Genomic DNA, 241,615 nt, shown 5'->3' with positions numbered 1-241,615 from the left:
AGGCTGTTGTTAATGCTGTGTTAATTCTATCTTTGAAAGAAAGAAAAGCATCAACAAATCATAAATTCATATGTAAAATTTTTAAGATTTCAATTAAAAAACCTAAAATGTTAAAGAGATATTCTTTCAAAAGTGCTGCACACTGATATTATCTGTCTTGTATTTTATTACATGTAAATGTCAAAAATATCTGTAAAATTATCTTCTCAATTGCTGAAAACCTAAATTTTGTCCCACAATGCCATTCGTGCTCTAGTGATTAGAAAATCAAAAAAATTAAACCGAAACGTTTTATATACTATCCTTTCGAATTCGTTGTAAATCAGGGGCGGAATAAAAGAAAAATATATAAAAAAGGGAAAATTACGCAGTGCAGCACGAATGGGCGTAAAAAAGAAAATGATTTACTTAAAGGTACTTTATACAAGATTTGCCCTCCGAAATGAATTTTCCTTTCGGAAAAAAATGTAATTTTCTCCTATTCACGAATCAGAGCACATTTCGGTCATATTCAGTCATTTAGAATGTCATTTTCAACCATACAGATAAGAAGTACCTGTTAAGGCCAGGTACTTTGATTTGGGAGGTTTTAGATCCATAGTTTTAAAATTTTTAATTGGAAAAGATTAGTAACTTTGCAGGATATGCACACATAAAAAATATGGCTTTGGGAAGTTACATTAGGCCTTACATGTTCGAAAAACAGAATTTTAAATCATTAATTTATCTCTTTTATTTTTCGTTTTTATTGTGGGATTCAAGACGAATTTCACTGTCAAGTTTTTAAATATTTCATCAGCTTTAAACCCTACTGCACTTGATACACTTTATAGGCAAAGTTGGAATGGAGGTTGATGGAATATTTTGATATTTCAAACAAAATTTCAGTAGCTGTCTCGTCGGCAAAATACAACGTTTTACTCATCAATGTCACATCACATATTTTCTAAAAAGAATTATACACAATTAAGCTTAACTGGTAATCAAGCATAGTTGGAGACGGAATTTTTGTATTCGAGAACAAAGAAAACGCCATTTTTGCTTTTATGGCAAGTTGCCCTTGTCCAGAATTTTCCTTCGGCAACCTTAATCAACTTGAAAAACCTGTTAAGTCTATTTTTCTTTTTCTAACATGCTTAAAATGTCATCAGCTACACAGAAATCATGTTTGTTATTCTACCAATACACATGTATGACTAATTGAGAGCAAATGAAAGCATTATTTGATGAAAGTGAAGCAATAAATAAATGAATAAAAAGCTTCAAAATTGATTTAATAGCAAAATAATATGAAGCTTTAGGATTCAACCATGTCAAAATCATACAACAGAAAAGGACAAAAAAGAAAGAAAAAAAAACAGTGTGAAAACAATGATCTGTGTCTATAGCCTTAGTATACTGTATATTAGCCGTTGAGAAAAAATTGAACTTTACTACTTTTTTTGTAAGTTTTTAATTTTTCCTGTTACAGTTGAAATTAAGCAGCTTCCAACTTCATTGCGAGAATGGATTAAAACTAAACTTTTAAAAAAATGGGTTAGCAGATCGTAATTTCGTGAACAGTTTTGGAATGGTATAATTTGTAAATGTGTGGATAATGAGTTGAAATTTCCATGAAAATAAAAATTTTGGATTATCGAGGTTTAGCGCTCATTGTCCACCTTTACACGTAAATGGTACAGTCATTATCAGTTTTCCATCATTGTCGCCGCAAAAGAATTCATATATTCAATTCCTTTGCAGTGAGCACTTTATAGTAATGATTGAATATTTTCTGAGAAATTGTTTCTGCGTTTATTCATTTTCAAATGAGGCTCTGCAGGGTGTTATTCGGATAGCATTTGGTTAGTTTGAATTGTCACAATATGTTTTTTTTTATTTGAAGATTTAGGATCGTGCGTATATCAGTCAAAATTTCAGCATTTAACCTGGGGAATGTGCATGTACAGATTTAGTTTAGTCTTTACTGTTCCAGTGTTAAAAATATGAATAAGAACATTAGAAAAGCAAGTTGAATAGCTAATTTAAGTTATTTTATAATATATTACAATTTAATTACTCAAATAGTAAAAAAAAACAAATCTAATAAAATTTATATGTGTTGTCCAACGTTTTCAACAAATATAAAAAGTTCTCATTTCTGACTATCAGTAATCTGCGCTAAAGTAGGCTACACGTGTATAAATGAAATTTTTTTAAAGTATAATTTACTGTCTTTTCATGCTTTTTCTTACCTAGATTTATGTATTGCACATTAAAGAGATATTTTCAAAAATATTTTTATGATTTGGAAACATGCTTATGGTGATAAATATAGTATAAACATTCAAATGTGTTTGTTGAGTTTGCTCGTGATGTGAAACACATTCATTCCAAGCAGAATAGTCGAGAAAACTCCATTTTTCATTGATAAGACTTAAGCCAAGTAAACCGACAGCTTACCACGGCTCGCGACAGGTCAAATCTTGTCAGCGGAGTATCTCAATTCAAACATCGCGACATCTGTATTTTTAATCCATGATGTGTCAAACAGGAGAGATAAAAACCTTGTAACAGTCTATCCAGTTTTGTTTTTATGTTTTTTTGACAAAACGTCCGGGACAAGAACTGACAGGTATAATCCCCGTATTATAGCTCATTGGAGACTACTTTTGATCTGCAATCAGTCCCAGGGCAAAAGGCAGTGGGGAAATGTTGACTAAACATAGCCGTTTACCAAAATGTGGGCTTCAAAAGAGGGGGCATTGGTTACTGAAAAACTTCAACTTAGTTTTATAGGAATATTCGTATCCATTTCAGTGAGGGCGAGGAAAACTTAAAAACGCATTTCATTTTAAAAGCATAAGATAATGGGGCACAGTTAACCATGTGGCTTTTTCAATTTTATTTGCTATAAGATTATTCTTTTAAAAAGATCTTGTTCTCTATAAGGCGAAACGAAGATAGGGTAATTCACAAATCGATTGGCACCAGCTTTCTCACAGCTTCCCCGTCGACAGTCGGGATCAATTGTAGCCCCCCTCTTCGGCGCACACCTGCAGTTGCTGATTGAAAAGCTAAACCCGACATATATTGAGTTTTACCTAGCAACCAAGACGATCCGCTCGTTAGCTTTGTATTCCCTGTCCGATGCAGGTGGCCTGCATACTTAGGTATTTGTGTATATTGGCGAAACGGGATAGTCCCGGGGCTGTTCGATCACTAGACCACCCCTCCCTCCGCTCACCTGGCCAACGCAGACTGCTTGGCGCCAGACCTGATGACGTAGCAGACCGCATGCTGTACACTGGGAGATGTCAATGGCAGCGTGAGTGCCTTTTGCATTTCTAATTTTTCATATCTAATTTCACGGAAGACGTACTCAACGGCGGTCTTCCCATTCTCGTGTCGAGCGCTGACAGAGATGTATTTTGGTGTTTTGTGGAATGATAAGCGGAGAGACAGTCGACTGGGAGCCGGTGTCGGTGTACCTGTTTGCCCCGCTAGTTCAAAGCCCCGTAGCTTGCAGTCAATAATTTAATTCTTTGTAACAATAGAGAATATTAATGACTGCGTGCAATCGTTCGACTTTTGGCCCTCACCTGAGTCGAAGCCGCCCTGGGGACCGCACATGAAGTTGAAAGGAAGATGAAAGAAAGAGAAATGAGAGAATTTATTTTTGAAGGACATTTGGGGAAATAAGTTAGATCATTAAAATTCAATTACTGTCTGGCTGCGACCATTTGATTTAGTTTTAATTTTCTTGCGGTGTGATTTAAAAACACTTGACTTTTTACTTTCGCTGCAATTGGAAATTCATTGATATTCGTCATCTAGAAGAGATGCATTATACACTGTAGGTTACACGAGGGTAAATCCATGATGAGTTAACTCACTTTTTTTCTTAAATAAAGCTCAGTATTGCAAAGCGCTATTTTTATTCAGATCCTAATTTTGTCTTTTAGCGTTCATTTCACCAATGAAAACTCGGCATCTCGATCGCAAGGGGAAAATTAGACAAAGTTTTAGCAGAGAGTTTGAAAAACAAAAGAGAGAAGGCACTTTTTATATCTTCTGTTTTTAAATCAAATGAGTCTTCATTATCTACAGCGTCAGTCCGCAATTTGCTTAACTCTGAAATGTTTCTGAAAGAGGTGAAAAATAGGTGATGTCAAGTGGGTGTATTTTGTGTTTCGGGGGAGGGCAAGGGGGCGGCAAGAATAGCCTCATTCATTTCCATCCATCACATCAAAGACCCGTTATCAAAGCTTCAGCCTATATTTAATAAATTCCTCTTGTTTAAATTTGTTTAACCGCTCTGGTTATCGATTGAAAGGGACAAACAAAAATATCAATTCCAATTCCATTTCCAACTTCCATGCTTCTATTGCCGCTAAGGCAAATCAAACTGTATACTATTTCCGATTAGTAGAAAGTAAATTTCAGAAGGCAAGTTATTCAAACAAGCCCATTGTGTAAGACGTCAATTTCTTCTTTAGCTGATATCCGTCCCTATTACGTCGACAGCCGTTTATAATGTTAAAAATGTATTTCTTGGTTTTATTTCATAAGTACTCTTTTTCATTCACCGGACCACGCGCAACATTTCATAGTATAAACACAGAGCGGAAAGGATTTTGCTGACAGCTGACGTTGACAATGATGTTCCAAATGCTGTCACCGTGTTATTGACTGTCATTTCGACTGTTCCTACCCCTAAAAGGTCGTTATGTCGATTTGCTCACGGTGAATCTTTTAGGTAAACTTAAAGTATATCATATTTCTTTAAGTTAGGGTGACTCATGGTCGAGATGTTGCCAGGCTGAAATCTTACATATCTTTGTTGCAGAATATTTTAAGTTCATCAGAACGTTCTCAATTTACCGTCGGACGACATAATACGACGCGCACGCTCGTAGTGGTATTTTTATTTTTATTTCATTCGGGGCATATTTTCCAGGCAAAACTCATCGAAGGATTAACGCTAAGGATTAAATTATATTTACGAAGAAATAAAGGGGTGTTAACGAGAGGAAGAAACCCCTTGTCTATTAAACTGTTTAACGAAGATAGATAACTAGAGGGAGTCTATGAGTGAAGTTCCTTCCAAACATTTCCATTTTCTCTCAAATTGACTGCATTTAAAACAGGTTTTTTAGACCGGGCATCAACCTAAAACGCAATTTAACCAGACTGTAGAGATGCCCAATGTGCTTCAGTTGATTACGTCGTCTGATGACGTGTTGTGAACAGACTCCTGGTCTAAAATAAAGCTGGACTGATTACAACTTTGGTCAAACCGGATGGTACGCAGTATTGCCAATTGACTCCTGGCTTGTGAGGGACGGGAGACCAAACTATGGCCACTTGTGACATTGCCCGTAATGAGCTAGATGTTCCAAAATACAAATCTATCAGTTGGCTGATATTTGCTAAGCCCCTGTATTACTTTATCAAACAAGCAAGGTGTCGGGGTGTATTTGGTTTGGAGGTAATTGGAACGATAAGCGTAAATGCTAAAACAAAGAAACCAGATAAGGATTTAAATGTAGGACCAAAAAAATAAAAGTTGGATTATTAATTCAGTTCCTGGAGAACGTCCAGTTGCTAAGATTGTATTTTTGTATCTAATTCTGATAAAATATTCTAAACTTATAATTCTTTAGAACTGAGATATTGCTGATATTGGGGGTATTTTGGTTCACTTCAGTTTTCTAAGAGCCTAGAAAGTATTAGAAGGATTCTTTCTGGAGATTAGATTTGTAATATCCGCTAGACAATCACAGAAGAATGAACAAAATTAGAGAAAAACCCAGATCAATATTTTGAGATAGCTCCCATGTTTTCCAAATGGGTTGGATAAATAGAAAATAAAAAACAAATGTGTTGTCTTTATAGATTAAATCGAGTATGTTTTTAGGTCAAGGGAGTTGTCACTAGGTTCAAATAAATTGACTTTTTTCACTTTTGTAGTAGCGATCAATTTACGGCAAGGAAGTGTCCACGCACCAGATGTTTAAGCAGCGTTCACGAGGTATAGGATAGGTCGTTATTGCCGTCGGAAATCGAAGATTTTTTTCTCATCAAGGTGTTAGGGTCCATACCCACTGGTGTCAGGGGCGGATCTTGGCTCATTGCTGTTAACTAGAAGTTCAGGAGGAGGGGACTCAGTTAAGGTTTCCATGGAAATGTGTATTGAGTGTAATATCCCTGGTAAGGGCTACTGACCCCATTGCCAGGGTAGGCGATCAGCAGGTTATTCTTCTGTAGATATTTTACTATACTTATTTAGAAATTTCTGTAAAATGACAGCCGCTTGGAGATGTGAACAGAATATCAGGGTCAAATTACAGCCTAGGTGCTATATTGTTCACAGGTCACAGAGAAAGCACGACTCTTTAATGGGTGGGCGACATGACATTCGACAACTGACCCGACCTCGGATTTCATTTTTCGCACCACCCCCTTTCACAGCATCGGTTTTTTTTTAAATTGTAGTGTAAACATTGCTTCATTTACTGCGAAATTTGTCCTTGGACTGGTATTTTTCAAGTTTGGTGATCACTGGCCTTTATCTATTTTGATTCATTCTGAAATCTTAGGTGTTGGGAAACGTTTTCATTGGTATCGATAAACTTATCAAGTGTGAATCAATCATTTAGCCTCCAGGTTCAACTGGACAAGAAAAAACACATGAAAGGGGTTAATCACGTACTGTACATATTTCTCTGAATAAAGACGTGTGTTAATGTGATTTTTGGAAGATGCGTAGTTATTTTATATTTAAGAAATAAGATTTAAATAGTTATTAAACGTCTCTACGATGGTACAGATTTTTAAGTTGGTTTCTCTAAATTTCTCAGCGTTAATAAGAAGGCGTAAGAAGGCTTCACAAATATTTCTCACAGATATAATATATAAATACACTTTATTCCGTGATGTATGTATACTTTTATTCCGTGATATATCTACCCTTTATCGCACCTCCTGAGTTTTTCTCAGTACTCTTGAATTGTCCTCTCACACCATGAGTTCGTATCCTCTTTCTTGCCGTTCTACGAAGCATACTAGCATTTTGTCACACATAATATATTGAGTTTGATGACGAGATCTTGACATGCAAATTAGATTGTCAACGTGAGAGTTTCATTCAAGACTCGTGCTGTTCCTGTCAACGGTCTTGGTGACACCGGTCTCAGCATTGCGAGCAGGCAAGCGTGTCATTATGACCGGTCAGAGGGCGGGACAGAGGGCGGTAACAAAACAATAGGGAATTAATACCACAATAGATAATTACTTGTCCCTTGCGTTTGTGCATGCTATAACAGCTATCGTTTAATTGAGTACAAATTATCGTGTAAAAGAAAAATGGAACTGTTATTAAATGTTAAGATAAATAGAAAAAAATGAAAGAAAATGATAAGAAAAAAACTGTCACCATGGCCGCTCTCCTATTGACGTCAAATGTATTCTTTTCATTACGGCAACAAAGAAAACCCTTCGCCTATTTTTATTTGATATTATTCCAAAATCAAAGTGACCACGCTCCGCGATCACCATAGGCTAAAACTGCCTTCTTTTCAACTTTTCTATCGGCCTCTTGACCAGTCGCAGAGACGCAAGACCCCGTGAAGAAAAATTGGCCAATCACAAGTCTCCGTAATACGTGTGATCAATAAGTGGCTTGTTCGCTCTTATTTACCTATAACCCTAGCTACTTTTCTACTATTCTCACACTCTGATGCCTTATGAATATTGATAGGGCTAGATAAGTGTTTGTCTTCAAAAATAAATGCACAGGCGCGAAGTCCTTGTGAAGTTGCAGTAGCAAACCTTCAACAAGCATGGGAAAAGACTGAAAGCTACCGAACAACTGACGCAACAACGAGTAAAAGTACATAATGGAGTTTTTATTTACTTATTGAAAAACAAATTTCCAGTCATGCCACCGATTTTCAGACGCAAAAGCCCCGAACGGTAAGTAAATCTGCGAAAAAAGAGAGCATTCATATTGACAGTGCAGAGGAAAATTAAAACAGTTTACACTACTTGTTGCGCGCGTGCTTAATCGAGATTTGGTGCGCCATCACCATGCATCCAATAACGTGATCCTTGAAAAGTTTGGGTGCGACCGCATGTAAACGCTAATCGCGTAACTTCCCATACAGTACGTGATGTAAGAATATAACTAAAACACTGTAAAATACGGATGTTTTCCCAGTGATCACTCACTCTAGATTTAACGCTCGCAGTGACAAGTGTACAAACCAACTTCAGCGACCGCAACCTCAGCATCTAAGATATAGGAATATATACATTATTTTGATTTTAAAGAACCCCTCGGTTTTTCCTTAAAGGGAAATGAGGGCTTCACGCTTGATTAAGTCTTTGATCGAAGGGGGTATTTTTGTTGTTTTTCTAGTTCTACCCGCGGGGACGTCCACATCTCAGGGAGTAAGGGAGAGAAGAGCATTGGGTCACCGTTCGGTGATACCCAGGGGAACTGCTCAGATGGAGGGACCGAATATGAGAGGTAAGGGTTCTTTATTCCGTAATTTTTCGAAGGAGATTAATTACTGTTCAAGAAACATCAGTATTGCTATCTAGCGGATACTACCTTGGGGTTTTCGTTTAAATGGCGATATATCTGATTAATCTACTATGCTTCAATTGTAACATGTAGGACATTTTATTTCAATTCTCTTTTACTGTGTGAACTAGATACCAATATATTGCACGATCTCAAAATATATCTCAAAAATATTTTCCTGTACACTTTACTCTTTTCTGTACTCGGTTGGGAGTTATGTTATATATTTGTGGTATAAAAACTTATGCATCTGTTTATAAATTTAATCTTATTACATAAAAATATACATATATATCACAGAAAGGCATTTTCTTATAGGGCATTCAGAAATTGGCCCGTGGCAATGGTATAATGCACGGGCAAATATTTTGTCAATTCATTCCTTCTGCCTTCGAAATACACCAAAATGGGATTATATCACCCTCTCTTAAATATTTACCCATTAATGCCTTGTGTTGGTGCAGAGCTTATACACGCCGTATCTCACCTCGGTGGAAAGAGCTGCAATGAAACACAATATTTACTCTACAGCGATTCAGAGGCACTACCAGCTTGATTTCTTGGTCGGTGAACGGGCAAACCAAGCACTGAAGTGCCACTGTAGTTAACGATTTATTTAAGACATTGAAAATTTATTCTTTAAGAAAAACCAGGATTAGTTTTATCTTATGACTTAATTTTATGTTTAGTTATTAAAAATAAGATAAATCAAAATTAATGTTTAGATAAAATCCGTTTGCCACTTTTAAAATTCTTTTTAAAATACCGGTTAAATTTAAAGTGCTCTTTTTTATGGATTTTGATAATATTTCAAAATATTTTTGACCGGATACATTTTCATCAAAAAATTTAACAAAATAGGTAACTTAATTTATTAGATTGATTTTAGGTTTAAAGAAAATCAAGTAAAATTAAATAAGTTAAATAGGTTTAATACAGGATGAATTTGCTTATTTCCACTGAGAACGAATTAAGTTATTATTGAGTTTTGCAGGAATATTTGACTTTTCAAGGTCATTGAAACTTTTAATCTGCTGCCTTGCGAATGTCTTTTATCCTCAAACAGTCACAATTCCTTCCAACGAAGTCGGTCAATGACGAGCAGATTTTTTTATCAGCCCCGCCATATTTGTCAGTAATTCACAGGCGATATGTCACAGCGTGGGTCTTTTCCAACGCTCTAACGTTCCTAAAATATCTGTAAACTAGATATTTGTCCGTCAAACATGTGTTAGTGTGTACTCCCCATGTATTATCATCTTCTGTTTCCTTCTTATGTTTGGAACGGTGTGATAACGAAGTTCTCTCCACTTGCAGGTGTACGGTGTCAACATTTCGTTGTGTTGCCTTGCTTACTAGTCACGAGTCTTATCTTAACTAAGTGGGTCAAATGCCACCTTCTGCAGTCGATTAATTTGACATTTAAATTTGAATAGGAAGAATTCGGAATTTTTCTGTTTAAAAAAAATGTTTCGTTTGGAAATTCGGTTTGAATGAACAGTATTGTTAATGTTTAATTAGAAAGAGGAGAATTTTTATATATTTGGCCTATATAAAAAATACTCTCGCTTATTAGAAGCAAATTAATTATAGTTGTTTTTCGCGAAATAAAATATCCAAACCAGATGTTTACAGAAAGGGCTATCTAAAATATAATTCAAAACATTCTGTGTGGTCCAAGGAGACCTACACCCGTCAATCAACTGTCCAATGTGCGGATTTTATTGCTGAACTCTTTAGATTCTTTACATCGAAGTCGTAAGGTACTAGATTGGTGGGAAATCCGCACCATAATGCCCATCAAGTTCTCTTCAGCGTGGACATTGTCATTTAAGAATGCTAATTTTGTGTCTGAGCACACGTGCCCACCTGTGGCCTATATGGACGATAGTGGACGATAGTGGACACTGTCCAGCGACTACTTGAACTTCCGATTTGTATGCATAAGTCTAATTGCACACTTAAACAAAATCTTTCCATCTAAACACAACAATTTCCGTACACAACTGGCGCACAAAGCGAAGTCACACCTGTAGCCACACACAGCTACAATATGGAAAGTGGACTTTAGGACACTGGTGCATAATAATTATATAGGGATACTGTGGATTGTGAATTATTCCCTCTTGTATTCGGTCGCTTTTATGTGGGGAAGAAATACCTTGAATAATTTGTTGAATTAGCACTCATTAGTTATGATGCAATGAATAGTAATGATCAGATTAGGTAAGTGGATGATAAGTATAGGTTTGACTTACCTTTTAAGTTGCCTCCTACTATCTTTTATCTACATCATCGATGGAAGGGTTACTTGAAGTAAATGGGACACTAAAATGTGAAGTCGCAGAAAATAAACTAAAAAGATATTTTTTCAAAATAGACGACACAAATTCTTTAGTACTTCAGACTTAATGCCAAAATGATATATTACCTCCCATTTCTGCCATGAAAATTCTTACAGTTTTTGAGAGTATTTTCAACTAAACCGCTAAAAATACGATGGCATATTACACTGCTTGATGCATTAAACAAATTTATTTTCTTCCAAAATATTCCCTCAAAATAGGAAAAAATATTTCATTCCGTCAGTTTTAAATCAAAATTGCTTCAATTAAGAATGCGGTTAATTTTATTTGAATAACGTTGATGTACTGGTAAACGTGTTTTTTAAAACTGCAAAATTGTCCGGACTAATATTCTGCAACATGCGGCCTTCAAAAGTGAGACAGATGTCAAGTATATTAGATTAAATTCAAGAGTTAATCAATCATCTTCATATTAAGGGAATAAAAAAGCGTTTTGTCCTTAAACCTGTAAAAACTTTTTGCAGTATTTTCTTCTTATCTAATTACTATGGTAAATTATGAAAAGTGTGTGTGTGTGTGTGTGCGTGTGTGTGTGTTTAAATCATACCAAAACTGTTATAATAAATAACATATTGTACTGGAGGAATTTGGGAGAAGCGAAAAATGGGCATTTGTGCCCCAATGTTTTTTTTTTTTTTTTTTTTTTTTTTTTTATGAGGAACATGTCTATTACTTGCTGTGACTCCGAGGATGTTTGTAGATTAGTCTCTATTGCAAGCCGAGGAAAATGTCCCCATATCATTGCTTTACTATCAATAAGTCCGTTTTTGAGATGCAGGAATACGTTCAGTTAGAATCGTAGCTGTAGGTGGCTTAAATGAAAGAAAACCACAAACTGCCACACATTTCTTCAATAATCGGATTCCTTGTTTTCATTACATGTCATGGCAAGAAGAATACCTGTGGAAGGCTAATTTTTAAATCAGAGCCGCTAACTAGGGGACAGTCCCCTTTACCTTTTAACACCAACGGATTGTTTTGTCCGCTTTCGTGACTCACATGGTTTCAGTAACTAATATCCGACTACAGTAGGACCCTAAAGTATTGGTAGGCCTACCCAGTTTGCAATCACATTTCGGCTTCCACTACTTTTTTTAATATAGGAGGACTACTTTTTTCTCACTATCAAAAGTTTTCAAGGTACCAAAGGAAAGCTTTATTGATAGGAATATTTTAAAAAAATTAATCACTCACGGCGACACCAAGGGCACTCGTATAAGATATAAAAATATTTTTCTGTCACTGGCTTTCATCATTTTCTTGATTTAAATTATTATTCTTTTTATACCCTACCACAGTCAAATAAGATGGGATTTTTTTTTATCAGTCACCTCTATATACAGCGTGAGTATTGAGTTCAATTCCCTCACAACCACCGAACAGGATGTTGCTGTTTTCTTTTAATTTTGACAAAAACGTAAACCTAATTCCCACTGCAGATTCATATTTGTAATATTTCTCTTAATGCATTCGTTTCCCGAACAGATGGACTAGTACTATTAACAATATCAAGCCACAATTAAAAAAAAATCAAATTATCAGACACAGCCATATTAAGGGTATCACACGCCTTGTCACTCAGGGTGCTCGTATTCATTTTTATTCATTTACAACCACCTAACAGGCTGTCACTATTTTTCCTTCATTAATCCACCTCCCTGTCTGAAGCACCCTTCATCTCTGCGGCCCTCAATGAATGTCATATATTTATCAGACATGACAAGACTCGGACGGTACAAGAACTAAATTGAATCATTATATGTCGAGGAGTGGCGATAGTGACATGCCACACCAGTAATATGATCTACAATAGGTAATGAAATTGACAAATCAATAGAAAGATACACCTTAATTTCATTAAAGTGGCTAAGGTGACGGTGATGAATGGACAGAGGCACTTCAGGTGGAGCATTTCGGAAACTTCAGCTTCTCCGCCCTTCGACTTCGCGGCATAGGGGGAGATGGGGGCGGGGGAGGTGCCACATAAATCATCCCATGCTGAAATCAAAACAGTGTCTATTTTTTGAGGAAATAGTTTGTTTGCAAAGAACTGATAGCTTCGAATGTACCTTTTAAATAATCGATTGTTCAACTTAAGTATAAAGTGATTATACAATTGTATTATGGGGTATGTAGGTTTAAACATTAAATAAGTTTTTTCATTATTTTTGTTAATTTTTTTTTATTTTGTCAGCTTTTTATCGAGTTAAGAGAAAGTTTACAGACGATTTACATGAGAATTTTGTCAGTGCCTGTGAACTGGTATGCATGTTGTTGTATAACTATTCAATGAGATCACAGACACACGGACCCATATAAAAGAATGCTTTGTGCACCACGGTTATACCTAACACTGTACGTACTGCCTGGTTTCTCACATTAATAATGTTTCGACACAGTGGAAGAATGCATAAAACAAGCTAGACTTATGGTAGAGCTGAATGTACACAATACCATTATGTAAAGCCCTTTGTATATGTACAGAATTCGTAGGTTTTCACCTTTTGTACTGTATGGGGATGCCTTTTCTCCACAGATAAAAGATTAATTATATAAAAATGAGGATTGGATAAATATTTCAATCTCTTGCAAAATTAACATTATATTAAATGTTTAACATTGTTTAAATTTGTCTAATAAATTAGTTCGGCCACTTGATTTTATGCGCTTTATATATATATATATATATATATATATATATATATATATATATATATATATATATATATATATATATATATGCTTTAGTTGCAAATTGAAGAATTGTCTCTTTTATTTAACAATACCAATGCAGTTTGATTAATTTGGATATTTGTGGAGCACTTTTGGTTGATTTTTGCTGTGTATTATACTGCAAGGGGCATTTCTGTAGCGCGACTTTTTCACCTCCAAACTGCAGTTCAGTCCCTTGTCAGCTGTTCAGCAACAATCCATTGGCAATTTAAAGAATATTATCTCCCAGGAGTATGTTAACGAGTACTAGATAACTAATTGAAATACAATGGAACTCTCATTGTCAAAGATACACTTTTCCTTATCAGTAGCAGTTGTGGAATGCAGTTTTACAGAAAAGAAAGGGCGTAAAGAGATGTGTCATACTGGCATGATTGGCCACCAAAGGTGAATTTGTGATTATCTGTTAGATCCAGGTTGATTAAATATTGTGCGCGTTATTTTCAAAATGGAGGGGGATCACTGTGTTATCTCTTTGGCATGTGCTGTCACCAACACGAGTTTTGTCTCCATCTTGTGGGAGCTTGGTGGTCTCAATGCGAGCAACGCGAAAGGAGGATTAGGACCTTATACTCATTTAAAGGTTATTAGAAGCAAATGATTATCTGTCAAATTTGAAATAAAAATAATTTGCAAGGGGAGAAATAATTAAAGCGACAAGTTAAATTTATTAAGTGTGTGTGTGTGTGTGTGTGTGTGTGTGTGTTTTCACCCATTCATTGGTGGTTATTGCTTTGATGAGCAATATATGTTATGAAATTCGCGAGAATGCCTTCAGAAAATATCATTATAATAATTTTCAGATTAACTGATTAGAACAGTGAGATATATCTGAAATACGTGGTGATTTTTGGTAAACAAAGACAATTAGAATTGTTCTATGAAAACCAATGTTTATTGAAGAAATAAACAAATTTCAAGACATAAATATTATAAAGCTTTTATAGACATCAAAAACAACGTAGACAAAACCATCTGTGAAAAGAGAAGACCTGTTTTGTAAGAGTACAGAATGTTAATTTATCTGCTAGTGAGCCACCGTTCTTCAGCAAAAAATCCACTGGCACTTACAGTACTTGATGAATAAGCTTAATCGCGTTAGCATTGTTGATGGCTTTAAGTACGCAAAAAAGCAACGCGATAATGTCATTAATTCGTGATGTTGATTGATATTGCAAATTAAGATTCCAAATAAAATTCTCTCTAGTTGCATAGATCCGTATCATAGGATTTGTATGCTAACCAGCATAAGAAATTTCTCACCATTGATTCGCTGTAGTGGAGTAATTAATAAAGCCACCATCAATTAACTGCGAAGAAAACTTCATTAATTAATTTAGGAGAAATTTGACTAGGGAGTTTTCAGTATTTCCCGCACTTTCCTGTTTTTCTTAGTTCAAAGTAATTAATCGCGGATCGTTCATCCACAATTGTCATAATACAGTGAAGATGTTTGACAGTTGCTAAATGAGTCGATGACCTTTGACATTTTTGTAACTTACTTAAAGTGAATTATTTCCGTTTTTTCAATACAGAAATAATTATCATTACTATTTTGCTGAAGTATTTTTCTAACGTCCAATAACATTTAATATCAAAAGGCTAATTGTGGACAATAAAAAAGTTTTTAATGTTTGGTAAATGTATAACACGTTTACATATTTTCTTTCTTTGTATTTTTCCATCTATAACAATATTATTAAGTCATAATTTGTCCATAAGTCATTGCATTACTTTGTTGTGTCACTACGACTGATCTAATTCTATATCTTGCTTTTCAAACTTGACATTTATCAGCGATGACAGCGCCCTCCTGCGGTGAATCAAAACAATTAATCAGGACATATTTCCATGTGATTACATCAAAATATGTCATTATGCAGCGCGATGTTATAAATTGATTTTAAATCATCAATTTTCATTTTTTTCGTTTGGTGTCCGCACCATCATTGCCTATAGTTTAAGGATATAAATTCGATTTGTATATCCTATCAGGATATTGAGCGCAGCTGTTGAAGGGGCGTGGAATCATTTAATTAATAAACCCGCTTTTCTTGGTTTGAAATGTATATAATACTCAAATAAATGGCGGATTTCGATTTTTGTAGCAGTGTTTGACGAGTTAGAAAACAAATAATCATTTACAGTTAGAAAGGCATAAGTTGTTTATATTTTAATATATTGGCTATGTAAGTGGTTTCTAATATAATTTATTATATCTCAATTTCTTTAAAACTCCTTCTTTATTATATAAATGACCAGACTGAAAATATTCATAATTTCACTAGCAGTTTAATATGAATTAACAGTATGAAGATTTTTTTTAATTATAATAGTTTCCGCTAACCAGAACCATGAACATGATGACGATTTCCTCCATTCTATATGGCAGGCTTATTTGATATATTGCAATATAAACAAACTCAGTTTCATAAGTTCACTGCAAAAATGAAAGTACATATAGCGCTTTTCTTTCTAAATAGCCATTTAGTTTCATAACACATTTCCCCATAGTGAGAGAGTGCACGTACCATGGCACTACTTTACACACGGTGACTTATGTACTGAAATACAGTAGACAAATGATAATGATATTTGAATGGCCTGTCATTCTGAGGGTCTTCACGCACCCGGTGCCCTATAATTCGCGTGTGTGACCTTTGATTTTTAAAACTTGAACGCGTCGTAAGTGATCTTCGTCGTAAATTTAGACAATTGTCATTCCTTTACTATTTTTATAAAACACGCCCTTTAAAATACACTATACCTTTCAGCGCAATTTATGAATAAAATTTCTTACGTGTATAAAAAGGTGATAAAAAATTCAAAATCACATGCATGTATATGCTGAAGCAAAACATCATTTTCATTTAGTTTGTTAGTTATATATGAGAGAGAGAGAGAGAGATTAAAACCAAAAGCCCGCCTTCTTTGCACAGCAACAATACAAACCTATCTATATTAGTTTACGCCGCAAACAACTTTGTCTAAAAAACCCCTCATACTTCAATCAAACGCCATGTAGGAAAACAAGGGATTTGAATCGAGTTGCGTCGCGCATTTGAGGGTATATCAAAGGGAAATCAAGAAGTCTTTGACCGGGTCCCAAGAATCCTACAGGACTGTCCCACACCTGTGCACACAGCCTTGTTGACATTTACACCTAAGTTGTGAAAATATTTCACCGAGGAGATTACAGGTGGGGGTCCCCTTGGACTAGCGACCCCAACCGCCAAAGGAAAATAATGACCCAAAACAAAGGCAAATGGTAGGTTTGACCATTAACTCAAAGCAAATTAGCAAACACTTGAAACCAGATTGGCTATTGTCCTTTTGGAATTCAGTTTAGCAAAAGGGGTGTTCGTACAAGCTACCAGAACTTGTGTTTAGAAAAGCATACATTGAGTAATCACACCGAATTTAATTGGGGCAATTTCAAATAGATGGGTGATAAGACCTCACTGTGTAATTTTGGCAATTTTGTTTTATTTTTCAAGTGCCTTTTCAATTAAATTCATTGACCGTGATATATGTTGCAGATAAGAGGACCTATTATTTTTCATCCCACATCTTCCACCTCCCTCAAAACACATACAAATAAATAATTTTCCCACTGAACTATAACGCAAACCCGCATCAAAATACAACATACAAAAGAACATCAATCCACTAAAAATGGAATCTCTCCCAAGAATTCACTTGGGCGGGCATCCAGCACTTTGATTATATTTTAACGAAGACATTAAGTCAAACATTTCTCCTCGTCCGGGTATTGGTTTTCCACGGCCATTAGAATCATTTGTTTAATGACACCTGTGGTGCATAATAAGTAGAACCCGATACCCAAGAAAGAGGGTGGAATTTGTATTGGAAGTCACCCGTGGACTCGTGCATATGCGATGAAGCTCGGGATGCTGCTGCCCCCTCGTGCGCAACTCAGCTGACCAATCTCTGCCGATCATTGCGTTGGCATTCACTAAATGAGGATGCACTGTATGTCGAGTGTTGCTAGAGAGTGAGCGAGCTGAGAACCTTTAATACTGTGTTTTGGTTGGGTTTCCATTTTGCTATTGATTGCAAGCTACGGGTCTGTCAGTTGTCCGCGTCGCAAAGATACATGGTGTCGACCGGCGTCTTAGTCGTGAGCAGTGCCCGCTCAAGTTGAGTTTTTTGCCGGTGCCCTCCCTAAGAAGTCTGCACAAGCAGTGGACACCGGATTGACAGACAACCTGGTTGGTTGGGGTTTTAACTAATAAGGATCTGTTTCATGGTTAAGTCCAACAAGTTTTATCTCGAGTGCCCGATTGAAGTGCGCTAACCCTACTTCTAGGGTGTTGAAATACATTGTGTATGTCAGTTTGAATGGCAAGTCAAACAAGCCAGGTTGTGAAGGGATAGAAATTAGGCAAAGTCGTGTATGCCTTCGGTCAGTTTTCAGATGTTCTTTTGTAAGTTCTACTTAAATCAGATCAACCATGGAGGGGAGACGCGCACCGTGACAACTCAGTAAGGGTAAATAATCATCTGAAAGGAAATCATTTATCCTGTTCAAACTTCACACCTCAGCCCATTTATCGGTCGCACAATGCGTAGCATAATTACCCCTCACTCCGGCTGAAGAAGGGCCATTCTCTCTGAGACCAGGTAAACCCCCACCGCCGAAGACCCGGTCGCGGAAATACCGATGCCTTATACTGTTGACTATGTTGTTCATGTTCCAGGCTGGACGATATGAAGGAGAAGAGTAAGAATGCGGCGAGAACGCGCAGGGAGAAGGAAAATGCAGAATTTTATGAGCTGGCGAAGTTGTTGCCGTTGCCATCGGCTATCACGAGCCAGCTTGATAAAGCCTCTATCATCCGATTGTCTACGAGCTACTTAAAGATGCGGACGGTGTTCCCCGAAGGTAAGTGAATCTGGCAGGGACAGGAGCCACAGTTTAACTCTTGTCCCAGTTTTAGTGGTTTGCACAATGAAGTATCAGTGCTGTACTTCTACGATATCTGCCCCGTCATCGTACCTGACGATCCGACAGCGACTCCATATTGGTTCATTTTATCATCCGGCTTGCTTGGAATAGTAAACTGAAAACTTATATGAGGCGCTTAGAAAAAACAAAGGTTGTAAGTATTTGTGTCGGACCTGCATGGTCTGGGTATGAATTGCTGTCTTGTTTATATATATGACACTACTGAGGGTGAAACAAGGCTATCAAGGTCATCAATTATATGTTAGGCCTTATTTTAAGACTACATTTATTGAGCGCCTCTTGAGAGGAAAACGAATGTCAGATTTGCATGTAGCAATAGCACATAATATTATTACGATACATATATTTAAGAGAGACAAAAATTAAGGGAGTTCAAAATGATCACTTAGTTTTGTATTTTAGCCTACTTCGTGGGTTAAGTTATTGTTTATTTAAATAGGACATCCGTATATTTGGGTTAATCATAACATAAAACCTTTACAGTAAATAAATAACTAATTAATCTAAAATTATTTTAATCTGCAATTCTGGATTAAATAGGACCCATTAAACTTGCTAAATCAAAGAGAGAGAGAGAGTGGGCATGAAAAGAGGGAAACTAATAAACAGAGCAATAGCGAGAGAGGTCAAGTTACCCTTTAAAATATTCACAAAAAGAGAGAGAGAGAAAGACATGGGTACTAAGAGAGATCAAATAACAGTTTACAAATTGTGTAGGGTAGCAATAATTTACCAACTTTCTATATGTTTAGGCACTGTGAAGAGCTGGTGAACACACACTAAATATATTTAAATCTAAGAAAAGCAACATGCTCAGAATGACCTAAATTTGAAGCATAATTAACAGTTCAAAATTAGACGTATTTTTTCCTGTTTTTCGTGAAAATCGTTGAAAAAAACTACAAATTTAAACTGCTCTGTTGCAATGCACTCTGTTACCTCTCTAGTTACTTGGGTAATTTCCCTCGATTCTTTATCATGCGTGTCGCCGGCCCTCCCCAACATCACAGAGAAATATTTACAACACCAAATTAAAATCTAAATTACCATGCAAGGCATCTCGGTAACTCGGAGTTCATCAAGGACAGGACCGATTTAGAAATTTCTAGGGGAGTGTACTTGTACATTGCTCCACTAACTCAAATTATGAAAAAAATCTTGTAAGCAGAAAATCTCAGTTATTTTGTAACTTACATAATATATTTTATTTAATCTTTTATTTTTTTTGAAAAATTCCATTCGATGTTACTGTGTGTTTATTCCACTCAAATTAATTGCTCCCATGTAAATACCACCATCTAAAGTCACCAATGTAAATATCATCATTGCTTAATTTATCTTTGTACATTCCAACCTATTGCGTCACATCTATTACCTCACACGGGAGGCGTGAAAAATATTGTTGACTGATACTATTAATTTTACGTTGAGCCGAGGTAAGTTAATTTCATTTGACCCAATCGTCCTGGCTTAATCACGTTTGGTCTGGACACCTCTAGACAATACTTATTGTTGGATAAAGTGATTAGTAGTGATCAAGAGGAGAGATAAAGCGCCAGAATTCCAATAAATCGACGCTCTCGACGGAAGCGCTGTGGATTTACGATTTGGATGTAGAACATCAAACAAATGTATCGTTATATAACTCTTCGATACCATTAACTTGGTATAATTGTCGTTAACCTTACTAGTAGGTTGGTATTAAATATTTGTTTTTCTCTAACTTGACATGCAAGTTTAAATGTTAGACACTTTTGAATTGTGAATAATGTCCGTTTCTATAAAAGAAAACTAAGTAAACCCAACTGATAAAAAAATTTCTTTGCATGTAGAAATATATATTTATTGATACCTCTATAAAAAGTGAGTATATTTTATCTGAAAAAAATTAAGGCTGCAAAGGTATTTAAGAATCTGTTTCTTCTTAAAATGAAATTTTAAATCTCAGTCATGGGATACTAATTTAAAAATAATTTGAATGAATAATTTCTATATTAAACAGCTGAGTTAAAAAACATGATATTCATGTTTAAACTAGAATATGGGTTTGTGATATAAGGAAACCGACCCACATTTTTATACGATTTTTTTCAACTAATGTAAGGAACAAAATACTTCGATTAACTATATATTTTACGTGACAAATGTATATACGATTATTTTTTTAATTTTAAAAAAATTACAGTCTATTTTGTTATACAATATATTTTTTGTCCTCGTTTTTCACGGTTGTACGATTGGATTCCATTTAATATTTTAAAGTTAAGTTTAATATAAATTGTCATCGAGATATATTAAAAATCCATATAAACATAACTATTTCCATAAGGGAGATCTCGATTAATGCATGTTTTGTAGAGTTTTAAATTGCACATAATAGAAAACTAGGGCATTGTTTTTGCGGTAAACAAATTGTTTTATACCCAATGTCCCGAATGTTTTTAAGGCTCTCAAATGATCCGAGTACGTATTTAATTTCCTAACTTGACAGCTTTGTTGCTTTAGAAGAATACGGGTCGCATGACCAGGGAAAATTTTCTCAGTCTTTCTTTTGATGTAACAGAAATAGGGAAATTATTCTCTGGTATTATTAAGGTTTTTCTTTTGACTGGGTGAAACATAATGTGTCTATTGCAGGGAAGGGTTAGTCTGTCATGCTCTTTAATGGGAGAGTTGAAATGAAAAAAATATTTTTATAATTAGGAAGGATATAAATGTTAAAAATTAAATAGCCCGAAAGTGAAATCTAAAATATATCTTCGCTGAAAGTTATGTGTTTTTTTTTCTTGCGCAGTAGGATTATTTGAAATAGACCTAGCTCTCGGAATCATGGTTCACCAAAAATAAAATAACAGTAAAAAACTGATCTGTTTTATTTTTGCCACTTGAAATAAAAAGACCAGCAGCCGTGATTCCTAAACTGGTAACGTTCTTTGAATAGATGATACTATTAAGATGGGATTTTGCAATTAATGTTCGATCGAATATTGTCTAAAACCATTTCGCGCTAGTTCATGGGATTAAGGCGGGTATTCAGCTCACCCTGTGGGCTTCATACAACTTGTCCGTCTGAAGTTTCCCTCGATCAATTTTGTCTTTCAGTGTAGATTTGTGCAAATAGTTTAAGACTACATAACCCTCGATTCAAGCACAGTAGCTAGGTGTATTAATCCCGTCAACGATATAACTACCGGAAAGTAGTGAAAAGATGTCTGGGTTTTATTCTGTACATAGACACAGTCAAACAGAGGTGGCTATATTAGTCTCATGAGCAAATGTGGCCAGACCCAAGTTTATTTGACCGAGTAATGTGCCCGCCTTGTCAACGCTTATTACGTGTTTATTGCCAGACCTCCACTTCAGCCTAGAATATTCGATCACAGCAAACCGATTAATTTCAGCGCATTATTTGTAGCCAAATAAACGGCCTAAGTATATACTAGAAGAAACATGGTTGCATCCGCCATATTACTCTTGATAACTAAATAAAATCTGATCAATATCACGACCACTGGTCCATGTTAACCAAGCTTTAGAGTGACCACTGTGAAACTGACCTAGTCACAGGCGTATTATGGCCCGGAGTGAAAGAAAGTGGTTTGAAGATTATTACGTATTATAGATTATATCAAAATTATTATAGATTATATCAAAATTTATTCTTAGGGGAATTTTGGTACACTTGGAAAATTTGTCGAATATAAATATCAAATTGTGACAATTAACAGTGACCGAAGGTCAACTGTACAGGTGGTACGAATGTTTTATATAGGACGGGATTATCCCTAGCCTTTGCTTAGACTGGTCCTTGTTTTCAGAAGAGGGATATCAGACAAGAATGACAAACTTGGTAAGAAGCCATGGTATGCCCTAATTCTTCTAAAAAATACAAAGTTATTCTCAATAACATTTATGTCCAGGAATATGTCCTTTTTAAAGAATTTTTAAAGAATTTAACATTTTGCCAATGATTCAAGGTTCGGTATGCCACGGGATTGGAAATGTTGTAACAGGCTAATTTGTGTTGGAAATCCGACCAATATTTAAGTCTGTGAAAGAGACTCCTGAGAATAGAGCTGGCAGCACCAGAGTTACTTAATAAGGCTTTTCAACAGAGGTGGCCGACCAAACCCAGGTGTGTTGTCCGCATAGGGGTGGTCAATGAAGTGACCATTGTGCCCGGCTACAAAACCACCCCAGTGAGCGCATTCAAGTGACCAAACTAGTGTCGTTTATCCCCCTCAATAGCAGCTCCAGTCACTTTATAAATTATTCATCTTGTGATTTATTTGTCCAGTTACGCAAAACTCAGATTCAAAGCTGTGGTGGACTTTGTGAAGGTGTGTATGGTAGAATATGTGGTCGGTACTGTATGTATGTGGGTCTGTGTGTAAGAACACAAGTACCCCCATGCGCCGACAACTTCTCTTGTGAAAATTTCTTAATTCTGAGAACTAATAAAATTGAATCGTAACCCAATATTGCGACGAACATATTGGAAATATATATATAGGAATTTTTATCTCTAATACTGCACAAGAAAGTATTGGAATTAATGTTGTGTTAGACAATAGGAAGAGTATAATTTTGGACAAATAAAACTTTTTAGTAGATAAGGTTCAAATGAAAATTATCTCACAAATAAGTAAGTTTTAATGAAAATATTTCACTTTGAATTTTTTTATTGCTGATTAGGACGTGTTTATTGGTCACCTGGAACTTACTGGCAAAAAAAGCTGAAATCCCTGGTGTATACTTTCAGGACTCATATCTCTTGCATTCAGATAATTATAATTGGACAGTAACACTCAATATCATAAGTATGCCAGATGATTAAAAACTGCGCAGAGAATTTTTTCCTGTTACTGCGGCTGGAGCAGACTTACAAGCAGACATAATAAGAAATAGTAAATATGATGGCTAAAAAATAAATTTAAAAGGATAAAAAGAAACGCGAATAAAATAATATAAAAATATTACAATTGAATAATAAATGATGATCTTACATCAGAGATAGGACCTTTGAAATTGTGTTGAATAATCTTATGCAAAGAAAAAATATTTCGACAACAGCGATGGCGCAGAGAGTATTCTCCTGCACGGGTCATAGCTTGTAACACGAGAAATGGCGTATTTTAAATGTCAACAAAACTCGACTGTTGAATGAGAACCAAATGCTGATTTGTTTATCACGCAGTACTCAAAAACAAGCAATTCTATCCGAGTATGTGATGTTTTTTTTTTATAGTAATTCATTCCTCTAACAGACAGTTTAATTTTATATCTTTTTTCAAGAGGACACTTTACACCTGGAAAATTTAAAATCCCAAATCTTGGCAAAACATGAATAAATCATCCTCAAATTTGGCCCTCTTGTAAAGTTTTAGATAGAAAAAATAAATTTTGTCTGGGAGGTCGTGGTTAAAGTTTAACAGTTTAAAATGTGCATTTATTGATTATCTGATAAAACACGCACGTGACGTACTATGCAAACAAAAATAATCTAAACGTTATTTGAGAATTGGTGAGGGGGTGTTGATAAAAAGAGACGAAAAAGGGATAAAATGTTCAGAAAAATAATAATGGAAAGAATTTTAACTAGTTCGAATTGTAATGCAAGTATCAAAGAATGAAAAACAACAGCTGAGGGCCAAAGATTTTTCAGATTGAGTTTTTTTCAAATATTTTAGAATGCTATCTGCCTTATCTGCCGACTCCAAAAAACGGATGTAGTCTATAGTACAAATAGCCATGTATTTTTTACCCATTGTACTTGACTGTCAGTGTGTTTCCGTCAGATGTAATGTAATACATGTCATTCGATTTGTTGTGATAAATCGTACGTGATTGGATTGATTGTGGCGAGTGTGAGTTGATCACGTATTAACTTGCCCAGGGAGGTGACACCAGGTCAGCGGGAGACCGCGATCTGAAAACTGGACACTGCTAACCTTGCTGATATCATTTAAACAATTTACTGAGAGGGTAGGGTTGTAAAGAAAGTATCATTCAAAAGAAAAAAATATCTCATTTAAAGCTGCATTAGAATGTTTTATTTCTATCAATGTTTATGCTTTAATTTGTGAGGTATGGGGGGTTAAAGGTTGGAGAAAGGGTCGAGAACGTGAACGAATCAAGAAGGGGGCTCTAAAGATGACAGGGCATCGGAGGTGGAAAGTTTTTCTTCAGTGTGGTCACGTATCTAAACTTTGAAATGTGTCTTAAGGACACACGGTCAAGTAATAATTGTCTCTGTTTCTGAACAAAAGTAAAACTGTTTTCAAATGTATTCGTGTTATGAGTAGACAATACGGTTGACAGGCTACCTGCGGTATATTATGCACGATGGTATGGACATGGGGGTCGGAAAGGGTGGGGCCGTTTAACGTAGATGAACAAGTGAGCTGGTATGGTATATAAAAAGGGTGTCGAAATGAACACATGAAAAGAGGGCAAGGTGGTTCCATAATAAAGAAATCTTCAACACAAAGGTTGAAAACTAACGCCTAACTTGACCTTTGCTGCTTTCCAGCCTGTGACTGCGACGTAACTATTTGATTAACAATTAACCCGCCAAGATGTGCGGCATTATGGCGATCACGTTTGACACAACGTTCCCCTCTGACACTTCTTAAGAGAAAACAGTGGCGCTGCGGCCACCTTGTACGCCGCAGGCCTGTTATATAGTTTTTCTTTATACCCGGGGGCTATTTGTTGATCTGAGTCGGCTCGGTGACTGGTTCTCTTTGAGCGTTCCCATTGTGTTTCGTCTAAACATTATTTCACGAGAATCACTCAGGCAACCATTGATATCCCAACCGCCATTTCACTAAATATACCTCGGCTTTTCATCGCGGATTTGTCGATTATTTAATTGTGTAGAAATAACTATTCCAGACAAGCGCATTGTTTCTTGCTGTTATGTGTTCTGTCACTTAAGACCCGCACTCCCTCGGTGTGCAAAGTAAGCGTCGTGTATTCTTTGCCCCCCTTTTCAATTGTTGGTATTGCATGTTATTACCGGGCAGGTCCAATAGGCCAGACAGCATTCACCGTTAAAATATAATAATTTTCCACAACAAGATCGATTTTATATACCGCTGTAGGTCACTGCGGGACCTCGTCGACTGAACCCTAGTGGGAAAGGTCACGTTATTTTTCATTTTCACTGACGCGCGCCATTTTCGCAACTCATTAACTTGCTCCTCAGTTCTGCGAATTTGAAGTTGAATTTGATAGCGGGCCGGTTTCTTGTTACTATATACATGATAGTGTCTAGCTGCAGTTAAAATGGATCAAATATATTTATTAACTCAGAAGTTGATAATATTCAAGAAAATGGTAAAAAAAATGCACGAAGCTTATTATCAACTGTTGTCTGTTGTTCAAAGAGACAAAAATATAAATAAACAATTCCAACGTGGCTGTCACAACTAAAATACACGTGGTAGATTTTTTAAAATCAAAATAATTAAAGCTACATGGGTCTAAGAGGCAACACGTCTTTTATTTATCCTGTATCATATCTATTTACATATTAAAATGTGACTCACCAAAGCGACCTGAAATAGGGCGAAAGCAAGATTTATATTATTTAAGTATCATAGAACTACTATGAAAGACAGTATTTTGGCGGCACTGGAATTATTTTAGTGTCAAATGCATGCACGTTTTGTCATGCGACCCTATGCGGTCATTACACTGGTAGATAGGATCAAAACAAATAGTTCAATTCTGGTCCGTAGCAAAGTTGATAAGAACTTAGGTATGCAGTACTCGTTGACCCTAAGAAACGAAAGAGCAGGGAAAGTTTGTAATTTATGTCCTCGTCAGAATCGAGTGAATGCTGTACCAAAGTCATGTAACTCTCTTTCTTAATCCGTGTAAGTCTGTGAGCATTTTGCTCAATGTCAGTCCCACACATACACTCGTTGCACTTATTGATAGAACACGACCGACGTGGAACCGACCTAATTATATAAAAATGTCACTTGAGTTATTAAAGGAATGCCATTTTTTGTCGAACACATCTCCTATTTCCCCACTCTGTAGGTAAACCCCGTGTGTCCTGCGGCTTTGATCTCTGAATTCTATTCGTCTTTTCTTATCGGAGAAGGAGGAAAATATAGACATGCAATGCAACCCGTGTTTATTCGTTACCGAACAAGGTATTGTTTCCTTTAGAATCAGGTATGAAAGAGTGCGCTAAAAGAAAACCAGACGTCCTCTAGACACAATGACCGTGTTAGCGCGTTAGCGTGCCCAGGTATCGGGCAGTGCGGAGAGGAAAGCAGTTGCTTGACAATTAATGTACTAGTACTGCCGCGTCTGTGTAGAAAGAGCGTCTACTTTGGAGGGCTGCTTTCAGCTGATGTTTTTTTTTCTTTCTGTTTACGGAATTCAACCAAAATAAATCAAGGCTGGCGTTTATTTGAATTTAATAAACAATTATCGAACCCCTCAGCCCATTAGCCTCGCGTAGATGAAGCTAAAATAATCATCAATCAAAAAGGAAATTCAAAATTCATTAAACGACCTTAAAACGACTTTTAAATAGGGGTTAGGGTTTTCATGTATTGAATACGAGACAATTGCCTTCCACCTTTTGTCGAACTGATTATGTTCGACTCCATTTGTTTTAATCCAATCTATCAAGTTTAAATTTCCATATGTCACAACAATTTAATTGAAAAGACCAGATCGCTTTCTGTAGGGTTACAAGCAAACTAGCTAGGCAGAAAATAAGGCTTGTAAACATGATATCGTGAACCACGGGCAGGCTGTCGTTATGGTTCAAAGGAAGAAAAGAACAAGGTTCGAAACACAGTGTGAGGGGACCCGTGCAACAAAAAGAAAAAAAGAGGGGGTCAACATATTATGATGCAGTTCTATTACGAAATATTAGGCAAAATGAAGTGTTTTTTCATCAAAGAATTTTTCTTGTTGTGATTGTGATTGTTTTTTCAAAATAAATTGGGGAGAGGTTTATGATTCTGTAAAAAATCATTTTTGTAAAAGTAGGAAAGAGAGCCAGCAAATTAATGTTATCTCATTAAATTGGGTTGTAATTTTCTTTCCTAATTTCCAATTTTATTTAGTTAAAGTACATGATGTTTTATTGACAAACCAACTCTCTCCTCTGTTTATGAATACTCGGGATGCTGCTGACCAGTTGCATTGGAAAGCGCGGATCCAATCCCTGACCAATGGTCATACCGATTATTGACACAGGGCGCAATACTTCTCCCTTCTTCCCCACCTTTTTAATTGCTGCAATTTCGCCACTTGACCAAGCAGATCCTGAGAGGTCTGGGCCCGTATTGGAGACCTTGAGCCAATATTTGCTCCAGCTGCGAGGTCTGAAGTCGGCCCAGCGTTGTGTTGACAAAGACCTGCCTATCTTTTCCTCAAGTCTCTCCACCGAGGGAAATTCAAGTCAATTGGGCTTATTAATTCATGACTGTAATTGAGATACGCTCAGTAATATTGCTGTGGAATATGACAATGCCCCGTAGTGAAGGACTGTGGACTGAGGGGTTTTATACACCTGGAGCCGTTTTAGAGCATTTCTTTTCATGAAAAGCACATCTTTGTTATATATATGAATTCGTCGCGGCTGATATTTTAAGAAAGGGAAAAGGGCAATAGAAGGGTGGGGCAACTAGGGATCGGGAATAAATACACAATAAGCGACATTTTTTGGTTAGATGTATATTCATAAAAATTATATAAGTCCTTTATGGGTCTTTTTTGGTCCCATATTTTGATTCAACATGAAAAATACAACTTTTTTATTTTATTTTGAAAAGCTGGGTGTCTGAGAAGAAAATAATATAGCATTCTCTGAACAAAACCAAAAGAGGCCACCCACCATTTTAAATGGGCCGATTCTATCTTGTCTAAACGGAGAGATACTTTGTCACCACAAATGGCCCACTGCAAACAAATATAATGGAAGGAGGGGAACAAATAGATTGCTATATTGAGCAGTCCTATATGGACAGCGCCGCGGTTTAAAATCGTGCTGTCGTTGATAAATTCGTGGCTGGGCTGCAGGCCCCGCGAAATGCAATGTTTACATGGGTTTCACTCTCGATTTACGCAGAAGGGACGGAAGAGAAGACCTTGTCTGTGGTTATTGTTTGACCAGAATGTCCAGATTCAAGTTAATTGAAATGGATGATTATTTTTGTCAAGCTTCAATATTTACGACTGGTCGTAAACGCCCACCATTCACCATAATTCATTCGCGGACAGAAACGAATGTACGAAAACAAAAATCGCAAACCGATGTCGTAACAATTTTTTAATGCAGTAACTTAAGTAACTTGTAAAATGTTTACAATTTATGGCTTTTAAAAGAGACATTTAAGTTGACTTAGTTCCGGTGGATATAATGCCTGGCAAGACATTCCATCAACCCCGTCAATAACGTGAGGGGTTCAGTATATAGGCGCATTTCAATGCGTTCGACGAATATCAATATAATTCTGTGTTACAGATAAGCAAATGTAACAATGCAAACACTTTAAAAACCAACAGACCACGACCGGTAGTTTTAAACTGTGTGCGACATTAGAATACACATGTACAGTTTTGTCAGCCAAATGTCTCGCGCATGTTTGCCCAGCCTAAGTGAGTGGTAAAATTACGTATTGATATTCTAAATATCTGATTTTAGGGGATCTAATGGACGTGGGCGACCATCGTTTCTACAGTGATATATTTAGCAGTGTGCATTTATTATTTGAATCACAAAGTAATTCAAAGAAATCAGAAGCATAAAAATATACTCTATCTATTAATATCTATTGATTTTTAAATGTTAAGGGCAATGCTAAACACGATTTTTTAAATTTCTTTATCGGAGTTTTAAAACTTATGTAGGTCATTTTATTCCTGTCTACAAACGCGAGCCGATTTTTTTTTTTTTTATTCAATTTTGAGCAGAACCCGTTTTGCTCCACTGAGGCCATAGGAAAGAGTTACACGAAGGTTCACTGAGTCGGGTATGAAAAAGAATACGGGGCCCGTTTAAGTGATTGGCATATGAGATTAAAGCCCAGATGGATGGCCGTCATCTGTCGACAATGCCCCTGGAGTGACGATTTTCTGCTGCAGTGAGAACATATTGCCAAGCTGGTGAACTCGCACCGAGGTGTCGCTCCAAGTCAACGGATAAGACGGGTGTCAACTTTGTATGAGAGGGTCTTCAATAGCGCTCCCGCTGACAGAATTTTCTGCCGTATTGAGAGCACATTGTCCCGTTGACAGGCTAGCTCCGGAGATGACACAGTCTGATTTATCACCCTATACTCCCTCCGTTTGACCCGTGTGTTGTTATTCCTATATCACTGTTATCAAACCGCTTTATCCTCGTCCAGGTTTATCGTTGATTGGGCAATAGAAAGATTCCAAATTTGAATTTTCATTACACTCTTTAGAAAATTTAATTTAAAATTGAGAGTCTCATTTGTGGCTCTGCTTACACAGGTGCACGGGGGCTTTATCAGCATCTTATCTGAACAAGTAATCGAATTCAAATCCCCATCCATGACACCCAGCTCTCTGTAGTAAAATTCTGCCAATAATCTAAAGACATATTGAATGTGCATTGGCTATAAAAGAGCAGGGATTGGAACGAGTGAGGAATTTCGCTTAAATTTCGATCTGTGTGTAGTTTATGAAGCTCCGCAGGTTAAGCTGAATATTTGTTTGCAGAAGGATGAGATTTAGATTGGATTCAACAACAGACAGCCTTCAATCCAAATTTAACCGAAGTAGCAATTTTAACAGTCCCGGAGAATGGCACAGGGGCTCGAATTCCATCAAAAACATTTTGGGGGAATTGTATTACGGTGTACTAGTAAGAACTTCACACTGTGATATCGGTTGAAATTGAGGTTGTCCCATCCTTTTGTGGCGTCCAACAATGAGATATTCTTCCGACCACCAAGAAGTGCCCCTCCCCTCAATAAATTCCAATTAAATTTTACTGAAAGGCACAGCTGAGATCGCGGCGTGAGGCGGTTGTTGACGGGCAAGCTACTGCAAGGACACGGGTGTATGACTGTGTACCAGCCGCTTAACATCTACTGTCACCCAGGACGGAAAGACGAAAAAAAATGAAAACAGAATTTTCTCTTTTTTTTAGTGTTTAACATGTGTAGGTTGGCGGAATTGTCTTTAGAACTAGGTTGAGAAAAGGAAAAGTTTTAACGGGGTGTTTGGGTGAAACGTCAGTTCTACTTTCTTGCTAACCTGGCTTCGTCCGATATCATATCACTTTTCAACATGGGAAAGACGTGGAAAGTTCAACTGTAGTCAAACATTATATTACATGGCAGTTGACATATGGTAAAAAAGGAATAGAAAAAAATGTTTGCAAAGTATGCATTTGTATTTAATTCCGAGAAGGCAGTTGGTTTTAAACACATGGACTGATATATTATTAAATCATGTCATTTTTATTTCAAGATCATAAACAATTAACTTCACTTATATATGCAAGATATAAAATGTCTGTTGATATATTGCACATTGAAAATAGCAATGTTTACAATTGACTCTTAGTTCATTTGACCAAAATTTGACATATCATATCATATCACGATTTGATACCTAAGAATTAATTTAAATCTGATACCTTTAATATTTTTGTCGTAATATTACTGATTCTTATGTAACACCTCTTTTGGGTGGGTTCGCTCACAAATGATAGGCTTATGTATATGCTGTATAACTAAACACTTATGCATAAACTCTCTAAAAAATCTCGCTATGATAGATAATTGAGAAAAACTCCCTCAATGTTAGTTTTATTTCTTGATTATCCATGGGGAAATTACACAAACCGAAAAATTTCACTTGGATTTAACATGGTTTTGATGTTATCTAAAGTATAAACATACTATATGTCGATAAGATAACTTGCCAATGTTTTAGATAGTGCCAGTATAATTTATGGAATAGCTTTTATACAAAGATTATACGAAAGGTACTGTAGTTTGCCAAAATCAGTGAGTCTGGAAGCGAAAAAAATAATAAAAATAACATTTAGATTTATTGTAAGTGTATTGTAAGCAATTTCTTTATTTTTCATTTCTTCAATCGTTATTTCTGTTGTTGCTAACCGGTAGTCGAAGCTCCTTCATACAATGTAAAGTAAAAGGGGGCCAATTTTCAAAAGGTTTTGGTCAGTTTCTTTCAGATATTCACTGAGTAAAATAAATGCGACCTATTTTCTATCATTTAAAGCATATTGTAGTAGCCACCACGACTACTTATTGTGAAGTATGATTTTTACGCTTCGTCCCTTTTATTTACTATGCTTAGACAAAGGATTTATAGAAAGATTGATTTTAAAAATTCAATTGAAATGTTTTTATCTTTTTAAGTCTCCGCTTTTCAGGTCTTGGCGACGCATGGGGACGAAGAATACCTCCGAAAAATCCATTAGAAAAAGATCTGGGATCGCATTTGTTACAGGTAAGTAAGCGTGGTGTGTGGTTTCATATTCCCCAAAATATTTATTTCATTATTCTCTCTCTCTTAATTTTTTTTTCTTTTTGAGGATTTCTTGGATTCTTCTCATGTAAGAATATTGTCAGACAGGGGTTAAAGTTTGAAACAAACCCATTAATTATACTTTTGTTGTTTGTAATTTAGGGCATAAAATAACCAACACAAAATCTATGTTGAAATATTTAGAAATATACGATGCCATTAGGGCCCCTTCAAATAATGTTAAATCGGCAAAATAGATTACATTTTGAGAGCGGCACATATTTAATCATTCCCAGTTTACCCTGTTTGATATCGCAACTGGTTATAATAAGGTGAAGAGCTACAGTTAATAGCTACTGGTTCATTTTCAGACTCTGGATGGCTTTATTTTCGTGGTGGCGCCGGATGGGAAGATAATGTATATTTCAGAGACGGCCTCCGTACATCTCGGACTATCTCAGGTAACTAACCGTGAAATCAAGCACAGTTGCTCGACACTTTATAAAACACATTTTCACTATTCCTTTTTTTAAGTTTGGGAAAGTAAAATTAATGAGGTGCCACAGTTAAATATTTTTCATAATTGGACTTATAAGGTGGTCCAGGGAGAAATTGAAAGTTGACTGTTTTATCTTTTCTTTGTTTCAAAAATTGAACTGAATGACAGCTGCTAAGTCAAATTTGTTGAGTCCTTTGTTTTCTAAAGTAAAAAAAAATCGCCAAAAATCATATATTATCACATTACTGATTTTAAAAGATAAATAACCTCTTTGACCAGTAAATCACGTATTACATCATCCCCAGTCTCGGAGAAAAGCAACATCAATTATTAATTCACGTAATAACCAATTAATTCCCAGGTGGAGCTGACAGGGAACAGTATTTATGAATACATTCATCCGGCTGACCATGATGAAATGACAGCCATCTTGACTTTCCATCAGCCTTATCACCCCCATATGGTCCCAGGTAAGATCTCGGCGGGACGCGTTTCACTTTCTGGACTGTCGCTTTTTTTAATTAAATTGATTGTTCAATACTGGGGGTCGTAGATTAAGAGGGATGAATTAGGGACAGGGTCCCCGTGAGTCATCCGAACGGTGGCGAGTTACGCGCATTTGATGTGGTTGATTAGATTAAATACATATTTTTCACCGAGAAAGGTGAAAAATGTCAGAAAAAAGGGCAATGAAAAAAAGGAAATAAGTAGATTGCAAATTTAAATGGCTGAAAATTAGAAATTAAAAAATACATTTAGACGAGGTTGCTTAGAGCATTAGAAAGAAAATACAAATAAAATGAAGTGATAAGACAAAAATATAGGCTAAAAAAATTATTATTTTTCAGAATTTGAAATAGAGCGAGCCTTTTTCCTACGGATGAAGTGTGTTCTGGCCAAAAGAAATGCGGGCTTAACGTCAGGCGGCTACAAGGTACGTAGAGAATACATACAACGCCATGACTCAGAACAAGACAGTCTAAACAAATACATCATCCTAACATCGAAAGCATTTGCAAAGTTTACTGTAACGCGGGTTGTAAGTGTTTCTTTATTTAGCTTTCATGACACGTGTAAGAAAACTAGTTCCCATGGAGGCTTTTTTGTTCACCTTTGTTCAACTCCTTATGGTTTGTTTGACCTAACGCACTAAAACATATGGAGTGTTCTTGATCGGTGCAGTTGTAAGCATGACGCGGACTTCAACGAAGACGCTGAAAATCTTGAGCAAACCCGTGCCTCTCGCTACCCTCCTTGAGACTGTTGGTTAACTTGCAAATAACATTCTAATGAGCTCCTAATACTATTCATTGTTTTTCCGGAAACAATCAGTCACTGTGATACTATGTACTTTGCACTAGAATCGAGAGCAAGAGACACGAGTTGGTCCCTACTCTTTTTATGCAAAACAGTCACTTCATGTGGGGGCCAAGTTTTTCAAGCGTTTTTCCAATAATGTTTGATTAGAAAGAGAGGTATGCCAAGTCACAGTGATTCGCCATTAGTGGGCCAGGTGCACCGATGGAAGACAGGCTAATATTACCAACGACTTCTTTGCTGCACTCTCGCCCCTCGTCGCCTTCATTAACTTTTCAATAGAGAAACTCCTCGCTTTTGGTCGTGTGCCGCTGACAGTTTGCTTTAATTAATGGCGTTAACGGGGAATGTCATTTGGGTCGTTATTATTAGCAATTTAAACACCTTATTATTACATTGAGCTGATTAATACCTCCAAAGACAAGCTGTCACCAAATCTGTTCGTGGTTTGTTCGATTTCACGGACATGAGAACCCCAGCCTTTATTTACTTCTGTTCACTTAATCGGGTTACTGAAAATTATACCTCATATACACAAGGAAAATGATGGAATTAATAGCTAGTGCTGTTAAATGATAAATAAGTAAAATTGATATAAGTGACGCGAGGTTTTTACAACGCAAGAAAAGTTCAATTTTGGAAATACAAAAAATTCATGATTTCATTCAGAATCTTTGACACTTTTTTTTTTATTTATTCAATCAGGTGATTCATTGTAGCGGTTACCTGAAAATCAAACAATTGACACTGGACATAGCGCCTTATGATGCGTGCTATCAGAACGTGGGCCTGGTGGCTGTCGGTCACTCCCTTCCGCCCAGTGCTATCACAGAGATTAAAATGTACAGCAATATGTTCATGTTCCGCGCCAGTCTGGATCTGAAACTCATTTTCCTGGACGCCAGGTAAGAATTACTGATTGTTTTAAAAAATTTATCAATTTTTTCATTTAATGTTGTATATACATTTACGAATGGTCTTTGCAAAGTATGAATTGATGTGGTATTTTTACAAATGAAACTATATAATCCTCTGTCTATTTTTTTATGCATAATGAATGTGTTGATACAAGTATTATTTTAATAAAAATTTTAAATATATTTCTATATATCAAAATTGAATATTTTTCCAGTACTGATAAAGCGGGTAGATTGCTTAGGAACTTTCAAATTTAAATAATTTTTTTAATTGCTAAATATGAAATAAAACGAAAAATAAATTTGATGATGAAATGTTTGGTCACGTATCATTCACAAAATGTGCCCAAAATTAATGTAAATTAGAAATTGAATTTTATCCGAAGTATAGCCTAAAGCAGCTGCAACGTGTTTGATTTTAAAATATTTTATTGCTGAAAATTATAGAAAATCAAACACGAAAGACGAAAAAAAAAATCACTCGCCGTTCTCAAATTGATTGATGAGCCTAGATGTTAATTAATTGAAAAAGATCGGGGCAGCGTCATCAGAGGCAATTAATTCAAAATACCATTTGTTAGGATTAGTCTTATTAATAATAGGATTAATTTTCAATATTCATTCCAGGGTTGCACGACTAACTGGTTACGAGCCTCAAGACCTGATAGAGAAAACCATGTACCATTATATTCACGCCTGTGATATATTACATATGCGATACGCTCACCATACTTGTAAGTGTTCTCTTCATATTTTCATTTTTAAAATATATACAAATCCTAAAGAAAGATACTAAATGGCATAGAAGTAAGTGCATGAGGATTTTCACAGTTCCCGGTTCAAGTGTTACAGGGAGAATATGATAAATTAGCTTCAGCGCTTTTTTTTATCAAGCTCTAAGTTCAAACGTTATGTTAATTTATATAGAAAACGAGAGTAGTCTAAACTTAGTGCATTATTTGAACAACCTGAGCACTTTCTTTTATATTTTTAATGTTGTTACATTATTCTTTAGTACGTGATCAGGCAATAAGAAACATATTTGCTTGTGTGTTTTTGAATGCTGAACAAAACGGATCGTATTTCGAACAGCAATAATATTTCGATCTTTAAGATTTATTCAACCATGTGCCATTGAACAGAGAACCTTGTGTTAAATTGTTTTTTATTTTTTGGTTCATTTAAGGTGATTGAAAATAGGAATTTTAATTTTTTGACCCTCCAGTATTTCTCCACAGGGGAAATTAACCGGAAAGTTAAATAATATTCCTCTCGCTTTACGTCACCTTAGCTAAACAATAAGTTACATTTCGTATTTATAGGATTTCTTTGAAGAAAAACCTATACTGAAGCTTTCAGTGTTCATTATAAAAAAAAGAAAAAAAAGATGAAGTGCAACTTAAAAGAAATATAGACTTGTTACTGTTATTTTATAGGGCTCACAAAAATACAGCACTATTTTTCCCAGCACCTCTAGTGCTGTGTAATGCCACTTTGACTCATTTAATTTTCGATTTTTTCTGAAATGACCATTGGCAATGGAAATTTACAATTCGTAATGTTTTTAAATTGTTTATTTTACTATTATAATTATAATTGTTATTTCGTGACTCAACAGATAATGGCATTTACTGGTTTTTATTTAACAGCTTTCATCAGAAGAGATATTGAAAATTAACAACTAAAAGTATAGAGTATATGAGATGATCTCTCGTTTGGAACAGAAAAACATTTTCCACCGGGTTCTTCCCATATCAAGATTTAATGTAGTACCCTTGATTTTTCATTCAGTGGCCCTGCTTGATTTATTTTTAATGAAAATGATTTTTTAAATGGATGATAATTTGTTAATTCATCACTGCCTCTTAAAGGTCACAGCCCCAAGAAATATTGAAAAAAAAAAAAAACGTCATGTTTCCAGGGCTCCAAAAAGGCCGTGTCCCCACCGAGTACTGTAAAAATGTTGATATTTTCGCCCTTGCCCACCAGATATTTAAATTCAACATTTTCTGGTGTTTTTTATAATCCGATGTGCCAGAAAGGCATTTATTTAAAAAAAATGTTTTTTTTTTCATTTTCCCGACCAATTACTAAAAACAGCATTTTCTGAAGTGTTCCATTTTCCAGTGCTCCAGAAAGGTCGTGTCCCCATCAAGTATTGAGAAAATTTTGTTTATATTTTCCGTCCTTGCTCACCCGGTATTGAAAACATTTTCTGATGTGTACCGTTTTCCCAAGCACCCGAAAGGCCAAGTATTGGAAGCTATTTGTATTTTCCCCACTAGTTATTGAACACAACATATTTGAGGTTTTCCATTATCAGTGCTCCTAAAGTGCCACGTATACACCATATATTGAAAACAAAATGGTTATTTTCATTTTTTCTTCCAAGTATTGAAAACATTACACTCTCATGTTTTCAATTTTTCAGTGCTTCTAAAAGGGCAGGTAACCACGAAATACTACCGATTCCTGGCCAAGGATGGAGGCTGGATCTGGATGCAGAGTTACGCAACCATCGTCCACAATAGTCGTTCGTCCAGACCGCATTGTATCGTCAGCGTAAATTACGTATTAAGGTTAGTCTTGTATTCACATAGCCCAGCTGACTGTTTCTGGGCTTTGCATTCCCTCTTTTGAGTTTACACGTGCCAGCCGCAAGAGAAAACATCCATTGTACGTGTTGGTATATCAGTGTGAAAAAGGGGTGGAGTGAAATGTTGATTATAGAAATAAGTTTTTGACAGGATACTTCAAAATAATTTGTAGATAAGCAATTATCTATGATATTATTATTATTATTATTATAAAACAATTGTAATAAAAACATTTCATGATGGGATTATTTTCTTTTTCACAGCGAAGTGGAAGCAAAGGATTTACAGCTACAAGTAGAACAAACTTTGAACAAAAACGACGCTTCTGGCACAGGAGGCTCGGAGCGTCCAAAGTCGGGAAAGAGTAAAAACAGTAAATCAAAGAGCGCGAGACGCTCTCCATACCCGTGCACCGGCTCCTCGTGCACAAGTCCAAACAGAAGCGAATCAGATTATTCAGAAAGCCGTGGGGATAGACTGTATGGGTATTCAGAAGTACCTTTAACCGTCCAAGGTTATCCGCCATCAGTTCTTTCATCACAGCCGACGGACTCCGACCGCGGTCCTGGCCCTGGCTGGCCGTATTATCCGCATTATATGACGCCGGCGTACGGGAACAACCCGTACGCCTATTCGTACCCACAAGCGTACCCCGCTCCAATAGACGAGCGGTTCTTGCAATCTGTTCACTCTAGTGCGTATTCTGGACTTGTACCCGCGCAGGGGACCGCGATGGGTTATGGGACTAGGTTTCCTCCCGCGGCACAGAGAACTGAGCAAGAAAGCCGAGAAACCCGTAACTCGGAGACAGGAATAGGGACAGGGGCTGGTCCACAACAGAGGTATGACTGTCAAATGCAAAACAATTGCCCCAGAACCGAAGCGTTTAGTAATTCCCCTCCTTCTTACTCCACGCCATTTAGCAGTCGGTCAGAATCGTCTGCCTCGGAAGTTGAAGCCTTGAATGAAGAATATGAAAGGAGGAGGTCGGTCGAAAGACGGCCGGGATCAAAATTTGACAGTTTGGTTGAAGCAACACAGCAGTTGGTTAAAGAAGAGAGTTACAAGGCGACGAAACCAAAGTCCGGACCTTCCTCGAATCAAACACGGGATCTGGCGCAGCAACCTTCAGTCATAATGCGTTGCCCACCAGAGCAGACATACTCTGTATTAGAACCAACGAGTCAGGCCCGTCTTAGTGCCCTCTCTTCCTGTCAAAAATCCGCGACGCCATTACAAACAGACATGAGCAATGGGTGTGCTAACGTTACAAATGCTCGAGCAACAAATCTCACAAAGGATTTCCCTTACACGGTTGGTGCTAGTAGTATGGACCCACATGTCCTTGGGCTGAGGACGTTACAACACAAGGAGCTGTCTCCTATGACGGATATGTATAGCAACTGTCTCAAATCGTACGAGTCCTATGGACAATATGGCGGTGGTGGCTTTGGAGGATCTCGGTCCTTCACAATGGTTCCACAGGCAGGGTACACTAGCGTTATAGTCGATACGCAGCAATACCAAATGGCAAATGGCTATGTACACTGAAATTGTTCTTTTTGAATTTTTTGAGTCAAATATGGGATAGATGGCGTGTTCTCGGACTGAAAATCCGTAAAAATTTTGAGTAGGCGGGTTACATCCTATGAATGGTAATACACATGAAAGAAAAGGAGTTCGATCTTCACTTACAGATTAACGCATAATGGGAAATGTTTTCTTTAAGGTGATCCAATAAAACGACAAGGATTCTTTCTTAGCATAAATGTTTTATCGATATCGTCGTACTTTTAAGTCTTTCAATTCCGATGAACGATGCAATTGAACAAACACATGGATTGTAATGCATCACACTGCAATATTTCTTAGCCCAAATACTATGCTTAAAATGCAGCACAAAATAAGCAGCATTAGACCATTATATAATACACAAGAGAAAATGGTCACAAGTTTGCCTTATGTATATTTTTTATAAAAGCTCGGTGCATAACTTGTTTTGTAATTTTCATATATTTATGCACTGCAGTGTAACTCTAACATTTGCTACACTGCAATCGCGATGAAATACGGTAATTTTGGAATTATCAAAAAGACAGTTCTTCTTTTCAATGAGAAAATCAATTTCTTGCCAGAAATTTGTAAAACGAATTGTTATTTAGCGGACCAACGTACAACGCATGTAAATGCAATGGGCATAAAAAGTGTCAGTCGTATACACACGACTTAAAATGAATGTTTCAATTAAATGATTATGCACAGGGTACTATGGTGCATTAGAAAGGTTTTAATTTCTTGCTCAAATGATATTATCATTCCTCTTTTATTTAAATATATTAGGAAAATATAGCATACAGGAATTAAAATTGTATATTATATATAGATAGGTGTCCAGATATTTGTCAGTGCATAGAAGTTGTTTGAATTGAAATAATGCATTTCTTTGGTAGTCAGATATTTGTGAAAATTGGTCTCTGGCTGCATATTTCAGAACCCACCATTCTTTCTTTTTCAAAAGGGTGGGCATTGTTAACTCAGTCTTGTCGAACAATAATGCTACTGTTAAGGCCTAACCTGAAAATGGTGTCCACAACACATGTTGTCAATTGCAAATAAAACGCAGGTTCATAAAATGGGTCACTAATTCTTCGTATAAATGCGTATGTAATCTCTGGTCTTTCAGTGTTTCTTAGGTAACCCAGAAATTTCTATATGCTATATGATTCATCTTTTGCGCATGTATCTAAATGTGTGTCAGCGACTTGCAATTTCACATATGCATCATATTGTAACCATTTAGATATTTGTATGTCAACTAGGTTTTCGTATTTTCAAGATTTCAAAATTAAATATTCTCTCTTTGTTGCATTTTCTCAGAATGATACAAGATTTACCATATTTGCATTTAAGACGTTATTGTTGAGCGTTTCATACTTGATACTTATAATGTTATCAATATTGTGGAAGCACTTCTTTTCAAGTTATAACCAATATCAGCGATTTATTCATCTTACTGGGAAGATGACTTCATAGGACCCATCTCTGAACATTAGATCTATTCAAGATTTAATGTATATTATTTGAAGGAATCACTTTTATTATTTCATTTGAAAACGCCTTTGGGAACTCAGATCATTTGAAGATATGGCCAATGTCAATGATTGATAAATACATATATGAATGTATGTAAGAGGATCTCTAATAGTGAATTAAGTCAAGTATGGTATATTTAGATATATAGCAATCAAGTAATTAAGTTGTCCATTCGTGCCAATGTGATGTTTAAGTGATGGTAGTAGAATCAGATTGCGATGCTGTGTAACACAACTATTATTAATAGATGATTTTTAAGTCATTAAATGACTACGTATTTGATTCAAGAAATGCCATGCGACTTTGTTTCTTTATATGCACTTTCAAGTCAAACACTCTTGACAACAGAAATAATACACAGCTCTGAAAACTGGGTTCAAGTTTCTTTGAAAATTTTAAAGCTCAGCCTGTTGGAAAATGAAAAGATGCAGCATCCATTTTCGAAGTTTTTGTAAAAAATCTAAAGTATTATGAGGCTTTGAACAGAAATTGGAAGCATTAGTTTTACTTAAAAACGATCCAGTTTGAATACGATTTCACCTTTTTGAACCGACCACATGCATAACACATTAGGGGAATTGCTTCCATAGCACAAATTCTTCAGAACAGTTCTGATAGGCCAGCTTCTCCAAGTTTGGCATCAAAATTTTTGCATACAGACTAGATAAGTTTTCCTGTCCCAGAAAGATAACAAAAATTAGGACCGACAGAATTCGAAAAACTAACGCAACACCAACCAGTCTGCCGAGTTAAGGCAGGTCGGGGTTTCAGAAAAAAATTTAGGAAAATATTGTTGACTATACAGAAAAAAAATAACTTCTTGAACGCACTTACAAGTACTTTTCTTGTAGAGGCAATTTTTGTTCAGAACATCAAAGACGGGTCTTATATACGTGCGTTCCGTTGAATATTCTGAAACATTTCTCAACACAAAGGTACCTTTCTAAAATGTACGCTTTTCATTTTGTAATATGGTAGTTTCAAAATTAATTTTGTATATTTCCCGCAGACAATAGTCTACCCTTTTCACTGCTTTTTTTTGCAATCTATACTATCTCTGAATTTCTGTTTTTCCTTCGTGAAAAAATTTCTACATTTCTGATGAGTCTATATAGTCTTCAGCAAACCCATCCGATGTTTTTGTTAATAAGATAATGGTATCGTCTTTCGAGGTCAAATTTCGAAAACGTGTTCCAAATACAAAATTAAAGCCAATATTTAAAAAGATTAAGAAATTACGGATTTCAGTTTGCATTCTTTCTTTTCCTCCGAACCAGTAAGACCGTTGCACGAAAATATAGTCATGTTGGAGAAAGAGATTATGCACCACTTAAAAACGGTGTTACATGCTGAAACCTTCCAATATTGACCGATGCGCAAATATTTCGATATTCGCCCCCCTAATACAACTTGAGCCGCTGCCAGAACGGTTTTGTTCGCCAAACAAAAGGTTAGGCGTTTGATGCAACGACTAGGTCTCAAAGACTGCATTCAGATTATTTGCACAGAAAATATAATCCAGAGCTTCCCAATGCCACGTTTGTCGGGGTAATGAATGGGGTTTTTAAGCTAGCCGTCCTCGAGCATTCTCCTCCGACTTCAGTCACACTTCATTCGCTTACCGGGCCTGGTGAAAGCTATTGCGTAGAGAATAGGGGGATTGCATATCCTGTGCTAATCAGTTCGAGGGAACTTCAACGTATTACTATGCTTTTAGAAATTAGCACTCGCCTCTGGAGTGGTTGCCATAGAAGGGAAATTTCACTCAATGATCGTGCTTGAGGTTTTGAAATGCTGGCTATTTCAGGACTCATTTTCTAACAAGTCGTGGTTAACCGTTCACCGCGCAATAACCAAGAACAAAAAATGTGTAAAAACAAAACATTTTTAGTTCACAAAACCCATTGGAGACACATTCAAGACCGACTCAAGTAGCTTAAACTAAGCGACAATCACAGATGCTTACTGGATATTACAGGTCTCTTAATTTGTACTTGATCACTTTGGGCTAATGGTTATGCATGGCATAGCGCCAATGATAGCCTCCGAGCTCCCTGCATATATGTATATGGCTTTCGTTGGCCCCTGACCCCGGGAGACACGAATCAAAGCACCCGAGCAGGGATACGGGAATGCCTGGCTCAAATCACAATACCACATCCAAACCCGAAGAATGATCACAGAACAAAACTTGCCGACCATCACAATACGGAGCAATTCAGATATATCTGGGCCTGTGTAAACACCCCAGCCTTCCGTGTCATTTTCATGAGAAAAGAAATGAAATGTCAACAATGCGTCCCCAATTTTTTTCTTTCAGTACTCGAATGAAGACCATACATTGAAATTTCCCAACTGTTCAGTGTGTCATATTGTTCGTCCTGACAATCGTCTGCTGGGGAAAACGATTTCAAACCTTCGGGAATTGAATAGTTAGCTGAACACATAATAAATGCCCAATGGTACTTCAAAGAGTAAGAGGTCTTTCAAACGTGGATCAAAACATTAAAAGGTCATGAACAACGTCAACAGCGACGAAAAAATACCAAAATCTGTCCAGCAATTGAAAATAAAACAAAATGTGTTTACACTCGTAAAACAGCACCGTTTAATAAACAAAATCCCATGGTACTTGCTTAATATTGTGTGAATAAAAAAAACTTTAAACCGACACACATGATCAATTCAAAAAGTAGATATGCATCAGTCGTTTACAAATTACAACTTAATAAAATCAGTGCTTCAAATTAACACAGCATAATTAATCTAGCCATCCATTTTCAAACCATGATCAACGTTTTTTTTCTCAGAAAAATAACATGCACGGTGTGGCAAATTTAAACAATACTAAAGTGACATTTCACTCATTTTTGTGCCATCGTGCATACTGTATAAACTTACATTGATAACAAACATGAATAAATAAAGCGTATTAATATTCGCCTATCACAATTCTTTCTTCACAATCCGTTTGACGGTTTCATGCGTATATCAAGGACTATCATTTCACATATTAAGTCTTAGCTTTAAATTTAATATCAACACGTCTGCAAAATCCGTCTCTGTCTAAAGAAAAAAAAACAAGTCATGCCATGCAGTGCACTCAGGAAAAGGGCACGGTGTATTACTCAATGTTAAAAAGAAACACTCCTCCTGCGCTAACTCGTGTGCTGCTCACAGCTTCTTGGGTGAGCTCAATTAACTATCTCTCTTTGAACTTGATGAGATTCTTCATCATGTCAAAGCTGTTGCTGTCTGGTTGCACACTCAGACACCTGCCACTGGCAGCCTGCACCAGGAGGTAGCCATGTTCATCCAGCCCCGTTACCTCTACCTCCAGATTTCCCTCTCGCTCCAGTTGGATTTGGGCACCACTGAAATAAAAATTTAAAAAAATGAAAATTGACCCTTATCTGTGTGTATTTTTTTAACTCTTTTTTTTTCCAATGTGTTTTAATATCTGCATCTTATGTTTTCATTTTGGTCGTTTCCAATATTTCTGTTTTTCCCCACTTGACATTCAATAATGAAGTTACCATGAATTTGTATTCAATTTGGTATCATTGAAGGACTTTTGAAAATAAAACAGGTTTCAAGTTAAATCTCAAAAATAAATGAAAATAAATCATTACATGCAAAAAAAAACATCATAATGGAAAATGAGTTCTAATGAAATTACTGTTTATATTCATGAAAACGTTTTTCTCACAAAATATCTAAAATGACAATACTATAAATATAACTAACTTTTCAACTTCCATAATACAATCGAAAATCAAATAACTTAAGAATTCTGTCATATCACCACAGGAAAAAATCTTAGATGAAAAGATATAAAGAAATGTGTTTAATTCTTGAAAAAATGTTTTGCCTCTGAGATAATTGTACTGCCAAGACATTTTGGACAGGACCCAATCACTCAATATTTTAATACATAAATAAATAAAAATAAATGAACAAAATTGCTGCTTTAAAAAAAAATCTCATGAGTTGTGTCTTTTTTTTTTTTTTTTTTTTTACTGCCAAGTAAAATATGAAGACCACCCTCATGGTTTTCTCTTTGTGGACTAATCTAACATCCCATCACACAGGCCTTTTATCTTACAACTGTTATTAATTGAATGCTAGCATTATTTGCATCTCAGAGATGAATTGCTTCCTGGATAGGTTCTGCCGAAGTAAACCCTTTTTTGGGGTAGTTAAAATAAACAAAAAAAATTTCTATTGGTACTTAAATTTCACATAACATTTTATTAAACATTTACACATAGAGTATTTTTTTTCAATAAAAAACATTTATTAATTAATAGAGAAAATAAATATTTGTTTTTTTTAAATCAAATTCTGATCTTTTATTATTATAAATAAATAATAAATATTTAAATATTATAAAAATGGAAGTAAGCTAAATATACATAAAATTTAATGAAGACTCAGTTGCCTATGTCAAGATGAAGACTAATTTCAGATGTTATATGTTTTTTTTTTTTTTTTTTTTTTTTGTTATCAGCTTTACATAGTTGGCCTATAATATTTTCAAATCCTAAATTGCACAAAGATGAAAAAATTGGCAAAACTTAAGAATAATGTTCTTATGGAAAAAGAAGAAAAAAATGCATCCACTTCAAATGTTTAGTATCTTAACTCCAATATATATACATAAAACCAGTAAAACCATAATAAATTAAAAACATATTCAATGACCACACAAGTTAACATGAAAAAAAAGGGGCCAGATAGAATAACACTCCTTGAATGTATAGTGAAACAACTTAAATCAACATGACCAGGCTACAGAAATACCTTCACCTTAAAAGTCCAGAAAGGCCAAATGGCCATGTAACCTCAGAAGATTGACAAATTGACAAATTTGTTAAACATGACTGGCTTGAGGGAAGCACTGACCACTGAGGCCTACACATGTTCTAATTAATCATCAATATCTTTACCAAAGCTGCATAAATGAAGCAAGACCTGAGCCAGGTTAAGTAAAGAGTGTATGATATCAGGTGTGACAGAGGCTCACTGGGCCGTGTGACCTGTGACGGGAGAGATGGGGAGAGAGAATCTGATTAACCACTCGAGCTGCCAGAGACTTAGAGCGATCCCTTACATTTGACATTGAGTGGATTTTAGCAACTGAAAGCAACAAAGGTTATTGTTGTAGGTTTGCTTAGTCAATATCCTCAGCCTGCCAACACTGTGTGTTATCTATTGACCACAGTGTGAGGGGAACAATTGACAGGGGGATGTCTGTCCAGGCGTGACCTTTTCCTGCCATCGGTCAGTCAATACTCCACAACCAACACGGTGTAAGGGAGTGACTGACAGAATGGGAACAACAACAATAAAAAATCTGCCATGAAATCCCATGCTGAAGTAGTCATTTACACGTCAGTTAAGTGATCGATACAAGGTGTGGATTTTACTCGCTGCTCCCACAGACAATTGAAATTCAATAAATATTAAATGAAACCGCAGAGAAGGGATGAAAAGAAAACAAACAAACAGCTACGGGGTTTGAGGGAAGCCATGAGTGACTCACATTCATAATAATTCTTCATCGCATATGAAAGGTAGAAGCGGTGCAGGTCGATTTAGTTTTAACTGCCATCTTTCGGTTAACGATATTTGAAAGTGAAAAGCTAGCTCGTGTATACACCGCAAAGGGAATATCAAACAAATTATGTAACACCTTGCTTTCACACCTAATTGTGTTGTTTTGCTTATATTATGGTGTTAGTCAGTAGAAATGACGTAACACCGAGAAATGTCCACATAATCATTCGCTTCCCAGCAAATTAGATTATGTAAAAGTTTGCCTTACCTTTCATCGATCTTACATGCATTAAGTGAACGATCGACGCGCCGCCTTTCGGCATCATGCCGCGCGCTCATGGACACGCCATAAGTCACACAACCATCACTGCGCACATTCTAATTTCAGAAAAATATGCAGTCGCTCCATTTGTGCATGTCGTCTTGGCTGCATCAATCGCCTATGCCAAGGGTTCACAAACTCACAACGAGGGAAAGCTCCGTTTTCTTTAGAGCATACATATGGCTAAGAATAGAGTCTGCTTGTATCCAGACAGCAATTTTATGCAGAGAATAGGTTTATTGACACGCTCTGGCAATAACGTATTAAGAGGCCAGTCAAAGATCACACAGTCCATTGTATACATGGTGGGAGAGAAAAATGCTATTTGTTCATATTACTTATTCGTCCAGAAGCACTGTTTCTTTGACATTTAAAATCTAATGCATCAAAGCCCTTTTAATGTTAGTAATCTATCCTGCATATTTATTTTGTCTTTAAAAATCATGCATACTTACAATGCTGTATTTCAGTGCTTTCAAACAATGGAGGTGCGAAGGTAAACACGATGTGGTCACCAGATTGAAAAGTGAGCTGGCCACTCTTATGTAACCCATCAATAACATTACATCACCAACATAAAAGAGCAAACACTTTAAGTGACATAAAGCCAGTCAGATCTGCACTTGGGATAATTTGTTTTGTATCACAACAATGGCTGTTTGTGCCTTGCCTTCGGCCCATGACTTTGATTATAACCCAAGGGGGTTCGATACCCATCAACATCGACCAAATAAATTCAATATATCCAATTAAACAATAATTAAGATGGTACGGGTCGATCGTTGTTCATGAAGGCTCAGCCACTTCATCAGGTAGCTGGCAAAATATCCTCAGGCTTTTACCTCAATATTGTGCCATGACCGCATGAAAAACAGGCTACATTACGCCATAAAAACCCCTGAGGAAAGGAACCCCGATTTGCTGAAGGCAATTTCTTTTATCCCCTTTGTCTCCAAGTTACAGATATTTACAATATAATGGTAGTGTAACATATTGGTACATATGTATTCCTTACATAAAAGGTGTTCGAGTTACACAAGTTCCATAACCTAGAAAACAAAAACTGGACGCACCTGTGTAGCCAATATTTGTAATAGATCTTCAGAAAAGCGTCCACTCCTTCAGTCTGAAACAGATCTACGAGTCTTTCTAAGGCAGTCACAGTGAGTGCGATTAGCTGTTCAGTTGAGCAAAGTGGCAGGGAGGTCCCGTTCTCTTGGTTGTACTGCTTGATGATGTCATTGATGCAAATTGTGGGGTTGCTGTTGCTCACATTAAAACCACAACCTAAAATGGTGACAAAAAAATTAATTAAAAATTGAAGAAAGAAAAAAATTTGATTATGTTTCTGAATAAAATATATAACTAATTTTATATTTTCTCTAAAAGTGCTTTAATTGACCACTTGTACTATAAATAAAATATAAAAAAGATATAAATCATGTAAAGTAAGTCAAAAAATATTGAAGCTTCTTGCTTGCACTAAAGCTTTCTCAGTTACCTAACCTAACATTAATACTGAGGTCAAGTTTGCTAATATTTTTATTGCCAAATTATCCTGAAAATTTAACTTCAGGGTATTGGCACAACTGGTGACATTCCAGCTCATTGAACACATACTATTCTGAAACTATCCTCCAGTTATTTACCGGGCCGTGTTATTAGGAAACAAAGAACAAGGATTTATCAAAATGACTTTTTGATCTTTGGTGACCACTACCCTCAAGATGAATTTTTCGACTCTGCCTGAATGATTATGGCGCGTGCCAGAGTGCCGCTATTTTCTCAACAGATGATGTAAGTTTTGTTCATAAGTTAAGAAGGCAGGCAGACAGAGTATGCATATACCTGCAATTAAGATCAATAAATCAATGTTGCTGAATCTTTAAAATCCATGCAAGAGAAGGTGACGTAATAGTATAGACTTACCAATGACAGCATGGACTACTCCATGCATTATTGTGGAGTTAACAATGACACCTCCCAGCTTGATGACATTGTTGTAGTAAATATCATTGGGCCATTTTAGACGTAAACAGATGTCCTATAATGACAAAGAATTAAAATGTTGTTAAAATTTTGTTTTCCAATAAAAGTATTACAATGAAACTGCAGACAACAGATATCAAACCTTGATAAAATTCTTTTTCCAATTTTGATATCAAAACTTTCCACAATAAATAATACAAATACTGATTCAAAGTAAAACTGATAAATACTTAATATTACAACAATGAATAAAAAATAATGATTGTGCCCAATTTTAGATTGTAAAAGCTTTTGGTAAAAATATGAAAATTACATAATATGGCTGGTGCTGCATCTCAGAATGGCGCCTGCCCCATCTTTCTTTATTTTTCTCCACTTTTTGACCATTGTTCTAGTCACGTATGTAGTAATGATTGTTTACAAGTTGGCCAGAAACAGTAATTATAACTCAACACTGAATGCATTAGACCCAATTCAGCTGGAAAATCATGGGAGCATGTGAAGTCCTTGACTTTCTTCATCTATAATGTCATGTGACTATTGCAAATGTTTATCCTTCTGTTAAAGGCAGTTTGAAAAGATCAAAAGGCTAGCCCGTGGAATGGTCAGCTTTTGTTGTGGACATTGCACATGGCTGACCACCTGCTTGACCAGTGAACGTTGGTCAACATTGCATCCAAATATGATAATTCTAGTTTACAGGTCTAATGAGCACTTTATGTAAGCCAAACAGACTTTCAAATTTTTCACAACACATTTTATCAAGTAATGGACAATCTGTGTGACTGTCACAACTTAAAAAGTTTCTACAATTCTATGCTCCATGTCTTTTGATATATGTTTATGGTTTACTTAAATAGACTGGTACATTACTTATTTAAAACAGGTAATTCATTAGCAAAAAGGGGATTTACTGCAATTATTAATAAATGATTTGGTAAAAGTTCTCAAAGGACCTTCAGAACACAATGAATCACATCCACACTCTTACAAAAAAGTCCTATAGGATCCTATAAGACCCTACAGGATTATATAGGAAATTGGCCCAAATTCCTATAGGCTCCTATAGGATCTTATAGGATCCTATAAGACTTTTTCAGTAGGGCAGCATACTTTTTCAGTTCCTAAAATGCTTTCATTGCACAAATTAAAAGTGTGTCTCAAAGAATTTTCAAAAATACATGATGGCCTTTTATTTTTAGAAACACAATTAATCAGTAAATGTCTTAACAATTCATTCGGTCTTTAAAGGCTTTGGTCTAAAAGGCTTTACATGTCTACCACATGATCCATAAGAAAAACAATTTCACCATCACTGGATATCAGTTAATGTTGCTTTGAAAACCATTGATAATCTCATTATAAAATGTGATTGACTGGTTTATCAGCCAGTGTAGCGTACTATGTTTAGTCGCCTCAGGGGGATAGATAACCACTAACACAATCGCAGTGCTCTAATATACAACTACGCCATTACGCTCGATATGATTCCTACACACGCATCAGTTTATGAATGAAACCGCCAGTGGAGTCGCTGTGTTAGTAAATGGATTATCGAAAAACATTTCGATAGACATGCATCATAATTAGCTAAATCAGATTGAATCAGTGTCATTGAGCATGTTGTTTCCTTTGAAATATATGCTGACAGTTTGGGTCAGATAACAGGATGGGAACGCTCATATACGGACATTTGAGGTAAGCATATGTTTTATTTTAAGGAAATGATTGAATGTTTCTGAAAGTATAAAACCAACGAGGATGGGGACGTGGAATGACATGAACACTAATACTTCAAATGCTTTTCTAGCATCTTTCGCACATCATGATACTCACTACGGTAACTATACTATCTAAAATAACGTCAGTCTGTATGAAATTGCCAATGGAGCGAATTAATGGCTGTAATGACAGGGTGAATTAGTTACTGTTGTGAATTAAGCAAATTAATTACTGGATACATAAATTAATACATTTCCAATGGGCATGGTATTGTAATTAGCTTTGATGAGCCGTTTTGTTTTTGACTAGCAATGAACTGATGCCACATCCATTGAAACAATATCAAATCAAAGGATTACAGTACACTGAAGGGAAGTGAACAATTCAGAAAAAAAGCCAATTATGTAGCTGTGTACTCCAACCCATCTTATATTTGTTTGTATTGGATTTAATGAACCTTAAAAATGACATTTTTGTTCCTTAAAAAGATTAAAATTTGCCCCATGTGCTTTCAAAATGAAGGGGATGAAGGGAAGAGAAGCTGCATAAAACAAAGAAATGCATACAAACTGCTCAAAGGTAATGATCAAAGGTCTGTTTAAACAAGGGATGATTTGGACTGAAAACGGACCAATATGTCGGTGGTCTGTAAATTACATACCAGATCTGGCTGATGAGCAAAATATACTGTGAAAAATGAGTATACAATGTACCTGATATCCAGGCATACTAGTGACAGCCTCCACCACTGCTGCAGAGGTGATGTGTTGAATAAAAGCCAGACGTTGTCCCAGTTTGGATTTCAGTGGGATTCTCAAGTGCAGAGTGAACAAGGCACATCCTCTAGGACTCAACCATGTATTTTCACCGCGACCTAGAAAATAAGATCAAGAGGACAAGATTTGTTGTGTGCCGTTATAAGTATATAAGGTGTTGCATGAATGCAACTTAGTCTGTTGTTATCACTTTTCAGGTGATTATTACTCTTATAATCCAATAATCCATGAACTCTCTGAAATCATTAACCCAACAGGCAGATATATTATAAATTTATTATTGATGTAAATTTGGCATTTACGCTTTTAACACAGAAGTATGTTCATTTCAGCTTTCATGAAAAATGTTTGTTTTCTTGCTTATGCAATTAACATTTTATTGGAAAATTCTCACACACTGGGCAAACAAACCTGTAGTAAAAAGCAGTAGTATAGTTTTTCCTATCATGTACTAGATATGAAGCAAAATTAGATATATCTCCCAAAATCAATATCACAGAAAGATTATACTGATGCACCAGTGCAAAATCTAGGCCACCTTATTTAAAGCTATCTTTACCTTTGCCACTGGTTTGTTGACCTGCGATAGCTATAAGTCCAATATCTTCAGGCACAGAAAAAAGTAATCTTATAGATAAAAAAGAAAAAAAGAATTAAATAGGGGTTAAATGTTCAGATAAGTGACTATACTCAAGCATTTCAAAAATTCACCAAAACACAGTAGCATAGTTTTTCATTGCGTTAGATGTTCAAATAGGGGCTCATGCCAGTGCCACCTATATGTAAAATCTGAAATTAACACTCTCATTAAAAAGATTGTTGCCCATACTGATAACCACATTAATTACAGAATATTAAGGCCAAAGAACTTTGCATAAAAATCTGGAAATTTTTTAATAATATTGCATAGATGGGTAATATAACAAAATTAGTAAGGCAAAATTTCTGCATACATACGAATATCTGTCTGCTTCTCAATGAAGTCATGGATTTATGAAAATCATTCTTTTTTTATATGTATACCTACATACACATTTAGAAAAACAGACATACTAATCTCATTAATGATAGAAAACTCTGTCCATGAGCCCCTTTTCTAGACTTTTATACTTTTATAGTCAATACTAACTCAACATACCCATCCAACACAGGCATAGTAGACTGCATTACATCAGAGTAAAGTACACCCTGTCCAAGTACCCTGGTTCCCAGGTTATCTTTGTATGCTGCAAAGTCAAAATTAGCTACCCTGCTGTCCACAGCTCTAGTCAGAATAGGGAGGATATCCGGGGTGATGGTTTCTGGGAGATCACGCTTCGAGTCCAAGAAATTCAGGGTAATTTTCTGTGATTTTAGAAGGCCATTTTTGAGTCTGTGCTGTATTGAGGAGAGGAAAGCATTCCTTGTGCCCTGAAATTGACCAGAATTAAATTTAATCTAAAATTTGCTTTCAGAAATAATCTTCCAAAAATGAAAAAAAAATAGAATATTTTCATAGTTTTTCATAAAGTTATGTTCAGACGGTCATTATTTGGATTTGAAAAATAGATCAAAATACAAGATCCTACACAGAGGCTCAAATTGGTAAATCATTGAATTTTAAACAGACCAAACAACATAGTAACTGATCAGACGACAAGTTTGGACACAAAGATTTTCATGACTAGAAAAGGGGCATAAGTTACCACTGAAATACTGAATAAGGAAAAAGCACAACATAGTAAACATAATTGACAGTCTATTAAATTTGAGTATTTTGCACTGATAATCCACTGCCTTTGTCTTTAGGCTTAAAAACAAAAGAAACAATAACTTACTTCGCCACAACACAACAACACAGCTGGTGTTAGTGCTGAGGCTTTCACAGCTTCACAGCGGAATCCCAGGCTGGACATCATGTCTCTCAGAATCTCAAATCTGGCATGGTTAGCTTGCTTCAAAAGTGAAAAGATATCTGCATTGATTGCCATTTCACTTGGATCCTTCTCTAGCAGAACCTGGGGTTAAGCACAAATAATAAACAAGCTGTATTATGCATACCTGAATCTTAATAGGTTATTAGGTAATCTTTATAGGTAATTAAACTGAAAAAACATGCCATCTTGAAATGCGTTTTTCTTAAATCAAAAGTTGTATTTGCTCAATATGTTTGTAGTTGTCATTAACCAAAACTAGCAAATGACTGGATTAAGGTTTTATGGCCGCAATTAGTTTTTTCATATGTGTCCTACAGAAAAAAAAAGATATACAGTCCAAATTTACTTTTAAGACAAAAGCCAAAGAATAAAAACCTGAGATAAGATGGCAGTTCCACCTGTCCTAGATTTCACAATCACAATAGCCGGCTTTTTGGTCTTCTGGTTAAACCCAACTGTTCTCATTTCAACACTGGGTTTCACAGTCTCAGGCCTAAATGCAAACCTGGTGCATATTGTCGTCACTTCCTTCCACGATTTATACGTCAGAGACATAATAGCTGCTGGTGCAGTCTCCACTTCTTCTTTTTCGATGAAAAAGCCATCCAAAGGACTTCCGAAACTGAGAATATTCCCTCCTTTTTGAAAATATTCCAAGAACTCACTGTCTGTTGCATCGTAAAGTTTGTCGCTGCAAATGATGAGCAGGGCAGTGTTTTCAATCCATGGGGTGGAGTGAACTTGGTCATGTTTCAAGTGGTATATAGCATAAGAATCTGTACTAAGGCACTGTTCAAACACAGCCTTGGCCTTCAGGAATAACCTAGCAGAGTCCTTTTTGCCACAGTATATTAGCACATTGGGTGGTTTCACAACCAGGTTAGCTGTCCTCCCTTTGGATTTTTGAGCACTGTTTGCAGTTTTCTGTATCCCACTGTCGTCAGTTATGAGAACCTCTGATACCATATCTCTCAAAGAAATTTCCTCTTCTTCTTCTTCATCCTCCACTTCATCTTCATTTTGGCATTCGTCCAAATTATTTTGAGTGATCATTTCTTTTACTTCATTAACTGCAAAAAATTCTTCCTCATTTTCCTTGTCCTCTAGTTTTGAACCCTCACCCTCATCATCATCAACAACAAAAGGCACTTCAGTTCTCTCCTCAACTTTGTGTAAAGATGACTTTCTTAGAGACCCTTCCCTAGAGGGGAAAGGGAAACCAGAGTTGGTCTTGCAAGGTGTGTCACTGCCTGATGAAATGATGTAATCTGTGCTGCTGTCAAATCTTAGCAAGTGTGCAGGCTGGCTGACAACTTCAACAGCTAAGGAGAATTAATAAAAAAACAAAATGAAAGTTATAGTTCTTCAGTTAAAAAGACTGAAAAATACATTAAAAAATTATACATATGGAAAATTTTTTTAAGTCTAAAAATATCAAAAAGGTGTCTTTATTTCAAAAATCATAATGTGAAAGAATAGAGCAAAGATCCACTTTCTTCCATTCTACTGTTTAATTTAACTAAAAGATGTTATTTTTGAAAATATCCTTGGGTCTCACATAGCATTTCTTGTATCTCCAGCACATCTTCCATGAAGAGGCAACCCTCCACAAAAGCCTTGCCCAGAGTGGCAAACTGGTCTGGTGAACACAGGACCACCACACCAAATGGACTGCCTGACCGCCAGGCAAGAGGAATTCCATAGTCATCTACCTGTTATAATATATCCATATTTATTCTCTGATAATATTTTCATTTTTACAAGCAAATTACCATCATCACTGAAACTGGTTTAAGAAATAAATAACTTTCAATTGCATTATTGCTCAAAATTAATTAATTTATCATGCTAATTTTTCTTCCACATCTACATATAAGATAATATTCAAATGGAAATAAGATTTATACAGAGCAGATGTAATGTGTGTGTGTGTGTGTGTGTTTTTTTTTTCCTGTCATAATTAATAAAATAATCACCTTAATTCTTTTCCTCTTTGGAATGTTTCCAGCACTGACCATGTAGGCATTTTCATCATCAGGATGAACGGTCTCTAGCAGAATGTACAGCTTGCCCGAATTTGCTGTCATTTCTGGTGTCCATGACTGACTTTTTAAGAATGACGTCCAGCGCTGCAGGTCAACTTTTTGCTGAAATTATGTATTTCTTTTTTTTATTTGAATTCTAAAAATCTGAATGGAAAACACCATCCATTTTAATGCATATATACTGTAGTCTATGCATAGTAGCAACCTGTGCTTTTTTATGGTTCTAAACAGATTGACTTTTCTTGTGAATCTTATTTCATGTTTTCAACCTCTATTTACAAAGAATCTGCAAAAACCCTTTCTCATCTGCAGAAATAACCAAGGCACTGGAATTTGTTCTAAAATCAATTACATGGTGTCACTCACAGAGTTAACTTTATTGATCACCATAAAGCCAGAATGGACAATTCTATCTATAAATGCAAATCGAGCATATCACTTTCTGATGGGCAAATATAAATACAACTTCCAGATTCAGCAAAATATATGAATAAGAAAAGGACTATTCCCCCCCCCCCCCCCCCCCCCCAACTTGGGCATTTCACACAAAACCAAGCAACCTTTTATACCATCTTGCCATTAGAATGTTCCACATCCTTGAGACAGTACTCTCTCTCTCACCTTTGGATGTATCCTCACCACTTGTTTTGCATGGTCTTCTATCAGCATCTCCTCCGTCCATCCACTCAATGCGTGTTCCACCAGGGGAGAGAAGTGGCAAGACTCGGAGAGACTTGGAACTACCTTCTGAAGGTTCCTGAACACCAGACTCTCCTTGGCAGAGGCACATCTTTGGACCAGGCTGAAATACTTCATCTTTTGTGTTTTTTCATACCATGACTGGTATAGCCAGATGAAGATATATCCAAGTGTGATGAACATGTTGAATTTCTTCTAGCTCAACTCTGCCACGGTGGTTATCCTTGTGGGGAAAAAACATAAAATTAATGTGGAAGTGAACATAATAGCTACTAGTCGGTGCGAAAAGTGCTTCCGTAAAAATCAATACTCAGGAGCATATAATTGCTCGATATTTAGATTTTCAAGGCAGACTCCCTTCCAACATTGGATTGTTTGTGTATCATGATATCAGGTATGTCCCCAGGGAATTTGAAAATCGATTCCTCTTCTAATAACACTGAAATAAAATAGATATTTTACACCAGTTTTCACCCAAATGAAACCAAATTAACTACTTGGCTCGCTTATGCACATACGTGCACGCCATCATTCGAGTTGAAAAGCAAACTGATAAACATACAAATTTGAATTTCAGTTTTGATCTACTCCTTAATTTGAAAGTCTACTTAATTTGCGCCTGTTTAATTATTGAGTGTTAAAAAAAAAGAATACCACCTACACAAACACAGCAATGCACCCATTCACCAGTGTATTATATCATATAAATTCACCTTAAAATATAAAACTTAAGTACGCTCTTTATCTTATTATAATGAGACCCAGCGGGATAATCTCCTCACCTGATTCCATGTTCCTGGAAAATTGAGTTCATTCATCCCACTCAATGAGCTACATCATTGTGGTGATATTGATTACCACAGTTCTACAATCTGGAAAAGAATGGATACAAACACAAAATAAGCATCAAGCGTGTTCTAAGAAAATAAATAAAGTTCATTTGACAACCATCAAGCTCATAACGACTGACAAATTGATTAAATGAAATGTCAGAAACACCAGGTAACTGAAGATTGCTTAAGAGTCATCATAGGGATGTGTGCTATCAATTCTGTAAGCAATGGAAATTCTAACAAAGATTACTTGGCCATGTATTTTGTCATTTTTTTTCTTTCTTCTTTAGTTCTTTAACTTGACTTTAGTCTTTTAAAATTAACATGCAAGTTTCAATCTGCCTCGTTATGTTTCTTCCGTCCCTTCCCTTTCTCCTATTATTCATCTAGTGCTAAACAGGCACTGCACGTTGGGATGCTTTGTATAGAATACAAATACTTAAACTTCAAAGGAATCCAATTTACTTCTTCGTTAAATTTTACGGAAAATAAGTGTTTTAAAAGCTTTGATAATGAAATTAAATTTTGGTGCAGAACTTCTCAATTTGGGCATACAGCAGCTTCAAGAAAACCAATATTGGACAGGACGGCATCACCAAGATAATAAAACATTGTTTTATACATATTTGCATAAAGCCATTTTTGTTTATCAAGGTCCTTAACTTAATGAAAATTTAACCATAGACATTTTTCATGCAAACAATGACAGCAAATCTTCTTTTGTAAAATGCCTTTATTACATTGCACAAAATGGAAGGAAATGTTATACACAAAAGTATGGGAAGAACAAGGTGATGTCTTAAAATCCAGTGTTTGTGTGCAAAATTACCAAGAAAAACAACAACAATTAAAAATATTTGACACAAAATTTTGATTTTGGCCCATTTTTATGATTTTTCTACCATGGAAATGGAAAACATGAAAAAATAATCAAATACTGTCAGCATAAATATTTGAACATTATTTGTTAGTTACAAAAAACATCAAAAATATAATTAAATCACAGGAAGTCCAATAACAACTCTGGAAGTGGCATCGGTATAAATCATAAAACTATCACTCAAAGACTGACAAAGTTAAAACTTCCCACAATACATGTAAGTTACCCTGTAAACTCCTACATTTCGTTCTAATCATCATAAATGGGAGAAAACCTAAGAAAGTCCAACAATAGCTTGGGAAGTGGCAGTTTATCAATCATCCCAATATATGTGTGTGAGACGATAACACTGCGACATATCTCTCTCAGTTTCATCATATTTTGTTGGTAAGGTATCTTGTACACTGTAACGCCCCAGATGCGTAATATGCGTGAAGACTGCCTTGTGGTATGACTCTTATCACAGTTTAGCCTATATACGCCAAACGCATTGCAAGATGCTGAAAATGTTACCATACTACATACAAGTGATTTTGCTGGATGGCAATGCGGAACTCTTCCTAGTGGCAAAAGACGTTCTGCATCGTGAAGATAAATTACACTTTCTCCCGAGCAGGTGCGTGTGTTGAGCAATATACAGGTACCCTGGGGATGAAACTGGATTTCAACAGGGGTGTCGACTAGGTCAAGGTAACACAGAATCTGCTTTTCTTTTATATCATAAGTTAACAAAGTCCTGCTGAATGATTCCTCTCTAAAGCAGCCATACATAGAAATTCTCTTATAAGAATACAGAGGATTGAAGCTCAGCCCATAGTCTATTATGCTCTGATACATAAAAGATATATCAGTTGTTTGGTCTAAAATCCACATTTGGGATTCCTTAAACTTGATGCACTTAAAGTTGGTTTTCATGTACAAGGGTGTTAAGGTGAGGGGGGAGGTAGAAGGAAGATCCTCATCAAACTGAACAATAAACACAGTTGCTCCTGGACTGATATAACAGAACACTTTCCTGTTGGTTGAAAATGGAGAGTATTCATCACTCATATCAAACACACCTAGTTGTAAATTCTGGGACAAATCGTAGAAAATCAGTTCTGTTGATTCCAAGACATTAATATTGCACATAAGAACAATCACAGTTTCAGTATAGGCCACTACATCCACTTGGATTTCCTTCAACTTCACCTTCCCAAAATTATGTGCATTAAGTTTCACATCTCTAGTTCTATTGGCATGAACATTGCAGATTTCTACCAACAAGGTATTGCCACGGCTCTTTACTGGTTTTACTTTGTAGGCAGACTTGTAGCGGGTTCCAGTATGGTTTCTTTTCTTGTAACCTAGCCAGTGGTATTGCTCATAATGGCAAACTTTGCTTGGGAATCCAGGGGCAAAACCCAGAGTTTGACCGCTGTTGGATGTCCATTCGGTCAGAGAACATTCTTCAGATTTAGTGGTCAGTTCTGGTACTGCTTGAAAGTCTGATGCAGATACTTGGACTGATGAACTGGACACCCTTGCACCCATCCTTGAAAAAAAGATATATATGAGAAGATATTTATAACCATTGCCATTAAAATGAGTATGGTAAAATTTGGACCAAATTCTTTTTTACTGATAAATTCCAGCTTATATCACTGTTGTTCTACACTGGAAGGCCCAAAGAGAAACATTACATGTAAAAACTCAGATTGGATGTGTGTAAATCCTTGAGTGCTTGGCATGATAAATGTAACTAATATTTCATTTTCTTCTGAGTAAAATAAATACTTATCTTAAGTAAGTTTAGTCATGTTAAACTACAAAGTTAAAATAGAAGCAAATTTAACCAAAACCCATCTTAATTCATCAGAAAAGAACTTATACCTGTATTTTAGGGAGATACATCCTTCTTGTTGTCCATAGCAATAAACTTAAATTGCGTAAACTACTCCCGCATACCAGCATCGGTCTGTTTTCTCTGTCTCTTGTAATCTAGTTCACATCAACAATACCGAACCGCTGTACAGCCGCTTTTAAAATAAGTAAACACATTGCGCAACAAACGAGAACTTGCATGAGTACGTGTTTCAAGAAGCTGCTCGTGAGATATCTTTCGGCTTTTGACATTTGTTCAAGTGAATTATATTGTTTAATATAAATAGATTTTCACGGTTACATATCAAATTAATGTGATGTGTTTTAAATATTTAAGCGCAGGGATTTAACTTAACTGCATTAACATTAGTGTCGAGTCGAACGAGGTCATGTGTACGTTGCCATTGTGTTGGAGTGCAGCGGCCTACCTTCATGAATTGGTATATTAAAACAAACGGAAATGTAGGTGTCCGACCGCTCTGCAGAATGTCTGTTATTGCAGTTTGTTTTGTAACAAGCACTCGCTATTCTGAAGACAATCTAGTATATTCTAGATCTTTTTAATGACATACATTTAACAACGATTTTTTTCCGGTGCATACCCTTGAGGAACTGATGCAAACACGCTGCAACTTACCGCTGGCCAAATAACTGACTAAAATTAGGTCGATATTATTTCGCCACTTTTTAAATAATTATATCAGAATATTGTTCTGTTAGTGATAACACTGTCAAGGGGTAGAAAATTGATATTAACCACTCATGTTACCACTTTTTAAACGGTCATATAACAGAACAAGCTGCTAAAATGATTTTATGCGAACTACTTCTAGGAAGTCGTAGGACTACCTAGACCCGTGAGTTGCTAGGTCGGCGGTAAATAAAGATGCTGAGCTAGCAGAGTTTCTGTAGGTGATGCATTGGTTGTGCAACCTCCCACATATAAATCAACCGGTAAAGTCAAAATATCAGAATTGGTAGAGAACGTCAGCAGCGATATATCGAAAACTGTAATGTGAAATCAGTCGAATTAGTACAGGTAAGGACGACCGGCTACAACCGAGAATTTTAGTTACTAGTACTGTAGCAGACGAAATGTTTGAGTCGCAACTCAAATAATGCACGATGGCTTTCTGTAAAAGCATTGAGGCATAGATCTGGAACAAAGTCGGTGCATAACTTATTTAAGAAAAACATTGGAAATCAATGCAGAAGTACTAGTATACCAAAATCTATATATACCCTGTACAAGTTTGATAATTATAACGTTCATAAGATTGAACAATCTAAACCAGGAAATGATACATTTCTATGCTGTTATACTTGTATCTGGAGTCGCATTAGATGGCACACTACAGTTAATTTGATTACTAGTTGGAAACTAATGTTTCTTAAAGAAAATATTAATTTTGCTTTATAAAACAAAGCAAGTGGCAAAGTTGTAACATGCACATGAAGTTTACTAGTAAGTTCATTTTGTGCTACCAGTTGATGTTGGATTATAAAAATTATGAAGGGAAGATGTGCACTGTATTACAGGCAAAAAACAATGTTAAATCTTTTATGTATATTTTTTGTATGTGAATTTTATAAAGACTTCTTTATCTTTACATAGGTAAGATAGAACACAATATTAATCATGCCAAACAGAGGAAGAGGAAGAGGGCGCGGTAGAGGACGTGGTGGTGGTAGGGGTGGGCATGGAAGAGGTAGAGGACGTGGACAACAGCCTGCCAAAACCCCACAAGATGAAGTTAAAGATGTAATTTTAGACATTGATAAGGATATCAAAGAGTATTTTGTGGGAACTGCAACAGTTGATCAGCATTATGATGCACAAGAAAAAAATTGTAACCGTTATGTTGCAGGAATGGCAGTTATGCAGAGGAATGGGGTGGAGATCTCTCAAAGTGAGCACATTTTGATTTGACACTGTAATGGTCATGTTTGTCATGAATCATGAGAAAAATGGGTTATCTTGAATCTATCAAATGTTCATCTGCTTTATGTTAGTAAAACATGAACTCCACATATAACAGACCTGACATTGGATATGATAATGGATCTTGCCATTTGGATTGCATGTATGATTTTATATCTCTTGAAAACTGTCATGTTAATGTATTGTGTATTTATTTTTCAATTTTTAACAATTTTTTTATTGCAGAACCCTTGTTGTTGTATGTAAAAATTAGAAAAAGTATGACACATTTTTTGACCAGCAATATTTATCTTTCTCTAGATGCCCGGATAAGAGCATTAGCAGCAGCATGGGCAAGAAAGGATTTTGCTCTTGCGGATTCTTTTTTAAAGAACACAGACAACTTTGGTCTAATTGAAGTGCTAAAGGCATTAACTCTGCTAGACAGTTCTCGAAAAATACGTGTAGAAGAGAAAAAGTTGAAGCGGCTCCATATACAGCAGTGTAAACCAAAACCAAAAACCCTTGGAAAGGTCAAGGCAGAGATTAACAATTTGACTAAAAATAAACCAAAGGTAACAGAATAATGTTTGTTGTAAATGAATATTTTGAATGTTTGACATATGCTTTTCTTACTTTGGAAAAACATGAAATCTGTCAGAGATGGTTTTTATTTATTTTACTTAGTTTCTGTTGTGAATAAAAATGGTATAAAACTAGAAATATTATGATTGTCATGTTTGAATAAGAAAAGATACTTAAAACAATTTGTTTAACTTTCTTTTTTTTTTTTTTTTTTTTTTTTTTTTTTTTTTTTTTTTTTTTTGCATAGGAGAAGGTTTTGGCTCTTTTTTTGCAACCTGTAAAATATAATCATAAATTATTAAAACCATTGTCTATTTCTATGATTTTTCTGTCTATTTTTTACTAGATGGGCTCAGCAAGTGGAGCATTATGCAAGCGCTTGAAGAAATGGGTGAGACAACTCTCGAAAGATGAGCTAGAATTTTATGCACTGCACTTCCCAACAGACCCCTGGAAAAAACTAGCTGACGTATGCCATTTCAACCCAAAGAAGGTACACCATAATCCCATATAAATATTTCAATAACAGGCTTTAATTTTTCTTAACATTAAGCCTTGTAAGTTATGTGGTACAGACCTCAGAAATGGAAGTTATGTTTGAAAAATATTTTTGAGCTCATTAACCATATTTAGTCTTTGCCAGTCTTTAAGCTAATTTTAGTTTCCTCCAAAAGAGATTTTTTTGGTTATGGTAACATAATCTTACCCCAGGGGCAGATTTAGGCTGTCTTCTGGGTCTTCCAGAAGACGGTCAGATTTTCAAGCTTACACTGAAGGGTATTTATTTTTTGCCGTCAGAAGACTGTTGATCCATCCTCCATTTTTGACAAAGATAATTTGGAAGACTGTCAGATAATATCTCTGGATCCGCCCCGTACCCTACCATCAATATTAAATTTCAATTATTTGTTAGTAAGGGTAATGACTGATAATTAGTAAATTGAATTTTCTTCCTCAGGACTTCCCTAATTTGCCTTGGTTTCTACCATTTTGCTATGGGGGACCTGCCCCAGAGGAGTCCATGGTGTTTAGGTGCAAAGAGGTGACTGCAGAAAACGTCAATTCGCTCATCATGGAATTTGACATCCCTTACACTCATCTTAAAGACCAGAAGAATATGCTCTCAGTGGAATCAAAAGCAAGGATTGCCAAGTACACGCCAAAGATTGACATTTTGCTATGGTAATTTGAAATATTATGATATGTGAAACTTAGTTCACAGTGCCAAAAATTTATGTAAATAGTATCAAAATTATTATTATTATTTGTAACAAATAGATTTCTGGATAAGAAATGGCGTGACATTGGATGAAGTATACTAGTAAAGTTGGAGTTTTGGCAGTTCACATTTCTTTGATCAGTGATGGTAAATTTTCAGTATATGATGCAAATAATAAAATATGAACTGCTAACATGAATTTGACTTTTTATGAAGTATCGTAATCCTGTTTTACTAGGTACTATGAAGACTTGGAATGTGAAGAGGTTGACAAAATCATAGAAGCTAGATTGACAGCTGGAGAGCAAGTTACCCTGAACTATGGGAAACTGATGGAGAGATTACTGAAATTCAAAATGATGCGTGAAAATACAAATACCAGAGTGGACGACTGGGGTGGCGGAGATGACTGGGGCTCTGAGCCAGTGAAAACTGAAACTCCTGTCACTGTTAGCAATCGTGCAATGTTCATTGAGCGTCTGATACCATTGGCTCAAAAACAGTTGGAAGGATTAAGGTACATAAGTAATATTGAACTTATTTGCTGTAATCTAAAATAGGGTAGGATAGTTATTGCATGTGTGTAGAATTTTTTTAAAATGATGGTTGTCATTTTAACATTCCTCTGCCATCAGGAATTGGATGATTAATAATGAAAATATTTAAATTTTTTTCTGTATGTTAATTAATCATATAAAGACTTCTGAATTTCAAGAAAAAACTGAGTGACCAAATGAATAGATAGAAGATGACATTTTTATGTACAGACACAGATGTGTCTGTACATATTGCTGTCACCTGCGTCTGTCGTCGCCGTCGTCGCCGTCGGCGCCGTGCACTTTCCTTGTAAACACGATAAGTGGAAGGCAGTTTTACTTTTTGGCTTTATATTTATAGAGCTGATGAATATTCATAAAATGCAGGTCAAGTTCGAAAATCAGCATGATCGGGCCATTATTGTAGTAGTTATGCTGTTTTTTCACTTTTCAGCATATATGCAACACTGTAAACACATTTCAAGGAAAACCGATAGGCCTGTCGTCATAAAACTCACAGGAGTAATCATTCTTACTAAAACACAGGTCAAGTTCGAAAATCAGCATGACCGGGCCACTATTTTAGTAGTTATGCTTTTTTTTTTCACTTTTCAGCATATATGCAACACTGTAAACACAATATAAGAAAAACAGATAGGCCAATTGACATTAAACTCACAGGAATGGTCAATCTTGCTAAAACGCAGGTTAAGTTCAAAAATCAGCATAATTGGGCCATTATTTTAAAAGTTATGTTGTTTTTTCACATTTCCTCAGATTCAATTCTTAGGCATGTTAACAGTCTCATTATTTAACTAATAAGATACGTGAAAGTGTTTGTTTGACATTTCCTGCATCTTTACAACATTGTTAGTTGATTATGTAAAAATGATGGTAAACTTGTTATTGTGTATTGTGTAATAAAGTTTCAAAAATGGAAATAAACTCATATCATTGCAGTTTGTCAGATTCAATCATTCACTATGTTCAGAATCTTGGAATGGAGGAAATGGGACATTTAACACTGCTCTATTGATATTTTTCCCATCTCATCAATTTTCTTAGTTTATCATATAAAAATGGCAGTAAACTGTTAATTTTGTTTTATGTTAAAAATTGTTAAAAATGGGGGAAAAAACATTTCAGAACAGTGCTGTCTTGTTTACATTTTGGCATTTTCAAGTTTTGACTTTGAAGTTCCATGGGCCTGAAGACCTATGCTAGTCACATTTTCTGAATATCCATGATACTAATATGTTATTATTAAAAATTGATGGTCATTATACTGTTAAACATTATGTAATATTGCATCAAAATTTGAAAAAAACCTATTTTGGGCACTGCTCCCATGATGACCATTTAAGAAAAACCATGTCACTTACTGTTCTCAAACTTACAGGAAAGAAACATGGGACTAAAATACAGCTTCAGTAGGCAATGCAGTCTGTTTGGTAATTTTTTCTGCCAGTTAAACAGTTTTTTTTTTTTTTTTTTGTGAAAATTTAATTTTTCACATATTGGCATTTGTGACTTTGAAGTTCCACAGGCCTGAAGACCCATGCTAGTCACATTTTCTGAAAATCCATGATACGTATATTTTATTAATAAAAATTGATTGTCATTATGCTGTTTAACCATTTTGTAATATTGCATCAGAATAGAAGAAAACACAACTTTTGGGTGCTGCTGCCAAGATGACCATTATGGGAAAACCATGTTACTTATGATTGCCAAACTTTCAAAAAAAGAAATACAGGACTAAAATGCAGCCTGAGTTGGAAAAGCAGTCTAATTGGCTTCTTTTTCTGGATTTTATACATTTTCAAAGTGTGAACTTGTTACACATTTTACTTACATTGGTATTACCTGTTGAGGATAATTAAAATTTGATGTTGAATTTGCAGTTTAACATAATGTACTTTTGCATCAGAATTGACAGTAGCCTATTTAGTTATTTCCTGCTTTTTGTCTGTACATTTGACAGCTTTGCTGCCTTGTTTATAATGGCTAGGCAGGGTTGCCATGTAACAACGGTCTTGTCATTCTCATTTATGTCATATATTGCAGCCTTCCTTTGGAGCAACCAATTGTTGTGATTGGTGATGCTTCCCCATCTATGAATGTGGCTATCAGGACATCGACAATTATTGCAAGTTTTCTAACAGCAATCACCTCTGCTAAGCTGGTCTTCTTTGATTCCGTTAATAGGGATGCTCCATTCATTCCAACTAATATTGAGGAGGTGACTATTTGTGTTATATAATGTTTTGTCTTCAAAAAGATTTTTGTATTATTTCCTGAATCACAATTTTTTATGTAATTTTAGCCATAGACTGAAATTGTCTTATTTTTAAAAATACACATTACTTCTCTGAGTCAGACTCTTACACTGAATATGTTTTCCTCAATGGATCCTAAAAACCTAGCTTATCAAATGTGTTTACTGGGGAAATTTGTCATAGACTAGAGTTAAGCAATCATATGTTGAATGTCATTGTTGCCTTTATAAGGGCCTATTAAGCCCTTCTCATATACTAGCATGTAGACCGTCTTGGTTTATGAATATTTGTTAAATAAAATGTATACTTAGTTTTAATTCACAGTATCTTTCAAAGAATAATCCTAATCACAAAAAAACAAAATTTGCTTTATTTAGGTGTTAAAAATGGCATTGACAATCCAAACTGCTGGTGCCACTGCCCCCGCAGCCAGTTTGTACCCATTCTATGAGAGGAAAGAGGTAGTGAAAACTTTCATCATTGTCACAGATGAAGAGGAAAATACATCCTTTCAGGGCTACAGGTGTGTGTAATTGAAATTTTATGCCCTTTGATATGTGTCTGTGTCAGTGAATTATTATCATTTTAATCTGACTAGTTTGAATGACAAACAATGTTTTTCCAGGTGCAATCTAGTCATAAACAACTGAGTTTTAATTCAGTGCATCACTTTTCTTCTCACTCATCAGATTCCTTCCACTGTTCAAGAAGTACCATGAAGAGGTCTATCCTGCAAAATTGGTCTTTATTTCATTCTTGCATAGTCAGCATGCTCAAGGTCACATGGTGAGAGCACTACAGGCTGAAGGAATTTCTGTCATGCAGTTTAAATTGGACGGTGGAAGACCAGATTTAACTAAGATGGAGAATTTGATTGGGCAATTGTCTTCAGAGTCTGTTAGTTTTGAGGAAGAAGTTAAGAAATTGGAAGTTGAAATTGCTACAAATAAAACCACAATGAGCTTTGATCAACTCCTGTTATGAGAAGGAAATATAAGTCCCTCAAGGAAGTGAAAGTGAAGTGAACGGGAAGTTGTTATGAACTATATACTGTTTGTTAATTACAATGCATAGTCTTTGAATATTAAAATATATACTATATATATATAGTAGTGTTAAAAAAAACATTAGGTGATAGGTAAGCTTAAAAAACATGCATATATTGTCACTATGCATAAGGGGTATTGCTTGCACTCTATAAATTAAATAAATATAAAATAATTTTTTTTCTTCATTTTTTATAAAGATGGTAATATACTATTAAGCAGTATATGTTATTTTGAATACTGTACATTGTGCATGAAAAGAAGTTTTATATGTGTAACACAATGGTGTGCCTCTGTCAGATCCTATATGTAACGAGAAAATAAGGACAAAATGGCATGTGCAATCAATATATTTTATCCAAAACATTGCTGTGATATACTCGGGGGTGTCTCGATAGTCCGAAGGTTCATTGGTCCGAAAAGTGGTAACATTTTCATCAATTTTTTAATCAAGGGTTCATTGGTCCGAAGGTTCTATAGTGAACATTCGGACCAATGAACCTTCGGACTATCGCTACGGCCCCATATACTCAGTAAGTGGTGAAAATTTGAATAATTTTTATTCTTCTTTTTAATTCGGAATAATAAGTCATTCTCAACGTATCAGAGTGTAATGTTACATATTTGATGTTGATAAATTTATGTGCCCTCTTGACATTTTCTGTGATTTTTTTTTACTGAATAAAATGTTACATAGTATTTGAAAATTCTTTCTGTTTTTTTTTTTTTTCAAAAACAAAAATTACGTAAATGGATAGGTTCTCATGGTCTCAATGTTAGATTTTTCTCCTTTTGCGTGGTTTAACCTTTTCCGTCGCTTTTGATCCGATGGTGGCATTTTAAAGACTTGTGTCTGATACCTTCGAGAAACGAATAAAAAGTACCGATCGGCTCGTCTTGTATTAGATACCGTGCTCCCCTCTACTTAGTGTTAACTTCCGGTGTAAATTAAGGCGCAGGCAGGTCAAAGAAATCTTGATATAAACTGAAAGCAAGCAAGCTATGTCCGCTCTTTATAGAGCAGGTATAAGGGTACTTGACAAGGCGGTTCCTGCCAAATTCCAACCTTTTTGGAACCATGAAGCAGGTAAGACAATCAACCACTTATTTCTAATTCTTTGCTTTGCCTGACGCTTATACCCCCTTTACACTGGACGGCGTCCTTTCTGCGACCATGAAATTTGGCATCGCTGTGGTCTTAATAAGGAGGCAGGAGTATTGGTTTTGTATCAGAATGACTGCTCAATGATCGACCAGTTGTCAGCACGTAAAGTATTATAATTTTATCTCAAATGGGGCTGTACTGCTGGACGCAGATAGGACGCCGTCCATTGTAAAGGGGGCTTTAGTGGCGTGACACCGACGACAGCTAAACTTTATAAGTGGAAGTAGTACCGACAGAACGAGTACCGTGCACTTGCACTTAGCGAGTATGTTTTGCTTATTTCTGTGTCTATTCTGACATTGCCACAATCAATCCCTGCTTACAGTGAACACAGAAACGCGAACTTCATAGTAATAGTAGGTTCCACACATGATTTATCTTCTAATTAAGCCAGCTGCAGAGACTTGAAATTTAAAAGAGAAGTACACTTTCTGGGGACTTAAAATCAATTTTAAAAAATCCACACCCCTTTATTTTCTTTGATCTGTCTGTCACATTTTACCCACTATATATGAGCATATAATCCTTATATTGGGGGAATCATATACCGACAGTGATCATCACTGTCTGATCGCTCGGCCATTAACATTCTGGATGACAATGCAGTGTGAAATGCCTTTACACAGTTATGCCGAGTTTACCTAGTTTAAAATTGGAGCACATAATCATGCTGGGGTAGCGCTAGCAATTTTTTTCACTTAGCCAAATCACCACATTTTTGTCAATTTGTTATCAAAATGGTTATAATTTGGCTAAAACATGTCAAATCAAGCCCTTTTTCTTTAGCCAATTTAAGTCAGTTTTAGCATTTGGCTAAATTGGCAAGTGTTAGTGCTACCCCAGTCATGGGCTTTGGTACAATGTGAATATGTAAAATACATCCCCTAGTAGTGATTGTACTATTTTTAAACAAAAAATTTAAAGTTGCTATACATGTACTGGTATATATATATTATATGTATATAAAGATTGTGGACTTCCGCGACTGAAGTTCCTTGAACGAATTTGAAAATTGCCCTCTTGTCTCGCTCGGATCAATAAGTTTCTCCTGCTGCCAATCTTCCACTAATGAAGTCCCTTAAACAAATATGAAAATTGCCTTCTCCTATGGCTCTGATTACGAATTATCTCCTGCTGAAAATATAAAAATTGCCCTTGTCTATCAGCATTGTAAAGTGCCGTTTGTATTTATAATTTGGGGGTAAGTTTGCTCAGACTTCGTCTAGGGCCTACCGAATGTAGGTCGTTCTTGTCACTGCAATGTTTGGCATGGATTATGGATTTTAAATGTAATTGAAACATTTTACTGTATTTTTGTAAGCTTTCGGTAGTATTTACGTTGTGATTGAAGTAAAGTATGCAGTACAAAGTAGTATTTTTTAACTTTGACACATAATATAAGCCTTGGTGGTAATTAATACACAGTCTCCTGTCTTATAAAACAACATTTTTTTACAAAAGCCTTATAAAGCTTACCTGTTCTTTATTTATTAATTTTTTTGAATTTCAGGTCCTAAAACCATATTCTTTTGGGCACCAACCTTCAAATGGGTAAGCCTTTTAACAGACAGGACCAACATATTCACCTTAAAGTTAATGCGTGAATAACTTCAGATTTTATCAAAGTAGAGTTTGAGGTTGTCATATGTATTAACCATACAGACAGCCCACAAAATAGAATTTAAATAGGTCTTCAGTTAATTTTTTTTGTAAAATTTCTGCTCATTGTATTTCAAGTATTGATTTTTTCCAGGCTTTAGTGATAGCAGGGCTAGCTGATGTTGCCAGACCAGCAGAGAAATTAAGTGTAAGGCAGGCAGGTGCTTTGGCTGCAACAGGTGAGAACATGAATCATGGACATGTAAATTAAATGGCTCAGAATAGCAGGCTTAATATGGCTGATATCTTTAGAAATGATTCTAGAGCATTTTTATTTAAGCATTTATTACAGAAAATTTTGTCAGCAGGGGTGACCATTGTTGTAACTATATAATTATTTTTTCTAATCATTGATAATTGTCTTTTCTTCAAAATTCTTATTTAGTAACCATATTATCTATACTCCTGTAAGTAGATCTTTCTCTCTCTCTCTCTCTCTCTCTCTCTCTCTCTCTCTCTCTCTCTTTCTTTTTGGTATAAATTTTTTCAAGGCAATCCATTTTTTTATTTTAGGGTTAATTTGGTCCAGATACTCCATGGTTATCATCCCCAAGAACTGGAATCTTTTTAGCGTCAATATATTTGTAGCAATAACTGGGATATATCAGCTACAGAAAATATACTTGTAAGTTTTTTAGTGTAGAAAAAGGGTTACCTTCACTGGTAAACATATAGAGACATTGAAGAGTTGCAGCAGTATACATAGCAAATATTACATGTTGATTTTTTTTGGTCATTAAATGCAGCTTGTGTAGTCCCCAACTTTATCATATAATGATGCAGTGGACATTATCCAAGTATAGCTGAAAATAAATTAAAACCGTTGGCTCGTTGGCTTGACATCACACTAGACTAGGAAAAGATGCAAGAAACTTTTCAGCAATAAAGGTGATACTGTGCACTGGTAATGTCATTTTAGAAATCAATACAAAAGTGATACACAAAATATTGTGAATCCATACTCTGATAATACTATTCATAAGACTATAATTAGACAGAACTTAGAGCTCTGTAGATTCATTCCATCTGCTTTCATTGCTACATCACACTCTCTATTCTGCCATTATTTCTGCTTCCACTCTCCTAGAAATATTGCTTGATTTTATGATAATGTTGAGTTTTGAGACTTCGGGCTATCTTGGATTATCCCCATTGGTGACAGTGTTGACAACACAGCATATAGCTGCCACATCCATAACTTGTATTCAAACTGTTATACCAATGGACCAGACTGTCAGTATATCCACATGACACGACTTCCTTAATTTGCATCTTTTTAATGATGATATTGTCTATCATATATCAGACACATAGAAACTTTTTTCTTTATTGGTATTTTTTATTTTGATTCCTTATATTTGGATATTATATATGGGTCCATGAATGCAAAGCACATATGTCCCTTTATACAAGTAATCACATGCATAAACGAACATTCAATACAATCAACTAATATATAGACAGTATTCTATTTTTGTGTTATTTTACACCTGACACATGAAATCTTTATTATTTAGACGTTTAATACCTTCATTTAAATATGGCTTTCTTGATTAGAGGGAAACTGAATGACTTAAAGAGTCAAGCCAATGACTTAAAAAGAGTCCAGCCAATTTGTTTTTTGTATCGGAGAACTGAAATGACTAGAAAGTTTTTGTTAATTGCCTAAAAACAAAATATTTGTGGTTTTTAAGTTTTTATCAAAAGAACAATAGAAATAAGTATACATGTAAAAAGTTATTTGTTGATATTGAGTAGGATGGGGCATTGAAGTGTAATAATTAATTTTTTATTTCCCCTTTCCACCCTCCAACCCACTGATAATTGAAGTGTAGAAACATAGCCCTTTAGGTCTCATTGTGTGTGTGTTTTCTCATTTTTTGATGATTCATGTATTTTGGGAAGTAGAATTGTTTTGTTTGAATTTTTTGAGTAATAACTGAGATCTAGACATACACTGCACATTAAGTGATCACATTGATTTAAGTTATACTTATAGGGGGCAGACTTTCAAAATCACTCAATTTGTGATTGAATAACATAATATGACCTTAATGTGCCATGCTTGCAGTATTAAAACTGCATACTTTGTAAAAAAGGAAATATTTGATATTTGAAATCTTACATGGAAGCTCATAATTGGGTACTAGTAAGGGCACATTGAAAGTGTTTTAAATGAAAGATCGAATAATGTTTAATTACATTACAAAGAGAATCCAAATTTTTCATGGTGTATTTCATATTATTAATTTGCCCCCAATGCCTTAACCAGGGATATCAATATCTGCAGTCCACCTTCAATTGTTTACAGCCCTAAAAGTCTCAGTCATTTGCAATCCTTATTAAAATAAAATTAATTGAAGGGGTCATATTCTGTGGAAAAAAATGACTGTCATGATTAGAAAATTTCCACATCCAATCTAAGTAATGAGCAGTGACATTAAGTAAACAACATAATTATTTTTAAAAAATAAAGTAGAAGAAAGTAGATTATAATAATATGCATGCTGCTGAGGTAGTCGTTCCAGGTTTAATGTTTGGATGTGCATCCTCATTATTTCTAGAAATGATGGTGTCATCCCCATCTTTACTGTAATTGACAACAGGTAATATTCGAACTAAGTCAATATGACCTAAATCTTGTGCTGTATCTCGAAGACTTCTTGGTGTGTAGGCTTTTAAATAATTTTCCCTATATGCCATATCCATTGTGTTAATATCACAGTTGCCGAAACGGAGCAGCTTTTGTGCAAGTTTTATATCACCTGCTAGGACAGCATGGGCAAGCTCTGTGGTGGTTAATTTTGATTCTAGAAATTGACAAAGCTCAGCATTTTTTGTCTCTTTTGCTATCTCCAATAGATGCTTGCCATCATGTTTACTGTTGACTCGCACCCAGTAACTGACTAGACGTTGTGTGGTTTTGAAATCCCCCTTTTGCACAGCCGTGGATATTCCTGGCTTGAATTTAAGAAAAGTACTCATGAGTTCATATTCAAACGGGCCACCATTTGCTCTTATCACCTCAACTATTTCATCTTCGGGCACAGCGCCGCATCTGAGCAATGCCAGCATGATATCATGCAAGCCCTTCTCTGCAGCATGATAAAGCGCTGTCCGTCCTCTGTAATCCATAGCATCAATACGGATGCCAGAATTGGACAAACTATATACCATAGGAATGAATGTCCTTTCTGTAGTTCCATCCGCTGTGAAAACAAGCAGGTGTAAATATGTCAGTTGGAATTCATCCTCAACTGTGTGTACAGAACAACCTCCACGTATTGCCGAGGACAAACCATGAGGGTCTTTCTCCTTGATTGCCTTATAAATGGAAGATTGGTGGAAATTTGGAGCATGTATGTCTAGTTCAAATGTCTCTGTCATATGCTGCTTAGACATTTGTCTGTTGTGTTTGGGTGGCAGCATCAGAGTACCCACGTCACATTTTTTCTCATGTCTCATAAGAATTAAGTAAGTGATCTCACTTTCGTGATCAGTTCCTCATTAAGTTAGCCTAAAAAAAAAAACATTTAAATAATTAAGAATTTCACTCCTGTTACTATGCTAAATTTTAACTATAACAGAAAGACATTGCCTGTCATATTATAGTACCAATAACAAAAGCATTAAAAAAGACAGAAGAAGTGAAAAACCTGATGGGAAAGAGTTTTGAATAAGGCTTCGTTCACATGAAAAATATATTTTCTAAAAATCTATTTTCTATTCGCAGTATCTTGTGATCACGCTCTGTGCCCTGAATAGTTACTAGCCAGTTACTTCCAAAGCTGTAATTAATTCTCGGCTGCGCTCGGAGTGATCACAAGATACCGCGAATAGAAAATAGATTTTTAGAAAATAGATTTTTCATGTGAACGGAGTCTAAATTGGCAAAGTGAGGTTCAGTGGTGCATGGCTCAAATCTTCCCCTTTTGATTACAGACAATTTGAAATTGCCCCAGGGTCATTAATCATTTCTAAGGAACTAATTTCAATACATCATCTTGCTGTACAGCAGTGCATGGCGTAAATCTTTCCCTTTTAATTACAGACATTTTGTGAAAAATCACCTCAGAGTCATTAATCGTTTATTTCAATTTCAATATATCTTCTTGCTTGCTGGGGTGATTACATAACTGTCAATAGTAACAGCATCCAGTTTGTACTTGACAACACTTTGATTTTACAATGTTGTGAAACACATGAACCTGGCCATGAAGTGATATGTGGAGCCTACCTGAAAAGTCTCTCTTCACCACCACTTTCTGCAGACTTAATGAGCCTACCTGTCATTTGCAAAGTACCAGCTAGACTATTAATGCTGCCCTTTTTTTCTGAAAGAATACCCACGTTGTTCAGTAATGTATTTATCCCGACTTAAGAATTTAGTTTACCTGCGCCATGTTGCCCCCGGTGTTTTCACAACAGCTTACCAAAGTAAACATGCTAGTCAATATCATTTAGATTCAGCTGCATAGGTAATCTATTGACATGCAAATTTAGGGCTCTTGGTAGAAAGGAAATCAAAAAGGACTGCATACTTGTAATTTGCTGATGCATGCTCATGCCAGTATCGTATGGGAGTATGTGGTTGCATCTGCATATTGATGGTTTTAGTTCTTTTTTCATTGAGTGCACGATTGTTCAGCAGCTTTGGCGATAAAGAATGTTTATATAGAATCTGATATCATTATCATTGGCACTACATTTAAGTGACTGATAGAATGACCCTTCATCCTTTCCTCATCTATTTCATTCTCTTTATTTTTAATAATTTGAAATATTTTAAGTTTTTTAATTTTCTTGTTGGAGTTAATATCCATAGAGTTTGGTAATTACATTATATAATATAGTAATTTTTGGTGCTAAACAGTCTTGTGTTCTAATGCAGTTTTATGTATGTAGCATCAAAATGGTACGACTTAGGTAAATTTCAACTATTAATCATGAATGTGATTCACATACAGCAGTTAGTCACACAAAAATGCTTGTAATTAGCAGAAAATTGACATTTGTCACAGTCATTTAATGAATGAGTCCCAAGGGTTTATGTACTATGTGAAGAAGTCATTTAGTCAGTGCTGGTATGTCCATCTCTTCTAGTAATTAGGTGGCAATAATGAGTTTTGTGTATTGTGGAAGTAACATTATTTTCATAGCAACTTTTTTTGTAAAGGTTAATAATATCTTTTTTCTTTAAAGTGTCAGGAAAAAACATCTTTTAGGATGAGGGTATGGCCGAAGCACTGTATTCATTTATGTCCCTTTAGCTTGTCAGTGAATTAGAACATTTATGGATAGAAAATACCTTGCTTATAAAAATTGTTGAACTATTCAGAAAATTGATTTCTTTTGCCTTATGAAGGCCTATCATGTCTTGAATGCCTTTAATGTGATGATTTAAAATACGAGACATCATAACTGTTGTCAATTTTGCCCAACTGAAAGCTCCTTCATTCATATACATGTAGGTTGTATGGCAAACTAGCTCTGATGAACTACTGACTGTTTAATTATGGCCTCAAAATATGACCCTGAGGTTTTCATGTGAAACATCAGTTTAATTATCCCCTTGGTATAAACATATCATTTTCCTTCATTTCACATAAATCAGATGTGATAGATTCATGCAAAAGGTCACCTACTAGTACTATATTGTAGTCAAGTAAGATACATAATAGTATCCACCGTAGCACATAGGCCTTAATACATTTTAGTTTTTGTTTTATCATCAGAATCATAACTGCTATGAAAATGTGAACATCCAGTTACTATAAAACACACACACAAAGAGAGAGGGAGAGAGAGAGACAGACAGAGAGAGGTGTTAACCATACCTTGATGTAATCAAACCACACTGACATGGAGGTCAGTGATCCCCCCATCTTGTTACGGTGATATCACATATCTTGTATTATCTCAGCGTAGAATGTTTTTATACACTGTAATACTACAGCACCATTTTTTCTCAATCAGTGGCTGCTACCTCAAACCATTGTTGTGTCATCTACACTGCAGTTCAGTATTAATGTCTATCCAGAGAGCATAGAAATAGGCAATTAGTGGAGACATATGCAAAGGGCAGCTGCAAGGGAAGTAAACCAAGCTTATTGATCAGGGAAACTTCATAAAACTTGCAAATCATCAGTGGCAATCGGGGTTTACTGGTATGACCCAGCACACACAAGCCATTCTCAACATCATATTTAATCATATTTATGAAATGGGCTGTTACCAGAAATGATATAGCTGGTGATGTTTGCTTCCCCCCCCCCCCCCCCCCCCCCAAAAAAAAAAAAGGAAGTTTGGATAAGGTGTTGGTATACACCCATGTAATTCCAAGGTTTAATTGCAGCAAAACAATATACAAAGTTCACATTTGTATACTAGAATGTACCTTGTACTTATTTTTCAACATTTGGAAATCTTTTTAAAATGTGTTTTTATTCAAATAGAAAGAGTATGTGAACTTCAGGGACTACCATGTATATGATAACCTCACCTGCATAATTTTGATTTCTTGAAAGTGTGGTGCGCTTGTTTTTTATTATTGTCAGAGAGAATTCAACCTTTTTTTCTTTTCTTTTCCAGTTACAAACAGGAACTAAAAAAGAAGGAGCAGGCAGAGGAATCTTAACATGGAGCTAAATTATTATTTATATATATATATGTGCCACTAATGGACAATAAGTATAGGAACCAAGGGAGTGGGCAATCAGATATCTCTTTCTTGACTTACACTGCACATAACTATACCCACTATCACTACTCAGTATGACATTGATGTGTCAATAACAAAGATTTTTTCATGTAGAGATTTTATTTAAAGAACCTGAAGATACTTTTAAAACCTAAAAGTTTACAGAATATTTGTTTGTTTGTTTGCCACAGTATACTGTTGTTTGAACTGAGTTATTTGTAAAAGTGTTTTATGAAAATTTGTGAAGGTTACTACTAGTAATAAATGCTATTACTTCATTGCAGTATTATTTGACAATATTTAAGATGTCATTTCTTTTCCCTAAAATCATTCAAGTTTTAAAAAAATGGCAAATTCTATAATTCAAAAATGTGATATTTTATGTTTGTGGAAAGCTTGTGTAGAGCACCTTTTTAGCTATAGGTAAAGAGATTAACAAAATCATTTTAAAATTAACTGTTGGTGTGGTTTGTTAAGGAAAGAATGTTTTTATTATTATTATGTAGTTAAATACTACATTCTTCATAATACATGTAACTGTTATGTAACATAGGCTGTGAAGATAATAAATGGTTTGTTGAAAAAATTGTCTTCCTGATGTGATAGAAATTCTTTTTAAAAAAACACAAAGATACTGGCTACATCACATGATAAAGAAGAAGGTGTAAAAGAACCTTTCATTATGCAAAATCACATATGTCGTTGACTATGTGTCATTGACAATTTGTTTACCAAAAACCAATGCAAAGATAATTGTTTTTAAAAGATGTTAAATGGGTTATTAATTGAATACATTTACATGTAGGTATTTATATTGCCCAAAGAAACAAGTTGACTATTCTAAAATTGACAAGATGATGATGAAGTGAGACATAACGATTAATCCAGAAAATATGTTTGAATAACAGAACGAGCCGAACATAATGCCATTTTGAATTTTCTGATAGCAAAAATCAAGGGATTTTTTTCCATAAAAAAACTGAAACCATGTAAAAAACAGATATTTGTTAAGTGCTCTTGTAACGCTATTTTCATTTAACCCACTAAGTATAAGATCGTGAAAAAATAATTGTCTACTAGTGCGTAACCATTTAGAAAAGACGCGAACACATCTTTCCTCACGTCTCCCGCCTTAATGTTGACAGCACAACTAACACATTTTACAGGAATTAATCCAGGTGTGCTTTGTCACCATCATTTTATACCTGACGCATGCGCACATCGGTAGCTGTGACTAATGGAGAACGACCGGAGAGAGGGCTTGCTATGATATCAACAGACCCTGTCTTCTTCGTCCTGTGATGTTTGCCAGTTGAATACTGGGCAGAGAACAATGGATGTGAAAAATTCATATTTAATATTCGTCTTGGTGCTTTTAACTGGTACAGGTGAGTGCTTAATTTAACTCTCGACACGCAACAAAGTTTAAGTCGTGTTTGAATTTGTGACCTAAATATGAAGTTGGCACTGAATGCGAGTGATATTTTGGAACTCAGTTGATGTCCTGTTGACGTTTAACTTTAATTTACTGATAGTCAAGTCGCATTTTTCATCAGCCCATTTTCCGAAGATGTTACTATACCTGTCAATTTCTATCCGCCTACATATATGAAATGTATACACGCGATAAAACGGGTGTAACGATTTCTTTTTATTTCACCTTAGACCCATCATGAGTATATATTGTGGGTCCTTGACTGGACTGAAGGTGCAAATGCGACGGCAAAAAAATGAAATCTGCGATTTCTTTCATAATGCTGTGCACATAAATACTATTATAACGCACGTTTTAATGCCTGAAGACAAGTAATTGCAAAACCTTAACGGGACATGGGACTCTTTCCCCTCTTTTTTTCATATTACCACGTCTCTCTTTTATCATACGCTTTATGTATAATTCCAGTGTCTGCTTACGAATCCTGTGAACACGACTATGGGAAATATGATGGATTCAAATGCAAGAACGGAGAGTGTATCAATCCTAAGTATATGTGTGACGGAGAAGCCGATTGTATAGATGAGAGTGATGAATCTTGGGAGAGAGCTGGATGCACCATACATAACCAGAGACGAGGTAAGACCCCCCCCCTCCTCGTGCTTCACCTTATTATAGAAAATCAAGATTTAAAAAAGATATTGAATGATAGATGGTGTTAAATTCAGTCCATTTCATGGATCCATTGGTAAATTCTGATCATGTGATCAGTACAGACACCTGAAAACGAATGACATTTATTAGGCCACACTTTTTTATTTTTATGGATGACATCCTGCGCGCGCACCGATTTTCGTCCGTTCTCCAAAAAAAAAAAAAAAAAAAATCCCCCCCCCCCCTCCAAGGAAGTCGGTTGTCGCAAACGTCGTTATTGAATTTGCCGGAAAATGCAATCGGCAATCCTCGGCTAATTCCGCAAGCTCCATACTGTCATTGTCGACTGCGGAGACATCCGAGTAGTTCCGAGTGCGGAAAATGAGCTTTCTGCGCATGCGTATTATCACCACGTGGAAATATGGCGGCTTTGCCGTCAAATTCATCTCTAGCATTAATTTCAAAATACACGACAATTAAAGTCATAAAGAGAACGGGGGCCGTCGTTTTGGATTGGTTTGCCATTGATGTTGGACATTAAGATATCACCCTTTTACAATTATACGAAAGGCTGGCCGCGCCCGGAAAATTTCAGTGACATTCTGTCCAAAGCAGCACATACCAGGTTTTTTTGTAGCGAAAAAAGGGTCGACAAGAGCGTCGTGGTATTTGGTGGACTGAAGGTCGGACAGGCCGCCCGATAGTTGGTTGCTACGTGTGAGTCGACGTAGACAAAATGGCATCGACCTAAATTACTTTTTTAGCTTTGGTAGTAGGAAGCATAGGCCTATCTTTGCTTCATTTTTTTAACAATTCTGTGAAGTGTTTACACTGCTTTAATTTTCTGAGAGTAGGCCTACAAATAAAGACACGCTGTTTATTTGATATTTGTTTTATTGATTGCTATACCAACAGAATGCATGAAATAACCTTAAATAGATTTGGTAATATGCAGCATATATATTCATGACTTTTTACCTTTCTACGAAGTAGGCCCTATTCACAATGCTTTAATATTTTGAGAGCATGGATAAAGACATGTTGTTAGTTTGATACGTGTTTCTGTGGTAATTTAGTGTTTCCAGCTGTGTACTGAAAACATAACAATTCTTAAGCATTTTTTTTTTTTTTTTTTTTTGGACCGTTTTTTTTTTTTTTTCGCCCGCTCGCACCGACTTTGGGGTCCCCAGAGGATGTCATCCATAAAAATAAAAAAGTGTGGCCTTAGGGAACAAAGAGAAAGCTATAACTGTTGAGTGAAGATTTCGTAAGGGAACTGTCCTATAATGCTACACAGGACATGCATTTGAAACAAAAAATGTTTTTCAATTGTACGAAATTGTTTGTACCACTTTTTAAGTCATCAAGTATATTTGAGGCTTTTTTCAAAAAGCGCATAGAAGGAAAAATCTTGGCCATCTAGTCTTTTCCAAATTTTTGGGCCACTTTGATAAGCTATTTGTTATTCAAAGGGTTACTTTGTCTCATCTTTTACATAAACTATCATTTATAACATATTTGTTATTTATACCTAATTGAATTTCATTTGGCAGGTTACAGATGCTACAAGTGTGTTGACTGTGAATTTTGGCACATGAACATATACACCACCGGGTGCCTTTACGGATGCAGAAAAACTATTATTAGTAGCAGTCCTGCAGGTGCTATAGGTCTGTATAATAATAAATTGTAGACAATTATATTTCAAATACGTTAACTGTAGTATTTTGTGAAAGAAATAAATTTTGATTTACATTTGTTAAATTCTGAGTTAGCTAAGTTGCCTTTGTCTTGCTTGGCATAGACGTGCGCTTTAGAAGAAAGTAACATATTGTGAAAGTAATTAATTTTAAAGTGTTAGGTCAATAATTTTATCGTTTTCACTAGACGTGTTTTTCATTACATTGCTTACATAGGAGGCGGTAAGTCACGCTGAAGTGTTTTAAAGATAAAACAGCTTTCTTTCTTTTTTTCTTGAAAAGGTTGATGTTTGTTTCTGATGTTGTTAAATCCATTTATTAAGAATGGTGGGATTTTGAATGAGTTACAATAAAGACACTCAAGACAACATATCTTCTGTCTTTAGATATATTTCAATATAGATACAGTTGTTCTCAATTGTGTAACATTATTTGTAAACTATATATCGTTAACGTTCCAGACACCACTCTCACCAGGACCGTGTCACGTGACTGCGCAGTGTATTCCTCACAACGCCCCGTGCGCGACGAATGCCTCCTTCAAAGTACGGAAAAGCGGATCGATTGCACATGCCTTTCCAATATCTGCAACAAAGCTCAGACGATAAAAACAAATGGAATGCAGTTTTTGTTAGGACTTCTAGTTTTTGCTGTCGTCTCAATCATTTAAATTTGAGAGGTTTTAAAGCTCAATAAACACTTTTGCTACCTGAGTTTCAGAGAACTCACGGGGACTTTCATGACAGCGCTTACCGTTATGGAATAAAGAGATGATGGTCCAGGTCGGCGGGAACATCCTTAAACTCAGGGGAATTTTGCTATCTTCCTCTTCAAATAGCATGACTTCACGGAGAAAGGAGTCCCCCAACTACGACCCCTCCTTGTTTGCTGTGTACTAGGCGATTTACCCAACTACGTAGACATTTCAAAACAGCCATTGAATTGTATATTGTTTTGTATAAATTTATTATTTAAATGATAATCGCTGTAAGTAAAGGTTTTTATGCTATGATAAGCTAAATCTAATTTAAATGCAAAAATCTAGTTTCTAATGTAAAAATGGAGTAGATAATTGTTTGGGATTAGTTTCGATCTCATTGCAAATTTTGTCCCATGGAGTGTAAATACGCTTGTACATTTTGAAAATAATTTTAAATAAAGACACTTATTTTCTTCGCTTGTGCTGTATGGCGCTTCCTGCAAATCACAAATATAATTTCTACAAATATAAAAAAATGAATATATATTTTTACGCTTACGTTATCAAATTTTTAAGACTTTGGCTAAAAACCCGCCATTCAAAATGTATACCCCAGTAGCCTTGACTTATAAGATTTTTTGTTAAACATTTTAGTTGCTGATTGCGTTCTTGGTGAAATATGGACGAAAAAAATGTTTCAAGGTGCATTCTAAGTATGCCTTATTATTTTAATAAGAAAAAACGAGTACGGCATGTGCAGATTTATTTTTAACGTGAACAGTTATATCATTAAGTATGTAAATCGTCATATTTGCTTGAAATAACTTCGAAGGGGTCGTGTGATAGAATGTGATTTGAATTAAAGTATCTGCGTTTGTGATTATTTTTGGTGTTACATACAACAAATTACTCGTGTGATGTTATATCAAGTCAAACAGTATCAACCTTGCAAACTTGAAGTTCGGTGATTGATTTTAATCAATAATGAAATGAAAAACTTGAAAGAAAAGGCCGTCGATTAAATCAAAATCCTGCTTGAAAACGACAAAGGAGTCGCTGTATGAAACGGAAAGACTTGCTGTATGACTTCTTTGAGTAAAAAGAATACCGATTTGATGAAAGGGGAAACTTCGCGTGCAATCCAGTACCCGGCCCGGTGCCCATGTAGGCCCAGTTCAGTTAGGCCTTTTATTATTCATTATGCCGCCAAAATCATTCTGCAGCTGGACCTATCAATACAAACGCCTTCCAGACATCATTAAGACTTTGAATCCAAACTTAATATTTTCAAAATAAAATCAATAAATATTAATTATATATATATAATAAATATTAGAAAAAAACCGAGGGTGCCACAATCAGGGGTCTCGGGAATACCTCTCAGTAAGCTAAATTTAGAACATCTCACGTGATGAGGAAATTTACTAAACATGGCGGTGTGTGGAACGGCCGCCGTGGTGTTTTGGTGTTTATTTTCGTCAATTCTTCCACTAATAGCCGATTTTCCTTTCCGAAATACTTCGTTAAGCTGGGAGGATCGCGTGAACGATCTGGTGGATCGATTGAGCATCGATGAGTTAACGTTGCAGATGGCTAGCGGTGGAATGGAATCTTCGGGTCAGGCGCCGGGAATCCCTCGCCTGGGTATTCACCCGTACATGTGGACACAGGAGTGCCTGCACGGTGTGGTGCATGCTAGAAGGTCCACATCGTTCCCACAGTCTCTCGGACTAGCTGCTGCATTCAGGTATGACTCTGGGTCAAAAAAATTTGTCATGCAACTCTTAATTATTTCCATGGTCAGTTCTCTTTATATGTTTTTTTTAAAGATGTCATTGACTTCATTGATACTAGAAGTTTTTCGTTCTTGTGCGCCTTGTGTCACGCTTAATACTAGTCGATGAAAGCATAAGTAGGAGGGGCAGAAGGCATGCAACATATTTAGAGATGAAATACGATTTGCACTAAAATGCACTGTAGTTTATTCTAACTTTTTAAATTAAACTTTATTTATAAATTAAAGTGTATAACATAGTGATATATATGTATATCTCAGAATGATGTTTAAAGCTATACTTTTCTTTCAGTCCCGAACTCATTTACAATGTGTCTAGAGCAATAGGCATGGAAGTACGGGCTGTTCACAATAACCACACCAAGTATGGTCAGTATGGAGATGACTCTGGACTGTCCTGCTTCAGCCCAGTTGTGAATATCATGAGACATCCATTGTGGGGAAGAAATCAAGTAAGTTTCGAATAATATTTACATTGTATAATTTATTGTCAGGTATTGTACTGTTTTATGTTGCATTTTTATTACAGAGGAGCAGGGGCCTAAAATCAGTTTGACTTGATTCTCATTTCTGCTTTTTTATTGAATTAGTGGTTTTTAAAATTATGTCAAGATAAGGCAATATCAAATTTTATCAAAAAATAATGTAGTTTTTGGTAAACTCAAAATTCCATTTTCCAGTTTACATTTGTACATAAGGTTGTGCAATATATAATCTATATTTCAAGTCTGACTGAGTCAGTTATGACATAAGGTGATTACTGTATTAATGTTTTAAAAATATTCCTAAATGAACACCTTTAGATTGTGTCATTTTGTTCATTAAAATTTTCCCAGCAATAAAGTATTTGTTAAACTCTTTTTCTAGGAAACCTATGGAGAGGATCCTTACTTGACCAGTGTTTATACTGACCATTATGTCCGTGGCCTACAGGGTGACCACCCCAGATATGTCCTGGCCAGTGCTGGGTGCAAACATTTTGATGCTTATTCTGGACCAGAAAACTCTTCTTTATATGATTCTGAGGTGAAAAAAAATATGCTTAAGTCTTACTTATCTGAGGGTTGTTAAGGGCATTTTTATACGAGGATCGTTTTTTAGTGACACTGGCATGAGCACTGATGTAAAACAAAATATTCCTAGGTATCATTGTTGTAAGGTTATTCAACAAAGCATTTTTTTTTAAACTTTGACATAAGAAGCTCTGAATCCCAATGTGTTTATGAACATGCACTCATAACACAGATTTGCAATGTATCCAATTTGCAAGGCACGAAGGCAAAATGTATAAATATCTGGAAACTGTTCTGTTATTCCATCAGACTAATTATTTCATAATGCGTTTTTGTACTAGTCTAGTACTTGTGTTTCTGTTGCTCACTAAATGTGGCTAGATTTTATTACTTATTGAATACAATGTTTCAGATATCAGAGCGTGACTGGCACCTCACCTACCTTCCTGCATTCAAGCAGTGTGTGAAGTCTGGCAGCCTGGGCTTCATGTGCAGTTACAATAAGTATGTGCAAAACAAAAAAGAAATTAAATTGCGCCATGATATTAAAGTTTGTCATGTGAAAAGGCTCATTACACACATATCTGGGTTTATTCTGTAGCATGCAGATCTTCTGATAAATAAAGACATTGTAAGATTGCAGTTATTTTATGTTTATTTACAAGTTTTGTGATATAACATGAGACTAATGAAGTACATGGTTTATGAACATGGAACACTCATTACTTCTATGTTTCAGAGTCAATGGAATCCCTTCATGTGTCAATAGTAAAATGCTTGATAACATACTGAGGCAGCAGTGGGGTTACAAAGGGTACGTCATCAGTGATATGGGTGCACTGGAATTCATCATATCTGTCTTTGGATATTACAACAACACGATGGACACTGCTGCAGCAAGCGTTATGGCAGGGACAAACCTGGAGTTGCCTCACCGCTTGGCTCAAGATGGCGTGTTCATGTCTATTCCTAAAGCAGTCAGTGCCGGAAAACTGACATTTGATATAGTAAAAGAAAAAGCAAAGCCCCTCTTCTATACTAGGATGAGACTGGGAGAGTTTGACCCTCCTGAATTGAATCCATACAGTAAAGTTGATATTTCTGTAGTTCAGAGTTTGGCACACAGAGAACTGGCAGTGCAGGCAGCAGTGAAGAGTTTTGTGCTGCTCAAAAATACAGATAAATTTCTGCCATTTCAAAGGACATTTGAATCCATAGCTGTGAGTATTTATTAAATCTTTTATGTGTTCCAGCATTGATTTTTTTTTTTTTTCGAAATGTTTTACAGGTTGATCTTTTTGTGATTACAATTACTATACTAAGGGTCCAAAAGTAAAACAAAATGAGGAAAAGAGTGACCTGTTGTGATAATTCCTTTATTTTTTTCAGAAAACATTACTGAAAGAGGGGTTTGCATAAAGCTAGATTACATCTATTGATATTACACATTACTTTGAATCTGTCATTGAACTTTGTCATTTTTCTCAAATTGAAGTTTGCATTTCCAGGTTATTGGGCCTATGGCAAATAACACTGACCAATTATTTGGAGACTATTCTGGGAATATCGACACTGCTGTAGCACTGAACCCCCTACAAGCATTGAGGACCAAAGCTCTGTACACAAAATTTACAGCTGGTTGCAAAGACACCAGATGCGAAGAATACAACAATGAGACAATTTTAGAGACTGTATCCAAAACACAAATTATATTTCTTTGTTTAGGGACAGGTTAGTTGATTTGAAAAAATATATAATTTAATCCAGCTCTGTAGTAAGTGGTTGACCTTTTGTTACAGGGGTCAAGTACACGCCAAAGGGAGAGATCAAGTAAATAATTATAAGGAAGCCTTGTCCACCTCAATCTGGCTACAGTTGTGTAGTTTTTGCCTGAAAGTAATGTGCATGATCACTACCAGTAGATACAGTTAATGACTTGCCAGTTAGTTTTATTTTCAAGTCGGCTATTCTCTGAAGCAATGGAAATATATGCAAAGAAACAAAATTTTCCATGATCCATTATACTTGATACTTAAAAAATCAGTTCACACGATGGTTACTCTATCATGGACCTTCTTCTTTCTTTGAATATAATCTTTAAAAGCAAGATGATTAGAAGAATATTTGAATCCAGTTATATTTCAGGTGCTATGGTAGAAACAGAGGGCAAGGACCGCACAGACCTTCAGCTCCCTGGAAACCAGCCCCAGCTTTTGAAAGATGTCATGCAAGCAGGTATTATAGAAATATTGTTACAATCACCAGGTGACACTAGATTGTAATATAGTTCTTGCCTCTGTGGCAAACGGTTGTGGATTTGATATATCCTGGTTATTTGAATTCATGTCAAATGCAGTATCTGCAGAATTTTTTTCTTTATTATTATTATTATTATTATTATTATTATTATTTTATTTCATTTTGTCAAAAGGATGTGACCAGAACATGCTTCACTCTCTACAAAGGCAATTTGTTTTAGGAAAACCTCCATATTTCAATTTGTTGTATTTCAGCCAATGGCATCCCAATTGTCCTGCTCTTATTCAATGCGGGACCACTAGAAATTTCTGCAGCGAGTCTCAATGACAGAGTGCCAGTTATCCTGGAGTGTTTCTTCCCTGGTCAGGCCACAGGAGAGGCTCTCAGACTGGTGCTGTGGTTGGAGGATCCCAAGGCCAATCCTGCTGGCAGACTGCCTAACTCATGGCCAACATATTTAAGCCAGGTAGCAGCTATATCAGATTTATATGTAATAGTGTAATAGTGTTGGTTTTGAAGTCTTTGAGTTGATTTAAATTAAACTCTATACAGTTCTTTTATTTTAGTTTATCGTTTACATTCTTCTTGAGATTTTATGGGCATTTTATGGACAAGAATTTTTTTGAAATAGCAAGTTTTTAAAATTTCTTCAACTTGCAGTCTGCAAAGATATAAATGAATTTTTGCAATAGATTTTGATAATGGCAATAAAGTAAGCTATAATCAAACTGCATTTTTCATGAAAATATTTTGACATGAAAAAAAAATCAAACTGAACACATATAACACACATTATTTCAGGTTCCCTCAATCTACAATTACAGCATGGCAGGTAGAACATATAGATACTTTGAGGGATCTTTACAGTACCCATTTGGCTATGGGTTATCCTATACCACCTTTAGCTATACCACAATAGATGTATGGCCACAGACTGTTCTAGCAGGGGGCAGTGTATCGGTCACAGTTGGGGTGACCAACACAGGAATGTATGATGGAGATGAGGTATGTTGTTAATGGAAGAGCAATCCCATTGTATTTTCCCCCTATGCAGCATTATTTGTCTTCTCTTATAGTGCCCTTTCCACTTTTACCAATATAGTTCAAGGATTTTGAGATGTGAAGTTCACTTATTTATTTATTTATTCTTTTGCATATGTGTGAGATATGAAAAAAAAAGTTTTCGGAGGGAAGAAATTGTAATTCTGAAAAATACCTGTGAATTAGTTATTTCATACTTTCAGTTTAAAGGCATACACATCCAGTTTTATGACTGTTTCAGAATATTCACACCTTGTATGCGCTTTATATTTACTTGATTATATAGCCACATGGAACACATTTTCTCATGTTTTTTTTAAGGAGAAATTGTCAGCTGCTCTTTTATAATTTGTTCCCAGGTTATCCAGCTATATATATCCTGGCCAGATACAAAGGAGAAAATGCCCAGGGTCCAACTAGTGGCATTCAAGAGAATATTTATAAAAAGTCTACAAGAAATTAAGTACAAATTTACAATAACAGCTGATGAAATGGCTGTGTGGAATGAAACATTTGGATTTCTTGTTGAACCAGGTAAGTGTTATAATTGGGTATCTTCATTACTGATATTTCAAACCTTATGCATCAACATTTGAAGTAATGCTGACAAAGGCATTGTGTTGTGGAAATATATTTTGACCAAAATCAATTTTGCTCCAATTTAATAAGTAATTACCATGATAAAGCATGGACCAGTCCCAGCCCATAGATATATTGCACCTAAAAGATCACATTTTCAGTCAGGCTAGCAGGCTACATATGTGATAAGACAGCCAAGAAATATTATACCTCTGTTATTTTGCCCACCTCAAATGTAAATGAGTCAAATCCAATGCCATTAGTTTGGATTTATTCTAATTGTGTGATATCATAAACTTATTGTTGGCTGACTCAGTAGTAGTGCAGTAAGTCAAAACAGCTTTACTGGAAATGTGGTCTATATGAGGTATACCTAACAATGAGTGTTAGCGTTATTGTTATCCAAGTTTGTATTCACTTACATCATGCAACACAGTATAGAACACCACGCTTGGTACATAAGCATTAAGAGATTCTCTTGTCATAATTATTATTTGTTGTGTAAAAGAGTCCTACAGAAGTGAACAATTTTTCATTTAGATGAACAATGGTGAAATAATAATATCAACAATTGGATTTCTGTATTTCAATCAGGAATTATCCAGGTGTATGCAGGAGGACAGCAGCCAATGCAAAGTAGTGCATCCAACAATATCCTCAGTGCTAGTTTCAAGGTTGTGAAGTGATTCTTCTGAATTTCAGTCCATGAAAGCAGATGAGGTATGTGTCATGTGCCAACAAGTAACATTTTTCAGGACATCAGTGTCCTTTTGCTGAGGATTATATCCAGCGGCTAGGAAAAATGCAGTGAATTTCAGATTTAAACATAATAGCAATAACTACTCACAATGGAGCATGGGAATTTTATTTTTTATAACTACATGATTTTGCCTGTAGCTTGAAACACCCAATTCGACTCAATATCTTCTCTAACTTCTCTGTGTCCAACAATAGGAGTCCTAAAATGCATTGACAGAATACAGCATTTTAGAGTCTGCAGTCTCACAGGAAAGGTAATAAAGCCCCCCCCCCCCCCCCTTTGTCCCTGCAAATGTGATCAAGGAATACAATTCTTTCTGCATATATATATATAAATGACATGGTGCTTATGTATTAAATTGGTGCTTTTGAAGGATTGTGCAGGCCTGACTGCTTCATAATTTATGTGCAGTACAAAAAAAAAAACAACAACAAAAAAACCAGCTTACATGGGAGCAAATTTAAAGTAATTGTAACACCAGCGTGAGCGCTGGCGGTACACATGGTTTCGGTCCCGTCCTGATCGTTCCGCCGGCTCCGTTGGCTCCGCCGGCTCCACCGGACGGCTACCGTTACCGCTTCTTCTCCTAGACGGTAAGGGCCCCCGTACCCATCTCATGGATTTAGGTCACCTATAATCTCAACTCGTTCCACGTAAAATTTGGGCTTTGTCGGTATTGGGGTCTGGGTGTGGCACTCATTGCAATGCACCCTTGTCTAAAAATGGCAAAATTAAATGCTAATTATCTACCCTACGGAAGGAGTTATGGGAAAAATTTCTATAGACGGCTTTCCAAAAGTCATATGTGTAGATTTCAAATATACCCTTGGATTTGACCTTTGATCTCTACTTCAAGGTCAAATGGGCCAAAATTTTTAAAAAAATGAAATTTTTTACGAAAAAAATTTTTTTTGCCCTGTTATTCAGACACCACACAGACTTAACCAATAATATTATTGGAAAGTGTTACCCTTCAGGTCATCTTTCATCTCCATGAATTTGGGGTCAATCGGTGCATTTTCACGGGAGTAGCGGCCATAAGATACCGAAACTGAAAACTGTCTCTAATTCGGGAACCGTTAATGCTAGAGACCCATTCTTTTTTGCATTTTGTAGAGCATGTAAAGCCCAACACTGGGGGTGGTCTCGGTTTTTTTTGTATTCCATATGGTTTTCGAGTTACACTCTATCAAAAAGTACATATTGGTGGTAAAAGCAAAATGTGCAGTACGGTAATGGATAATAAATTTTGAACTCTGGAAAAATAAAACATAAGGCTTGGCAAAGCAGACAACTTGTGTTCAAAAATGACATTATTTCATCAAATTTGAACTTCTGAAACTTCAGAGCACCTCCTATTTCAAGAATTTTGACCAAAATGACATTTTCTTTATTTTAATTAATTTTTTCTGTACGAAATTTAAGGCACATTATGGTAACTCCAAAATTATAACATCTAGTCCCTTATATCTCCAAAACTGGCAGAGATAGGTCCATAGTTACTATTGAAGTTGAATAGGAAGTCATATACTGGCAATCTTACTATGACCTTGAAATTGACCTTTGACCTACTTTTCACCATGAACTGAACTTTGCAAATTTTTCTTCCCTTTTATCTCCAAAACTGGCAGAGATAGGTCCATAGTTACTATTGAACTTGAAAAGGAAGTCATATACTGGCAATCTAAATGTGACCTTAAAATTGACCTTTGACCTACTTTACACCATGAACTGAACTTTGCAAATTTTTCTTCCCTTTTATCTCCAAAACTGGCAGAGATAGGTCCATAGTTACTATTGAAGTTGAATAGGAAGTCATATACTGGCAATCTAAATGTGACCTTAAAATTGACCTTTGACCTACTTTACACCATGAACTGAATTTTGCAAATTTTGCTTTCCTTTTATCTCCAAAACTGGCTGAGATAGGTCCGTAGTTACTATTGAACTTGAATAGGAAGTCATATACTGGCAATCTAAATGTGACCTTAAAATTGACCTTTGACCTACTTTACACCATGAACTGAATTTTGCAAATTTTGCTTTCCTTTTATCTCCAAAACTGGCTGAGATAGGTCCGTAGTTACTATTGAACTTGAATAGGAAGTCATATACTGGCAATATAAATGTGACATTAAAATTGACCTTTGTCCTACTTTTCACCATAAACTGAACTTTGCAAATTTTGCTTCCCTTTTATCTCCAAAACTGGCAGAGATAGGTCCATAGTTACTATTGAACTTGAATAGAAAGTCATATACTGGCAATCTAAATGTGACCTTGAAATTGACCTTTGACTTACTTTTCACCATGAACTGAATTTTGCAAATTTTGCTTCCCTTTTATCTCCAAAACTGGCTGAGATAGGTCCATAGTTACTATTGAAGTTGAATAGGAAGTCCTATACTGGCAATCTAAGTGTGACCTTGAAAATGACCTTTGACCTACTTATTATCATGAACTGAACTCTGCTAATTTCTTTCTCTTTTAACTTCAAACTTGACAGAGATAGGTCCATAGTTACTCTTGAACTTGAATAGGAAGTCATATACTGGCAATTTACTGTGACCTTGAAATTGACCCTTGACCTACCTTACGAAGAACTTAAATTTGATTGTACCATATATATTTTTTGCAATAGTTTAAAAATTCTTGTTGATTGCATTTTTACAGCTTGTCAAGCACAAAACTGGTGGCTGTGTCCCTTATTTTGTGTATGTGGGGGTCTATACGAATGCGCTTGCTCCAGCTGGTGGTACAATATTTGGAGGCGGTATCGCCTCTCTGATCCTCTAGTTAAGATATGTTAATGGGGGACATCTTCAAGAAGATGACAGATTAAATGATTGTTCAGTCATGTTCCAGTCTAGACCTCTGTTCCTAAAAATATATGTACACATTCTGGTTTTCTCAGATATTTTATGTTATTATTATGTGCCAGGTTGGATAAGAATGTCATTTTCCCCATGAGAAATACCATGAGGGATTCAAGAACTATGGCTCCTCATGGCTTTTTAAGTGAGACAAAAGCTTTTAAGTATTATACTGATTGTCATACCTTGCTCTTTTCTTGTTTGAACATATTATTTGAAAGTTTTTTCATCATATACAGCTGAAATACATGAGCTGTTCAAAACAACCAATTATTCTTGTATAATGTAGATTCATTGCATTATTGATGTTTGAACAGTGATATAGATTTTTCGAATATTTTTTTTTGTAATATTTTACATTGTTCATTTTAATGTTTAAGTACTTTACAACAACTGTCACTTTTTTAAATTTTAGTTAGAAGGATATGTCAAAATATGTATAATTTAAATTGAAAAGTACAGTCATATCTACATACTATTAGACAGAATTGTATAACACCTAGATTTACTTGTGTCCGTGGTTTTACTGTGGCCCAGAGCAAGTTTCTATACGATGGTTAATTTTATGGCAGTTCATATCAGTAATCATGTGAGCTTTACAGCATCTGACAAACAGATGGAGATATGCCTTTTATAAATGATAAACTGAAATCTTAGATGCATTGTGCATTTTTACATTTTCTCTTGAAAGTTGGTCAGTGCAATGGATATACTTTTCATATTTTTTAATTTAACATTCTAACATAGTTTGGTGCTTTCTGTTGGAAGGAAGTTTAAAAGACACTTCAACAGCAAAATTAAAACAAATTTGAAGCTTTTATTTTCAAAATGTAACAATTGGTGACAAAAATTATTATACACTTCATTGTAGCCATACGAAATATTAAAGATATCATTGCAATAAAAATCTCTCTGCTTTTAATATGCATTTTAATGCAAACCATTCTTAATCAAAAAGTCAATTATAAAAGGTGTACAATTGTAAATGTAGGTAAAATAAACTTTAAATTTATTTTTTTGAAGTGAATGAATTCCTATCATTTTTTAAAGCTGATATTTTTAAAAGCAATTTTTGATTGTAAAATATATTAATCATTTTGGTCATGCAACAAAAATTGGTAAAAATGTATACTCTTTTATTATTCTTTGCTTAAAAGACAGTTTTTAGTTGAACTTCACTTTATAAATGACTAAGAATGCCTCAAAAATGTCCAATTTTAGAATAATTTTTTGAAAATTGTGGTTTGACAATGTTGAAAATCGTATTCAGTTAATCAAACATTGAGTTGAATTCTGAGGTAAAATGACAAAATTCATATAAATTTAACTATGTTGTGGCACAACTGGCAAGAATTATTGAAAATGTATATTTATGCCAATAACACTTCATAGATCCACAGAACACAACTGTAAGTATGTCTAAAGTCTGATGTAAAAAAAGTCCCCACACTATCAAAAGATGTACAAGCTGGGACATAATGCTCATGACTATGTCTTTTATGTAATATTTCTCTGAAAATCACAAACTTTATAGGAAAGATAAATCTTAATTTTAGCAAACAATCTGCAGTTTATAAAACAAACAGTAAAATGGCACACTTAAAAGCATGATAAAACTACACAAAGATATTTGTTCTGCATCTTACAGTACTCTACTTATAACCACCAAACAGAATGCCAACAGCATATTGGCTGTCAAAAATGCCTGTCCACTAGTAGAAATCTGTTGGACACGGGCCTCCATCCACTTGTACGCTTCAGTCTTGCTAGCTGCTTGCAGGACTTTGCCAACCTTCTCCATACACTCGGCATGGTAGTCATTAAGCCATTTTGTCTGATATAAAAATAAGTGAATGTTTTTGTTTTGATTTATTGCTTTGTATATAATCACTTCATATGAAAGAAGAAAAGAAAGGCAGAGAGATTCATTATGATTATAGGACCATTCCCCTAGATACATCGGCCTACGGGGATCGGTGGGGTCTTAAACAACTTTACATACTTGTCACTACATACTTGCTCTGTCAGGACGCTCCATTTAAGATAGAATTGTAACATTTTGATACCCACAACATATCATCACCATTGAGCCTGAATGCATTTTAAAATGTTTTTAATACTTAAAAAATTAAAAGATTGAAAGGGAGTATGAGGCCATTCAGATTTAGGTCGTGGCCTAGCTAGCATGGCTCTTCTCATTCTGAATGGCCTCTATGTTAGATATTCCATACATCCAAGTTATGTTCAAATATTTCAAGGGCATTGAATAAACCGTATGTTACTTACTTGTTTTTCATCCAGTAAATCATACTTGATAAGGTGAGTCTCAAAGGGAACCAGTGTAACTGGCTTAAAAGTGAGGTAAGTCTTGTTGCCAAAATTGTTCTGAAATATAACAGCCCATTTCAATATGTAATACAAATGGTGCTGTAAACAACTCTTTTTTTTTTTTTTTGACATGTTTGTTTGCAGTTATTTTAAATGTGTTAAAAAGGGAGATGATTCCTGATACTATACTAGAGCATCTTGCCCAAAATTACTTACTGGTGTATTTGCTTTGACCACCATGACTATAGTCTCTAGACGGACTCCAAACTGGTCAGGTTCATAGTAACCTGGTTCTGCAATGAGACAAAAGGTAGTTGTAAAGGTGTGCATGTAGATACAAATAGTGGGTATTTGTAATATATATATGTACATATTCAAGTTAGAAAAATTATATGAAATATTAATCAGTACTATAGTGTAATAATCTTCACACAAAACCAAGAACAGGAAAAACATGATAATGATATCATGGTATCTTACACAATTTAGAATGAGCTGTTCATCTTAATATTTAAATAAATCAAAACTGAACTGAAATTTGAAATGACCATTTAAGCATAGTGAACATGTATGTTAGAGATGGGATAGTATTTAGTAAATAACATTTAAACAAACATTTACTTCTGTATGGTTAATTCTACCCATTGTATATATTTTGTTGATAATGAGAAAGGTTACCAAGTGAATTTATTTAATATAAATGTCTGAATAGTCTTAGCTGGCTGTCAAACATAGTTGAAGATGCCAATGATGCTTTAAATTTTATTAATTGTGTTTGACATTGAACAGCTTTCATTTAAAATTCTATTTGTAACTAGTTTTAACTTCCACCAGAATATTTCAAACATATTATTCTTTACATACCATCTGACAAAAACATTCCTTCATATAGTGGGGATCGCAAAGGGCTAGTACCAGAGGAAATGCTTGCTGGCCCTATAAACATGCATGTTAGTTGTTATTTTCCTGAAGACACACTAGCGAACTCCCTGGGCAGAGGTAAAACAAGCCATTTTTTCCTCTGCAGGCAGGGCCAACATAGTAGCAATTTCTGCAGGCAGGGCCAACATAGTAGCAATTTCTGCAGGCAGGGCCAACATTGGCAACTAAATGTTAGTAAAGCTTAAACTTTTTATTTGGAAAGCATTCATGCAAAATTAAAGTAATTTGTCAAGGGATAACAGGTATATAGGTTAGGGAGAGAAGAGAAATTTTAGTTAAAAAAGCACTTGTCCAAAGGATGAATTCAACTTGCTCCTTCAAAGACATGGCTTTACTGCATTCAGTAATGTTCTTGCATTGCTTTAATTCATCCTTGAAACCTTCATAATCTGTATGTAATTGACTCCAGTAGGTAATAACCAAGAACCAATTCAAAATTTGAAGGCACCATGCTTTTTGATTTCCATTTTACACATGTGGAAATCTTGGTTGCAATCAAGATCTGACACTAGTTGTACCAGGACAAACAGCAGTCCTTTCTCTATATAAGTACAGTATAGGTGTTGTCCTTTGATCCAGGCAAGTCTTTATCAGTCTGTGCCCTTGGGGACATCAGAGTCAAGGAATCAAATGGCCATAAGTAGACACTGGCCAGTTACTGAACAAACTTTAAAAGAATTAGGCCTACAAGCCCAGCTTTGGGCAACTTCACAGGCATTTGGTGTGTGCGGCCAGTGCTAACATTGCAAATAGCTATATCCACTATTATACAGTGTGGTATTAGCATTGTTATGTGGATGCCCACTTTGAGTCAGTGATATTTCTTTGCCATTGCAATTGCATAAGGACCAGCCAAAGAGAATTGGGAAGACAGCAAGACCATGCATTATCTTGTCAGAATATTTGACAAGAAACATACCAATTGACAAAAACATGCCAGCAGCAAAAGGACCATCCCGTGCACTATATGCTTTATAAACAGTATATGGGGGACCTGAAATTGGACAAAACAAATTGAGCACATTGATTCAAATTCTAGAAGCTTGCTCCTTTGTGTTGCTAATGACTGTCTATGAGGCATGTGTCCTAGATCCAGGTAAGAGATTTGTTCCATTGAACTTTTGCTGGAAATGCTGCAATGAGAGCCCAATATCCTGAAATAATAGTGACTCTAACAGATATGAGGGTACGTAACTTTTTGTCTTATTTCTTGGACAGGATGCACTACCAGCCCAGGATCTATGGCTTGATATCTGGAAGTAGCCAAAATGATGTTTGTGTATTGGAGATGCATGTAGCTGCATGATCACTGGGTTATTTCCCAACTTGTAATACAGGTATAGGCTGCTTACATACTTGCAAGTTGTAGCTATCACCTGTGCCTATCTGCTGTTGCCCATGAATGCCAATTAATATGGATTCCATCTGAACATGTATTCGGAAAGCCAATGACTGCCCTAATATATAACTGATACAGTTTAAGTTTGCTTGGAGGTTCTTTGTAACAAGGAGTGCAGGTCAATTTCATTAATCAGTTTATTCTAATTCACTTTTTTCTTGTTTATATGTGTCTGCTTTCTTGGATTAGGTGAAAATGAAGGCATTTTGAACTTGTCATAATTGTGGTGTTTGGAATAAGTATTAAATTTATACAATTTTTCAAAACAAAATTCCCAAACATACAGGGTGTACTAAAGGTACTTCCTTTCAATTTCATGACCTTTTGACAATAAGAAATAATAATATCAACAAGAACTTTGGCAAAAGTGCTACTAATTTAGTGATTTAACTTAAGATTAACTAAGTGAATCACACCAAGATGATAAAAAAGTATATGAAAATTTGAAAGCAACTTTTCTCATATGATAAATAAAGTTATTCAAAGTTCGTGAAAGAAAGTGCATATTTCATCACATTTCAGCATGACAAGACAAAAAGCTGTATAATCGGAGTATTTCCTGCATGTTTTAAAAAACACGTCCCTGGTAGATCCCTCCTTCAAACAAGGTGGAACAAAATTTCACACAATGTTTGCACAAAATGTTGATACATGTGGGTACTTTAACAGCAGGTCTTCCTGTCTTGACTATGAGTGCATGTTTTGTCCAATTACTTTTGGACCATGGGACCATGTTATATGTTAACTTTATGCTGTTCATGTCAGTTAAGCTTTCGAGTAATTTAACAGGTTAGTATTTTTTATGTTAAGATGAATTCTTGTTAGTGTTCCATCTATTTGATTTGTTGGTGCAAAGTCTTTTTTTTTCAATATATAGCAATTGAGTTAATGTGCAAAAGTTGTAAATGATTTGTTTTAAATTAGTTCATTGGCAGTACATGTGCTGCATTATTCCTTTGACTTTTGGTAATTTAAATTGCTAATTTCAAGGATTAAATAAATTTTCCCAATATGAAAATTTCACTCTCCAAGTGAATATAAAAAACATTCAAATAAGGAATGCAAAAATACACATCCATGCTTTGCTTTCATGCCTGATGTTGCTCCCCAAAGATAGTAAGAGAGCAAACACTGGAAACAGTGCACCAACACAACCAAACAAACACAATGCTACAATCTGGGCTCATATGTGCAAGTGAGTCTCGATTTCATGGCCCCGTATCTCGAAATAGAATCGGTTATGGAATCGAGACACTAACACACGTGCGCAACATAGCGAACCTTTCGAGATACGAAGCCCTGACCAACTGGTGCTACTGTGCACATAACACTGTGGCTGTAATGTCAGTTTTATTCCCTCTGTCATCCAAAGATTATTATGGCCTGGGCAATGGTACATATAGTTGCATGATAAGTACATCTACACACACTGTATCTTCCTGTGGTGTGAAACCATTACCACACACATCCATGTTAGCTCCCCACATTGTTTGCATCAGAGATGAATTTACAGAAGGACTTTCTGTGACCCACACATACAAAAAACATAATTATACATATTTACATATGCCATACCATACCATCAGAAAAGAACATGTGTTCATAAAGTGCACTTCTTGTAGAGGGTACTGGGCACACTGATCCTAGACAAATTCTGCCTGGACCTGGGTAGAACAAGCGTTATATATATAAGATGTAAGACTGCAAGATAAATGGAGCTTTGAAAGAGTATCATGGTGATTTTCATGCTGAAAAGAATGCATTGTTCAGATATAACACGTTTTTTTGCATATATCAGATAATTATTAGGATATAAACACTATCAGATGACAGAAATGAAGTATTAAAAAGCCTGATTAAGCATCTATACTAAGTAAAATGTTCTCTGATTTGGCAGCATCTAAGAGCATATCATTTCATGTTACAGAACTTACATCAGATTACATAAGGAAAATTGTAGTAAAATCATATTCAATGATAAAAAATACTGTACATGTAACTAAAAGAAATGAGATATCAAGTCAAATATGAGACATAACCTAAAAGTGACATTTAAATAATGAAAGAAGTTAATGACATTGTTGTAACAATACATAATAAAACTATTTAAATGAAACAGAATTTTAAATAGTTTATGATTTTCAATTCTTTTTACAAAAATAAATTTAAAAAGCTTTGTATTTCACATTCTTCATGAAGAACTGAAATGAGTAACTGTTTCAATATTTCTTTCATAGGAGATATTTTAATATTTCCCCCATCAAATATGTATACACAATAGACAGCAAAGCTGGAAAATATACAGACAACAAACAGGAAAAATGTTGCAAATATGCATGCAAAAAATATTGTATATTTATTTCATAAAAAATAATAGGATTATGCATATTTTTAAAACTCAACATTGCTTTTCATCAAATAAAAATCTTTATTAAATTTTAATTTAGAAAATTATGGTTTGGCAATTATAGGGAGGACCACAGATGTGTAGGACAATGACAACTTGGACAGAAATGGTGATCAGAATATATACAGACACATAGTCTCTGTATATGAAAAATTAATGATGCTAGAAAGAAACCTGTTAACTAAACCTGAGTTTCAAAATGGGTAAATTACTCACTGTTTTTGATGATTAAAGTGCAATAGAACAAACCAGCTGTTTACTGGACTTGTGAATGAAATTAAGTTTGGTTAAACTCAGTGACTGAATGCCTGCTTTGAAATTCAGGGTTGTTGTAACACACATATGAATACCAAGCCTAAAGACAGCTCACCCTCATGAACACTGAGAAATGCTCCAATTCCATGTCCAGTGCCATGACGATAGTTCCATCCATATGACCACAGTGGTGCCCTTGCAGCAGAGTCTATTTCACGGCCTTTTGACAATAAAATAAATAAGAAAAAAACTCGATAACTGACTAAAATATTTTCAATAATATCACCAAGAAGTTCTTTCTATTTTGTCCACTGATGTAAATGTGTTGCTTAAAGTGGAATTTAACTTGGAGATTTACAGAATGGATCACACCAAGATGTTAAAAGAGTTCACTTTTTTATTTTCATTAAAATGAAAATTTGAAAGCAATCTTTTTCTTCATTAAAATGAAAATTTGAAAGCAATCTTTTTCTCATGATGAAAAATATATTTCATAGTTTGTAAAAGAAAGTGAGTAACAAAGTATTATATTTACCGTATGTTCCCTCTGGCCAGATCATCATAGCCAAATTAATAGCACCCATTAAGACACGGGTGTAGGCCTGTTTCATCTTCTCAGTGGGGGTCCCAAAGTGTAAGGTCCTGGTGACGTCTGTAGTGCCATCTCTGAAATACAGAAATATTTTTATTAATAAATTTAAAAGCCATTTCCAGTCCAGCAACAATAACTTAGTTTAGAACTTTACTATCTCACCAGGCCATATGACCACAATTTGTAGCTATCTCTTCAAATTTGTCTGATAATTCCAAAATTGGATTTTTTTTTTTTTTTTTTTTTTTTTTTTGTGATAAAATGAGCTGCAAAGGATTTGGATTTTGTTGCTTTTGTACTCAAAATTGTCATGACTTTTCATAACTCATAACTCTTTTAATGACTGAGAGCTACTAGCACTCCTTACTTCAGAAGGACATTCCTTAAAAAGAACGTTCAGAAGGGCCAAATATACAACGGGGTGTGTGATCACTGTAAACTTGTAATCTGGTGACCTAAGTTGAGCCAACATGTGCATGTGGTGTCAGTCTGAACAGTCCTAAGGAACCAGTGTTCCAGTACATGGGACTTACAAGTACTGTCCACCAGAGTCCAGCAAATACATCTCAGTTGTTGTAAGGTCCTTGTTGGTTGATGGTGCTGGGGAATAATGGATGACAGCACCATTGGAGCCCACTGCTGATATGGTGTTGAAACTCAGGCCCATATTGTACTGTTGCATCCTGAAAGAAAGTCAAGTATGTTTTTTTATGAAATACAATTTCTGTAACTGCAACTATATTTGATGATACATAGATGTGTGTTGGGTGGTAGATAAAACACTGAAAAAGGGAAGTTTTGCTCCAAACGTGTTTTTATTAATTTAATAAGAAAGGAGAAGGAAAAGGCTTTTTTAACCAATTTAGGCCATTTTATGTATTGAACCACCTTAATTAAGATAATAAACTGTGATTCTGTTTCACACTTAAGTCTTTTATTTGTATCAAGTCTAGTATTTTGAATTGGGAAGGAACTGTATAAAATCTTACCGTCTGTACTCTTCTAATTTAGTTGCAGCAGAAATTTCATTCCACTGTTTACTACCACTTTTTACCTAGGATAAACAGAAAAAATCCAAGCCTGTATAAAAAAAAGGCATTGCCACCTGGCTCGTATTTTATTATTTTATGTCATTCACTTAAAAATGATATTACATATATAATAATTGCATCTCATTAGTAAAGAACTTATACATCACTTGAAGAAAGATTATGTGCTTTCATCTATATGTACAAGTAATATGTCATTTATATGTTCATCTACTTACATCCTTCTCCAACATGGCAAGAAACTCTATCAAAGCAGCTGAATCTCTTATCTGAAAAGATTTATAAGAATAAACAATTTAGGAGAAAAATTAATGTGTTATTCAATTCTTTTCTCTCTGAGATTTTGTCTGGTGTTCCTACTAAATTAACATCCTTTGGTGTTTATACTAGTCAAAATAGGTTACTGCAAAAATTTTCTGGGTACTTTTTTCTGAAATAAATAGTGAAATAGAAAAACATGCATACAAAATGTTGTTGAATTCCACAGGATGATATGTTCAATTTTATGCCAATTGATTTTTAAAAACCTTTTTAACTACCGTATGTTTTTTGGATTTAGCACAAACACCTCTTTACATAATGTACCACTCTGTCACCTGTAAAAAGTTTCACAATATAAATTTTTACACACCTGACATCTTTCGTATCCATCTCTCTCCACCTGATTCTTAACAGCCTTCAAAAGTTGAATAGGAGATCTCTCTTTCAATACCTGGCTTGCTGGTATGCTACTATAAACAGCATAGCTGGAGGCTGGGCTGATCCAAACTTTCTTTGTGGAGCTAATATTGTTAAGAGTCTGCATGTCAGTGAGAGCATCCTCATAGAGTTTCACCTGTAAAAAGAAGAATATGAATATTTTTCTGGAATTACATTTTTTGATCTATGACACTGTCAAACAATGAGTCTGACTTTTTTAATTTTGATGTTACACAATTTTAGTTCATTTTTAGTTCAGATGAAAGACTGGGCCTTAAAGGGCTGAAAGAATGATTCTTTTATCCAAACAGACAGCACCTTGAAAACTGAATGGCTTCATACCTTTTTGAATAGGTGAACTTTCTTTTTAAGTTTAAGGAAAAGGAAAGCTTGATAGAGGAAGTTGTAGAATACATTCCGTTCCTCAATAAGTGACAATAAATAATATTTTTATCATAAAAATACAACTGCTTTTATTTTACCTGAACACAAATACCAGTTTTGTCTGTACAATCTCCTGTAGCTCCTGTATTAAGGTGATCAGCAATCTTTGGGGTCAGACGACCAGTCTTATTACTCAAGTAGAACCTGCAAAATACCTTTGGAATTAAATATTAGCTGACAGGTTGAAGCAATTTAGCCCTTAGTGTGCTAAGATGGTACATGTGTATTTCTGTACAACATGGCCAAAATGTATCTGATCTTTGAATTTATTTACCTATAGGTTCCATGAATAGTGGTTATTTATATGCGTTTCTTTTTATTTCGGTATCCTTAATTCAATACCAATTTATGTGTTACAGTATTTTGAATTAGGTTGCACTGCACAGAAAGTTATAGCTTCTGAAACAGTTTGTAGTGTTCAGACAGTTGCCAATGGGGCAGAAGGCCACAGGTACTCTAATTTCATCAGACAGACTTTAAAGACTATTGAGAATATGTACTTGTTCTAATCTTATATGTATTAACTCAAACCAACTGCCATGGACTTGAACAGTGTTTAGAAATATTAGCATGATTAATCTTTGGATTTAATACATTTCTAAAAAAATTAAAATTTTGATTTAGGCATATTTTCACCCCATAAGATAACATGTCTGGCATTTTTATGACACCAAATAGAGAGGCATACTAACTTGACATCATTTTCTTCCACAATGGCATATGAGATGAAAAATGGATTATAGGCAATATCGGATCCTCGTAAATTGAACAGCCCTAAAAATATGTAGTTGAATTGATTTTTGCACAAAACATACAGGAATCACAAAATAACATCTTTAACCAAATATTATATTATATTATATTATATTATATTATATTATATTATATTATATCATATCCTATTGTATAATATTATGTCAGTTAAGTTTAAACAACAACATGATCACCATCAATCACAAATTTTCTTTTAGATAAATGCCCAATTCCTTATTCTTTCTTCGAGCAATTATTTTAACAACAACAACAATAATAATAATAATAATAAAAGCAATTAAATGTAATTTTTGTTTTAAACTTTTAGAGTTAAAACACACATGCTGTTTCATCCAAAGCTGTAACAAAAAGTGCACGGGTGTTCTTGTCTGCCATTTTCTTGCGAAGCTCTATCACTTTGTCTTGCCAGCTTTTGCCTTAAAATACAGAAATCTTTATTTGATTTAAGACTTAGATTATAGGGGAAAAAACAGCAAGATCAGAAATTAGAACTTGAAATTAGTATAGGATACATTATGAAATGACATTGTATAGTTTTGTATCATTAATTTGTTAACTGCAATCTACTGAAATATGCTACAGGACATTTTCATCTACTTATGCTAAAAGTAATGTTATCAAGTTACAGGTAACTGTGAAAAAAAGAAAACTGACATATACTATTTATTTCTTAGGGGTGGATTTTTTGTTTTTTCCCCTCTCTTACCAGAAAATGTAATATTCAAAATAATGATGTCTCCATTAGGAAAAGCTGGTCTGTCAGAGCCTGGCCATATTTCATCAATGAGGTCAGTGGAATTCCCAATCAGGCTGATACTCTTGTCTTTCAGTCTACTTTCAGTAACCTGCCAGTTGTCTGAAAACAAACAACAGATCAAAAGCTGACTTATTTGATAATTTTTTAGAATATTGAAATCAGTACAATATTTGACTAATTGAAATGTAAACTGAAAAATGTTTAGATACAATTGGGGAGATAATATGTATTCAATATGGTTTTGATTGTTACAGAGAGTTAGAAGTGACTCCCATACCTAAATCGATCTAACAGGCTTGATCCCTCTCCAAAGAGTTTCTCTCTAAATTGCTTTCAGCTTAAACAGCTTAGATGTCTGGCATGCCTACTGAAGCTGCTAAACAATAATTAATTGCCCCTTAGCAGCTTCAGTAGGTGTGACAGACATCTAGGCCACTTAAGTTTATTACAATTTAGTGAGAATCCCTTTGGAGAGAGATCGCTCCACAGTTAGTATGATAGTGTATGGGAATGGTCCTTTATAACCAGCCCACATTTTCAATGGTTTCATTTTTAATATGGTTTCACATAACAAATACCATGAAACAGAAAAAGATGTGCCACCACGACAGAAAACAGAAAACAAAATTGGAGCAATGGTAGTGCTTTTTTGTATCTCTCCTCTTTGAACCTGAAGGTCGTATAATTCAAGCTGTAAAACAGTTAGTCATCTCCACCTGATGGTGCCAACTCATTGTTACCGTAAAATATTTTCATTAAATGCCAACCGTGATCTATGTAAAGTTTAAATATTTTCTAATCGTTAATTTATTTTTGACAAATTTTATTATAACTTTTTTGAAGAACAGAAAGACATGCCAGGATGACCCTAGGCTGTATAAATTACCTATAGGCATGAGTATAGGATTGGCTCCCACCTTGTCCCCAGCTGATAGAAGACTGCCAAGCCATTCCGTTGAACTAGGGACTCCAGTCTCCCCTGGAATCAGGTCAACTTTTAGTAAAAACCTTACTTAATGATATTCAACATATTACAGGTCAGTATTATATATGACATATTATGCATTCCTTGAAAATATTCAGTCCACTTTTCAGGCTTGAAAAAGTTTCTGTTAGCTCTAAAATTATATAAACCCATATATACTTCATGAGAAAATACAATCAAGTAATAATAGTTAAAATCACTTAAATTTCATTTTCATATCTATTTAAAAATATGAATTTGATGTTAATAATTGTTTGTCATTTCTGATAATTCTGATCCAAAAAATATTCAGGAGTTATTATTATTTACTGATCCATTCAAATTGTTCAACATCAAAATAATGTAGGATAGTCACAAACATGTACTCTTTCAAAAATTAAATTATAATTAAATTTTAATTAAAGTAATCAAATATGAAATACTAAATTCCATGATGAGAAATAATCATGATTGGATTTTAGGAGAAACCTAAATGAATACATCTTGTTTGAATGGACATGTAGCAACAGGTCAGCTGGTGGTCATACAGTTGACCACACCCATGCTTAATAACATGGATCATGCAGTCATGATCTCCTCCAACTGTCACAGATCAAAGAGAACAGAAATAAATGCCAAATGTCATTTTTATGTAAATGCTGCATAATTTTCCATTTAAGACTTTCTGACTTTATGTATCTCACGCCTTAATGTCATCATCTGACTGTACGGCAACAGCAGCTGTGAGGTAAAATATTAGTTCCTTTATTTTTCTTTTAATGTTCAGTTAATTTAATCTGATGGATGTCTTTTGAGGACAAGAAGAGAACTATTGCATTAATGCCTTGGGCTTATTTGAAAAATTATTTAATTCAATAGTCTTTAAGTTAGGAATTCAAAAATCCTGTCAATACCAGTAACTGGAATTGTAAAAAAAAAAGTTACATGACTGCTGTAATGCATCAATGCCTGCTGAAACAATTATAATTCAAGAAGCCCCAATTAGAAAATAAATTTAGGTTACTTTGATTTTTGATTTATTTGTATCATTGATTTCAGTCTTTTCTCAGACTTGAAGTATTTTTATTAGCAACCTAAGACTACACCATTATAGCATATTGTGCAAGTTTTTAAAAGGATTCCAAATTAGCTTTAGGCATGAAAGCAGATATTTAATGCACGTAAATTATAGATTTATAGTGGTTGTAGAGTAAAAAGCATGCTGTTGTTTTGGTCCTAAGAATCGTCCAAAAGCAGATTTAATCTTCATGATCCTAGATCCTATGAGTGCTAATTGGTTTCTCTGGCCTAAAAGCAGAAACTAATAGTCCTACATGTAGTTCTTAAAGCAGGGGCTGGTTAGTTTAAATCTAAAAAAAAGCAGATAGGTAAAGCAGCATACAAACAGCTTTACATCTGGCAGTTGTTTGCCTCTTATTCAAGATGCCATGATGTGAAGCTGTGCATAAACTACTCATGCTCTACTTGAACATTATATAAGGGTTAGTAATGCTCTACAGTATATATTAGTTCATAAAAGTCATAATACTTGCTATTATAATGAATTCTGCTAGTTCTTGTGCAAAGATAAGGAAAGTGTTGTTTGTATTTAGAAGCTCTACATGCATAGATGCGTATTTGGAAACTTTGAAGTGGGGACTAACCATTCGTGTAAAAGGGAGAGGGGGTAAGCAACTTAGCCTACGCCCCCTCCCCAAGCTCATGTGCCTATGCATGCAGGTTCAACTAAAGATAATGGCTACTAAATAGGGCTTGTTGATTGCATTACGCTGATTTGTTATTTCTGCATATTAATGACAATAACATAGTTTTGATTACCAAAAAAAAAAAAAAAATCATTTTAATTTATAATGTGCAGTCACATTGTAATTTTTTCCAATCAAATGTGACTTTGAATTTATGTGACTTTGGGTTATTAAAGAGACTTCTGTTGGGGAAGACGTTCATTAACTTATTTTTTATTTTTGAACTAAATTTTTTCTCTTTTATCAAATATTTTATGGCAAAAGATCTGTCCTCTGCTGGTTAGTACCACCACCACAGTATTGTTGTTAGTACTGTGAGTTCAAGGACACCACTTCACCTTGCAGATGACACAGTATCAACACCTGCACAGGTAAAAGGCATCTTTGAACAAAAGCAAAAAGTTGTTACAATGTCACACTGCAGGGATTTAATCAAATTATATTTTCACCAAAAAAAAAAATGGTAGACACAAAACATGCGCCATTCAATAAAGTAATCATATACAATTTTGGATGAACATTTAAAATAACCATTATATAATAAAAGCCTCATTCAAAAAATTATGATAGTGTTTTACTGTTCCCTGTTATTTTTCAATAAAAAATAACTGGTATTATTTTGTGGAAGTTTTAGCAGACCCCTCTGGGTAATCAAACTTTGACAGACTGTTCCAACATTTCATCTGTCAATTTTTAACAAAGTCAAATTTCTCGTTATGTCTTATACTTCTCTATACATAAATGTTACCTACAGCTGCATTTATATATGTCTTCCACCTTTTTTTAAGGAGCATCATGTTTTGTACGTGCACTGACCTGTGCAGCAGTTCACAGTGCGCACGAAGGACAGCACTTCACCTTGCAGATGAACATACAAATTTACATATGCAACGTGACTGCAGCCTTTCCAGCACACATACATCAACTATAACAGCAAACACATTTATCCATAGGATTCAGATTTTAAAAGCGATACCTTCATATTCATTATTACTGTAATTTAGGTCATTAAATTATATTCTGTCTAGTGCTTGATGTTAATCTGTCTTTAATCACTGATCATTTATTCATATACACCCTCCTCCCCCCCCCCTTTCCTATGGGTCTGGGACTTGCTTTGAGATTTCAAAATGAGTTTCAGTTGTTTAAAATTAGGAGGCCAATTTTAATGGGTTGGGGATGGTGAGTAACAACTTCTACTTACATAACTTATGTAAAATCAGGAATTCACCATTGGCATTGTCACCTACATGTGTCCTTACTATGTATGACGACTTTGTTCTTTTAACAATGATAATTATAATTTGTAGACCTCTTAATATTTGCCTACGCTTCATACTTCATGCAAAATACAGTAAAACAAATGTAAATGTACAGTAGATCAATAAATCATTTTGTAATACTGGTCAAGGAACAACTTCAGGTCTTGGAGAAGGATACAATTATACCTTGTTTCATAAGGATCCAGTTGCAGTCAAGCTCGGCTTCAGCCTGCAAGAAATATCTTCCATCTGTCCACAATGCTGCCTTGTCTTCTGTGACAACTGCTGTGCCTGGTAAAGTAAGAAAATCATATTGACACCACAAAGCTCTTAAAAGAATTATTTGAATAAAAACTTTAATTTTAATTTATATAAAAAATGTGCATATTTGCCATGCCACAATTCAAACAATTAATATTGACAAAAATTGTTACACATGTACACATGTATGTAACTAAATATGTGGTCTCTGATGATCAATTCTAAAACTGGAATTTCTTGATTTTAATTGCTTCCTTGAATATTTGATCAAATGCCTTACCTGACAATTTGATTAAATGACTTGCCAGACAGATCAAAAGCAGCAATTTTAACAAATGTACTTACAGTTAATCTTTTGGGAAAATATCTTTTTCAGAATATTGTCAATCCCTTGTTGATGTCATACAGTACTTTTTTGTTCTAGTAAAATATATCACATGAAAAGAGAATACACTCCATATTATATATGCTGGTATCTATTTACTTCCAATATGATGGTGTTTTCAAAACTATATAAATTTTAAACTACCTGCAGATCCTGAGAAACCAGAAATATAAACTCTCCGTTCATCGTGAGCAGCGACATATTCACTCTGAAAAAAAAATTAATGTTTATATTTTTTGGGAAGAACACAGACTTCACCAGATGAAGCCAATTATCAAATGTGCTAATACAGTGATTTGGGAGTTGTATGGAAAACCAAGTGCTTCATATTTAACATAGAAGATGTGTGCTGATGAAAATTCACATATTACATCATGCATCTTCCTCCATAGAGGTCCGTAACCAGCATCCTGAGTATCAGAGGACACTGAAAACCATCTAAACAACATAGGCATGTTGATAGTAGAAGGGTGTCCCCTGAAACTCTGAGATAGTAGCCAAAGGTCACTGTGGTCTCTGTTGGGCCAGCTTTATCAGTAGAATAAATCCTAGGCAAACTTGACAAGGACCAAAAAAATTGACAGGCATACACATATAGCTTGGTTAATATAAAGCTGCAGACAAGCATTTTTCTGTATTATATAAAGGGGTATATGAGTTTTTCCTATAGAGTAGTGGGATGGAAAACATTGCTTGGTTTGACTTGTTATAAAAAATTTTACATGTGTGTGTGTTTTTTTTTTCTTTCACTTAAGTTAATAAAGGGAAGGTCATGTGGCCTCTGTGTTCACCACCCCTGGGTCCAACAGTGCTAAAATCCCCCCATATTCCATTACCAACATTGTCTGAATGATAAGAGTGTCTGTATGAGTTCACTTTACTTACCTGATGTGCATCCTCTGTTGGAATGTAGTAAGCTTTAATTCCATCATAGGCTGGAAACAAAGCCCGCAATTTCTGAAGACGAGATGTGGTATTTACTTCATTGGGTGGCCGTGGCATCTGAAAAAGATATCCATTTGTGTTTGAGATACTTATACAAACCTTTCTTATTTTTCTAAAATGGCAAATAAGAAATACCATGCATGTACATCACATTAAAAGACTCAATGGAGTGTGAGAAGAAAAAAAGAAGAAAAACGATATTTTTTAGAATGTTAGGAATATTATGCAGGCAGAAGAAAACAGATTGGTTTATATAGAATGTCCTGGTACATAACTGACCTGCCAGTGAACTTTACAAGCTGACCAAAAAACTGCAAGATACACATTCAGTGCCTGTCTGAACAGGATAGTCACTTTTTTTCTTTGTTTTATGTGTAAAGATTCATGTCCTCATATCTAGAATAACAGTGGGTAAGTTATGTGATTGTACAGGATAGATAAATTGTTGCTTAATATTTAATGTGCCTGAATTGCAGTTTTTGCACCTCTTTTAACAACTTTTCTATACAATAAAAGTTTTTTTTCCTTTTTTTTGTGGGGGGGGGGAGTGGTAAAAATGTCTTACTGAGAAAATGTGATAGGGAGGGGCTATCCTTCTGAAGAACTTCCCATACATGTATGACTTGTGAAAATTAGAAAAAGAAAAATTACCTTTTTTGTCCAACTAACATTTATGTGAAAAAAAACTTTTTTCTCAGGTGATATTTTTATATAAAATAAATATAGATAATGTATAAAAAGTATTTCTGAACTAGCTCTCTTCCAAATCCCACAAAACCTGACTTCATTTTAAACCAGTTTTTGGGCTATGATTCCCACTGTCTGATGATGATGGCCATGCAATGCTTCAAGAAATACAGACTTTACTTCAGCTTGTCAGTCAAAATATACAACTAGATATACAGACACAAAAAAAAATCTAAATTAACTTTACAAATGCCGCTTCATTACCATACAAAGCATGCGACCCCTCAAGACATTTCACAAAAACAATGGGCGTCAACGTCACTGCATTTTATCTATTCAATTAGGGTCAAGTGGGGCTTGTTTGTGTATGTTCAGCAGGGAGCAAATATAATTGGGGTAAATCTGCAGATGGTTGTTTTACCTATCACCTTTTTTAGCACTGTTTTTGTTTTTTACCTCCAGGAATGAGAGAAAAAGGTCAAAAGAGGATGCAAGGATCAACATTATATATACGGTGTGGAATTCCAGTGGTACCAATGTAGTAGACTCTGGAATGTTGGTGCTCAGCATGAGATCAATCCAGGCTACAAGCCAGTGCTACCAAACTAAGAGGATCTAAATAAATCATATTATTACCCATCTCTATATGTTTTAATGAAGTTTATTTTTAAATATATATATATATGTGATTGACTGAATTCATGGTCAGTTTTTCAGGAATTTTATAATGATGATGAAATTGCATTGATGTATATTTTGAGAAATGATTTTAAAAACTTGGATGAATTAATCAAGTACTCATACAGTGTTCAACCCCTGAGCAAACTAACATTTAAATGCAAAATGAAGTATATTTAATTTTTGTGTGTGTGTGTGTGTGTCATTTTTAAAGCTATGCGTACATGTCTAAAGGCATGTTATATAATAAGCATATTAAGTGATAAAATTACTAGTCACTGCCATAAAATTCTACAAGTGCCAGAACACAATACACGAGCTGCATAAATTATTAACTAAGCTTAAGTAAAATGAAGTAAAAAATTAACTTTGGGGGTATTTCTGTTCTTCACAAACATCATGTAAAAGCCAAATGACAAAAAAAAATCAAGATGAAGCAGCAACTTTTTAAAATAAACAATATAATTATAATGATCTAAACTCTTCAACTTAATCAGATTATATGATTTTTACAACCAAGGACTAAATGTATGTTTATGGGAATAGAGTTAACTAATTCATACCTCTTTGGTTAAAAGTGCTTAATTACTTGTTAATTGTTCTGTTCTTGTGTCAGGTGGCTTAATTTTGACTGATTGAAACTGGCCTGGGTTCAACCAAGATTAAACTAATAGTGTATAAAAACACTAAAAATGCCTCTTTACAGTATAGTTGAATCAGTTCAACTTATTACATATAGCTAAATTAATACTTATGAAATGAAAATGTCACAACCAAACATGAAATGTAACCCCACCCCTGCCTACAAGCACATTACCCCTACACATACAAATAAGATGTTTTTATGGTCTGTAATTCTTTGCCCAGTTACATGACGGACAGAGGTATTTGCAATAAGATAACTTATCTTGATCAAACTTCTTAAGTTATGTTATCTTCCTATCAACCACTGTCTTTTCTGTTCAACACAAATTATATTGCCACACTTTGACCCTTTTAATGCAATCTACCTCGACTCTGTAACGAAATTATCTGAAACAGAGGTACACGTAATTGCATTTCTTTTATTGTTATTTCTTTTTCACTACGCCAAGTTAATTTCTATCACACAATGGATTTTAAATAATCACTAAAAACTGGGCCAGGCCAGGAACTGATATATCATTGGAATACACATCATTTGAGAACATAATTATGATGTTAAAATGACAAATTTCTTGGTTGAAACTTAACTTACAGTTGAGCCTGATTTGCATTTTGGTCTGTCTGATGGAGACATCCGTCTGTATTCATTTTCTGTCGCCCGTCGTGTTCGATGGTGATTGCGGTGAACACTTTTCTCATTTGACAAGTCATGATCTGCTATAGGACTGCTGTTTACAGTAGCTGCTAAAAAAAACAAAAAATCTGTTATTTATACCTACATAAACCTAAATATTGATACATGTAAATGGAGGTTTTAGAAAAAAAAACTTCAGCAAAAAATAAATAAAAATATGCATTCCTTCAAAAATGCAAAAATTGTGAGCCAATTTCACAACCTGGGATATTTTAGCACAGTTCAGGCCATCTTTTGAAATCAAGCTATATGATACATGCTAAATATGCTAGTACCTTTACACCATATACTCACCCCTTTTTCAGTAAAAATGATAATCTACACTACAATACTGATATTTCCTCTCCACAGTTCCAAGACTGAATATTCATTTTTTGAAAGCACACATTTTATAGAGACCAAACCATGTGGCCCTGCAGTGAGGTTAAACACACAATACTAACTTAACCAACCTCAACTGTTTGTGTTTAAGAAGCCCTTGCATCATCACTTTAATTAAAAGAATAAGACATCTACAGTGCATGCTTTGACTAAAAACAGAGAAGTATTGGTTTCTTTTGTTCCTACTGAGAGTTGTCTGGCTGGATTCCCATAAAAAAACATGTCAAAATAGTCAGTGTTTTTTGTCAGTTTAGCTGGTTCTTTTAGTTTTTCTCTTTGCTTTATCTCTTCTGGGTTAGTGGAATTATAGATTCACTAAAGGCTATAAAGTAACTGGGACTAAAAAAATAGGTTTACTGAGTTAAAACAGAGCCCACAATACAAACCAATAAAATATTACATCCAATAAATGCCCAAGAAGCTACATATACAACAGAATTATATTTTGCAGTAAATGAAATTGACAGTAATACAAGAAATATAGTTATCTACAGGGGCGGATCCAGAGATATTTTCTCACAGGCTTCCAAATTATTTTCATAAATCCACCCTCCATTTTTGACCGTCTTCCGACAAAAAAAATTAGATACCCGTCAATGTAAACTTGAAAATCTGACCGTCTTCCGGAAGACCCAGAAGACGGCCTAAATCCGCCCCTGATCTCTGAGAAATTAAAACTATGACAGAATCACACATTCCACTTACTAAATATTCACTGTTTCTCTGTCTCAGAATGTAAGTCCCCAAAAGGTGCTCCTTTTTACAGATAATCCCATAATCCAGGAACATTTTTTCAGATCTAACAATAACAATTGTCATTCAAGAACATCTTCCTTCCTTTATGATGGTAGGATCAATAGATGGTTGCAGTTTTATAGGTAGGGTGGGCTCTGTACATCCTTTTCAGATGTTACAAGTAACAGCTTGTTGGCTTCTTAAAGGCAGTTGTATTGACTGTGACATGCCCTATGCCACACGTGTGCCTCCTTGCCCTTTCATATGCATGATATCATATCTAAAACAAACTTTAAAATCTGGGATTCTTTTTTATATATCTTTACATTCACCTCTCTTTTATGCTGGATGATAAACCAAGAGGCTGGTGGTCAGAGGTGGCATTTCATTTATTCATCACATGACACTGTAATTAAGAAAAATCACTAAACCCTATCATAAAGCAGTGGGTGATAGGTAAAAGCAATGCTGGATGTATTAATCTTGCATGAATTCTGCGAGCTCGCTGTTAATTGCAGTTGTTCAAAACAGTGGCAATCTGTGCTGGTCATGTAGCCATGTAGTCTATCACATGTCACAAGGGCTGGACTATGGTCAAAGGTGACAGGACAATGTAATGTACATCACCTTTTTTTTTTTTTTTTTTTTTTTGAAAAATGGTAAATGATCTGTTTTCTGGACATATGCATATGATGCAAAATATATGCATATTACTATAAAAGCTGACCTTTTATGTGTCAGGATATGTTAATTTAGTGATTATGAGAAATAAGTCTTTACAAAAACACACTTGCTTAAAAAATGAAAATCTTAATTTATTTTATCAAAAGTATTTTTCTGGGTTATATATAGCCTCAACAACAAAAATGAAGGCACAGCTGGAAATAATGTTTTTGATGTTATTTTCTCTGCAATGCTCACTAAAGAAATGTGGGTTGTTTTAGTTGTACTTATTCTTATATTCTGATGAGATATGCATAAAACCAAGATGTAATTCCAACACATTCCATGGAAATACATTGTTGATAAAATGTATGTGTATAATCTCTGATGATCATTTTGAGCTCAAGAGAGTTGACAAATTTTGGAATAATTTATCCAAAAGGAGTGTGCAACTCTTGTCCAATGACATAATATAAATGGGTATGCTAAAGAGGTGCTTACTGCAGAGGCATTTAGTTCAGTAACTCTGAGTTGATGATGTTAACTAATCAATTGTTAGTATTATTTTTCTTTCTCATACTGCCTGTCGAAATTGGTGTTTTTAATATGAAAATGGTTTTGGTTAACCAAAACTATCTGTCATGGCCATTTTTTAAGTCCTAACAGAAAACAAAAGTATTATGCATAAGCATTCTTGTGACTGAAAGTTGAAAATAATTGTGTGGTCTTTTGTGGTAGTCTCAAGTTTACTTATATTCCTTTATATTTGGTGATTGCTTTTCCAGATTTTTTGTGCCTTACTAGTGTATACATTGGTGTCAAACAGGGCCATCCATTTGCCAAAATATTATTATTCAAAATTTTTAAAGGGGTTAACTTGCACTTAATTTTAAGGTGGGAAATGTTCAAATTTCAAATCTGATGAATCAATGGACACAAAACTGGATGAACCCCATACCACCAGCTGTGAACTATTAATTTCATCCTGACAACAAAATAAAAAGCCTAATTTAAAGTTTGTACTAAAATAAAAATCTCCTTTAATGACTCTACACGTTTGAAACCCCCCTGTCAAGTTGTTACTACATGTTATTATTATCTTCTGTTGGTGTTTTATGTCACCAAGAACGATTAATATAAAGAACAATATAAATAAATAAATAAATAAATAAATAAAATTATAATTATAATAATTACAAGTCCACCCTAAAATTGAATCCAAGACCTGCCAGTGCATTTTGTTGTTACCACACAGCAGAAAACTGTCACATGCAGCACCTTTTGAGGTTATCAAAGGCCGCCTCATTAAATGCATTTACAATAATTTTGGATAAGCGTAAATCAACACCTGTAAGACCTGTACATGACTTTTAGTGTTTTCCTCAACATAGTGTCAATAGGCTACGGATCATATTTTCCTTAGATTATCTTTAAAAACTGATCATCGACATCCAACAACTGGAAACACATTATCATCAATTCGCCTTCTACATTACACTGTTTGAAATATCTAACCACTGCCAGCTGCCCCTCCCCCATGATCTAAACCAACGCTTATTTCAAAAGCGCCTTCCTGTGTTTGATCAAGGGCTTGCTTTACAGGTCCTACATAGGCCTACAGATCTGATTCCAGATTATACATGTAGGCCTACATTCCAGTCTTTTTGAATACACTCAATTGTGTGTGCGTGCGCGCGTGCATTTCACTGCGAAAGCATACAGAAAGCATACAGACACAAATGCAGAGGTTGACGGTACTTAATATTTCATTACTTTAGTTCATGTTAACTGCAAAAGAGGTGAGTTTACACATGTGCGTAGGGCTATCCTTGTTGATCTATGCCGAGGCGGCCTAAAGCTTAGGAGGCGTAGCCGCATTTCCTTTGACATTGGTAAATAACACCCAGCCCGTAAACAACTAATCGATTTGCCCGACCAGACCTAATGTCAGTACCGTAGCACGGCCCGTAAACGGGGTATCTTTCATACTACAGTTTCTTTTTTATGCTTACCAGTAATGACAATAACTAAAAAGCACGCCTCCAGGATCTTCATGTTGGTAGCACTTCCCTCAGCTGAAAAGCATGCAGTATGCAATCGAATGGTACCTGCAACCGCTCGCACTATAAATAGGTCAATAAAGACAAGGCTATCCACCCGCGGTAAATCGGAATGGTGTATCATTACTCAAACTCATGTAACCAAAGGTACATGTACCGTTAAAGGGATCGAACATTTGTCTCGAATTAACTCTTTTAGTCTTAAGAAAATGCAAACTTTCCTTACTTTTTTCACATTAAAACGTAGGCCTGCCTTTCTACTGGAAGGCTAGGAGCCCGAACTTAAGAAGACAATGCCTTTTTTTTTAAGAGGATATAAGGTACGAATACGAATATTAAGCCGGTGTACAAATGTAATATCTGAAAGGAAGTGCGTTTTCCTTCGGATGAATGAGAATTTTGGTATTTATGAGATTGACATATGCCATCTTTCATACGTGTAAACTTAACTGGATGTTAAAATCATTTGAGTTTACCCATATATCCACAGGGCCTTATATTATGGCGAATGATGGTAGTAAACTGCAAAAATAAATAAATAGAAAATAAAAAAGTTTTTATATATCAAATTAATATGAAGGGAATTGTACTAATATACGAAATTGTCTCGGCAAAAGTAAATACAAGATCAAAATCCGATTCATGGAGAATAATATTGCTTAAATTTAAAAAAGACTCCTCTTTTCTTTATTTTGCAGTGACCAAAGACACATTGGCTAATCCGGTTATAAGGCGTCTGTTTCTTTTTAACATGTCCATCTACCTACGAATGTGTTACTCAAATCCAATTTATATCAGGATATGCAAAGAAGTACAGATCCTTATCTACTTCCTTGATTAGGTCAGGTCACGCTAGCTTTCTGACCAAGAAATAGTTATCTAAAACTACCAGTACCCCTTTCCCCGCGACTTTGGTATGAGCATGGGAGACCGACGTCAAATGTCATGATTTGAGTGACGTTCCTCGATAGGCCCTGCTGGTATGTGTCCGTCATATCTTAACTTTAAAACATCCTCCACATAAACAGCAACTAAAAATTAAATTATTTTTAAAATATTTATCAATTATTTTTTTACTTTTTTGCTATACTGACTGCGTTTGACTAACTGGACGTTTCTCTTTACTTACTATGTAATGGCACAGTTGATAAATCGGTTACATAAATAATAGTCAGTGGGGATATAGGGGGGGTGTCAGGGGGTCCCCCCTTCAAACAATCCTGGACCTGAGAAGGTTGGGTTTTTTTTCGAGAAGTAACTATACAAAGGATTCCCAACATAAACCACATGTTCCATTGCAGTGTAGGCCTATTTTTTCCCTTGCTACCTACAGCAAGCTTATTTGATCGTTTAGATAAAACTGCGTTTGACGCGATTCCACTTTATCAGGTACAATCAGGTAGGGCTACCTCCGTGTTGCAGTAAATAAACGATGATCGCGACAATAAGTTTTGTAAATATCAGTGCAGCGAACTAGACAAAAAGAAGGTCATGGTCAATTTGCGTTTCAAGTCCTGCTACAACAAAATAGGTCTATACAAAAAGTAAATAGAAAAAAAAACGTTTTATAAAAAAACGAAATTCTATTTGATATGTAGACCGACAGTGTGCCTTGAATACGGAAGCTGCGCTAATTCCTGAGCTAATAGGCCCTTAGTGGGCAAAACTGTTTCAGACTCATTCCCATGAAACTTTAGCGTCAAAAATATTTTTGGCTGTTTTTTTTTCAAAGGGATACTTTAACCCCTCTCAAAGAGCATCATACACCATTCTGAATCCCCGTAAGATATCCAAAGAGCAGAAAGAGTCATATGGCTCAATAAGTTACAAGAAAATGCAGTAGTAGAAACGATGCGATTGCGTTTGGTAGGCATCTTTCCAAAAACAATCGCATCCTCTATATGTGAACCTAAGGTGGCCAATTATAAGTCTACATGTCATCATAATTCTTGCAGAAATAAAATAATATTGCTACGAATTAGGCCTACTTTGCTTCGAACCACCCCATAAATCGTATGTAAGCCCTATAGTCCGGTGGCTTAAGGAAAAAATCGTGACACGGCGGATAAAAGCACCAAATTTTGCATGTGGGTACCTTTTGACATACTAAATCAAATTAGAGCCGTAGCCCACGGAAGAAAATTACCGTTTGGCCAAAAAATCCAAAATGGCCGCCAATTTATGGAATTCTATAGAAATATGTACATACCCATGTTGATTTTTATGAAATAGATTTTTTTCTCAGAGTTTTCTACATCCTAATTACCCATTTTATTCATATATGTCAGATAGCAAACAAGTTCCCTTGGACTTTTTGAAAAAATCCAAGATGGCTGTCATATGCCATAGAAACAGCCATAGGAATACTAGTGCACAACTAATACCAGCTTGAAAGATACGTTGTCCACTATCAAATTACGTCTGTTTCTCAGAATTTTGTTACCCACGTATGTTTGTTGTGAGGAACTACAAAGTGTTCTTGGGCATTTTGGGAAATCCAAGATGGCTGCCATGTGCCACAGGAATTCTAGTATATGGGGGATTCAACTAATGGTAACTGGAAAGATTAATTTTCCACTATCAAATTAAGTTTGTTTCTGGGTGTTTTCCACATCCTTTCCACCCACACAATATGTATGTGGTGAGTAACTAACATGTATTCTAGGGCATTTTGAGAAAATCCAAGATGGCCACCATATGTCATAGGAATTCTTCTAGTATTACAAAGGGTTAGAACTAATGCCAGCTAGGAAAAACATAATTCACTATCAAATTAAGTTTATTTTTTCAGTGTGATGCATATCTAGCAGGTAATAAATGTGCATATTTAATCATTTTGAGAAAATCCAAGATGGCCGTCATTGGCCATAGGAATACTACTGGAATTGCAACTGCACAACCATGGCTTTTCATCTACTACCAGGGTGAAATTGTGTTTGCTTATCAAGTTTTGCCCATCCTTATTAGTCTTATGATATATATCTGGTGGGTAAATAGTGTGCATCCATGGATATTCGGAGAACTACAATTTGACATAGGAATACTAATGGGTGTGTTTCAATTGCTGCTAGAGAGGCATGTGGTTCTTTATACAATTACATTACCATGGGTTTGTTTTAAAAATAATTTACATTTTTCATTCCATTTATTATTACCCCCATGATGTATACCTCGTCTGTAGCATGTGTGTATCTTTGGGTATTCTGAAAAAAATTCAAGATGTCTGCCTTTTGTCATTAGAATATTCATACACATAATCAAATAATGCCAGAGATACACTGAGTACAATTTAAATGTAGTTAACTTTAGATCGTTTTTATATCCTATTTATCCTTATGAAAGACTCTGTGTGTGTGTAGAGAGTTTATGTATCCTTGAGTACTATTCAGAGAAAACCCAAGATAACTGCCAGTTGTCATAGGAATATATCATTCAAATGCACATAGGTGTCAATTAATGGAACAGTTCAGGCATTGATTCCAACATGAAATAAAGCCGTTTGATGTTCAAACATGTTGACATAAATCTGGTGTGTAGCAAGGGTGCATCTTGCGTATTTGAGAAAATTCAAGATTGCTGCAATTCAAAATAGGAATAGTACAGTCAACTAGTGGCAAAGAGACATTGGGTTCAATATAAAATGAATTTTGTTTCTCGGTATTTCCCACATTCTTTTTGGACTTTGAGATATCTATCTGGTGGGTAACAAGTGTGTACCCTTAAGTATTTTGACAAAATATCATGATTACCCTGATTTGCCTTAGAAGTGCCTATAAAATCCAATGCACCAGTTTTCCTATGGGGAAAAGAAGGCCATCTTGGATTTCTCGAAAATGATCAAATATTGACATTAATTACTTAACAGATATGTATCATGGGATAATAATAATAATACAAGAAAAACAACTGAATTTAGTTTCATTTTGTTTGGAAGCCTATCTCTCGCAGGTATTAACTGAACCCCACCTTCTATGGCTAATGGCAGCCATTTTGTTTTGTTTTGTTTTGTTTTCAAAAAGGATACATATAACATTCTCATCAAATATACATTATGTGGTTTAAAAGGATGTGGAAAATAATCAGAAACAAGCCTTATTTATCCATTAATATTATATCTCCATGGCAGAAGAAGCCCTATGTGTATACTGTAGTGTTCCTTTGATATGGTGGCCATCTTGGATTTTTCTCGAAATGCCTGAGAATAAAGGTTAGTTACTCACCACAAATATATCATTTCTGTAATATGGCACTCAAAAACAAAATTAATTAGATAGTGGGCAATGCATCTTCCTAGTTGGCATTAGTTGAAAACCCTTGTACATGTTCTAGTATTCCTATGCCATACGGTGGCCATCTTGGATTTTTCATAAAGTCCAAGGACACTCGTTTGTTCTATGACATATATGCATAATATGGGTAATAAGGATGTGGAAAACATTGAGAAAATACTTTATTTGATAAAAATCAACATAAATATGTATATATTTCTACGGAATTTCACAAATTGGCGGCCATTTTGGATTTTTTGGCCAAACGGTAATTTTTTTCCGTGGGCTACGGCTCTAATTTGATTTAGTATATCAAAAGGTAACCACATGTAAAATTTGGTGCTTTTATCAGCCGTGTCACGATTCGGCCATTTTTTTGCCTTAAGCCACTGGACTACTAGGTCGGATAAACACAATGGACAATCCAGCTTGTGGGGTTTTTATGATATGGTGCTTTTTTTTTATCAAAGCATCAGTAAAGCACTGGGAAAAGTGGCGTTGTTTTTCTTTACACATTGAATTAATCAAATATTGGTTAACTCAAGGCGGATTTTCTTCATGCAAATGGAAGTTAATGAAGGCCTACACTTATTTAGGTACTACTAGTAGCCTACTACTACAGTGCTAGTATAGGCCTACATAGTCTACATGTAGGGCCTACGCTTCCATGATCCAAATAACTGTGCTTGTTAAAACCAGATTGCAACTTTGATTGGTACTCATAATATATTCAAACAAATTAAGTTCTTATAATATCAAAGAAAAGGTCCATTTTTAGAATTTACAGCCGAGACAAAACATTTCAGATTTGATTTTTCAGTGCTAAAACGAGTAGGATCATTTTATAGTGACCTCTTTTAGAAAAGAAGATTCATTTCGCTGCACTGTAGTAGTTCGCACAGGCCGTGTCGAGTGGTGAGAAATAACCGATGATTAAGAAGTCAACGAGTCACTAGATGATACCTTCAGTAAGTTTTATGACATCAAGATGATGGTGTTTGTATCAGTTAGTGCAGCAATATCTCCGACCTTTCTTCGGCGGGTCCCCAATAATACAACCGTTATGCAAAACCTTGCTGGGAGATGGAACTTGCATTGTACTTGGGCAAATGTGAAAAACATACAAACTTGTTGGGTTAACGGCGATTTAAATGGTATCAAGGAACTTCATGATCATTTGTTTAAGACATATGCAACAGAAAATAGGGAACTTGAGAGTGACGAACGAGCAGGTGTTCGAATTCGCGCAGGGGATCTCTCAAGACAAAAAGCGGTGGACACCTCCCCAGTACAGCCCACAAATACGTGCACAACCAGCGAACATAAAAGCAGTTATATTGCCAATCAAACTCCATCCTCACATCCCTTGCTAGGCAGTCAGTCTGACACAAATAAAGATGGTGATGACCCCGATGATGATTTTGGTTACATAGAACACTCAGATGCTGTAGCCCAGCAGACAAATCAGCCTACTAGTAATGGTAATGGAGAGAATTATCTTGCTGTGCAAAGCAGTGGAAACACCTTTGACTCTTCCTCTTATTCCCTACAGCCCAATGCTGATAATGTTATGCCAGCACCAGATTCTACCCAGATTAAATCAGAGTTTCAGCTTTGTGATGCTGATTCTGGAAGCATTATTAATATGGGTACAGGATATATACCTTTAACTTTGGAAGATATGGACAGATATAGACAAAAGTGTGATTTCTGTGAGGCAGTCTTCCACCTAAATAAAGATTATCAGTGTCACATTGTCAGCAAACATGGCAATAAAGATGACATACGGATATGCCCCATATGCTCACTAAAACTTGTAGACAAAGCTGCTGTTGGAAACCATATAGCTGCCAAGCATTGGAGGCTGAAATATATGTGTAATAAATGTGGAAAATGTTTTGGAACAAAAAGGCAACTGGGTAAACACAGCTGTGTTTTTAAAAATGAAGCAGGAAGTGTCAAAATATGTTTAGATAATGATGTTGAAGATCCACTTGAGTTGCCTTGGAAATCATTCATAAAACACTGCACCGTCAAAAATGGGATGTTGCAGTGTAATTACTGTGCATCGAAGGTGAAGGGTAAAAAGGAATTTAAAATGCACATCAGTAGGAAGCACATGGAAAGATCTCTGCAGTGTCCAGATTGTTCAAACCTTTTTGGAAACGGACTTGATTTGAGATATCATATTAAAACTGTCCATACTAAGTCAAAGTATACTTGTACCGTATGTGAAATATCATTTGGTACCAAGGCTAGATTGACTGCACATAAGCAGGAACATGCTACAGAAGAAATGTGTGTGTCCTGTGATAAGTGTGGTATGACTTTTAGCAGTGTACATTTACTGGTAGCACATGTGAAAACGGACCATCAAGAAGAGACGACAGAGGCTGGTAATCCCTCAGATTCAACTGCCTTGTTGACAGTGGATAACTTGGGACTTCACAGCACTGTAGAAAATGGTATATTCTGTTGTAACTACTGTGACTACAGAACAGAATATAGGCAAACAGTTATCAATCATCTGAAAAGAAGACATTTGGAGAAAACGCTGCCCTGTCCCATGTGTGGTGTGAAATATGCTGTACAGAATGATTTAAGAAGACATATAGAGAGCAAACATCTACCAAAACCTGCTAAAGACCGTATAATATGTCATGTGTGTACACAGACTTTTACCACTGATTTAGGGTTTAAGTTTCACATGAAAAGACATGAAGCAGATCCTGTAGAAGCCCAGTGTGATGAATGTGGAAAAATGTTCTACCATGCTTCTCACCTGAAGGCACACAAAAAACGGCGCCATCCCAAGGGTCCCATGCCCTTTGTGTGTGCAGTATGTGGTAAAGGTTTTACTCATAAATGCATGTACACTGAGCATGTACAGACACACGCTGAGAAGCCAGGTTTCCAGTGCAGTGTGTGTCACAAAGGCTTTTACAGGGAGAAATGTTTAAAACAACATCTTAAGCTCCACACGGATAAAAATCGTTACCTGTGCCCAATTTGTGGAAAACAGTTTGTATCCTTACCTGCTCAGAAGATTCATGTGAAGAGGCACAGCTGGAAGAGGGAGCATGAATGCCAAGACTGTGGCAAGTCGTTCTTTACGAAAAATCACCTTGATCGCCACAAACTTACTCACACAGGAGAGAGACCTTATGTTTGCATTGTCTGCTGCAAAGCTTTCAGTGATGTATCCACATTGAAAAAGCACTCACAAATCCATTTAAGATAAATTACTTTTGGTAGTAGGGACTTTTAATTATTATATATGCAGAAAATTGTCAAGGACTCCAGAGGTAAAAGTTTGCATTTGTTTTTAGACAGCTAGTAGATAAAATGATATGAGTTTAAAATACAACCAGAAGACAAATAAAATTGTATAGTATTAGAACTCTTTATCATTTCTGAAGGTAAATATGCACATTTAAAAGATAAATATTTGTCCAATTGATTTCTAATTAAGAAGCATTACAAAATTGAATCTCTAGATGTTATTGATTGTGTTTATTTAACATCATTTGAAACACTTTACACATATTTACGGTCAAATAACTTGACAAATAAAGAATCAAGCTCGTGATGGCAACAACTGAAAATCTTACCTGTAATTCTGCATATGTACATGTAAAATATCCCCAACTATATAATTTTTTTTAATAAATAAGTTCCAATTTCATTTTTGATTGGTTAACTGATTAATTAATCACCACCAAAATCTAACCCATTTCCTAGCTATCGTGAAAATTTTATCAGAATCCCTCCAAAACTTTTTGCATAGACAAACGGAACCTTAGCAGAGGTAACTTTTAACACTGCACATGTAAGGCGAACGGGAAAATTAAAAAAAAATTGAACAAAATTTCCCAAGCCTGGATCTTCCCTGGATTTTGTCTCTAAAAGTGTATCTATAATAAAATATGTTTGCATATTTATTTATTTAATTATGAAATTGTTCTATTACTTATTTTGTGCATGATTCAAAATGACACTAGCGACAAAAGATATGGGCATTCCGAAATTGCATAAATCATAACGCAGTGTATTTGTCTCTTTTAACATACAAATTCTACAATAGAAATTCTACAATGATTGTCCAAAATAAAAGCCCATACATGTGTGGTAGCTTGGACGAAAATGGAAAATACCTCGTTTCCAGTCTATTCGTTTTGTTCGTCAAAGATTAACATGACAAAAGACATTTGAGCGAACCAAGTCAGTCAAACCCAACGAGCTATCAAAAGTGTCTTGGCAATTATAACCTACATGTAGGTCTTGGTGCATTCTGCAATTAAAGGATTTAAGAAACTTATGATGGCTAAATGAACTGTAGCAGTCAAGAACTCAAAACCATAAAAATGGATTTTGTCACTCGATCTTTAAGACCATATAGATTCGCAGTTTTTTTTAGAATGATTTCAACAGCAACTTCCCAATCAGATTGTTGTAATTTGCATAACAATAAGTCGCTCAGCGCAGTGAGAACTATGATCACTTGTTAGCTGGAGACTGTAGAGGACGTTGGACGGAGAGCATCTCATTCATAGTTGCACGTAGCTTGGACCCATTATACATGGTTGAAGTAAGTAAATCTTATGGGTAATATTTCTTTTACATGCGCATAGATGTGAACGAAGTTGCGATTCGAATGTGGTATGTACGGCTACAGTAATTTACGTACTTCTTCCTTTGTGATTTGAGTTTGAACAAGTACTGAACTGTTTGTTTTAATTCACAAGGTTGTGGAATGGGTCATATAAGCTCTTTATCGTTTATAACGAAGGTGATTTGCAGCATTTTCGTGTTTTTACGAGTCCATATTTCCAGGTAATAAGTGTGGCTGAGTAGTTCACTGGATTTAAGAAAAATTTTACGTAAAATATATGAAAAGTACGCTCCCAAAGATATATATCACTTCCAGGTGCCCAGGCACGGCCACATAATTGCCACTCAATGCACGTGAGTCACATAAAACATTTGTATTTTTGAACGTTTTTACATATTTGTATTCGCTGTGCATGTATTTGTGTGGACTTTCTCAGGTGCCTACATTAGAAACTGGTCTGTATTACGTTCCATTTAATGCTAAGAAAAGTGTTTGACATGTTTGTTACAAAAGCAGATAAACGAGAAAAGCTTTTTTTTGTAAGTTTTCACAATGACACTAAAATTCATTACACCCGTAGGATATTTTCCAGGATTTGATAGTAACTTAAGTATAATAGCTTTTTGAATATTATAGAAGCACGCTGTTGAATCATTCATTAAATAATATCCGTTAATCATGAACAAACTGAAATATGCATCAGATAATTATGCCCTCTAAACCCTTAAATTTTGAGCAATCGGTTCTGTAATCCTTTGACGAATTGTTGCAGTTGTGTTTTTATTATTATTATTATTATTATTATTATTATTATTATTATTATTATTATTATCTATTTTTATTTTGTTTTATTTTATTTTTTCTTTTTATTTATTAATTTTTTAATTTAATTTAATTATTTATTTATTTATTTATTTATTTATTTTTTTGAGAACGCTTTCCAATAGCACTGGTCGTTTTATTCCTTGCGTCTTTCTTTTCATAGTGTACTAGATATTGGTGTGCTACATTCATTGACATTTGCTGTGAAATATTTTTTTTCAGTTTGGTGTTCACCTATTGCTATTAATTTTTCAAAAAGCAAAACTATTTCTGTTTCATTTAATTCAGTATAGTCCAAGTTTTATTGCATTGGAATACCATATTGATATCGTTATTAAATTTTTATTTTGATATTTCAGAAGTGCCAACGCCTTTGCTCAAATCTTGCAAAATGCACGGGCATCTAATAGAAGCTGTCCCAGTATTTTGGAACTGGACACAGACAGACATGCACACAGCTGCGCTCTCTCTCACACACGCCCACACACGCACCACATCATGTTTATAGTTTTACTGTTATTTTCAAAACCTTTTAGACTTACATATTATATTATTAATTAAAATGTTAAACTAGGATCGAGCGTGTTTCCTTTTCAAATTATACTCAGAAATCGATATTTTTTTGGTTTCAAATTATACCTAGGGATTGATCATGATCTTTTTCAATATTTTCCTTGAGACGAACTCGAACTCATTTGATTTTATTTTTAAAAAAATCAGCTTCTCCCCAATTTCATTTCGTTAATCAACAGTGTAATTAGTTAAGTGTTTAAAATGCCACGACGTAATTTTTGTTAGCACACAACATCGTACAGACGGCATAATAAAAATGCAATTTTTCACAATATTGAGAGTTGAAACTCGAATAAGATCGTTTGCATAGTGGATCAGTCACCGTATCATTTGCTTTTATACAGAACAATGTAGAAGACGATATTATTTCCATCATTTGTCAGTTATTATCTGACAATTACGAATGATGAGCAATTTGTAAAAATGTTTTATTGGTGGGTAGTTTTCCATTGCATCAGTTAATTAATAGTGATATGTGACAATGTAGCGACTTTTCAGATCCTATGATCTAATCGATTTGAAATGAACTTTTTGCTTCTTTAGAATAAAACAAAACATTTTGAACTGAACATTGTTAAAGTAGAAATAATCCGTACTGAGATCACGTTTAGAAAGATACAATGTATTATGCTACGAAATATGAATGTGAACTCCAGTAAATTCTTGATATGCCAGTTTTAAGATGTTTCTTCCATTTAGTATTTTATTCTGACTCATGCATATGGTTGTATATATTTACACTACATACAGTATTTATAACATTTTAGAAGTACATATTTATACATTAAAATAGAAAACATTGAATCCTGTTTTAAGCCCGTTCCATTTCCCTAACATCTGTTATTTGACCAAGTGATTCTTCGTGTAAATGTTATGTTGTGTCTTTGAATTTTTCTGTGAAATTGCGTTAAATTTAAGACATAAAACCGCAATATAAAGAATTGGAATACTTTCCAAAATTTGCTATTCCACAAATTGTTCATTTATTTAGAACCTTTATATTTTAAAGCGATGTTCACGTTACGTCAGGCTTATATTTTTTATTAATATTTTTCAGCGTTTTTCATCATCATTTTCGTATGCATGTTCTCCTTGGCAGCGCGTTTTAACTTTGACTCATGTTCTCCTTGGCAGCGTGTTTTAACTTTGACAGTTTGTTCAATAGTGTGCATATGAATATCATATTCCTCGTAATTATGTTGTTATAACCTGAACTAAGTGAAATGCACAAACTACGTGCACTTTATTTTTGTATAATATGAAAAGACAAGGTCAAAGGCAACACTTAAGCTCTTTAACTAAATATAGTTGAGTATGTACATTTATGGAATTAAACAGAATACTTTTGATTTATGTGTGCATATTACTTATATTTCTTCATTGTCACTTTCTATAGGTAAACTTTTGTGATAAACGGCACGTTCAAAAACATCCGTTTTATCGCTTGAAATGAGTGCAATTTGTGAGATTTGCATAGGTGGGGCGAGTTCACTTAATTTGAGGGGTGACAGGTGGGGCGAGTTCATTTAATTTGAGGGAGGACAGGTGGGGCGAGTTCATTTAATTTGAGGGGTGACAGGTGGGGCGAGTTCACTTAATTTGAGGGATGACAGGTGGGGCGGGTTCATTACAGTTGAGGGGATGACAGGTGGGGCGAGTTCATTTAAATTTGAGGGGTGACAGGTGGGGCGAGTTCATTTAAATTTGAGGGGTGACAGGTGGGGCGAGTTCATTGCATTTGAGGGGTGACAGGTGGGGCTAGTTCATTTAAATTTGAGGGGTGACAGGTGGGGCGAGTTCACTCAATTTGAGAGATGACGGGTGGGGCGGGTTCATTACAGTTGAGGGGGTGACAGGTGGGGCGAGTCCATTTTATTTGAGGGGTGACAGTTTTGCCTGGTTTAAGTGTGATTTAAGTTTGCATCAGAATAATTATACTTTCTCATTTTAGTGGAGTATTTACATGAAGATGAGGTTGTTAGTACTAAATCAATTTGCAGAGGAAAATCAAAACTAAAAAGAGGACCTGTATTCATAAAGAAAATTGGAGGAAATTATATCAATTTGGATGAACAAATTTGCTCAAGGGAAAAATCGTGATTGCCGTAGATCAAAATTAAGAAAAAATCAAGAGCTAAGTTGTCAGTACACGTAAATTAAATTCATACTTTTTAATTCGTTACCAAATACCCATATTTAATTGTCTACAAAATAACGTGTATATTTACAAAGGCTTTTCCAACAAATATCTCAAGGTTGCATAGTAAATCGTTAATCCCAAAACAATATTTACAGATCAGATTTAGCAGATTTAATTTGAAAGTGCTCAAACAATTAACATACCTACATGTATATATTCTTATTCTGTTCATATTATTATAACCAGAATCTTTTGTATCATTATTTCATATCAAAACGAAAAACCACAGAACAATTACAGAAGTATTTATTCAGCCTTATATAATTATTGCATAAATAGGCGTAGAGTTCCCGAATATGAACCAAGGCTACAGTAGGTTGTTTGCAGGTCAGGTTGCGCAATATCTCAGTGGGCTTCTGAAATGAGAAAACATATGTTGACAAATTTTGGGCATACGAACAGGCTCTGAAAACACGGCTAATGCATGCAATGTAACAGAAGAGAGGACACTCAAAACTGAAATGACGTGCATATTTATTAGTTTGTCCAAAGTTCAGGCTCAGCTACCACCGATGAAATAGAGGCTAAAATTACGACAAAATTACGATCCGAAATATTTCAAATAATTTGACAAATCTTACTGAAAAGAACGGCTGAAAACACAACCCTTCCATTCGCGCATGTTATTACTACGGTCGTTCACATATTGCACTTGCTGCTGAATGCCGTGAATGTAGCCACTACCATCATGTACTCTTTTTTCAGGGGGGGGGGCGTTAATTGTTCTCAATAAAATTATTTTTTATCTTTTAACACATCCAAGAGATACATTAGATTTGTTGATAAAAATTAACCATCGAAGTTGTCCAAAAGTCCATGTGCATGTTGGTGGGTCAATTGAACCCATTGGTCAGAAGCTCAGAACTGTGACAAGCATTAGGCTACTTTTATCTACACTGTAATAAGTCAGAGTTCTTGGTAGTAATGGTCACATTACGAAAAAAAATCTTATGTAAGTCACAAGTATGTCTGGTCACAATGTTTTCCAATATTCTGAGTGACATACCAGTAACGATAAAAGTAGGCCTAATATCATAAAGAATTGCGTTATACAATGTAAGTATTTGTCGTAAATTACCTGCATTTGTAAGTGACTTCAGTATTTAATGACAAATGTAATTGAATAAACCGTGATGCTTACAAAACATGCATTTGCTTTATGGAAGCTCGACCTTGCTACTGCACCACACAAACTGCACCACACAAGTATACGTCTTCTTCCAACAATGTCCAACTGGCAAGTGAGTATTCTCATAGACAGCTCGCACTGCGATGAACAAATTATTATTATGCAAATTACGACTGGTATTACTCGTTCTAGGTGAGATTCTGTGACTACTTTTCACGAGTGTTCATACATGGACATACAGATATGACTGTCCTCTATAAGTATTGTGAAAACATACTAGTCCCACTTTATTATTTTAGAAAAAAAATACACACACTTCTTCCGCCAAGTAGTTAAAATCCCCATAATATTAAACCACTTCAACTTCGACACCAGGGTAAATGTTGATAATTCTTGTTACCGAAAAAAATTGACGTACCGATAATCCCATATGAAATCGAGTACCTTTGGATCCAAGTGCCAGATGAAAGTGGAAAGTGTTGGAAAAAATTTAACAATCCCGATAAATCCACGCTCAAATACGATCCACCCACAGACAGATACATGTACATGTATGGTGTCCGAACGATCCCACATACATGAATCTCTAAATCGAAATGCCGATATGTTTATGCATTTAAAAAAGTTTCACTAAAACCAGGGGCAGATCCATGATTATTCGAAGGAGGGGGGAAGGGGGGTCCGGAACGACAGGCCTCGGAGGCGAAGCCGACCATCGTACCCTTGGTGTGGCTGCTCAAGGACCCCGACCAATTTTTGGTGTTTTGGAGAGCAAACGGTGCCCTTTGGTACGGTTTAGAACTATGATTTAGCTAGTCAATTTCACTAGGGAATATATATATTGGTGTGATATAATTTTCAGTAACCGAAGGGGGAGCCCAGACCCCCTAACCCCCCTCTAAATCCGCCACTGAAAACCAATGGGATTTTTTTGCGTTAGAAAAAGTAAAATAAATAAATAAAAACTTAGTGGTACCCCGAGTAGTGTCCACACCCTCATCTAGTCGCCTAAAATAGGTATTTTAAATCATTCAGTGCTTCTTGTTACCTTTAGTTTTCAGTGTCGTAGGTAGAGCAAACGAACGGTTTGGGGGGAGGGGGGAGCAGCAGTTGATGGCCTTCGAGCTGGTTTACTGTCCCCTTAAATGTTCTCAGATTTAATTGCGTTTTTTATTTCTTTTTATTTATTTCTTTTTTATTTTATTTGTTTTGTTTATTTATTTATTTATTTTTGAATTTACATAATTTTCTATGTTTTAAACATATTGTACATGTATATGGCACCTACATGTAGGCCTAATAATGTAGGCTATGGTTATCAATGACGATACATATGTCTTTGGATTTTTCATGAGGCAGGTATTGTTGGCAGATTGACAATCAAATGAAGAATGAAAGGTAATAATTCATTATCAAACCAGATGTTGATGAAGACTCTACTTCTTTCAATATTTCTTGAGCGCAGCCACGAACAGCTCTTCACTTCTCTTTCGCGTATCTGCGTAACTCTTCAGCTTGTGGAGTTCTATTTCGATACGCTACATGTATCAATGCCGCTCAACTAGGTTTTCCCTACTGAGGGCACTAGTACAAATATGCCAGTTTATACTTCTGTTACAGCTATTATTGCCCAAGAAATTCTGCAGACTATACCCAATGCTACAAAAACTGTCACTGACTTGAGCAGCGTGCTGAACTTGCGTCAGAATTGGGTCGTCGGAGACTGCAAAATCGAACAACTTGACGCTAACCATGATGACAGTCCTATTAAACAGTGCCACGTTCAAGGTAGCTGGGAAGGAGTGCGTGATTTATATGATGCTTTAGCTAGTGAGTATGATCGACATTTGGGGACTAGGTTAGTACAAGGTTGTAGTTCGTCCGCAGACCCAAAAGATTGCACACCATCATCATCATCATCTTTTTCATCGTCTATTCCTGTTCAACTTGGCCAAATGCACAGTGAAGCTTATGTGATGCAAAATCCAACAGTTGGTAAAATCAGCCAAGGTAGCGTCATAAGAGACATGAATACTGCAGCAAGTGACAACAGTGCCAAAATACTTGCTCCGAGTCATCACACCCCAATATGGACAGAGAGCCTTGGTATAAAGAATGATGTACGTGTTAGCCAAGAAGAGCATCATTTAGAGGAAGATAAAAGCAATGAAATGGACCCTGGTGAAAATCTCCATAAAGTTATGCCACGGACGAAAAGAGGTAAATACACAGAAGATGGAGTACAGATTGCAAGTTAATTTCTTTTTCATGGGATAAAAGATTTTCTTAATGATTTTTGTATCAAGAAAATATATGAAAAAGAAGGAAAACACTGAGGAATGGCCAATGATTTGTAGTTAGCAGTTTATTCGTCCATGCAGAAAAATAATAAATATGTGCTTTTTGTACTTCTAGGCAGACCACTCAGGAAGAGGTATTGTTTACAGAATGCTGCAAGGAAAGGACAAAACACTAATTCACAGTCTGTAGCCCTGGGAGTAGAAGATGCCAACAAATATGAACAAATGTGTGACTTCTGTGATGTTATTTCAAAGACTTGCAATGATTACTGTAACCATATTATGAATGAACATATGCTGGAGAAATGGGTCTGTTCTCTGTGTGGTCTGGTAGGTAAAGACAAAGCAAGCATGAAGGATCATTTGGCATGTAAGCACTGGAAGCTGAGATATTTATGTCATCTGTGTGGAAAAACATATAAGCGGTCAGACTACCTGCAATTGCATAGTTGTGGTGGGAAAAAGAAGGTGAAAAGACCCCCAAGTAATTTTCCATGTCTTAAGTGTGGAGAGAAATTTGCCAAGAAAACAGGTTTGGTGGCGCATTTAAAAGGATGTGAGAAAAATCTAAACTCAGGGGCTGAGTCAGGGACAGAATTCGGTGAGATGACCATGCTACAAATGGAAAATAATCCTGTTGGTGACACATTTCAACAAACTTCCACCATAAGGACTCAACAGGACAATCCACTGAATGCTGGTGGCATTGATAGAAAAATGAAAGAGACGAACGATGTTGCTAAGAAAATGAAGTCATTTAACTGGAGTAACATAAAACCTCACTGTACAGTAGAGAAAGGGAAAGTATCCTGCAAATACTGTGACTTTAAAAGTGAATACCGTTGCCATTTCAAGGTTCACATGAAAAGAAAGCACCTGCAGAAGTCTTTACAGTGTTCTTTATGTGACAAGATGTTTGGTATCAGAGCTGATATGAAAAGCCATCTGGAAAAAGTTCACTACAAAGTTAGGCATGTTTGTAGGATATGTGGAAAAAAATTTACAACCAAAGTAGGTTTGTATTTGCACACAAAACGACACACCTCTGAATCTCAATCTTTCCGTTGTGAATTATGTGAAAGATTATTTGCCAGTGCACAGTACCTGGAGGTACACAAACTTAAGGCACACAGTGCCAACCCTCCCTCATATGTCTGTGAGCAATGCGGCAATGCATATGCCAGCAAGTATTATTTACTGGAGCATCAGAGAATGCATGAAGGTACCCCTGTATACTGGTGTCCACATTGCTGTAAGCCGTATTACTATAGGAGGTCTTATGAACAGCATTTGGAAACCCACAACGAGCATAAAAGATACCAGTGTCAAGTCTGTGGGACGCAGATGCACACCCGTGGTGCACTGAATACGCACATGCGAACACATACAGGAGAGCGCCCATATGCCTGTGAGGAATGTAAGAAGAGGTTTACACAGAAAAGTGCTCTAACACGCCACAAACGTATCCACACTGGAGAAAAGCCATTTCAGTGCCAGTTGTGTGCTAGAAAGTTTAATGATGCTTCCATATTAAGGAGGCATATGGCCATACATCAAAAGTCATAAAAATTGTGGTATTCACTGTGTACTTATTTTAATTATTGTGCCAAATACCTGATTTGTTTTTGTAGAGTGACTTTATTACGTTTGCTTTGGATAGCAATCTTTAATATTGTGCAATTTTTGTCTTCACATTTTATTTTTTCCAAACTTTCTTTGGTGGTTTTGTTGCAGAAACTGGTCTGCCATTTTCATAACTTTCTCATATGATATATTATAAGAAATTAATTTATTATAAAACCCATTTTACTTTTTAACTGTTTATGTTATTTTTAACATGACAGCAAGTAGTTATGTATGCACTTTATGTGATAATTAAATTCAATCTCACTCTTCATAATTGTTTCATACCAGTCATGCAATTTGTGAAAGAAACCCAGATACATGTATTTGTTAATAGTTGGCATGATGAGTTTATTTTGAACTGTGAAAATTATCCTTTTACAAAGATGGTGCAGGAACCTGTTTTTGATATTTAGTTGAGTCTGTTTAAATTAACATAAATATCACATATTACTATTGATGTTGGTGAAGAGGTTTATATAGTCTTCAGAATAATGATGTCGACCAAGAAGTGGATTTTTACCAAAGGCAAAAGTGTATAATTTGATACATGAATGTTTATGTCCCCAAAGACTTCAAAAGTTCCAACATCATTGTTATGTGGCATCACTATTGTCTGATTGATAACCTTTTCTTTTGAAGTTTTGTTCAATTTTGTTTAGTGATAATGCTATTTGTCAGTATTTTAAAATTTTAAATTTTTACCAGATCTCAGATTCATGGATATAAGATCAAAATATTAGGTGGATGGTGGATTAAAAAATTCAAACTAAAACTTCAAGAAATTTATTTTATTGCAAAGAGTACAATGTTTAATATATTTTGACAGTAAGTTGAAGGTGAAAAAGGGTAAAATTCAACCTTGTGCAAAAGATTGAAGGGGACTGAAATAAGTTGTTACTGCATACAGAATAATAAAATATATTTTGTAAATATTAAGGTTTATTGCTTTTACCTCTTTGACTCTACTTGATATTCGATCAATGAAAAATTTGGTGCATTGGCAAATAAAGTTTTCTATTCCTGAATGTTCTTTAATATTATTTTCTATTTTGTTCAGTTATGCCTTGCATAAATAATGTATTGCAAATAATACTATTATTATTATAAACATTCTTAATAATATATTTCTTTCTAAACAAAGACCATAATAAGGGTTATAAACTTAAAGAAAAAAGACCCTTACAATGCTTTTGTTGGTTTATAATACATATCCTAAAGATATCACATAAAAAATATCACAATTTCTAGATTTCAAATTGCTAAGCAATATTGCAATATTTCTAGAGTTTTAACTTAAAAGCACATTTCATTCATAAATTCAACCTGGGCTTGACATCATCACATAATGTTCATTTGTATTTTGTATTTAGATGATTGTATCAACAGCTTTTAGAACTGTTAACTGTATAACAGCCACAGGAGTATTGCATTTTTTTCCTGATGTATTAAAATTATTATTTTTCAACAAAATACAACCTTGCAAGTTTGGAAAAAGTGAATATGGTGCAAAATTGAGCTCCACCTTTTTTTTTTTTTTTTTTTTTTTTGTAATTCTTAATTTTTATGTTGTGCTGTGTTTTTTTCGAATGTACTGGTATATTGTTAAGAAATACCAATGTTAAGACATAAACTTGAATGAATTCATGTTCCATGTAGGACCTATGTGATATGCATTTTTCAACTATGTACACACAAATGTTTATTGCTGACAAGAATGGAGTGACTCTAACTTCTTACCTCCTATTTTAAAACTTGTAGGAGTCTATATAGTTTTATAGTATTACACATTAACAGAAACAATTCATTCTGACAGGGTAATATAGAGAGCAAATTCAAATTGTAATTTCAAATTCAACAGAGAAATCCTCCTTAGTCTCATGTCAATCATGTTTGTTACGTGTGTTAAACAACAATTGTAACTCAATAATTACCATTTTGTATATATGCATCTTAACAATGCTTTGTTCATTACATTGTTGATCTCTGCAAAAAAAAAAAGCAGCTTACAATGCTAGTGAAACATAACTGGCAAAGGCAAAAATAATAAATAATGTATAAACAAGGAGTATTGTCCTTAGAAACTAATCCTTCAGAATTGGTTCTTCAGTGTTGCACAGTACAGGCACAATATCAGCATTTACTGCTCCAATTCCATTAATATCAGTTCTGTTTGCAATTTTAAGTAATTATTCACCTCAGTTAATAAAATCCCTTGTTATTAATGCCTCCATTTTTGATGATAGTTGGATCAGGACCATATTTCGTCTCATATACTTTACCCTTGCTTGGGACTAAAAGGAAAGAATATACTCTATATAACTATAATGAAATATTTGTTCCACAAGATAACAATTTGAATAAAAAAAATTGACAGCAAAATTATTCTATTTTAACAAGACAATAAAAGCTGGTGGGGAGGGTAGCCAAATACACGTATCAATGAGAAATTTTAACAAAAAAGCTAACAATAAAATATAAAAAGCCCAATAAGCAAAAAAAAAATCATAATGCTAAAGAATATAGGAAAGTGATACACATACAAAAATATAAGAGTACCTTAGCTTGTATGTATAAAAACACTAGATAAATGTATCACTTTTATATTTCCTTTAGTAATGTGATTTTCAATTAATGAAATCAAACAATTACACAATATTACAATACCCGGTGATATTTGGACAGTTAAGGCCACTTTTATTTATTTTAAACCCAATGAGATTTTTAGATTTTACTTAAAATAATTGACTGTAAAATCAAAATGATAATCCAAAATGACCCATTAGAGTACTAAACCATGGAGTACCAAAATATTATGGTAATCAGGAACTGGTGAAACTGCAAAAAGGCCAAAATGATATAGCAGTGGTTTGGGTTGATCCTGGATATCAATTAATTTGCTGTCAAGATCTACAACTAGCTACAAGATCTACAATGAATTTGCAAATATTTTCCTTTTTATTTTAGTTTTCTATTTGAGGAGATGATTTTAATGGCTATCACATTTAATGTTATGATCAAGTGTTTAAGATGTTAAATTGGGCACATTGAGATAATTACATAATGCACCATGAAATTTTTTAACATTAACTAGTAACTAAAAATTACTTAGATAAAAATTACTTAGATAATGACAACAATGTATTTCTACTGAAAAAAATGATGAATAATTCAAAAGAACAACTCTATACAACCTTATAATAGTAAATTGAATTCAAATAAAATAAAAATTAACAATAAAAAAACAACCAAGTAACACTGAACTAAAAAACAAGAAAGGCTTCACTCACTAGTTTCATAAGCATTGTTAAGTGGGACCTTAACATTTTTTTCTTCCATTGCCAATTGACCAAGGCTGTTAATACTACTACTTGTGGTCATTTTAGATGAGTTTGAAACTAAAAATACAAAACAAAAAAGAAATAAAAATAAGGATATCCTAACTTAAAAAATGGTGTGAAGGAAAACAATGAAACTCATGTAATTAACAGTAAAACACTGGGAAAGGTTTTTAACGGAAAATGATGTATAAGTGTTGCGAGAGAAAAAATAGATTTTGCATTTGCAAAACACCAAGGCTAGGGTATATGGGATATCATGATAACACAAATACAGCCTGAAATAATATAACATGTACAGTTAAAACATCCAAATAGGAGTTTTCCTGTAGATCTTCATAATCTAAAAATAAAAAAGTTATTTTGGTTATTCTCATTTAGTGGGATTCCCATTAGGGTGCATGACTGAAGCAAATATAAAGTAATTAGTTGGGAATAAATAAATTAGTTTGTCCACAAGTTGCACACCACCTACCCTTCCTGGCTCCAGGGAGTCTAGCCCTGGCAGGATGCACACGACTGCCAAGTTTTCCCAAGGCAACTGAGAGGATATATATTATACATGTATATGTATAATCATGAATGCACATTGTCAATTTAAAAAAAGTGATACAAAATTGAGTTATTTTCTTAGCCTGCAAAGGGTAAGTCAGCCTCTGAAATACTAGTATGAAAGCATTATTTTGTGTTTAAAAATCGAGGCCACCCTGATGGCCGATATCTTTCAAAAAGACTAATGGTGTTTTTCAAAAACAGAGTTATAGTTTAAATGAGCCTTGTGTTCAAAATCAATATGACAAAACTTATATCTGGATTCCAAGCCTCATGTTGTATATTGTGTAGTAAATGTCCTTATTCACTTTTTAACTGCACTCCTTATGCTAGTACTGCTACAAATCTACCCAGTAATTTGCAGAGCACACTTTGTACTTTAGGCCAGGCTCTTTAATTAGCCATCATGAATCAAACATCCCAGTGCTTTAGAATTAATTTGAAATTTTCTCTTACCTCCAGTAGAAGAATTGAATGTGGAGCTGTCTTTGGGTTTTGGACAGCAAGGCAAACTTCTCATCCACATCATACGGACATCATGTTTCAAGAAGCAGTGGAATATGAATACAAAGAGTCCTTGCAAGGAGTTGAAGATGGCAAACAAATAGTGGAATACTATGAACCTTGCACTGAAGGTAAAGAAGGCAAAAACCCAGGTCAGCCCCAACAAGACCATGATGCTCAGGGCTCCTCGGACTTGTGACACCGAGGATGCCTTCTGGGTCTTGGTGATCTTTTTCTGCTGGACATGGCTCCGAATCTGATGGAAAACTAACCCAAACGCCACAAAATTGAGGAGAACTGTCACAGCCACCGGGGTGATCACTGTCACATACATCGGTACAACTGTAAGCCAGCAGCTGAAAAAGATTTCAAGTTGACAATTCATCTCTTTGAAAGTATAATATAGTATCTACTTGTGAGGCCAAGGTCAGACTGACAGAAATCACTGGATCAATCCTAAGCATTCATAAAGGTCACTATAAACATGTTTAAATTGAGACTTTTGCGTATTTTCAGCTTTGCATCTTGCCTGCTGGTGTCAAAAGGCTAATGGGTACTGACAATATCTTTTAAAAATGATTAAGAATGTGTCATCATTTGCTGATGTGAGATCCAGCTACCACTATTCATATTCTGCCCAAGATTTTCTGCCACTCTAAGTGTTTTTCTATATATTAATTATTTACACAAATACTTTAAAGCAATAGTACTCACAAGGCTTCTTCATATCCAGCGTAATAGTTATAATTGTCAACATTGATGGCCAGTGTGATTCCAACTATCACCAGTGGTGCACCTAAAGCATAAAATAATATATATCTGTGTTGCATGTATATTTACTTTTTGTTGATATAGTGTGAAAAAGTAGTCTCATAAGTGATAAACTTTTTGCTTGTGTTCATTCAAGATATACAATATGTACTTTAATCTAAGATGACAAATTTCAAAGTAAAAATATAATATGTTGAGAATTAATCTAAAATAAGGGTCAAACTAAAAAAAAATTAAAAGAGATACAAAATACACCGAAACACAAAAGAAAACATAATGTAACACAATAAATAAAATTTTAAAAAATGTCCTGTCTCTGGGAGGCTTTAAATATCATGGTGAATAGCTTTTTACATGCAATATACATCAAACATTCTGTATAGATAAAGTAGTGACACTATTTACCCCAGCCAACTATGGCAAACTTGAGCAGAAGCTTCCTGTAGTAAGTCTGGAAAACTTTCACCAGAGCCAAGTACATGTAGAAAGCTTCTATCAACATCCACATCAGAGTTGCCAGCAAGAAGTAGTGGAGCAATATGGCAACAGTCTGGCAAATAAAGAATAAATACACAATTTAGAAAGGGTAGTTTCAGATAGATGGGGATTCATAGTCCCTCCTGGTATCAGCTACCCTATCAGTATTATTATTCACATTGCTATCACTACTGTCAATATCATTATTTTTTATGAAGTGGAAAAGGGAGGTTAAGCACATCTTTTACCCATACCCTTTCCTTTATGGCCCCCAATGAAATCTCACTGCTAGAAATATATCCTGAATCCCTATATCTAAGTTCAGTAAATGCAAATAAGTAAATTTAATAGGTACTTTTGTCTTAAATTGGCTAAACATGCAGTATAAAAAGAAAAAATACAGTAAGACAAGTGTAAGCTTGCATTGGAAAAATTCATATTACAGTTTTGGAATTTAATGTGAATAATAAACAAAAATGTATTTGGAACTGTTGTGACAATAAAAAACAATAAAACAATAACAAATAAAGCCATGCTATACCTTGCATGCAATAACATTGCTCAGGTTTTGTGTTCCAGCTACATAAACAATATTTAAACCCAGCAAAGCAAAACACAACTGGATCAAGATCTTGGAAGGAGTGTCTTTGCGCAACTTCCTAGAAAATGTAACAAATTATATACAACTTCATGCAGAAAGGAGGCCCAGCTGAACAAGCATAGCTAGATCAAATTCCCGTAACTGGTCTTTCCACTATTTCCTAAAAATGTAAGTCATATAAAACTCTGCAAAGAAGACTTTTGAAATCAAATGATTTTTAAAATAAATCTGGCACATGCAGACATTATCATAAACTACTATATGAATACCACATTGATTAATTACAGTGCTTTTCAGATCAAAACATTTATTAGAGTCAACAAATGATTCCACAATATTATTTTATCAGTGTTAAGTTCATAGAACAATGGAATCAATATTAGCAGTTAAATATGAGACCACATATCACCTAGTAAAAAAAAATAAGTCTTATAATTTAGCTGCCACTTCTGGGAAAAGTTGTATGTTGAAATGAATAGGTTACCAGACAAACAGGCAATTTATTTTAAACAAAATGTAGAGCATAAATTGTCTTTTTATGTATAAGTTGCTTTCTAGATTTGTTGGGGAAAGAAATAAACTGGGTTGGAGACAGAAAGCATACATACATACATAAACCAATTTAATATATATATATATATATATATATATATATATATATATATATATATATATATATATATATATTATAATTCAATAAATCTTAAAGCATGTAATTGTGGCTAAGGTATGGCAGGATAAAACATACATGTATAATATTAACATGCATCATGAGTGTTATTATCTTTTTCAATTGATTAAGTTTCTCATGAAGTGTGAAATCAACTAATGATATCTATAAAGCCACATTCAAATTCAACTTAAGCATTTGCATACATAGCAAACTTGATTAGTTCATTGTTTAAGGTTGTGCTTACTGGGTGTTACATTCAGGACTTCTTTAGCTCAGATCAATGTTCATTAAAATAAACAGGTATAATCTAATTATCCGGTGACAGCAAAGGACACACATAAGTTCTCTTGACACTAGACCTGCAGTGAAGTTTTGTCAGAAGTTCATATTGCAATTAAGATATACCCAGTATTGTCATTTTTGAAGTTTTTTTTTTTTTTTTTTTTTTTTTTTTTTGATACAGTATTTGTCATGTACACAGAACTATTAACACTCAATTACTTGATTCTATTGATAAAATTGAGAATAAATCATTTTGGTTAACTCATTGCCTGCTGTGAATGGGAATCTAACATGACTTACTTGCTTATCATACAGGGAAATCTATTTTAAAAAGAATTTGATTAAATTAAAACTGATAGAAACACAGGGATGCATAAATTAAGGAACTTATAGTATGAAACTTAAACATGTCTATTTGAGGGTATTAATGAAAATATGACTTTTCCAGTTTTGTATTTAAATTTATAAAAATTTTGTCCCTAGAAACTTCCCTAGATATAATGACGGTATAAACACAACCTGTCCTCTTTTTAATGAAATATCGCAGAATGAGAAGAAAAACTTTATTACTAACATAAACATCTGATTGATCATTGCTCAACTTGCATTGTGTATTATTTGCAAGTCTGGTATCCATATCTTTGGTTCTGCATTCAAAAATACAAATTAAGAATAATCTGTACTGGCAATAATGATAAAACACAAAACTATTACCTGTATGCCAGGTAGGAGATGATTGTCAACAACAGACCCAAAATACTGAGACCACAGCCCACATAGGTGACAATCATCAGAATTCTTCTGTTCAACTCATCAATTCCTGAACCTGTGCCATAAACATCCTGCAATGTACATATTTACATGTATATATTTTTTTCACTGTAGCCTATACATGGTGTCAGCACAAAACAATCTTCTCTGACATGACACACATGTGACATGTCCCATGATCTGAATCTATGACTAGATAATAATATGATAAACTACTATTAAACTTTTGTTCAAAACCTTAAAAATTAAAGGGATAATAACTCTTCGTTTTGGCCAAAAAATTAATTTTCCTGGAGTAAACAACAATTTTCCCATACTAACCAATGGTTAATGAATCCATTTTTACATTCAAAGTTAGTCCCTGGTTTTTTTCTAAAAAGTTTGGTTTTTTGTTAAAATCTCTTAAGAGATTATAACAGAGTATAGCTATCAATGGAGGTCACGTGGTCTGAAGACAAGCTCACATATCAGAATAATAGCTGTAACTGCCATTTTTGTGGTAAAACAGAATATATTATATTTCTATGAGTTGTTCACAATGTTTTTATTGTGAAATATAGATATCATATGAAGAGTTATTATCCCTTTAATATCTTTTTGCTGACTTGTCAAAAGAAAATTGGACTCAACTTGACCACATCCTGCATGGCAACTGACTGAAGCAATTGTCATACTGGATTCAAACTGGGGTGAGAGTTCACTGGCACTTACCACCAGCAAAGCAAAATTAGTGAGATGGTCACACTGGCAGACCGTCCTGTTTCCCGGCTGGTCACCTGCCAGTCTACAGCCACGCCCTGACCATCCTCCTTGACCACTGTTGGCAGAGAAGTCCCAGAATACACACTGGGAGTTTTTGACAGTCTGGAATGGAATGGATGAAATGGCTTTTGTTGAGGAACCTCCTTTTGTATAAAGCTTTAATTCAAGATATGTCACTGGGTTTGTGACACATATGAAGAAAAATCCTTACAAGCACCATGTAAAAATATTAAATAAAATGATAAAATATCTCTCACAGTGATCAAATCAAGAACTATGCTTACTGGAAGTCAAAGTGTATATTTATTACATTTCAAATATTGATAAATATATCTACCTAATAAACTTCCAATACAAAATAATTTGCACAGTACATGAACCTGTCCCATTCTAAATATCATTCAAAGTTATAGAATGAATGACAAAAAGTCAAGAAAATCTTTACAAGGAAACACTTTTTTCTTTATCCAAAAACATAAATTATTCTTACTTCATTTTCTCTCTCCAGATGTCTGAATGATATAGTGACTGGGTCAGCAAGCTTCTGGATGGTCAGACCAACCACACTGCCCGCAATGATATGACCATTAATGTCCACATATGGGTAAACACTGGTGTTGGTCTTCACAGAGCCAGGACTGTCACTGAGAGAGGCCAGTACCTGGAATACAAGGACAACAGAGAGTGTATTTCACATAGCCAGGACCAAGGCAGCCTTATCCTCATTACTTTTAATTAATTGATGGATCTCTACTAAACTTTGATCGATTAGATACATGAGTTAGCACATTTCTGACCTCTCCTCCTGAAAATTATCTCAAAAGGTGTTTTTTAAATTATAACTAATCAAGAAACACAAAAACATTTTCTTCCTTTGTGGAAGTAAAAATAATAATAATAAGGTACCTTGAAAAAAGTATTCTGTTGGTAGACCACAAAGTGGACTCTGGAAGCACTGGCTGGCTGTGTGGTATTTAGTCCTTTGAATAATGTCCTTGGCAGACGTATGCCAACATCAGCCACATCTGGGACGGGTTCATTCTCAGACCCCACAAGTCTAACCTAGATGACATAAAAATATTTTCTAAAAATTATTTTAATTGTTTTTTACCTTAGCTTTTATTATCTATATATTTAGTTGTAATCCTGATAATTTTACCTGTAAACAGCACTGAGACGGTAGTGTAGTGCGGTTTTAAGAAATAAATATTATTATTATTATTATTAAAACATTGTCACAATTAAATTAAATGATGTGTTTAATTGGAAAATTTAATCCTTATTTAGCTAACAAAGAGACAGTAGCCCTTATAAGTTTCAAGTTAAAAACAATAACAATTACATTAGGCCTTGGTTCTGAATAGATCAAGTTTCCATATATTTTTATATATGGGCTTAATTTATGTATTGCCATGGAGCACCTTTTATCAGTGGCTGTTCCATAATGTACTACACGTAGTAACTGCCCCCCTGCCAATTGTCACCAATTATCATCATTACATTTCTACATCTCAGTCTCACTTACAGTGTCCTCATGAGGAACATCATGTCTTTCATCAGACACACTATCAAATCCTAAACCACTGAATTCTGGGTCTGCTGCATTTGCTGAGACAACTGACACTGCTAAGTTTGGGGCCACAATGGTCAGATTTGTTCCCTCAATATCAACTCTTTCAGCAAAAGTATCAATACCCCGTAGTATCCTGCAACATTGACAAAAGACTTATTAAAGATAATCTACCATAGCCTAATTTGAATGGGAAAAAATATACAGTACACTTAATAGGAGGGTTAAAATGCATATATAATAAATCAAAAATGAATTGACAATTGGAACAATACAAAAAATAGTTTTAATTAAGAAAACTATTAATGTATTTGTACTGTCTCTTCAATGGCAAACTACTGGCTCATATCTGTAAAATTAATGATATCAGTTTTACCTGTTCACTGACTGGGTGTTTGTTTCTGACTGTAGCAAAGAGTTCTGACCACTCCCCAGCAAGTTACTCTGTGTTAGGACAACATCTTTTGCCACACGTGCCACCTCTGTTGAATTTAATGTCAAAATGCTGTCCAAAACATCTGTGGCAATTTCAACATCAGTGCCTGATAATTCTTCAGAGTTGGATGTTACATTACTCAGGACTTGTGATACTTGCTGAACATTATCTACAAAAAATACATGTTTGTCTTTGTATAAGTATCAATGAATCCTTCCAGTAAAGCATTTTTGTATCTGAAAACTTTATATAGGAAAAGAACCATTTACATTAATTTACTATTAAAAAACTATGAGGAAAGGATGACTACTCAATGAAATCATTATTATCCAAGTATGTACTTAAAACTATGCTTAAATCTTTTGATGGGCAGAAAAAAGTAAAAAGGAACTTACTTCTGTTAATTTTTGTGGCATTTAAATTATGGAGTCCTTCAGTGGTCTTTGTCGTGCAGTTCTCAAAATTTGTTGGCAACCAGTATACAATACCTGACGACACATCCATTGTACTGAAAAAACAAATATAATCCGAAATAAGACAAAGTTGGGGACAGACACAGACAGAAGAGTTGAAATATTGAAAACGCAATTTAAAAGCTGACCAATCACATATCATACAGCATCTTGAAAATTAGCTCTCATCCTGTCTCCAAGTGAAGCCCTCCTCCACATATACGTACATTTATAGCATACTGTACTTTTCAAATAAATACTTAGGATCAGCCTTTTTCAAATTTTGGTGCAGTGTTTAAAACAGATGACATTTATATAACGACATGCACTTACCACTGTTTAACAGCAGTGGTATTAGGATTTCTAAGATGGTGCACACAGGGCAAATAAAAAGATCTTGTCACAATTGTTGCGTTGGTCCATCTTCGTCTCCACTGGTAAACACCATGGCTGCTATTGTCAACAGTATGTAAACACAAACCTGAAAAAAAATTAGAAATTTATTTTAAAAGTGTTTTAATTGAAATTATTAAGTTCATCATCATTTTTCAGCAATATTTCATCAAATAGGAAATTTTATGGTACATTTTATTTTTATACAGCTAAAGAAATGTTAATCAATGAATAATTTGATGTAATTTACCCCACACAAGCTCTGGAAAATGCCGCAGTCCACTCAAAGCAACATCAACCAATTCATTGTTTTGTACTGCTCTGTTGATTTCTCTGCTGATATTTCCTCTTGTGACAGAAACATTTAAAGAACTGTCGATAAAGCTGCGGATAGTGACATTAGAAACCACACCACTGAAAGTACTTACTGGACTGTAATTAAAAATAAATTGATGCAAAATATCAAATACATGTAAGACAGATTCATATATAAATACAGTGCAGTTATAAAACATTCTACAGCACCTTTAATTATCAAACTAATAGATAGGTTAGGTTTATTGCTTCATTCAGCAATGTCTTAATGGAGTTTTTGTCCACACATGCCCTTATTTCCATTAACTCATAGCAAGAGTAAGTCCTTTCCAAAATATTGCACCAAAACAAGAAAAAATTTCAAAAAATAATTACCAATTCATTCTGTAGTTTACCCTCATTTTTCTCTGACTGCATTTATAATCAGACCATTTTTGTGCATGTACAGATACATGAAATAAAAAATAACCTACCTTGGTTTTATGGATACAATTTCAATTTCATGTCTTCCAGGTATTACTTCATGCAAAACTTTCTCTAACTGAAAAACAATTTCTTTCTCATTAAAAAAAAATCTGCAATGTTATAAGCTTGTGAAACAACAGACTTGCAAGTCACAGAAATTACAGATACCAGTATCTTTTGAAAAAGGTTACCTCAACAAAATTCTAATTTGCACTACATACCTTGGTGTGGAATATAGGCCAAAGAGTCTGGTATGCTGGTGAGGATGGAGAGATGTCATGGGTAAACAGTATGTTAAAATTGCGCTGTACCTCTGAAAATCAAAACAAGAATTGTTTTAATATATCTTAGCTGTTAAAACAGCTCCAGCTCCTGCTCTAGCACCAAGACTAGACTCCCACACCTGACCAAATGTACAGACTGTTCTGTAACAATCATCAAAGAAAAATAAAACAAAAAGAACTTACTCTACACTGTCAGTCTTGGAACCCTTTGCATTGTACAGTTAAGTTGTTAAGAGTGGTTTGAGAATGCAACCTTGTAACAAGCCATTCCTGAATCAGGTGTGGCCTACTCTCAACTCTCAAAAATATTTAGATATTTTCTAAATATCTGGAAAAAATGGTTTGTCCACTCCCTTCCCCCATCTTTCCAGTTAGGAAATACAGACAATCTATATGGCCAGCAAAACTACATGTAATGTACCGTTACTTTTAGGCAAAACTTTTTTTATATTTTTTGTCCCTTTTTACTGTTTATGGAGTCTAAATGACTATTCTACTTTGATTGTATTAATCCTAAGAAAATCTTGAAAAAAAATAAAACTTTCTTTGGCAAATGTGTCAACGATTTCATAACAAACTATGACTTTGGATTTAATAAATGAAAATACAGTAAAAATCTATTGTGTCAGCATCCACCCTCCAAATAAGTAAATAAAAATAAATGGATACAACGGGCTTACAAGACCATAATGTTTGATACATGCCTGTTCTATTAGACTGTCCTAAACTATTACAGTTATCTCCAAGACAGCAGGTGGAACAGGCAAAGGTGGAATTCTCTTCATAGCACCTGGCTGGATTCATTCTTGCTGTCCGGTTCATACATGCATCCAAATTCATGCATCCCTTGGTAATTCTAAGACCACTTTTCGTTTGATTAAAAAAACTTCCACAAGAATTCTGAAATAATAAGGTGCACATACACCTTTACATGTACTATGTATAGTGCTAGGAGTCTATCCAACATCTCAAAAGCAAGGGTCACAAAAGCATTACTGCATATACCATTTTACTGTGCCTGGCCCAATAATTCATAGTAAAAAGGTTTCTTAATTCTTTTTAACTTAAAATTATTTTTGGCATTTTGCAAAAATTCCATTCATATAAACCTTGCATTAAATATGTTACAATAATTACCATCAGAGAGAATTTGAAACCATCATGCTACCATATATTTAATTATTAATTTGAAAATGGATTAAATTACATTATATATATATATAAATATACATACAAAGATGGTTATTAAGCAATACTGAAGAATATAGCAATATAGCCATCCCATAGATTACCTGAAAACTGTACAGCAATGTTCAGGTTGACAGTATATCTAAATAGGTAAATACTTACAAATCCTGTCCTGCAACTTTGGGGCTGTTCACAGTCTCGGTAATCATCAACATTAGTGCAAGTGTAGCACATGTTACTGGCTGGCAGGTCTGAAAATTTTTAAAAACACAACTGAACTTTCTTTGCAGTTGCAATGTCATTCTCCTGAGAATAACAATATACTATCTGGTACAACCGCAACTGCAACAAAAAGTGTCATGTATAGGGCATTATCCAAAAAAAAGCTATCTTTAGCTAATGATTGAACATTTTAAAAGTGTTGTGTTTCTTCTCTGCAATGTGCACTAGTCGCAATAACCACTATACAACAAACGTTATGATGGGACACAAAAGTAAATGCTCACAAAGCTGTGATTTTGATATAAGTAGAATGTTTTAGGAGGTGCATATAATCACATGGGCTTTGTCAATACCCATATAGCCAGAAATTTCAAAGGGGGGAGTTCTTTTTCTGTAAAAGTGTATCTTTTCCCACAAAAATTTCACTCCCCTCGCTCCAGTTACAGGCCTGCATACAGGTCTGCTTTTATAGCACACAAAATCCATGTGTTCCATTACCAAAATTTCAGACAAACAAACAGCCCTCAAACCTGGGTCAACTCCTAATGCTTGGAGAGCCTGCCTTAGATTTCCCCCTTGTGTGCACTGAATGCTGCCTATAATATGCACTTGAGAAGGTCTCTGTAGGAGGAATTTGTACACACCAACTGATGGAAGTGTGCAGCTCATGGTCAGATCTCTGTAATTAAGTATAATTGATTCATTAATTGAACTGTATGTAAATCGATGTATATCATAAGGCAATGGCAGGTCCAGGATTTGGCTAAGGGAACAGGAAGAAAACCCATTAATTAGACATATACCATATACCAATGCTGGTACTAACATGAACTACACCACCAGTACTAGAATATGCCTCCTCTCCCACCTCCCATCTTAGACTTTAATTTTTTTTTTTTTTCTTCTTTGCTCAGCCATGTGGTGACTTTGATCAATGTCTATTATTTAAATAAACTAGTCTGGCATTTAGTTAATGGATTTTATCTTTTTACAAGAAAATTAAACTTCAACTTAGTGTAATGTAGTAATAAGACTTTACACGTTGTGTGTCATATACCCAGTATCTTATATATATATTATATGTAGATTTTACATCATCAATTATGCACTGGAGTTAGTACTAGTACAGACAGAATAAAGAGCACATGGTTTCTCAAGCCACCGATTTCTCAAGACAAGTCACTAAGTTCAACCAAGAAGGTACAATTCCTTGGTCCAAGTGTATTCACATATTGAGATCTGAGGAAATTTCAGGGGTGAACATAAAAAAAAAGAAAAGAAAGTCAATAATAAAACTAATTTATGTCACTAGCAGAGACATTGATAAAAGTTGACAAATAAAACAAACAGAAGTCAAAGACCCACGTGTATTAAGGATTGCTGCATACTACAAACTACTGTTAAGTACATCTAAATGTACTAGATGTACAGGCACCAACAGGGGTAATCTATATATTATCTAGACCTAGGCACCAATGTTGATGCTCCTTTTTGCTTTCATATTTTTGCACTTCAGCGAATAAGAAGCCCTTCAAAAGTCAAGTGTACAAAATTAACCCTATCTTTAACCTGCATCTTGTTCCTGCCTTTCTTATTGAGTCTGTTTAGTGTTTTATACGCAAATTATATCGTTCTTTTAAAGGCTGCTTTTTGGACCGCACTGGTAAAGCTCACTGGTCAGACATGTCAAAATGAACACAAATTGCAACCGATACAAACTAACTCGCTTTCGATTTCATTTTAAAATAATTAGGCCGAGTCATTGCACGGTAGATTTTCCACCAGTTGTCTGCAGTTGATGGTTTGAGTCTGTTCATGCAAGGAGTTATAACTCCTTGGTTCATGGTAATACATGCTTTCCTTTCATCTTAAGCACAATTAAATTTTACTTTTTTTGTTGTCATTTGAACATGTACATGTACATGTACGTGTATGAACATGGAGAATAACAATTAAGGCCTGTATACTGTCCACGAATAAATGAATTACTTACAGATTTGTTAATCTTGGGGTGTGGATAAATGCATCCGGAGCAAACGATTGGATAGGATTTAATGTCCTAGGGAAAAAAACAGTTAGATATATAACCAAAGATTTCATGTTCTAACAAGAGTACGCACATACATTGCAACAACACTGCAGATATTTATACTCGTTGGAGTCATTATAGTTACAGTTGCAATATATTACCTATTTAATAGTCTGAAGTACTTGACATATCATTAGCAAATACATGAAAATTTACCGTGTACATATATCATTTAACCTTACTTACAAATTGGCCACTGCCGATAGACCGTAAAATGTGTCTCGGTGGATTTTTTCCACTACATTGGAATGGATTGACCTGAAAATTAAACAAAAGGCAAAAAGCTTGAACAATTTCCTTATTGAGCTGTTGTAATTAATTTCATTTATAGCTTTTCAAAAATAACGCCCTTATATATAAATGTCCTGGACTTCTTTGATTGTTTGTTTTTTCCTTGTAAGTAGGCTAAGGTAAAAAGTAAGAAAAGAAAATCGTGTTTTAAGATGTGTCTCATTTCATTTCAGTTGTATATGGAGCGCCTCCACAACGGCAGTTAAAAACAAAGTTTAGAATAAAGTCTATTAGCCTTACAGAGTAACTAATCTGTGTAATCCTTCGAATGCTCTCTCTTCGATCCACTCTATTGGAGGATTGTTCAACTGCATGTAACTGAAAACAGCAAAGTTATCAGTGAATGTTTTGTCAATACAAGTAGAAGCATATAAATAGTGATGACAGTCGAGCCTTAAATATATTTTATTTTTGATGTTAAATGGATATCCTGCGCATATTTTAAAATGTCCGTCCAGTAAGTTAAAATGTATTTTTAGTCTTAACAATCTGTACTCGTAATAACACCCTTACAGTGTAAGATAGCATGTCCAATATCATCCATACTATCAATGTCAAGTCCTTTTCATCACTGTTCACACGGACTTTATTGCGACCATTATATTAGATTGTTATCCCAGAATGTTGTTTTTTTTCTCCCACACAGACTTCCCAACATGAATATCATAGTTTTATGAAAACAAACGTTCATAATTGATACTGGCAACAACGAAGATGTTAGTTAAAATTCTAAGACTCTAAAAATTTGGTATTAAATTATTCCACCCTCGCTTGAAATTTCTATGTCCTAATGAAACCCCCCACCCTTCATAACGCATTCCAAAATTGGCTTGAACGTCGCCTCCCTTCAGAAACATACAGAATCTGAAACGTACCAGTACATCTCTGCACTAAAACAGTAAGGGTGTACCTTGAAGAAGAACGTCGTAAAACGCAGAGTGCTTTCTTTGAAGTGATTTTAAACTATGAAGGATCTGACAGTCATTTTCAGTCACATTCCATTTATACCCACTACCTTTTGATATTAAGGGACTCTAAGATATAGTATACAAAATTAAAGTATAAACGATACAATAATTTTGCAGTAGACTTCAGAAGTTTTTGTGCTAAAAAAGGATATACTTACAGTGATCTTAGATTCGTGAGATTTCGAAATATTCCTGCTGGCACTTCGGTAAACTTGTTGTAACTAAGTAATCTGAGGCAAGGAAAAAAGACATACACATTAACATTCTTCTCCTTTTATATCAAAATAAAATTTAATATATTTAAATACTCAGAGTCGATAGGGGCAGTCATTGGACCCTCTAGTCGATTGCCAAGTTTTAGGAAACATAAAAAATCAGCTAAGGTTGATTGTGGCTGAGAACGAATCGCTGTCAGTTATACATGTATATGCATGTTACTTACAGTATATTCGTTTCTCTTGGTATCAAGGGAACGTCTCCTACCAGAATATCACGGAGATCAATTATATTTTTTGCCTGGCAATCTGCGATGACCGTGGCAGAACCCTCCCCTACTATTGTGCAGGGCCCTGTAGGCTGAGTCGGCGGCACGAAGGCGGCTCCTTCAACCCTCCGAATCCCAGTTTGGAACAAAACGAAAATACATCCAAGTTCCAGGGCTAACATCTTCCAGTAAAGGAGTTTTTGTTTTGATTGATACATTTCCCGATGGACTTTGTCGAAGTATACTCTCGCTGTATCAAATCTAAATAAAATCACAGATCTCTTAATCCCAAAACTGCTATCTAAGTGTAGCACTTATCTCCAATGGCTAAATCCTGGTTTTGAATGCACACACTGAAATTGGATATCAATATCATATTTCATCTTCCTTGTTACTTAAACATGTCAGCAGTTGACTGGCACCTACATCATGTTTAGATCCTTGTAACTGTGTCACGGGTTATCCTTCGTTAAAAAAATAAACAGCTATCCTTCGTCTTTTCACACAGTTACCCTTCGTCTTTTCACACAATTATTCTTGAACTACGGTTCACTACTGATGGCTGGCTCACTTACAGGAAGATATGAGGAATGGATTGAGCTCCATCATTATCTGTAAGTAAACAGAAGATGAATGGTCACTAGGCAGTGTAATCTGCTTTGTTTGCAGCGTTAATCGACAGAAAAATCCTGAAATTAAGGTTAGCGATTGTCATGCAATCCGTAATGGGACATCCAGTATTTAAACAACCTCGGTTTAATGGAGGGGAATCTGAATTGACTGCGTCTGAGTGATTTTTTTCCACGTCTCCAGCTGTAACTTTATGACTTAAATCGCACATATTATCCCTTCAGCAAACAGTATTTCAGATACAACGCTTCTCTGATCAATTTCAATTTGAATTAACGATTTCGTGAGGAATATCCCAGACTACAGTCGTCCGTTCACACCCCAAGTGTCAGATAGTTTCTTCCTAGGATTTCTCATGTTACGCAATGAAAAACCTTTTCTCTTATAACCAACAAAGCTTATTACTCATTTCCTCTCACTTCCGATATTACTTAAATGCATTCAAGTTGAATCTGACAGTGAAGTCATCCATACGTTTGTCAATAAAGCTTCAGGTATACTCCACAGGATAAAAGCAGCGTGACAACACAAATAATATAAATAGAATAGACGGGAAAACGTGGGTTTAAATTTTGAAAGCGTGATGTAGATTTTTTTAATCAGTATGTTTGGGGACGTTGAGGGTTATCAAGTTGAAGGGGAGGAAGAGGGATGGTATCGAATTTGATAACACGGTGATGAAAAAGCCATGGCGGCTTGTGCGAATGAATTTGACTTCTAGACTCGAAGAGTAAAATAACCTCTTGTTTGGAGTACCTGAAGTATCAACTTGTAAAACGTCTTTAAATTCAGCAGCACGCCTCCTTCGTAGAACTCACAATTTTCATCACATCACACCAGTTCTCCATGATCTACATTGGCAACCTGTATCTCAAGTGATAGTAAACAAAATCAGAAAGTTACTCGCCTTCAGATTTTTAAAGGATCCTAGCCTGAACAATAGTATTAATACATGTATGATAGAATCATAGTCAATGAGACAAACACCGCTTTCAACGGCAAGTACATGTACGTTAGTTCTTTTGTAAGTTTCAAGAAAAATTAAAGTAGGCCCCTGCTTTTTGCTTAAAGTATCTTGTGGTCCTTGTTATGCCTCATTTAGCTCTTATTTCTTTTTATGAGTTTAAAATAAATCTTAATTATTTAAGGATTAATATGTAATAATAATTGTGAACAGCGCGCTATTATCATTATTATATGAAGAGCGCGGGGGGGGGGGGGGGTGAGGGTGGAGTTATGGAGGAAGGAAGATAGAGTTTTAACAGTGTATGCTTTACTTTCTCTTAAGAAATTCTCATATCTGTCTTTCTCATTTCTCAGTTATCTAGGGGTGTTAAAATCATACACCTGGTGTTGGAAAATATCAGAATATGACGCTTAGTTTGTACTTCAGTAAAACCTAGAAACGCACCACAGACTAGAAAGGGACTTAGCAAAACATCTAATTTAATCCGCAAAACATATTTACCCTTACAAAGGATATACATATGAAGCAAATCAATGATGTGCTAGTGTTTCATTTCATTCTGAGGTAAAGACATGAGTATAATATTTAAAAATGTTATATGAATTGTTCGGTTAGTCCGAGTGCATTTAAACACGGTTATGATTTGTCATTTAAGAAACGAACTCGTTGCACCAAATCCGTTTGTTATTGGTATCGAGATTGCGAGTGCTTGTTCAGCACTTCATGTAAAGGACCCCGGTATTCAAACTGAGGAATTTGAATGAATCAGTTCGAGCGCACTTCAAGTGACAATCGAAAGGAGAAAGTGAATGCCTTTGTCAAACTCGTCACATAATTACTCTTCTTTTGATATGAATACAGAGCAACTTTGGTTCAAAGACATATGTTTCTCATCTCGAAGTTCAATGGTTTTCAAATGATTTCTTGACACTTCAGAACTTAAATTATTAAAGCACATTGCAGCACGAACAGTGCATCGTGGTACGCAAGCAGATGAGAAAACTCCTGTTATCTTGCCAACTTATGTTTATTTTGATCAATTCTAGTCAAGTAAGAAATAAACTCGTAAATTGTAAGTTGCAATGATAGATTTTGTAAAAGTTGAACCTGAAATAACTGTAGCTTTCACACTGATTTGCACGTACATGTAAAACATGACCCAGTGAAGGTCCCTGCAGGCTTGCGACTGTTTGGAAAACGAAATTTCGCCCACTCGCATCCCCTTTAAAGTTGGGGCTGAGACAATATTTGATAGTCAACATCAAATTTGTACATCGATGTTGAGGACTTTTCTCCTATTACATATTTGTGAGAGAAGATCAAAATTCGTTCTTCGGTGTACCAGCGTACCGGCGTGCCAGTGGCGTTTATGGGATTGTTTACAGGCAAGATATCTTCTCAGACTGTACCAACTTTATCATTAAGAAAAAACGTGACGCAGCTTTCATAAAATTGCAATTGCAAATGCCGATCCACACAGGAGAATTAAAGGATCTTTTAAGTAATAAAATGCACGTGACAGCGGTGAAACCAAGACAAAATGACATCTTGTCAATGGCGTTAGAAGTCCGTGAAATGAAGGTCGTCAAGAAAATCGAGACCTCTATACCTACCTCTGTCCTGGAGAAATATCACACGCCCTAGAGGACGTAAAGCAAAAAGAATGAAATAACTTCACCTCATATTTACTTTATGTCTTGGGCTTTATGTGGATTCTTCAAACATGCCATTGTTGGACCTCAAGGATGTGTTTCCCACCAGCTTACATAGGGAGTCATGTTACTTAAATATTACATGGCAAAAGTTCACGTGTTGATGGAAAGCTTTATGATATTAAAATACTTCGTGCGTGTCGCGTTAGTGTCCAGTGCTACACATACTGTGACTAATCATTCATGCCACCTTTTTTGTTGTAGATCATGTCCACTATCAAGATCCTGGCGTGAAGAGTCGCATTTCGACCACTCTGGAATCAAGATTAAGCTTGACCAGTTCGCGTGACAGCATATAGGGTTCGAGTAGATAGCTCTTTTTATAACAAGTAAACGTCTTATTTTGTGTATATCGTTATCAATAGTTTCACTCGCAGGGCTATCATTAAAAGTAGGCTTGTTTGCACATAATGTGTGTTTTTTACATGAGCCATTTGTCATTTTGATGGCTTTTAATCGAATCGATATTTTCACACGGAAGAAAAGAACGTCTACTCCTTAACTCGTATACCAGTACAATATATTGTGACTTTTTCAAATTAGTCGATTTAGTGTATACGTTTCTTGTATAATGATAAGCAAACAACGAGGTAACGCTTACATTAAAGTTTTCACAGAGATGCAAAAAAACAAAAAAAAAGAAAGCTTTGCTAAAAAAAAATAAAAAGGTAAATAAACGTTGTCTAATCCGTCCCACTAAAAGCAGCATGATATAGAAATGCATGTGGCTAGTCATTGTTGAAATGCGTTATATCACACGTTATATCAACAGGAGAGAATGCATAGATACAAATTAGTAACCAGTATATATAAAACCATAAATAAGTAAATTTGGCAACAATGGGAATACAGATCCAGACACAGACACATTGTTTGTATATTAGCAGAATGCCTCTCATTATTCTATCTAGAAAACATCTAATCTAGTGACTATAAAATATTGACTAATTTTGACTTAGACTTGTTATTATCAAACTCACTGGGAGTGAATCACACACGGTAGCACAATACACATTATATATATTGTGTAGGCGTGCAAGGAGCACTTTTTTTTTTTTTGAAAATCCAGGGTAGCAAAAAGAGATGGCAAGGTCCAACGCACCCTTTTAACTTAAACGTTATGTAATTTTAGGAACTTATCGTGAATTTTAATTAAACTGTTAACTAAACTGTTTAAAAGAATGAAAGAACATTGAGAAATAACCAGGGTAACAATGACTTCAAACGTGTTAATTCTTAACTGGCAGCGGATATAAACTTTATCTTTATCGAGCATTAGCATGATTCTAAAATAGAGCAGTATGTTATCAAACTAAGATATGATAAATGTTTGCGTCACAAAAACCATACATAACGAAATACTAAATGTATCCAAATCTAGCCCACTGTGTTTGAGAATAGTTAGCCACACCTGGGAATTAATATTTTAATATTAAAATGTTGCCATTGGGCATTTCACGTTACAAAGCCCTCCAAAATTCATTAAAAAGGGCACAATTTAATGTCAAATACAAAGCGAAAAGACAAGCCTGTCAATAAAAAAAATAATAGAACTGTTTGAAAATTTAGTGACAATATCAATTTTAATACTTAAATATTGATACTTATAAGCTACAATTCCACGTGCTTTGCAAATATTCTTTTTCTGGGACAGACAGGAATCGAACTAATTTAGCTATGTGTTCGACTATTGCACTCTTTCGTATATTTTGTTTTGCTGGGACGATCTGATTTACAGTGTAGCTAGATGCCTTTACTACAACACTCTTTCTCATATTTTGATTTAAATCTTCTCATGTCCTGTGATGGTTTTACTTACACATGTACCCTGTGCTTGCAGCCTACTGGATTGGGTGGCCCGGCCCCGCGCATAGAATGGATCCATTCATTATAGATCACTAAGTATCACAGGAAATTGCTGTCAGTATATTGTGTCTATAATCAAGTTTTCCCTCTTTGCTGAAGTTTGTCAAGTTAACAAATCTGCCCAACTCACCTCTCAACAATGTTATTGTATCAGGCCGTCCAAATACAACGTTATCACTGCCACTGCAACTGGTATCAAGTGCTGTCTGTGATTATCAGTGCTAATTCAAGTCGTACATATTGTAGTGACTAAAACCATCTGTAAATCCCTCGTCCCGTGATCTAGAGATCAATCTATAAACAGCCAGCCAAGTGCGCGAACAGGCTCTTCACACGCTGAGCCTTCACTTGTATCGCCCAGTCAGATATACTTTAGTTTTGAATACCCTGGACCTAGCAGTGTGACGTCCTGAATTCTAACTTTATTGGGTGTTCTCATGTGTAGTATTCTTTCAGGCGAACACAATGCGTGATCTTATATTTGTTGATAAATATGCAGGGCGGCGGCCGGATGTCAACGTCAGACGATTGGGTATCGAATTCTTCCTCAACGAACAATACTTTTTTTGCGTAATAACGGCGTCGTGTTGATAAGTCTTAAATTGAAAGCAAAAAAAGCTTTTGCGAACATTTGAGGAATTAGGTTTTAACGTTTAGCTTTGACAAGCGTGCAATGAAGAAATGAGTAGCTCAGTTTAGCCAAACTGTACAATGAAAAGGGAGATCGGGTTTAGACTAGGGCGTGTATTGTTATATTCATTGTTGCTGTGTCGGTAAAAGGAATTGTGCTCCGGATAATCAAGTCACATTTATGTGATTGGAAATCAGGAGTGATCCTAATTTGAACTTGTCGCGAACATTGCCCTTGTCATCAAATCTTCCATAAATCAAGCCTATTTCTTGTTTGATCAACCTTTCTCGTGTCGGTGTGTCAGTGCTTGGTAAAACGATTTAGCTGCCAAAGTATATAAACTGGGCACCACAGTGCTTCATGGATATGAAGTATTACGGAAAAGTAAAATCTTACATCAAAAATTGATTTTATGTTACCACTCCATACAACTACTAATGGAATGGCATAAGACACAGGGTCAATGAAAGGTAGAGATGTGATCATGGGTAAAGCAAAGTTATAGATCTGGAAAAATTGTGAAAGTTTGATAAAATGCTGAAAAGACATACTGTAGACATGCGTTTTTATTGGACACATTTGGGAGTCTGAAGAATCAACTTTACAACATGATGCTATGGAACAAACGAAAAGTTATTATTTAATTATATCTTTTCCTTTCCGAGTAATACGAGATGGGTCCGTGATTGTCTGTTATAAAAAACGTGTAATATTAATAATTAACTGATATAATGACATTATACATTTCGGGTTAAGTATCGCAAGCTCCATCAAAATCCTTTTGGTGGAGTATTTCTTGCTAATTATTTCCCTCTACGCTGTTAAAACGGACTAATAAGTTAACATACGACTACAGTGACAGGTCTAGTTAGGTAACTTGAACTGGTGGAGCTGGGGAGAGAGGGAGTTTATTTCTGCTTGTACCTATTATAATGGGTCCAAGATCTCCGTACGCGATATCAAATCGTGTTTTTTTTTTTTTTTTCGGTAAAGAGATCCCGAATTGAAATCGGCAATTACATGTATCTACGGTGCTTCTATATATACATTGTTATATACAATTCTATTTTGGTGCCAATTTGTAATTCAATGCAATAAACCTCGGCGTGTAATATCACGTTACTTAATGATTGGATGCGCGTTTATAAAACTTATATTATTTTAATCATTGACTTGGTTTCCTCTTTTCTTCTACATTGTACAGGTCGAATCCTAATTGATCAAATGCAATTGAAATGCTCTAGTAGCTGCAATGAAGTGGTTTTTTTATTTACAGTGTTTTTAAAAGAGATTTTTTCTTTTTTCTGTATTACACAGTTATTCGATCTAGTTCACGAATTTACTTTTATGTTTCAGGGGTATGTTCTTAATTACATCTTGGATTCGGAATTGTGGAAGTAACTGTCATAGTTCTACCGTACCAGTGAGAGGATTTCATAAAATGAAGTTGCAACGGTTGGGAATATCATTAAAGAAGGCTGCATTAATTATAAATATTGCTGTATGTTTAATAAATTCAATCAAAAGTGCTCATCTTTGTCGTCTTAACAAGTGACACAGTCACAGGAAAAGAAAAATAGAAAACATATAACTTTTTAATTTGTAGACAGACAAACTTATCTCATTGTGTCAGTTGGGACTCAGAGCAAGGGCTGAGAGTCGATATGGGTTGGAGTGTGCTTGCGGTTATAATTTTAAGCAAAACAATAGTGACGATTTAGTGATGGTGCGCGACCTACCCTGATATGAGCAATTTCTTTCGCGCCTTTTTTTTTATTCAAATAAAAAAGCATAAAGTTATTTTTGGTATGTTGGAAAAATTTACAATTGATCCCCCCCCCCCCCCCCAAAAAAAAAAAAAAAGAAAAAAACATTTTGCGTTTTATGCTCTTAAATCGCCCACTGTGGATTTGACATAGCTGCTATGCTAGTTAAACTTCAAATGTTTAAAAATAACAATATAAAATTGATTTCGTCTACCGACCAATATTACAGAATGTGGCCGCTCGTTAACCAACTTATCCATTTTGTCTGGTTTCATCGACATATGTATTTTAATTCTATCAAGTTTTACTTGTGTCACAGTTACAAACTACCGTATATCATAATCTCATTGTCTTCGTGACTTAAACGAAATAATGAAACACATTTCACCAAGTCGGATCGTCTTGTACATGTCTTTCATTCCGAGATATACAACTAAACCTTTCAAATATTTTGAGAACTGTGACTAGAACTGCGACTACATGTAGTAGGCTACTGCGACCGTAGATATGAGGATCACATCTACCGGGTAGATTAACATCAGCCTCTACTTGATGAACTTGATGTCTAGTTGTTATTTTGTCTCCCATTTCTTGGACCAACCCATCCGATGGCAATCATATAGGGACCATTCCCAGCCCCTATCGTGCGAACTTTGCATCAATCTATCTCCAAGAGGATTCTCGCTAAATTGCTGTCAACTTCAGCAGCTTACACCCCATTTCCATAAATTACATCGACCTACTTTAGATCGACCTAACTCCCTGGGGGTTCACGCTAAATAGCTATCAGCCGGGCGGACACGAAAGTTAATTACCCACTTACAGCTTGTAGTAGGCGGGACGGACATTTAAGTCGGATTATCTGAAAGTAATCTAGTGAGACTCCCCGCGGGGATAGATCGATCTAAATTCTATGGGAATAGAGCCTTAGACTGGGTTCCCATCCCTAGATCGATCTAACAGGATCGGTCCATCTCCACGGGGTCTCTCGCTAAATTGCTTTCAGCCCAAGCGGCTTAGACGTTTGGGACGCCCACTAAAGCTGCTAAGGGCCCCTTTGCACTGGACGGCGTCATTTCTGCGTCCCTTCTGCGTTCAAAAAAGTGGTCAGGACGCTCAATGGTCGCTAAAGCAATTAAATCGTGTCTCAGTGTAAAGGCCTCTGCGTCCCTTGTGCGTCCTTTGAACGACCGAATCTTGATTTTACCTGTAAAACAACGAGCGATCTGCCTGCCTCCACTGTACGTCCCCTGTGCAACCCAAGGCGTCCATTGCGATGTTTGAGCGACCATTGAGCATTCTTGCTGCGTTCTCTGTACCTTCATCGGCGATCAGTGGCGTCTATTCTACGATCATTCTGCATCCTGCTTGACCGATGAGCGTTGTTTGGGCGTCCTTCTCTATATTCTAACTCATATTTTTTCATCGGTTCTAAACAGGTCATCCAATAAAAACATTTCCAGCACACAAATCAGATAAATGGGAATATTCGCTTTAAACTATAGTGATGCAAGGTCTGTATGGACTGATAATCAGCCAGATGCTCATTGTTATCCTTATAAGAAGGATGGACAGGCACCAAAAACGAGAAAGTATGCCTGACACAACATAGAATATTTGAATCCGTTTTCAAATAACGCATTTTGCAAAAAGTTCTGACAATTAATGCATCTTGTAAAAAAGGCAAAATATTCGTTTTATAATAACCTCAAAAAAATGGATCTTTTCATAAATTTTAGGGGAAAAAACAATCGAAAGCTGATATGAGACCACTGTTGCCTTTAGTATTCCTGTTTGGTGAAAAATACCTCAGCACGACCCCGTTTGAGAGTGAAAAAAATAATGTTCTACGTGCCGCACACTGGACGATCTTCGAGTTTTCATTCTGCAACCAAACCGATACTTGTGCCTCCTTTCTACGACCGCGGCAGTGCTTGAGCGTCCTCTCTGCGACCACGGCGATGCTTGTGCGTCCTTTCTGCGTCCAATGAGCGATCATCCTCCATCGCGTTCTCTCTGCGATTGTTTTGAACATGCTCAAAACTTCGCGGCGTCCATGGCGTCCTCGGCGATGCTTGAACGTTCTTTGTGCGACCGTAACGATCACCGTGCGTTCTTTGAGCGTCCGACGGCGTCCTGGCCAGTTTCATGGTCGCACAAAGGACGCAGAAAGGACGCCGTCCAGTGTAAAAAGGGTTTAAACAATAGTGAATTATCCCCTATCAACCTCAGCAGGCGCGACAGACATCTAAAGCCTCGGTCACAACCGGCCGTACGGGTTCTTACGGGCTGTTTGCGTCCAAATTTTGCGCAGAATCTCACGTCCCACGCAAGGCCTTCTTACGAAATTTCGAGTTCGTAGACAGCCCGTAAGCACGTACGGAGGATGTAGGACATGTCCAAAAGATTCTACGAATAGCCTGCGAACAGCGAGGCTGCAAACGTAACTTGCTCCCCTCGCACGAAGTTATCAAGAGAGGCGCTCGTTGTGCAAGACGCACGTCGCAAGCGATGAAGGAGCAAGTGCCCTTTGCGTGTTGAGTAAAGCCTAGGTCCCAACTACGTTTTGGACGCACGGTTTTTAGGTTCCTTGCGTCCGTCTAGGACGTAGCTAGATCGCAGGGAAGAAATCAAGTAAAGCCTAGGCCCCAACCGAACGTACGGGCTGCTGCGTGTGGTCTACAGCCAAAAAATGGGGAAAACGTGGGAGTTCGTGCATGAGGAGCACGTCCATCGTGCGACTTTTGGAGGACGCAAACAGCACGTAGAAACTTGTCTACATGATCAACAGCCGCTACGTGCGATCTAGCTACGTCCTAGCCGGACGCAAGGAACCTAAAAACCGTGCGTCCAAAACGCAGTTGGGACCTAGGCTTAAGGCGCACGCCCTCACAACTAACGAACAAAGTCGAGAGCACACCGGGAATGCGTTGCACGTGCGTCACCCCCACGCCTGGTGTATAAAAGGCGTGCTCACGACGCACGCTCGTGTCTTTACAATGAACTTCGACTGTGTAACGAGTACAAAAACTTTCAATATTTTCAAATATTTGCTCAAATTAGTTTCTAATATGCCTCCAAAAGGCAAGAGAAAAAAGCTTACATACATGTAGTAGAAAAAAGGGAGGAGGAAGAAGAAAGAAGAGGAGAACAGGAAGCAAAACTGACGTACGTCACCACAAACCGTCAGTACGTCACCACAAACGTGAGAGGCAAGTGTGAAGCAAAACTGACGCAAAAGGGCACTACTTTCGCCGTGCGTTGCATTCCCTTCGTAAGTGGTGAGTGTGTGCAAGACAAACTCAAGTAATGAGTACAATTTTCACGACCATCGCTCCTTGCTATAGCGTCCTTGCCTGAAAGGACATCTCATGTGGCACTTGCAACTCGTAAGACAGACTTTCCTCTACCTCTACGACCTCTACGGCCTCCGCAACACCCAAAAATCGCAGGGAACGTACGATCCTGAAATTCGTGCGTCTGGTTGTGACCGAGGCTTAAGCCGCCCAGGTTTATTGCAATTTAGCGAAAATCCCCTCTGAGATGGTTCGATCCAAAGTTAGTACGATAGTCTCTGGGAATGTTCTCTTAAATGTCTGTCACGCCTACTGAAGCTCCTTGGGGGTTATAAATTATCGTTTAGCAGCTTCAGAAGGCGTGCCAGACATCTAAGCCGCTTAAGATGAAAGCAATTTAGCTAGAAACCCTTTGGAGATAGATCGATCCTGTTAGATCGATCTAGGCATGGGAAGATTGTCTTAGAAGGCATCTTCGGTCACAGTTCCAGTTGCATTTCTTACAGATCTTGGCTGTTCCTTCCAAGGTCAGTCAGAGCAGGGAATTATATCGGATATAATTCCCTGGTCAGAGCCAGAGGCACAAGACGTACATGGCATCTACCTTTGGCAATCATATTCAGCCTCCGTTTTCTCAAATGCTTATCACAGTAAAAATAATAATAACTCCAAAGCCTCGTTGTAAGAACGCCATCGCAGCTATTATTATTATTATTGTTGCTGTTTTTAAAAGCGTTCAATACTCTGCCGTGGGACGTCCTCGTCGTTCAGCAGTCACCCCCTATATTTATTTAAAGCATACAAAAGCATCCAGGCCAATTGTGCACGGCAAACGTGATATTGCACACTGTTGGGACTGAAATCTAGGACTCGCACTGCCAGGTACTGGCGTTCCACGTAACATCCGCATTGCACGACACTTATGAGTTTCAGTGCATTGTTGGTTATTTCAGAGTGAATAGACGTTGTCTGTTCCCGCCCGTTCTAGCTTTGCCAATAGATCTCGATCGTGGGACAAGGAAGCTACAGAGGGCCAGGTCACTGCAGCACAGCAATATATCGGAGGTTTTAAATACTGTTGATCACAGACACTTTCGTAGCCAAAGTTAGTGACGGTGCTAATGTTATCGCGCAGCCCTATATCAGTAACACGAAAGAGCGCTAGATACAGATGTAGATATATGTAGGTAAGTAAAACAATAGTGCTGCCTTGGAAGTATTTCTGTGAAAAGAAGTACGTAATACACGACATTGTATATTGACAGCACTGTCATGTACCCATTCCTGTCGATGACGCAGGACAAACAACTTGGTCACACGTTTATGAAGTAAAAACTACCAAAGAGACTATATATGCAGATGTAAGCGAAAAATTGGACAGAATGAGATGGTCGGAGTATCTCAATCTTTTTACAGCCGGTCTCGAGTGGAAAATCAGACTGGAAAGCACCAAAAGGTGTGAGTTAGATTCAATAACCATAGTCATGTGACTTTTAGGTCATGATTAAAATCATGTTTGGTATATTCAATTGCAATATTGACTCGCTTTACTTTTGTTACATTTTGAATTGAGCTTCCTGTATTTCACTAATCTCTTGACGGATTCTTCGAAGTGAAAAAGCCAGTTGGTCTTTCATTATTACAATATTATATTGATTTAGTGAGGAAACATTCAGTGTTTGGTAATCAGTGGACCATATTTGACCCAATAATCACTACACAAGGTTTTATAGTTCTTATAACAATTATTTATCTAAGTCCGTTCTGAACTATAAAAAATGTTTGACCTTGTTTCCTTTATGCTTATTCTAATGATATAACATTTTTTCAAACAAGTTAGATTCAACCAAAATGTCGTTAATAGAAAAAGGAAAAGTGTTTTAAGTAAACGTGGCATACACGAAAGAAGACGCACTAGACACAAATAACTAACATGAAACACAACGCTGTGTATTAATTGCGATTATTACACTCAACTGAACATCACAGTGCACATCCTCTTTTGTGGAATAAACTTAACCTAGCGTCTTAACTTAAAAACTCTATGCTTTAGTTGACCTTTCTTTCATGTATGAGTCACCTCTTAATCTGAACCTAGACGATTTAGAAGTCCTGTTATTTCCACAAATAACACTGTCGCTAGATTTGATTCTTTCCTCGGTTAAATGAAGTTAATAAGAGGCCTTCTATTTATCTCAGAACGATGTATGCCATTGTAAGAATAAACTTTTTATAGTGGTTGTTATTTCTGTACACACGATTTTTAACGTACACCTAAAAATGGAAACATCTTTAATTATATCGAATACCAATCATATCTTAATTAATCTCAAATTAAATTTGGATGATATATTTCTCGTTTTTGTAACACCGAATGGAAGAAGAAATTATTAGCAAGCCAAAGAGCATAGGGCCTAGTCTATGGAGCGACAAGCTTTTGGGTGAAATAATTGAAAAACGCCTGAAAAAACTCTGAATAACTGACTTGAGCCTAAATGTAAATAGCTTATTTTCGAAATCGCTTATTCATACAATATTTATCTGTCTCAATTACTGTCTGTGAGGGGATGACAGGCCCTAGATTTAAAAATGGCATTACAGATATACAAACGAGAAACTCCGAAGAGATCTGTTCTTTATTTCACCTCCGTTCCAGATTGTTTAAGTACCGTCTTTCCTATTAAGGATTGCGATTGCCTTCACATGAGTTTTTTCTTTCGATTTATGCGGCGCACTTGTCTCATTTTTAGCTAACCGTCTTGGTTTATTTACAGTAATGCGGCAAGAGAAAATATTTCATGTATTATCCTGTAAGTGAGCCAACAGTTCATGAGATATTATGTTGTTACTATCCACAGTTGAATTCACAATGCAGATAGGTTGAATTCTTCGTCTGATAACGTTATAATTTTTATGAATATATGTATCTACAGATTATACATTTTTGACTCATTTCAGATTTGACGAACTAAACCCAGAACTTCACCAAATCTACCGAAAAAAAATGCAGCGGTTAAAACAAAATCTTCATTCCTGGAATACATATGCCGTGAAGTTTGGACTCATTTTCGTCTTGTCTCAAGTTTGGATATCGAAGCTTGAAGGTGCCGCCACCGTGCCGCCACTTCAGCCGACCTGTATATTTTCATCAGCCACAGGTTCCACAGACTGCCAGTCAAGGGGTATAAACAATCTGCGTGATATTTTAGAGGGAGATGTGCCTAATGTGCCAAAAGAAACGACAATATTGTAAGTATTCCGTAAATGTAATTTACTAGGTTACATTTGCTATACGATATCCGTATGATACACGTACGGCGTCTGAGCGGAGGCAGACCTGGCCGTGCGTGGCCGTACGGATTTTCGGCCTCTACGATATTGTCAAGCTAAAGCCTCGGTCACAACCGGCCGTACGGGCTCTTACGGGCTGTTTGCGTCCAAATTTTGCGCAGAATCTCACGTCCCACGCAAGTCCTTCTTACGCAATTTCGAGTTCGCAGACAGCCCGTAAGCACGTACGGAGGATGTTGGACATGTCCAAAAGATTCTACGTTAGCCTGCGAACTGCGAGACCGCAAGCGAAACTTGCTCCCCTTGCACTGAGTTAGCAAGAGAGACGCGCGTTTTGCAAGACTCACGTCGCAAGCAATGAAGGAGCAAGTGCCCTTTGCGTGATGAGTAGGTCTAAGGTGCACGCCCTCACAACTAACGAACAAAGTCGAAAGCACACTGGGAATGCGTCGCAACTGCGTCACCCCCACGCCTGGTGTATAAAAGGCGTGCTCACGACGCACGCTCGTGTCTTTACGATGAACGTCGACTGTGTAACGTGTACAACAATTTTCAAAATTTTCCCATTTTTTCTCAATTTAGTTTCTAATATGCCTCCAAAAGGCAAGAAAAAGAAGCTTACATAGTAGAAAAAGGGGAGGAGGAAGAAGAAAGAAGAAGAGAATAGGAAGCAAAATTGACGTACGCCCCACAAACGTGTGAGGCAAGAGTGAAGCAAAACTGACGCAAAAGGGCACTACTTTCGCCGTGCTTTGCATTCCCTTCGTAAGTGGTGAGTGTGTGCCACGTACACAGGAAGCAAGACAAATTCAAGAAATGAGATTTCCATGGCCATCGCTCCTTGCAATATTAGCGTCCCTGCTTGAAAGGACATCTCATGTGGCCCTTGCGACTCACAAGGCATACTTTCCTCTACCTCTACAACCTCCACGGCCTCCACAACATCCAGAAATCGCAGGGGACGTACGATCCTGAAATTCGTGAGTCCGGCTGTGACCGAGGCTTTAACTGAACTTTTGACTAGACTGGAAAATCGTAAAGCCTCGGTCACAACCGGCCGTGCTGGCTCTTACGGCCTGTTTGCGTACAAATTTTGCGCAGAAGCTCACGTGCCGCGCAAAACCTTCTTGCGAAATTTGGAGTTCGCAGACAGCCCGTAAGCACGTACGGAGGATGTTGGATATGTCCAAAAGATTCTACGAATAGTCTGCGAATAGCGAGGCAGCATGGCTGCATGGAGTTTGCGAGAAGTTTGCAAGTGAGACGTGCGTGGTCCAAGACCTGTATTTTATCAATATCCATCAGTTTTGTAGCTCTAACTTTGGGGACAACAGGCTAAACGGTTTTCAACATATCGTATAATATCTGAAAGTGCACTGGGACGGCATCGACGGACGCAGGTGATGGCCCTTTATACAGGTACAATATGTGTCTGTACTCTGAATGAACATAATGAATGGGCGAAATCTCCGAAATGCGCATGCGTGTGACTTGACCTCTTTCTCACGACCCTCATTCACAGCATTCAGTCTTGTCTATTACTCATTTATAGTTAACATATGACCTCTAGGGAATTCTTTCAGGCCTTTCGAGACTTAGTTTGTCAGATATTGAAATTTTGAGCAACAAAGGTGAGTTTTAAGGAGAAAGAGACTAACACCTCGCAGTTTCGATCTTTAGCCTACAGTTCCGACGCAAAAGAAAGCGGAAATCTGGCCGTGAAAAAAAAAACTGCCTCGCCCACTCACAAATTGAGGAAAAATCTTTTCTACACTCTTCAAAGCCTTTTGGAACTGATGTGGTGTGCTTCAGTGGATACTCTGAATGCTTGAGGGATCGGGTCCCAAGGCAGAGAAAAAAGTAATGTTTCTCGCTTCTCTTCCATTTTTATAGCATGGCACCAAAAGGGGCCGGCTGGAAGAATCATAGCAGAATCGGTTACAATGGGATGTGTTGAAAACGACCACCGACGTACACCTGCAACTTGCCTCAGTTTTCAGTTTTCGCCCTTACAAGCTCAGGGTATTCTTACCGTGAGCTTGTAAGGCCGACAACTGGACAAACCTGCAACCCTCACAGCCAGTCACTAAAAGTTCTTGTCCTGGAGTCGGGGAGACTCAATGAGGAAAATGCTTTGGTTCTGTATGGAAGCCAAATGCAGCACACCAAAATCACCTAAACTAGTTATATTGTACCCCCAGTGATCTGAACATTCATAATCTATCACAGCAAAACTCAAGTAGTAGTTTAAAATCTGGATTGTTCATTTCTGAGATGCCAATTTTTGGCAGGGTCACCAGATGGGAATATCAGGTGTACATGTACATATTTTGGTCTTGGGGCTGTAGAAATCAAATGTCCAAATCACTTTGGTGTTGTGTTTGTGCTGTAGTTGTCCAGTGGACAGTAATTTGTGACAGACATTTGGAAACACACTGGGTCAGAAAGGTGGCAACGATGTCGAAGGAAACAGTGAGGAAATGGCCAAGTGCCTTAATTGGCTTTTCAGCCCTTCATGCATAGCATGTACCAAGTTCTGTGTTAATTTACAATGTTCAGTTAATTTACCTTTTCTTAAGTTTCTTTGATATGTCTGCGATTGGTCATGTTGGCATGTGTAAAAATTAAATATGTAAAAATGACCACCTCTTCCTTTGGTTAACTCCTGAAGGGACAAAAATATTCAGAAAATAACCAAAAATGACTAGAAATGACAATTTTATTTGTGTATCTAAGTTTTTTACAAAATGAATTAATGTTAGCTATAATTCTCATTCTTCAGGTTACTCGGTGACAATCCATTTAATGATGTGCCAGGGTTCATATTTCGAAACCTCACGAACTTGACCCTGCTGTAAGTATGAATACACTGTTTTTAATTTTTGCTCTTTATTTCTTTTTCACTCCATGAAGTAACTGAAAGAGAGCATTCACAAGAGTGTTGGTAAGTGGACTAACTGATCAGGGGATCAAATATGGCTGACCCACTTGAAAGCTGGCCACGTAATCCCCGCTGGGAATTTATTCAGTGTCTTTTAGGGGATTATGTGGCAAGCTTTTAAGTGGGTCGGCCATGTTTGATCTGCAGATCTGTTAGTTGGCGGATCAATTCTGTTATGAATGCGTCCATATTGTACCTTTTTGCTCATGTGCATGGGTACATGTTGGTTCAAGTTTCTGCTTGTGTTTGTAAAATTTTTTTTTAAATCCTTTGTCTTCACTCCTTCATACACACATTCTGAAGTTATTAGCACTACTTTAATTTTGAAGATGTTCTTGTCACCTTTGCATGTACATACTTTCCTGTACATAAGGTCACCTGTAGATTTGCACTGAAAACTATAAGAGCAATTTTTTGTAGTTGGCTTCCTCTTAATACCAGTGAAGTGAGATATGAGACTGCCTCAGTTTAAAAGCTTAAATGTGCCACTTACATTCAGTATTACCTAGAGTAAAGTCTTAAACTGAGGCAAAATGAGGATGATGCCCCATTGATCATAAGCAGCAAATAAAAAAAAAGAAATGGAGCATGATTAGTTTCCTTTGACCCTACACGTGAAATAAAAAATTAAAAGAAATGGGGCATGATTAGTTTCCTTTGACCCAATATGTGAAAACAATCAGAGAGAAAGCACTAATAAGTTTAAAGGGCGCAATTAGTATAAAAGAAATAATAATAAAGTAAATACCATTCATTACTAATTCCATATTTTGATAAAGAAAAAATAATTAAGTTTTAGCAAATGTCCCAACTGTACTTGTACTGAAAAGGCATTTTATTATCTAAAACAACTTTGCTGTTCTAGGTACATGCAGTCCAACACTACCATTCAGAGAATCGAAGAGTTTGCTTTTGAAGGATTATTCAAATTGATATCTTTGTAAGCCAAATTGACTTAAATTTTGTCCAAGTTAATGGTTGTACTAACATTAGATTATGTTTTGTACATGTTTCCATCTATAGATTTTATAAATCTACAATAAGTTATCTGGCAGGATGTTAATAGGGGGTTGGGCATTTTGCCTAGACCTTGTTATAATATTACTTATACCACAAATGATCTTACCCATGGGATGACAGTTTCAGTAAAAAGACTTTTCAATAAGATTATTTGTAATAAATTTGATATTCTTTTTTGTTTGATTTTAGGTCAATTAAATCCAGTGTAGAAAATATCTATCGTAACACATTTGTGGGTCTGAGGTCTCTCACTAATTTGTAAGTAAAAATAAGGAATTGTTAAAGTATACCTTCAAATACATGTATGACTTTTGCATTCATAAACTTAGTTAAGTTATTTAATAATAATAATAATCATAATAATAATAATAATGATAATAATAATAATAATAATATCAAAATGAAGGAGATGAGCAAGAGAACATATTGAAGACTCATTTACTCCTGCATCTGATGTAAATGAGTGTGTTTAAACTAGTGGTTTCCTTTTTTTCTACATTTAGAAATTTTCATTTCAGGACATTGGGTACTGTCCAATATATTGCTCCTGATGCCTTCATCAACACACCAAGATTGTCAAGTCTGTAAGTAGTGCATGAATGTGGATGGTAATGCATTGTCTTTAACATCCCCTTTGCAGATTATTAAAGAAACCTGCAGGGAATACCTCTCCCCAATCTTACCCCCCCCCCCTCCCTCGCCACCCCCATATCCCTAACTTTTCTTTTTTGCATGCAAAAAAAACGAGTAAAAAGGGAACATTGTGTACCCCTTTGCCTCGCTCCATGTAACAATAAAATACCACATCTGCAAATTTCATGTGATAGTAGTGATTGACAATAACTGAATAAATGAAATAATTCAACTTTATTATAGGGTACTGACTATGAACTGCATACCTCCAGCCTTTGCTGTGTACACATTCCTTCAACAGAGACATTCCCAGAGCCATATTATAGACAGCATTCATTGTACACAAGGAGGAAGTCTAAGGCAGGCTGTTGAAGCATTAAATGTTAACCTAGGTCTGTCTGCTCTTGACTGCATCATAAAAATATATATGTTAAAAAAATAAATAAATAAAATAATGAGTCAGCAATTCATGTCTTCAATCAAATACATAAAATGTGTTAGCTGTACTTGCTGCAATGCACATTTAATAGTATTGAAACTTGACACATTACTAATCAGACATATAAAATATAATTTGAATGTGGTTTAATTATTAACTTTTTTAACCATTTTATTGCTTTCAGAACTGCCCTTTAGTAATAACTGCTACACTTGCACCAATGTTTCCTTGGCAAATTCATGTTTATCCCAAAGGTGTGCTACAGCATTTGTATGTATTTATTAAGATAAATTAAAGGACGTGGATTTCTAAACTTAACTATATACAGTGTGTGTGTGTGTGTGTGTGTGTGTGTGTGTGTGTTGGCAGTTGTTGTTTTAGATGTTGAAGCATGATATAACTGCTGAAGTTCTTGTTAAAAGATTAAGAGTTAAAATGTGTGTAAATGAGGAAACCCAAAAGCTGAGGGACTGACAGTCAATATATCACAGAAAAGTTCCTGGGAATAAATTCCTCTTTGCACATCTTGTTTCCATTAGTCAAAAGCTGTGAAGACGTGTCCTTTGACATGGAATGCATATCTACCACAATATTTGCCTTGTGTTTCTATGTCTTGGCAATCTTCATTTTACTATCATGACTTTATGAAAACAAAATACAAATAGGCAATGAAAGAGGTCTTCCCAGGTGTCCAAGACAAAAAAAATCTTTTAAAAAAATACTGACCAGATATCATTTTATAGTCATATACTTAGGATAAAAAAATGAAAACATAGCCACCAACTGTTTTATTTTCATATTTACCTATACCCACAGAGATTTCATGCATTTAAATCAATGAGCAATTAAAAGTGCACTAATCTGTACCGGAATAATATTCTCACTGGGTGCCAAGCATCCATCATGGATTGAGATAAAGTTTTAAAGCTGTGACATGAATAGTCTGTGTTGTAAAAAAGAATCGAATATCATGTGCACAGGAAGTGCGTGATGAGATACAAGCACATCAGTGCACTAATAATATTATCATTGGCTGACAACGTGTGAGATTAATGCTCTTTGATTTCCATCAGTTTTAAGCTATGATTTGAAATTACTGTAATGGGAAGCAATCAAATTAAGGTCTCTTTCTCGTGATATTGAAGAATAATTAGCATTAGCAACGATGGCAGAGGCCTGGTATTATTGATAGGATGGGAAAAAAAGACATGGAAATAGGAGTCAGTTATTTTTGTTAGTAATACTCAACATTTAACACTGTTATTTATTACATTTTAAAATTTTTATTTGTCAGAAATGAGGCATTCATATATGACAGCATGTCAGTTGTAGTGAACAACAGGAACATATAGAAAGTTTTCATACACAAAAGAAAATATTCGTAATGACACGACCATTAAAATGTGCATTAAAAAAAAGGTGGACATTTTTCCTTATATTTTCACATGATGTTTAACAATGATTGTCAGGTGTCATTTTCAATAATGGTAACAATGACTGTAACATGCACAGCTTGATATTTTGAGTAATGGAATAATTGCAAATGTGCTGACAATTAATTCCTAATACACCTTCTACATACTACAGTATATGGAGCACTCTCAGGCGAGGTAGATGCAACAAGTCCATTTATATATAATTGTGCAATAATATTATTATTTTAGAAAATAAGGGGACAATATAAATGTTTATATATATGCACTGCTTTCAATCACAATAGTATAATTCAGTTCCAGGCTAAACATATATAATGTCATTCTGATCACAAAATAGACTTTAAAAACAATGCCAGGACAAAAAGGGATGTATCCAAAGACCCTTGCTTCATATTTTTGTGAAAAAACATTTTGTTAATAAATGAAATTACAATTGATCTTACTCCTTTGTGCATTTAGTATATGTTAAGGCCCATATGCAGACATGGAGAAAATTTTGGAAATACTGAAGGTCGGGAAGGGGGGGGGGCTGCACTGCAAGAATTCTGCAGGTCCTCCCATTTCAGTCCTGGTCCAAACTAAGGGTGCATTCCCAGAGATTTAGATCGATCCAGAGATTTAAGATTTAGATCGACCTAACTCCCTGGGGGTTCACACTAAATTGCAGTCAGCCGAGTGCACACCATAGTTAATTACCCCCTTACAGCTTTTAGTAGGCGGGACAGACGCTTAAGTCGGCTAAGCTGACAGTAATCTAGTGAGATTCCCCATAGGGATAGATCGATCTAAAATCTATGGGAATGGGGTCTAAGTATTTTATCTTTAGGTCTATGTTGATATGTGATTTATTATTGAAGAATCGTTTTTGCACATAAACCTTGCCAGTCCAGAGAACCTATTATCAAAGATCTTGCAGGACCTTTGGCATTTCAAGCAGTCATGACCTGTCAGACTGATAGTTTCCCCATGTCTGCATATATATATGCAGACATGCACAAATACATGCACGCACACATAGACACACACACATACACTCTCTCTCTCTCTCTCTCTCTCTCTCTCTCTTTCTCTCTCTCTCTCTCAAACACACACCATCCCAATTGTTTTGCCCTATAATTCATTATCAGTTCCATCCACTACTGCCTTTTTTTTAGGATGCAACACTCATTATTCACCTTAATGTGAAGAGCATATAACATTCATCTAAAAATGATTCTTACTAAATGTTAGTTCCTTTTAGTCAAAGGGTACCTTTCTGATATCACCACCTTGTTCATGTTTTTCCCAGTCATGCCCCTTCAGTTGCTGGATTTTTGTTTTTAAATAACCAACTTTTATGTTCAAAGTTCTGGTTGTAGTCTTTGCCTAAGTTTCCTTACAACATCTTTGACATCTGTAGCAAAAGCCTTGTTCATTAAGGTATAAAGAATAGGATTAATAGCATTATTCAGGTAGAAAGCATGCATCAACAGAACTTTAAAAGCGATGTCAAGAAATGTTTTCTCTGGCCAAAAATTTGGGTTTATCATAGATGCAAATTTTATTACCCAAAATGGTGCCCATGATAATGCAAACACTAGTGTTACTAAGAACAAGACTTTTGCGCCCTTGGAGGCTAGCTGCTTTGGCTTATCTGGCCAGTTCCAGGCACTTGTTTTTTCATGTTCTTTAGCTAAATATCCTTTGCCAACCTTATCATCTAAACTGGCATTAGTTTTAATACTGACTGGGCTATGGCAGTGAAGATGACTGCCATTTTTAATCCTGCTGCTATCCTGCTGAATGGTGCTTTCTTTCATGTTATAATTTTTCTGCTCTGTTGAGGTACCACTTTCTTGCTCAAGGTTAATTACTTTTGCATCATCAATGATTTCGCAGTTTTCTTCACTCTTATCTTTGATATACTCTATTTTAGATGAATTTGCAAGGTGGCATTCAAAATAGACTTTAGTCATTAAAGGAGTGTTCTTGTTTAGTTTTTTCAGTTTGTTTGTGTCCTCTTCATGTTCACAAACTGTATTAGTTACTTTTTTGGCTTGGGTTTCTTCCGTGGCAACCTCTTCTGATCTTGCTGTAAATCTGGTTGATTTTGAGTCAGAGGTTGAAGCTTCAGTGGAATATTTTGAAGGGATGTTTTCACTAACACTTTGTTTTTGAGAATCAACTTTCGTTTTCTGTAATCTTTTAGCGTCTGGGCCAGGCTTCGTCATAAATGCACTTATACTTCTGATAGGTTCAACTCTTCTTCGACGGTCATGGATGGCTTTGGCAATCACCAAGTAAAGCACTGTGACTGTTATCAAGGAAACACAAAACATGAGAAGAACAACAGCACCAAACACACCCTGACTGAGAGAACCTTGGTAAATGTCACTGTAATCACACAAATATCTTGTCACTGTATGGTTATACTTGCTGTATGCTGGCTTCTGTTGCACTGTATGAACACCATAAAATTGCAGTAGGGGGATGCTTAACAGTACCCCCACTGTGACAGCGGCTATGAGCATCCCCCTGGTTCTGTTAAAAGCATTGACAAACTTCATTGGCTGGCAAACGGCATAATATCTGTCCACTGCAACTGCCACTAACACCAGTCCTTCTGATAACAAACTGGCGTGTATCAGGAATTCAAATATTTTACATGGCACCACATTGGTCTGGTTGTCCATATTGAAGAGTTTGGAAATTATATATGGGTGAAGAAAAACACAGGCAAAAAGATCCAGAATGGCCAGAATGAACTGGTAGTAGTTTGCAGTACTCTTTTTTCTTTTTAAACTAAAAACAAAGACAACAATCATATTTCCACAAGTACCTATGATGATCAGAGCTACCATGAATATTATCGTAGGTATTAAAGGCAGGAATGGAAAGCCTTCTGTCTCTTGCAGATTGTGCTTTTCACCCATGGTAAGGCAAGCTTAGGCACCCTTTCTACCACTGGTGTCTTCTGCGTCAACCTGAAAGGTCTTGAATGATGCTCCTTGTGTTTATGCCTGCTATCGTGTGCACAGTTCTCCTGCTGACACCCACGTCATTGCCATAACAGGAAAACTTCATTTCTCTCTTGAGTGATTTTTGTCATGCAGGATTATATAATTAGTGGAGGCTTTATTCAAGTATGTCAGTTGTCAGTTCCACTGTTATAATACTAGTAGCTATTAAAAGTATATTCATCTCCCCAAAACACTACATTATCACCTGTTTTTGCCAATCTGCCGTTTGTGAGAAAAGGATGGGTGTAATTGTCATAATTCCTTCAATCCATGTGAGGTTTGATGTTTTTCTGTTTCTCTCCAGTCATCTGTTCATCTGTAAGTAATAATAATAATAATAATATTATTATTATTATTATTATTATTATTATTATTATTAGCAATTAACCAAAGTAAATTAGTGAAATAACATGCTAGTGAGAAGAAAAAAACAAGTAAACACATCAGTTGGTACTAATAATTATGGTACTTGCAAAAGATGAACTGTAATCTTACACAGTATACCTATAAGTCTTTGGTTTTGGATTACTTTTGTTGGCATTATGTATTTTTTCAAGATTTAGAAAATATTTTGAACTTTTTTCAACCTTTTTATTCCTCCTTACTGTAACTTTGTAACATAAATCTCTCTGACTTTTCATTTATTTATTTAGTTGTAATTTAAAGTCATCAAATTTAATGTTTCCATGATTAGCTTGTTTATGTGTATTTAGTTCTTTTCTAAATCCTTCTCTTTTTAGCTTGAAATTATGGGAGAATATGCTATAAGCTCAACATTCTATTTTTGTCATTACCCATTTATGTATTGCTTTATAAAGATATTTACAATTTTCTTTTGCTTCTTCAGTTACCAATTCTTTTGCATAAACTTCATTACAAAACCCATGAATTATACTATCATGTAATGATCCTTTTTATAATATGCCTATATAATCATTAAATATTTGAAAAGTGGGTTTAACAATATACCCATTTCAACCATGTTTGCAAGTCTACGTAATAGATCTGAGCCTATAAACTAATTGACACTGGACTGAAAAGTCTTTCTTTCTCCCAGTAAACCTACTTGCATGCCTCCAGTTTTTAATGTCTCCATATGTTGATTGATGATGCCTCATTCATTAATTTATGAATATTCAGAATGGTATTTCTGCTGCTGTTTTCTTGTGATGTTCCTCCTCCATAACTTGGGTACTTTGTGGTGAGTTAATGCCAGGTGAGCAGTTTTGAATGATGAAGTCACTGCATGCATGCATGTAGGTGTCACTGTCATCAAATGCCATCAACTCTGGAGTCATGATTAAATTCCAGTACATGCCTGAAGGTGCAAATAAATTAGTATAGTCTAGTATGTTCTGTTCATAGATGAGAGCTTATAATGCATTTATCACCATCATCTAAAAATCACTCTTGTTTTTTACACTGCAGTTTATTGATCAGCGTCACACATCAGGTAGATTTGCACCTTCTTGACTTTCCAACCCATAGATTACATGGATCATGTGTTCTTAGTGGACCATACAAACAGGGATGTGGACGTTTTATTTGATTTTATTTGTGATAAACTTATTACTTCATTCATCATCATGCATATAGAATAATTTAACTTTTGAATTATTGAATATTACTTCTAACACATAACTGTTAAGCAGTTGTACATGCATTTTAATGCATGCATAATGGTAGCTAGATTACAGTCCACAATTGTTTGAACCTTGTTTGAACCTATATATATAGATTAGACTAAGTATAGTATGCAAGTCTTTTTTCTTTTGTCATAGTTTATTAGCATCTCTTATTACGTATTGTGAACAATTGACCTCATATACTTGCCTTATATCACTTAGATTGGTATTTTCTTCCCACATTAATACAAATTTACCTACAGTATTAGAGGTCTAAATAATGGTCCAAGCACTATAATAGACCTGTATTTAGAGTTTATTTATACAGGAATTGACACCTTGGATTTTTCAAGTTGCCTAAAATTGCCGATTTATAGCATCAACCAAGCTAAGTTTATTCTAGATCCCCACAAGAAAAAACTTTATAGGAATCATGACTTTAGTTTTGTGTCTTTAAGCAATTTTTATAATAACTATGTGCATAACTAAATGTGATATTATTGTCAATGTTCATTATGTTTTTCATGTTCACTGTCACATTAATGGACCAGGTGTATATATTGATTGACACAGTCACGGTTGTGGACATTCTTAGAAAAACATTTCTTACTCTCACTGCAGAACCATGTGCAGATATTGTTGCAAAATTACTTTGGAATAATAAAAGATGTTTTTAAAAGATATCATAAATAAAGCAGCAAAGCTGTCAAATGTACAGACCAATATCAGAAAAAGAAATGAGTGCACATATCAGGAAGTATCAGGTGAAATATAGACAAATTCTGTGAAGTTGAAGAAATTGTATGCTGCATGAAATAAATGCAAGGGAAATGATTAATTAAAGCTGCTTTTTATCTTCACCTATATTTGACTATTTGAGACCAGATGATAATTCCATGGTGATTCTTACTTCAGTGCTATGAACTTTAATGCATTTGAGGAAAATAATTTACTTGATTTATAGATTAATTGCATTGAAAAGGATAAAATGTCAGGGAAAAACAAAAAAATGGTCAAGTTAACAACTCACTATTCAAAATTAACCTATATTTCACAATTATTATAATAAATGGGACCAGTAAATTAGAGGGAATTGACCAAATGTCTTGGCTTTACATTTCTGTGTTAAGGATTGTATGCAATATATTTGCATGCTGGAGAAAAAAAATTAATAACTGAAGCATAAGTTGTCTAGCTGATAAAGCTGATATTTGAAGCTTGGTCTATATTTCAGTGCTATGAGTGGGAAGTATTTCACTACGTTGTAGTATTTTACTTCTTTGATAAACAAAAATGAAGTTAATGAGTCTTTTTTTTTTTTTTTTTGGGGGGGGGGGCATCTATTATTTTGTGATGAAAATAGTAGTTTGACAAAAAGTTGTACAAACAAAGTAACGGACAGTTTTGCATATTTATGAAAAGGTTCATTCTTTATCTTTTCAGAGTTCTTGTAGTGATCTTATTGCTACCACAGGACGTGGCATAAGCATTACCAAGGAATGCATTAACCTGGATGCTTGTATGACAAGGACAGCAGAGATTAACCCTGCCAGCTCTCAAAACCACTCTTGCTGTCTTGGGGATAACTGTAATCGTCAAGGACTGATAGAAATGTCATGTATGTATTACATAATTTTCTTGGAGCAGGAGGTAGTTATTGACTTTTACTGAAATACTGTTTTGTTTTTATGTTTTTCATCTGCTTCACTGTTATTTAAAACTGTAATCCCTGGTCAAGGTGTATTTATTTATTTATTTATTTATTTATTTATTTATTTTATTTATTTTTTACCATTTGATGAATTATTCATAAAAGTTACATGAAAGAAAAATCCTGGATTGACAAATGCATTTTTTTAAAGATTAAAAAAGTGGTGACTAAAATGTTTGCTGATGGATATAATGACATCAACATGCTTTAATTTTTAAAAGAAGATCATTCAAGAAAAATGTTTCGAGACCCAAAAGATGCTGGAGAGAATCTTTAAAAGTCCTGCAATTAGTGTAAAAAGTGTGTGTGTTTGTGCATGCGTGTGTGTGTGTGTATGCATGTTTATCAGAAAGTTTCATTTTCTGGGAAATCCCAACACTTGCCTGAATCACCAAGGTATACCATGTACAAAAGTGTTGACCAAATAATGATATAATGATTTTTTTAAAGATATTCCTATTTTATCATATTTTCTAGAGAAAATTCCTATTTTTCCTATTTTTGGCCTAGAAATGATTTTATGTGTCAAGTCATGTTGGTTATAGGAAAATAAAATGTGGATACTTTAGCAACATTGAACTGTTTATGAAGGTTTGGAAAGGTTAGCAAAGATATTAAATTAATTATGCTTGGACCTACATGCCCTATTAAAGCACAGTGCAGGAAAGTGAGATTACTTAAAACCTAAGTTAACCTTAGATGCCTACATGTGTGGAACATACTGAAGTTCATTTGCTTGGCATCAGACCTACTACTACAGTACTTGCGGTATTCTTAAGCAGTTGGATGTCATATGCAAGTTCATCAAAATGCTGACCAAGGATGAAAAGAAAACACCCAAACCCTTTAACTACAAAAGAGCAACAGCTTAAGTATATTGTCACCCTTTGCCCAAAACTCCTTATTTACTGCCTTACATACATTCTTTTGGGTAATAGATAGGTCTTCAGTGTTCAGTGACTAAATTAATTAACATTTACACATATGTCATCTTACAGATGATGTCATAATTGTGATTTTGGTGCAAAAACTGAAAATTCAGTTTCTGAAATTTCTCTTTTACCTGAGCACGATCACCGTTTTAACACCAATTGAATGACACCATTTAGTACTCCAAAACCCTGCCAGTGATTTTTCCTAAAAGTCTTCGTTCAGATTTTATCATTGATAAAGCAAAATAATGTCTTTTTTTTATGAAAATCTGTAGTTAGGGGCTCATAACTCCATAACAAAAACATTTAAACCAAAATGACGGCACAGGATTGTAGCTTATACACTCATTGTCAACTCTACCAATTGTCATGATAAAAACTAGTTCAGGGATGAAGTTACACCTCATACTGATTATCTTATCTCAAAATAGAAATGTGTTAAATTGAGTTGCCTTTACTTATACATTGCAGTGATGAAATATAAACACTGATATTTTATATTTTCCAGTTCTTTTTAAATTGTTTTAAATCAGCGCAAAGATAAATGCATTATTGAATAATTAGATGGAGGAAAAACCTCATTTTCAATAGCTGGATGATAATGAAGGGTTATAATAATCTTAACCCCATAGAGCCTGACAGCATCTGACCTAAAAAGTGCCGTTGGTCCTGAGGCCTCTTCCTGGGTGCACTCAATTTTACAGGCAGCCTCTTTAATCAATGATAATATATTCATTTGTCTAGAAAACACCTAAAAACTGTACATTTTTATAAAGTCAAGAATGTAAGCTTTAAAGTCATATCAGTTTTATTCACATTTGGTAACTTAGGTAGAAATGAGAACTTGCTTTTCTTGAGGAGAAGTAAAAAAACAAAATTTTAATTTCAGCATGCACATTCTTTTTCATTTTACCAAATAATTCATTGAAATTTTCTCATAGGCATCCTAAATATGTTTTAAACAATGTCAGGAAATTTCAGAAAGATATTTAGTTTTTGAGCAATAATAAATTTCCTGGGATTCATGCTGTACCTAAAAACCTACATCACGTCAGAGAGCTGCACAATATACAGGCTGGCTTGCTGACTAGAAGACTTACGCCTATTTACTTTTATAATTACAAATTAGATTATAAACAAGTGCCTTTTTCAATAGTTTTTTATAGTTTTTTTTAAATTTATTTATTTATTTATCAACTGAACTAGAAATAACATAAAATTTTGTTTTGCACTCAAATTATATACAAAAACATTGTCATGAGAAAATATTACACTTTCGCGAATAAAACTTAAATCCCATCATAAAAACACAAGTAAACGTGGTATTTATACTAATACACAAGCAGGAAAAGACATGTTGATACAGCACACTAGTAAAGATATTACATCTGTATTAATACACAAGCAGGAAGAGGCATATGTTGATGCAGCACCCAAGTAAACATGTCATTTGTACTTATACATAAGCAGGAAAAGACATCTTGATGCAGTACAACGTAACATATGACATCTCTGTATTTATACACAAGCAGGAAAAGACAAGTTGATGGAGCACACCAGGCAGCATTTAGCCTGACTTGCCACAGAAATGGTTACAGTAATTTTTATCAGCGATGTCCCCATTCCAATCAGCAGCTAGTATCATCAGCATTTTCCATAAATCTAGCTCCACGTCAGAATCTTCTGACGACTCATACTAGCCAAAGAAACATCATGTTTGCTGTTGTCGGAGTATCAAAATGTATCAAGGACTCTTCCCCGAAGACTGAATATTTAATAGTTCTAGAACATTTCTCACTCCATTACTTCTGTTGACTTCTTGTCGCCATCTTGACTTCTTAGCGTCTCGACAAGGGTCAAAATAAATCGCTTTTTCATTATCTAAGAGCGCATTCTCAACGAATTAAGCCAGGCTTTACAAAGCCGGTGACCTAAAAATGGCGGACGTACATGAAAGAAAAACCGCCTAATCTTTTAATAGTCTCTCCGCCTCCCCACACGTCGTCCCTGCGGGGTACAGTAATTAAATCGCGTCTCCGTTCGCCATGTGGAAGCTACCTGAGAAATATTAAGTGCGCATGCTCATCAGTTAAACTCGAGGTGAAGAAAGCATGGCAGCTGAAGGCGATCGAAGGAAAAAAGCTCTTCTGTTCTATAATCTTTGAAAACAGAGACGAAAAAGGAATAATTTGGCCCGTAGAGCAGCAATGAATCGACTATCTACGGAGATAATATCACCAGAGATATTCACGGAAATATTAATGTTCGGAGCCGAGATTTAATTACTGTACCCCGCAGGGACGACGTGTGGGGAGGCGTGTGAGAGGCGGAGAGACTATTAAAAGATTAGGCGGTTTTTCTTTCATGTACGTCTGCCATTTTTAGGTCACCGACTTTGTAAAGCCTGGCTTAATTCGTTGAGAATGCGCTCTTAACTCTCATCACATGTCTTTCAAAAGCCGGTAGTAAACAAAGAACTAACATCGGGTTATTCCTGTGATGGAAGCATAAATTGTTACAAATGATAGTGGACATTATGTGTATACAAGCACAGAAACCGCGTATTTGCATTTGCTGGCACTGGGGAATTTTTTTAATGAACTGCACATGTGCGGTTCCTGGTGCTGTGGGTTTAAACAACTATTTATGCCATCGCATAGATACTTGTTGCAAACAATGCAATGAAAACTAGTGAACAGCAAGCTTAAGTCCCCTCACCTACCACGTTCCATTACACCCATACTGATATGCAGTATTAATTGTAGATTATACAGAAATGAACTGTAGATTAGTTCAATTCATTTTTGAAGCTTTTTATCTATTTTTCTAATGATTATGTTAATTTCATAGAAAATAGATATTTGTAAGTTCTTGGAAATGTGTTAATACTTGTATCCTATTTGTTGCATTTTTTTTTACTTAAGAGTCTCCAAAAGCTCTAATTAGCAGTTTTTCATATCTTCTTTCATACTGAAATTAGTTCCGAGTGGAAAAAAAGAAATCGAACCCATTTATAAACAGTGAGAGAAAAGGTAAAAGCTATTTTTGTTGCGGTGTTTGCAACAAGTATTTTCATATTCACACAATGAAATTGTGGTTTAGGTTGCTGATTCAGCATTTGCTATCACAAATCCACAGCTCAAAATCACAAATGGTGTTGTTGTTTATGAGGACTAAAAAAAGCCATCCCAGCAAAACAGTGTGCAGCATTAGGGAAGAAAATTGTCTAGTAAAAAACCTGATTGTTCATCAGTTAAGTCATCAGTTAAGAAAGCCAAAGAATGTTAAAATATGATTTTTTTCACAGTTTAAATTTTGTTGACTAAAGAAGCACAATGGATGAAATGTATGCTCTTAAACAGATATGTTACAGTATAATTCCTCATTTTTCCCTTTTTGAAATAATTTTTTCCTATTTGCCTATTTTTTGAAGGTCCATTATAACTTGATGCCCTGGACTGGTTCATTTCTCTTGTAACAGTAAAAACCATCAATTAATACTTAAAAACAGGATTTATTCGTACCTCATAACTTTCACAGTGGATTTGGAGATGGTAAGTTAGAGGATACGAAAAATTGTTCAAATTTTAAGGAAAAAACCCTCTGTGATATATAAGGTGTATGCACTAAGCTAGGCCTTTAAGACAGCATGCTTCATACTCTTAGAAATTTTTACTGAAAGTAGTTTGCATGCTATATACCCAATACTTGTTTTGATTTAACCTCTCACACAAAATACACATGGAATGGTGGCATGGCATCTTCCCTTGAAGACAACTGCGTTCTGGTAATATCTGCCGATTGTTAAGCTGTTTTGATAGCTTCCTGAGAGTCCAAATAGATTATAATGAAGGTCGAGTGCGCTGTGCCTATGTGACTTTCTATTTTTTTTCCCACTAACTACGCAATTTCCTGTGGTCTCTCATGGTTGCGTTGTCACCATCTTACAGTTTCTTGCACTTAGGCTTGCATCAACATGTGGAAATTAAATTTGGGCTTTTCAATTTCTGTTTTCCATTATCTCCTACATAACGGGTTCTTGCATTTTCTCTATACCTGTTGACTTTTTCTGTTGGTGAAGGAGACATGCAGTGACAGGACAAGTATAAGAATTTTCCTACCAACTTAATCATGTACATGTAGCTGTGACGCCTCAGTAAGAGGGGTCAGATACTAAGTTTTTCGCTTGTTTTCTTAAATGACACCTATTAATTTGACATCGAAGACTGCAAATCATACAGAAGAGACTCAAAACTTCACCAACCACAAACTTATATTTGACATGTTATTTATTTATAATTACTTTAGGATAAAAAACAAAGTAGGAAACCTGCACTGGCCTCTGGCTGAATTGAAGTCTGATTTAACAAGTTCCAAGTTTGAAGATGAAACATCACTGTACTTCCTGCCATAAAAAGAGTAAAGCTCATGTTTAAGTGGCAATTTTTTTCCATGAACCATAAAGTTAACCTCCATGTTTTCCCCAGCACACCAATTTCCATTTACTTTGCAAATGGGCAAAGTGTCAATACTTTTAATAAATGGAATCTTTAAGGCCTTTCTTTGAAGACTCATCCATTGGGTAAACTAAATGTACATGTATTATTCTTCAAGTCCCTCTATGAGTACAAGGTAACAGTTAAACAACTTATCATCTTCAAGTGATATATTAAACAAAAGTGTTTTAAAAGCAACTGGCAGGCACACATTTTAAACCGCCGTACTAATAATGTATTTTGAAGCAGACATTATATTGTTTAATTAAAAAAATAGTCTTCACAGCATTACAAATAAATTCTTCTTAACAGCTTACCAGTCACAGAGTTGTTCTGCAGGGATTACTGGGTTCTCTCATCTGCAGAGTCACTTGTCACTCTATTATCTAAAATACAATGTATTCAACATAGACTCTCTAAAGCAATTTGAAACACTTTACAAGTGGTATTTTAATGATATCTTTCAAAGCAGACATTCTGTTTAATTTATTGTAAAATAATCTGGGGTTTTTCAGCATTACAAATAAATTCTTCATAATAGCTTACCAGGTACAGAATTGTTCTTCAGGGTTGTCTGGGGTCTGTCATCCTCTGACTCACTTGTCAACAATCCATTACATATCTAAAATAAGTTAACAAGGTAACAGTTAAACATCTTATTATCTGTCATGCCCTCTAATGACTTGATTAACCCAGGTAAGTGCTATTGAATAGCATGCACTGGGATGATTCCAAAGATTCCAAGAATCTGATAACAAGATAGAACCATGAAGTTGAAGTCCATTAATGAGGTGAGGTTTTTAACACTTAAACGAGATCAAGATCCACTCTGCATCACTTTTACAATCATTATACCCAAGTAAATATCATCAAGCACTTGAATTAAAGAAGCAATTTGTGTGTTTGTCACTGTCTCTACTTTCTGACTGCAGGGTGTGCTAGTTACCCTGAGTGTCAGGGCACAATAAAATCTAGCTTGTAAAAAATCTTGTGATGGGAACGCTTTTACTAGCCCTGAGGAACAGCGACAGTGTACGATTTCCGTCGGGGGGGTTGCACCTAGGTGCTGAGTAACACGTATCCCTGTCTATAATAATAATAATAATAATAATAAAAATAAGTTTATTGAGCACTATATTATTCACACAATATATAAGGATATACCTTTATATATGTTTACATATGTAGTATGCTAAATTACACGTGTTAATGCATGTTATGCTATAAAATCAATTAAGCTATTCTCAGCATTATCAACAATTAGTGGCCGTGATGTACTAAATTGTATGTGAACTACTGTACATATATGTATTTTAACAGCAGTCTTTACAAATTCTGCTATTACTTTGAGACTTTTCAATATTGCTGCATCTCAAGGTTTATTTTCTCCCAAAAACGAAAAATCATGAGACTAACAAGGCAGCAAGCTGTCAAATGTACAGACAAAAAGCAGATGATGCACAAAATAGTATTTCAGTAAGATTGATCACACCTGTGAGTTTTAAGACAATAGGCCTATAGATTTTCCTTGAAATGTGTTATCAATGTTGCAAATATGCTAAAAAAAGCAAAAAAAAAACAACAAAAAAACAGCATATCTTTTGAAAAAATGGCCCAATCATGCTGATTTCGAACTCAATCTATATTTCATGAATATTCATCATACCATAAGTTTGAAGTTAAAAAGTGAAACTTTTTTCCACTTATTGTGTTATCACTGAAAGTGCATGGTGAGGGCAATGACGACACAGGTGATGTCTGTATATAAATTTAATTCTTTGGGATCATAGCTAAAATCAAGTATTCTACATCACAATTATACAATTATAAAAGCTCAGTTTACTGTAACAGACATAATTGCTTTCACCATATTGGGCATTTTGAATTCATTCATGAGTTTACATATCAAATTCTCATCTTGCTTCCACAATGATACAATAGATTGTACTTACAGTTAATTTCTAAGAGTTCCTCGTCTCATCCAACCAAAGACCTGTCTAACCTGGTCTGGATCTACCTAACCAAATGACACAAACACGCGATCACTCTCTACTTGTACTGAAGGACACATACACGTGATCAAAACGCAGTTGGTTTTCCAAAAAGCTTGCACTAAGCTGATTATCCTTTGATCTTGCTTCACGACACCAGTCCGTATGTATTTTGTGTCAGAGATTTAACAAATTACAAGCATATTTACTTCATCTTGATTCTGTGAGCAGAATGAAAGAGAGACACAGGCACTGTGCATCTCAGACATTTTGGCCCTTAATTGGTTAAGTAGTGCAGTTGTCTGATAGTGAGTTTCAGATTTAAATTATACTATGCAAACTGTGAACATGTTACTGTCGGTCTAGTGAATGATTAATGAGCGCCCGCAGCAGCTGAAAGAGTCAGTCATTTTATGATGAGACAATGTGGACATGCTGAGTGACTTTGTTATGAGATTTGTCTTGGAATTGTTCGTCATCATCATTCACCATGCTAATTGGTCAAGGCTAGTTTACCGTTCCAATTACCAGTTAGCACATGAATAATATAAACAAATGCTATGACTGATTACAAGAAAGCGGTTAGTTCAATATGAACGTCTGATCGACCTTTTCTACTCATCTGAAGAACTACGTATAATAACACCAGATCAGGTGCCCAGTTTAAGTATAATAGGTAGATTTACTAGTAATTGGCCTTATTTCTATATGAATCATTATATCACACCTGCGTTAACTTATACTGAACTTCTACTGCATTGCAGGACTTAATATAAGTAATTTTTGCAAATTAATTTATCAACTTTTTATTATTTAATTATCTTTCAGCTTTAGGTAGCATTCATTTAGATATGTATATTTTTCTTTATTTTGTCTAAAGCCCAATTTGTACATAAGTGACATTACAGATGCATATATAGCTAAATTGGCTTTGACCATTATCAAAACATTGAGAAGTGTGCCTAAAACTCAAATTCAATTTCTGCCTTGTTTTGAATGTAAAAACTTATAACTGCATGAATACCTTGTATTACTGTTCCACTTGCTTTGCTGTCCAAGTTTAAACAGGTGCAGTACTATATGTTATATACAAGTATTTTGCTTGTACAGTGCAATTTGTATTTAAACAAATTTAAATAAATATATTTTAAATATATATATTTTAATGTACCTGGGTACCATTAAATAAATGACATGCTGTTAGAATATCTTCAGATTCTGATCCATCTTTACAGTGGCACGCCAGACTTATATTGTTCACATACTGTTCACCCATGACATCTCTTCATCCTCGAGAGCCTATTGGAATCTGTGGACTATATTTCAGACCAAGGTATGTGCTTATGAGAATTAAGTTATTATTCACTTGCCCTAGTATTGCATACTGCCAAGGATAGTATGTCATTATCTATGTTGTTAATAATTTAATAATGTTATTTTAAAAAATATTTTTAAAAAGGGTTTGACTGCTAACATGATATTAACCATCTTTGGATGATTCTTATAATTCTTTTTATCAATTTATGTTTATATTTATTTAAAATTATTTTATTTTATTTTTGCAAAATAATGGTCCATTATTAGGCATATTACAGCAAAATCAACTTGCTTGGTAGTAGTGACGTCAATGTTTGGTTGATTAATCTTGCTTCTCTAGTTAACCCTTGAAGTGAACAAAATGGAAATTACTGGTAATTTTATCAGCTTGTTTATATTTAGCCTCCAGAAAGTGACATTTTCCTGAAAGCTGTATTATGTACTGTGGTTTAGATTATTATAGTTTTTCATTTGGTGTACAGTTTCAGTCAGTCGATAAACAATGTTGCGTGAGAAAACAGTGTTTGTCAGAGGCTCAAAAATCCTGAATGTTGGAGTTTAATATGCTTTTTCCTAACTTAACATAAATGTTGGATCATAGTTTGACTGTGTAATTATTGTTTTTGATTTGGTAAATTTTTATAGTTATTTAATTCATGAGAGTTTTCATCCTTTTTTTGGGACACAGTATACCCCATTAGTACTCAACTATATTTTGTTTTACCTGAAATTTGTTCAATAGCTTTGTTTAGGAAAAAACGCAAGTTCCTTTTGATAGTTGGCATGATCAGATTATTTTCACTATTTTTTGTTTTTTGTCATTTGGTATCTGAATGTTTGCCATTTTTCTGTCAAGTCACAGAAAATGAAATGACAAATTTTCAAAACCAATTTTAAAAACTATTTGACTCACACTTTCAAACCATGGCATATTTTTTTCTGCTATACTTTTGTCAGGTTGGGGGTACTTAAGTGGGCTGTTTATTTTCTAAAAAGAGGAAGAATGCATTTAAAGAAAATACAGACACGACACTACACCATGAATCCATCTTTCAGAGTTCTATTATTACCAAGACCGGAGATGATACGGAAAGTGTAATTATTTATGAAAAGCATTCAGACATCTGCCTAAGATCCCATTCCCACAGATTTTAGATCGATCTATCCCTGTGGGGAATCTCACTAGATTACTGGCTCTATTCCCATAGGTTTTAGATCGATCTATCCCCGCGGGGAGTCTCACTAGATTACTTTCAGATAATCCGACTTAAATGTCCGTCCCGCCTACTGCAAGCTGTAAGGGGGTAATTAACTTTCGTGTCCGCCCGGCTGACAGCTATTTAGCGTGAACCCCCAGGGAGTTAGGTCAATCTAAAGTAAATCGATCTAATCTATGGAAATGGGGTGACTGTCAGCTTAGCCGGCTTAAGCGTCTGTCCCGCCTACTTAAAGCTGTAAGGGGGTAATTAACTACCGTGCACGCTCGGCTAACAGCAATTTAGCGTCAACCCCCAGGGAGTTAGGTCGATCTAGATGGATCTATCTAAATATCTGGGAATGCACTTTTAATCTAGAAATTAGTTCTTGAGTACATATTGCAAGATGAAGGTTGATAAAAGCATCCATGAAAACATCGATTGTAGCAACTGTGTGTGTGTGTGTGTGTGTGTGTGTGTGTGTGTGCAGTCAAAGGACCCAAAAATGCTTTACAGAATATTATTTTTAATGATTCCAACATTATTTATCTGAAAGATAAATGATTTTCCCCATTGAAAAGATTTGTCATTACCACATGATGGGAGATTGTTATAAACCAGTTGACAATGTGTTTTACAGGTTGACATTCAGATTGTTTCCACTTTTTAAACCCATTACTGCTGACATTTCATGAAACAATTTAGCAGTTGTGCCCATTTCATGAATGACTGTTTTTGTGTAAAAATATGAAACTGTGCATAAATGTGTGTGTATACATGCCAAAATGTATATATATCACTCTCATAACTATTATTTATTATAATAGTGAAATTTCCATTTTGGAAAACTATACATATATGCAGACTTTTTTCAAATTGTGGATATTTGTATCACCTAGGTGAGATTGAAATTTCATTCATAAAAGATATAAATTTTACAACTAAAATGACATTATTAGGGATTTGATAAATCTATTCATAATCTAAAATTGTCTGTGAGTTAAGATTTCAATCTCGCTCAGGCTGACTTTAAACTTGCCTAGGTGATACTTTTCTGCCACTAAGCCACATTTTTATTGGTGCTACTACTAATTATCTGTCTGTCTTAAAATTTCAATTTATTTCTGCCTTTCAGTTACAAAAAGTTCTTTATGAAGTTATGCCCAGAATACATGAAGTTGAAGTTACATCAGTTATGCCAAGGTAATTATAATTAAAATCATTATTTTTTCATATATATATATATATATATATATATATATATATATATATATATTGGGATAAATTAAGGCCCCTCTGTATGACATCTAAGTCCTAAAACTGTTTTGAATTAATGATGTCGGATAAGGCCTCACTAATATCCCATTTCCATAGACACCCTCGGTCTATGCAGATTAATTTAAAGTGTGACATTTAGTGTGTCATTCAGTTAAACTGGTTGCACTCAGCAAGAGTCCCCACAGAGTTTGATCAATCTATGTAGACAGATGATACATGTATGCTGGAATGGGGCCTAAGATAATAATTATCTGCAATGAGCCTGCGATGCCACTGTTATATTCCAGTGATGTTTGATTTGTAATTTTTTTTTATTTTGCAGCCCTGTTGTTGGCTTCAATGGCACTGTGTCATATGTTAGGATTCGTACCACTGTCAGCAGTATTTCAAATGAGTCTGTCACCAGAATGAACATTTCTAATGCAATCAGTACAGCAAAGAAAAACAATCAATTTATGGATGTTGCTTTGAATGGAATGTATTTTAAAGATGGTTCTTTGGGTACGTTACATCTTAAATATTTCAGTAATGTATTCCTTTTGCTAAATTATATATTAAACCATAAAGTACAATTGCTTGAAAGCAGTGTAGCTGTCTTTTCCTTCTTTATTTAAAATTTGTAAGTTATTATCATTGTTATTAATTATTTTGATATGTTGATATTCCTATTTGAAGGTGTATGTTTACATAGTATTGATAGCAGCAACAAAGGAAATTATACTTGGCAAGACAGATGGATCAACTTGACAACTATCACAAGATCTTTTTCCTTGCCCTGCAGATACAATCTAGGAAATCTTCCTGCTACTGCTGTAAGACAGTGGTGAGTACAGGTATATGTATAAAGTAGCATCCAGCATGGTTTTGAATTAAAACAACAACTGTTGATATCAGATTAATATTTCACAATTTAACAATTTGTAAAAAAGAACTCATAGAAAAACAATAAATTCCATTTTTAAATTACCAACTAAACAGTGGTTATACTGGAATCTGTGCTTGTCATCTGACCATGTGGGCTCTCATAGTGGCTATACCTCTCTAAAAAAACTTTTTAGAGAAAAAAAACTGGACTAACTTTTAATGTCTGAATGGATTCATTAACCATTGGAAAATTGTCTAATACCCCAGGAAAATCCATTTTTTGGCCAAAACGAACAGTTGTTATCCCTTTAATGATGACTTTCCAAAAGTATTCATGAATATATGTGATGATTGTTAGAAACTTTAGACTGAGTTTAGTCTCATCATTGTTGTAAATGTTAGAGCAGTTTGTCTTTCCTCCTAGCACATTAGACATTCCAACAGGAATTGTATACTGGCTGCCCCCGAACCATGACAACTGCATGACAGCTCAAAGAAAAGTACTCCTTGATCTGAATGATACAAAAGTGGACCAAGGTATGTGTTTTTTATTTTTATTTATTATTTTCATGGAAAATGATGGGCAAATTTTTTTGGTTTTAGCTAAAAGTTGCATAATATCCTATTATAAAAATTGAATGGGTGGTGGTGCACGTCAAGATGGCTGATCTGATCAAATGTTCATTAAAGAGGCTTGCACTACTAGATTACCCAATAAAAGCAATAATATAACATATTATTACAAAGAAAATAAACTTTTATGAGTACAGAATAGGTTTACTGTAAGCAAGAGGAGATTATGGGGAGGAAACAGGGATGGAAAGCAAGTATTATCTTACCTATATATCTGCTAAATTGAAGCATAAAACCAGAATGTGCACAATGATTGAGGATTGTTAGTGATCAGAGACATCTTACTTCTTGTCGAGATTAGCTGTAATAGACGAGAGTGCTTGCTTTTAGTGGCTGCATGTAGACTGTGATTGGATAAGATATGCTGGTTAGGATTATGATAATCAGATTATTTCCTCATGCAGGGGGGATTTGTCTTAAAAACTCAGTTATCATACACCAACTGGCAATATTTAGAGGGATAATAACTGTTCGTTTTGGCCAAAAAATTAATTTTCCTGGAGTAAACAATTTTCCCATACTTATCAATGGTTAATGAATCCATTTCTACATTCAAAGTTAGTCCCTGTTTTTTTTTTTTCTAAAAAGTTTGTTTTTTGTAATAATCTCTTAAGAGATTTTTATAGAGTATAGCCATCTATGGAGGTCATGTGGTCCAATGACAAGCTCAGATATCAGAATAATAGCTATAACTGCCGTTTTTGTGGTAAAACAGAATATGTTATATTTTTATGAGTTGTTAACAATGTTTTTATTGTGAAATATAGATCTCATATGAAGAGTTATTATCCCTTTAAACATTTTTAAGCCAAAAGAGAAACTTACATGCCACAAAACCCAACTCAATGCTACCGTATAGATTCATATAGTATAACTTACAGAATTACCATAGGACATTGTTTCATGTTTCCCAAAAAATGATTTTTTTTTTATGTATTCTGCTTGAAAATTTCATCAAAATCCATCCATAACTTTTGATTTTATTTGAAGAAATATTTAAGTATCTTCAGGTTTTATTCTTTTTCATTATGATTATATTGGGAGTGCTCCTAATCCTCAGTTTGTTGGCTACCAATACACAAACTTAATTCAATTTAATTAAAATGGTTGAAATGAATTGATATTTTTAGATAATGTTGAGGAGATATCAGGATCATTACGTAATGCAACATCCAGTGAAGAATTATCAGAGGGAGAGGTGGAAATAGCCACAGGTCTGTTGGACCGCATTCTAGCATTAAATTCAACACACGTAGCACGTGTTGCACATGATGTCGTGCACACCCAAAGTAATTTGTTGGGGAGTGGCCAAGACTCTTTGCTGAAGTCAGAAACAAACAGCCAGTCAGTGAACAGGTAATAAGATGGCTAGAGTATTCTTAGACATTCTTAGATTTTATGAAGGTCCTCTCAGTACGTTATAGGCTTTATTATAGATGCTTAAGTCAAATCAATAATAAGTTTGTCATATTCTTAATTGCTTTACTTATTGCAAGGTATATTTTCAAGAGTTATCATTTTAGTTTTTCATTTCTTTTCCAGATATTGCTTACTAAATACATTTTAGTAAATATAATCATTAACTGTATCATTCTCATCTTAAGTGTCATTGTTAGGAGGTACAATGGTACTAACATAATGACCAACATCTTTTGCACCAGATCATCACAGAATATGGACACATTTGCGAGTTGAGCTGTTTTTCAAATGAAATGTGTACGCAAGTGCAGCAAAAAGAAAAAAATCAGAGAAACAGACTTTCTAATCTATTAAAAGCCATATGTTATTTTTCATCCCTCAAACGTAGAGTTAGTATGCATTAGCTATTGCAACCAAACTCATTCTCAATGGACCTTTATAATAGTTGCGAATGCACACAATGAGTAATGCCATTGGAAGAAGTGCTGCTATAATACGAATATATCTTACTAAGAAATATGATTAAAGCACAGTTTAATGAATATAAGTATATTACAAATTAGGCTTGTGTGATGTGTACGTGGCCACTAACATCCTAACCTTCCAACCCAGAAAGTCACATAATCGCTTCAGAGGGAAAGGTTTACATCCCATATGAGATATGTACATTTCGTGATGTTTTATGTTAAAATGGTCATATAAAAAAATTTTTCACTTCATTGCAATATCCCGAGTTTCACGGAGCAACTGTCAGAGGCAATGTCCGCTAATGGATTTGACTGCTGGCCTTCACAAGCTGACATTGCATGATGATGCTTTTGCATGCATCCATGAACACATTTTAAATAGTCATGAAATTATATCTGGTAAGTTCTTGTTTTCCTGGTGTATGCATCGCAATGTGGGCAATGGTAGATTATTGCATGATAAATTGGAAATGGCAAGATTATATTGAGAAGGAAGACATGCTAAGTGGAGAATTGAATGTGTATGTCACCCTCGTGGCAGTCACTTTTATTATCCCTCTAATAAAAGAAATGATGTAATGTAATAGATACAATTGAATGAGTTTTTCAGATCATCTTTTGGCTTAATCAGTATTGTGGCCTCTGTAACCTTTTGCATATCAGATCCAGCTTAGTGTCAGATATATAGATTTGCATCCCAGGCTATTTAATTGACTAACAATTCTTTCTTATTATAGCAATAAAAAAACCGCACAAACAACAAAACTCATTTAGCATCAAGGAATTTTCTAGTAGCAAGAGAGTGAAATTATTACTAGTTGAATAAAAGCTATAGTTATATATATATATGCAAACAAAGGATAAGATTATATGAATGTTCTGTGATCCTCCTCTTGCATCTACATCAATTAAATTTATATACATTCAATTTTATAAAAGAATAAATGTTTTGAACTGGATGCAGTTATACCGTTTGATTTTAAATGGATAGTATAATCAAGGCTCATCTCCACAGTTTGGCATTTCTAATTAACGTGTTTATCTGTTGCAATGTAATTCTCTTTACACCACTTTCTTATAAAGTCAATCAAAATTGACTGATCATGTGCCACATATTAACTTTTTATGTATAGACACATCATGTCTGTACACATGGTCATCACCTGTATCTGTCGGCATTGTTGCTGTTGCTGTGCACTTTAGGAGAGAAAACAAGTGAAAAACCATTAAACCTTTTATATCCTCAAATTTATAGAAGCATTGATAATTTGTAATTGACTTAATAAGACATTTCTTCACAAAGTTATGCTGTTTTTTTTTTTTTTTTTTTTTTTTTTTGTGAAATGTTTACACATTCTGGTGGGGAGGTAAGGATGTTAGTGACCACATGCACATCCCACAAACGTTATTTGTAATGCACTTATATTCATTAAACTGTACAGAATTCTCATTTCTCTTTCATTATATTTCTCTGTAAAATATATTTGTATTGTAGCACCACAGGTGACTTGTTTTCCTCGTGTGTGTATAGCAATGTGGGCAATGGTAGATTGATGTGTGATAAAATTAGAAAGAGCAGGATTATATTGAGAAGGAAGACAAGCTGAGTGGAGAATTAAATGTAAATGTCTCCCCATGACGATTGCTTTTATTATCCCTCTAATAAAAGAAATGATGTAATTTAGTAGATACCATTGAGTAATGTTGAGTAATAACATTTCCGTAATGATTAGACCTGGAAAATTTGCATTAATATGTAATTTCCAAACAACTAGTTCACATATTTCAGTTTGTGGGGTTGTAGGTTTTTCAGAGCATCTTTTTGGCTAATCATTATTTTGGCCTCTTTGCAACACTTTGCATATCTGATTTAGCTAAGTGCCAGGTATATAGATTTTCATCCCAGGCTATTAATTGACTGACAATTCTTTCTTATTATAGCAATAAGAAACCGCACAAACAATGAAATTCATTTAGCATCAATTTAAGGAATTTTTAGTAGCAAAAAAGTGAAGTTATTTCTTAGACTAGTTGAATAAAAACTATAGTTGTGAAGTCAAAGGAAAAGATTATGTGAATGTTCTGTGACCCTCCTCCTACATCTACATCAATTTGATTTTTCTAAACTCAATTTTATAAAAGATATTTTGAACTAGATACAGTTTTACCATTTGATTTAAATGGCCAGTATAATAAAGGCTCATCTGACATTTCTAATTAACATGTTTATCTGTTGCAGTGCAATTCTCTTTACACCACTTTCTTACTAAATTCAACCAAAATTGACTGATCATATGCCTCATCTTTTATGCACAGACATATCATGTCTGTACACATGGCCCTCATCTACATCTGTTGGCATTGTTGCTGTGGCTGTGCACTTTTGGAGATAACACGAGTGGAAATAAAACCATTTGACCTTTTGTCCTCAAATTTGTAGAAGTCATGAACATTTGTTAAATGCAGGTCCAGGTTTGAAATTGGCTTGATCAGGCTATTTTTCCAAAATCTAAATGTGACCTTGAAATTGACCTTTGCCTTATTTTTCATCATGAACTGAACTTTGCAACTTTTCTATCCCTTATATCTCCAAAACTGGCAGAGATATGTTCATAGTTACTATTGATCTTGAATAGGAAGATCTACTAGCATCTAATTGTGATCTTGAAATTGACCTTTGACCAAACTTTGGCCATGAACCACACTTCACAATTTTTTTGGATTTAAACTTTTACTTTTCCCAGTGATTTTGTTTTAAATGGTAATTTTCAATAAAAAATATTGAGGACTCTTGTTAACTGCATTTTGTAGAGCTTGTCAAGCACAACACTGGAGATGGTGTCCCTTTTTTTGGTTTTCCATACGAATGCACTTACTCCAGCTGGTGGTACAATACCCGGAGGCTGTATCACCTCTCTGATCCTGTAGTGTACTACATTTTGTAGAGCTTAACAAGCACAACACAGTGGTGGTGCCCCATTATTTATTTATTTATTATTATTTTTTATTTTTTTATTTTATTTATTTTTATTTTTTTTTTTTTGTTTGTTTAATTGTTTGTTTTCCTTAGAAATGCACTTACTCCAGCTGGTGGTATCGCCTCTCTGATCCTCTAGTTTTTCTTGTAATTAATGTAGTTTTTAGTGAAATTTCATTTTTATATTTTGGCGTTTTGAATGTTTGACTCTAAATCCCATTGGTCTGAAGCCCAATGCTATTTACATTTCCTATATATTCATGTCATATGGTGAAAAATAGGTGTTGATTATGTTGTTGAACATTATAATATTGCATCAAAAATAAAGAAAACCTTATTTTTTGTGCACTATCAGCATTTTGTTTTATTTGTTATAATTTTTTTTCAATTTTTCACATGGGCATTTTCAATGTAATTAAAATTTGGTAGTGATAATGATGTTAAGCATTATGTAATATTGCTTTAAAATTGACAAAATAACCTTTTTTATCCATCCTTTTTTTTCTGCTTTGTTTATGTAAATTTGACAGCTTTGCTGCCTTGTTCAAAAGATGTTTAAAAAATTTTTCCCATGTTCTTTAAACCAATTTGCCCATGCTAACACAGCTGCTAAACTTCAGCCTTCAAATAATTAAATTTTCTTTATTTATTATGTTAGCCCCCTTTCAATATTGCAGGATACTACGGGGTATTGATACTTTTGCTGAAAAAGTTGATATTTCGGGAACGAATCTGACCATTGTGGCCCCAAATTTAGCAGTGTCAGTTGTCTCAGCAAATGCATCAGACCCAGAATTCAGTGGTTTAGGATTTGACTCTGTATCGAGTGGAAGAAACACTAATGAGAATGTTGTAAGTGAAATATGAATATGAACTTAAATGTGATGTTTTATATCTCCAACAGAGAGGTTGTTTGACTTAACAAATAACTAAAATAAATTCAATTCAGTTAAAACTGAACCCTTTTTAACAGTTATAATGGTACAAATTTCTAATTAGTTAAAGAAGTTTTTTGTCACCTAGGTTAGACTGGTGGGGTCTGAGAATGAACCTGTCCCAGATGTGGCTGATGTTGGCATACGTCTGCCAAGGACATTATTCATAGGACTGAATGTCACTCAGCAAGCCAGTGCTTCCAGAGTCCACTTTGTGGTCTACCAACAAAATACTTTTTTTAAGGTAATTACATTATAACAAATGTGTTTCAATTGTACCGCCAGCATAGGTTTTGGATCCAACCCATTTTATCTGCCATATTTTCTGCCATGTCACCATCACCGCTTCGTGTCCTAGACTACAAGGGCCTGTGTCCCCATCTCTTGAATTTAGGTCACACATAATCTCAACTCAGTATACTTACATTTTGGGCTCTGTCAGTACACTTGTCCAAATTTAAGAAAATTAAATGTTAAATATCTCCCAAACTGTGGAAATTCCAAATATGCTCTTGGATTTGACCTTTGACCTTTATTTCAACTTTGCAAATTTTCCGTCCCTTATATCTCCAAAACTGGCAGAGATACACCCATAGTACTATAGATGAGATGTCTGTTTTTCACAATCTTACTGCAATGTACCTTGTATTTAACCTTCTGCTTTTTCCCACAATTTTGTTATCAATTGTAATTTTCTACAAAAAATTAAGAACTCTTGTTTATTGCATTTGGTAGAGCTTGTCAATCACAACACTGGAGATGATATCCCTTTTTTTTTTTTTTCCATATGAATTCCCTTTATCCAGCTGGTGGTATAACACCCGCAGGCAGTTTCACCTCTCTGATCCTCTAGTTTAGATTGAACAACCCTATCAAGTTTTTTCAACAGTAACTAGCTTCATTGGGCATAAGACATACAGACAATTTCTTTGGCCTGTTTTGTTCAACATTACTTTGCAGTAGCTTTACCTAGGGCTCTCAAAGTTTACGGCTCCGTTCACATGAAAAATCTATTTTTTAAAAATCTAAAAATCTATTTGTGGTATCTTGTGATCACGGTCTGTGCCCTGAATACCCCGCGACGTAATTACAGGCAGCGCGAGCCAGTTACTTCCAAAGCTGTAATTAATTCTCAGCGCTGCCAGTAATTACACCGCAGGGTATTCAGGGCACAGACCATGATCACAAGATACCACAAATAGATTTTTAGAAGATAGATTTTTCATGTGAACGGATCCTAACTGATTATGCATCATAGCAAGTCTGAGGATGGGGGACAGATTTTCACCATTTAAGTACAGAAAATCAATTTTCAACATTGAAAAAATACATGCCAAGCTCCTGGCCAACAAAGCAAGGCATACTAATTCATACCATATTGTCAAGATGCCTTGTTTAATATTACTTGAAAAAAAAATGAGTTAGGTTCACCTTTGAAATTATTTTTTTACCGAGTAACCACATATAAAAACCTATTAGAATAAGTGTGGCATTGAATTTTTATGAGAAACTATTGGATCAATCCCATCAGGAATGAAATACATTCTCTTGTTCTTGTATTCCAGGTACTGGCCTCTGTTAGCAACAGTCCTGGCTCTGTGAAGACCAACACCAGTGTTTACCCGTATGTGGACATTAATGGTCACATCATAGCAGGCAGTGTGGTCGGACTGACCGTCCAGAACCTTGCTGACCCAGTCACTATATCATTCAAACATCTGGAGAGAGAAAAAGAAGTGATTATATTTATTCATTTATTTGTTATTTATATAAAATAAGTCACTTTGGTTTTTGGTACAGATAAAAGATATAAATTGTTAGGATGAAACAAGTCACATTTCTTTTAAAATTTACTGAATCATTTCTGTAAGGGTTTACACCATTCTGTTTGTCAAGTTTAATATGCATTTGAGATTATGCAATTTTTGAAGAAGGGCTGTATTGTATTTTTATTAGTTTTTTTCTGTATTTTTATCTATTTTTTTATATTACACTTTCTAAGTGAGGTTCCTCAACAAAAGCCATGTCATTCATTCCATTCCAGACAGTCAACAACTCCCAGTGTGTATTCTGGGACTTCTCTGCCAACAGTGGTCAAGGAGGATGGTCAGGGCGTGGCTGTAGACTGGCAGGTGACCAGCCAGGAAACAGGACGGTCTGCCATTGTGACCATCTCACTAATTTTGCTTTGCTGGTGGTAAGTGCCAGTGAACCCCACCAGTTTCAATCCTGTGTGATATTTATTTCATCGGATTGAGATTTAGCTGATTCATATTATCTTAATTGAGAAAGGTAATAGAGTTACCTTTTTTTATTTAAGTACATATAATGTATTTCATAAAACTGCAGGTCCAAGTTCAGCAAAACAATATAGCTGGGTCTGAATTTACATTTAGTTTTTTGTCAGTTTATTGTCAGGTTGTGGACATATGTCAATTTAAGTTTAGATTGTTGTTTTGTGAATCAAGTTTATTATTATTATTATTATTATTATTATTATTATTATTATTATTATTATTATTATTATTATTATACAGATTGTTGCTGGGATTTTTTTTTTAATTTTAAAACCCTCACCTATTGGTAAAAGTTTTAGTTTTCAGGGCTCATTCCCAAAGAAATGAATTTTCTACATAGATTGATCTCTGCAGGGTCTCTTGCTGAATGCAATCAGATTAAAATATTAACACGCCTCCTCTTGCTTTTAATGTACTCATATAATCACCTTTTTCTGTATTCTACTCATGGCCAAGAGGAGGCTTGTCATTCATTGAATCTGATTACGTACACTCAGCGAGACTCCCTTCAGAGTTGGATCAATCTACATAAACCAATAATTTCATTGGGAATGAGCCCTTAGTTATATATGAATGTGCATATATTCCCTATAAAAGTTTCCTATATGACTCAAATAAAGTTGTCATGCCAAAGGATAAACCAAATTTATCACTGTAAGCCAAAAAAGCTTAAAAAAACTGCACCTTCTTAAAAATTCTGGTTGTAAAGTGTCCTATTATCCATTTTGTTAAAGTCCTTTTAGTACTGGTACGTAGTATTGTATGATGCATGAAATGGCATACCAGTAAGTATTCAAATGTGCATTGGTGGAAACAACTGAGGATTATACATAACACAGAAAGAAAACAAAATATCTGTTCATATGCGGTTTTGGGGGAAGCATGCTGTTTGAAACTATATGGTGGCATTTGGTTGGGGTTAAAAGCAAAGATTTGACTTCATATGTAACTTTAAATAAAGGTGGTATGATCAGCCATATATTCAAAGAGTTCTGACTTTCTGTGTGTTAATGTGTTTAAATCATTGTAGAGCTTTTATTTTGCATCCATCTTGATTGAAAAACCTGAAAACATATAGTGCTGGTCAGCTTGTCAGAAATTAAGTGCCGAGTCCTTCACCTCTGGCTTTAAAGTTGCACAATTGTTTTGCGTGCTCTATTTTGTCTTTCATGTTATAGAAATCTACATGCAATATGTGATCTGATAGTACCTTGACATAGGTAATAAAGCTTGATTAACTTCAATTTTCTCATGGTGATTAGTTGGTATAAGCTTCTTTGTGTGATAATGCGGGAAATAATCTTCAGTAATCATTTTATGTCTGATTGCAGGATGTTTTTGGCTCGGGTTCAGCAATTGATCCACTAAACAGGAGAATTCTGATGATTGTCACTTATGTGGGCTGTGGTCTCAGCGTTTTGGGTCTGTTGTTGACAATCATCTCCTACCTGGCATACATGTAATTGTTTTGTGTAGTTATTTATCATTATTGCTTGGTTTTAACATATCTGTGATGCGTAACAAGTTTGACGTAATTTGTTAAAGGGATAAAAACCGTTCATTTTGGCCACAAATTTTATTTTCCTGGGGTAAATGACAATTTCCCCATACTTGGTGATACTGAAAAAACCAAAAAATTATCTCCTTTTATTATTATTATAATTGCTCTAGAAAGATCCTACACTCATTGTATGCCTTTATCTCAATTATTTGTAGAATGCTTGATTGCATGTTTTTGACATGAATATGTGTAACACAATGTATTTTCTAGGAAGTTGCGCAAAGACACTCCTTCCAAGATCTTGATCCAGTTGTGTTTTGCTTTGCTGGGTTTAAATGTTGTTTATGTAACTGGAACACAAGACCTGAGGAATCTTTTTGTGTGCAAGGTATGGTATGGTTTTACATGTTAATATGTATTTCGGGTGCCTTTGTGTCACAGTTATCTTGTAGATATTTGCTATAATGTCTAAAATTAAAACAACTGGCACGCAACCAGACCAATGATTTTTCCAGACAAGGTTACGTAATTTGTGGGTTATGTGGTTAATAATTACCTTTACCAAGGTGGCAAATATTATAGGGAAATCTTGAAAAAGCCACCCTGTGACTTTTGGCCAGATGGAAGCAATTAAATCTGTGCACGTGCAGATGGCATTGTATCCAAACTGTAGGGAGCTACTACAGGAGATTCTTCAATTAACTTCAATCTGAAGTAACATGCTATTCATAAGAGGCTATTTTTATCTGTCACAAAAGAGCAAGTGATAAAAAACAGAACAATTAACTGTCTTGATTGTTGTCAAAGGGACTTGGCTTGGGCCTGTTAAGTGGCATTGCCTGAGCAGTTATGCAAACAATTACCAGCCATGTAATCATCCTTGAGATTTCATCACAGGGTGGCAGAGAATGAAATGACTGTCTATTTATCTAAAGACATATCTGTGAATATCTTGTGAAAAATCAATCTGTCGCCCTGATAGAGGGTTGATTATAAGGGCGTTAGTGCTAAAAGATCTGTGGGTAGTGTTGGTAAATGTTAAATCTGTTTATAAGGCAAGTATATGCTTGCATTTCTTATTACTATGATATATTTTTAATGCTTTTGTGCAAAATTTAAACAACCTTTTCCATGGATGAAATTATATATATATATATATATATTAACCCTAAAAAATAAAAGGGAAGTTTGTGCCAGCACTTTTCTCATCTGTGTGTCCTTTGTCATTGGTCAGTTGGTGATGAGATGAGTTATGTGTTCTTTTGTAATTTAATTTCATGTTATGTACTTGTCTCCAAAGCAAAATAAAAGTAATATTTTACATGTATCTTCTTACCTACTAACAGATTCATAGTGTCATTGTGTGTTTTTCTTTACTTCTCAATGCATCCAATAGATAAACAGGGAGGGGCCCACCCTTCCCATAACCAGATTCCAACTGAAGAGCATTTTCTCAATCATATTTCTTTTATGCTTGCCAGACTGTTGCCATATTGCTCCACTACTTCTTGCTGGCAACTCTGATGTGGATGTTGATAGAAGCTTTCTACATGTACTTGGCTCTGGTGAAAGTTTTCCAGACTTACTACAGGAAGCTTCTGCTCAAGTTTGCCATAGTTGGCTGGGGTAAATAGTGTAACTACTTTGTCTGTAGAATGTTCAGTGATGTAATAATGCCAGAAACTCTCCAACTTGACAATTGATTGGGATTTTTAAAAAACATTTTCTGATTTATCATGTTATTTACAGTTCCTAGTTGTTCTCATGTTCAAATCTATTTTGAAAAATTCCCCAGAAAAAAATTGGCCTTGATGGCAAATAATTTTTTTTCAGGAAGGTATTCAGAATTAAGTGAAACCATAGCTATGAAATAGGAGCTAAAATGTACTAGCACAGCAGGAAAGACAATGTATTCAGTTACCAACTAGAGTAACTAACACTGAACCTCTTAATTAAAATGACAAAAAGTTCACATGCAAGAAATAACTTTTGACCTATTCATCCCACTTACTGTTCAATGACTTAGGATTTTCTCAAATGCTTCAGGTGTTCCACTGGTGATAGTAGCAATCACACTTGCCATCAACATAGACAACTACAACTACTACACAGGATATGAGGAGGCTTTGTAATTATTTTGTTTTGAAATCAATATGAGGAGAATAAGTTAAAAAAAGAAATATCATAAGGATACGATTAGTCAAAATTGAAGTGTCTACGAAAGACAAAAATGAAAGTGCAAATTGAATTTAAATACTTAAAGAGAATTGCCAAAATATCTTCTAATGGATAAATGTTTTAAGACATTTGCAAACAATGCAGAAAAGGTGAAGCATTTTATTTCTCAAAAGGTCAACATTTGTTTGACTCAGAGTGTTTAATTTGAAGAGTAAATGTAATTTAGAAGATTGGACAATTAATTTTTATTTTTCATTTCTTTCAGCTGCTGGCTTACAGTTATACCCATGTATGTGACTGTGATAACCCCAGTGGCTGTGACAGTGGTCATAAATTTTGTGGCGTTTGGGTTAGTTTTTCATCAGGTCCGGAGCCATGTCCAGCAGAAAAAGATCACCAAGACCCAGAAGGCATCCTCGGTGTCTCAAGTCCGAGGAGCCCTGGGCATCATGGCCTTGCTGGGGTTGACTTGGGTTTTTGCCTTCTTTACCTTCAGTGCAAAGTTCATAGTATTCCACTATTTGTTTGCCATCTTCAACTCCTTGCAAGGACTCTTTGTATTCATATTCCATTGTTTCTTGAAGCATGATGTTCGTATGATGTGGATGAGAAGTTTGCCTTGCTGTCCAAAACCCAAAGACAGCTCCACATTCAACTCTTCTTCAAAAGGTAAGAGAAAGTCAAAGTGATAGGTTGTAAAACATTTTCATCATACAGCCACGTACAGCCAGATGTAGAACATGCATTCTTAATCAGTAGTCCTCTGATCAATAAAAGAATATTGCATCAAAAAATGTCTTCTCTTAAAATAATATTCATAGCCTCTAGTATCTTTGTTTGGATTAAATTATTTCAACATAACTTGTTGTCGTGATGGCAGATATTCACCTTCTTGCATGACTGACACATGGATGAATTAACATGTATGCAAGATAAATTACATCTGGGTCTTTGGTTTTCTGTCTGTCTTTGGTATGGTGTTTTTCACTGTATCACACACATCATTGTCTTATTTTACTTAGCTTTCAACAGTTTTTCTGGTTGTTGTCTTTGTGCACAGTTTTTATAGATATCTCTTTCCAATATCGTCTGTTTTCAGTTCCAAACCGAGTGTCAACTGAAATGACCACAACCAGCAGCCGTAATAACAGTTTTCACAGTATGTCAGTGGGAGAAGTAAATGTTCAAGTTCCGCTTAACAATGCTTATCAAACCAGTGAGTTTTGTATTGTTTGTAATTATCAGTCTCATATTTATTGTCAAATGGATAAGCTGTATACTTATCTGATGGACTGAAAAATTCAACCCCCCCCCCCCCCCCCCCCCCCCCCCCCCCACACACACACACACACACTCATTTAGTCAGACCTGGTATTAGTGGTAGAAATTATTGGTCATGGAGACCAATTTAGCAATCTAGTAATTGTGGTGTTTAAATCACTAGTAGCCAAAAAAGACTGAAATGAATTGACTTCAGGGTTGTGCAGAGTTGTGAACTGTGGAATTGTTGTCACAACTAAAGCAATGCAATATTTCATTGTAAAATCAGATCAGATGCCCATTATCTTACTAACTTTGTTAATTGATGAATTGCCATTTGATAATTTTTTTTCAAAATTGCTTCATATTATTTCATAACAGAATTAACATTTATGTCTGTTGATGCTTATTTTGACTGAAGTTCATTCACTTCATAACTTTCTTTCAATGCTTAGAAATGAAATTTGAAGACTTTTCTATACAATGATATATTTTCTTTGATCATAATGACTTTAGCAATATTTTTATTCAAGTTCTTATTCATTCTTTTCTTTGGTTTCCAGGTAAAGGCAAAATATATTAGAAGAATTTTGATTGAGAAATATTATGGAAAATTCAGGCCTCGACAAGGGGTTTCATTGCTGGAGGTGAACAAAGACTGCATTGCAGGAGCTGAGTGCACTGATAACGTGATGATGGAATGGTTGCAGCAGACCACACTCTTACCTCAACTGGAATTCAATTACTCCAGATTCTATCTACTGATAAAAATGACTCTAAGGGGACTTTCTGTTTTTTTTTTTTTTTTTTTTTTTTTTTTTTTTTTTTTTTTTTTTTTTTTTGCCATATAAGCCTTGGGGGCCCTAAACCCACATGTTAGAGTTTGGAAATAGTTATGCTGTTATGTTTTTTTAAATAGGAGGAAGTACTTAAATTGTAGAAATGGATCGTAGGCTTATAAAGGAAATAAATTTGAGATAAAAGACAAGTTTTGCATGCTTGGTGGTACAGTGGGAGATTTTTGTTTACTCAGAAAGCTTTGGCAAAATGAGGAAGAAAATGTGTGTAAGAAATATGATTGGAGAATTACATTAGATGGTTAAATCCAAGAGGCAATGTGTTATTGCAGTTGCTTCTCCTGTCGCAATCTGAAACATCAGTCCATATTTTTTGTTTTACATTAATTATTTGAGTAGTTTTGTTTGGTTAAAAGAAAGGTTCTTTGTGAGTTGGTGCCCGCTTGAATTAGTTCGCTTTAGAACACCATGAAGCTCTTTTGGTAGAACTTTTGAGAGTCTGGAACAGTTAGTATCAGATAACCCGTATTGTAACAGGTCAGAATTCAAGAAAATGACTTAGGAGCCATTTACAATACATGATCCGAGTACTAACTGATCCACCGGCTAAATATGGCCGACCCCAATTTAAAAGTGATGCTGCTAATTCCATGATAGTTTCCCTGTCTCAACTCACACCATCACTGCAAGGGCCTACCAATTTAACCTCGGAGGTGCGATGTAATCCGTTTTATGGCGCGTTTGGAGGCGGGGAGACCATCGGGAATCAACGTCATAGCGTTTGAAGTGGAGTAGGCCATATTTAGTTGGCGGATCAGTTAGTACTCGGATCATCCATTCTGAATGGCCCTTAAGTGTCAATGAAAGTACAAAATAAATCCAAATGTGAAAAGGGTGTTCAATGTATGGGATGTGTTATGAAACAGAGGTCAGTTATGCAAAACATATATAAATTTACCAAATTGATCAATCGGGCATTTCTTTCAAGAGGCACATAGATGAAACATTTAGGTACGATAATAAGCTGGAAAAAAACGATGTGCACCGGCAACCAAAATCAAGACAATTTTTCCACTGAATATGTCGAAAAGGAGAATGAATAATTTCAAAAGGTACGTACCTGAAACCTGATGGGCGTACGTCATTTCAGTTGTGTTATTTCCAGCTTACTTAAAACATTTTCAGTTTCCAAATACATTATTGATGTGCGGGTAGTACCAGTAGGTCGTGGCCTGTTTTAATAACATGGTCGTTTGTTTATCTGAATGAATGCTGACCACCCCCTCCCCCACCCCCCAATAAAAGGGAAGAATATGAAAGAAAGAGACTACAAAATAAATTAATTTCTTGAAAATGATTATTTAAAATGTTCCGAGACATATGCATGTTATTATGCCAAGATGTACAAGAACAGTCCGGAACGATCAAAACGAAACAAAAGTTCATTGCTTGGTTTATTTATTTATTGATTGATTTTAATAAAACGTTTTTGTCATCCTCGCAGATATCGTTTAAACTACGGCGTCCTTTGTGCGACTTCGAAGCTGACCTGGCCCCGTAACTCGAAAGCATCGCGCATTGCGACCGAGCGCTAGCGTCTCGATTCCATAACTCGCCCATACTTGTCCCATATAATACATCGTAGCCTCTACAAATGTAATATCGCTCTTCGCAATACGCGATGCTTTCGAGTTACGGAGCCCAGCAGGTCGCCATTGGACGCTCAGAACACGCACGGTGATGGTTAAGATCGCACACAGATCGTTCATGCATCGCCGAAAACGCCATGGTCGCCGCAAAGTTTTGAGCATTGTCAAAACAATCGCACAAAGAACGCGGTAGGGGTTGGTTGCTCAAGGGACGCACAAGCTTGGTTGTGGTCGCAGAAAGGACGCGCAAGTTGCTCTGTGGTCGTAGAAAGGACGCACTTTGGTTGCAGAATGAATGCTCAATGATTGGCCAGTGTCGGAACGTAAAACATTACTTCTTTACGCTCAAACTGTGCCGTGCTAGGATATTTTTCACCTGAGACAGGATATCTGCGGGAAACATCTACTAGTGGTCTCATACCAGCCTCCAATTTTTTTTTCAAAAATTCTTGAACCGATCCATTTTTGGAGGTTATTGCATAACGAATATTTTGCTTTTTTTTTTTTTTTTTTTTCAAGATGCAGTTATTGCCGCTGTTTTTGCAGAATGCGTCTCTTGAAAACTCACCCAAACATTGTGTTGTGCCAATCAGCCTTTTTCGTTTTCAGCGCCTGTCTATCTTTCACTTAAGGACAGCAATTATCATCTGGCTTATTATCAGTCCACGCAGACCTTGCTTTACCGAAGTTCGAAATTCCTTATAATTTCTTATTATTCCTTATTATTTTCTGGAGATGTTCTTAATTGGATGGCCGTGTTATAATTGATGAAAAAGTATAAAAGAGTCAGAATATATCGAAGGGCGCCCAAACAACGCTGATCGGTCTAGCAGGAGGCAGAAAGACCGTAGAATGGTGGCCACTGATCGCCGATGAAATTACAGAGAACGCAACAAGGATGCACAATGGTTGCTCAAACATTGCACTTGACGCCGTAGGTTGCACAGGGGAGGCAGGCAGGTTGCTCAGTGGACGCACGTACAGGACGCTCGCAGTTTTACAGGTAAAATCTAGATTCAGTCGTTCAATGGACGCACAAGAAGCGCAGAAGCGTTTACACTGAGGCACGATTTAATTGCTTTGGTGACCATTGAACGTCCTGACCATATTTTTGATCGTAAGAAGGGACGCAGAAAGGACGCCACCAAGTGTAAAGTGGGCATTACTATACGCCAACCCACCATTTTCCAAAGGTAGGAGTCTGCGCCTGTGTTTTTGCTGCATACCCCTCCCAAAAAATAAAATAATAAATGTAATCGACATGACCACGTCAATTTCATATTTTGAAAATAAAATTAACAAAAAGACGTGAAACATATTTTGATATTAAATGTCTAAATTGCTTGTTAGATGCATTCTTATTTGGTCTTTATTGGGACCTGTAAAAAGTCGAAATCGACATGGCCTAGCGTTGGTCCAAAGTTTGTGCTCGTTGACTTTACGTTATGCTTGTGAATCTGAGGTGCGGCTCGTTAATATTGGCATTTGCGCTCGGGAATCTGAGGCCTGCACTAGCGACATCTGTGGACCGATCTAGACTAGTTTCTCCGGCGAGCCATTGCACTCCTCTATGACGTCTATAACTGTATATATAGATCACTAGTTGATTGAAATTTGTACAGCGATACAACCAAACAACCATTCTGCAATAACCTCTAAACACTAACGTAGCCAAGAATAAACTTTCAGCGGAAGCTATAACAGTATCAAGGAGAAGAAGAGCAACGATTATCTTATATAGTCATAACAAATGTACAGACAAAATAACTTGTCCACCAAAAAGTGTGAAGAAAAGTATTGTAAACCATATATTATAAACCAGATACACCAACATCTTAATCGTGAAATAATTGATATCTGCAAAAAATTAAACCCATTCAATTACTATCAGTCATTTCCAATAACCTGTGGCAGAACGTATTTAGATATTGCACTAAGCATAATTTGGTTCACTTAAATCACTCCCTAGAGAAAATAAAACTAAAAACGTAAGTGACCAAGCATTGGCTCGCTGGTGACGCGTACCAGCTACTTCAAACACATGCAGTCGACCGGGCAACCTAGCTGCTTTCTGGAAAACGGCCTCGGTATGAGGGCGGGTTACGAGCAACATTGAGATCATAAACCCTATACCCATATTCCACACCGGCTACAAATTCCACGAACCGCCAGGAATTGATGAATCGCAGGGTTCTTACTTTAATCGTAATACATTATTTAAGCTTTTTACTGATTCTTATTTATTCTCAGTCAGTTCTTGCAATTCTTGAGAGATCGTGAAATCGGAACAAAAGCTTTGAGCTGTTCAAAATTTTGGACCCAAATTTTAATTAAGTATGGGATATTTGAGCTTGACCCGTTTTAATGCATCTTGTATTTTTTATGCACCATTGTTTATACAAAGAGCGTCTTTTCTGTTCTCCTTCTGTTTTCACTAGAATACCTGTATGCATAAAATATCATCATATCTTGTCTGATTAATTTCGCCTTTTTTTCATGGTACTAGTTTTCATTTATAAGAATAACTGGAATTCATTCTATAGTATTTAGTTTCTACCGTTAAACTCTGCTTTATACCCCATTCTTACGATGTGCCTAAAGAGAAAAATCAGCAATGTTTACATTAAAAAGTTTTTATAAAAGCATTAAATTTGTACATGAAATCTTTCATTAAAATACCCACATGAGTAGAGTGTTTTTGACATACTTTTTATACCATGTTTTTAGGTAATTAACTACTGGACCTCTTTATTGGGGCAAAACAAAACAATTTTTAACAAAGTGTCAGTGCTCATCACTGTTATAGGGTCATTCAGAATCACTCTGAATCATTGATTGATTCACTACAGTGTATGAGAACTCTCATCAGTTTCTACTGGTTGTGCCGCCTTCTCACATTTTAAAAGAAGGACAGAAAATATCACCTGTTTATCCTTCGCTGCTTTATTTGACGCTGCAATCATATAAAGTGGTGCTTCCAACTTCTGAATAGCCTCTTCAACTTCAGGAAGTACACTCACAAACATATCCTTGTTGGACTAGGTCTTTAAGAGGCTCTAGATGAAAGCGTTTCCTCAGTTTTGTACACAGTGCTTCTCTGTTCATGTTTGTTGTACAGTGGCCTCAATATTGCCTTTGTGGTTATGTCTAAGTCCATCTTCTTGCCAGTCAAAAGCTCACAAATTTCTTTCAAGTCTTCCTTTAAGTTTCTTTCTCAACTTTTTTGCTCCTTCTTTCGCTTCTTTTGCCTCAGATATTAGCCTGCTATATTTTTATATGTTACGAACAACTCCGTTAACTTAAAAATCCTGCCCAAAAAGTGGAAAGACGCAATACTTCAATTTCAAATGATAAAACTTTTGCTTGAAATATCCTTCAGAAATAAATTAATAAATTATTAAAGCACATTGCACTTTATTTCTTTTAATGAATGAATAGGAATTATATTTTTTATTGAGGGTGGAGGGGCTGCATTTTTCAATCAATTCGGAAGAGGGGTGAATTCGAATTTTTTTGGCATTTTCTTCTCCACCCCGACCCCTCCGACCTCAATAACGACGGTCCCTCATACTTATAGGTTTGAGCGTATGAAATCACCATTTTTCCAGCTTATGAAAAGGAACGAATGAAATTGTTTTGGAACATGCTCAAAATGTTCTAACTTCCTCCGCTTATCAGAACTTATTCCAAAATTTGTCTGCGTACTCAGGAGGTATACGACGGAAGTCCAATTATTTGTCTGCGTTTGACCAAATTTTTCTCATACGTTAGTGCTATACGCTAAGTGTGACAGTACCCTAAGTTTTTATAGCATCAACCACAGGCGCGTAGGGGGTGGGAAAAAGAGGCGTGCGCCATTCAGGAAAAAAGAACGATGGGGTACGGATTTGGTTTTGCCCTAGCACCTGGTTCTTGCGCGGGATTGCAAAAAGTAGGGGGGGTCCTCTCCAATATCCCCCCCCCCCCCCCCCCCCTTCTGCGACTTTCACGACTCTCATGCCTTTGAACAATGTAAGCTTCCAGACTTAAGACCTTCGGAACAATGAAACCAAATGTCGGAGTATGAACGTTTTGGACTATTTGGCATTTAAGGATATGGTCACCCTTCGCCCAAAACTCCTCATTTACTGCCTTACATACATGATTTTTGGTAATAAATAAATGTTCAGTGTTCAGTGACGAAATAAATAAACATTTACACATATGTCATCTTACGGGTGACGCCGTAATTGCGATGTTGGGGTAAAAACTGAAAAATCGGTTTCTCAAATATCTATTTTACCTGAGCACCCACGATCACCGTTTCAAAGCCGATTTAATGACACCATTTAGTAATCCAAATCCCTGCCAGCGATTTTTCTTAAAAGTCTTGGTTCAGATTTTATCGTTGATAAAGCAAAATAATGCCTTCATTAAATGAAAAACTGTAATTAGGGGCCCACAACAAAAACATTTAAACAAAAATGACGGCACGAGATTGTAGCTTGTACACTCCTAGTCAACTCTGCCAATTTTCGTGATAAAATCTTGTTCAGGGTTCAGGTCACACCCAATACCGGTTGCTATCTCACCTCAAAATAGAAAGAAGTTAAATTGACGATTAAAGCTTTGAGTTGCCTATGCTTATACATTGCAATGAAAAAATATAAATGCCGATATTTTATATTTTCGAGGGGTTTTCATTGTTTTAAATCAGCACAAAATTAGATCCATTATTGAATAATTAGGTGCAGGAAAAACCCCATGATAATAAAAGGTTACAATGTTCTTAAACATTAAACCTAAATGAGAGGAAAAATTCAGAGTATCAAGGCCTCGGACCAAAGATGCACTTTCCTAAAAACGTTTGTAATTTGCAGAATCTTCGGACCAATATGAAAATCTGGCCGTAGTCAATAAGAAGAAAAAATTGTAAGTGTAATCAAATTCCTTTTCAGAAGTGTTTTTGACTGGCATTTACCTTTGAAAAATGCGTTAGATGAGACTTTTGATTGTGTGTTTGGGTGCGCAACAGTCGGTGATCTAGTCTGTTCATAAGTGGGATAAGTTGTATTTTAAAGCATCAAACGTTAAGAATATAAAAGGTAGCTGTTCAAATACGTTAAGATGTGTTTTTAAGAAAAATACAGCGATATTTTAAATCGCCGTTTTAATGCAAATTTTGAACATCTCAGTTGACTATAATATAGACAGAACAAGCATATAAATATTCGGACTATTGCACCTGGTTTTAAACATAGCGAAGAAAATGATTTTGATATACACGTTGGTTTACCTCAGGCAATATTTGAAAAAGTAATAAATAACTCAGTAAGAAAAACTAGCGTGCCGGTGTTTCGTGACAGCAGTTCCTCATAGCAGCAACTTAAGCGTTCTTCCAGAATCAAATTATTTTCCAATTAATTACAGATTTGAGTAGAATTTGGATATATTTGTGGCGGAAGCAAGCAGCAATCTGACATGGAGGTTATGAAAAAAAGGGTCTTTTAACCGAAAGCCTGAAAAAGGAGAGGTTCCTTGACAGGTGATCGTCTGGCTGTCTTGTAATTTTATTTAAGTTTAAACTCACATACACACGTACGTGAGACGGTGCGTTGTCGCCCCTCCTCCCTCCCCCCAAATTCTCCCTTGATATTGTAGATTAATACTTATGGCAGACGTATAAAAATAATACCAAATTCTTCATTTTCAGATCGAATAAAGAATTTTAAGAATAACAAATTTTAAATCTTCACATTTTCTAGTTATATTATTCTTCGTTTAAAAAAACTGTCAAACACAGTATACTTGAGCATAGAAACAAGAGAACAAAAGAAAATTGAAAAGAAAAAAGAACAGTTCTTACTTTGGAGGCGTAGAGGTTGGTTTTTCAGTAAAATTCAATGAGTTATTAAATGTGTTTGATACCGGCAAATTTTGGTCTTCGTTCAAAATTGAATTACCAAGAGACGATATATATATATATATATATATATATATATATATATATATATATATATATATATATATATATATATCGTCTCTATATATATAAAGAGGGAGAGGAGGAGATTTAGGAGAGAGGACGAGAGGGAGCAAGAGCGAGGAGGGGGGGCTGAAATAACCTACAGTAAACAGACCTTGCACCAGTAGGCAGAGCTTAGGAAGTTGCTTACTTTTTCATCAAAAAATTTTTTTACATGTATCAGGGTAGAAAAACTGAGAAGTATCTAACAAAGTTACTTATCACACAATTTTAATGCAAGTATTTAGTCTCATACAAAATACCATGTAATAGGCATCGCCTAGTATTTAAGATACAAGTATGCACCCTTCACCCCCACCCCCAAAAAAAAAAACGTACTACATTTTTTAAACAATAGGACTATTTGACATCTATCTATTTTTCGTTTTCTAATTCTTTGAATTAATCTATTATGTATTCTATTATGCATTCATTTTATTTCATTTTATTGGTCTATTTATTTATCATTACGTTTTTGTACGTGTCATGTATAACTGTGGCGATAATAATAAGGTGATTATTCTGATTATTTCCATGCCAAAATAACCAGATGCGGTGGCGCAGGAATAACCACTCATTCTGTATATAACTCTGCTTCTTCTTGGTAATCATATACCCAAGCCTGGCAAACCTCACAAAATAGTACCTCCCATGACGCAAGAAGATTACACGAACCTAACAAATGTTTATTGACCGGGCTAAAAACTCGAATACATTACATGATGCAGGTCAAAGATTTCCTCTCTAAAACTCTGAAAAAAAAAATCCACAGTCTTATTTTCAGAATTCGATTTGATTATTCAAAATGAGTAGTTTTAATTGATGGTATAAGAAAACATTAAAATATTCTTGAACATAGGTAATGTGTTGGTTTGGTTGGTGTTTAGGAAAGATGCTTAACCTACCGTTTCGAAATAACATATCTCCGGGGATGACGCTGTATTGATCTCTCTGTAACGTTAGTTGCATTGAAAGTACAGAAGAAGCCGTGAAACGGCAAAAGCTATTCGATTTCGCATTACTCTTCTATTCAAATACCCTTCTTTATGGCGTTTTCATTATTGCTTTAAGAAGAGTCATATAAGTTGCGCAACTAATGACAGAGATGGAAGTTGAATACATTGCGCCTTTGTTGAATGTCGGGCATATATGATTTCAATGCAAAGGTAAATGCAGAGGGTACCGTGAAAAAAACGTTTTTGATGAGGTATATTTTTGTCCATTTATTACCCGTCACTGGTTAATTCTACTACTTTTATTTTCAAGATTATTTTCTTTTTGAATTCATCAATTTTACGCAGGCGATACTCGGGTTCAGAAAATATTTGTAAAATGCAGTTCACAAAATACCGTGAAACTCGCGACAGAGACAGTTTTTTAAATCAAGTGTTTTGTGGTGTGATTTTCTATTATTCAGTTTTCTAACTTGGTTACGTTAAAATTTCCACTCTTAATCCCTAGTATGACTATTTGTAAAGTAATAATCAAATTGTGGACAGAGCAAAACAGTCATTTTTAACCGCTGAGATGGACTTTTAAGGGAAGGAAAAATTATATTAAAGGATGAAATATTAATTGCAATAATATAACTTCAAAAATCTAGTGAAATGTTGACACAATAGTTGTAGAAATTTTTTAACAAAAATGTAAAAATGGTAAAGAAGGTCAACATATTTTTCAATTTGAAATATTTGTCCGTAAATATCATAACCGCTTTCAATCTGACATTGAGCAAAACCACTTATAAAATAAATCAAAATCTTGAAATATTAAAGCAGATCTGTGTAATAAATGTAAAGAATTGTTTTTTTGATAGAAAACAATAACGACCTTCATCCTGCTGAAGACGTTGGTCTTTTTAGGGGGGTCGGGGAGTTATTTGAATCGTATAACTCTTTTTGTGGCAAACAATCTGTATTATCCTAAATGAAATCCTAAAATATCCAGAAACGGATAACTTCTTTTCATAAGAAATTATCTAACAAAACTAAAGTAAGCGTGCAAGTAACACCTCGATTTAACTCATGATAACAACAAAAATCTAGAAAATATCAAAGAAATCATCACTACACACACTTAAAAAAACACGTCTCATTTTATTTGGCATTATTACGAGAAATGTCATATCAATTATTTGTAAATTTTCAACAAGGCAACTAAAGATTCATAATTTGAAAAGTCACTATTGTCTTAATTTCAACGATAATACAACTGAAATTCATCACTTTAATTTATTTCTGCCACAGTAAATATACAGCCAGATATTTTAATATCTTAAATAAAAGATGAGGGCTGAAGAAAACTACGTAAAATGCATAAATATTGGACTGCCGTCATGTTGACAGGGAAGATTCAATTAAAATGCTAGTACACATAATTGTAAATAAACCTAAAGACTTGGCATGTTATTTAAAGAACAGTTTTAGTCTAAGGCAGACAGTTCTATTTAGGGCTCAGGAGTTGACTATACCATGAATTATAGTGTTTGTTTAGTCATATATTTCAACCTTAATATATATATATTTTTTTTCTTTGTTTCTGATATATGTACAAAGCACGGTGACTTGTAGGCCCATTAGGCCGGCTGATGTATTTATATCATATGTCACATTAATAAATAAATACTATACTATACTATTTTATGTGGATTGTGACATACAATCTTTCCACAATTTATGTGATGTAATGAAAAGTTACTGGCAATGAACTGATGCCAATGGGCCTAAATTACAATATTTCGTAATTAGACGCAGCATCTTATTGTAATGTACCGCTCAAGGAACAGACTCTCATTAGAGCACAAAAACGACTATTTAACGGAACCATCTCTTAGTGTTCTTTTTCTTTCTCCCTTTTTTTTTCAAACAAAGCACACTTGAGTGTGTTAAATCGTTAGCAAGATTTGGGAAATCATTCTCTTATTCTGTCAGTCATATTTTGCACTCTCCTGTCAGTCATATTTTGGACTCTCCTGTCAGTCATATTTTGCACTCTCCTGTCAGTCATATTTTGGACTCTCCTGTCAGTCATATATTGCATTATCGTGTCTTTAAAAAATTTGGTGTTATAAAAAACACACAACACGCGTGGTATCGGTCTAAATGTCGTTTACAAACCGGCTTTCACTTAACCAACGTTAACTAAAAGCCTTATTGGCCTGCATGTCTTTTTTCGTTGTTTAAGAGAAAGGAACTTTGTTCTTTTGTTACAAACTCTAACCTTTAAACTTTACGTTATGTATAAAACTAGACGAAAAAGCGATTTAATAAAATTATTAGCACAACATAAACAATTTTCATCATCAATTTAAGTCAGTAAATACATTTTGAGAACAATTAAACAATAAAATCGAATAGTCTGTATAGAAATATTTTCAGCTGGTCACTCGTACACGCACAAGCACAGTAAAAGGGGTTCAATAGTAAACATACCAAAATTTTTAAATCATGCTATCATTATATTATATATTATATTTCTTTATTCATACTCTTTATATCAAACTGAGCTGTTGAAATTGTACAGGGATCAATAGTAATAGTAATAATACAAAAAACTTTATAAATAGCAACAAAATGACATATATACAGATATGCATCATCATTACACATATGTATGAAGTGTTTTTTTTTTAATCATAACCTAGGTGCGAATAACCATGTGAATGACTAGCCATTTTCTTTTAATTCCAAACATCATTTAAAACAGTTTCTCTTAATTTTGTTGGCATTATTAACCTTGACTCTTTGGGCTTGTTTACTTCGTTAGATTCACTAAAAGTGAGGTAATCTTTCATCAAACATTCATTTTCTAGATCTAATTTCCTGGTACATTTAAATGTTGATTTGACTCATACGCAGACCCGATGCAATTTTTCCGGCTTTATCCAGATCTCACTGGCCCACGAAAAAAGAAGCGTAGAAAGTCAAGGAAAAAAATCATGCCTAGAAAGAGACACACAGAAAAAAACACTTGTCTCAGAACAATAACAAACACCTTTATTACAGACGAAACATAGAACACGTAAACAAGTGCCAGTCGTATATGAGAAAAAGACGACTCTCTTAATAGTTCATTTCACAAATAGTGCGATTCAGTAGCATCGCTATCATGGCTAAGCTACAGCTGCCTGAGTCCAGCCGGGGGTCAGGTTCAATATCCTTAGTAGCCTGTGGTCAGTTAGATTAGTGGACACTCTAATATAGATGAATAATATGCAAATTGCACTGCGCAGTCATTAACCTTAAGTTATCACAGAGAACCAGCGTGTAATCTAAATGGTATTACGTAATTAGTTGACCTCCAGGCCACGACTCCGCTTTAGGATATTGCATAATAACATGCAAAATATAGCTGACCAACCAGATGAGAGCAGAGAGCGATTTAAATAGTTACTGAAATTCCAGAGTCATATAGCTAACAGGCACCTTATATTATTTCTTTTACATCGTTCAGCTGACTGCGGTCCTTGCGGGTCCCACCAGACCCCACTGTTGCCAGAGAGCAACTGTTCTTGCTCACCGCCAAGCTACGAAGAGGCATAAATATTCTTGAGCCATTTGACCACAATGTGGTCTTAATGTTATCTCCCTGGACAAAGGTCATATTGCTCTGTTCTGCTGGTTCCCTGGATGTTTATATTTAAGGACTATGACCACTACTAAAATCCACTGACCTCGTATTAATTTATTGGCGCCCGGAAATTACTACAAGGAATCTATACACGGAAGCGTGATCTAAAGACCCGGATACTGATGATCTACGAAGTGGGATTTTAAAAACGTGAGTGAGGATTTGAAGCTTTTTTTGTGTGATCACTCGCCTAGTTTTAATTTTTACAAGCTTGGATGTCTCGCTACTGCATGGGGTGCATGTTTCCACGTTTCCACCTATCTCTTTTTCGTGAAAACATTTTTATGGACAGTCAGTTTCCTAGCGAAAACTATTCTTTGGAGATAATGTAAATGCATATTGTACAATGTTAGCTGGGAAGTTCCGAGAACCCTCCGTATATACAGGCTTATTCTATACCGCATATCCAGGGTTCTACTTTATCCTCTCATATTACGTCATAGTATCGAATGTTCGAGCGCATACGCTGTGTAGCTTTTCCATCCAGCCCCTGCTACCCCGCCATGTTATATTTCTCCGTGATTGAATAGTGCATCGTCGCACGAACGTCTTGGAGAGATACCCTTGACTTTTATTTTTTATGAACTTTTATAATACTTGGGTCCTGAAATCTCGTTCATTTTTTTGGATTAGAAGGAGAAATCCTCACGATGTTTATTAATAATGCGCATTGTATCTACTAGCTATGTCACGCACCCATGTAATTTATGAAAAAGATTTATTCTGCACTATAATTGTGATTTGTAAATGAGATAAGAAATTTAACCCCGGAAATGATTATGAATTTATTACTCGTAATACATTGTCAGGTTTATATGAAGGAAAAAAAGCGTTTTAACTAAAACCATAGCTTTTACTTCTCTCTCTCTCTCTCTCTCTCTCTCGTTCTTTTACTACGTAATCTGCACATAAAACCATTAACCATTAAATTTCTCAACCATGCCATAAGCAGGATCATCTATGTGTTAATTATTTAAGAACCGAAAAATACATTAACAGAAAAGAAGAAGCGTTTAAACCTGCATTAAGAACTAAACAGACAAATATATGTTGTGGCATCTTTCATTATTAGATTTTTTCTGTTGATGTAAAGCTGTGTGCGTTTATCCCCTTTCTTTCTTCAGAGTTGAGAGGGAGGGAGAACCACACCCAATACCAATGACCCATTAAATCACGTAAGACCTTCCCAACCTTTTAATAATCTCTTTTAAGCAGGGTTCCCTTACTTTTGACTATTTTTGTAACTGGAACAAAAAAAAACTAAGAAGAGTTTTATTTGATCTCATGGAAAATGTTAGATTACAAGCTGCAGTACCTGAATTCTTAAAATGTGAACACCGGTCGTTGACATCGCCGCTATCGCATTGGTGACACGCGAAGAGCACGACAAATGACTGTCATTTTGATATCATGCATATGCAAGTTTGTTTTGACTTTGACATATTGCGTCTCATAAAACTTAATGCAATGCTAAAAATACCACTTAATAACTACACAATTAAGTCATTTATCTCTAGTTGAGATTTCTAAAAAAATGGGAAGTGACATTGGGGGGGTTTCGTGATGGTTTTTCCGTTAGCATGAAAGACTTCTTTTCGATGCTCATTCCATTGATTATGATTTTTTATATTTGTTCATCTGTACTTTGATTGTATTTATGAACTGTTTTAACCGATTTTAAATCAAGTTTTTACAGCATAAATTAAATTTCCCTTATGGAATTTTGGTTTACCTGACGCGATAAAAAAAACTTTATGATTGGTACCGGTACATAGATGTATAAGCTGGATATTTGTTTTTATATTATGCCAAATTTTTCTTTTATTTCACATTTATGCGTGTTATTGTCATATTTTATATTCAAATCGTGTCGAATACATACCCTTACCGGTTGTTTTGTAGGTCAATAAGATTTTAATCGTGTTTTTAGGTGGACCGTTGAATTATATAACATTATTTTTAAATCCTCTTTTACTCTCCTGTGTTCATGCACTCCCTTAGTATTCTTTTAGTTAAAAACATTGCAAGAAATACATAAATGCTCTTTTAAATATTTTTCACCCCAATTGCCATGTCAACGACGAAAATTAATTATCTTATAAGCTGTAAGACTATCAATTTCTATGCATTGATGTCAATATGAAAGCAACTCTGCAAACTAACAAAACTAAATTATGATAATGCATAGCTGCAAAGATTTTTATGTGTTCTTTGGTAATACCGTGGCAATGGCATAGTTTGATCGTAACCATAACTGTTATTTTGGATACACAAGTTTTTTCTATAATTTTCTATAATGAATAAAGATCAGCAAGTTGTCAGCATCCTCCATATGCAAACAAGCAAAAACGACAAAGTGTCTTACCAATTTTGCCTCTTACATAATACTGATGGTGTGAATCGTATATAGACCACACACACACACACATACACACACGCACAGTACCCCTCATTCTATTTACACGAATTCTACTGCAGATAGCAAAGAAAATAATAGAACTCCTAGAAATATTGCATTCTTTTTCCAGTATTCCCCCTCCATTTTTTTTTTTTTTTTTTTTGGGGAGGGGGGGTGCAATTTGATCATTCGATTGTTTTTTCCCTCATAATTCCGATACAATGAACTTATGTATCAAGCAGTTCAAATAAAAGCCAAGCAAAGCTGAGAACAAGAGAGAACGTTGTTCAGAATGAAAGCAGACCTTGCTCTCATAAGATTTTGAACATAAGAAAAATTATGAAATCCACACTGCCGAGCAGGAAACTTCAAAATGCGTCAAAAATAGAAACATGCTCATTAACCAAACTGGGAAGGCGGCTTCTAGACGTAGGGAAATTACCGAAACACGTAGAATTAAATACTGTTTGTTAGGGTTGGGCATTAGTTGAGAGATTCGTGGAGTAAATAACTCTTGTTTGTAACAGCCATGCGAGTCTCGTGGTAGCGAACACAAGTTCTCGGTTACCGAAAGACGTTATAGTTAACTTAACACCCTTCCTAAATATGGCGTGGGAGTTTCCGAAAAGACCCCGCTCAAAAATGCTTAGTTTACTACAACAGGTTGACACGTTGGCGTCCGTCCAAAATAATTGATACCTTGAGTCATGTGATGTTTTAGTTGTGCTTGTTATGTGACATTTGATAGCGGCAAGCCCAGTTGACTTTTACGACTAGAGCAGCAGAAAGACTGGAAAACGTAAATATGTTGTTTAAATTGGAAAAAGGCTATTGCATGTAAATAGCTTTTTAATCTCTTGTCACACCACGATACATATAACATATTCAAAGAGAAAAGGCAAGAGGTAAGCGAGAAAAGGGGTTCTCATAGGACTGATTGTTTTGTTAATATGATTATGAAGGGTGTAATTCAAATTTTTTATATTATCTGACCCAATCAAATTCTTGCACTTCCTATTTCAGGGGATTTCTGGATTTAGGAAACGTAATTGTGATCTGGTCACATCCCAACTGGAACTGGGACTTCAGGGGATTCACATATATCTTGTTTTTTATCGTGATTTATCCCTGACTTCATTTTTTTTTTTTTGGAAAAAAAACACTAATGAAGTATTCTTATTAAATGTAATAAAATAACACTGAAGTAATTAATAATATCTTCACATAATAAATTTTACATTAATTTACTTTTTGTATTTTGATTAATATATTATTCTAATAAATATAATAAGGTGAGGTCAGCCAATAGTAGATAAGCCAAGTTTTCTCGTTATTTCCCGCCTTGTACAGGGTGATATGATTAAGAGGACCTGCAAACACATAGGTCAAATAGAAATTGACCAGTACAATTAACCAGTATTTTTCATTATTATTAATATACAACTCACCATGTGATTGATCAATGAAAAATATATAGAATTTCCAGTATTTTCCGAATAGCTCGAAAAATTATCTGCTCTCTGTTTATCAATAATCTAAAAGAGATGATGATTTATTTGTTACAAACATTTTGTAAACTAGAAAACTAGACTGAATCGGACAATATTTATGTTTGTTGATATAACGCTCAGTAGGCTCGAGATGGAGTGGGGTTAGGGGAACAAAGGGTTTTCTGTTTTATTTTTATGTGATTAATATGTGGATATCTTTTTATCACAATTTAGGTTTGAAAAGTGGAATTAGAACATAAAATAACAGAAGAATAGATTTAAAACATAATCGGCTGTAAGCAGGTAATTGTAAAACTGATGCACTTTTTGGGGAAGGGTTCATTTAAGAATGGCATTGTTTTTCTTTCGTTTTTGTATGCTACAAAGTTTAGTGTTCCCGGTTTTTCAATATATTTTAACTTCTGCTTGTGGGGAGGAAATAAATTAAAAAACTGCTTTCGAACCGAGGAATTCCGTATATGGTTTAAAATAATTTTAAAACGCAGCAAATTGTGCGTCTTTTCAAATAAATGCACTTTTCACATTTCCTAAATATTTAATGTGTTATATCGGTAAATTATAAGCTGTCTATATACACTGGTTTCTTTAAATTGATTTCAAAAAGAAGAGTGAAACATATATGCACAAGCAATATGTATATGAAAAGTGATGAGAAGAATGGCTGTTTTGAATAATTGCTCTTAAATTTATTTCGGATCAGAGTTGATTAATAAAATTAACGTATACAAAATACAAAACATGAAATATTACATACATAAAAATGAAATATCGCCTATATTATGTATATTTTGTTAGTTTACATACACGTTAACCATTTGAATGTCATAATGTATTACTTGGTGCCTTTGAACCTGTTAATTTAGGGGGTAATAATGAAAGGATTAATCATGCAATTTCAGCTGTCGTTTTAAAGAAATCGTTCAATTTAAAAATAACCCTGATGATCAATTCAGCTCTTGCACCGGGTGAACCGCAGGTTTAAAGCCCCTTTTTTCTCACTGAAATTTAAACCTTGAAAGGCATTCAAATTCTTCCCTTCCACCACCCACTGCTTTCCCCACCTCCTTGGTCCAAAATCCATAAATTAAAGTCATTGTGTGAAGAGAAAGAGTATCTGGCCATCGCCAAGGTCAGCATTTATTCCCGCCAATTCTGAACTTCCGGTCATTCTGTAATCTTTCATTCTCCACTTGTGTTGTTTGCCCGGTTCGGTGTCGTTGCTGTTTTACCAGGTGACCAGAGTCAGTTCAGCGTTTCTAAAGTAAGTTTTCCAGTTTCATAATATTTTTTAAGTGAACAACACCAAGTTTCTATTTTTCAATAGGGCCGTAGCGCTGTTGTGTTCAATACAAAAGCGCCACGGTCAGTGATTATCGTTGGCCGTTAAATCACTACTGACCAAACAGGAAATGGGCCCAATTATATGACCGATGTCATAAGATAAATTAATATATTTTATTTGCATTGATTTAACCAACATTGCCGGCTTTAATTTGATAATTAGCCCGAGGATACTAAAGGAAAGCGTATGCAAAGAATGGCACTTAATAAATAAAATTTTCTGGAAATCTTCGATTTCTTTGGCGTTATCTTTAAAATGTCCAAAAGTTATGGCAAGTAAGAAAAGTTATTGTGTTAAATTTATTCGGTGCGCTTTGGGACCTCGTTTAACAGTTGAATCACTAACCCCATTGACTCATTTATCTTATTGAAATAATGCGCTTATATTTGCACTTGAAAGATATAAAGTTTTCTAAATGTTCTTAAAATGCTTTTTCTTGTGTTACACTATCCGGTCGTAACCTTTAAATAGTGGTTGTTGGAGTGAAAATTTGCGCGTACGTCAAATCGTAGCTTTTTCTCCCTTTGGCGTGGTATCTTGCCTGCCCTTTGACCTAGATTAGTTAATGCCTATCAGTTCATTCATCAGCGCTTTAGAGCGCCCGCAAGCGGCAAAGCTACGTGCTCAAAATAGTGCGCTAACCTCGCTATTCGAGTTTGGTTAAATCAGTGAATGAATTTCGACAACGCGTTGTGTTTACACAAGTCCGTTGGTGTCAACAGTTAACGCAAAGGGTTCAATGAGAGGCTGGCACCAAAAGGAAGGGAAGAAAGCACGTGGTCGCCTACTTAAGAACGTTGTGACAGTTCTGCTGTGCTGCGCGATTAGCGATTGGTTCAGCTTCAAATGAGCCAATGAGACGATTGCTTAATTAGCTGTATTAAAAAATGTCATTCCAGGTCACGTGACTCGTACTTAACGTAGGACGTCGTATGATTGAAGGACGGAGGGAGAAGCGGAGGTGTAGAAGGAAGCAGCACAGCTCTGAAGGTGGCTCCCCCGCCGAAGTGACTTAAACGACCATGGCCTCAGGTTCGAAACCTTTTTATTATTTCAGTAAAAAGATAGGTTCCATAACTTTTTGTATTAATATCTCCGGTGCATATGTGTGTCAAGAGAAGTTGAGCGCTGGCTAAGATTAGGGCCCACACAGCCAATTTATTTCGTTGAGTCAATCACAGATGCAAACAACAAGGCCAAACAACAACGTGCGTTGTGCCAGTTCAGTTTTTGTTAGGGGGCAATTTATGAACTGGTATCATCTACTGGAGGTCACTACGTACTGTTCATAACCTTCTTGTGGTTTTAACGCTACGCATTTATGTACATGGGAACATCTCAGGCATGCATTGTAGCTCTTGGTTCTACACATCTACCGCATGCTTCCCAGGCGTGATGCATTGGCATGAGCCCGATACAGGTTCACAGGGAGAGGTCAAAGACACAAGGTCTGAGGATCTCTTGTGCTAGCAAGCCAAAGGTGCAGTCTTATTTGGCAGCAGCGTCCTAGTAGTACTACATTTTCGGTGTTCATTAGATGAATATTGATGTGAGACTTTTAAGTACCATTGACAGAAATAGGCCTTTCTGTATGGGTTTGAAGAAAGTATGTGGAAAATGTTCAACTTGTAGTACCTCTCTTATTCTAGGGTAATGACCTGTAGTCTTTTTTAACGCGCAATTTTTTAGAACAGTGCTCCTTGCGTCAATTTATATGTGTATTTGTCCCCAGAGAGAGAGAGAAAGAAATCTGTGTAGGGTACCTTGGCCCATATTGTATGGGTACGTCATGTGGTCACCAAAATAATTTTTCAAAATTAAACAGTTTCCAGTAAGAAATTGTCATTTGGAAAATGAAAAAAAAAATGGATTAAAAAATAAACGAAACCATCGGGAATTGGCAATCACACCTATTGTTTAAATAGTCCATCTCCGTTTGGCAACTCGTGTTTTAATTTCTGTTAGGTTGATCTTATTTCCTTATTATTATTATAATCATAATCTTGAATCGTTTTTGCGAAGAATATTGTTTGCATTAGACTTTGCACAGCTGAGCATCTGCTAATGAAAGAAAACATTGGCGAAGACAAATCCTGGATTCAGGCGAATTTTAAGCTTTAAATATGTCAAAGAGCAAAGGTCATAAAATGAACAGCAAACTAGTATGAAGGAGAAGCCCTTGAATGCCACATACTTTGGGGCTTGATCGACAGATGATAAACAAGGGATATCTGTCATTTCAGATATATATCCACGTAGATACCTTCAACCCCTTCTGCTTAATCATAATGTATTTAATTATATCCTGTATCTAGTAACGATGACCTAGTAATAGCAACGCTGAATGAATAATAACCTAGGTCATAATTTCATGCCATTTCCCTATAAGTGCTTCACGTGAATGGCTACCGCAAAGCTCCATTGAATAGGGCCATCTTAACCTGCGATCATTTTCTATGTAAAATATCTGTTGACCTTGTCACTAAAATAGGTAAACATAAGAAAAACGTTCATCTTAGGCCAATATTCGAAATCGGTTTTCAAAGTGGACGCCGAGGAAGCGCGCATGCTCCGCATACAGTATAAGAGAATTGTGTCATGGCGCACTACGATCCAGCGTGTGCTAGGCTACAGTAGTTTGAGAAGGCGCCGTAACGCTGGTCCCATTCACAATCTGACTTTATTCACGCTAAAGCTGGTCTAAGCTCGACGCTTTGGGATACGGTGTTGGCTCGACGTCCAATGACGCGCCAGAAGTCCCAAACAGCGAGGAGTACTGGGTTCCGAGGAGTAGCGGTAGCGCGAGGCGGGCCCCACGAACAGGGAAAAATATGGCTGTAGCAGGTTCACCATACTTTCTATTTAGCATGGCGTGTTTGAAAAATTGTAGCAAAATATAGTTATAGATCCAACGCAAGTAGGTTAAATAGTTTACCTAACTTGGAAGGGATTGGTTCTTGTTAGGCCCAGAATGTGGATTTTTACGGACATTAATTAGAAAAGTTAACTTATTGTCTTGTTCACTTTTGGACAATCAACCTAACCGAGCAAGAGAGGTATACTTAGAGAGTTGCATAACGCTCTGGACTCCTTCCAAACAGCTTTGTGTATTATAAATACCACTTAATAGGGGGTGCGGCGACCCTGTCAAATATATTATTCAATTGCTGCGTTCCTTTCAATATGGGTTAAGGTATGTTCGTCGACCTATTTATCCCTGGTCATTGACTTGGTTTTCGGTGATGAATATAGGCTTGATACTGTAGCTTCTTCGACGTTATAAAACCAAAACTAAGCACTAGTACTCTCTTGAATTCTCAGCGAAACTGTTGATGTTTTTAAGATGCTAGAATTAATTTTAGTTGAATTGTTATATCTGCACTATTTCGTTTTTACAAAAGTTATTGAAATGTTGCTGGAGTTAATATTTAAGTTTATAAATTAATTTTTATGGCAGTTGAAGTTGTGATATTTCATAAGAATAAGAAATTTGCTCTTGTAAGAAAAAATTTAGGGATGTTTGAAAATTTATATATTGTTTATACATTCCTTAATATTTAATATTCTATGGTAAATTGGCTTACTTACGATTTTTGCAGTTAGAATCTGACTCGCACATAATGTGCAATATTTTATTTTTCTTTGATTTTATATGGTCTTTCCGATGACTATCTGACTGTTTAGGAATAGTACAGCACAGAAAGAGTTAAAGAAAATATTTTGATTTAGGAATAAATGATTGATAAGGGAAGGCAACTAAACTCTAAATTTGATTAAATCAGTATGCTGTTTGGTACATAAATAAAAAAAGATATTTGACCTTTTTACTTGCTTTTTATATAACTAGATTTTATCTTTTCGATATTAAAAACAATAAGCAATGTTATTTTAGAAAATCAAAAATAACATCTGACAACGGTAGCCAAGAGCCATCGGTGAGAGACCCCATTATGTTGATTTCCATGTTTTTCTAGGTCAGTAACTTTGACATGTTCATAGGGTTCTTGTAAAATTTTATGAAATCTTAGTTTGAACACTGGCTGTTGTCTTCCTGGCGTGGACCTGCCGCAGCTGGAGGCGAGAAAGCCTGATGTACCAGATAAGAAAAGCCATGTCATCGGAAAAGAAGCATTGCTTTCGTCAAGATTACACGCCAAGGTTGAATGAAAATATTTTGAAGGCTTTACTCACTTGGGTCATCTGCACTTGAGCTCTTATTTCATTGTTTTTGAGTGCAGCTCAAAGAATGTCATAGTTCTTAGGGAACCGTGAACATAAAGCATGGGAAAAAGTGAACTCTTTTTCGAGAGGATTGACCAGGGGGGAAGGCGGGAAATTAACAGAGTCGCTGGACCTTTTTCTACTCCGCATAAAATCAGTAGTGTTTGGTGCCCAAAATTATATGTGTATTATACCGGGTTAGGTACCTCTTTATACTTGTATTCTGTGTTTTTCTGTCTATCTTTGAGGTTAATACCTAGTCCAGTTCAAATTGAGCGTGCTAGGTGAAGAGGGACTCGGAGAAATTAGCTTCTCCTGACCCAAAGAAATAAACATTTCACCAGTTTCCTGTGACAAAAGAGAACAAATAATAAATGACGGTATCATCAGATTACAGAAATATTAATCACGGGGTCCTGGTTTTAGTCTGGGTGCTGCAATGTCGACGTCAAAAAAGAAGCAACAGTAATACTTTTTATAGACCTTAAAACCGCCAAGATAAAAATCCTAATAAAATGTCTGTTTTGATTTTCTTTTGAACGGGTATGCGGCTTTCCCCGCAGGACTTCCCTAAATTTAAACCGAGCATAGTTATGCGACCTCATTTCATCAAAAGTATGGACATTTTTAAAGGAGGAGGGTAAAAGGTCAAAACACCATAAATTATGAATAGAAGATAACAGCAAAAATAGTGGTCAAGCGCTGGTCCTTTCTTAAAAATTAAAGCATATTAAAAAATATTAAAAGTTTTATTAGGGTCAAAATTTAGAATTTTCTGACTTTTTATATCCCCAACATTTGGTTATATTTTAATTTAAAATTCACGAGGAATATTTTCAGTCCTATTAAAATGTTAATGGGAGGAGTATATTTCAACTCTAATACATTCACGGTGTTGCTTTTTAGAGGCTATCGCTGCCTGTAAAAACCTACCCTCCTGTGGGCTCATGGCTTTTCCTGCCTGGTCGTAAAATCTTCACAGCAGCTGGCTTCAAATTAGGGCCTGGTCAGTTACTGAAGCCACGAAGTGGCCCATCTGTGTCCGACACAAAGAGAAAGAGGAGAAGAATCTTGCAGCTGACATATAATTATCAAACCATTGAAGAACGTGTGTGAGCTATGCCCCAACTGCTATCTCAAAAGCATTGTTTATATTTTACATGCCTTTGTATATCTGAATAATTTTAAGTGAAGTGTTAACCGTTATTCATGACTTATAAATGTGGTCAGTTTAAGGTGGAGAAAAATTATCAACAATATATGTAATAAACATCTAAGCAGAGAAAAAAAATCAATGAGTGCTGTTTCACTTTAGCTCTGAGGTCGCGCATGGCAGTAAGATAGGAATGAGCAACATAATGGTGTGTTTACAAATTTTATGTATTAATACTAGCAGCTTAGGGCAGTGTACGGTATGGTCAAGAATATAGGTCAACTTCATGACCTAGTTAGATATATATTAAACACCCCTGGTCAATTTATTTTGAGGAAAGACAGCCAAGTTTTTCAAAATTGATTTTCGGTTGAAGGTTTCATAGCGTTCATGGTGAGCAGGATTTACTTTGAAGGCATCAAATAAAATTGTTTTAATGAGCTATCGTTATTGTGTTAGATACTACGGTTACATTTTAGTTAATAATAGTTATTTTCATATTTATTTATTCTAAAGCCAACTGTTTTCAGAAATATAATTTTATACTTGGCAGTTTTCATGAAACTGCTTTTCCTTCACTGGTTAAAAAAATATATAAATTTTTGCGTTAATGTGTGCCCCTTTTTGCATGTCGGGTTAATTGTCATTTCCTTCAGTGATCACAGTATATCTGAAGATTATTTCACTATAATTTTGATGTACTCAGTGAAGAATTTTTTATAATTCATTTTTAAAGGTCGGGTCCCCCATAATACTGACTTTCTAAACCTCACAAAACTGAGGAGAGTAGTTTTCTACACAATATATCTGCTACCTATGGCTCTAGAAAAGATTTATGAAGCCAGAAAATAATCCAGTTAAATTCTTTATGAAATACTTAAGGTTTTGGTCGGGTCATATTTTTGACTCTGAATATATTTCAGTGGGAATAAGGTGGGATGTTTCGCATGTAACTGAAACTGATGCCCATTGAGGAAAGATACACAAGATCTACAGAACGTGACTGTTTCAAATTAGCCAAACAATAGAACAAAAATAAAGAGAAACATTCCAGAGAACTGGTGATTTTAGTGGTGTTTTCTGCCTCGCAATTTCTGAGACAGAGGGAGTGCGATATTGCGAATATGTATGAATATGACTAGACGTAGTAGTGCTCACCCGTTCTATACAGTCTTCCATAAAAATCAATAAAATTATGTAACGACGACAGTTCTCTGCTTCTTAGCCAAAAATAATTCATTAGCTCCTGGCTGCATCTGAATGTGCTCTTATGAGGTACACGAGAAACCATGGCAACATTATGCAGATCTCTCTATGTTGTGCAACCTCGAGGAGGAGGATGAGAGCGTAAAGATTCACAGGGGTGAACCGGTGCATGTTTGTCAAGCCGAGCCGTGTTGTTGGTAAATTAGAAGTTCCTCGCGATCAGATAAGACCTTTCTAGAATGAAATAGAATGGTTATTAGTTCTTTCTCTTTGCGTACACTAGGAGGTCAACAGTTTGAGGAAGGCCCGCCCTGGTTATAGTAAACAAAGACGAGTGTACTTAAAAGATATTTTAGCTTTTATCCAGTTTATATTCATGATGATATGGCCATGTTTTGTGAAGTAAAAGCACTCTATGTATCAGAAGAAAAGGTCGAAAAAATTGAAAGTGGTTATATAGCGATATTATATTAAAACGGCGAAGATATTCATCGTTTATTTATTGATCTTGATTGTCACAACTGTGTAATTAATTATATTTATAATATTTTTGAGATGAAAATAAGCAGGGGGAATACGTGTAAACTGTAGCAAATTTTTAGATGAAAAAAGAAATTGCATTTACCTCAGTGACAACGAAGAAAATTATATTGCATTCAATTATTATTAATTACATTTGTAAGTACTAAACAAAACACAACACAACAAGAAGATCACTGTGCTGCCATCAAATTACCTATAGTATTTTACTTAGCACCTGCAGATTTATATTTTTATTTGAATGAGTGCCTCCCAAAATGCTGTCAGTGATTTTGTAAAGATTCAATATTTAACATGTAACTTAAAATACTTGTAAGATTTTGTGTTTCCTTGTCATTTGTCCCGAAAGAATTTCCCTTGAACTTTAGCAACATCCAGAAAAACAAAACTGTAAGGTTACGTCAGGTCAGAGCACCGACGCTCCAGGTCAACAGTCCGACATTTTTTATTCAAAATTCTGTGTGAAATCTCTCTGTTCGTGTCGGTTAAAATTAGATTTTTGCTACCCCGGTACGATTATGTAATGATTCTAGTTTTAATCGCCGTGAGAATATCTTGGTTTCAATGGCCTCCGTCCGTTACTTCAACGTCTTCCATTTAGAAGTCTTTCTGCCACACAACGGCGGCATTACTTGACGCGAGGTCAGTTAGCCGATCGGGCCATGAGAGGGAGCCAGGGTGAGATGGGGTCAAGTCGAGTGAAAAATAAATACACCAGGAAAATTGTTGCAATATGAGACAATATTGTGTGCAATACGCTTGCCGTTAGGGTATACCGGTGGAGAGAAGGTCAAGTTTGAAATACGAGTTATGTTTTTGTAGGCAAAGGAAGAGAAAAGATGGAGTTAATTGGCTAATAGGTGTTTAACACTTCGAGCGAACAGAGAAAAATCCTGAAATTTATCTCAGGTTAAGTGTATGTAGAGTCACAGAAAATAAGTTAGTGAATTACAAATTATCTGATACATTACCTGAAAATAAACAAACGTTTTAGGGGACTTGTTTTAAAGTTAGAGGAAATGAGAATATCTAATAACATTTACATGTTCAGGTCATAAAAAAGATAAAGATCACCTTAAAACGTTTTTCTAATGAAATGAAAAATTATAAATCCCAGAAATTAAAATGCAATTTATTCCTTAGTCTACTCAGCCGAATTTTTTTTAAAAGTTTGATGGATAAATATGATTTTATTTTATTTTAGGGGGACCAGGTCGACGCAGGGGGAAAGTGAAATGGTACAACGTTGTGAAAGGTTATGGTTTTATCACACCAGATGATGGCGGTGCGGACGTGTTCGTCCATCAGGTAGGTCGAAGGACAGGGTCTCATGCTCTGTCAACGCGTCGACTATTTATCATCTTAACCACACTACAGAGATAATTTTCTGACTGAGGCACCATTGGCGATAAGTTTACACGCTGGAAAAGGGAGCTGAATCAGTCGTCGAATTTCTTAACACCTTCCTAGCAATGAAATTTATACGAATGAAAGTATATAAATGACAAATTCCTGATGTGAAAAAATAATTTTCAGACCTGTCTTAAAATTATTAAAGAAACTCTCAAAGGATAGAAATTGTCAAAAGTAAATGAAAAATTCCGTGGAGTGTTCAGCAATTTTCTTGCAGCAATACCGCTGTATACTTATATGAAAATTTATGAATATAAATTAAGGAAGCATTCTTTATTTTAATTTTTATTTCAGTAAGTAGGGCATTTGTAGAACAAAACATGAAGTAATTTCCTCGTTTGAAAAGCATGTAACTAGAGTAGTCACTAGAATTATTTAGAATAAAAAAATAAAGGAACTCTCTCTCTTACTCTGCAATTTAAGCATAATTGTTAACGACCATTTTTTAACCATTCTAGGCTTTAAATTTTTTCAGAAAATACAAAAAATGCATTAAAAACTTAAGGTTATCCCAAATTTTATTTCATTTATTGATTACTGATTAAAATTCTTTTAGTTAGACGAGAATGAAAAGTTTCCAATGTAATGTTAGTGATTAGAAATTATCTTTCCTCTTGTCTGAGTATATATCTAGCATTGCGAAGAGGGAATCGTCATTGAAACTGTCTGTGCTGAAAATTGAGGAAACATTTCGGGGGAATGAATTGAATTTTGATTCAGTTTTTGTTATGTTGTAGATATATTATACTGGTAACTGGTAGTTAAACAAGGTGCGTTTTGTTCAGTGTTAGATTATGGCGTCAAACAAACATACACATATACCGATATAGGTCTTTTGAAATAAATTGAAATAAAATTAAATGGCCGCCAGGTGTCCTTTCCGTTGGTAGCCGTAGTTTCGAACCTCGCAAACTTGATGTCTGCTTTGCATTTGCAAAATATTGTAGTTCTCCATGCGCAAGGTAACTGAACGACGACTTTATTATGATGGTGATTTTTCTTTTTCTACTGATTGGACAAGGACTAGTTAAACTTGTGTAAGTCATAGACTTATTCCCTTCTTTTATTGATATTCGTAAATAATCAGAATTCTGAACATGGATTAAAGATATGTTATATGCTTACATATTTTTACACTCGGCATACAATGATATTATGCAGAACGGAGATATAAGGTAATCAGTTTCTGTAAGAACCTTCTATTTGACACAGGCAATATTTAACAACCGGCAGTACATGAAAAAGGCTAGTAGAATGTAGCTTATCGAAACTCGATTCTGTGGTTGTACATGACTGTCCAGTCAAACAAAGGAGAGGTCAAGACGCGGTCAAATGCGATGAAATAGAACAATATAATTATAGACATTAAGGTTATTAAGGCCTAAGTACAAACCGATAGAGAGTGAGTGAATGAGCGTAAAAAGGAGGCGACCTTGTGAGGAAATGGGAAGGAATATTGATCATGTAAATTCGTATGAATTGACAAGTTATTTTGTCTGTCTATAAGCCTATGTTATCATAGCATTTTCACAATAAAAATAGCCGGCCCTTAAAATTGTGATGTTACAGGATTTTTAAACCGTCCAGATTTATGGCGGCAGCATTTTTGCAATTATTATGATTTTTATGTTTGCTGTGTCACTGTCACGGGATTGAAGGCAACAGTTATAATAACAACATAAGTGTTTCTCTAGATTTTTTGTCAGTGTTCATTGCTATTTTGACAGTGAGCTCAACAGGCCGAATTTATTAACGGGAAAAGAAAATACATTAATACAAAGGTTTTATCAACTGAGATCTTATTTAATTATTTTTTCTACACCTTTAAAGATAATTAAAATGGGTCCTATAGCGCAATGAAACGTTGCTGAAAATGTTCATATGATTTTCTGCCAGTGACCGAATACAGAATCGGTGTATAAAATGCCCCATTTAAAATGTGAGGAAACAAAGCAGCCGAACTTTTATTTATCTGTCACATCGCGAGTGCCATGACACGAAAAGAATTTGTAAATTAATTTTTAAAGAAAAATCTTACTTATCATGCAGCTTTTTGTGCTTAAAAGTGTTAAGCCAATGTATCCCAGATTTCAGAAATTATACTCTACATATTTTTTTTTGTAGAGCGCACAAATCCATGCCGTATAGAAGAAAAAAGGATTCGCAGCAAAAATAAATTTAACTGGACAGTTAAAAACACTGTTTACTTACTAATGTACTCGTTAAGTATCTCTAAAAAGAAATTTCTTTCAAAAATAAATTCTTTATCGCGACAAAAAGGTCCGCCGCTTTTCCCGTTTCTTTATGAAAATAATTTTTAAACTCCACAAAGATATTCGATATCCAAGCCCAGTATTCCCACGTTTTCTTTAAAGCAGTCCTATTCTTCTACGCTGTTAAACTACATTATTAACTTCCATTTATCTTGATTCCGACCTATATAGTAGCCCACCCTTCGAGGGCATTCTTAAAGGCCACAAAAGACGTGATCTTGGGCATTACGTAATCTAAAATAGCTGAGAGTTTCCGTCTGAAACTAATCTGGTAAGTCAGGTAATTGAGAAATTCAGGTGAGTTCGCCTAGAAAGAATCTAATGCACGTGATAATCTATCTCGGAGAGAAACTTGGTCGTGTAATAGACACAAAGGAAAATAACTGCACTCAATGACTTTTCAAAAAAGTGAAAAAAAGATTGAAAAGTTATTTTTCCTGTCAAAAGTGGAAGTTTTGCTATAAAAATTTGAAGGTAATTGTTGATTCATTTACCCAGTCTACCAAATCTTGTGATATTGTAGTTTTTAATGAAAAACATAAACTGAAAATGAAAACTGGAAGATCTTAATGATTGTCGTACAAAAATTATAAAAAGAGAAATAACTGTAAATGGCCAATATTAACGTAAAATAAATAATTTAAAGTTAACACATTAATCCCCTAATTTGTAAGAAGGACTTCACAGCAATCTCACACCATATTTGATAAAACGAAGCGTACAATGATCAGTTTTCTTTGCATCTAGAAAGTTGTCTTGAAAGATATCCGATCTTATTCCGTAGTCAAAAGGAAAACGTCCGTATGAAATACACATTAAAATGGCTGGAATTCCAGTGGTCAGTCGATCAGCTGACCGCACCTCGCCACGGTCTCCTTTCATTACAGGATAAATACATTACTCTACAACAATGCTCAGTACTCTGCCATGGTCGGGGTGGTTTATATATTTAGTGAAAGAAACCGGGGGGAAAGTAAAACAAAAAAAAAGGAAAGTTAATTTTGTGCTTAAATTGACACAAGCCATGTAGACTTGCATTCAGGGCCTCGCTTACACACAATTATCTTATTCAAATACATGCAATTTTAAAAACGATGTTACGTCAAGAACATGTTTCCACCTTCATTAATAATATTTTATATTTCAACGTGTAGAAATACAACGGGATCGGATATATGTAATCGCTGTTTTTTGGAATAAACATACTAGCGTATTTTTAGGACTTCAGTAATATATATATATATATATATATATATATATATATATATATATATATATATATATATATATATATATATATATATATACGCCTATGAAATATTGGTTTACCAGTTCTAACCTCTGGCTATTGCCTTTTCATTTGGCTGGTAACCTTAAAATTTGCCTAATTCATGTGTATGTCTAAAAGCGCCATGTTTACATAATTTGGCAGGTTTGCAAGGTGAAAAACGAGTTAAAATTATTTAGCTCGTCTCACGTACAACCAGTGCGGATGGGACTAATATAATTTCTTTGGCACCTCGTAACTGCTCGGGTTTCGAGTCTTGCATAACGCACACCTAGAGTAAACCTGCATTATGCCGAGAACTGACCGTTACTATAGCAACCACTCGAATCAATAGCCAGTGGTCTGTTGGCCTCCTAGATCTAGGTCACCAGTACGGGTAGTACGCTCTGCCTGTTGAAACAAAACCCGCGAAATTTTGTTAGCACAGAAAGGACGTCCGTGGATCTATTTGATAGAGATTTTAAAACAGAAAGTTATGAATCAAATATGAGTCCCCGTGATATTGAGTGATAAAGTTAAAAATAAAATTTGAGTTCTGGTGATATTAGGTGCAAAAATGGCGAATTTTGAACGGGTTTTGAGAAAATATTTTTACAAAGTCGAAGATGTTTTAAATATTTACCAAGAGTATACAAATTCTGTGATGATTGCAGAAAATGAAATTGCTAAGTAGGCCTATCCGTTGGTTAGCAAAATGTTATATTTATGTTTTATATTTTTATGTTATTCAGTTTAGTGAAAAACAAAGATTATTTTAACCATGTAAATGAAGGCGTGAGGAAAAATTTGAATTGAAGATATGAATAATCGAAGAAATTTTGACTATACTGTAGGGGAATAGAAATTTTTCTGTGTATTTATTCATTAACTGTTCAATCATTTCTTGCGAAGAATAGAAAAACTCCGTTTTTTGTGAGATTTACCTGGGAGAAAAATATGTAAGGTACACGGATATTGAATTAATAAGCCAAATAATGTAAAATTAAATTAAAACATTATGGTTTCTGCAGAGAAAAGTTTTGTTAATGGTTTTTGGCGATGACAATGCTTGCAAAAAGAACACCAACATTTCGATTGAAGACAATTTGCAAATAACTATCTAAGGAATGAGTCGTAATTCATTATTTTCATAATTGTTAAAAAATACAATGCCTTTTTTAATACCATTTCGACGGGATTTGTAAAAAAAATTACTATCGCCGTAAAACATCTTTGCTACTAAATAGATATGAATATCTGAAATAGTCAAGCTCTTTTTACTTTAATTATTTTTTAGATAACGAGGAAAGTGTTTGTGAAATAAGATTCATAAGAAAAATTGTTGTGAAATATGATTAATAAGAATAGTCTATTTTTTTTAGTAAGTTTAGCTGCTACTACAGAAAAAATATTTATATGACAGATTCAAGTGCCCTTTAGCTAAGTAACGAGAAATTTTAATGTAAAATTTTGGCACATTTTGCAATCTCGCAACCAATCTCGATATGAGTTTGAGGAAGCTTTATTAAAATCAGTATCATGGAAATAGTCGGAACATTCTCTTTTTGTCATTTGTTGTCTTTTTTCTCGGGCACATGCCTAAGTTCGCCCAAGAGGTATGATCCCCGGACTCCCTCCCCCACCCCTTAGGCTTAACGAAATAGTTTAACTGCCATGTTCCCTGTAACATAGGACAATCAACAAATACGTTGTCATTTCTGGGAATCCCATATTATCTCTCTTTCCTTATATTTTCAGTCCCGGATAAAGAAGAACGGGTTTCGTAGTTTAGCAGATGAAGAAGAGGTCGAATTTGAAAGCCAGCCATCAGACAAAGGCGTGGAGGCGACATACGTGAGCGGACCGGGAGGCTTGGACGTTCGGGGCAGTGAAAGAAGACCCCTCTCCAGGAAGAAATTTAGAAAAATTCGGTGCGTAAATTACTTCTTTTCCAGTTCAAACCGTAATTGTCTTGCGCTACGATAGACATATTAAGGTGAAATATGCGTCATGATAAATAAATGAAATTGACATTTGAGCACAAAAGATCGGTTAAATGGCACGTGTGCAGTTAAGTTACGTAATTTTCTCAAAGCTTTTTTCGGCGTAGCTTCCTTGGGAGTTTCCGTTTGACTCTTCCAGCGGCGGTAAATTACGTAATATCTGAATTTTGGGTCAGGGTATCCACTTACGAGGTGCGCCCGCACAAAGGGACTAGACGTATTACCAAACTTATCAAAGTAATAGCTACTTTCTCATGGACAGCGTTTGTAAAGCAGATTTTTTTATTGACCGTCATTTATAACGGTTCTACGCACAGTGTGTTGGCAAAATTAAAAGAAACAAGATATGGACTTATCATCGAATGCCATGTACCATACTTGACCAAAACAAAAGGGAGCTGTTTTAAGACCTAAAGCCATAGAAATTATAGAGATTAAAAACGAAGTTCAAGAAACGAAAACAACTGTTTAGGAAAAAAATCATATATTGAGGAAGTTATCAAAAGCACTAAGTGAATTTATGATAAACAAAATTATATATAACAATGAAATGTTTATGTTTCAGATGCTATAATTGTGGTGACTTTGGGAACCACGTGGCGGCAAAGTGCCCACATGGCCCACTCCCAAAACGTTGCCATAACTGTAAGGGAACGGATCATTTGATTGCGGACTGTCCACAAAAGAAACAGTCAGAGGGAGAGGACAATGGATACCCATCGTCATGATAAACTTGCGAAAATTTTCCAAAAAAAATGCGGCGTGTGAAGCTCTCAAGAGATTTAGTTTCAATATGCAAGCAAGAAAAACAAAGAAATCCATTATTACTGTCATTGTCAGTACACTACGACGTTTTGAAGTCCCAAAAACTGGATTTGATTTATGTGTTACAAAAAGTTTAAAAAAACGTCCAAACAGCCTGAAATTGTTGAACAACTCTAGGAAGCGGGAGGATATGTTGCAATACATTGTTTTTTGTTTTTCGAGCTTAACCCTGCAAAAAAAGGATACTACTGTTAGCCTCCCTCCCCATAACGGGTACCTTGATTGCGTTACGATTCCGAGGGGAGCGGGTACTGTGCAATCTGGAACCGTACCTTGTGTGCACAAAAGTAGCGATTGATCGCCTCCACGTTACTACCTCAACAATTTTTTTGTTCAGGGGAACAGCCACGAACATTTTCTTTAGACATTTTTTGTACTTTTTTAAAGGATTATGTTTTATGTATACTTCAATTTTAGATTAAAAATACTCCCATGATTCATGCTTACGATGGTAACGATAATATTTTGCTTGAAAGATGATTGATCTGTTCAGTTTCAAAATATGGATTTACGAAGAGGAAGCGATCGTGATGTTTACACATTGAAAGATAGTGGAGAGTCAAAAACATTTGCTACCTCATCATTTCAGTGGGCAACTGAATATCTATGGACCGACCCTTAGAAGAGCCAAAGCATTTTCATAAAAATTTCGCCATGTTAAAAAAACGACCAATCAAAGCGAATGTGTATTCATAAGAAGGCTTTCAGAGAAGCCGCCAGCCAGCCAGCAGACGCTTGTATTGATTTTATATTTACTTGGAAGAAAGTAGATAGCAGCCTCGAAGCTAGGCAAAGCGAAAGAGAGAAAGAGAGGTCATTCATTCGTTATACCAAGGCCTGGCCGTCTTGTACTGAAACATCGTGCACTGGAAAGATGCGGGGTTGGATGGATGGCTCTCTCCGTCGACAACCTATCAGGGATTATTAGAATTGACCTGGGTCGGGGTCGATGTACTAATATTACTGTTATCACCGTTTTGTATTGTCCGGGCACAATTGCCCTTGTCGATTCCATGACCCAAAGATCAACACGGAATCATTTTATACCACCGACGAATAGCTGGCATACTTTTAACATGATACGGATGTAACCCAACGTTCAGGGCGACCGATGCGCTATTAATCGTAGAGTACAATTATTATGAGTATTATCTTCACTGTATTATCGATACTACTATAACAATATTATTTTAGCGTTTTAGTGAAAGTCAGTATTGCTTTCGGGACATACAATTTTGTATTTTACAGTTTCAGATTCGACGGTTACTGTTGGCTTTTATGTAGTCTTAGTTGAGTATAGGGGTTATTTTTTTACCTTGGAGACGAGCCAATTTATAACGCGCAAAAGGTGGTCATTCATTAGAAAAGAGCACTGGTACTATTAGGCTGCCAATTAGTTTGTTATTCATTGTTATTTTTGTTAATTTTGGGAAGTTCAACTATTGAAATCAGCCACCAAGTTCCCTGGCAACGAAACCCCTTTTCGTTCGTTCTGACTGCGAGAAAAGAAAGAGATCGTCCATTTTGATGGTTAGTGGTGCTTCTTTGTATCATCATAAAGCTCAGGGAACATTATTTAAACATATTGCGGATTGATGGCAATGTGGAAAATGTTGCTAAGTTTCCATGGTAACGTTACGCTGAATGTCAAGCCTGGAAAATTGAATATTTTGCGGTTTAGTTGTGAAGTTCAACAACTAACCGCAGATATTCACTTTTGTAGATTCGTGCGCCCTGTCATTCAGCCGGTACCCTGTGTATCCTAGGCAAGGACAGTTAGTCACCCGAAAGATGCGTGCCTATGATTCTCAGGGGTAAAGTTTAATATATGTATGTATCTTTATTATGTATAATAAGTGAATTATAAGCGGGCCCGTTTGCGCTCACCAGCGATTCCAGCGTAGTTCAAATAAGTAAGATCTTCACTGTACTTGAGAAACTATTTGCGTTCAGGTTGCTTTCATTACGACGCAAGGCAGAAGTGTATGACCGAACATTCTGGCTGTAAACTAAACCCGCTTTCACAGCGAGTCAATATTTATAGATATGACAGAAAATAAGCAAAGCAGCAGGGTGTTCATTTGCAACGCCATGCAGCACTCCTTGTTATTTTTGGTTAAATTTATTTGATTTCGGCTATTGAGATAGAGCGGTGTAGATGAGTTAATTTCGAGCTTATTTTTTAATCATATACAATTTTGTGAGCTACTTGAGAATTATAAGTTGTTTTCTTCGAAACGGGTGATGTCTTCTTTCACCCCAACGCCATCTTTTGTGCCATTTTGTAAGGCACTACATCGTAGGAGGAGCAAAACAGCGAAGGAAAGGGCTAAATAACGTCAGAATGGTATTACAAGTGTATATTTGAGTCCTTTAACAATAATAAAAAAGTAGTTTTATAATACGTTTGTTTTTTGTTCTGAATAGCTTCTACGTATTGCCATTTTCTGCCTAAATGAACCATGTGATCAAATTAATCGTGTTGATCTGATCGATTCTAGAATTTGTCTTTGGAGATATGCGTAATAACATCTTCGTAGTGATAATTTATCACCTTCTTCCTTGCCCACTTGATTTTGCCAGAATTAAAAATGCTCTTTTTATGCCAGTGTAGTATTACCTTGAAATCATAAGCAGATTTTTCTCGCTGGGATGTGATTATTCGGGGGATTCCTAGTCGCATTCCTGTATATGATAATTCGGGGATTTCTGGGATGTCACGTGATATTACATAGTCTACAGCTAGCTCGTATTTGACAAGGGATCGCCAAAAATTGAGAATTATCTGGCTTTTCTGTGGAAGGTTGTAGCTTCATTTCAATGAGACAATGTCTCAGTCAACACCTCCTTTTCTAGCTATTTTTCCACAGTCCCGCGTTACCTAAAATATGCAACGAAAATCACATTATAGCTAGGTTAGAAGCTCCAATCGTTATTCCACAATAACTGCACCTATCCAATGTTGCCATTACTATTTCGGTTCTTCACCACGTCTTTATTCAAATTTAATTATTTTATGTTATATTATATTTGCGGGGGGGGGGGGGGTGTCTAACGCACTTCTTTCCATGCAAGCTTCAGGCTGGGGTTTGGTGACGGTTCAATGTATCTGCAGCCAGAGAAATATACCTTTTTTCTGCCGAGATTCTTTGTGTTCCTGGAAAATACTTAGTTTTCACACTGTAATGTAAAGACCCTCCCGATACACCTGTACACAACTTTTATACTTCCTCAATGATAAATAACTGCTTGCTGCTGCTCTCTACTTTATCGTTTACGTTCATCATCCAGCGTAGGTAGCAGGGGCGGCTGTTGTGTTTTAGTCACATTACTAACTTACTAATGCCACCCCTCTTGGAGCATAGGCCACCTACAAGATTCTTCCATCCTTCCTTGTTTTTTGCTCTCCTCTCTAGTTGTTTCCAGTTCATACCAAGTCTCTTGGTTTCAGTATCTGGCTCTATTCTCCTGGTATTCCGTGGCCTGGCACTCTTTTTTTACACATTACGGGGTCCATAGTAAGGTTTGTCTGGTAGTGTTTGTTGGAACCTTACTAAGAGCATGCTCAAGCCATTTCCACCTTGTCTTCTTCATGTCATCCTCCATTGGTAGCTTCTCTGTTCTCTGCCACAGCTCCATATTACTGATAGTTTTTGGCCGCCGTATTTCCATTAATTGTTGCTATTCATATTTAAAAAAGAGTCAAACACGAGAAAAAGGTCATAAATATAAAGCAGTATTTCCCAGATGCAGACGGCGCAATACATAATAGATAACCAGTTATCTAAGTCCGACCCCCCTCCTTATGTCTATTTGTCCATTGAACATGTAAGTAAGAGTAACATTACTTAGGATAGCACAGATGAACAAAATAATTGTTGAACTTCTTCCGATAAAGTTGTTAAATTTGGCACCAGACAATGATACTACAACCCTTGACTGGAGTCTCTCTATGCGAGGCCATTTCGATACCCAATCCCTGGGTTACCTTCCAAGGGTTAGCAGGGTCAGCACGGGCGGTCAGCACGGCCAGTGCACGCACGAAGCGGGAAGAGAGAGGGTTACCTCAGGTTTACCAGCAATTCCACGCATTTGCGAGTATTTTGCATATTATTTTGGACAGACTCCCACTGTTTATACCTGTTATTCTGTTGTTTATTAGACGTTAGATAATAGATCTACGCGTTTTCAGTATCGTCCTTTTGGCAACCCCGTTTGTAGTAGATATCGTATTGAATTTGATGCAAATGCAGCATTAAATATGAATATTACAAACGAAATTGTGTTCTACTTCCTGCAGAAGGAGACTGTATTTTTCATTACCGTGGGCAATTATCGAAAAAAATAAGCTTTAACATTATTCATAAAAAAGAAACAATATAATTTTTTCAACTCAAGCTAATTATTGCCCAGACCCGCCAATCACTAATTTTAAAGAGTAGCTAATTCTATCTCGTGCAAATAATTTTGTCTGACATAAAAACACGGATTTAAATCCAGGAAGCTGAGTGCAGAGAACGCACATCACCTAATGTTAATATCGCCAGGGCTGGCTTGCGATCATGATTTTTATGTCAATTTCCCCAGGCAATATGTACGTGGTTCCAGGGCCAATTTATGTTTGATAGTGTATAATGTATTGTGTGCAGCAGTTCACCATATATCAGCTATATTAAACACGTACTCCACAGACAAGATCACTGCACGAGAGGATCACCTTGTTGCACTTAATCTTAGTTTTTTTTTTTTAAGAAATAGTGTATTGACGTATTCGGATCTTTTCAATTCCAATTAGAAATCAGAGCTCATTTTCGTTTTCATCAATTTTTTAGTTTTCAAATCATACACATTAAGTTTAACTTCTTGGGGAGGTATTAATTTGTCTGTTTAGCTGATGTGCGACAATTAAAGAAAACTGAAACTTAACAGACACTTTTCAAGGTAACTTAATTTTAAGATGGTTAAAAATACGAAAGCTGAAATATTTTTTCTGAAACATTTTTATAACCACACTACAGTCGTTTTTTTCTTCCAAGAAAATGGTTGATTAGTCGTTTTTCCTTTAATAACAAAATATCTATTTTCAGGGTTTGATGTAATACTTTTAAATTGATAGATTTTTCTTTGAATAGTTTACGATTCAGGTCGTAATGTTTTTAGTAGACAACCAACTGTTTAAAGAATGAAAATAAAAGCTGACCCAAAACCGCCAACATTAATATTATTCACCATATGAACCCTATCAAGTAGATTATGACACTGAAAAAAATGGCCCATGGACGCCAACTTGTGTTTTACCAACCACGAGAACTACACAAAAAGGCAAATATTTTTACAAATTAACGCCTAACGACCAGAAAAAAATATATGATGACCAGGGACC

At 35.4% G+C, this 241,615-nt stretch overlaps 15 protein-coding genes and 1 long non-coding RNA gene across 42 annotated transcripts; 9 read left to right on the top strand and 7 right to left on the bottom strand.

The window, feature by feature from the left end:
• The first annotated feature begins 7,708 nt into the window (after window positions 1-7,708).
• Window positions 7,709-40,881, top strand: LOC106176360 (single-minded homolog 1). 4 transcript variants are annotated; one of them, XM_013558709.2, is made up of 11 exons: window positions 7,709-7,956; window positions 8,402-8,512; window positions 18,390-18,574; window positions 32,070-32,146; window positions 32,536-32,625; window positions 33,025-33,133; window positions 33,512-33,597; window positions 34,686-34,885; window positions 35,525-35,631; window positions 37,329-37,476; window positions 37,758-40,881. In XM_013558709.2, the coding sequence occupies exons 1-11, from the start codon at window positions 7,922-7,924 to the stop codon at window positions 39,043-39,045; spliced, it is 2,436 nt and encodes an 811-aa protein (XP_013414163.1). In that variant the 5' UTR covers window positions 7,709-7,921; the 3' UTR covers window positions 39,046-40,881. The 4 variants fall into 4 exon arrangements, with proteins under 4 accessions (XP_013414163.1, XP_013414166.1, XP_086857401.1 ...); XM_013558712.2 differs by lacking the exons at window positions 7,709-7,956; window positions 8,402-8,512 and adding an exon at window positions 17,668-17,900; XM_087001275.1 differs by lacking the exons at window positions 7,709-7,956; window positions 8,402-8,512 and adding an exon at window positions 17,668-17,938.
• A 1,577-nt stretch (window positions 40,882-42,458) lies between these two features.
• On the bottom strand, window positions 42,459-59,822 carry LOC106176354 (biotin--protein ligase). Of its 2 annotated transcripts, none has more exons than XM_013558697.2 (13): window positions 59,620-59,822; window positions 56,398-56,487; window positions 55,538-55,838; window positions 54,848-55,018; window positions 54,430-54,583; window positions 53,247-54,193; window positions 52,773-52,952; window positions 52,094-52,365; window positions 51,515-51,582; window positions 50,893-51,053; window positions 48,398-48,512; window positions 47,542-47,755; window positions 42,459-43,961 (listed from the first exon to the last, which is right to left on the bottom strand). In XM_013558697.2, the coding sequence occupies exons 3-13, from the start codon at window positions 55,796-55,798 to the stop codon at window positions 43,790-43,792; spliced, it is 2,715 nt and encodes a 904-aa protein (XP_013414151.2). In that variant the 5' UTR covers window positions 55,799-55,838; window positions 56,398-56,487; window positions 59,620-59,822; the 3' UTR covers window positions 42,459-43,789. The 2 variants fall into 2 exon arrangements, with proteins under 2 accessions (XP_013414151.2, XP_013414153.2); XM_013558699.2 differs by having other exon boundaries at window positions 59,764-59,781.
• On the bottom strand, window positions 57,164-59,622 carry LOC147764083 (uncharacterized). Its single transcript, XM_087001303.1, has 2 exons — window positions 59,201-59,622; window positions 57,164-58,862 (listed from the first exon to the last, which is right to left on the bottom strand). The coding sequence occupies exon 2, from the start codon at window positions 58,859-58,861 to the stop codon at window positions 57,578-57,580; it is 1,284 nt and encodes a 427-aa protein (XP_086857429.1). The 5' UTR covers window position 58,862; window positions 59,201-59,622; the 3' UTR covers window positions 57,164-57,577.
• Window positions 59,823-60,039: 217 nt separating the features above from the next.
• On the top strand, window positions 60,040-67,476 carry LOC106176355 (uncharacterized). The gene is made up of 9 exons (XM_013558701.2): window positions 60,040-60,230; window positions 60,807-61,101; window positions 61,434-61,687; window positions 62,044-62,190; window positions 62,656-62,879; window positions 63,155-63,433; window positions 65,520-65,694; window positions 66,109-66,254; window positions 66,421-67,476. Exons 2-9 carry the CDS (start codon window positions 60,831-60,833, stop codon window positions 66,713-66,715), a joined length of 1,791 nt encoding a protein of 596 aa, XP_013414155.2. The 5' UTR covers window positions 60,040-60,230; window positions 60,807-60,830; the 3' UTR covers window positions 66,716-67,476.
• Window positions 67,477-67,676: 200 nt separating this feature from the next.
• Window positions 67,677-76,590, top strand: LOC106176363 (mitochondrial pyruvate carrier 2). Of its 2 annotated transcripts, none has more exons than XM_013558719.3 (5): window positions 67,677-67,864; window positions 69,453-69,493; window positions 69,696-69,780; window positions 70,115-70,226; window positions 76,193-76,590. In XM_013558719.3, the coding sequence occupies exons 1-5, from the start codon at window positions 67,780-67,782 to the stop codon at window positions 76,236-76,238; spliced, it is 369 nt and encodes a 122-aa protein (XP_013414173.2). In that variant the 5' UTR covers window positions 67,677-67,779; the 3' UTR covers window positions 76,239-76,590. The 2 variants fall into 2 exon arrangements, with proteins under 2 accessions (XP_013414173.2, XP_013414172.1); XM_013558718.2 differs by lacking the exon at window positions 76,193-76,590 and adding an exon at window positions 75,578-75,875.
• LOC106176362 (uncharacterized) lies at window positions 71,819-74,172 on the bottom strand. 2 transcript variants are annotated; one of them, XM_086999560.1, is made up of 2 exons: window positions 73,996-74,172; window positions 71,819-73,118 (listed from the first exon to the last, which is right to left on the bottom strand). In XM_086999560.1, the coding sequence occupies exon 2, from the start codon at window positions 73,064-73,066 to the stop codon at window positions 72,092-72,094; it is 975 nt and encodes a 324-aa protein (XP_086855686.1). In that variant the 5' UTR covers window positions 73,067-73,118; window positions 73,996-74,172; the 3' UTR covers window positions 71,819-72,091. The 2 variants fall into 2 exon arrangements, with proteins under 2 accessions (XP_086855686.1, XP_013414170.2); XM_013558716.2 differs by having other exon boundaries at window positions 73,839-74,171.
• Window positions 76,591-77,497: 907 nt separating the features above from the next.
• Window positions 77,498-81,263, top strand: LOC106176340 (uncharacterized). Its single transcript, XM_013558680.2, has 4 exons — window positions 77,498-77,689; window positions 78,205-78,375; window positions 79,944-80,060; window positions 80,552-81,263. The coding sequence occupies exons 1-4, from the start codon at window positions 77,635-77,637 to the stop codon at window positions 80,758-80,760; spliced, it is 552 nt and encodes a 183-aa protein (XP_013414134.2). The 5' UTR covers window positions 77,498-77,634; the 3' UTR covers window positions 80,761-81,263.
• A 929-nt stretch (window positions 81,264-82,192) lies between these two features.
• On the top strand, window positions 82,193-126,506 carry LOC106162469 (uncharacterized). Of its 3 annotated transcripts, XR_015331531.1 has the most exons (13): window positions 82,193-82,537; window positions 82,878-83,037; window positions 83,453-83,611; window positions 84,011-84,102; window positions 84,338-84,818; window positions 85,107-85,329; window positions 85,744-85,833; window positions 86,112-86,323; window positions 86,659-86,862; window positions 87,258-87,432; window positions 88,072-88,197; window positions 124,944-125,349; window positions 125,455-126,506. XR_015331531.1 is itself a non-coding variant. In XM_086998118.1 (12 exons), exons 1-11 carry the CDS (start codon window positions 82,221-82,223, stop codon window positions 88,161-88,163), a joined length of 2,205 nt encoding a protein of 734 aa, XP_086854244.1. In that variant the 5' UTR covers window positions 82,193-82,220; the 3' UTR covers window positions 88,164-88,197; window positions 124,944-126,506. The 3 variants fall into 3 exon arrangements, 2 of the variants coding, with proteins under 2 accessions (XP_086854244.1, XP_086854251.1); XM_086998118.1 differs by having other exon boundaries at window positions 124,944-126,506; XM_086998125.1 differs by lacking the exons at window positions 124,944-125,349; window positions 125,455-126,506 and adding an exon at window positions 109,489-109,673.
• On the bottom strand, window positions 91,908-115,012 carry LOC106176358 (xaa-Pro aminopeptidase 1). 5 transcript variants are annotated; one of them, XM_013558705.3, is made up of 20 exons: window positions 114,835-115,012; window positions 110,942-111,093; window positions 108,280-108,396; window positions 107,539-107,602; window positions 106,935-107,039; window positions 103,643-103,735; window positions 102,706-102,855; window positions 102,320-102,415; window positions 101,918-101,999; window positions 101,264-101,369; window positions 100,714-100,917; window positions 100,301-100,351; window positions 100,023-100,087; window positions 99,567-99,716; window positions 98,977-99,107; window positions 98,557-98,661; window positions 95,300-95,374; window positions 93,655-93,731; window positions 93,397-93,495; window positions 91,908-92,944 (listed from the first exon to the last, which is right to left on the bottom strand). In XM_013558705.3, the coding sequence occupies exons 1-20, from the start codon at window positions 115,004-115,006 to the stop codon at window positions 92,753-92,755; spliced, it is 2,286 nt and encodes a 761-aa protein (XP_013414159.2). In that variant the 5' UTR covers window positions 115,007-115,012; the 3' UTR covers window positions 91,908-92,752. The 5 variants fall into 5 exon arrangements, with proteins under 5 accessions (XP_013414159.2, XP_013414157.2, XP_013414160.2 ...); XM_013558703.3 differs by lacking the exon at window positions 95,300-95,374 and adding an exon at window positions 97,360-97,443 and having other exon boundaries at window positions 114,835-115,010; XM_013558706.2 differs by lacking the exon at window positions 95,300-95,374 and adding an exon at window positions 94,303-94,374 and having other exon boundaries at window positions 114,835-115,010.
• On the top strand, window positions 120,013-123,100 carry LOC106176339 (uncharacterized). Its single transcript, XM_013558679.3, has one exon. It carries the CDS (start codon window positions 120,139-120,141, stop codon window positions 122,389-122,391), a length of 2,253 nt encoding a protein of 750 aa, XP_013414133.2. The 5' UTR covers window positions 120,013-120,138; the 3' UTR covers window positions 122,392-123,100.
• Window positions 126,507-127,589: 1,083 nt separating the features above from the next.
• On the bottom strand, window positions 127,590-128,948 carry LOC147764082 (uncharacterized). The gene is made up of 2 exons (XR_015331990.1): window positions 128,499-128,948; window positions 127,590-127,713 (listed from the first exon to the last, which is right to left on the bottom strand). It is a non-coding gene; the product is annotated as an uncharacterized LOC147764082 (long non-coding RNA).
• Window positions 128,949-129,996: 1,048 nt separating this feature from the next.
• Window positions 129,997-133,342, top strand: LOC106151058 (uncharacterized). The gene is made up of 2 exons (XM_013524138.3): window positions 129,997-130,706; window positions 130,902-133,342. Exons 1-2 carry the CDS (start codon window positions 130,082-130,084, stop codon window positions 132,350-132,352), a joined length of 2,076 nt encoding a protein of 691 aa, XP_013379592.2. The 5' UTR covers window positions 129,997-130,081; the 3' UTR covers window positions 132,353-133,342.
• LOC106151056 (adhesion G protein-coupled receptor G6) lies at window positions 133,186-155,934 on the bottom strand. 5 transcript variants are annotated; one of them, XM_013524134.3, is made up of 27 exons: window positions 155,603-155,934; window positions 150,256-150,909; window positions 149,972-150,043; window positions 149,086-149,163; window positions 148,741-148,812; window positions 148,459-148,524; window positions 146,996-147,144; window positions 146,406-146,494; window positions 145,760-145,955; window positions 144,993-145,084; window positions 144,780-144,847; window positions 144,242-144,423; window positions 143,932-144,079; window positions 143,542-143,654; window positions 143,087-143,315; window positions 142,666-142,846; window positions 142,047-142,202; window positions 141,631-141,801; window positions 141,090-141,242; window positions 140,322-140,449; window positions 139,908-139,928; window positions 138,593-138,710; window positions 137,980-138,124; window positions 137,518-137,599; window positions 136,756-137,159; window positions 135,700-135,807; window positions 133,186-134,703 (listed from the first exon to the last, which is right to left on the bottom strand). In XM_013524134.3, exons 2-27 carry the CDS (start codon window positions 150,513-150,515, stop codon window positions 134,612-134,614), a joined length of 3,573 nt encoding a protein of 1,190 aa, XP_013379588.2. In that variant the 5' UTR covers window positions 150,516-150,909; window positions 155,603-155,934; the 3' UTR covers window positions 133,186-134,611. The 5 variants fall into 5 exon arrangements, with proteins under 5 accessions (XP_013379588.2, XP_013379589.2, XP_086862700.1 ...); XM_013524135.3 differs by lacking the exon at window positions 155,603-155,934 and adding an exon at window positions 155,426-155,592; XM_087006574.1 differs by lacking the exon at window positions 155,603-155,934 and adding an exon at window positions 153,508-153,528.
• A 6,061-nt stretch (window positions 155,935-161,995) lies between these two features.
• Window positions 161,996-204,693, top strand: LOC106151053 (adhesion G protein-coupled receptor G6). 3 transcript variants are annotated; one of them, XM_013524131.2, is made up of 26 exons: window positions 161,996-162,352; window positions 164,124-164,414; window positions 167,239-167,310; window positions 168,263-168,337; window positions 168,607-168,675; window positions 168,936-169,001; window positions 169,294-169,442; window positions 169,674-169,759; window positions 176,993-177,167; window positions 185,915-186,012; window positions 188,328-188,395; window positions 188,793-188,971; window positions 189,146-189,293; window positions 189,759-189,871; window positions 191,098-191,323; window positions 195,508-195,682; window positions 195,854-196,009; window positions 197,331-197,501; window positions 197,810-197,962; window positions 199,394-199,521; window positions 199,834-199,951; window positions 201,045-201,189; window positions 201,610-201,691; window positions 202,007-202,410; window positions 202,841-202,957; window positions 203,565-204,693. In XM_013524131.2, the coding sequence occupies exons 2-26, from the start codon at window positions 164,170-164,172 to the stop codon at window positions 203,582-203,584; spliced, it is 3,438 nt and encodes a 1,145-aa protein (XP_013379585.2). In that variant the 5' UTR covers window positions 161,996-162,352; window positions 164,124-164,169; the 3' UTR covers window positions 203,585-204,693. The 3 variants fall into 3 exon arrangements, with proteins under 3 accessions (XP_013379585.2, XP_013379586.2, XP_086862721.1); XM_013524132.2 differs by lacking the exons at window positions 161,996-162,352; window positions 164,124-164,414 and adding an exon at window positions 165,951-166,087; XM_087006595.1 differs by lacking the exons at window positions 161,996-162,352; window positions 164,124-164,414 and adding an exon at window positions 166,297-166,316.
• On the bottom strand, window positions 170,263-185,973 carry LOC106151055 (uncharacterized). 5 transcript variants are annotated; one of them, XM_087006610.1, is made up of 5 exons: window positions 185,851-185,973; window positions 183,235-183,310; window positions 183,006-183,074; window positions 174,991-175,242; window positions 170,263-174,240 (listed from the first exon to the last, which is right to left on the bottom strand). In XM_087006610.1, the coding sequence occupies exon 5, from the start codon at window positions 173,835-173,837 to the stop codon at window positions 172,266-172,268; it is 1,572 nt and encodes a 523-aa protein (XP_086862736.1). In that variant the 5' UTR covers window positions 173,838-174,240; window positions 174,991-175,242; window positions 183,006-183,074; window positions 183,235-183,310; window positions 185,851-185,973; the 3' UTR covers window positions 170,263-172,265. The 5 variants fall into 5 exon arrangements, with proteins under 5 accessions (XP_086862736.1, XP_086862735.1, XP_086862742.1 ...); XM_087006609.1 differs by lacking the exon at window positions 185,851-185,973 and adding an exon at window positions 184,641-185,092; XM_087006616.1 differs by lacking the exons at window positions 174,991-175,242; window positions 185,851-185,973 and adding an exon at window positions 184,641-185,092.
• Window positions 204,694-215,841: 11,148 nt separating the features above from the next.
• LOC106151061 (protein lin-28 homolog) lies at window positions 215,842-238,636 on the top strand. Of its 5 annotated transcripts, XM_013524147.3 has the most exons (6): window positions 215,842-216,230; window positions 217,205-217,255; window positions 222,231-222,363; window positions 229,656-229,759; window positions 235,163-235,335; window positions 235,973-238,636. In XM_013524147.3, the coding sequence occupies exons 3-6, from the start codon at window positions 222,354-222,356 to the stop codon at window positions 236,133-236,135; spliced, it is 450 nt and encodes a 149-aa protein (XP_013379601.1). In that variant the 5' UTR covers window positions 215,842-216,230; window positions 217,205-217,255; window positions 222,231-222,353; the 3' UTR covers window positions 236,136-238,636. The 5 variants fall into 5 exon arrangements, with proteins under 5 accessions (XP_013379601.1, XP_013379599.1, XP_013379600.1 ...); XM_013524145.3 differs by lacking the exon at window positions 217,205-217,255; XM_013524146.2 differs by lacking the exons at window positions 215,842-216,230; window positions 217,205-217,255 and adding an exon at window positions 221,107-221,250.
• The last annotated feature ends 2,979 nt before the right edge of the window (window positions 238,637-241,615 follow it).

This window comes from Lingula anatina, chromosome 1, assembly GCF_051362555.1.
Source record: "Lingula anatina isolate TDL-2025a chromosome 1, LinAna3.0, whole genome shotgun sequence".
NCBI lineage: Eukaryota > Metazoa > Brachiopoda > Lingulata > Lingulida > Lingulidae > Lingula > Lingula anatina.
This window is presented reverse-complemented; position numbering and strand designations above follow the sequence as displayed.

Coding starts and splice junctions, on each gene's coding strand:
- LOC106176360 (XM_013558709.2), top strand. CDS start 7,922: ATGCCACCGATTTTCAGACGCAAAAGCCCCGAACG. Junction 32,147..32,535: donor TGGGATCGCATTTGTTACAG/GTAAGTAAGCGT, acceptor GTTCATTTTCAG/ACTCTGGATGGCTTTATTTT. Junction 32,626..33,024: donor TACATCTCGGACTATCTCAG/GTAACTAACCGT, acceptor ATTAATTCCCAG/GTGGAGCTGACAGGGAACAG.
- LOC106176354 (XM_013558697.2), bottom strand. CDS start 55,798: ATGTTCATCACACTTGGATATATCTTCATCTGGCTATACCAGTCATGG. Junction 52,366..52,772: donor TGTTGTTGTGTTGTGGCGAA/GTAAGTTATTGT, acceptor GGTCAATTTCAG/GGCACAAGGAATGCTTTCCT. Junction 48,513..50,892: donor CTAGTATGCCTGGATATCAG/GTACATTGTATA, acceptor TTGTCATTATAG/GACATCTGTTTACGTCTAAA.
- LOC147764083 (XM_087001303.1), bottom strand. CDS start 58,861: ATGGGTGCAAGGGTGTCCAGTTCATCAGTCCAAGTATCTGCATCAGAC.
- LOC106176355 (XM_013558701.2), top strand. CDS start 60,831: ATGCCAAACAGAGGAAGAGGAAGAGGGCGCGGTAGAGGACGTGGTGGT. Junction 61,102..61,433: donor TGGGGTGGAGATCTCTCAAA/GTGAGCACATTT, acceptor ATCTTTCTCTAG/ATGCCCGGATAAGAGCATTA. Junction 63,434..65,519: donor AAACAGTTGGAAGGATTAAG/GTACATAAGTAA, acceptor CATATATTGCAG/CCTTCCTTTGGAGCAACCAA.
- LOC106176363 (XM_013558718.2), top strand. CDS start 67,780: ATGTCCGCTCTTTATAGAGCAGGTATAAGGGTACTTGACAAGGCGGTT. Junction 69,494..69,695: donor GGGCACCAACCTTCAAATGG/GTAAGCCTTTTA, acceptor GATTTTTTCCAG/GCTTTAGTGATAGCAGGGCT. Junction 70,227..75,577: donor CAGCTACAGAAAATATACTT/GTAAGTTTTTTA, acceptor TTTCTCAATCAG/TGGCTGCTACCTCAAACCAT.
- LOC106176362 (XM_086999560.1), bottom strand. CDS start 73,066: ATGAGACATGAGAAAAAATGTGACGTGGGTACTCTGATGCTGCCACCC.
- LOC106176340 (XM_013558680.2), top strand. CDS start 77,635: ATGGATGTGAAAAATTCATATTTAATATTCGTCTTGGTGCTTTTAACT. Junction 78,376..79,943: donor CATACATAACCAGAGACGAG/GTAAGACCCCCC, acceptor TTCATTTGGCAG/GTTACAGATGCTACAAGTGT. Junction 80,061..80,551: donor CAGTCCTGCAGGTGCTATAG/GTCTGTATAATA, acceptor TTAACGTTCCAG/ACACCACTCTCACCAGGACC.
- LOC106162469 (XM_086998118.1), top strand. CDS start 82,221: ATGGCGGTGTGTGGAACGGCCGCCGTGGTGTTTTGGTGTTTATTTTCG. Junction 83,612..84,010: donor CTTCTTTATATGATTCTGAG/GTGAAAAAAAAT, acceptor ACAATGTTTCAG/ATATCAGAGCGTGACTGGCA. Junction 84,819..85,106: donor GGACATTTGAATCCATAGCT/GTGAGTATTTAT, acceptor TTGCATTTCCAG/GTTATTGGGCCTATGGCAAA.
- LOC106176358 (XM_013558703.3), bottom strand. CDS start 115,006: ATGATACACCATTCCGATTTACCGCGGGTGGATAGCCTTGTCTTTATT. Junction 102,000..102,319: donor AGCTTTGGATGAAACAGCAT/GTGTGTTTTAAC, acceptor ACATATTTTTAG/GGCTGTTCAATTTACGAGGA. Junction 92,945..93,396: donor ATTTACTGGATGAAAAACAA/GTAAGTAACATA, acceptor TTTTTATATCAG/ACAAAATGGCTTAATGACTA.
- LOC106176339 (XM_013558679.3), top strand. CDS start 120,139: ATGATGGTGTTTGTATCAGTTAGTGCAGCAATATCTCCGACCTTTCTT.
- LOC106151058 (XM_013524138.3), top strand. CDS start 130,082: ATGCCAGTTTATACTTCTGTTACAGCTATTATTGCCCAAGAAATTCTG. Junction 130,707..130,901: donor TATGCCACGGACGAAAAGAG/GTAAATACACAG, acceptor TTGTACTTCTAG/GCAGACCACTCAGGAAGAGG.
- LOC106151056 (XM_013524134.3), bottom strand. CDS start 150,515: ATGTATCAATCAAAACAAAAACTCCTTTACTGGAAGATGTTAGCCCTG. Junction 141,802..142,046: donor AACAGAATACTTTTTTCAAG/GTACCTTATTAT, acceptor CTTGTATTCCAG/GTACTGGCCTCTCTCAGTGA. Junction 137,600..137,979: donor GTTTGCCATAGTTGGCTGGG/GTAAATAGTGTC, acceptor TTTATGCTTTAG/GTGCACCACTGGTGATAGTT.
- LOC106151053 (XM_013524131.2), top strand. CDS start 164,170: ATGCAGCGGTTAAAACAAAATCTTCATTCCTGGAATACATATGCCGTG. Junction 164,415..167,238: donor CCAAAAGAAACGACAATATT/GTAAGTATTCCG, acceptor CTCATTCTTCAG/GTTACTCGGTGACAATCCAT. Junction 188,396..188,792: donor GTTACATCAGTTATGCCAAG/GTAATTATAATT, acceptor TTTATTTTGCAG/CCCTGTTGTTGGCTTCAATG.
- LOC106151055 (XM_087006610.1), bottom strand. CDS start 173,837: ATGGGTGAAAAGCACAATCTGCAAGAGACAGAAGGCTTTCCATTCCTG.
- LOC106151061 (XM_013524143.2), top strand. Junction 229,760..235,162: donor CGGACGTGTTCGTCCATCAG/GTAGGTCGAAGG, acceptor TTATATTTTCAG/TCCCGGATAAAGAAGAACGG. Junction 235,336..235,972: donor AAGAAATTTAGAAAAATTCG/GTGCGTAAATTA, acceptor TTTATGTTTCAG/ATGCTATAATTGTGGTGACT.